General features: G+C 51.3%; 1 protein-coding gene across 1 annotated transcript; it reads left to right on the forward strand.

Moving 5' to 3' along the window:
• The first annotated feature begins 53,663 nt into the window (after positions 1–53,663).
• On the forward strand, positions 53,664–212,338 carry SH3RF3 (SH3 domain containing ring finger 3). The gene is made up of 16 exons (XM_068966806.1): positions 53,664–53,730; positions 54,321–54,440; positions 55,242–55,639; positions 55,760–56,076; positions 56,317–57,004; positions 135,324–135,578; positions 147,252–147,347; positions 157,271–157,624; positions 158,370–158,398; positions 162,406–162,416; positions 163,282–163,342; positions 177,163–177,333; positions 178,818–179,071; positions 187,642–187,952; positions 207,298–207,626; positions 212,170–212,338. The coding sequence occupies exons 1-16, from the start codon at positions 53,664–53,666 to the stop codon at positions 212,336–212,338; spliced, it is 3,630 nt and encodes a 1,209-aa protein (XP_068822907.1).
• The last annotated feature ends 17,446 nt before the right edge of the window (positions 212,339–229,784 follow it).

Genomic DNA, 229,784 nt, shown 5'->3' on the forward strand with positions numbered 1-229,784 from the left:
TTCAAACGGTCCAGTTCATTCCATATAGTCACTGTAACTAAGGCGGCTCATGGATTCTGCAGCTACATGGCAGCTCAAACCCTAATGCCAACCAGTTTACAGAATCACCAGGATGACTTTGCCCCCAACCCTACTGAGCAGGGAGACCCCGGAGTGAGCCAAACATCAAGCACCCGTGTTATTCCGAGACTAGGCACCAAGTGTGACTTGTACTCTTTTAGCACAAAAGCTTGTCATGTGGTGTTAACACACGAAGGTTCCTGGGAAGGCCGATGGCAGAAAGCATTAGCTGTGATGTCTGTACTTCTCAGCTCTTACACTTTATAAAGACTTGTGAAGTCCATGTGATTAAGACTTTTATGTCTTCTAAAAGGCAAAGATTGGACCGTTTTGTTTTTAAATCACACAATTTCCTGCTTTATTCTTAGAGAAATGTGGCAGGAGCATGGATAGAAATGCCGCCCCTTTGGCTCTGTGACTTTCCATCTGAGGTAGAGGTCACGGGCTGGAGTTCAGGCTGTAAGAAATGGAGGGTTTCATCAGAGCCAGTTTCTCACCTGCCCACCGGATTCAGACCCACCCTGGGCTCCTGGCACCACCACCTCACCTGTGTCCCAGCAGAGACCAACCTGCCCTTCAAGGCAGCCTGCAGAGCTGAGGCCAGCCTGTGCATTCCCTTCATCACAAGGGGCAACAGGAAGGGCTTCTGGGAGCACGAAGACCCCACACAGAAGTCCAGCCACATGTCAGCAGGGCCAGCAGCTTGAATCTAGTGTGTCTGTCCTGTGGGAGGTCTGACCTTTCTAGAATCATCAGAGTCAGGGCAGAGATGGCATGCCCGGTGGGGAGGCTACAAATGAGATGCTGACAGCATCCTGTGAGGAGGACAAAGGAGGAAAGAAGAAATCCTAGGAAAGTTCTGGCAGAACAGTTCCGCCACTACCTTGGAAACTGGGGCGGTCCTGGAGAAGGAGCACAGGACTCGGGCCCTGATGGGAGACGATGACACGGATGTTGGTGTTTCCCATGCCCCCAGCACCTGCACTTTGCATGGCTTGGAGCGAGCCTCCTCAGAGCAAGCTGTCCAACCATCATGCCCACCACCCCGTGTACAGGTGAGAAAACTGAGGATTCACCTGATGCAGCAACTTGCCCACTTGGCTCTTAGGGTACAGAGCCAGGTAACCTCCTGCTCCAGGTGATCTTCCTATTCCTGATGACCTCCTGCTCCACATGACCTTCCAGTTCCAGGTGACCTTCTGGACCAGGTGACTTCCTACTCCATGTGACCTTCCAGTTCCAGGTGACCTTCTGCACCAGGTGACTTCCTACTCCATGTGACCTTCCAGTTCCAGGTGACCTGCCTGTTCCAGGGGACCTCCTGTTCCAGGTGACTTCCTTATCGAGATGACTTCCTACTCCCGGTAACCTTCCTGTTCCAGGTGACCTTCCTATTCCTGGTGACCTTCCAGTTCCAGATGACCTTCCTACTCCAGGTCAGCTTCCTGTTCCAGGTGACCTCCTGCTCCAGGTGACTTCCTGTTTCAGGTGACATTACTGCTCCAGGTGACCTCTGCACTAGTCTGCTGTTTCTTTCTTTAAACACCAACTTCATAAAGAGATCATTTTTCTGAAATGGTGAATCACACAGGGAATGGGTAACGAGAGTATTTCACAGATTCCACACCCCCCCACCCCCGCCTCCTGCAGAAGCACTAGGAGTTGAGAATGAATACTCCCGCTCCCTGCATTCTCACAGAGACCCTGCCTCATGGCCCTGCCAATGTGGGATCCTGGGTCTCTGTGCTCCGTTGTTTGTGCATCTCCTGCTGCAGAGGAAGCTCGTCGGGGTAGCATGCACCCCCGAGCCCCACACGGAGCACCCATGTGTGTGAGCTCATGGCAGAAGCCCAGCTTGTGTGTTTGGAGTGAATGAATAAATGGACGAGTGAGTGAATGAGGTGGACATGAAGAAGATGAAGGAGACCACACTTTATTCACCTTGCTGACTGCACCTGCCAAACACTGATCTGAAGAAACAAATTCAGTTCTTAACAGAAGTATTTTGGCCCCTTGCTATAACCTGTGCTGAGCACTGGGGAGGGGTCCCTGGGTGCTCAGTTTCCCCAACCCACATCTGACTGTGGTGCCAACACATGGCTGAGCAGCTGCTGGAGATCAGAAAAGAGAAACACTCCCCATACCTGGTAGAGTGTTTCACAGAGTGGATGACCTCTCATTCATATCTGATACTACTTATACAGTTAGGTAAAAGGATAGGCTGATAAATTTCAGTGGGGGACGTTTGTTACATGAGCCCTTAAAAATAATTATGCTGATCTTTTCCTGTAAGAACAGTCTGCCAAAGATTTGAGCAACACAGAATAACCTAAAATGTTCATAATCTCGCCACCCAAGGTCACTGGTTAACATCTTGATGCTGATTATGTCAACCTTGTTCTCAGTGTTGTTTTGTTCCATAACTGTGATCACGCTATACCTACAGTTCTGTGTCCTGTCCTCTTTGTCTGTATTTTGCATGTCTCACTTTACATAATCCCCTAGAAATCCATAATAGCTCAATTGGTAAAGAATCCACCTGCAATGCAGGAGACCCTGGTTCGATTCCTGGGTCAGGAAGATCCACTGGGGAAGGGATAAGGCTACCCACTCGAGTCTTCTTGGGCTTCCTCTGTGGCTCAGCTGGTAAAGATTCCACCTGCAATGAGGGAGATATAGGTTCGATCCCTGGGTTGGGAAGACCCCCTGGAGAAGGGAAAGGCTACCCACTCCAGTATTCTGGCCTAGAGAATTCCATGGGCTGTATTGTCCATGGGGTCGTAAAGAGTTGGACATGACAGAGTGACTTTCATGTCACTAGAAACAGAGTTTTCAAGGCTAGTTAATGTCCCATCACCTGGATGTGGTATAATGTATTTAACAGTTCTTCTAACTTTGGACATCGTCAGTAGACACTTCCTCTCACAAATGTTAGTATATATGTTTAGACTCCTTGTTTTCTGGATCACAGGCTTTCCACTTTGTTGTTTTATCCTCTTGTTCTGTTGGGCACATTCTCAGGCTCCTGATGAAGTGAAGTGAAGTCGCTCAGTCGTGTCCGACTCTTTGCGACCCCATGGACTGCAGCCTATCAGGCTCCTCCCTCCATGGGATTCTCCAGGCAAGAGTACTGGAGTGGGTTGCCATTTCCTTCTCCAGGGGATCTTCCTGACCCAGGGATTGAACCCAGGTCTCCCGTATTCCAGGCAGACGCTTTAACCTCTGAGCCACCAGGGACAGCAGGCAATCTTAGGCAGTGACTGTTCTAGGTCTTAATTGTCTGAAAATGTCCCCATTCACCCTGTTAACTTGTGGCTTGAATGGGTGTAAAATTTTAGGTTAGAAATCGTGTCCTTTGAGCTGCTGGTGTTGAAGTTGAGGGGCTCACAGTCATCTGGCTCCTGGTCTCTGCAGTTCATCTTTCTTCTGCTTTTCTCTCTGGAAGTTTGTAGGGTCTGTGGATTCCCCAGACTCTGAAATGCCGTGATTTTTTTTTTTTTTTTACCACCATCTGGTTCTGCTTTCACCCATTGTGGGGGGTTCAGCAGGCCCCCACTTCTGCACCATGTCCCTGCCTTTTCTCCTGACGGAACCCCTGTCATCCAGTTATCGAGCTCTGGACCTGAGTTTTCTAATTTTCATTTTTTGGTTGATTGCTTGGATTTTGCCCCTTTCTCGTTTTGGGGGACTTTCCTCCAATTTACTTCCAAACCCATCCATCAGGTTTTTACCTTCTGCTGTCATTTCTTAATTTCCCAAAGATCTTTCTGTTCCCTAGAAGTGGTACGAGTGACTCTGCTGTTTAATCTCAGACGCTGCACCATCTCTCAGAAGGTGATGACGCTGGTGACCTCAAGTGACTGCCTTCTGCTTGAGGTTTGTCAGGTTTTATCTGTTTCACCACAGACGCTCTACCCAGATGTCGGGTTATCTCTGACGTCTGCTTGCATGTGGGGGGATTAAAAATCTCATCCAATGCTCTGAGATTCGTCAGCCTCAGGCTCTGTTTTATGTCCAGATGGCGCGGCCTCCTAGGGCCCTCAGTCATCAGTATCTTAAGGTTTCCCTTGTGGCTGTCCCCCTCACCCCCTACGTTCCGTTCCTGGGGTCCAGGTCAGGGGGAAGCCAAGGCTGCTGGGTACATCATATTCCTACAGCCTGGTCTCTTCACAGGGCCTGGCCCCCTAGCCCAGAAGCCTCCACAGATGGGCCTGGAGACTTCTGTCCCCCCTGTCTACCCCCGGTGGTGCAAAGCAGGAGTGAGGGAGTCTCAGAGACTCTGCAGCCCCACTCAGGATGAGAGAGTCAGGCATCTGCCACTTTCCCCGGGCTAAGCAGGAGGGTCCATGCCCACGGCGTCTCCTCCTCCAGGGCTGCCTCGCACTACCGTGGTTTCGGCTGTGCTATCTCAGCTCCCACTCTCTCTCTCTCCAGAGATCATGCTGCATTGAAAACCCTCTTCTGTCCATTTTCCTGAGGTTTGGGAGGGAGCAAAGGTGTGTATCAAGTCAGAATCTCTAACAGGTGTGACTTTTCCTGGAATTCAAGGACTCTCATCCCCGCCAAGTCACCAGCTGGACCCGTGAAACTGTCACCTCGGCTCTGAGCTGACCCCGGAGTAACCAGGAGTCCGGCCGCTTTTCTGCCCTAGTATCCACGGAGGCAACCCTGTCTTTCTCTTTAAAGAAATGTAAACTTCTTTTAAAAGAGAGGAACATTGTGTGTCTAGGGGTTGTTCTGAACTGCCGAGGCCCTGCACACAGCCAGGGTGAGAAGCGCTGCTCGCTGTGTCCGCCCGAGAGGCCCAGAGGCCCATTGCGCATGATTCCAGCCAGGGCCCCCTGTGAGGACACGTTCTCAGAATCCCCCTGCCTCTGTTTGTGTGCGCTCAGTCGTGCCTGACTCTTTGCGACCTCATGGACTGTAGCGCGCCAGGCTCCTCTGTCCATGGGATTCTTTAGGCAAGAATACCAGAGTGGGTTGCCATTTCCTCCTCCAGGGAATCTTCCTGACCCAGGAATTGATCCTCTGCCTCTAAGGCCGTTCATTTCTGTCCCTTCCTTGGGGGAGTAACTCACTCTAGACCCATGTCCTTGTGATACCAGCGGGAGATTGACCTCTGTACAGATTACTCTTCTGAGTCATACAGCTCGTGGTTGAACTGAGGCCAAATTCACAGCAGATTTGTATAAAAATACATTTTTTGCCATCAGCACAAAAAGGCAGTTTTTCCCCATGTGATTTACTTTTTATTTTAGGATAATTTTTTTTCATCCAACAGCTGTCACTATGGTAGCCTGATTAGTTTTTAACTTTACAAATGATTTCTCTCGAAAAGCAAGTGGTTTAGCGTTTTGTTTGCTTCCTTTTAGAAAACATTAGTGGATAAAGGGGTAATTGCAATAGCTTAAGGTAGTGTAATGTCATTCTCAGCGTAATGATTTGCCTCTCTCAAGGAAGCGCTGTTCGTACAAGTAAATGGCTGGTTCCCTTCAGAGGCGCACCTGCCCAGTTTGAGCAGTCTGAGAGAGGCATCAGTGCACTTGGGTTACAGACGATTTAACGATGTACAAACACATCACCAGAGAAGCGGGGGAGTGTGCGCCCTGGGGCAGCCCTGTGACACACACGGTTGTCTATTCAAGCCTGTTTGTATTGCAAAGTGCAGGGTAATCTCTCTCCACTCATTCTTAACGGCTCTGTCTACTCCCATCCCGGATTGTTACTGGATCAAGTCTGAAGTTCAGAAGTAAGTCAAGTTACTTTGTTCCCCAATTTTAAACAACCGGGAAATATTCCAGTTCTGAGTTTTCTTGACAATAGGACAAGCCAGCTAGAATTCCAGGGTCTTGGAGACTGAATTGGATGTACGTTGTTTACGGGTTGGTGAGCCCTTTAGTGCTACGTTTATTTTTTATGAAGTCATTGCAATCAACAGTCTCTCCGGCAGACAGGAAAGGTCTCCCATCAGTGAGAACGCAGCCTTCTTTTCCATGTACACCTCAAGTGGCCGTTGCTTTAGAATTTAGGTTAAGACATGAGGGTCTTGCTGGGAACAAGGTGAGACCCTGAGTGTGTGAGCTTGACCACCCTGAGCTTGGTCCCTGTTGTGCCTGGTGGTGAGCCTCACAGGATTCTTGGGGTGCATGTGGGTAATGTGCGCTGTGCAGTTGAGCGGGGGTGATCAGGAGGAGATCAGGGCTGGGAGCAAGGCCCAGAGTCCAGGGGGGGCCTGGACTCAGAGGGGCCAGTCAGGAGAGGCTGCCCTCTGGCCACACGGCCCTCCCCTGCCATGCATGTCTGTCCCCCAGACCCCCACACCCCTCCCTGCTTGCCTGTCCCCCCCAACAACCTGGGTCATTCTCTGTGGTCAGACCTATGTCCTAGTGGGTATGGAGATCAGAGCAGTCTGGGTTCAAGGCCTCCCTGTAAAGAATGGAATTTTCACTGACGAGTTATTGCCCAGGGTCTCTGGGACAAGGGAATGTATGATGTCACTCTGAGCTCTGCAAAGAGGGCATCCATGTGCCTCCCAGGTCCCTCCCTATATTGCTTTGTCCTCCCCAGAGACTCAGCATGGCCAGCATGGTCTGTTGAAGGCAGGGAGGGTCTGAGTCAACACTGGGGCCCTTCTGAGCCCTTTCCACTTCCTCTGCTGGGTCCAGGCAACCTGATCTGGGCGTCCTTACCTCTGGGGCCCTGAAGGGGTGACAAGCTTGGTCAGCTGAGTAGCCCAACTCCTGAACACAAGTTCAGAACCTTTGACCCCAACCTGGAGCTTTGAGACAGATGTTGAGGTTGCCGACTCAACCTTCACTCTTGTCTCCCAGAGGGTCCAGGGCCCTTGAGACATGTATGTGGCTCCTGGGGCAGGGGGTGGTGTGGGGGACTTGTGGGGCAAATAGAACGAATAAGTGGAATCATTTGGTTATCATGACTTCAGCTGTGATGGCTTATTCATTTAGGCCTCAGGTAGGTTCAGTCGCTCAGTCATGTCCGACTCTTTATGATCCCATGGACTGCAACACACTAGGATTTCCTGTCCATCACCAACTCCCGGAGCTTACTGAGACTCGTGTCCATCGAGCCAATGATGCCATTAAGCCATCTCATCCTCTGTCATCCCCTTCTCCTCCCGCCTTCAATCTTTCCCAGCATTAGGGTCTTTTCCAATAAGTCAACTCTTCGCATGAGGTGGCCAAAGTATTGGAGCTTCAGCTTCAGTATCAGTCCTTCCAATGAATATTCAGGACTGATTTTCTTTAGGATGGACTGGTTGGATCTCCTTGCAATCCAAGGGACTCTCAAGAGTCTTCTCCAACACCACGGTTCAAAAGCATCAATTCTTTGGTGCTCAGCTTTCCTTATGGTCCAACTCTCACATCCATACATGACTACTAGAAAAACTATAGCTTTGACTGGACAGACCTTTGTTGGCAAAGTAATGTCTCTGCTTTTTAATATGCTCTCTAGGTTGATCATAGCTTTCCTTCCAAGGAGCAAGCATCTTTTAATTTCATGGATGCAGTCATCATCTGCAGTGATTTTGGAGCCCCCCAAAATAAAGTCTCTCACTGTTTCCATTATTTCTTCTTTTATTTTCCATGAAGTGATGGGACCAGATGCCATGATCTTTGTTTTCTGAATGTTGAGTTTTAAGCCAACTTTTTCACTCTCCTCTTTCACGTTCATCAGGAGACTCTTTAGTTCTTCTTTGCTTTCTGCCATAAGGGTGGTGTCATCTACATCTGAGGTTATTGATATTTTTCCCTGCAATCTTGATTCCAGCTTGTGCTTTATCCAGCCTGGCATTTCACATGATGTAGTCTGCATTTAAGTTAAATAACAGGGTGACAATATACATCTTTGGCGTACTCCTTTCCCAATTTGGAACCACTCCGTCATTCCATGTCCAGTTCTGACTGTTGCTGCTTCTTGACCTGCATATAGATTTCTCAGGAGGCAGGTCAGGTGGTCTGGTATTCCCATCTCTTGAAGAATTATTCACAGTTTGCTGTGATCCACACAGTCAAATGCTTTCGCATCATCAATAAAGTAGAAGCAGATTTTGGGGGGGGAACTTTCTTGTTTATTTGATGATCCAACAGATATTGGCAATTTGATCTCTGGTTCCTCTGCCTTTTCTAAATCCAGCTGAACATCTGGAAGTTCACAGTTCATGAACTGTTTAAGCCTGGCTTGGAGAATTTTGAGCATGACTTTACTAGAGTTTAATATGAGTGCAATGTGCAGTAGTTTGAGCATTCTTTGGCATTGCTCTTCTTTGGGATTGGAATGAAAACTGACCCTTTCCAGTCCTGTGGCCATTGCTGAGTTTTCCAAATCTGTTGGCATGTTGAGTGCAGCACTTTAACAGCATCATCTTCCAGGATTTGAAATAGCTCAATTGGAATTCCATCACCTCCACTAGCTTTGTTCATAGTGATGCTTCCTAAGGCCCACTTGACTTTGCATTCCAGGATACCTGGCTCTAGGTGAGTGATCACACCATCGTGATTATCTGGGTCATGAAATTCTTTTCCATATAGTTCTTCTGTGTATTCTTGCCACTTCTTCCTAATCTCTTCTGCTTCTATTAGGTCCATACAATTTCTGTCCTTTATTGTGCCCATCTGTGCTTGAAATGTTCCCTTGGTATCTCTAATTTTCTTGAAGAGATCTGTAATCTTTCCCCCCCCAAAATAGAATTTTTCTCTATTTCTTTGCGTTGATCACTGAGGAAGTCTTTCTTATCTCTCCTTGCTATTCTTTGGAATTCTGCATTCAAATGGGTATATTTTTCCTTTTCTCCTTTGCCTTTCACTTCTCTTCTTTTCACAGCTATTAGTAAGGCCCCCTCAGTGGCACCCCACTCCAATACTCTTGCCTGGAAAATCCCATGGACGGAGGAGCCTGGTAGGCTGCAGTCCATAGGATCGCTAAGAGTCGGACACAACTGAGCGACTTCACTTTCACTTTCATGGATTGGAGAAGGAAATGGCAACCCACTCCAGTGTTCTTGCCTGGAGAATCCCAGGGAAGGGGGAGCCAGGTGGGCTGCCGTGTATGGGGTCGCAGAGTTGGACACGACTGAAGTGACTCAGCAGCAGTAGCAGCAGCAGTAAGGCCCCCTCAGGCAACCATTTTGCTTTTCCGCATTTCTTTTTCTTGGAATGGTCTTGATCACTGCCTCCCATACAATGTCTTAAACCTCCATCCATGGTTTTTCAGGCACTCTGCCTATTAGATCTAATCCCTTGAATCTATTTGTCGCTTCCACTGTATAATCATAATGGATTTGGTTTAGGTCATACCTGAATGGTCAAAGAAAGACAATGCCAAAGAATGCTCAAACTACTGAACAATTGCACTCATCTCACACGCTAGTAAAGTAATGCTCAAAATTCTCCAAGCCAGGCTTCACCAATACGTGAACCATGAACTTCCAGATGTTCAAGCTGGTTTTAGAAAAGGCAGAGGAACCAGAGATCAAATTGCCAACATCCACTGGATCACGGAAAAAGCAAGAGAGTTCCAGAAAAACATCTATTTTTGCTTTATTGACTATGCCAAAGCCTTTGACTGTGTGGATCACAAGAAACTGTGGAAAATTCTGAAAGAGGTGGGAATACCAGACCACCTGATCTGCCTCCTGAGAAACCTGTATGCAGGTCAGGAAGCAACAGTTAGAACTGGACATGGAACAACAGACTGGTTCCAAATAGGAAAAGGAGTATGTCAAGGCTGTATGTTGTCACCCTACTTATTTAACTTCTATGCAGAGTACATCATGAGAAACCCTGGGCTGGAAGAAGCACAAGCTGGAATCAAGATTGCCAGGAAAAATATCAATAACCTCAGATAGGCAGATGACACCACCCTTATGGCAGAAAGTGAAGAGGAACTAAAAAGCCTCTTGATGAAAGTGAAAGAGGAGAGGGAAAAAGTTGGTTTAAAGCTAAACATTCAGAAAACAAAGATCACGGCATCTCGTCCCATCACTTCATGGCAAATAGATGGGGAAACAGTGGAAACAGTGTCAGACTTTATTTTTTTGGGCTCCAAAATCACTGCAGATGGTAACTGCAGCCATGAAATTAAAAGACGCTTACTCCTTGGAAGAAAAGTTATGACCAACCTAGATAGCATATTCAAAAGCAGAGACATTACTTTGCCAACAAAGGTCCATCTAATCAAGGCTATGGTTTTTCCTGTGGACATGTATGGATGTGAAAGTTGGACTGTGAAGAAAGCTGAGCACCGAAGAACTGATGCTTTTGAACTGTGGTGTTGGAGAAGACTCATGAGAGTCCCTTGGACTGTAAGGAGATCCAGCCAGTCCATTCTGAAGGAGATCAGTCCTGGGTGTTCATTGGAAGGAATGATGCTAAAGCTGAAACTCCAGTACTTTGGCCACCTCATGTGAAGAGTTGACTCACTGGAAAAGACTGTGATGCTGGGAGGGATTGGGGGAAGGAGGAGAAGGAGATGACAGAGCATGAGATGGCTGGATGGCATCACTGACTCAATGGACGTGAGTTTGAATGAACTCTGGGAGTTGTTGATGGACAGGGAGGCCTGGCGTGCTGCGATTCATGGGGTCGCACAGAGTCGGACACGACTGAGCGACTGAACTGAACTGAATAGTCTAGTGGTTCCCCTACTTTCTTAAATTTAAGTCTGAATTTTCAATAAGAAGGAGTTCATAATCTGAGCCACAGTCAGCTCCTGGTCTTGTTTTTGCTGACTATATAGAACTTCTCCATCTTTGACTGCAAAGAATATTATCAGTCTGATTTCAGTATTGACCACCTGGTGATGTCCATGTGTAGAGTTTTCTCTTGTGTTGTTGCAAGAGGGTGTTTGCTATGACCAGTGTGTTCTCTTGGCAGAACTCATTAGCCTTTGCCCTGCTTCATTCTGTACTCCAAGGCCAAATTTGCCTGTTACAGCAGGTGTTTCTTGACTTCCTACTTTTGCATCCCAGTCCCCTATAATGAAAAGGACATCTTTTATTGGTGTTAGTTCTGAAAGATCTTGTGTGTCTTCATAGAAATGTTCAGCTTTAACTTCTTCAGCATTACTGGTTGGGGCATGGACTTGGATTACTGTGATATTGAATGGTTTGCCTTGGAAATGAACAGAGATCTTTCTGTTGTTTTTGAGATTGCATCCAACTACTGCATTTCAAACTCATTTAGGCCTCACCTCACTCCACAAGGAAGGTGGAAGTCTCTGTGGTTGTTATTACTGTTGAGAGGCGCCTGGACCCCTTTTTATTGAGACGTGGTTGTTGTATGATGTTGTGTTAGTGCTATGGGCCCAAGGGCCTGGAGTACTAGCACTGAGTCCCACGAGGTCCTGCTTCCCCCTGCCACAGCCTGGGACACCCACAGGGCTGCAGGCTCGACCTTGTAGTCCAGCTCTGTCCCCTCTTGTTCTGTGATGGTAGGTGAAAGGAGAGACTCTATCAGTTGGAGGGCAATGTGGGGCTAAGCACGGCCCAGGTCAGAGCGAGGCTGGAGCAACTTCACCAAGGAAGCTCCTATCCTGCTGTTGTAGCCACACATTCCGGGAAACAAGCTCACTCAGAAAGACAATGCAGATAGTGAAGTGCAGTTTATTATACTGGCAGGTCCAAGGCAGAGTCTCCTTTTAGCCAAGGACCCCGATCAGCATTTGTGAAAATCTTTTATACCCTGTGTGTATGTGTCCGAACCCACCACTCCAAATTCCTTGAGACTTATATAAACAAAGGAAGGGTAAATACAATCCCAATAACCCCATCATTCACGTGTTGTGTGTTCAAACTGGTAAACAATTGGCCAATAATCAATAAGCCCGAGGTTACACTCCAGTAGGTACAGAAAAATTTATGGCCTGTCCGGAGGCAGGGGTGATTAGTGTATGTTTTCTCTTAGGTGATGAGTAACCTGGATACGATCTTCGAGGTTTCCCTGTCCAGAGGAGACCTTATCCTGCTGTTGCGTTTCCATAGGCACTAAACACAGAGTTCAGCGTCCATTGGAGAGGTGGCCGAGCATGATCAGCATGAACAGGCCTAAGATGGAGTCCAGGCCCTATGAATTCCTTCTTCACTGCCAGCTGTTGAAGTGGGCTCTCCAGTGCTTGGGAAAAGGGCACACGGTCCTTCCAGTGGACAAGGATGGCACTGTTCTATGGGTTTAACTTATGGCTCCAGAAGCAGAGGAGGGGGACCTGCAGGGACAGGAAGCAGACCCCCACCCGAGACCCCCGCCTGCTTTAGACCCCGGAGTGGGCGTTCCTAACTATCCCTTTCTCCATGTGTCTCTCCTGTCCTCACCTGGGCTATGGCCCAGGAGCCCAGAGAGCGTGTCTGCCACCATCACTGATAGCCTGTGTCTGGGTGTCAGTGGGTTGAGCTGATGGTTACACTGAGGCTCTGACCACCTAGTGGGAGGTAGGACAAACTGGGGGTGACCCCAGAACTCTCAAGGGTGGCCTGGTGGCTTGCTCCCAGCTGGCTGTCCCTATGAAGGTGACACTAGCCATCTGGGGTCAAGGACCTGACTCTGTGCCCGGTCCATGGTTCATCCCTCACATCTTCAGGGAGTCTCCCTCCATCCAGCATCCACTCGAGCCCAGGCTGGGTCTCAGACTTACTGCCCAGCATCCTTCTCCAAGGAGAACAAGCCCCCCTAACTGCCCCTTGCCATCTCAGAGTGTCCTGTCTGTGTAAACCAGGTTTCCAATTGGCCCAGATTCAGGGGCTCCTGGAGAAGACCCCCGGCCTCACAGCCAGGAGACCAGGCTTCATTCTCCACTCACCCTGTGTTTTAGAGCTTGCCCTAGAAATCCCATCTCCCTCTCTAACCAGATGGTATGTAGGTAAAATCCCTTAAATTTCTCTTGTAAGTGGATTTCACATCAATGAAGCTGGTCTTGTAATGTCCTTAGGAGGGTTAAAGTTAGGAGGTGCAATAACCCATCACTGTGCTAATGGACATCACAGTTCCCAACAGAGCCTGGTGCAGGCTGGTGAGCAGAAAGTGTTAACTGACTGAGAAAATGGATGAGTGAATGAGTGAGTGAATGAATAAAGAAATAGTCCTGCCTGCCAGAAGGGAGGGCCCTGGAGAGAGGTCAGCCCGCACGCTGTGGGCAGGAGCAGGACTGTCCCGAGGTCCCAGGTGCTCAAGCTCTTGGACCGTTTTGGTCAACACATCAAGTTGTTATCCATGTTCTGCCTCAACAGTTTTTGAAACCTTCCCAGACCTGACTCTCCTTTGTGGAGTGGATGACACTGAGACATACTCCTAACTGGCACAGCTCCTAACAGCCCACTGACAGGGCGTGGACAGCTCTGTGATCAGCCACCTCTGTGCTTCTTGTTGCCCTGGTTGCCATGAGGGCCCGGAGCTCATGGGGAAAGGCCTTTCCAAGATGCTGACACCTAGACTCTCCTGTGGTCACTTGGCTGCAGAGATCGGTCACCTTTGGCCCCCTGGCTGGCTGGCATGTCGGTCACTCCAGTGAACATGGAGGCGGACCTACAGCCCCAGGATGCCCTGTGCTTCTGGCGTTTTCTGCCAGAGGCTCAGCCTCACCGGCTGGGCTGAATGGACCCAGAACGAACCAGTACCAAGTGGCTGTTTTAGTGCTGCTGGCCCTGCAATGGCCCCGGACGCCCAGTCTCATGAATGAATGAGAGAGAGCCCCATCTTAGCCACCAGCCAACAAAGCCCTCTTCCCTCTGAGCATTTTCTTCCATGAACAAGCTTTTACTTTAGAAAATTTCTTTCACTTGAAAGCAGTACCCGCCCCCATTTCCTTGCCCCCCACATTCGTTCACTCGCTTTGACCTTCTGCCAAAACTCTGTTTCTTGAGGCTCAGCTGCCCACCTGCCTGGATCACAGTGTGTCAGGTGTGGGGCGTCCTCAGTGTTCAAATCCCCCAAGGTTACAGGGAACAGAGGCTGGACTGTCTCCTTTCTCTCTTTAGGGCTTTGTTGCAGGTTCCTTAGGGCTTCCGCTGGCGGAATTACTGCCATTCCCTTCCCAGAGCTGCCCACCTCCCCCTGTTTTGCTAAAAACTCCATCGATCTTCCAAGATTTCTTTCCTGGTTAAAGTTCTGGCCTGTCTGCCTGCACCTCAGTCTGGTAGATTCTGCTTCAGGGTGTTTTCCCGAGCAAGCTTGCACAGTGATTGTTCTGCTCTCCACTGTTTTTTGGGGGGGAGGTGACAGGACAACTGAGCTAAGAGCCCCTCCCCAGGCCCGCAGGCTCGGCCATGCCTGCCACCCGCCTGCGGCTCCTCTTGTGAAACTTACCTGCGGTGATTTTGTACACACAGCTTACTTTCCTCCCCTCCCAAGCACCTTGCACCCCACTAACGAGGCCCCTTCCCAGGCCCTGAGAGACCCAGGCCTTGGGGCTGCCTCACCTGGGCCCCTTCCTCACCACTGGCCCAGGCAGGTGCTTTATACCAAGTTCAGCTTGTGATCATCAAGCCCTTGATTAAAGCCAATGTTGATTGGGACTCAGATCAGGATGGAAAATCAACCCCCCTTCCCAGGTTGTGGGGGTCATAGCTGAGCTGCAGGTTCTGTGGGCTTAAAGGGAAGCCCGTCCCCCAATGGCTATGACCACCAGGCTCTTGGTCCCCCACATGTGACCAGGAACTCATTTTCCCTGGATGAGGAGGTTTCATGTTTGACCCACATCCAGGGGGTAAGAGATGGACCCCGTCTGAGCACCCCTGATACTGCCTTTGGGAAATACATTTCCTGCTGACCAGCTGTCAGGCCTGCCCTTGATCTAACCTTGAGGACAGTGCTGACTCCCACAGATGGTCACTCATCAACCATGACCTTCCTTGAGAGGCAGCAGCTTCCCTGGATGGAGTGCTGTGGCCTCAGCCGGCTGTGGAGGACACGTCCATGTCAGTTTTAATCCATCCTCCCTCGCTTCTGTGAGCTGGACGCCTAGACTCTCCAGACAGAACAGAGCCTTGGAGATGACCTGGACACCGTGGCCCCCACCTCCAGTCTGTACCCGCCCTTGAAGGCTGAACCCGTGGCACTTTCTTCCTGTCCCCACCCAGCTTCTCCCCCTTCTCTGGAGGGTGCAATCGCTGGGAACAAGCAGACAGAAGCTGGAACCTGGGATGCTGGGGATGGGGGGGCGCCAAGCTGAGAGTCTGGAGGGGGAGAGGTGAGGCCAGAGAGCCAGCAGATGGGGGGTATGAGTGGAGCAAAGGTGAGTCCCCCTGCCCCCACATTCCTTCTCAGGCCACTCTCTCTATATTGCATGGATCTGGACTCAGGCCTGATGCTCCCAGACACGTCCCCAGAAGCTTGGTCCAAGCTTCAGGGTCTGGGATGAACCTGTTAGGTAGGTAGAACAGGGAAAAGGAGTCCCAAATGGTGGTGGCTAAGAGACAAGGAAGGGAAAAGCCCGTGAAAACAGAACAAAAGAAGGTCCGAGGACCAGAATGAAGACTTCAGGCAGAACAGACAGCACTCCTGGCTGAGCCCAATTTGCACAGGGCAGGCCCAGGTGGAGGAGAAACATACGAAAGGCGGAGCCAGAGCGCGCTCTCTCTCTCTCTCTCCCACGTTCAGGCGCTCTTTCTCTCTCTCTCTCCCTCTCTCTCTCCCTCCCCCTCTCTCTCCCTCCCCCATGCGCTCCTCCACTCTCTTCTCTTCAAGTCTTTGGGTTGGCATGCCCTCACGCTTTGAGGATGGATTCTCCTGCTATCTTCTAAATAAAATAGAGCTGTAACACTGATTTGCCTAAGAGCTATAACACGGTTTGACCAAGACACAGAGCTGTGATGCGCTGAGGGCTTTAATGTCTGTCGCTCCAAATCTTTGCTGTGATGAGACAAAGAACCGAGGAACACACACTCGCGTGACAAACCGATGGCGTGGTAAGCAACTCTGGAGGTGTCTGGGCTTCAGTGTGGCCTTTGCTCCACACAGAACTTCTTGTTAACAGTCAGTAAACAGTGATGGCTAATGACGACCATTATATCTACTACGGCGGGCAGGAATACCTCAGAAGAAATGGAGTAGCCATCACGGTCAACAAAAGAGTCTTAAATGCAGTACTTGGATGCAATCTCAAAAACGAGAGAATGATCTCTGTTTGTTTCCAAGGCAAACCATTCAATGTCAAGGTAATCCAAGTCTATGCCCCAACCAGTAACGCTGAAGAAGCTGAAGTTGAACGGTTCTATGAAGACCTACAAGACATTTTAGAACTAACACCCCAAAAAGATGTCTTTTTCATTATAGGGGACTGGAATGCAAAAGGAGGAAGTCAAGAAACACCTGGAGTAACACGCAAATTTGGCCTTGGAATGTGGAATGAAGCAGGGCAAAGACTAATAGAGTTTTGCCAAGAAAATGCGCTGGTCATAGCAAACACCCTCTTCCAACAACACAAGAGAAGACTCTACACATGGACATCACCAGATGCTCAACACCAAAATCAGATTGATTATATTCTTTGCAGCCAAAAATGGAGAAGCTCTATACAGTCAACAAAAACAAGACTAGAAGCTGACTGTGGCTCAGATCATGAACTCCTTATTACCAAATTCAGACTTAAATTGAAGAAAGTAGGGAAAACCACTAGACCATTCAGGTATGACCTAAATCAAATCCCTTATGATTATACAGTGGAAGTGAGAAATAGATTTAAGGGCCTAGATCTGATAGATAGAGTGCCTGATGAACTATGGAACGAGGTTCATGACATTGTACAGGAGACAGGGATCAAGACCATCCCCATGGAAAAGAAATGCAAAAAAGCAAAATGGCTGTCTGGGGAGGCCTTACAAATAGCTGTGAAAAGAAGAGAGGCAAAAAGCAAAGGAGAAAAGGAAAGATATAAGCATCTGAATGCAGAGTTCCAAAGAATAGCAAGAAGAGATAAGAAAGCCTTCTTCAGCGATCAATGCAAAGAAATAGAGGAAAAGAACAGAATGGGAAAGACTAGAGATCTCTTCAAGAAAATTAGAGATACCAAGGGAATATTTCATGCAAAGATGGGCTCGACAAAGGACAGAAATGGTATGGATCTAACAGAAGGAGAAGATATTAAGAAGCGGTGGCAAGAATACATAGAAGAACTGTACAAAACAGATCTTCACGACCCAGATAATCACGATGGTGTGATCACTCATCTAGAGCCAGACATCCTGGAATGTGAAGTCAAGTGGGCCTTAGAAAGCATCACTACGAACAAAGCTAGTGGAGGTGATGGAATTCCAGTTGAGCTATTTCAAATTCTGAAAGATGATGCTGTGAAAGTGCTGCACTCAATATGCCAGCAAATTTGGAAAACTCAGCAATGGCCACAGGATTGGAAAAGGTCAGTTTTCATTCCAATCCCAAAGAAAGGCAATGCCAAAGAATGCTCAAAATACCGCACAATTGCACTCATCTCACATGCTAGTAAAGTAATGCTCAAAATTCTCCAAGCCAGGCTTCACCAATACGTGAACCGTGAACTTCCTGATGTTCAAGCTGGTTTTAGAAAAGGCAGAGGAACCAGAGATCAAATTGCCAACATCCGCTGGATCACGGAAAAAGCAAGAGAGTTCCAGAAAAACATCTATTTCTGCTTTATTGACTATGCCAAAGCCTTTGACTGTGTGGATCACAAGGAACTGTGGAAAATTCTGAAAGAGATGGGAATACCAGACCACCTGACCTGCCTCTTGAGAAATCTGTATGCAGGTCAGGAAGCAACAGTTAGAACTGGACATGGAACAACAGACTGTTCCCAAATAGGAAAAGGAGTACATCAAGGCTGTTTATTGTCACCCTGCTTATTTAACTTCTATGCAGAGTACATCATGAGAAACGCTGGACCTGAAGAAACACAAGCTGGAATCAAGATTGCCGGGAGAAATATCAATGACCTCAGATAGGCAGATGACACCACCCTTATGGCAGAAAGTGAAGAGGAACCAAAAAGCCTCTTGATGAAAGTGAAAGAGGAGAGGGAAAAAGTTGGTTTAAAGCTAAACATTCAGAAAACAAAGATCACGGCATCTCGTCCCATCACTTCATGGCAAATAGATGGGGAAACAGTGGAAACAGTGTCAGACTTTATTTTTTGGGGCTCCAAAATCACTGCAGATGGTAACTGCAGCCATGAAATTAAAAGACGCTTACTCCTTGGAAGAAAAGTTATGACCAACCTAGATAGCATATTCAAAAGCAGAGACATTACTTTGCCAACTATGGTCCATCTAGTCAAGGCTATGGTTTTTCCTGTGGTCATGTATGGATGTGAGAGTTGGACTGTGATGAAGGCTGAGCGCCGAAGAATTGATGCGTTTGAACTGTGGTGTTGGAGAAGACTCTTGAGAGTCCCTTGGACTGCAAGGAGATCCAACCAGTCCATTCTGAAGGAGATCAGCCCTGGGATTTCTTTGGAAGGACTGATGCTAAAGCTGAAACTCCAGTACTTTGGGCACCTCTTGTGAAGAGTTGACTCATTGGAAAAGACTCTGATGCTGGGAGGGATTGGGGGCAGGAGGAGAAGGGGACGACAGAGGATGAGATGGCTGGATGGCATCACTGACTCGATGGACGTGAGTCTGAGTGAACTCCAGGTGTTGTTGATGGACAGGGAGGCCTGGCATGCTGCGATTCATTGGTCTCAAACAGTCAGACACGATTGAGCGTGTGAAGTGAACTGAACTTTAACTAGAGTTTGAAATGAGTGCAATTGTGTAGTAGTTTGAACATTCTTTGGCATTGCCCTTCTTTGGGATTGGAATGAAAACTGACCCTTTCCAGTCCTGTGGCCATTGCTGAGTTTTCCAAATCTATTGGCATATTGAGTGCAGCACTTTAACAGCATCATCTTCCAGGATTTGAAATAACTCAATTGGAATTCCATCACTTCCACTAACTTTGTTCATAGTGATGCTTCCTATGGCCCATTTGACTTCACATTCCAGGATGTCTGGCTCTAGGTGAGTGATCACACCATCGTGATTATCTGGGTCATGAAGATCTTTTCCATATAGTTCTTCTGTGTATTCTTGCCACTTCTTCCTAATCTCTTCTACTTCTGTTAGGTCCATACCATTTCTGTCCTTTATTGTGCCCATCTGTGCTTGAAATGTTCCCTTGGTATCTCTGATTTTCTTGATGAGATCTGTAATCTTTCCCCACAAAAACAGGATTTTCCTCTATTTCTTTGCATTGACCACTGAGGAAGGCTTTCTTATCTCTCCTTGCTATTCTTGGGAACTCTGTGCATTCAAATGGACGTATCTTTCCTTTTCTCTTTTGTCTTTCACTTCTCTTCTTTTCTCAACGATTTGTAAGGCCTTATCACACAACCATTTTGCTTTTTTGCGTTTCTTTTTCTTGAGATGGCCTTGATCACTGCCTCCTGTGCAATGTCACAAACCTCTGTCCATAGTTCTTCAGGCACTCTGTCTGTCAGATCTAATCCCTTGAATCTATTTGTCACTTCCACTGTATAATCATAAGGGATTTGATTTAGGTCATACCTGAATGGTCTAATGGTTTTCCCTACTTTCTTCAATTTAAGTCTGAATTTTCAATAAACAGTTCATAATCTGAGCCACAGTCAGCTCCCGGTCTTGTTTTTGCTGACTGTATAGAGCTTCTCCATCTGTGGCTGCAAAGAATATAATCAATCTGATTTCAGTATTGACTAATTGGTGATGTCCATGTGTAGAGTCTTCTCTTGTGTTGTTGGAAGAGGGTGTTTACTATGACCATTCTTTTGTTTCATGGCCTATGAAATTACCTAGTCCATAAAAGCCCACCATAACACATTCATTGGCTATATTCATCTTCTGCGATGGCCCACAGTCTGACTGTGGAGTGGGTTTCTCTAAATAAATCCATTTTTTACCTATCACTTGGTCTCTTGCTGAATTTTCTCTGTGATGAGGCATCTAGAACCTGAGCTACATTAGGTCCTGCAGCCAGGTCTGTAATCCCAGTCGGAAGACTGTAGGTTTTGGCTGGGTTCAAGACCCAGCACATGGATTCAAGTCCCAATCTGAGGTAAACTGTTTTAGGTCGAGGTTTATTTCTGCCCGGGCACCCTGGTGAGGGTCTATTTTTCTGGGGTTGGCCTCGGTCTCTGTGCTGATGTCAGGGTAGGCACACTGCTTGACACCCGCCCTGGCTGGGAACCATAGTAACCATTTTTGTGAGTTATTTTATGACAGGTAAGGAACATGGGACTAACAAGCCACCACCTGGAAGATTTCAGGAAAGGTCAAAAGGAGACACCACATGTCCGACCACTTCCCAGAATCCTCCTCGCTGGCATCCATCTTGGCTGAGCAACGTGTGCGCCAGCAGAAAAGGCTCTGAGTTCAGAGGGATTGGCCAAAGACAATCCAGAGACTAACCCCATCACATAAAACCTGAGACTGAGAGCCACGTGGCAGAGCAGTCCTCCTGGTTTCCTTCATCCTGCTGCTCTCCACCCAGGTGCCCTTTGCCAATAAAATCTCTTGCTTCGTCAGCTTGTGTATCTTGGAGTGCTAGACAAGAGCCCCCTCTCAGGCCTTGGAAGGGGTCCCTCTTCCTGCAACACTGAGACCACCCTCCCTTGGTCCCTGGAGCTAGACAGTAAGACACAGAGGCTTCTCCCACTTTATTCAGTGCTTCATGATTTTTTTTTTTTTAAGCTGTTCTAGGTCCTGTCTTTCTACATAAATTTTGGGATAAACATGTATCTAAAAGCAACTTGCTTGGATTTTAATAGGAATTGCATTAAACTTATTGGTCAGTTTGGATGCGTGTTGACCCAAGCTGACCCCGGAAAATGTGGTTTAAGGCAGTTTTTCAGCAAAGTGACTCCTCAAAAACCCAGGACAGCTCTCCACTGCTGGCCGTATGGCAGAGCCTCCACCAAAGGGCAGGACTAACCTGTGTTCCAACCCCATTTTCCCCTTGCTTAAATGTGCCCCTTCTCTTTTCTGTGATTATCCCTGTGCCCTTTTCAACCCCTCTCCTCCTGGATGGGCTTCCAGGTCATAATTCAGTTCAGTTCAGTTCAGTTCAGTTGCTCAGTCGTGTCCAACTCTTTGCGACCCCATGAATCGCAGCATGCCAGGCCTCCCTGTCCATCAACAACACCTGGAGTTCACTCAGACTCACGTCCATCGAGTCAGTGATGCCATCCAGCCATCTCATCCTCTGTTGTCCCCTTCTCCTCCTGCCCCCAATCCCTCCCAGCATCAGAGTCTTTTCCAATGAGTCAACTCTTCACATGAGGTGGCCAAAGTACTGGAGTTTCAGCTTTAGCATCAGTCCTTCCAAAGAAATCCCAGGGCTGATCTCCTTCAGAATGGACTGGTTGGATCTCCTTGCAGTCCAAGGGACTCTCAAGAGTCTTCTCCAACACCACAGTTCAAACGCATCAATTCTTCGGCGCTCAGCCTTCATCACAGTCCAACTCTCACATCCATACATGACCACAGGAAAAACCATAGCCTTGACTAGACGGACCATAGTTGGCAAAGTAATGTCTCTGCTTTTGAATATGCTATCTAGGTTGGTCATAACTTTTCTTCCAAGGAGTAAGCGTCTTTTAATTTCATGGCTGCAGTTACCATCTGCAGTGATTTTGGAGCCCCAAAAAATAAAGTCTGACACTGTTTCCACTGTTTCCCCATCTATTTGCCATGAAGTGATGGGACGAGATGCCGTGATCTTTGTTTTCTGAATGTTGAGCTTTAAACCAACTTTTTCGCTCTCCTCTTTCACTTTCATCAAGAGGCTTTTTAGTTCCTCTTCACTTTCTGCCATAAGGGTGGTGTCATCTGCCTATCTGAGGTCATTGATATTTCTCCCGGCAATCTTGATTCCAGCTTGTGTTTCTTCAGGTCCAGCGTTTCTCATGATGTACTCTGCATAGAAGTTAAATAAGCAGGGTGACAATAAACAGCCTTGATGTACTCCTTTTCCTATTTGGGAACAGTCTGTTGTTCCATGTCCAGTTCTAACTGTTGCTTCCTGACCTGCATACAGATTTCTCAAGAGGCAGGTCAGGTGGTCTGGTATTCCCATCTCTTTCAGAATTTTCCACAGTTCCTTGTGATCCACACAGTCAAAGGCTTTGGCATAGTCAATAAAGCAGAAATAGATGTTTTTCTGGAACTCTCTTGCTTTTTCCGTGATCCAGCGGATGTTGGCAATTTGATCTCTGGTTCCTCTGCCTTTTCTAAAACCAGCTTGAACATCAGGAAGTTCACGGTTCACGTATTGGTGAAGCCTGGCTTGGAGAATTTTGAGCATTACTTTACTAGCATGTGAGATGAGTGCAATTGTGCGGTATTTTGAGCATTCTTTGGCATTGCCTTTCTTTGGGATTGGAATGAAAACTGACCTTTTCCAATCCTGTGGCCATTGCTGAGTTTTCCAAATTTGCTGGCATATTGAGTGCAGCACTTTCACAGCATCATCTTTCAGAATTTGAAATAGCTCAACTGGAATTCCATCACCTCCACTAGCTTTGTTCGTAGTGATGCTTTCTAAGGCCCGCTTGACTTCACATTCCAGGATGTCTGGCTCTAGATGAGTGATCACACCATCGTGATTATCTGGGTCGTGAAGATCTGTTTTGTACAGTTCTTCTATGTATTCTTGCCACCGCTTCTTAATATCTTCTCCTTCTGTTAGATCCATACCATTTCTGTCCTTTGTCGAGCCCATCTTTGCATGAAATATTCCCTTGGTATCTCTAATTTTCTTGAAGAGATCTCTAGTCTTTCCCATTCTGTTCTTTTCCTCTATTTCTTTGCATTGATCGCTGAAGAAGGCTTTCTTATCTCTTCTTGCTATTCTTTGGAACTCTGCATTCAGATGCTTATATCTTTCCTTTTCTCCTTTGCTTTTTGCCTCTCTTCTTTTCACAGCTACTTGTAAGGCCTCCCCAGACAGCCATTTTGCGTTTTTGCATTTCTTTTCCATGGGGATGGTCTTGATCCCTGTCTCCTGTACAATGTCATGAACCTCGTTCCATAGTTCATCAGGCACTCTATCTATCAGATCTAGGCCCTTAAATCTATTTCTCACTTCCACTGTATAATCATAAGGGATTTGATTTAGGTCATACCTGAATGGTCTAGCGGTTTTCCCTACTTTCTTCAATTTAAGTCTGAATTTGGTAATAAGGAGTTCATGATCTGAGCCACAGTCAGCTTCTAGTCTTGTTTTTGTTGACTGTATAGAGCTTCTCCATTTTTGGCTGCAAAGAATATAATCAATCTGATTTTGGTATTGAGCATCTGGTGATGTCCATGTGTAGAGTCTTCTCTTGTGTTGTTGGAAGAGGGTGTTTGCTATGACCAGTGCATTTTCTTGGCAAAACTCTATTAGTCTTTGCCCTGCTTCATTCCACATTCCAAGGCCAAATTTGCATGTTACTCCAGGTGTTTCTTGACTTCCTCCTTTTGCATTCCAGTCCCCTATAATGAAAAAGACATCTTTTTGGGGTGTTAGTTCTAAAATGTCTTGTAGGTCTTCATAGAACCGTTCAACTTCAGCTTCTTCAGCGTTACTGGTTGGGGCATAGACTTGGATTACCTTGACATTGAATGGTTTGCCTTGGAAACAAACAGAGATCATTCTCTCGTTTTTGAGACTGCATCCAAGTACTGCATTTAAGACTCTTTTGTTGACCGTGATGGCTACTCCATTTCTTCTGAGGTATTCCTGCCCGCCGTAGTAGATATAATGGTCATCTGAGTTAGATTCACCCATTCCAGTCCATTTTAGTTCACTGATTCCTAGAATGTCGACGTTCACTCTTGCCATCTCTTGTTTGACCACTTCCAATTTGCCTTGATTCATGGGCCTGACATTCCAGGTTCCTATGCAATATTGCTCTTTACAGCATCAGACCTTGCGTCTATCACCAGTCACATCCACAGCTGGGTATTGTTTTTGATTTGGCTCCATCCATTCATTTTTTCTGGAGTTATTTCTCCACTGATCTCCAGTAGCATATTGGGCACCTACTGACCTGGGGAGTTCCTCTTTGAGTATCCTATCATTTTGCCTTTTCATACTGTTTCATGGGGTTCTCAAGGCAAGAATACTGAAGTGGTTTGCCATTCCCTTCTCCAGTGGACCACATTCTGTCAGACCTCTCCACCATGACCCGCCCACCTTGGGTTGCCCCGCAGGCATGGCTTAGTTTCATTGAGTTAGACAAGGCTGTGGTCCTAGTGTGATTACATTGGCTAGTTTTCTGTGAGTATGGTTTCAGTGTGTCTGCCCTCTGATGCCCTCTTGCAACACCTACCATCTTACTTGGGTTTCTCTTACCTTGGGCGTGGAACTCTAGTAAAGTCATGCTCAAAATCTCCAAGCCAGGCTACAACAGTATGTAAACTGTGAACTTGAACTTGAACATCCAGATATTCAAGCTGGATATTAAAAAGGCAGAGCAACCAAAGATCATATTGTCAACATCCATTGGATCATAGAAAAAGCAAGAGAATTCCACAAAAACTTCTGCTTTATTGATTATGCCAAAGCCTTTTGCTGTGTGGATTACAACAAACTGTGGAAAATTCAAGAGATGGGAATACCAGACCACCTGACCTGCCTCCTGAGAAATCTGTATGCAGGTCAAGAAGCAACAGTCAGAACTGGACATGGAACAACAGACAGTTTCCAAATTGGGAAAGGAATATGCAGAAGCTGTATATTGTCACCCTGCTTATTTAACTTATATGCAGACTATATCATGGGAAATGCCAGGGTGGATGAAGCACAAGCTGGAATCAAGATTGCTGGGAGAAATATCAATAACCTCAGATATGCAGATGACACCACCCTTATGGCAGAAAGTGAAGAACTAAAGAGCCCTTTGATGAACGTGAAAGAGGAGAGTGAAAAAGTTGGCTTAAAGCTCAACATTCAGAAAACTAACATCATGGCATCTGGTCCTGTCACTTCATGGCAAATAGATGGGGAAACAATGGCAACAGTGACCAACTTTATTTTTTTGGGCTCCAAAATCATTGCATATGGTGACTATAGCCATGAAATACTCCTTGGAAGAAAATCTATGACCAACCTAGACAACATATTAAAAAGCAGAGTTGGCAAACAATAGCTTTGCTGACAAAGACTCGTCTATTCAAAGCTGTGGTTTTTCCAGTATTCATGTATGGATGGTAGAGCTGTACCATAAAGAGAGCTGAGTGCCAAAGAATTGATGCTTTTGAACTGTGGCGTGGCACAAGACTCTTGAGAGTCCCCTAGACTGCAAGGAGAGCCAACCAGTCAATCCTAAAGGAAATTAGTCCTGAATATTCATTGGGGGGACTGATGCTGAAGTTAAAACTCCAATACTTTGGCCACCTGCTGCGAAGAAATGAGTAATTGGATAAGATCCCGATGCTAGGCGAGTTGAAGACGGGAGGAGGAGGGGACAACAGAGGATGAGATGGTTGGATGGCATCACTGACTTGATGGACATGCATATGGGCAAGGTCCGAGAGCTGGTTATGGACAGGGAACTGGCATGCTGCAGTCCACGGTGTCACAAAGAGATGGACACAACTGAGCGATTGAACTGGATTGAATTTCATAGGCTAATGAGGAGGAGGATTATTTCAACTGTTTTTGGGAAGGGGTAGAGATTTCCAGAATTGTGCCACCACCCACTTTTTGGTCTTTTGACGGTGCCTTGGAACTGCAGTGGTGCCTCTGGGTGTGTCATTTAGCTTGCCAGCTGAGGGTCAAGGTCTAGTAGAAGCTGATTTGTCTGCCATGGTGAGCCCATCTGATTCTAATCAGTTTGTGTGGTGTCCTCGGGGCTATGTCATTCTTTCAAAAGTTGTGCCCTGCCCCTTTCCCTCCTGTTTCATACCCAAGACTCAGACACAAAAATAGCTCAGAGTGCATCACAGGCTTCGATGTAAAGGACAGATTTATGAATTGGACCTCATCACAATAAAAACCTTGAGCTCCATGAAAGACTCTGTGAGGAGGATCAAGAGGCAGGCTCCAGACAGGGGGATGTTTATAAACCACACATCTGATAAAGGACTAGCATCTGGAATAAAGAACTCTTAAAACTTGAGTCAACAAACAATCCAGCTAGAGAATAAGCAGGAAACAGGAGGGGATATTGAAAGGAAGAGGATAAACAGACGGCAAATAAACACAGGAAAAGATGTTCAACATCACCAACTGTTAGGGAAATGCAAATCAAAACCTCCGTGAGCTAGCACTGCACACCTATCAGAACAGCTATAAGAGAAATAGCAACCCCACCAAATGCTGAAGCTGGATTGCTTACATCTTGCTGGTGGGGTGGAAAATGATAGACACTCTGGAAAACAGTTTAGCACTTTCTTATAAAAGTAGGTATGCATTTACCACAGGACCCAGCAACAGCACGCTTGGGCATTTATCCCAGAAAAGTGAAGATTTATATTCACATCAAAACCTATGTATGAACTTCATAGCAGCTTTACTTGTAACAGTCAGAAACTGGAAACCACAGATACCCTCCGAAGGGTGAGTGATTAAGGGAAACCTGGAGCATCTGTATCACAGAGTACTATTTTTCAGGACACAATAGAGTGAGCTATTGATACACAACTCCAGGGAACCATGCGAGAGTAACAGCCAAACCCAAATTTTGTGTACTGTAAACTCTATTTATATAACATTTTTCACAAGATGAAATCTCAGATCCTCTCTATTTATATTTTACCTGCTAACTTTTATAGTACTCACATTCTTACTTTTTTTCTTTACCATCTAACGAAACATTTCTAAACATTAGAGATTTTTAAAAAGTTTATTCTGTTGAAATCATACATAGTATATTACATCATGCTTGTCTATCACACTCAGCAACAATGTGTTTTGTAAGATGTATCTAAGATGTTCCTGAACCTATGGGTCTTTCATTTTCATTTACCATGTAATACTCCACTGAATAGTATACCACAGTTTATGTCTTTCTCTTTCTTCTCTTCGTGGACAACTGGGTTGTTTGGCCACTGTAAGAAATGTTTTTGTGGGTGTCTCTTTGGGGTGAATATCAAGAAGTAGAGTTACTGGCTCTCAGTAACTCTCTTTAACTGGGCTTCCCTTGTGGCTTAGTGATAAAGAATCCGCCCACGAATGCAGGAGTCGCGGATTCAGCCCCCGATCTGGGAAGACCCCTCAAGCCAGGGAGCAACGGAGGCCACGCACCACAGCTACTGAGCATGCGCTCTAGAGCCTGGGAGGCCATAGCCACTGAAGCCACGTGCTGCGAGCACTGAAACCTGAGCACCCTAGAGCCCGTGCTCTGAAACAAGAGAAGCCAGTGCAATGCAAAGCCCGAGCACCACAGCCGGGACTAGCCCCGCTCACCACAACTAGAGAAACGCCTGAGCAGCAGTGAAGACCCAGAGCAGCCAAACTTAAAAATAATTTATTTTTAGAAAGATCACCTTCAGCTTTCTAAAGCACTGTACTAACTCATATCCAGTAACAGCTTTAAAAGCTCCAATATGTCCACATTTCAACAGTTGATGTGGTTTGTCTCTTTCATTTTAGCCATTCTGGTACATGTACAGTGGTATCTCTTTGCAGTTTTAATTTGCATTTTTCTGCTATGAAGGAGGTGAATGTGATGGTTAATTTTGTGTGTCAAATCAGCTCAGTTGTTCGGTCAACTGAATCTAGATTTTGCTGTGAAGGTGTTTTTCAAATTTAATTAACATTTCAATCAGTGACTTTGAATAAAGCTGATTGCTCTTCATAATGTGGTGGGCCTCATCCAATCAGGACAAAAACCAAGGTTTCCAAAGAAAAGGGACTCTTGCCTCCAGACACCTTCAGACTCAAGACTGCAGGTTGAACTGCCCCCTGTGTTTGCCCCCTGCACCCCAACAGCTGCCAGCAACGCATCAGCTCTCACCTGCCTTCTTCATTCTAACCATGGCTCTGGTGCAAGGGCAGCTCAGCAGGCCATGCTCGCTGACCTGGAACTCAGTATCTGCTGGACGTTAGCCTCAAAAGTCTCACCGGGGCCCTAAGAAGATTTAAAAATAGCTTATTCAGCTTTCAGAGATGTCCCAGGAGGGAAGATTGATCCAAGCTGTCTAATCTACATAAACGGAAACCTTCATGACCATTTTCATAGTGCCTCAGGTGATAAAGAATCTGCCTCGAATGCAGGAGATGCAGGTTTGATCCCTGAATCGGGAAGATCCTCTAAAGGAGGAAATGGCAAACCATTCCAGTATTCTTGCCTGGGAAATCCCATGGGCAGAGGAGCCTGGTGGGCTACAGTCCATGTGGTTGCCAAGAGTTGGACACGACTGAGTAACTAACACTTTCACTTTCAATGACGGTTTTCATAGTCAGCAAATTTGTTTTATTTTAGAATTCATGACTATGCTACTATTGAATAGTCACATTCTGCGGTGAATTTAATGAACTTTAAAAACATATTTTATTTCATTGTGTGTAATAATTGCACATATATGTGAAAAATAGTTGTTCACGTGTACACAAGCTCTTGAGACACACACAGAATCAGAAACTACTCACAATAATGGCCCTAAATTCTTTAGTCCACATGTTAAATACATATTGCAGAGTAAAGGAATTCAAGGAAAATGACTCTATTATATAGGTCAACCAATGCTTAGTAAGTGCCTCTTCTCAGTCAGGCCCAGTGAGGGAGCCATGGCCCATGTCCAGCTGTGGCTCATGTCCAACCACATGGGCTCCTGGGCCACACTTACTGGTGGGGTTTTCTCCACCCAGAGGAGGTATCTTTGTGTAACCTGCATGAGGACTAAAAATGGCCCTAGCTAGGAGCTCCACAGATAAACAGGGTGGAGTTTGTCCTCAGAATCTGCAGGCCTGGAGACCCACTTCCCACCCAGGGGCGGGTTGGAGCAGGAGCTTTCCCAGTTAACAAATAACCAGGGATGGCTTACCATTAGTCATTTGTATGTAACTTCTGTTTTCTGAGTTACTCTATGAAATGTATTCACTTAAGAGGCTCTTTCTTTAAATTTTATTTGCCTTGTTCATTTGTTTAACCGTTATTTTTTTTTTTTAGAATAGTTAATACCAGAGTAAACTTCACTACAGTTTACCTTTGAATTGCAGTGAAGTCTCGTGTTTGCGTAAGAGCACACCAGTAGAGAGGATGATTTCGTGACATGAATGGATTTCAGAAGTGCCCAGGCACAGTTACCCAGATATCGCCTGGCCAGGTGCTGGAAGACAGGCATCAAAGGATAGAATGAGTGAGCCCTTGATCCGGTTGGAAGGCCCTCGGGAGACCTAACACCACGTTGCAGTAGCTGGATCTCTTCCCATTGTTACTGCTTCCCTGGGTTTACACTGCAACTATTCTGGGATAACTGGAAGGATGCAGGCAGTCCCAAGCTGCTCCGCCGTGGAGTGGAGGCAGGAGAGTGTTCAGGTCTCCATACAGATTGTTGCCTCACCAGCGGGAGGAATCAGAAGGGGTCCTTCCCCAAGTCCACCTCCAGTAAGGGCACTTCTGATGGAATTTTATATAATGGAAAAAATAGAATTATTTCACCCCTAAGTAAGTTAGTAAGGGGAGAGAAACCATGGGGTTATCTCTTATTATAGTTTAATTAGAATAGAATTGAAAAAAAAAATTAATGTTGCCAATTTTAAAGTAGAAAACAGTATTTATGAAGTTGTCTGTCTCTGACTCATTCTGTTAAAATAAAATTTTTACAACATCACAGAACTGTAAGGCGGTAGAACCTAAACAAATTAAGGTTTGTTGTTCAGGTCTTCCTCCTTTGAAGTCCTGCTTTGAAGTGTCTGTGGGGAGACGGGTGGGGGCAGGGGAAAGAAGGTATTTGACTCCTGTCTGTTCAGCTCAGATTTGGACATTTTTTGTGCAACTCAGGCACCTTGTGTGTCCGGCAAGCAAACCTGTAATGTTTTGATGAAAAGCACCCCAGAGTATTTCTGTCACATAAGAGGGTGGTTTCTTTTGTACAAGCAAGTGACTCTACCAGAGTCTTCATAGGGGAAGGACTCATGTGTTAGGAATGAGTGGACGTGGGGGCAGCTCCATGTTAGTTTTACCCCATATGTCCTGCTCCATGAGCTGTGAGGGCAGGAGATGGAGGACCCTGCAGGAATCTGTGACGTGCACTGGGTCTAAGGGCAGGGACGGCTGAGGGCCTGGGGGCAAAGGGGGCCTATTGACAAACACATAGAAAATCTGAGGGGTTTCCGGGGTCAAGAGAGCAGGGCAGGCCCCAGGCGCAGGTGACGTTTGAAGTCTGCCATTAAGACAGAAAGGGCGCCAGCTCTATGCTTTGTATCCAACAGGAACAACATTTTGAAAGCACTGAACCAGTTGATGCTCATTGTTCATCTTCACCATGAGGGCTAAGCCAGGAGCACGGCAACCCCAGGGAGGAAGGGCCTTCATATCGAAGCTTGGGGCCTGGACAGAGAGTTTCCCACAAGCAGAGGCAACCAGACTTGGGCTGGGATGGGAGGCATAGACGTGAGGGTCAAGGTCAAGGTCAGGGTGGGGATGAGGTCCCTCTCAGGGGATGGGGCCAAAGCAGAGAGATAGAAAGGCTGTCAAGAGCTGGGAGACTCCCGGAGGGGGAGATGACTCTCCTTGATGCGTGACCCCTCATGAGGTCAGCCTGGATGCCTGAAAGCAGCACCTGTGGGTGCCAATGTGTTTCTGTTCTGTTTCCTTGGCCTGAAGACCACACAGTTACTTCCAGCTCTGACCACACAGTTATTTCCAGCGGGTCCGTTATCTGGAACTGGGAATCTGAGCGTCCCCCTCCCACCAACCCGCCCCCGTCAGCAGGCCTGGGATCCAGGCAGGAAGAGCACAGTTACAGGAAGTGAAGGCCAGGCATCTTCTGGCCTCAGTCTGCCAGTCTGTGCAGTCATTCGTGCCAGAAACCCACGGAGGTTTTGGTTTTGGTGGTTAGATCATGGATGATTTTTGTTTGTTTGTTTTTACTTTTTTTAATTTGTTTTGAATTAGGTGAAAATTTTACAAGCATATACAGCTTTTTGTTTTCCAAGAGAAAAGAAAGCAAAGGGATAGGCTATTTCCACTTGAACTTACAGGAGAAGACAAACATCACCCCCTTCACCCATGGCTCCAGACCTGTCTTGACCGTCACAGCCTGCTCTGAGCTGGGGTCTGGGGGCAGCAGCCAGAGTCCAGAAGGTTGATGGGGGCTGGGGAACAGGAGGCACACAGCCCCTCCCACCTTCCTGCCTGCCTTGCACCTGCCAAGACCCCACCTGGACCGAGTCGGGCACTACAGCAGGCAGGGGTCAGCTGGGTGCCCCCTCCTTGGCTCTCCCTGGTCCCACCCACCCAGAGAAGCCCTGCCCCATGATCCCCACCGCTATGCTGGTGCCTGACAGCCTGAGGAGCCACTCAAGGTCAAGATCCAGGCCCTCCGTGACCTCTGACCCTTCCACCGCTCTCCTTGGGGCGAGAGGGGCCTTTTCCCACTGTTGTTGGGGTTCCTGACGACCCCAGAGGGGAAGGCAACACTTGGCCCACCAGGTGCTCTGCTCTGCCCCCAGTCACTGCCTGGGCCCTGCCTCAGTCACTCCCAGGACTGCTTGGTGTCCCGATTACAGCAGCCACCGAACCAACAGCTCCTTGGTCCAGATCAGAGCCCCTCCCCAACCCCACAGTCTCACTGGCCACACACTGTCCATTCTACCCAGCAGGACCCAGGTCCTGGGTGGTGGGAGGGTGTCATTGTCACGGTCTCAGTCAGCTGATCCTCCCCGCCGAAGTGAAATAGGATTTCCTAGGTCTCTGAGTGTATCCGCATAACTCAGACAAAAAGTAATTTGATAAAACACGTTCTGGATAACCGACTTTTTCCAAGTATTCAGGCTGTTTATTTTGTCTGTAAATATAATCATTGTGGTGGAATATTTTTTCTCTCTGTTGCTAGATATGATTAATTTATTTACTCTCCAGGGTTTAATTGTATCTTTGGCATTAGAATTAGGCTCAGACTTTCTCCCAGAAGAGGTGACTTGTGAAGCTGTGCAGACATTACATTTAACCATCTTGGGCAATCGTGTGATGCTGTCCTGGAGCCTGGGTTCAGAGCAGCTGTGACCGCACCGTCAGGTCTTTGTCTGCATAACTGGTGGTTAAGCGGCAGCTGAGGCCCTCCTGAGCTGCACACTGACCCACCGGCACCAGGACCACACGTGCTTGCCCTTACCGGCAGCCCCTGGGGTCTGCCCTTCTGAGATCGTCCATGTTCCTCTTGTACACTGCTTTTAATCACTGTGGAAAGTGAGCCACGCTTTTGAGGACGAGGATCTGCTGCAGCCCGCCGCTACCTTGTCTGCGTGCGTCTGTGAAACTCCCCGCAGCTGCCTCCCTTCCCTATCCACACCTTGTCTTCTCCCGTGGGTTCCCCTCTGGGTGGAGGGAGAGCAGATTAGGAGCAAGGTCTGCCTCACACACAGTGCCTTCCTATGTCCGGACCATGAAAACAGTGAAGCGGGCTAAGGGACCTGAACAACTCCCCCGTTTTCTTTAGAGGAGATTGAATTGCCGGCCGGTGTCGCGTTTCTCCTTTTTGGACCATCCACTGTTTCCTGTCTGTCTCCTTTTCAAAGAATCGTCTTGTGAAATGTGCCCTTTGTGAATAAGATGGAGAAGAAAGAAAACCGTTTTTCCTGAAGGACCCAGAAGGCAAGAATTTCAAACAAAGGTGTTTTTAAGTGAAAGTTTCCTAGGAGACTGTGAGCTCATTATGGGATGGGTGGAACCAGGGAGCTAGAGCAGCGCAGGGAGGCCAAAGGCAGAGTCCAGCCAACCTTGGCATCCTGTCCTTCCCTCGGCACCCCCACCACCATCCTCCAGGTTGGCTGAACTTGCCTCTGAGAGGGGCACTTGGGTGTATTTTTAGGGTGTTTTCTCCAGAGCAGGGAGCTTGTCTGACATTGTCTGACAGCGAGCTTTTCTCTGCTTGTGCTCTTTGGAGCCGCCCTCCTCACCCCTTGGAGAAGCCCCCACTTTGGGTTAATGTGCAGAGGGACACACAGGATCTGAGAACAGAGAGGCGACCGAGGCCCTCTTCCTTTGATTTAAGAAGCTCCATGTGATCCGATTAAACTGGTTTTCATATTTATTTCCGTCAGTGTCACGGGACTCTCATTATGCAGGCTCTCAAGGGGCCCCTCGATTCTGAGAAATTGCCTCTCTTCTCTGTCGAGTGTTTATGGGACACGGAAATTTATGGAGGTTTTAAATAAAATATATGGATCGCGCTGGCCAGGAAAACCTCCTCAGAACTTCAGCTTTTCCCTCGTTCTTTTCCCTCATTCTTCATTTGCTCAGGACTAACAGCAAAATAAAGAGTGTGTGTGTGTGTGCGTGCGTGTGTGTGTGTGTGCGCGTGCATGTGCGTGGGCATGTGTGCCTGGGTGTCTGTGCAGCCACACGCCCCTGTGGCTCCCTGGCCCTTGAAAATGGCTGGTTGAAGCTGAGATATGATGTAGCCATTAATCACCCACTGGATTTCAAAGACTAAGTGTGAAAAAAATTGTAAAATGTCTCAGTGGTTTACAATTGCTTACATGTTGCAATAATATTTTGGATACATTGGGTTAAGTAAAATGTAGTATTAAATCATATAATTAAGTCATTAAACATAGTATTAAAATCACTTTCCCCTTTTCTCTCTGCTGCATCTCTGGCTCATGTTCTGTTACCTTTGGATAGCGCTGCTGTGGGCAGTGCACCCAAGGCCTGAAACCAGGACTGTGAGTGAAGAATTGCATATTTAGAGCAGGTTCTGGGCACGGAGGAGGGATGACCAGGGACAACCCAGGGTGCAGCAGGGAAGGGTCCTCTGAGCCCTCCCCACCCTGGGTTTCTGCCGTGAGTCTGGTCCCCCATGCCTTCCCGGCTTCCCCTGAAGGAGGCTGGGCCCCTACTGCAAAGAGAGCTTCCGGCTGTGTGGCTCGGTAGGGTGCCTCACACAGAAGTCTCCAGCAGGTTGCCTGTGACCACCTCTGCTCCCCAGCTTGGTCTACCCCCACCCCGCTATCTGAGCCTGGGGGCTGTGTATGGGCGGGGCCCCCTCTGCTCCTGACCCAGAGGAGGTGGAGGAAGCCACTCCGCTCCTTGTCTGCACCTCTCATCCGCCCTGAGCTGCTGTCCCACCGGCAGCCTTGCGCCCATCCTGGCTGTTTCCCCAGAAACCCCAGGCTCTGCTTTCTGCTCTAGGTTTAAACCTCTCCCTCCCCCATTAAGGTCCTGAACAAACCCTACATCAGACTGCTTACCCCACCCCTGTTCTCTCCCCAAGGGGGATTTCTCCACTTCCTCACGCCGGCTCAGACCCACTCTGGTCTCCGCAGCCCACAGGAAAGTATGCGGAATGTTTGCTTTAGAATATTGTCTGAACATTTCTTGGCTCAAATCAATATTTGGTACATCAGCCTTAGAAATAATAACCCAAGAGGGAGAAGAATAAGTTATAGGAAAGAATGTGCTTTTCAAATACAAGGAACAGGCTGCTGGTTGGGTCACCAGGGTCCCTCTGCTTTCATTACAATTGCTCAAGAAACTTCATGTTTGTGATATTTTACATTCTTTTGGGAGGGGAGGTGGTGCAGGAGCAACTGAAGTTTCTGGATTGCTTCTGGAGGGCGCAAGAAGGTGGAGACAAACTCCAGGGAGAACTGGCCGAGGCTGGCTCCTGGTTATCGCCCATCATCACGGGGTCCACAGGACCCCGCTGCTGGTCACCGGGTCGGGTCAGCATCCAGTCTAAACCACTTTCAGAGCCATTAGGCGGCCTCTCCATCTTTTTAAAAGGTCTGCGGTGCTTGTCAAACAATAAGTGCTTAACAAATGGTAATTGACTGTGTAAATAATTGAAGGAAGGGATGTGTTTATTCACCTCTGTTGGTTCAGCTTTGAAGTTTAATCGCTAACAGTAATCACAATATTGAATCATAATCACTAACATGGGTTTTCTGATGCTCCAGGAATCCTTCCAGTTTCCTGAGAAATGTCAGACAGTCCTTCAACCTTAAGTTTTACCAGGCTCCTCTGTCCATGGGATTTTCCAGGCAAGAGGACTGGAGTGGGTTGACATTTCCTTCTCCATGGGATCTTCCCAACCCAGGGACTGAACCCAGGTTTCCCGCATTGCAGGTGGATGCTTTACCGTCTGAGCCACCAGGGAAGTCCTAATAAAAATAAACAGAGATAGCATAATTTATAGGAAGAGGGGGCTGTTTTGGTGCTTTGAGCACGGCTTTGACATATTAAAATATTTATACTTTGGCGAAGTCACCATTTTTATTTTTTGGAGTAAATTTTGAGCATAGTCTGATTTTCTAAAGCAGCAAATTCGTAGTTCTGAGTTTTCTCTGGGGCACAAACAGCAAAACACAAAATTCCCCAAATGTATTTGAAAGGCATGTCAACACGCTCACCCAGCTTCCTCGTGGTTTGTGCCCTGGAGCAGCCAGGCTGGGCTGAGCCCCTCCCAGGGTGGCCTCTGGCTGTACTGACGGGAGGTTGGTCTGGCTCTCTGTGGAGCCGCCCTGAGCTGTCAGCAGTGGCCCTCCAGCCTCTGGTCTGGCTGGACTGCTCTCCCAGTGAGCAGAGGGCCCCTTGGTGCATATGGCACCTCATTTCATGCTCATCTCAAGCCCCAGAAAACAGAGGGAAACAAGCTCAGCTGGGTTTTCTCAGCCAGAACATGCTGGTGTCTGGGACCCTGCTTCCTCCTCACTGAGGCCCTGACCCCACAGGCTCCCGCTCCTGGCCCCCATCCCCTAGGATGCTCTGGCCTGGGTCCCCGGATGTTCTGCCCGAGAAGAACCCCACACAGTGCAGTCCCTGCACAAGGACATGTCCACTCAGATGGTTGGGTAGAAGCAAACACAGCCCCTGGGAGCTGCTGTCTGTTTGGAGCCACGTGTAAGCTTCCAGAGTTCTGGTGGAAATGCCCGGCAGAGCCCATCAGCGGGAGGCCAGGTCTATGAGCCTGCCGTGTGAGGAAGCCGTGAGGACCCAGCCTGGGCTCTGCTGGGGGCCGGCCCTGCACTTCTTGTCCTGGGCACACGGCATGGTTGTGCTCTCTGACCAGCCAACGCACAAAGAGGAGACAGCAGTCTTCCTGGTCTCAGCTCCGGGGAGGGTTGGGCTGCCAGGCAGGCGGGCCTTACAGACCTTCGCGGCCCCAGGAAGCCCTTGGCTCAGAACCTCCATCCTCAGCCCTCCACCTCGCCTGCCACCCTCTGCAAACTCCATGGGCCAGAACTGTCCCCACCCTCGAGTAGAAGGCCCTCCCAGCCCCCGAAGTCCATCGTCTTCTCTTCTTGCTTTACGTTCTCCACCTGACATTTTAGACGCTTGCTCTCTCCTGTCAAGTGCACGAGGATTTATGTATTCCAGTTACTGCTGGACCCCAGTGTCCAGCTCGGTGCCTGACATATAACATATGCTAAATCCTTTCAGTCATGATTACGTAAGTGAGTATTGCTGGGAGAATCCAGTCGGAAAGCCGGGGCATGTGCTCAGGACTATTATTGACTCCTGGATTGCACAAACCCGCCATTCTGCTTTGGGGCATCTGGGAGTCCCTGCCCGTGGGGTCAGCCCAGCACCCCACATTTCCTCTGAGTTCCAGGACCCAACTGGCAGGGGTCTCAGTCTCCTTTATTCTCTGGCCTGTTGTCACGCATGTGGGCTGTCCCCAGTGGGTCCCTCAGCCACCGCGTCTAGGTTCCTGGCAGGACGACCAGGGCAGGCCCCCCTTCCTTTAGCTCCAGGACTCCCCAAGGTGCTTGCTGAGTCTGGAGTCCTGCTGAGACCACCGGGGCAGCCCCCCTTCTCTAACCCCCAACCTCCCTGAGGTCTTTGCTTACTTTCCTGCCTCTGCTCTTAATTGAGCTGATCTGTTATCAAACTTCAAAAGGCAGGAGGCGCCATCCCTCCCTCCTGGGGGGCCTGGGCCTGACTCAGATTTCCCAGTCCCTGCCTTGCGTCTCTGCTTAATTGAAGTATGATTTGCATAAAGTAAAAACATACAGATCTGAAACTTTCAGCTGGATGAGTTTGGACACATCCCTACACCTGTGTAGCCTCCACTCCGGTCAAACCCCCCACCCCCAGCCCCTCCTGTTCATATCAGCAGAGCCCAGTTAAGCTCATTCTAGAATGTCACACCCATGGGGTCTACTGGAGGTGTTTTGAGTTTCAATAGTCCCTTTTATTGCTGAGCAGTGCTCTGTTATATGTGTGTACCCCACTTTGTCCATTCACATTGGGGTGATTTCTAGTTTTTGCTGATTATGAATACAGCTGCTATAAACTTTATTATAATTTGAGAGGTCAGAGGTCTTCATTTCTGTTGGGTAAATGGGAGAAAAATGGCTGGTTCAGAAATCAGATGACGATGTTGAGGTGTGTTCCCAGGGACTGTGTCATTTCCTGCTTCCCCTGGGAACATGTGACTCCCGGTGTGTCCATCTTCCTGACAGCAGTCACGTCAGTGAGTGTGAAGCCGAATCTCCTGGTGGTTTTAATTTCCGATTCCATGATGACCCATGGGGCTTCCTAGGTGGCACTAGTGGTAAAGAACATGCCTGCCAGCGCAGGAAACCTAAAAGATGTGGGTTTGATCACCGGGTCAGGGAGATCCCTTGGAGGAGGGTATGGCAACCCACTCCAGTATTCTTACCTGGGAAACCCCATGGACAGAGGAGCCTGGGGGGCTAAGTCCATGGGATCGCAAAGAGTCAGACACAATTGAGTATTCACGCACCATGACAGATTGGACTGAGCATCTTCTCATGTGTGTGGTCTCTTTTGTGAAGTATCTGTTAACGTCTTTTGCCCATTTATAAGCAGTGGATTGTTTATTGTGTGTTATATATATTTTTTTTCAGAGGGGGAAATTTGTGTTTTGTTGGGGTACAAATGACATGTAACATTGTATCAGGTTTGGGCACCCACAGGATGAGTCAGTGTTTGTAAACACTGGCAGGCTCCCTGGTATCCAGTCACCGTCCAGATCCTCATCTTCTTGTCACTGAAGTGTGGCCGGTTCCCCGGCAGATCCCTGGGTTGCTGACACTTTATCTGGTTGTGTCTTTTCCTAAGTGTCCCCTGTCTTCCTCTGCAGCCTTGTCTGCCGTACTGCATGGCTCCAGGGTTACATGTGGTGTCCATTTGATCTTTGCTCATGGCCAGGCTGGGGGAGGAGGGTCTCTGACCATGCAGCATCCCCGCCCTGCAGCTCCAGGAAGCACAGTCATAGCTCTAAGCCCCCAACTTGGGGAAAAAACGGGGTACTGGGTAAAGGAGCCCTGAGGATCAGGAGATGTGGTGGCCTTCCATTGTCCCAGCAGCCCAGCAGCCCAGCCATCAGGACTGACCCGGTCCCTCACCTCATCTAATGAGAACCTGATTTTTGAGTACACGATGTCATAACTGATAAATGCAAAGTAATTTTTAAATCCCAGAATTCATAGTGACTCGGGTGATTATGAATGTTCTGCGAAAGAAGTAATTCCCATTATGTGTGGGGGATAGAGCTGGAGTTAGTGTTAGCGGTTAATTCACAGTCTCAACTTGTGGGTGTCATGCACCCCTCCCCATCCCACAGGTTAAAGTTCGGGGAGTGGTCACATCCCAGGGACCCTGTTTCCTGAGGGCACCCCTCCGTCATCAGGGCCTGGGACACCCAGCCCGCTGTCCCCTCACAGGAGGGAGGGCCGCTGGGCCCTGGGGCCTGGCGCTGGGCCTCGTCCCGCCACCTTGGAGGACGGGGCAGAGTTCCGCACACAGGCCCTCGGGGCCAAGTGATGAGGAGAAGACGGGCTTCAGCCCCTCCTCCCTGGCCCTGACCCCCTCCTCGAGGTGTGAAGCCGCCTCCAGGCCCTTTCAACCAGGTGCTGGAGGTGGCGCTCCCTCAGGGTCTCTGGCACCCTCTGCACATGGGTCAGGCACAGTCTTGGCACACTGGTGAACCTGCCCCAGTGTCTGCACCATGTAATCACCACCCAGGGCAACACAAAGGCCCCACAACCCCACTCAGCCAGAGGCTCTGAACCAATTGGGATGGGACCACCACGGCTGGAGAAGGCGGACCCCAGCCATGAGCAGCCCTCAGGCCGTTACCCACACCGCCCTCTCTGGGGTGACTAGCTCAGGCCATCCCTGCAGCGGAAGCCTCTGATGGGGCCGGGGGGCTGCGGGGGAGGATGCTGGCAGCCTCTCCAGTTTGTGGGCCTCAGGGCGACCACCTGTGCAGACAGAGCCCCCCCGCCCCTCCCCGCCCGGCTCACCACCCACGCTGTCCTGCCCCTCCTCCTCTGTAGCCGCTTCCACCTGCCGGCCCATGCTGCCCCCACCCCTGGGCCAACCGGAGAGCCGCCACCCACTCTGGGGCTGCCATCTCCCCCCTCCCGCCCCTGACACTGTGCATGTGAGACCTGGAGGTTTTCCAGGTGTACTTGTACATCCCCAGGGGCCAGGGGGGTGGGAAGTGAGCCACCCACTCCCTGGCTTTTGATCCTGCCTCCAATTACAGGTCGAGCCTTCCAGTGCTTCCTGGCCCCCTCAGCGCCTGCCCTGAACCTGGGTCTTCCTTTCCCTTCCCAGGTGCCCAGGTCTTGTGACACCAGAACGCGGGACCCCCACACACACCCCAGTCACAGTTGCCCCTCAGGAACACCTCCTTGTGTGCACGGAGCACTCCCGGGAGATCTTGCCCAATAAGGAGGCAGAAAGTTGGCTGGGGAACAAACGCGCAAATGTTCCTGCCAGCACCTGAGTACACACATGGGCACGTGTGCCCCACACATGCACTGTAAACCCCTGGCTTGCTGTCATAAAAGAAGATGATTTTCTTTCTTATGACAAATCACATCTAGGTAGTGACTTGACTTAGGCAGGCTGGCTGAAAGGGGTAACTGCTAGTAACTGAAAAGCTAGTTTAGTGTCTTTAACAAATAGAATTTTTTTTTTTCTCACCAAATACAAAGCTGAAGCTTTGTTTCAGGCATTCAGCAGTAGCTGTTAATAGCAATTTTGTTGTTCTCATACTCATGCCCATTGCTATATGGCTACAGGTTGGCTGCCCCTTGCTCCAGCCATTACATCCATTCAAGGTGGGTAGGTTTGGTTTCTGACTGTACCCACTGGGCTCCTAAGAAAAGAGAAACATATGTTCTAAGTGACAAGCATTGTCTCATTTAATCCTATGGCAATTCTATATGTGGGTGCTAATGTTATTACCATTTTAAGTCATTAAGAAACTGAAATTTAGAGAGACTACGGGCTGGTAAGTGGCAGAGTTGGAAATGAGTTTCAGCAAACGCAGGGAGATAGTGAAGGACATGGAAGCCTGGCATGCTGCAGTCCTTGGTGTCGCAAAGAGTCGAACATGACTTAGCAACTGAGCAGCAGCAACAAACAGCAGAGTGTGGACCAGAGCCCACTCATCTCGATACAGCCTTTTCCTTTCACACGCGGTCGAGTTAGGTTTGCTCCAGTGCAAATACATGGCAAGTACTTCAGAAGCTCTTTAAAAACTAAAATCTCCTTGTGGCTGGAGGAAGGAGCGGGAAGGAGGTGAGTGAGTGTGGGTCATGACCTGAACCTTGGGGTGGAGGGGTGGGACCTCTACCCATGTCTTGACTGGATAGCCGTGTGTCTCCAGCTGGAAGGCATCCTGCCTCCCCACCTTCCCCCAGTGATCTCTTGTTTCCGGGAAACAGTCTGTCTACTCAGCCACATCGTCCCAGTCTATCCAGCCACAGCTGGAGGTGGGAGCTCTTTACAGCAGCAGATGAAGGGACAGCTGGGGCTGGGGGGTCAGTGCTTGGTTAGTTCTCTAAACATTTGTTCAGTCTCTCAATCATGTCCGACTCTTTGCGATCCCCATGGACTGCAGCGCCAGGCTTCCCTGTCCTTCACCATCTCCCAGAGCTTGCTCAAACTCAAGTCCATTGATTCGGTGATGGACCATCCTCTGTTGCCCCCTTCTCCTGCTGCATTCAATCTTTCCCAGCATCAGGGTCTTTTCCAGTGAGTCAACTCTTCACATCAGGTGGCCAAAGTAATGGAGCTTTAGCTTCAGCATTGGTCCCTCCAGTGAATATTCAGGACTGATTTCCTTTAATATTGACTGATTTGATCTCCTTGCAGTCCAAGGGACTCTGAAGAGTCTTCTGCAACACCACAGTTAAAAGCATCAATTCTTTGGTGCTCAACTTTCTTTATGGTCCAACTCTCACATCCATACATGACTACTGGGAAAACTGTAGTTTTGACTACATGGACGTTTGTCACCAAAGTAACTTCTCTACTTTTTAATATTGTGTCTAGGTTTGTCATAGCTTTTCTCCCAAGGAGTAAGCGTCTTTTAATTTCATGGCTACAGTCACCATCTGCAGTGATTTTGGAGCCCAAGAAAATAAAGTCTATCACTGTTTCCCCATCTATTTGCCATTAAGTGATGGGACTGGATGTCGTGATCTTAGAGGCAGAAATTATGGAAATCTACGGCCTCTGGAGTGAGTCCATTTCCAGCAAAATTCTGGCATGGATTTTTAAACAGGTTTAACTTGAGCCAAAATCAACTGGCTTTCTCAACATAGCCATCTGGGGTGTAAGACTTCTGTAGGGGTGCATTTGATGGATGGATGTACCCAGAGAACCAGGGTTGCTCCCATGGAAGCTTTGTATTGATCCAGTTCTGCTGAACACTTTTTAATCAATAATTTCAGGGAAGACATAGACAGGATGTCTTAGAAATTACCAAGAACACAAACCTGGGAGGGCTAACTTATGAGCAGGATACAAAGTAAAATTTCAAAAGACTTGAAAGACAGGTGCCTTGGGGCTTAAATAAATTAAAAAGGAATCTGATAGGATTCATGTACTGTCTATAACTTAGGTTTAAAGACTGAGCAGATATGCGCAGGTCCAGGGCTCCTGGTCCCTCCTGAGGTGGAGGGCAGAGAGCGGGGTCAACCACAGACCACGGAGCAAAGGCAGTTCCCGAAGTCTGACACAGCCACAGAGATAGGAGGCATCCCCAGCGGAGTCTGTCTTCTGCCTGCGAGCTGTGGCTAGTCTCCAGTGTTCCAGCTCCTGGTCTGATGGGGTTCTGCATTCACTCTTGCTAGTCACCCTTTCTGGATTGCGTGTCCACTGGCTTTCTGTAGACCTTCGACTATTTCCAGAGCCCCAACTAAGTCAACCCTGAGTTTTTGCTCCTGTTTTCATGCTTCTGGAATGGATGTCGTGAGCCTTCATCCCCAACCCCTGGTCTACCCATACCAGCCATGTCACTGCAGCCCCAGGTGTCAGGACCAGCTGGAAGTGACCGATCTGCTGAAGGCCAGACACCTGTGGTCCTTGGCCTGGAAAGGAGTAGGGGCTGCTGGGGGTCCAGAGGCTATTTTAAAATCATGAGGTTCTGACACTGCATGGTTACAAAGAGAAGCATAAGGAGTTGGTGGGAAGTGGTGGAGACCAAGGGCCTTGAGCAGAAGGGAAGTGCTACATGCTCTCAGTGTGGGGGTGGGGGGGGTGAGGGGGGCAAGGTTGGGTTCTGCTGTTGAGGGAGCTGCTGTCTGACATTGTGGTTTTTCCTGCCCCCAGCTGCTCTGGGGAAGGTCTGGGTCCTGGGTGTCCTACCCCTGCCCCACACACCCTCCTCTCTGCCCTGCCTTCCCCTTCGTGATGCTGTGATGGGAGCCTGGGCTGGGAACTGTGGCCAGGGCTCCAAGATGAACGAGGAGGTGACTCTGGGATAAGCCTTAAAGGAAGGAGGGTCAGTGGGTGATGAGGGGAGCCCTGCCCCTCTGTCTGGAGCCCAGTGTCACCCTCAGGACCTTGGCCACGTCTGGGGATGCTGGGTCATTGTAACTGGCTGCAGGTGCTGCTGGTATGTGATGGGTGGGGGGCAGGAATGTCCAGGAGGGGCCCCAGGAGTTAGCTGCAGAGGCAGGTGTACGCGTGGAGAATAAGTGTGGTCACTGCTGTGTCTCCAGCGCCCAGAACAGGAGTCGGTACAAGAGATGCTCTATGAATGTTGAACAAGCAGGTTCTGGTACATACACAGGACTTAGTAAATATTCGCATGTTATTTCTGATGGGTTCATGGAATTTCCAAGCCTAAGGCTTTCTGAATGGCCTCTGCCTGTCTCCTGGGTGATGTAGCCAAGTGGGCAGGTGCTGGACTGGTCTAGACTTGGCCTAGCTGCAGGAGCTGTGTGTCTCTGGGCCAGTCCCTTCACCTCCCTGGGATCTTATTCCCTCAGCCACTAGGTGGAATCACATTGGCTTTTCTCTGTAATCTGTCAGATTCTGGGATGAGCAGATACGATCCTGTGTCAAAATGCTGTCAGCGACAAATACCTTTAAATTACTGCCTTTATGAGGTGCCTTCTGCTAGGCGGAAATCTCACTAATGTCACAACGGTGGACACCCACAGTGGTCAGGGGCCTGTAGCCTATAGCTCAGAAGGCCCCCTTTAGACAGGCATTTTGAGAGGAGAAGCAGAAGGCCCTTAAGACACATTGCAGGTGTCTCACTCATCAGTTTGCATTTAAAATTCAGGCAATATGCTCAGGATAGTGCTAATGAATTTTCTATCTTCAGTAGTTTTTCTCAGACAGACACAAAACAAAGTAATCAAAGAAAAACCCAATGGAACAGATGAAAAACATGCAAGGTGGGGACTGTGAGTTCAGAACCTGGACCTCTAGCTGGCCCCACGGCTGCCTTGAGCTGAGGACCCTGGTGTTTCATTTGGACACATGTCACACGGAGGGATCATGTTTCTTCTGAACAAAACATCAAAGGACACGGCCAAGGTGCCAGCACACAGTGATCTGCAAACACGTGCCCAAGGGTAGGGGCCCCCTCCCTCGGGGACTGGGACCCACGGAGTGTGGTGATTGCTGGCCGTGAACCTGGCCAATGACAGCTGTGTGAGCCTGTGGTAAGACCTATGACATCAAAGTCGGGCCAGTGTGCTCATGCCAGAGCCAGGGTCTCAGCCCCACCCTCTGCTCAGTGGGGATTAAACCTGAAACAGCCTTGGAAACGTGGTGAATGTAAATATTACCTGCCTGGCAACACCATTCACATCTTCACTTCTGCTTCTGGGAGTCATGTTCTTTCCTTGAGGCACTAGTTCATTCATTCGTCCAACAGTTATTTATTAGATTCTTACTACTGCTGGGCAGAGTCTGACACAACTGAAGCAACTTAGCATGCATGCAAGCTGCTTGGTGGTACTCTGAGTCCCCATGATCTTGTGGAAAACCAGACAAGTAACAAGTAAGTGGTGTAACTTCAGAGGGTCATAGTGTTAATATTTTTAAATGTTCATACTGTCTAAAGCAACATACAGATTCAAGGCTGTCTCTATAAAAATTCCAATGATGTATTTCATTGAAATAGAAAAACAATCCTAAAAGATCAGGAAAGAACTCAAATAGCCAAATCAATCTTGAGAAAGAACAAATCTGGAGGCATCACACACCATGATTTCAAACTATACTACAGAGCTATCGTAATAAAAAACAATACAGTGCTGGCATAAAAACAGACACATAGATGAATGGAACAGAATAGTGAGCCTGGAAATAAACCCACACATATATGGTCACTTAATCTATGATAAAGAAGGCAAGAATATACAATGGAGAAAGAACAGTCTTGACAATAAGTGGTGTTCGAAATTCGCTACTTGCAAAGAGGTGAAACTGGACATTGTCTGACCTCACAACAAAATTAGCTCAAAATTGAGCAGTCTTGAACATAAGCCATGAAGCCATAAGACACTTAGAAGGAAACACAGGCAGTAAAGTCCTTGACATCAGTCTTGCTGATGACTTTTTAAACTTAACATCAAAAGAACAGGTGACAAACAAACATAAACAAGTGGGAATACACCCAACTGAAAATCTGCACAGCAGAGGAAACCACCACCAAAATGAAGAAGCAACCTACCTAATTGAAGAAAAAAATACACATAAACAGACAGAGTGTCGAGATACACATTTTTCCAAAGATGTATAGCCAACAGGCACACGGAAGGAGGTTCAACGTCACAGAGCCTGATCACCAGGGAAATGCAAGTCCAAACCACAGTGAGGTATCACCTCACAGCTGTCAGGACAGTCATCACCAACAAGACAAGAAATAACAAATGCTGTCGAGGATGCAGAGAAAAGAGAGCCCCCTACTCTTGGCGGGGATGGGAGTTAGTGCAGCCACTATGAAAAAAGGTATGGAGGTCCCTCCAAAAATTAAAAACAGAACTCCCATATGATCCAGCATTTCTACTTCTAGGCATTTATCTGAAGAAAACAAAAATACTGACTTGGAAAGATACATGCATCCCCCTCCCCTGCAATGTTCATTGCAGTACTATTTATAATAGTGAGGACATGGAAGCAACCTAAGTGCCCACCAAGGGATAATGAATAAAGAAAATATGGTAGCTGTACATAAAATGCAGGGTTATTCAGCCATGAAAAGGAGGAAGTTCTGCTGTTTGTGACAACTTGGATGGCTCTAGGGATGTTACGCTAAGAGAAAGGTCAGGGCCCTTGTGCAGTAGACAGTTGAGTCTCACAGCAAAGATACTGCACACTCATGATCTTGAGAAACATGGAGTTTCACCATTTTCTCACTGGTCTTATGCTCTGGGCAGCCTTAAACCATGGCATAATGGCCACAAAGCAGAGCTCTGTAGCCCTTCAGAGGTCAAGTTCCTGGTACAGCTGCCCAGAAAGTCACCTTGCTCCACAGGTGAGCTCTGATGGTGGCTTCTCCTGTCACCTCTCAAAGACCACACCCCGCCCCCCTTGTCCTTCTTCGAAGGGAAAATCTACAGTGAAAGGAACACAAAGAGAAAATGAACCAGCCAGGTGCCAGCATGTCCTTACTTCTCAGGAATTCTAGCTTCAAGTTCATGTCAACCAAATTCATATGTTAAAAAGATCCAGCAAGCCTCTATTTTGGTGAGAAGGGGAAATTTGGAGACTGCAGAACTAAGATTTTCACATGAAAAAGGCACCTGCCACTCATGCATTTTCTGAAAGCTGCCATGAATCTCTCAGGAAATCAAGAGGCTCATGTTCCCGCTGTGGGTGAGGATGTCATCGGTGTGAATGGCCAGATGGAGACAAACTCTTCATCCCTCACCTTCCTGAAGTTTCTACAAACTGGCCTGAGACATTGAGGTTGGCCATGGCCCCACTGTCCCTGTCGGCTTCTAACAGGCTGCAGCTTCTCATCTCTGTCTCCCGCAGGGGTGAGGGGTGGGGGCTGAGGAGGGTGACCTAGATGTTGTCAGAATCTTGCCAGGGATGTTTAAGATCAGAATGAGCTGAGGCCTGTGAAACCATGAAGACAAACACAAGAGGGCTTTCCTAAGATTTGAGGACAGGAGAAGGGCCCACAGCTTGTCCTCAGAAGAGGACCATTTGGCACAGAAGGACCCTTCTCATGGATTTTGTCGGCTTCTCTATGTAGGATCAAGGTCTCTAAGTAATGAAGAAAGAAGGGACCCTGGTATGAGGAAGCCGGGGCCCAGGGCAGCAGACATGGCAGCTGCGAGCTGGGTACCTAGGGCTATGGCAATTCCAGCCCAGTATCATGAGGCCTGGACCAGAGCCGGCCTTCCTTGTGCCCACCTGGGGGCTTGTTAAACAGCCAGTCAGGTGCAGCCCTCGAAATAAAAAGAGAATCTGCAAAGCAGAGGCAAAGAGAATGCCCTAAATTTTAACCAGAGGAAGAGGTTAGTTTAGGGAATTTCCCCACGTTTCCTGCCAGAGAGGAGCTCAGTCTTGCCCTCAGAACTGTGATAGTATCTTCCTCACTGAGAGCATCCCTCAGGGGCACCTGACCACAAGGAATTGACTGCGCATGTGTTGGAGGCGGGCGGGAGGGGGGGAGGGGGGGGATGGGGGTGGGGCGGGAGGGGGGGAGGGGGGTAGGGGGTGGGGCGGGAGGGGGGGATGGGGTAGGGGGGTGGGGCGGGAGGGGGGGATGGGGGTGGGGCGGGAGGGGGGGGATGGGGGTGGGGCGGGAGGGGGGGGATGGGGGTGGGGCGGGAGGGGGGGGATGGGGGTGGGGCGGGAGGGGGGGGATGGGGGTGGGGCGGGAGGGGGGGGATGGGGGTGGGGCGGGAGGGGGGGGATGGGGGTGGGGCGGGAGGGGGGCAGCAGGGAGGCGGCTGCTCCACCCTGAGCTCTGCCAGTTACCGTGGTCAACATCACTTCAATGAAGATGTGAAAGAGCGCACACTGGGCAGTTCATCCGTAGTATTTATGTGGTTGCTAAGCACGACACAACGTTCAAAAGATGACGATGAAGATATGGAAGCAGAAATGGCGTCCACCCAAAGCATGCACCGCAGCAACCACCGCTACCCCCCAACCCCACAGAGAGGGCGCAGAGAGGCCTGAGGAGAGGCTATGGTGTGGGGCTCTGACTCTGGGGATCCGATTTAATTCAGAACCTTGATGGCTTCTTGAAATGGCATTTGTGTCTAACTGCAGGTCACCCAGGTAAGTGCAGGCGGGCAATGGCTCCCAGGCAGGCAGACAGGAAATCCAGGAGTGAATGGGCTTCCTGCAACCTGTTATGGTTTGTGTTGCAGATTTAATTAAATTGCTTCTTTCAAATGCAGCCCACTGCTGATTAATAAAAGTATGTTTTCTATTTACACGAATGTGGATTCTTACCTTCCCATTGTACTTTACAGGCAAATGACTTCATAGATGTGGGTGCAAATTATATTTAACTCGTATCAATAGATTAGAGATTCGTTTCGGCTAATCCTGATGCAATTAGGTGAACTTAAAAGGATATTGAATCAATTTTCTTTTCCTGAAGACAGTAGTCTTGGAATGAATTAAAAATTTTTCTGTGGTCCTTCTGTTCTCATCATCATAAAAAGAACTTTTGATCTTTAATTCTGCCACCACATACTTGGAGAATTGAACAAAGAGTTCCATAGCCCCCCTTTCCTTGGCTCTGTGCTGAAAGTTCTTTACAAAAGGCCCTGAACATAGTACTTCTCTGCTCCTGAGGATCCCAGGATGGTCCTTGCACTGTCACCCTTTTCTGTCTTGTTTGCGGTGGGAAGGCAGGACTCTGATGCACAGGGCACTTCTGTACAACAGGCAGAAGGTGGATGATAAATGAAGGCTTATGGGGATGGTTGTCCTCCTAGAGTGCCTGGAAGCAGGGTTCACCACTTCCTTCAGGAAGTAGCACTGGCTCTGTGTGGGTGGGCAGTGGACCAGCACGCTGGGAGTTACAACAGGGCCTGACTGACCCTGAACACCTGACACGGGCAGCTGGCATTTGTCAGAGTTCTGGATGTCCATGTCCCAGTCCTGCGGCCCCTAGAGATGCTTGAGTGCTTGAGGGATTCTTCCCACGCCGTGTTTAGACCCTGACCCACAGAATAATTCCTGGGACTGAGACTAACTCTTCAACCCGGCGTCAGCAGCGTGTAGAACGTGTGTTGCTAGAATCACAGGCTTGGTGCTGTGGGCACCTACAGGATAACTGGCTAATAGTGGCCAGTACAGGGTTCCCTCCATCTGTGATCTGCTGGTCAGCGTGGGCTGGCGGTCACTGGAAGGCTGGCATGGGATGGTCTTGGGAGGCAGCTATCCACGCCTTCCTGCATCAGGTGAGATCAGGAACAGTTCATGCAGGAGGATGGGAGCAGAGGTGTGTGTGTGCTAAGTTGTTGAGTCACGTGTGACTCTGTGTGATCCCATGGGCTGTAGCCTACCAGGCTCCTCTGTCCATGGGATTGTCCCAGCAAGAATGCTGGATTGGGTTGCCATGCCCTCCTCTGGGGGATCTTCCCGATCCAGGGATCAAACCCGTGCCTCTTATGTCTCCTGCATTGGCAGGCTCTTTACCACCAGCGTCACCTGCAAAGCCTGGAGCAGAGGTGATGGGAGTCATTAAGGCCCAGTCCTCCAGCTGCAGGGCGCTCTGAACCCCGAGCAGGCCAGGCAGCACCATGCAAGGTGTGGATTCCACACCATCACCCTACCACCTGGGATGCTGCCCTCCACATGAGTCAGAAGCGGACCTGCACTGTGTCCACGCACAGAAAACGCGGTGTTTGTTTACTGCAGAAACCATCAGTACCCTAATAAAAGTGTACACGGTGACTCTGTTCCTGCTGGAATATTTTCATGCTGAGCTGAGAGACTTCCTGCTTTGCAGGCAGTCCACTGTGTTTCTGAGTTAATAGACCCCCATTCCTCATCATGATCGAAATCCTGCCTCCCTCTACCTGCCACGTGGTGGCTCATTTTCTACACCTGGATCTGTACTTTCAGAGGTTTATGGGTTTTTTTTAAATTTTAAAAAATTACTTTGATTTATTTTTGGCTGTGCCGGGTCTTTGTTGCTGCGCAGGCTTTACTCTGGTTGCAGAGAGTAGGGGCTGCTCTCTAGCTGTGGTGAACGGGCTTCTCACTGCAGTGGCTGCTCTTGTGCTGGAGCACGAGCTAGAGCACAGGCTCAGTAGATGTGGCCCACGGGCTCAGCTGCTCCTCGGCATGTAGGCTCTTCCTGGATCAGGGATCGAACCTGAATCTCCTGCACTGGCAGGCGGATTCTTTACCACTGAGCTACCAGGGAAGTCCTCAAAGGTTTATGTTTTATTGATAACTGAAATACAACTTTATTGTGGGAATTTAACAGCTGAAAATGCTATGACACACCCATTCCACCACTGAATATTTGAATATCAGGATGCAACCAGAGCAGGCTCTGACTGACCCAGAGAGAAAGCTCACTGGTTCTGTTCACACTTTCTCCAGCAGCTCAGGGCCCGCCTCTGGAAGGAGGCTGCAAACCCACTGAGCTGGGAGATGCTGTTCTCCCAGGAAAATCGACATTTCCCTCATGAGTTCTGACACCTCAGTCCTGCCCCTCATCTGGAGAGGGCCTGCATGTCTGCAGATCTTCACACCGAAGAGCTCCTGGCCCACCGCTGGGTGAGCAGGGGCAGAGAGGGGCCTGTGCGACTTCTGAGGGGCTACACTGCCCGTGCCCTGCTCACTCCCAGGGACTGGTCACCAAGGACCACACTGTAGGCCCGGCACATGGGCCTCACGCCTGAGCCAGGGAGAGAAGTTGGCCCATTTGGCCCAAGGGACAGATACGTGAGCAAGATAAACGGTGTCCGGGTTTCAAGCCTCCAAGTTTGGGCTGTTTTCCATATGGCACAGACACTAGACCACACGCTGTGATGCCCCAGGACAGCCTACATAGATGCTGAAAGTCCATCCCAGGCCTTCTAGGAGGCCTCTTAGCAGAAAACAAAGTCTGGGTTTCGAGTGTTCCTCATCCGCGGTCACCGTCCACACTCATCCCTTGCTGCCTGGGGAAGAGGATGCAGGCACCCTGCAAGGGAAGCTGGAGGGACTTCACAGTATCACTGGAGAGGATAGTGTGGACAGAGGCCCAGGCCTGGCCCCTGGGCTGCAGGAGCAGGTGTGGGGCTGGAGGGGGGACACCCTGACATGGCATCAGTGAGTCTGTCTGAGTTCCCGCTGCTTTGGGGGAACTTCTTGGGGAAGCCTTGTCCCAAGCACACATGAGGCTGTGACCCCATTTTCACAGAAGGGTCCCCAATCCCTCCTCCCTCCATGAGTGAGCGGTGTGTCCTGTCCACAGAGGCACATACAGGCCTTCAACATGCTTTTTACCCAGAAGGTCCACGTGTTTCACCGCAGCTCAGATTAGAAAGTGTGCTTGGCAGAGCCACACAATCCTAATCTTTCCTCGGAAGGAGGCAAGCATTATCTTACCTGAGAAAAGGCTCCATTTTTCTTCTTTGTGAGATTGATTCTTCTACATTAACACTATGTCTTTCATAAGCATTTCACATTTTTCTAGAAAACACATCAGTATCATTTATAATTGACAGCCTCCCCTTGGGTGATCTAAGACATACTTCTGCCAAGACATGGATTCAGATATTAAATATTAGTCAATGTCAATTATGCTGTGATTATTCAGGAAGATTTTCTTTATATTCAATTTTCATTCATTTCACCTATGACTGTAATTTAAACATGGGAGTTTCTTTATCAGGTTAAACGTGTCCCTGTGCTTTAGCTGATGGCGCACAGCTTCAAGTATCTTCTGAGATCTGGGGCCAGACTGAAATAAAGTGTGATGTCTCCAGATTGCAGGAGAATCTATTATAATTCTTTTGAAGGCTGTGAACAAAACACAGGCAATGGCAGGATTATTTTTAATCCCCGAAAGCACTTGCAATATTTCTGTCCCAGTGCTATGGAAACTGCTGGCAGGGAGAAGCCCCGCCCGCGAGCCGTGGTCCTTCCTGCTGAGCGGAGGCAATTCTGACTTGTTTATTTAACTGAATGGCCTGCTCCGTCAGTTTGAGCAAATTCACATTCAGATAATCACTCAAGGCCCTACTGGATTGAATTGAGGGAAGCCCAGAGTCTGGTTTGGACCCCTCTCTGTGTCACCCATGAATCCCCACCCCGAGGGGCAGGCTCCCTTTCCACGGCAGTCACCTGGCAGGACTCAGCCTGCCTGGGTTCTGGCATCACCCTCTCTTACACCTGACACAGCAGGGAAGACCCTGAGATATTCTGAGGCCAGTCCCTGCCCACAGCCACCTTCAGGCAGCGAGGTTCCTGGGGGCACCTCCTGGAATCATCCAGACACTCGGGCCGTGGTCCCCAGATGTTAGGCCAGGCGGGGAGGGGCAGTCTTCTAGCCTCGGCCACATGCTTAATGAGCACCGAGACCTGAGCCTCAGACCAACTTTGCCGCTTCTTGCAGGGTGACCTCTCTGTCCACCAGCTCAGTCTGAAAGTATCCTGGCAAGAGGTTGAGAGGACTGGAAACCAACTCAGCCTTTCACTTGATGTCCCCAGAGATTTGAGGAAAGTGGCTCCTGTCCAGTCAGAGTCGCCCCAGCAGCGACGGCTCCCTCTTACCTGCCTGTAGCTCAGGTGTCTCTTCCCCGCACAGACGCCCCAGCCTCCCTCCACGGCCCTCGCGGTGGCTCCTCTGCTTTAAGCAGCTCACGTTCTGCCCAGCCAGGTGTCCAGGTGTCCCAAGGTAAGGAAGCAAACGTGGGCTTCTGCAGAGCAAGGACACATCCTGACCTTGGACTAATGATATTTACATTGAAACTACGTGGAGCCACTGCTTCAGACATAAACACCAGCACATGTCCTGTGAGCCCAAGACGGATGCTCTGTCATCCCCTCTGCGTCATTTGCGAAGCACTCCTCACACCTGTAAGCATTTTGCCATCTGCAGATGCACTGTGTTGCAGTGACTGAGAGTACCCCCTGCCACAGGCTCCCTGGCCTCATCCTCGTCCTCTGAGCAGAAGGCAGGAAGATTCTTCCCTTCCAGATCCAAAGAAGGAACACAGCTTCCTCTTCTCACCCGCGGCCTCATCCATCACCTCCAGGAAAATCTCTCCCAGACCTGCATGCCAGGCTCCGATTTCCCTCCAGAGTTCTGTTCACATCACTGTGTCTCCGGGGCTGCCAGAACTTCAGACTCACGCCCAAAATAAGACCTGCTGTCTGGCCTCTTATCTCAGCCCCTGTGCTCTGCTGGGGGTCTTGATGGTGCCTCCCACCCCTTCCCTTGTTCCTCCCTGGCCAGTGGAGGTGTCTCTTTCCTCTGGTGTGCACAGCACCTGCTTGCTTGTGGGGAGGATGTGAGCTTCAATCCAAACGTGCAAGAGCATGGATTCAGGAAAGGGAGACATAGTCTCTGTGCTGCATGGGGGAGAGGATAAGGTCAAGGGAGGAGCAGGTATCGAGGGAAATGGGGGCTGAAGGTTACAGGCTGCCCACCCTTCACTTGCTTTGGTTTCAGTTTCCCCAGAAGCAGTTCCTCAAGGCAGATTTGGGGGCATGTGGCTTATTTGAGAGGGGAGCCCAGGAAGCTATAGAAGAAGGATACAGAATAGTCAGCCAATAAAGAGTTCCCTGGCCAGTAAAGCTCTATGCCTCCGGGCACTCAGGCATCACACAGTGTCATCTCTCCCAGGGCCAAGGGAAATGTCCTGCCATCCCGGATCATGCCTGGCATTTGCAGCCTCTGCCTCCGCCCAGCGCAGAGACCCCGGTGCTGGGCTTGGTTCGGGTGCTGTGGGGAGAGTGACCTTGAGACCCGACAGCCCCCACCACACCTGCACTGTGTCTCTGGGGGCCCGATCAAGGATTAAGGCAGGTGGTCTTGCCTCAGTAGCAGTGGACAGCCGTGAAGAACCCAGGCAACCTGCATGGACTGTGATCTGGCTGTGGAGGCGGGGGCACCAGGGACAGTGTGACTGTGTGGCTCCCCAGGCTTCCTGGGGTCAGCCCGGCTCACATCTGCATCCCCTACCATGCTCACCAGCAGGGGCCCACCCTCCTCAGGCCCCTCTGCTCTTTCCCTGCCCTTCCATGGCTCTGTCTCAGGGCTCTCAGGTGCTGCTTTTCCCCACTGCCCATGGCACCGGGTGCCCATGGCTCTGCTCTCCCTCATCATCCACTGCCTGGGGCTCCTGGCTGCCTACAACCTGATAAACCTCAGTGCTTGCCTTATTCATGAGCTTGAGAAGCTGGGCACATATGAAACTGACTCTAGATTTCCACCTTTTGGATGCAGGTTCTGATTCTTCCACTGAGCAGCTGTGTGACCTTCGGCAACTCACTTGTCCTCTCTGGGCCCAGGTTTCCTCCCCTGCAAAGTAGAGGCCTCCTGTTAACTCACCTTGTGGGTTGTGTGGAGGCTGATGCTGTATGTCCAATTGCTTCTGGCTCATCCTCCTTGTAGGCCACAGTCCTCAGCCCTGGAGCCCCTGTTGAGGCTTTTTTATTTTTACAGTGTGATGAAATATACCAGCTCACCCATTTTAGGTGTTCAGTGGCATTAAGTACATGTCTGCTGTCATCACACTATCTCTCCTGAGTCAGATTCCTCCTTGTCCCAAGAGACCACAATCAGGGCTGCCCACCCAAGCCTTCCCAAGACCCATGCATCCTCAGGCTGGCTGGTCACCAAGCCTGACTTCCTCCTGCTCCACCATCAGCCTGAGCTCTACTAGCACACCCATTGTTCTCTGTTCTCCTGCCAATCAGGCGTCTTCTCTGCTCCTCACATTGTACCTTTGACCTTGCAGATGCCCTGCTCGGGGGTCCTTTCACCTCCTTCATGAGGCTGAAGGCCTCCTCCTTGAAGCCCTCCAGGCTGCCCTTCATGGCGACATTTCAGTGCAGACAGCAAGTTCTGAGGATGTGCTGTGAACTTTCTCTCACTGACTCTCTGGGGCCAGGGCTGTACCCTACATGATGAATGCATGCTCAGGTACATGGATAATAGACTGAGCATATGACTCAGGATTGGCTGCCCAGTTGATGCTAGTGGTAAAGAACCTACTTCACACTGTAGGATACATAAGAGATGCTGATCCAATCCTTGCGTCAAGAGGATCTCCAGAAGGGAATGGCAACCAGTATTCTTGCCTGGAGAATCCCATGGACAGAGGAGCCTGGTGGGCTACATACAGTCCATGGGGTCACACAGCGTCAGAGGTGACTGAAGCGACTTAGCATGCACGAATACGCATACGAGTCTGGCTGGATACCCTGAACCAAGATGTGCATTCAAATCACCACTAGGCAATGACTTGGAGACCATTTTTCCATTAATTTCACAAATGTTTACTGAACACCTACTATGTGCCTGGTGTTTCCCTAGGCATTGGGGATATTCCAGTGTAAAACTATGTGGCTTGTCGGGAACTTGTATCACAGTGGACTGAGATCTTTTCTATGCATTCGGTTCTGGAGACACAAAGATTTTAAAAATCCAGCTGCAATGATTTCATAAGCATAAGCTTCATTTTCCTTGCATGCAAAAAAAAGGTTAAAGTTATCTCATAGGGCCGTTTAGAGGATTAAATAAAAAGATGAACGTTTTTGGCATTGACGTCTCAACAGATATTATTTTCTCCCTGAAAAGTCAAAAAAGACACACATAGCTTCACAAACCTCAAGACAGCCTGACCAGCAGTCAGGCTCTCGCTCTCTTTCTTCGGTAGCCCAGTCCTGGGCTGTGCAGGGTCCGCAGGCCAGCCCTGGACCAGGCAGTGTCGGCCTCGGCGGGGCCCAGAGCGGCCACGAGGGGGCAGCGCTCGGCAGGGAATCTGCGCCACCGGCCGCGGCCCCGCGGCCCCCGGGCCTCCGTGCGCTCTTGCGTCGCTCTGACGCGCCCGAAGGCGGGCGCCGGGAAGGAGACCGCTGTTCCCCTCGTCTGTGCCTCCGGAGGAGGGATCGAGCGCGTCCCCAGGGCGGCCCGCGCGAGACTGGGGTCCGGCAGGCAGCGGCGCAGGCTCGGACCCGCGTCGCCGGGCGGACCCCAGCGCCCTCCCCCCTCCGCCTCGCCCGGCGCCCCGCGCGCCCACCCGGCTCTGGGGCTGTCACTTCCGCGCGCCGCCAGGCAGGGGACAGGCCGTCGTCGAGGAGGATGCCCGGGTGCTGGCTGCGTCCCCAGGCTGCTGGCAGGCGCTGCCCAAGGAGGCGGTCGGGATAGCGCCGCCCAAACTTTCCTTCGCTGCAGCGTCAGGCGGAAACATCCCGCTCAGAGGCTCACGGAGAGCGCAGGAGGCTCTGTCGCCAGAGGGGACAGGCCCCGGCCTGCGCTGGGGAGCGCCCTGGAGTTCCTGGGGACGCTGAAGGCGCCTTAAGAACAGGACTGGTGTCCGGCCTGCGCCCAGGCGGGTCAGGTCCAGGGCGCGGCAGCCCCTTCCCGGCGCCCCGCAGTGACCGTGACCTCCGCGCGCTCCCCGCGCACGTGCTCGCGGCCGAGGACGAGGAGGGGTCTGGCTGCACCCGCTGGGCAGCGGCTCGCGGGGAGGCCCAGGGGGCACCGAGGCAGTGCGGGGGAGCGCGCACGCCGCGCCCCCGCCTCCCCCGGGATCGGACTGGCGGCTGAGAGCTCAGAGCCGCCGGGTGTCTTGCCCGCCCGGCGGCGCCGCTGGAACCCGTGCCGGCCGGACTCGCAAAGGAGGGACAGGTGTAGCCTGCATCTGCGGGCGCTGCGCTCCGAAGCACTGGGTGGGCTCGGCGGTCCGGAGGGGGCTTGCGGGACTCGGAGCTCCGGTCCCTGCCGCGCAGGCCGATTGGCACCCCTTGGCGCTGCCAGCCTCAGGGAAGGAAGTCGCGGTGTAGCCCGGCCCCCAAGCGGCCGTCCAGGCGCGACCCTGGCTCCCACTGCCCGCGGCAGCGCCCGCAACGGCCCCGGGACCTAGAGGTGCGCGCGGTCGCCGCCGGCGCCGCCCCCATGCTGCTCGGAGCGCCCAGGCTGTGCGCATCCCGGGCGGCCGCCGCGGCGCAGAGAGAAGACGACGGCGACAGGCTGGGCGGGGACATGGACGAGTCGTCGCTGCTGGACCTGCTGGAGTGCTCCGTGTGCCTGGAACGCCTGGACACGACGGCCAAGGTGCTGCCCTGCCAGCACACCTTCTGCCGCCGCTGCCTGGAGAGCATCGTGAGCTCGCGTCGCGAGCTGCGCTGCCCTGAGTGCCGCATCCTGGTGGGCTGCGGCGTGGACGAGCTGCCCGCCAACATCCTGCTGGTGCGCCTGCTGGACGGCATCCGCCAGCGGCCCCGCGCTGGCGCCAGCCCCGGCAGCAGTCCGCCCGCGCGTCCTGGCCCGGGCCCCAGCCCCGCTTCGGGGGCGGCCTCGGCCCTCGCGGGTGGCGGGGGCAGCTCCCCTGGATCCCCAGTCCTCCTCCCCGCGGCTACCGGCGCCACCTCCAGCCTGCGCGAGCTGGCGACCAGCAGGAGCGCGCCCCCAGCAAAGGTGGGTGTGCCCTTCTCCGAGTGGTGCGTGTGTTGGGGCAGGGGCAGTGCGGAGGGGCAGGGGACCAGAGGTGCTCCGCGATGGCCTTCACCTTGTGCTTCTTTCTCGACTGGCTTCCCTCCATCGACTCCGTAGGTGTGACACTCCGGGTCCCACTTGCCAACTCTGGGGCATCACCGCTTTCCCATCCCACCCCCTTCCAACTTCTCCTTGTGACTTGACGCCCATCCTCTCCCTCTGGAATCCCTGTGCCCACCTGCACTGGTTACGTGGCCTGTGCTTGTGTGTCAGTGCCCCCCACCACCACCACTTGGTGTGGCCAGGACTCCCTGCCCCTGTCCCCATCCCTGACCTGTTTCTCCCCCTGTAACTTTGCTGGGCCTTTGGTCTCTCTGAACATAGTCTTCTTCTCCTGGACTCCAGATTAACCCTCTGTACACCCTTGCCCACCTGGACTGAAGTTAGTGCCTGCTGATTTCCCAGGTCCTGGCTGCTGGGAGGGGGAGGGGGGCCTCCTGCCTGGTGTCTGGCAAGGGGGAGTCTGGCAGAGGCCAGTGTGCGCCTGGGTTAGGAGAACACACACTGCAAACCCGTTTAGCAGGAGGGAAGAAGTCCACCTGGAGCCCAGGAATGTCTGCCTCAGCCCTTGGTGGACGGGGCCTGTCTGGCAGCCCGCGTCCTGTCCTGGGATCCCAGGCCTGCCGTGTTCCCACTGGGTTGTTATTTGAGGGTTTTTCTCCTTTTGCCTTTGGTGCAGCTCCGCTGTACAGTGTGGACTGCTTCTGTTTCAAAGACGGTATCTGGAGGGTTCTGGCGGTTTTGTTTCAAGAGCTACTCAGAGTGTGTCATTTCACACCTCGGCCACCTTGGGCTCTGTGGCTGGGGGAAGCCAATCCATGGGATGCTGGTTTAAGTGAGAGATGAGAAAGCACTTGTGTTTCGTGTTTTGTTTAAATGTGGAAAAGCTTAAAAGGATTGTTGATCTGTTACAAATATTCACTTTAGAAAGCACAGCCATACCCCTCTGCTTTTGACCTTTTAAAGGTGTGGTGGTGCAGAAGCCATTTAATGAGTCCTTCTTATATCTGAAGTACTGCAGTGAGGGAAGGCCTCCACCGAATTGCTCAGCGCTGCAGTGTCTCTGAGGTTAGGAACTTAAGCCCTTGGGTAGTTAAGCTTTGGAGTTAAAAGTCAAACTTTGCCAAACTGGGTTTTTCCTATTGATCAGGGGGAATGACCATTCTCAAGTCAAGAAGAGTCAAGGAATATTTATAATGGGATCACTGCTGAAGGAGAATTGAGGATATTAATTGCATGCATGTGCAGTTGTTTCAGTCATGTCTGACTCTTTGTGACCCCAGGGACTGTAGCCCACCAGGCTCCTCTGTCCATGGGATTCTCCAGGCAAGAATACTGGAGTGGGTTGCCATGCCTTCCTCAAGGGGATCTTCCCGACCCAGGGATGGAACCGGCATCTTCTGTGTCTCCTGCATTGCAGGCAGAGTCTTTACTGCTGAGCCACCAGGGAAGCCCGATTGTGTTAATTAATTTGGTTTTTAATTGTGATTAAATCCAGTTATAAGTATTCTTGTTACAGATTTTCAAACTTTTCTTTCCTGCCTTGCTGTTATTGTCTAAGGTATTATAACTGAAGGCCCCTTTTTTACGAAACAAGTGGGTTAACTCCTCTGGCTCAGAGAATGAAATGATTTTTGAATAATGCTTCTAGTGAGGACGTTTTCTGAATGGAGTCTGATCAGGAGGATGGGAGGCCTTGAGGCAGCTCCTGGAATCCATGGCACTTGCAGCAGTTAAAGACATTTGTGAAGGGGCTGAACTTATAATTTTTAGTGATGACACTTAGTTCCAGAGAATTAATTTTTTGTCGCCTGGGGTTGGGGATGATGAACTGACTTTCTGTCTGGATACGTGCAGCAAACAGATTCTGTCCAGGTCTGTCTGAACCCAGCAGACTCTGGAACACATTTCCCTTTTTCATTTTCCTGTTTTACCTGTGTGAGCTCAGTCCTTTCTTTCAGGTTCCCCTCACCAAGACTAAGCTTGTGTCTTAGGAAGGGTCCGAATTAAATATGATATTACATTTGATCATTTTCAGAGAGGAAAGAAAGAGTAGCGTCCATGTGGACTGTAGTATCATCTATCCTTTTAGCCACTGGTTAATTGCTGGGTGTCTTCTTGGGCAACCAGATGTCCTGCATAGAGGACTGTTAACAGCCCTGTGAGTGTCGCAGGCAAAATCTTAAGCTGAGCATCACTTCCAAGTAGGCTCTGGTACTTGACTGTCCACTGGAATAAGTCTGGACCCGGGTGTTGCTGTGTGCTGTTTCATAGATGGGCACTTGTCATCAGTGGGTACTATGTATGCCTTAGTAGTAGGTGATTAAATATAAGACAGTCCCATTTCCTAGTGAGAAGCTCCTCCAACCTTCCTTTGAGTCTGCAGGGAAGTGTGGATGTTTTATTAGGTGGGTAGATTAGCAGGTATCTGCTTAGATGTCTGTTAATTTAGTGACAGGTAGATGCTGGAGTGGACTTAACTCCATTTGGTTCCGGGAGCACTTTCCAAACCCTCACTTGCATCTTTCACTGGAGGTACTCGGACCCTCCAGCCTGGTGGGTGGGGGTCTGCATTCACCTGTGCTGCCTGGGACAAGGTGTTAGAAATGAGTTAAATCTGCTGCCCTGGAGCTCTTGCACTCTGGTTTTGGTGCCCACCATCCATGGCTGTCAGATGCCACCATCCTGTGTGGCTATCAGAGTCGCCTTAGCCTGTGGGATGTGCTGCCACTGCAATTGCTGAGTTTCTCAGCCTAAGTTTTTTTTTTTTTTTTTCTGTTTTACAGTTTTGCAAGGTGACCCCTCAAACACCCTAACTGAATTGATGGAGGTTTTTAGGGCCACTGGTCTTCCTGAGAGGGTTTTGTGGTTCCCAGTTGAGTAATTCAGAAAATACTTTTTAATGTGAATGAGTAGGGCACAGATATCAGACAATTGCAGTCTTTTTCTGAGTAATTTTTTTGGAAAATCCCTTGCTTGTATTTGGCATACACCTGCACTGTGCAGGCACCATCCTGGGTGACCAGGTAGGCGTGTCCCCGATGGAGCTGACATTAGGGCCCAGAGCCATTCTACTCTCAGGAGGTTCCTGGGGGTGCCAGGCAGGTTTTGGCCAGAACTTTGTGGTGGTTAAAGGAAGGGCATTATCACAGTTAAAGGCCTATGGAGGGTTTGGCTAAGGCTCTTGCTGATGGAAAACATAGTGCTAGAGTCTGACTAGTTTGCCCGCAGGTACTTGGGGCTGTTCAAGCTGGAAACCTGTGTTATCTCTTGGCCAGCAGTATCTCTGGATGGAGTCCGGGTAATGGGAGCGACCCAGTAATGGGAGCAGCGAAATGAACCATACCAATGATGTCTATTTGCTATTTTATCTTATAAACACACACATACAGTAATTCACCATATTTTGGATGCAGACTCTAAGTGTTCTCTGGGTTCTGACTTGCCTTTCTAGTTTAAGCCACAGTCACAATTTATGGTTTCCTATTTGTTTCTTTCAAATGGACTGAGGACTGCTGCTGCTGCTGTGTTGCTTCAGTCGTGTCCGACTCTGCGACCCCATAGATGGCAGCCCACCAGGCTCCTCCCGTCCCTGGGATTCTCCAGGCAAGAACACTAGAGTGGGTTGCCATGAAAGTGAAAAGGGAAAGTGAAGTCGCTCAGTTGTGTCCGACTAGTAGCGACACCATGGACTGCAGCCTACCAGGCTCCTCCGTCCATGGAATTTTCCAGGCAAGAGTACTGGAGTGGGGTGCCATTGCCTTCTCCGACTGAGGACTAAGAGACTCAAAATAATCTGAGTGGAGCACCTTTCAGATTTTAAATAATTCCCCCTGAATGTGTTCTGTTTTTGTTCCTGCCAAGTGACAGTTTTAAAGCCATCTCTCTTTGATAAGTCTTTCCTAAGTTATCACCTTGGTTTTCCAAGAAGTGACTTTTTCTGCACTTAGATTTCTTTGGTTTACCTATTATTTAATTAGAGTTGTAAGTATACAAGCACGCTTGCATAAACATGCTTGAGAATCCAGACAGTGGACTCCTGGTGAGCACCGGCCTCCCCAGCAGGAGTGTTGACCTGGACAGTGGCCAGTCAGGTGCAGCCCTCTGTGGGGTGGACACCTTGGCTGTCCTGTGGAAGGTTAGGGCTAGGACACGACTGTGACCTAAGGGAGGGAGGCTGTGGCTTTCTCTAGGGTGTCGCAGGGGCTCCAGAGAAGGGACCTGGAGGTTATGCAAGCTGGGCTGCTCCCAGGACGGCAGGCAGTGGTGACCGTGGTCACGGTGTCTCCAGGGCAGATGCCAGCCTTTGTGATGGAAGAGTCGTGCCAAGTCCTTCGGGACATGTTTTTAGAAGGGCCCTGGGTGCAGAACCAGCTCCTCTGGGACACGTGGCCATTATTGAGTGCCTGCTGTGTGCAGGTGGGCCGGGCGGTGTAAGTGTGTCTCCTTCCTTTCCAACCTCAGCTCAGTGAGGCTGCTTCTTAGCAAATGGAAACTGACCTTGGAGATGAACTCTGGACACACCGGCCTACTGGCTTCCTGATTAGCCATCTCTAACTATCACAGACCTAGTCAATTAGAGACTCTGGTCCCAAACCAGGCGGTTGGGTCCTGAGGCCACTCTGCCCACACCTGCAGGTGTTTTGGGCCCTGTGGGCGGGCCTGTGCAGAGTTTGGTGCTGGTGGGGTTCCCAGTGGCAGAGTTTCATGTTGGCCATGGCTCTGGGGACAGGTTGCTGGCGGCTGTAAGTGTGGAGGCCAGGGCACCTGGGGTCTGTCCAGGGCTCCATTCTGTCCTCAGGGATGTATCTTTGTCCATCCTGTTCTGTCACCATCCTGGGATGATACCAGGGGTCTCAAAGCAGATGCAGGGGCACCGTGACACCGTGAGAGCCCAGGTGTTCACTGTTCAGGTCAGGGAGCAGACCCAACTTGGCCACCCCCCACCACAACCCCCCACACCACACACCTCCACACCCCATCCCTGAGGACTGGAGTCCTGCTCCTCAGGGTTTGGGACCCAGGCCCACGTCCCCCTGGGCTGCGCCCTACCACCCCACCTCAGGTATTGGCGGGTCTCTGGGCTCCTGAGGGCCATGTGAGGAGGGCGGGTGGGGACTTGGTGGACAACCAGGACTGGCCCTGAGGATGGGTGTGTTCATCCCTGGGCAGATGGCTTGGCTCTTCTGGGCCTTTGCATTCGTGCGGGGGAGAGCCTGTCTACATTAGTGGGTGAAGGAGGTGATGCAGGCGGGACCAACACAACCCAGGGGCTGTCGGCTGGGTACCATCATCCGCACACATCTTGAAACCTCAAATCACCACCGAGGTGCGCTGCCCGGGTCCACCTGACTGCTAGTGGAGTCAGAATATGGTGTCCTAAGTTATGTGTGTGTGTGTGTATCTCATACATGTTGCACCTCTAGGTTCAAAGTCGGTTCAAATCCAGTTCCCATGACTGAAATTCTGAGTGTTGAGGAGCGTCTAAGGGCTTGAATCTGTTTCACCTTTAAATTGCCTCCAACTTTTATCTGTAATTGAGGTAGCATTCTTGATCCTTACAAGCTTCATTGAACAGAAAAACAGCCCAGAAGGTCATCTGTTTTAGGGAAGGCAGCTTAATAACCCTGCTGGGTGCTGAGTTGCTGCTTGGGGCTCTGCTGAGAGGGAAGGGGCACAGCTTCCTCCTCTGCAGGATGCGGGTAGTGGGATGGGGGGAGAGGAGTTGGGGGTCTCGTCTATACCTCCCACCTGTGCAGGAAGTGGGGGGGGCTCATCTACACCTCCTGCCTCTACAGAACAGACTTACCCCCATTGTTCCCTCATCCAGCCCGTAAGAGCCCGCGGGCTCACTGGAGCAGGATGAGATTGAGTCTCAATTATAGAGCTGTTTCAAGTGTGCATTTCACTTCAATCTGTATTTAACCTTTATTTTCGCAGTTAATATGCTTTTATTCGAGGTACATTTTTGGAATAAAACATCAGCAGGATTCAGTTGGGGAAATGCTCTAACTTTATGGTGCTCGAAGAGACCAAGGTCACTTTGTATCTGATCTGCCTTCCTTGGAAGATCTTCCAGTCCGATGTACTTGATGCACGTGTGACGTCTGTCCTGTTGGAATTCTAATTCACCTTGAAATGCGAGAGTGTCAGAGAGGTGGTGGCTGCAGTGAATTGTTTAAGAAGTGTGGTGTGGCTCCCTTCTCCCTGCACTCGAAACTGGACTAAAAAGAGCAGGGGAAGCAGCAGCGTGACTCAGAGTCTCCTCATAGGCTGCTGCTCCTTCGAGCCGGATCCAGCTCCGATGGGAGGACTGGAGCCCAGTAAGCCCAGTGAGCTGCTACATGGACAGCATGCTGCAGGCAGAACCCAGTCCACTTGCGCCGGCCAGCCCGGGACAAGCTACCGTACTTGGACAGCAAAGAAATGCTCTTTGTGTATTTGTTATTTTTCATCTGCTGCTTGGTCAACACATCTGAGTCACGTTGAGTGAAAATCTTGCTGCACTAAATGGAATTCTAAACATAGCCCCATAAAGGGGCCAGAGAAAGATGCAGCGTCAATTATTCAAGAGGGTCGAATGTACGAGGTCTCACACTGTCACAGTTCCCAGTGCTTTCAAAAGTGATTTACTTCTTAATTGTCCACTGAGTGACCTTTCCAGTTATATCTTTCTGCTTCTAGGTATTAGGGCACTTGGTTTAGTAACTTGAGTTTCTCTTACAAGTATGACAAGTAAATCATCGGTTGTTTAGGTAAATCGTCTGGAATTAGAGCCTGACCTGTTCATTCTCACTCAGTGACAAATATATTTCAATATATGTAAATGGATTTATGTATATAGTGAAGTCACTCAGTCGAGTCCGACTCTTTGCGACCCCATGGACTGTAGCCTACCAGGCTCCTCCCTCCATGGGATTCTCCAGGCAAGAGTACTGGAGTGGGTTGCCATTTCCTTCTCCAGGGGATCTTTCCAACCCAGGGATCAAACCCGAGTCTCCAGCATTCCAGGCAGACGCTTTAACCTCTGAGCCACCAGGGAAGCCCAGATACATGCACATAAAAGGCGCTTACTCCTTGGAAGAGAAGCTATGACAAACCTAGACAATGTACTAAAAAGCAGAGACATCATTTTGCCAACAAAGTTCTGTATAGTCAAAGCTATGATTTTTCCACTTGTCAGATACGGATGTGACTATTGGACCGTGAAGAAGCTGGGCATCGAAGAATTAATGCTTTTGAAATGTGGTGCTGGAGAAGACTCTTGAGAGTCCCTTGGACAGCAAGGAGATCAAACCAGTCCATCCTAAAGGAAATCAACCTTGAATATTCATTGGAAGGAGTGATGCTGAAGCTGAAACTCCAATACTTTAGCCACCTGATGCGAAGAGTTGACTCATTAGAAAAGACCCTGATCCTGGGAAAGATTTAAGGCAGGGGGAAAAGAGGGTGACAGAGGATGAGATGGTTGGATGGTGTCACTGACTCAGTGGACATGAGTTTGAGCAAACTCAGGGAGACAGTGAAGGTCAGAGAAGCCTGGTGGGCTGCAGTCAATGGGGTTGCAAAGAGTTGGACATGACTTAGTGACTGAACAACAACAAATACACACATACTAATATATAGGAAGTATAAATATATATGTATCATTTTTATATGTTACACAGTTACCATTATTAATTTGGTTGGCATTTCATCCCTTTGAATGAAAGTTTGGGGACTAGCTGACTTCTGGTGACCTTTAGTTTCCTCACAGTGAGTCATGTGCTAAGAAAGCCCCTCCAGCTGGACTGAACTGTCCAGTGGTGACAGGAAAGACCTGTCTGAGCCCACGCTGTGTCCAGTCCCGGCAGGCCCCTCTGGCTCTGCTACCAGCTGCCACAGGGCTTGGGCAGCGCTGGCCTTCTGGGTGCTGCCCGGGCAGAGCGCATGGCATGAAGGACCTGGATGTGTGGCTGCCCGAGAGCCGCCAGTTGTCACTGGGCTTCATGGGACCAGTGGAAAGCTGGCGTCATGCGGTCGGGTCTTCTGGGCTGATTAGTGAGAGGCTGGGGCTTGAGGTGTGTGCAGGCGTCGGCAGGGGCGGGCGGGCACTTGTGAAACCTGGAGGGAGGCTTGAGTAATTGGCTCTGGGGACTGCGGTTGCTGATGGGGCCGTTTTGATGAATAATAGACCCCATTAGATCCAGCAAGGTGCTCGATGATGTATAATTAAAGACGGCATTAGTCAGGCAGAAACCACAGCGTTTAAAAGTGTGCAAGGAATGGTGTCTCAGGCTAAAGCTTGCATCTGGGATGGGGGAGGCAGGATGCGAACCAGTCTGAAGCTGCTGCCTGTGGACAGTTGGGTGGCTGTTCACAGAACAGCTGGTGTCCTCCTGAGTCTCAGATATTTGTAGTGACGGCGGCCATGGTGGTTTAGAAGCTTATTTTAGGTGAATTTACAGCTGTGGAACAGTTCTGATCGGTGACTCTGCCACAAAACAGAAGTCCTGTTTCTGTTCTCCGTGGAGCAGGGTATGCTCAGGTGAGCACTGGTCTGAGACCCATCCGCACATTCCAGCTTCAGCTCCCAGTCCCTTCTTTATTCATGCAGGGGTCGGGGGGTGGGGGTGTGTGGGGTGGGGGCTTGGGTCTCTGCAGGTGGGGGGAGTGGGCCCAGCGGCTGGGCTGAGCACTGCCCTGGCCGTCACCCACCTGACCGTTCAGACCTCTCCGTCCAACGCTGAGAGAACCGTGTGCCCCGCTGGGCCTTGGCTCCTGGACTCTTTTTAATCAGAGTCAAGCGTCTGGCAGACAACCTCAGTTGTTAATTATGCTGCTATTAATATTCATGTTGACAGTCATCTGCTCTTCAGCCCAGGGGTTCCCGCAGCTCCTCACAGGCCAGGAGGCAGGCTGCCTCCTGTAGCGACAGACACAAATGGGAGCCCAGGTCACTGCTCCAAATGTCTGCTCTGTGCCTCCCACCAGCATCCCTGGGGGAGGAGGGCTGCAAGGCTCCTCCAGGCATCCATGTGGCTCTGTGGCCTCGCAGAGGCCAGGGTCTGGTCTCTGACCCCCTGGAGCTCAGAGTGTGGGTGTTTCAAGAGACCAAGTGGGGTGCCAGCTGAAAAATGTCAGATGCAATGGAGATGTTTTGTGATGTGTGTGTTTTATACTCTAGATGGATTAATTTAGGTTTTAAAAAAAAGTCAGTGAGCTCTCTTTGCATTCTATAGATGATGTCTTTATTCTGTGGAAGAAACTGTCCTTGAAAGGATTGCAGCCATGGTCTTTTATGAACCTGGTGCTCCTGGACTTGGGCCACACATTGAAGTCCTATAAACACTGCAGCGTGGCCCCAGCCCAGAGGTCTTGATGTATTCGATCTGGGTGCAGCCCAGCGTTGGCTTGTCAAAGTCCCCAGGTGGTGCAGACACTGGCTGTGGGCAGTGTTGGCCTGAACCACAGAGGCTGGGGAGGTTGGAGGAGTTGGGAGGACGTTTCTGGAAGCCCTACCCCCCGGAGGGCTGGCCAAGTGGAAAGGGAGTGTGGGCTTGAAGGCCTGGGGCCCCAAGGTGCATGGAGCTGACTTGGTCCTGGAGGGAGGTGATCAGGGCCAGTGAGGGTCAGTGACCAGCTGGACAGGAGGCTCCAGGGGAGCTGGAGACAGAGGGTCATCCTCGGCCATTTTACTTAGGAGCCTGACACTGCTCGGCTCATTAATTCACTTAATAAATAATTCTTTGGGAAAAAGTTTCATACAAAAGCAACAAATTCGACTCAATCCACCAGTCCTTGTGACGACTCAGCGATCTGGGCGCTGTGGTTGCCTCCACTCTTTGCAGACCCAGAGGAGTGTAGGAACTTGGGCTCTTCTGGGGCCATGCTAGGTGGAGGGCTGGGGCTATGAGCCCCTCTCCACAGGGCGGGAAGGCGAGGTATGAGCTGGGTTCAGATTCTTTCCCATCGTTTCCACCTCACCAGGATGCAACTGGGGAGATGCCAGGATACTTCCTGCAGTCTTTACGTAGTGAAAGAGGCAGGTGGGTGGGAGAATTTCCTGGTGGAACAGAAGGGGCAGATGTGGAGGGAGGGCTGAGGGAAAAAAGTCTTCCTTTCCCACCTGAGGGGCAGGTGAGAGTGGCCTGCTGTCGCTCAGGGCCGGAGCCAGGGGCAGCCACTCACCTCAGAGGCCAGGGTGACACGATGACCTGCCCTGTGCTGGGGACGTGGGGCTGTGGGGTCTTCCTGCATTGGAAACGCTCTGCATTCAATGGTAAAACCAACATTATGGAAATGTGCTTAGTGAACCTGGGTCCCCAGAAGAGTCCTTCTGTCCAGTGTTCTCACATGGCAGCCTCTGCCGTCCATCTGAGGCTGCCCCCCACCCCGGCCCAAGTGTTAAAATTGGGCCAGATGTGCTTGCTCGGGGCTCCACACTGGTGGCCATGGAAACAGACTAGATACAGCATCTTCTCCTGGACATCTGTGCCTCCACGGCTCAAACACATGCACAAAAAGCTACTGGATTTACACATGTTCAGATAAAGCCTTCAGATGGCACAAATTCTAGACTGTATCCTCCAGGCAGTGCTGTCTGCCGGTCTAGGGTGGAGACCACCTGTGAAACCTACAATCTTCTATAGTCACATTACAGAAGTCGAAAAGCAACAGATGAAATTGGCTTAATAACGTATCTTATTTAACCACTCCACCCACATGTGTACCTGAGTGCTGCTCAGCACAATACGTTCTCAGGGTGCTTTGCCTCCCTGTCCATGCCTGGCGCCAAGCTCACTGTGTCTGTCACCGGCCAGCACACCTCAGCGATGGTTCAAGGCCCACACGTGGCTGCAGAGCCCCTGGGGGCACCGGGCTGCTGGCAGAGCTCCAGACACCATGATAGAGGGCATGTGTCTCCTGTTTTTACATTTCCAGCGACCTGTGCCCGTGTGATTTGGAGGGTCTGTGGGCCACACCAGGAGCCCCTCTGAAGTGTCAAGGTGACAGGATCTTCCAGTGACACAGGCTCTGGGGATTTGGTGTGGTGACAGCGAGGGCAGCAGGAAGGCACCTCGGGGAACCCTCTGAATCCCAAGTGTGGTGGTCTCCTGCCTGGCTGATAACTTGGGTCCCTTCCTCACCAGCTTCATCGTCAGCGGGCTCTTCTTTGGGTCCTGACAGGCATGGTGTTCTACCCCCTGGACAGAGTGAAGTCCAGCTCTTGTAGAAGGAGGGCCAGCGTCCCACACATAAATGGTTATGAAACTGTCACCTGCCCAGCTGTCGGTTTCCTGAGGTGACAGGTGCACCACGGGGGAGGGGTGTTTCCCTTCTCAGTCACCTGCAGTTTCTTCAGGGTGATGGTGGTGGGGGGTACTCCAGCTCCTTTCAGTGACACCAGGCAGGGCAGGGTTGTTTGGGTCTGACTTGCCCTTGGGGCGGCATCCAGGACAAAGCCGGGTTAATGGATTGTTTGAAAGTTCACGACCTGAAACTCAGACTTTTGCCTTTTCTGGTTTGCACTGTGTATTATCAGATTTATATTTCAGGCTGTGAGGACTTAGTTCAGTTCAGTTCAGTTGCTCAGTTATGTCCGACTCTTTGCGACCCCATGAATTACAGCACACCAGGCCTCCCTGTCCATCACCAGCTCCCAGAGTTTACCCAAATTCGTGTCCATTGAGTCGGTGATGCCATCCAACCATCTCATCCTCTGTCGTACCCTTCTCCTCCTGTGTTCAGTCTTTCCCAGCATCAGGGTCTTTTCAAATGAGTCAGCTCTTCGCATCAGGTGGCTAAAATATTGGAGTTTCAGCTTCAACATCAGTCCTTCCAATGAGCACCCAGGACTGATCTCCTTTAGGATGGACTGGTTGGATCTCCTTGCAGTCCAAGGGACTCTCAAGAGTCTTCTCCAGCACCACAGTTCAAAAGCATCAATTCTTTGGCGCTCAGCTTTCTTTATCGTCCAACTCTCACATCCATACATGACTACTGGAAAAACCATAGCCTTGACTAGACGGACCTTTGTTGGCAAAGTAATGTCTCTGCTTTTTAATATGCTGTCTAGGTTGGTCATAACTTTCCTTCCAAGGAGTAAGCATCTTTTAATTTCATGGCTGCAGTCACCATCTGCAGTGATTTTTGAGCTCCAAAAAATAAAGTCAGTCACTGTTTTCACTATTTCCCCATCTATTTGCCATGAAGTGATGTGACCAGATGCCATATATTAGTTTTCTGAATGTTGAGCTTTAAGCCAACTTTTTCACTCCCTCTTTCACTTTCATCAAGAGGCTCTTTAGTTCTTCTTCACTTTCTGCCATAAGGGTGGTGTCATCTGCATATCTGAAGTTATTGATATTTCTCCCGGCAATCTTGATTCCAGCTTGTGCTTCTTCCAGCCCAGTGTTTCTCATGATGTACTCTGCATAGAAGTTAAATAAGCAGGGTGACAGTATACAGCCTTGACATACTCCTTTTCCATGATTTAATGATGAGTTAGCATTTCATTGGATATTCAGTTCCTGGGTTCCGGCTGGAGTGGGCTTGGGCAGGGACTGGGTGTCCCGTGGTGTCCTTCCTAGTTGGTCAGCAGCCCCACACCCTGTTGACTAAGGTGAACGACTGTAGCATTTGAAGTTGTGTCTCTGCTTTGATGACACATCTTTTGCTACTTAGGATTTATTTCAAGCAGAATGTTGGGTCTGTGATTTAATTCTGAGTTATAACATTAAGCTTCAATGTGACTTCCATGTAACAGTGCACATGTAAGGGCGCACATGTAACAGTGCACATGTAACACACACGGTATAAGATTACACATGTAATGGCACCCGTGTAAGAGCACACATATAAGTGCATATGTAATGGTGTACATGTAAGAGTACAAATGTAACACACATGTAAGAGTGCACATGTAACACACGTGTAAGGGTGCACATGTAATGGCACGTGCGTGTGGGCGCACATGTAAGGGTGCACATGTATTGGTGCACATGTATTGGTGCATATGTAACGCACACGTGTAAGAGTGCACATGTAATGATGCACATGTAAAGACACACATGGAAGGGTGCATGTGTAAGAGTGCATGTGTAATGGCTCATATGTAAGAGCACACGTAATGGTGCACGTATAAGACTGTACATGTAACAGCACACATGTAAGAGTGCACATATAATGGTGCATGTTTAAGAGTGCACAGGCCCAGGTGTGTAACTGATGCAACATAGACAGGCCCTCACCCCAGACTGCGAGACTATCTTAACTCTCAGTGTTTCTGTTCACTGCGTTCACTGCACCAAGGATGTTGGGTTGGTTTAGCTTTTCTTGGTGACTAGGGGTCACTCATGGCAGTTACTGAGCTGTCCCCTGAGTCAGGGATGCCCTGGGGGGTCCCTGAGCTGCCCTGGGAGCTCCTGTGCTTCTGTATGAAATGCCCCACATTGGCAAAAGCAGGGCCTCCCCTCTTTGCTGTCACTTTAGTGATTGTTGGCTTCGAGCTGTCCTCCCTGCTCCTACAGCTAATTTGCAGTCACCTTTTGCAGATGGAACCCACTGAGGGTGTTGCTGGGCTTGGTGACACTCTGGAGCTGGGGTGGAAAGTCTGACAAGTCTCACCATGGCCAAGGGCGAGTATGTGTTTCCAACTTGTTGGTGGCTCCCAAGCCAGGTGCAGACACTGCCATGCTCCATCCAATGTGAGGATCTCACAGGGAAGCAGGCGACCCGAGGTGTTTGTTTGGGGACCTTCGGGTGATTCTGGGCAGTGTCCCTGAGTGCGAACACAAAGCTGTAATTTTTACGTTTTTAGAAAAGTGATGTAAGGGGTTGTGTGACTTTCCATGATAATGGGAAGTTACCAACCAGTTGCTCCTGATTTGATAGTATCCACAGTGTGTTCTTTTCAGTTTAAATACTCTCTTGTTTGAAGATTTCCGAGTAAAGATAACAAAGGCCAATTTCTCCCTGAAATAGCACAGGGATTATACATCCCATCAGCTTGCTCCCTGTGGAAAGGGTCTGCAGCTCTGACCTGGAGGGCTCTGGCGTGTCTTTGGTGAATGTGGGTTTCCTGTGATGTGCCCAGCATGTTCTCACCCACCAGGATGAAAGCCCAGGGGCTGTGATGGTGACCGAGGATCTTCACATACGTCACTCTGACCTACTTCATGCTCTGGGCCCCCAGTCCCGGGTCTGGGCTAACTCCCAAGCTGGGCTTGGGCAGCTGTGGCCGTGGGAGTCTGAGCCGTTCAGGCTCTGAACCCCACTCTTGCCCTGTCATTCAAGGCAGCTTCTCTTCCCGGCAGCTGCTGCCCCCACGGGTGTGCGGGTCCAGGGGCAGCGCCGTGCACCTGATGCGAAGGTGCAGGGAGGCTGCTGCTGCCGCCACTGGGGTGATGGGACTAAGTCTGTGGAATTGTACGGGTAAGTCCAGGCCACCTGGTGGGCTTTGCATGCGAGAGTTGAGGGTGGATCCTTTTGAACATGTAGATCCCCCAGCGAGGAGGGGCGTCCATCTCTCTGGCCGTGAACCTGCCCGTCCAGGAGCAAGGGCCTATCTTGACCCCCAGGGCCACCTGGTGAGAGGCCATCAGCGTAGTCAGCCTTCCTCTTGGGAGGGAGTCTCTGCCTTCCTAGGGGAGACTGTGTGGTGTCAGGACACGGGTGAAAGGTATTTGTGCCCTGATGGGCTCCCCTCCTCCAGCTTCCTCGCCTCCCAGAAGGGCCCACAGGGTCTGGGCGGCTCTTCTTCAGTCACTGAGGGCAGCTTCTCAATGCCTCTGGGCCAACCAGTCCTGGGAGGGGCTAGCTTTTTCCACGGAGCAGCCCTGCCAGATCTAATGACCTGAGCTTGACTTCACTGGGGTGAGAGTCCACCGTGGGATGACTCTATGTCCATCTGAGAGTTAAGTATGGCTGGGATGTATGTGTGTGACCAGGAGGAGGGGAGCAGCTTTTGCTAAGTTCAGAGCACCTCCCCATGAAATCCAGGATCTCAGGACGGCTCCCCTGCCCTGTGATGTGAAGGCGTAAGTGATAGTGGTGTGATGGCAGTGATGGAGGTGATGGGGGTGATGGAGGTGATGGGGCTGATGGGGGTGATGGAAGTAACAGTGGTGATGGAAGTGATGGAGGTGATAATGGTCATGAAGGTGATAGAGCTGATGATGGTGAGGGAGGTGATGGTGCTGGTGGCAGTGGGGTCCCTGCAGTGGAGGGAGCTTTGGAGGCCTGTCATCGCCTGGGTGCCAATTTATTCAGAGGTCCACTTGCTACTCTGCTTCTCTGGGCAGAGCAGATCCTGGCATAAATCACCTTGTGCTCGAACAAGGCGGGGGCATCACTGTTTCCTGGACTTTTAATTTTCCTGGGGTCCTAAACTTAGGGATGCTAATACATGAATTGAGGTGAAAGAAACATCAGCTCCTGTTTCCCTAATGACACAGAACTTAGCCTTCATTTTCTACTGCCTGAAGCCCTTACAGTTCTGATGGCATTTTGGCCAAAAGATGTTATTAAAAGTACAGTTCTCATGCCTTTAAAAGCTTCCTGAGGGTGGAGGAGGTGTGGTGTGTGGTCCCGTGGCCATGGGGAAGTAGGGTCCCTGAGGAGCCCTGGGACCCCAGGTGTCTCACACCTGCTGTCCCGCTCTTCCTGCCTTTCCTGTGGCCACTGGGCCGTATTTTCTGAAGGTTGGTTCATCCTGCAGTGGGACATTCATTCAGCAGTTATTTAGGGTGGAGATGGGGAGCCCCAGGGTCTCAGGGTCAGTCCCTGGGCAGATTTCCAAGCTGGCGGAGACATAGGATCTTTTCCTCAGTTCAGGGGAAGCAATGGGCTCAGGGTTCAGTGACTCCCAGGTGAATAGGATGGCTTGCCAGTCTAGGAGCCTGGGGAGGGGGGCGTGGCTGGACCTGGGTGCGGCTGCGGCAGAGTGGGTCCTAGCGAGGGAAGGTGGGGCTGGGGGAGGGGTAGTCCATGGATACCCTGCTTGCTTTCTGACTTTTCTTTTCCTGAATACTTTGCAGAACTTAAGCAGCTCACCAGGTTTTTGTTGGTTGCCAGCGTCTGTCTGGTTGACTGTCCTTTCATCTCCTCGCCATATCTGTGTCTTGTCTGCAGTCTGCTTAGAATTCAGGGTTTTTGTCGTCTTCAAGGAGAATGGTGAGCTCTGCTGTCAGTTCCTCTTGTGGGCCGAGGCAATGACCTCTCCCGTGCCCTGAGCCCTGCTCCTTTCTGTCCTCAGAAGGATGCTGGGGCCTGGGCACACAGCTGCGTCAGGACCCTCCTGCCTGAGGTGGGACAGTAAGTTCATCTGGACATAGAGCAGCTGTGCCCTTCCCTCCTCACCGTCTGTTGTCCAGGAGACGCTTGCTCCGGGAGTTTGGTCCCGTGATGCTGTCTGGAGGCCCCACCCCTCGGTGCCCCCCAAGCCCCTGCTCTGTGTCCCAGATGGTCCTTCGGGGCCTGTGGGGTCCTAACTCACTCCACACTGGGAGAAGGGCTGCATCTCTTTCACAGATGGAAGACCTGTTTGTGTTTCATGTGGATTTGTTTGTGAAAAATCTCACTTCGTGTTCCATTAAGTACATGAATGTGCAGAGAACTGAACCATAGCTACCTCCTTTGTGGTTAAACTCGGTCATTTTCTGAGTGGCTTTGAGCTGACTTGTCCATTTCCCAGTCAAAGGCACTTCCATTGAAATGACCCCAAGGCAGGGGGCTTGGACAGCATTTCTTCCTCTTGGAACCCTCTGCACAGGATGGTTGATGAGGAGCTGGCCATTTGTACAACCGGTAGGTCCTCGGGGGGCGGGTCTTCAGTCACAGACGACCGAGTCCTGTTTGAGCAAACACAGTGAACTCTTAGCCCCCTTAACAACAACTCAGAGAGCAGCAAATCCGAAATCTTAGGTCTTTGCTTTGGCGTAAAAATGAGCTGTGTGCTTCCCTCATGGTCTAGTGGTTAAAAATCCACCTGGCGATGGGGGAGACATGTGTTCAATCCCTGGTTTGGGAAAATCCCACAACTACTGAGCTTGCTTGCCTAGAGCCTATGCTCTGCAACAAGAGAAGCCACCTCAGGGAGAAGCCTGTGAACCACAATGAAGAGTAGCCCCTGCTCACCACCGCTGGAGAAAAGCCGTAACAAAAACCCAGCTCAGCCAAAATAAATAAAATATGTCTTCAAAAAAAAAAAAAAAAGTAAGCTCTGAGCAGAACCTTTATTTTTAAGGATAAAGAATCAGTAAAAGGAAAAGTTACTTTCCCTAGGGGATTTTTCTAGGTGGGTGAACTTAAAATTAAATGAGTAGTTTTTAACACTGTGACCTTAATAGAAAATAATTCATTTTTCACCAACTTTAAGCTGTCATTCCAACAGATTAGTTTTTAACATGCATTTTAGTTTTGCATTTTAATTATTTATGGGATAAGTGCTGATTTATTTTTCCTGAGAGTCCTTTGAACATTTTATGGTGATACTTCACTTATCAGGATCACTCATATTGAAGCACATCAAAGAGCCAAGCAAGCCCGTGTCCACCTGACCCTCTGTTTATATCCATGAGACTTTGTTGGTGTCCCTCTGGGGCTTGTCTCCTCTTGGTTAACATACTGGGAGAATTCACTGAGTCAACCTGCATTCCTGGATGCCTGCTCTTTTCTTGGCATAGTGCTGGGTGCTGAGAATTCAAAGGATAATAACCAATACACAGCTTAGTGGGGGAAAAACAGTCTGTACCATAATTATTTTGTGACGTGTTAGTAGCTCAGTCGTGTCCGACTCTGTGACCCCATGGACTTTAGCTCACCAGGCTCTTCTGTCCATGGGATTCTCCAGGCACGAATACTGGAGTAGTTAGCCATTCTTTTCTCAGGGAATCTTCTGGACTCAGAGATCAAACCCAGATCTCCTGTATTGCAGGCAGATTCTTTACCATCTGAGCTACCAGGGAAGCCTGTTATTTTGTAAAGCTTGAGTTAAATGGTAATTGTAGACATTCAAAACATGTAAAAGTGCAGAGAAGGAAGTCAGTCAGGTGAGAGGTCATTTCAGAGAGGGCTGGATGGAGGGCTTTGAAAGATGATGGATGAATAGCGATGAGAGAGATTGTCCAATTGGAAGGACACTGCCTGTCCTGGAGACCAACAGTTGTCATGATTTCTGGGTAAATGTGTAAGGGCCATGGAGGCAGGAAAGAGGGCAGTTATGTGGGCAGAAGCCAGGCTCAGCCCTGAAATTGAGTTCACAAGAGCCGGGGCATCGCTGGATGCTTTCAGCAGAGATGACACTGTTTAGGGGAGAGGGACTGCTGTGTGTAGAGGTGGGGTCATAGTCCTCAGGTGAGGCCGGCGAGGCCATGAGACCACACATGGAGGAGGCTCTGGATTCTAGGTGAGCTGTGACGGCCCCCTGAGGCCGTGGAGGGTGGATGAGAAGATGACCGAGCAGCAGACCAAGGAGCTGAGGAGGGAGCCCTGTCCCGGGGCTAGGCAGTCAGGCTTCTCCCAGCTTTGTCACCCACTAGCCCTGTGACCCGAAGGCGGTTACTTTTCACTGTTCCCAAATCTAAAGCAATGCACTGTGTTACCTGCGTGGGGCCCTGTTGGCCAGTGAGACACACCCAACCCCCTTTCTTCTCATCTGTTAGAACAGGAATGGTGGCCCCTTGGCAGGGCTGTTTGACAGGCAGGTTAAGTTGCCACCTGGGGCTGGTGCACAAAAAGGGACAAGTGGCTTTCTTTCACTTCTATAAAGGTGCTTGTGGTGGGACCCATGGGTGTCACCAACCAGGCAGGAACAATTGGACATGAAGTGGTTTGGGGCAGGGGTTTCTTACCTCGAGACTGTGGCTCCCAAGAAGATCTGAGGATGGACTTTGGAGCCCTGTGACCCTGGGGACCGTAAATGCTTTCTCGTGGAGATTCTAGTTTCCTGGGGACTGTGGCTGTCAGATTCTCATGGCTGTAGGGGTGGGGGCATGACCCTACCAGGCTAGAGCCGTGATCTGGAGCAAACAGGGGTCCTGAAGTGTGTAAGGTGGACCCGGTGCCAGGCGGCCTGAGTGTCCCAACCATGCTGAGATCCTGATCTTTAAAGGAACCTGAAAACTCTCAAAGTGACTCAGGCTAGGAATGCTCGGAGGAAAATCACAGAAGTTGTTCCACTTGATCCTCCGGTAGATTTTGATGTAAGGAGTATCAAAGCCTATTAGACAAGGCAGTTCTTCTGATTTATTTTGGCTGACTGCCTGATGGCATGTAGGTCACCATCTAGTAAGCTTGTTTGTTTAATCTGTCCTTCTCCTTCGAGATAGGATTTCTGTCCTAAATTGAAAGTTTCTAGGGAGCAGGAGCCTCATTTGATTGGTCTTTCTATCTCCCAAAGCATCTAACTTGCTCGGGAAGCCAGCAGACCTAACAACCCAAGTCTTTTCTCCTAGTTGTTCAAGCAGCTTTCAATGTTAAGATACAAGCAAAACAAACAAGCACATGTTCTAAAACCAAAACACTTTCCCTTCCTAAGTCTAAACCCCATCTGTCCTGTTACACTAACCACAGCTGAACATATTTGAAAAAGTTACAGAAAGTTTCAAACAGCAAAACTTGGATTTGCCGCCCCAGCAACTATTTGCATAGCGTTTATGCTGTCTGAGGTATTCTCAGTCACCTGGAGATGACCTCTAGTCTGCCGAGGATGAGAGTTGGCTGCGTGCACCATTTTGTACAGAGGAGTTGAGCTGCTGGAGTTAGATATCCTCAGGGTGCTGGAACCAGTCCCAAGGGTACCCAGGTGGTGCAGAGAAGAAGCCAATTCTGACTCGATGTTGAAAACTGTTTCTTTGACTCGCTTTTCATTTTTCTTGTTGTTATAATCATACCTAATGGCTTGCTTAAAAGGACTCTGCCCCTCTGACAGGTGAAGATAAGCATCCTGGGTCCCTGACCTCTCAGAGTCCTGGTCCCTGAGCTGGCATTAAACTAAAGCCCTTTTGTTCAGAACTCTGTCTAGCTGTAGATCGCAGGAAGGAAGAAATTAACACATCCCCTGCTGGAGGCTTGCCATTCGAGGAGATATTTGCAAGATTGATTGACTTTTTACTTTGCTTCCTTACCTTCCCCGCCTCTATCTCTGATTTACAAAAGAACCTGCCATCCAGACCCCATAAGATGGTTATTTACAAGAGGCGCTAGCCTGCCATCTTCTCAGTCAGTTGGCTTTCCAATAAAGTTGTTTTCCTTGCCTCAACGCCTCATCTCTCGGATTCATTGGCCTGTTGTGCGGTGAGCAGAGCAAGCTTAGACTTGGTAACACAGGGACAACCGTATCACGTTGACTTCTGGGCCCTAAGTCTTTGACTTCAAATGTGCTGTTTCAGAATCGATCTATGGTAGTTGAATGAGGCAGACAGTGGCTTGGCCCGCTCTCCCTCCTGGAATTCACTTGGTTAAAAATCTTGTGTCGCTCACTTAAATCTAATTAACATATTTAATTGGCATGTTGTGTAGTTCTGGAAGCTGCTTATTAGATTTCATAGGTGTCTCTGGCAGCACAAAATGGTAAATGAGCAAAATAATTGTGTTACAGTGAAATGAATATAAATTAATAAATGAGCTAAATGATTACTTCATGGAAAGTCCTGAGAGCTTTGGGTTTAGGGTTATCTTCTCAGCATAAGATATGAAAATTGACTTTTTATGTGTGTATGGAGGTTTTGGAGGAAAGAAATGTGCTTTTTCTTTTAGATGGTGAAAATCCTGGGTGTGTGCATGTGGTTTTAACCAGAATGAGCATCTGTAAGGAGAATGGGGTGGTGTCCTTTGAGACTGCACGAGCCTGGAGTTGGCTGGGGTGGTGGCGGGAGAGCCGGGCTGTGGGGTGTCTCTGAGCAGGGACGTGACATCCCACCGCAGCTCTGGGGAGACTGAGGGTCTAGTGCCCTCTCTGGTTCTGGACATGATACCAGGGAGCAAGAGGATGATATGAGAAGAGTGGTCCAGAGACTCGGAGCTCCCAGGGCAGCAGGTAAGCATCCTGGGTCCCTGACCTCCCTGAGTCCTGGTCCCCAAGCTGGCATCCCAGGGCTCTTAGCCTCCAGCCCAGAGCCCTTCTGGCTGAGCCACCCCGCCTCCCACCCTTGAAGTGTTCCTTGTGGAAAGAAAATCAAGGCGCCAAAAAACCCCAGGGCTGTTAAACAGAGGCTGGCTTGTCCAGGTTCTTTAAAGGCTCTTGTGATCGCGACAAACAAACCCACTCAGACCCGTCAGGCGGTGGGCATTTGTTGGAGGTTCCCCCGCCTGGGGACCCAGATGAACATGGGGTGCACGAGGCAGAAGCCCCGCGAGAGGCCGACCCAGGGGACGGCTGCCCTACGGGTGTGTGCCCACCTACCAGCCTCTCTCTCCAGACATTCTCCTGCTGACCTCAGCCCAGGTCTGTCTACACCCTCCTCCCCCAACTCAGTCTCTGCTCCTCCCGCTCAGGCTGCCTTTCCTGCCTGAGCAGCTGGTGTCCTGAGCCCAGATCCCAAAACAGACCATCATAATGGCCAGGAAAGCTCTGGTTCTGAAAATGCAACACCCCCCTCCCTCCCGCCCCCAACATGTCCCTACCTGGAGGATTTGGTCCTTACAGAAGCTCTGCCCGGTTAGGAATAGTTTTTCCATGTTTTAGACATGGAGGTAAGGCCCAGAAAGGGCAGGTTACTGGTTCAAGGTCACACAACTCATAGGACGCAGGCCATCAGTGTCTCGTCTCTGAGGCCTCATCCTGTGGGTTGAGCTCTCGAGTGACCCTGCCCCCCCTCACTGGCTGGGGATGGGCTCCTTAGCATATCAGTCCCCCATTTCTCATCTGTAACCAGATACACAGCAGTCGTGGACGGGGTTAATGCTTGGTTGTGTTAACCCGTGCATGCTGGCTGCCTGATCTCTGGTGGATGCCATGTGTCCCACCCAGGGCGCTACTGGCTGAGCATGGTATCTGGGCAGGTCCATGTCCCCCTCCAGGTGGTCACTTGCTTCGGAGTCCTGGGGAACTTGTGGTCAATCATCCTCAGCAGGTTCTCTCTCCCATCTCCTGATGAGCAGGTCCAGACCCTGTTCATCAGAGTGACCCCTGATTAGGGTGGACACGGGGGGTGTGGCCAGCTCAGGGGCGGGGGCGGGGGTGGGGTGCTGGTGTTCTGCCGTCTTGCTGTCCCTGCTGCTTCCCAGGCTCCACTCGGGATCACTCAGCCTTCCTATGAGAGCGTGTCCCCCCAGACCCCTGCTCGGGCGTTCCCTCTCCTCCCCCTGAGGAAGCCCTCTCTCCAGTTCTCCGTCCGAGGTGGGCGGGGCTGCCGGCCAGAGTTTGGGGGACAGGGGCCATGCCACCTTTAAGGACATGTTTGCCCATTGGGGCAGCTGAGCTCCAGTGGGACGTCCGGCAAAGGTCCTGGGACACGGGGCCTCATCAGCCATGGAAAGGGTCCACGTTTCCGTTTATTCCCAGGTGCCCTGACGGCATCACACCCAGGTCCTGGCTTCAGGGCCCATGTGCTGTCCTCTTAGTGTGGCTCTGAGTCACTTGCAGGGTGATCACAGGTCATCGGCTAGATCCTGTCCCCTAGTGGACCCTGCGTTGCATCTGGAATGTTCTCCCAAGACTGCTGTGGGTCTAAAGGGCTATTGCTGTTCTGTGTATCGACCAGAATCACATGGCAGGGATGTGTCGTCAGGTAAATGGTGCTTTCTGAATCAATGTGGATAAAATCCCCTGTAAGACAAGTTCAATGTATGTGCATTTATTTAAACAATAAAAAATTGGATTGTTAGAGCTTCAGCATAGAGTGAAGGCAGCCGCGTTTGTTCTTTGGGAACTTGTTTTAAATCCTTGTCTGAAGAGGCAGTTGATCTAACAGAGAGAGGAGGACGTCTGTCTTCCTGGAGAGACAGAGCAGTGCTGAGACCTGCCGATGCCCCAGGCCAGCGGGTCTCTGGGAGTTAGTGGGGGGTCCCCACCATAGACAGGACACCCCGGTTCACCTCAGCTCTAGCTCATGGCTTTAGGGGGAGAAGATGCGCTGGGGACAGGAGGTGGGAGCTTCCTGCATTTCAGACACAAGGCTTGTCCAGGGGTGACACATGAGTCTAGCTGTTACAGGCATTCATCTGTGGTTGAGCTTCTGATCTTCAGTGTCTCAGCAGGAGATAGGGCGGCGTCCCTGGCATTAAAGGGTCCCAGTGTGGACACAGATGCCCCCTGGTGTGGACATGGATGGCCGCCCTTGGGTTCCTGAGGACATCAAGTCTAGACGGGCAGGTGACACGTGGTGTCCAGGGACCCAGCTGCCCTTGGCTCCCTGAAGGGGGAAGTTCACTCTGGTTCTGGCTGCTGGGGGGCACTTCCTCACAGGGTGCTTCCTTCTGCTTCAGATTTTCTCTAGCACTCATGAGGCTGCTGTCGGCTGGCTTCTGAGACTTTCTGAGAGGCCCCGTTGCAAAAGCAAAACATTACAATCTGGTTATTTATTGACGTCCGTGAACACAATGAAAACGGTGCTGGCATTCCAGGCTGCTCCTCCAAGTGCCACTGAGAGGGAGAAAGTGTTTGCTTTTCTGGGGCGTTTATAGCAGCTGGCATTTATTCTAGCACTTTTTGTATTTAATAAAAGAATCCAAAAATACATTTGAAGTGCTCGTTTCAGTCTGAAGACTAGAGGCTTCTTCTGAGGGGAGGAGGCAGGCCCCCAGCAGTACATCCAGCTTCCCAGGACCTTGGGGGGACTGTCGGGGTCACCCCGAGCTCCAGCCCAAGCCTGAGGCTCCCAGGAGCCTGTGACTTCACTGGAGGTTGAGTTTCTTCTAGGTGAAAAACAGTCTGTGCCCCACAGTGACAGCGAGGCCTCGGGTGTCATGAGGGTACCTGGTGTGGGGCCCAGTTGGGGGGGACTCTGGCTGCACCCCTACATCAACCACCAGGGCCACATGCCCTGTGGCCTGATGGGTGGGGGTTACCTGCTGGACACCCCCTCCCTCTGACTTTCTGTGTCGCCCTCCTGGGGAGAAATGACCATCACAACCACACTTTCTCCACAGTTTTATTCAGTGAAATAAAAAAGCCTATTATTTATATCAGTGTTCTACATTTTTCATACTCTCCCACCAAATGATTTTCTAGTGAATCACAAATATAGATCCTGGAAATAGATCAATTTGATGTCTTATTATTAACCAAAGTTGACATTAAAAACCCAGAAAATAGCTTTTATGTTTGCATCTCTCCTGGCTACTTGTCCAGAGCATCCAGCCATTCTGACCGCCTCTTACAAGCCCCAGGGTGCCCCCCACCCCATAGCACATGACCAGGTCTGCTGGCTGCTGGTGGAACAGACTGCAGTATCAGGCGCACTCGTGGTTGGTGGAAGGCAGGGGTCACACCTTGCAGGTGGTCTCAAGGGGCCAGGAGCAGCCAGGGTTGTGGGTCTGTCCACAAGGAGGGGGAGCTCTCTGGACTTTCTGACACTGTCATTGCTTTAAACCCTCCTGTAATTGGGTGATTTTGCCTACATGAGCTTTAACAAAAGCTACAATGAAGCTCTCTCCCTTGATTGCAATCAAATTGGCATCTTATTTTTATAGGTTGTTGCTGACAGGTTGTAAACTTCCAAAATGTTGATTCTTCTCCTGTGGAATTTCAGGACACTGAGTGAGCAGATGGTTAATGAGAGGACAAGTTCCCCGCCTCTCATTGTACCTAATTATGTGGCCCTTGGGGCACACTTTTCTTATTGTTGCATTTCCACAGCCATGTGCATTTCAAGTCACCTGCAAACTGTTTAAAATCATTCGCTGTGCCTGGTGCCCCTTCCTTTTCCAGTCAAATGGCCTGACACCCCTGGGATGGGAACACCAGTAGGTGCAACACACACAAGGCTGGGGATCAAATTAATCATTTTTAGGGGAATAATTAATTCAGGAGATATTTTATGAGACACGTGTGGTATGCAAAGCACCATGCTATACACAATGAGAAAATGCAAGGCACTGTTTTGCCAGCTAGAAGCAAATATTTTTGCAGAGGAGATAACTCCAATTAATTTAAATAATTGCTTTAATACAGGAGTCCGCAAATCTTTTGAGAAATATTTCAAGCTTTGCAGACACCGATAGTCTACCTATGTTGTGGTAGCAGGCTGGTGGCCGAGGACAATGTGCAGATGCAATTGGAGAGAAACAGGGAAGGCTGAGAGTCAAGAGGGGCCATGTAAGGCTGGTGGGGTGGGGGAGGCAGGGACAATGCCCTTGAAGAGGAGGCAGGGAGGTATGGGCTTAGACACGCGAGCGGGAGGTTCCTGGCTGACACAGAAGGGGAGGTGGTTAGAGACAGACAGAGATTTGCTAACCCGTTGAGAGTCCATGAGGACTCAAAGGCCCTGGGGACTCTGCTCTGGGCTGGGTTTTCCTGACTGCTGAGTCCTGTTTCGAGGAAAGTGGGATCACCAGCGAATCTCTGAGTTTGGGAGGGGCCCGGCTTCACCAGTGAGCTGTTTCTGGTCACCCTCAGCAGCCTGGCTTGGGGAGACCCCTGTCTCCCAGTGCTCTCTGGGTCTCCTCTGGTGGGGGGCACTGTCCTTGTGTCATATGGCTGGACATGCAGGCCTTGCCCATGTTTGTACATGAAGAAATGGTAATTGAGGACAATGCAGTCCAGATGGTGGAGGTGGTGTGGCAGGTGTAATGAGCCCCCTCATGGCCAGCTGTGTGGATGTCAGAGGAAGCCCATGCTGGGGCCTCCGCTGCAGGGTCACCAGGCGAGGGGTGAACGCAGTAGCCAGGCTGGGGCTACCACAAATCATTTGGGTTATTCAGGCCAGACTTGTGGGCACCTTCATTTCTTTGTTTTTGGCAGAAGATCGCTCTGCTTAACGGGAACACTTCAATGTGGTGTTTTTCTGGTCCATGAGTAGGCCCAGCTCTTCTGACCTGGCCACCATTTTGGAGGAAGAGGCTTGAAACTGCTGGCCTGGTCTGCCTTGCTTTGTTCCCCAAATGGGGAAACAGTGACAGTGGTCAGAATGAGCTGGTTTACGGTCACGTGCCAGCTCCATGGGAGCAGTCTGCAGATGGCAGTGACCTACATGGGGCACCAGCCACTTAGCTTCTTCTTGGTTCTCTCTGTTCCCAAAGGGGACCTGTCACGTCACTCAGCCTCGTGGGGATGTTTGGGGAAACCACGGCTTACCAAAACCAAATTTATTTGAGGTGCTTGGATATGGAAAGCAGGAGAAAGAGTTTTTGAAAAATCCCCTTTCTTGAGCAGCCATCATTTTCAAAATGCAGAGTGTTTATGGCATTTATTACTATGGGAAAAGACTTTGATTATTAGGACTTAATTTTCATTAGCCTGCCGCACTTTGTACTGGAAGGTGCTTGTGTGCACATGTGGTCACTTCTGCAGCTGTCAGCATGGTCCTCAAGTCGGGTTTTATCCGGAAGTGGGAGGGGACAGTGGACAGGTCCGGGAGATGGCTCCGGCTTGCATTCCAGCTGCAGGGTGGGATTTCTATCCTGAGCAACAGTTTCAAGGCCTGACTTTAAGATCTGGAGATGGGTTTGCATTCCTGGGACTCCAGGGCAGCCACCACGGAGGTCTGAGCAGGGACCCACGAGCTTCAACCTTGACAGAGGTGAACAGACACGCTGGACTCACTCCAGGTCATGTGCGCATGTGTCCTGCTTCTGTGAATTGCTAATTTACGACCTTCCTCTGAGAGATGCCACCTCTACTGCGGCAGCCTTGTTATTTAAATTAAGGGCAATTCAGACAGAGGGTGCGAGGTGAGCTCTTATGACCCGGTACCCAGCCTCCCGGGCAGCAGCAATGCAGGTCTGCTAACAACCTAGAGGTCAGTCTGGAGAGAAGTCACTTAGCCTGGTTCAGAGGTGAGCGAGCAGAGAAATTGTGGAGAGAGATGTCTCAATAGTTCTAACAGCTGGGTTTGGGATCCCAGAGGACACGCCAGAGGCATCACTGTAAAAGAAGTGGAATCAGAGTAGACAATTCCAGCTCCCGGAAGAGAAGCTGAGGGGACGCAAAGTACGTCCCTCATCATCCCTCCTACATTTCCTTTTTTTAAACAGTTTTCTTGAGATAGAATAAGCATTCCCTACAATTCACACAGGGGCTTCTAGTTCATGCAGGCATGTGAGAACAGCACATAGTCACCACGGAGAAGTTTCCGTCACCCTGAAACAGTCTTCCACTTCCTTCCCCCCACCTCTGGAGCCCCCACTGTTCTGCTTCCTGTGTCTAGGTTTCCCGTTTCTGGGTTTTCCTGTGCAGGGACCATACAGTTAGTGACCTTCAGAGACAGACTTGTTTACTCAGATAAGGTTTTCCAGGCTCACCCATGGTGGCAGGAACCAGCATTCCAGTCCTTTTCGAGGCTGAGTATCATCCTGCTGCGTAGATAATACCCCTTTGTGTTTACCATCCCCGCTGATGGACCCTGGGGATGTTGCCACCTCTGCGTTTGCTTGTGATGATCACACAGAAAGACCAGTCTGCACTGTCCATTCTGGAATCCAAACCGTCCTTTTTCTCCCATGAGAACTTCCTGGTGATTAAAGGGACAGTATTAGGTCAGACTAAGGGTCCGGCCAGTCTCGGGACTCTCCTGAGGTCTCTGGCCAGTAAGCAGGGATGGCTGTGCAGAGTCCAGGTGCCCCTGGAGGAGAGGAGGCCCCTACGCAGCCTCCTCTGCCCGTGTGCACTCGGCATGCAGGGCCTCCGTGTCGGGACATTCTGGTAAATGTCCCTGGGCTCTGGGTTTGTGGGCGGGGGCTGTGGCTGGGCTGCGTTGAGCCCCCCACCCACACCAGCCCTCCCAGGAGCTCCAGTGTCAGGTCGGCTCTGACTTACCCAGAACTCTCGCTCTCTCACCCACAGGCGGGCTTCCTAGGCTCAGGCTAGGGCCACGTGTGCCGTCCACCTGCCCCCACATGCCATCCCCTCCTGCCCCTGTGTGCTATCCCCTCCTGCCCCCCATGCCCCACTGGCCCATCCTGGCTCATCCAGGCTTACCTCCCTGCCGCTGGCTGACGACTGGGTGGGTATTTGGTGTCCTCCAAGCCCCGGGTGAGTGGTTGGGGAGCAGCGGAGACAGAGGGCTTGCCCACTGCATCCAGGCAACCTGGCCTGCAGACAAGTGTCTGCTGCTTATTCCGAGGTCCAGCCAGGTCCCCGCCTGCCCCCTCCCAGCGGGGCATGGCAGGAGCTGTTGTACGTGGGAGCCCACGTTCCCTGGAGGCTGTTTAATTCAGTTCCCGTTTGCACCTCTCCTGGTGCACATGGCGGTTTCTCTCTCGTTGGAGCTATTTTTGGGTCCTTTTCTGGAAGATGAGTCTTTCCCCGCAGGCAGCCTCTGACCATGCCAGATGGCTCTGTGGTGTTTTATTTTTCTGAGCACTTTCTATTCCTGGTTTCGTAGGTACTCAGTTAACCCAGAATTCTGATAAGGTGTTTAAAATAGCCTTTGGACTCCTGTGGGCTGTTGGACTTCTAAAGTTACTCTTCTGCTTTTTGTCACCACTCGACTCTGGGGCCAAGGCAGGCAATTGGACGTTTCTCCGTTCCCTCCTCTGGGTGTCCTGTTGCCCGCGCCCGCCCTGCAGTGAGCAGGGCGGCAGCGTGGCCAGCTCTTATGGAAGATTCCAGGGACGTGTGTTTGCTGACCCCTAGGCATGTGTTTTTTAAAAGCAGGAATCCCCGTATGTTAGCAGTGGACAGTAGACCTCTTTGGTCGTCTTGTTCGAAACTACTCAGAGGCCAAGAGGGGTTGGGTTGCTCCAGGTCATGAGCTGGTTCTCTGAAATCCTGTCCACCCTCGGGGCATGTCAGGTGGCCTCTGGGGTGGTTATTCCCTGGGCCCATCACAGGCCGCCTCTGAGGGAGTGGAGGCTGACCTCGGTCTGTGGGTGCGTCCCCCTGCCCTGTCCTGGCTCACCCTGAGGAAAGGCCTCCTTCCTGCCTTTGCTCAAAGACCCTGACTTGTTTCCACAGAGTCCCACGGACAATGGACCGGCCCAGTCTGGCAGCCTGAGCAGGGACGTGTCTAGTGTGAGCTGCCCTGTCAGTGGACCATCAGGGCATGTGGGGTCAGCTCCCTGCAGGAGTGTGGCCCTGAGAAGGCCCCTGACAGGCTCCTTCCAGACGTCAGGATGGTTACTTTCAGGACCTTCGGGGACTGTGAGTGACACTGATGGCATGGATTGCAAATGAAAAATAAAGTAGGACACACCCGCAGTCTCGCCCTGAGAGATCACAGCTACAGTGTCATGTGTGTGGCAGAGAAATATATGACCCCAGAGAATAAATCCTTAATGGTACAAAACGGGGGTTACTTGAAGATCCAGCTGACAAGACTCAGAGCTGGGGGTGGGGAGGGGCTGCCTCACAGAGTCTGGCCATGTGTGCCCCCAGACTTTGTCAGCGTCTGGAGGCAGCCTGGTGGTCCCAGCCCAGGACTTGCGGCCAGCCTCTGTGTGGAGAGCCGGGGGTGGGGCCAAGTGCTCGGCCAGGGCACAGAGTCCCAGAGGGAGGCAGGGGCCAACATCTGTCTCTGCGGAGACTGTGGTGCTTCCCTGTGCAGGGGCCAGCGGGTATTACATGTGGCCTCCATGTTTTCTTAGGGCAGCCCTGGGGGGTACTGCCGTTTCCAGTTTCCAGAAGGACAGAATGAAACCCAAACTCCAGATGTGCGTCTGTAGAGGTGCTGCTGAGGGTCCCCTGGGGTCAGGGGGTTAGGGTTTTACAGGAGGATAGACCCTCACAGACCCCACAGCCTCCTCCATCCTGTGAACTGTGGCAACAAGGCCCCATCCGTGGACTGTCCTCATCCTTCTCACCCATCCTGGGTTTTCCTGGGTCTGCTCTGGCCCTGTGTCCTGACTGGTCAGGGGCCCCCGGAGCCCCTGCCTTGGCCTGGGTCTGCAGCCCGGATCCCAGACTTGCTGTCACGGTCACCAGGCACCCCTCTGCCCTGAGACGCTGACAGCTTCCTGGGTGACCCTGGTACAGGGGCTTCCCTGGCAAAGGGGGGCTCCCTCCAGCAAAGTGGGGGTCTGGGCTTCTCTGGTCAACACAGCGGGGCCAGCCTGCATCCCCGCCGTCGTCCGTCCGGGAGCCTGGGAAGGGAAAGTGAAGAAAGCAGGGGGTTTTCTGCATGGCAGATGCACTGCCATCAGGAGCTGGCTTCCTGCATGGACATGCAGACCGGGTGGTGGCCCTGGAGCCCAGAGTGACAGGCCCTTGGGAAGCGTCAGCCATAACCCCATGACCTCATCACTGAGGACGGAGTCTGGTTCCTTGGCGCTTCTGTTCAGAAGTGGGGCTCCCATTGTGTGGCCAGCATGTTCCTCTCCCACAGGGTGCAGACGCGCCCGGACCCCAGACTTGCCCTTTGTGCCCACGAGTGTGGGGCAGGTGATCTGTCTCGGTTCCCGCCTGGAACCCCAGTTTCTGTCTCACGAGGGTCCCTTTTGTCCCCCTCCCTCCTTGAGTCTGGTTCTTTGATGGACTGCGCGGTGGGACAGACCCTGCAGATCCTCCAGCAATGCCCACGAGACCCTCAAACATGCACACATCGATGCCTGGGAGACGTTCTGAACATGAGAATCAGAATCTATGTTCGAGAGAATGTCAGAGAATCTGAATATCCTACCTTGGAGAAAACATTAGAAGACCAATCACACGTGGCCAGGATCTCCTCCTTGCGCCAACCCAAGTGTACAGGAGAGAAGACAAAAGGAAAGTCTGGGGCAGCTGGGGTCTTCGTCACTTTTGTTCAAATTCAGTTAGTTTTGCACGATTGCTTTTCCTTCCAGTCTGTGTGTCCAAGATCTTGTATGAACAGTGAAACAAAACCTTGATTTTGTAGGCATGCCAGCTGAGCCAGCATCTCCACTCTTATTCAGTCGCTCGGTCGTGTCCGACTCTTTGCGACCCCATGAACTGCAACATGTTAGGCTTCCCTGTCCTTCACCATCTCCTGGAGCTTGCTCAAACTCCTGTCCGTTGAGTCGGTGATGCTGTCCAACCATCTCATCCTCTGCCACCCCTTTTTCTTCCCGCTGCCTTCACTCTGAGAGCCGGCAAGAACTTCCTAACATTGTCACTGTCAGGTCCACTGTGGTCCATGTTTGGGTTTTGCCACTTGTCCCTTAAAATTCATCGTGTGGGTTTTGTTAAAACACAGTTCATTGGTTACTTTTCCTTGTAATGGGTCTCTGGTTGCTCTGATTCAGACCAGGGCTCCTCAGCACCATGGCTGCATCTCAGATGAGCAGGTGAACACCTTGCCTCCCCTTCCCTTGCAATGTCAGGTGCCAACCTCACTGTCCCAGAGAGGCTGGGGTGGGGGGGGGGGAGGTGGGGGGAACGTCTCCCCAGCCCTGCTCTCCAAGGCTGCAAACTTCTGATGACCCCAAGCCCTTTGTTCTGTAGAAACCTCATTCTGTGTTTGCGGGTCATTCTGTGGGTGTCATTCTCTGAACCGGGCATGGGGGCCACACTGAAGGCTTTCTTACTTCCTAGGTAAATGATTTTGGAAGCGTGACTTTTAAATTACAGCAGCATATGTGACTGTCTAAGCTCACAGCGAGAATAGGTTTGAGGAACTTCCTTCACATGTGGGGGATGGGGGGCATGGATGACAAGTCAGGCCAGCTCAAACCAGGCTCCACAGGGCCACGTCTCCTGTCTGTGCCAGGCTGGGCAGGGGTCTCCCCTTGTCCTCCCAGCACCACCTCACCTACGGAGGTGACACCTGTGTGAGCAGTGCTCCTGGGCCTCGGCTGGCCTTCCCCTTGTCCTCGTTTTTAGCGTGGAAGCCAGCTGCAGGCTGTGGGCTGTGTGTTTACTTAGAAGTAAAAGGCCATGTTTCTTTCAGCTCCCAGCAGTGCTGAGATGACTCTACTCACTTTCTGGAAAGTGTTTAGAGACCTGGTGGCAGTGGGACCCTCTGGGCGTCTCCTGGACTCTGAGGTCACTGAGGTTGTGGAGCACTTTGTGACTGAAGGTGTGAGGATGGAGGGCTGGCCCCTGCCCCCTGGATCCTGCTTAGCATCAGATGTTATTCTCCAGGCTCTGTGGGGTGTTGTTAGCACAGACCTGACCCAGGGGCTCAGGTCACCACTCGACCCTGCTCTGGCCCCGAGCTTGCCTTGGGTTAGGAAGGTCACCGGTGATTGGCCGAGGTCTGCCTCTGGACATGGGAGTTGTGCGTGAGCCCTTGAAGCTGGGGCAGGACCCTTCTGGATCATTCGGAGGGAAGGGTGGGGGCTGAGGTCCAAGCGTATAATTACACCTTTGTCCAGCGGAGAGGACTGTTTATAGGGGCTTAGTTTTACGGGTTATTAGTTCTGCACCATGCTGGTGGATGGTAATCATTAGTGTAAGCCATGTATCTGATTAAATAAAGAATTTGTCTCGAATTTATGCCAATTTAAAGATGTCTCCTGTGTTCTCTTGTCTCCCGGGGGGTGGGGAGGCCTGTTGCTATGGAGACAGCAAAAGAAAGAGTGACAGCAAAAAGGCTCCGCTTCAATTTTGAAAATATTGGTGACACAGATGATTATGTATGTAATGATGTTGTGCGGGAGGCTTATCTTCCTTGGAAATGTGTGTCTTGGAATTTCACGGTGAAACGGTGTTTCTGGGAGGAGCACGATGCTGTTTGTGTGTTGTTAGGATGTTGTCAAGTGAACGATGAGGGTGTGATTGTTCCTGGGGGTGGGCAGGATGGAGGGACAGCTGCTGTAGGAGGTGGTGTGTCACCCATAGAAACGAGAAATAAGGCAGGTCTCGTAAGACTCACTGAGATTTGTCAGTGGCTAAAAGTGAAACTATATCACACATTTGCGAGACCGACTTGACAAACTGACACATGCCGTTTCCGTCTGTCCTCACGTCTCGCTCAGGTTTGGAATCCCGTCTTCTGCCCGTGTGAATGGAGAACCCTCCAAACCCAGCCCCGAGCTGGGATTCCAAAGCGTTTAAGACACGAGGGCACTTCAGTGTGGACCGGGTCAGCCGCACAGCTCAGTGAACGTTCACTGAACACCTGTGCTGCACACTCAGGCTGTTTCTGCTGGACCCATGCTCCAGGTTTAAGGTCCCAGAGACATGAAGTCACTGTCCCGGGGACTGCGCATCAACACAGTCACCAGTTCCAAACCTCGGTTTTGTTTAACATCTTGGTTATTGATGCTAGAAGCACCCGTTAACAGGGATTTAGTGAGATTCACAGACAATGTTACATTGACAGGAAATATGGCAGTAAGTGGTGAAGCCACATCTGGAAAAGTGGAGGGCCTGACAGCCTGCAGAGGGCCAGGGGACGGGCCTTAGGAGATTGGAGGGCTGTCATGGCCCCTTCCGTGCCTCTGCCTGGAACTCTGAACCCTCTGGGCAGCGGGCTGGCTCCAGGGTCCAGGGAGCAACTGATCCTGGGGGCACTTTGGAGGATTCCATGTTCAGTGAATGGGCTGGTCCAGTGGCCCGTAGCTGGCTGGTCATGGTCGCAGGCTTCCTGGAAATGGAACCAGAGGATAAGCCTGATTTCCTGTGTGTATCATCCTCTGAGGAGCCACCCACCTGCCTCTGCTGAGGACCTCGCAGGTGAACCTTCCCTGTGGCCAGGAGGTTGGGTCTTACCTCTGATGCTGGTCCTGTAGGCCCCATGCTGCCTCTTCTGGGTGACACTGCTCGGCTGCTTCCAGGATGCGAGGGGGAGTTAGAAGCTGCCCGTGGGCACCTTCCTCTGAGGGGGGATGTTAGGTTCCCAGGGCACATGTTGTGTGGGGTCCTCTCAGAGCTGCAAGTGTGTTCTCGGCTCCTTCCTGGCCAGGGCCTGGAGGTCACAGGGTGTCCGAGCCAGTTCCCGTACCTGGTCCCCAGGGCTTAACATCCCTGTTGCTGGCTGCATGCTCCAGCATGGCCACGGGGGAGTGACGCCAACCAATTAACCTCAGGCTGAGCATGTCAGCCTCCAGAGGGGGCTTGGTGGCTCTGGTCCCAGCCCAGCATTGGCTGGTGGGTCAGGGCTGCAGAGCCAGCAGTTAGGTCGCAGAGCTGGCCGCCGCGCAGAGGCGTGAGGAGGAGTCTGTCTCCCTGGGTTGTGTTGGCCCCAGCAGAGCAAGTGCTGCTGCCTCACCGCCTCCTCCATCCCCGAGCAGCTTCTCACAGAGCTGAGTTAGCCCCGAGTGTAGAGGAAGGGGGCTCTAGGGACCCAGCCGGGCACACTGTCTACTGACCATCAGCTCCGTGAACTGGGGTTGGAGCCATGCTCTGTGTGAAGGTGGACAGGCCCACGTAGCAGAGGAGAAAGCCAGGACCCCAAGAGAGAAGATGCCCTAAGCCTGGCCTCATGTCCAGTCCAGCTGGACCATCGAGATAACAAAGAGCAGAGGTGAACCCTGAAGCCTGGGGGAGGGAAGCCAGGCTCCAATGTGGGGACAGCCTGAGCCTTGTCCCCAGACTTGCTGGGTGGGCAAAGTCACTCACGTACTGATCGTCTGATAGAACTCGATGTAAATGGAAATTGTGGGGAAATACAACTAGGCTTTACCATTTTAAAAGTTGTTAAGTGTCTGCTTCAGTGGCATTGAGCACAGTCATGTCACTATGCAACCATCACACCCTCGTGTGCAGAACTTTCTCATCTTCCCAAAGTGAAGCTTGCTACTGCTACTGCTAAGTCACTTCAGTCGTGTCCGACTCTGTGTGACCCCATAGACAGCAGCCCACCAGGCTCCCCCATCCCTGGGATTCTCCAGGCGAGAACACTGGAGTGGGTTGCCATTTCCTTCTCCAGTGCATGAAAGTGAAAAGTGAAAGTGAAGTCGCTCAGTCGTGTCTGACTCTTAGTGACCCCATGGACTGGAGCCTACCAGGCCCCTCCATCCATGGGATTTTCCAGGCAAGAGTACTGGAGTGGGGTGCCATTGCTTGGTCCCCATTAAACCCTGGCTCCCCCAGCCCCTGCCACCTATCTATTTCCTGTCTCTCCCATCTACTTCCTGCCCCCATCTACTTCCTGCCCCCATCTACTTCGTGTCTCTATGGACTTGACACCTCTGGGGACGTCACAGGACTGGAATCACACAGCACTTGTCCTCCTGGGTCTGGCTTATATCCCTGAGCATCGCGTCCTCCAGGTTCACCTATGCTGTGGCAGGTGTCAGTTTCCTTCCTCTTCAAGATGAGCAACATTGCATGGCATGGATGGACCACATTCCATTTATCCATCATCTGCTGCTGGGTTGCTTTTGCAGACATTTTTGTAGACTATTCGGGGAACAGTCACTCGGTATAATTCTGGCTTTCCTTGGAGCTTTGATCATGTTTTATTCTTATTTTTAGTGTACAGCGTGTCCTTGGAGAACCGGGAGGCCTTTGCTATAGACACAGACCTGGGGCTACAGGCACCACACTGAGAGCCAGGTGGCCGCTGGGCTCCCATGAGACTGTTACCTGCTAGTCTGCGCTCACTGCCTGTCCTCCAGGTCTCCCTGGTCTTGACCTTAGTTGCTCTGCTGGTTTGTCCAGATGAAGGTTGATTGAGAGAGGGCTCATTCTCCTTTCACTGAGAGAGGACGTCACCTTGGCCTTCCCCAGACCACAGGCATCTTTAGAATGTCCACCTCAGGGCAGTTTACTTTGCCTCCTATCATGAGTGTTTGGTGAACAGAATCAGAGCTCAGAACAGGAACAGAAAGCCTAAGGGGGACTGAAATGTACCAGTAGCTGGAGGAATCCCATATTCCAGGCTTTGGGGGTGGGGCTGTGTTTTAACCCCGAGTAACCATGGCAGTCAACACAGATGATCACCCTACTCTGTGCAGTGAATGCTGGTCAGGCCTGCAGGGACGCAGGCAGGGCCCTTTTACTGGCTCATCCCAGGGCCAAGCCTCACTGCTTGTGAACCTGGGCCCTCAAAGGCTGTCTGCACCTCTGGGCCAGGGCGGGGTTGGACCCAGCACAGCTGGTGGATGATGGTCTGGGAAGCAAATGCAGCCATGACTTTGTTTTTAGAAGAGAGTCGGGACCTTCAGCAAACAGGCCCAGACCTCTCAACCTGAGATGCCTCTCTCTGGAGGTGGGACCCCTCCTATCCCCAGATTTCTGATGCCACCAGTCTCATCAGAACCTGCACTTCTCACAGTGGCCAGGGCCCCTTCTGGGTGTGCTGTCCCTTCTTCTGGATGGCGTCACTGGGCTGGACCCATCCCTCCTTCACAGACAGAGGAGCTGAGCCCAGGGTGGCAGGGACCTTCCCCATTAAACTGGGTGCAGGGCAAACCCCAGAGCTGGACCAGGGCCAGGCTCAGACTCCAGGCCAGGGCTCCTCTCCTGACCCGCAGTGAGCAGGTGACAGAGCACCTATCTCACTGAGTACTGAGCACCAAGGAGGTGACAGGCCATGGGAAGGGCTTGACTCACTGTGGATGTGAGTCCAGATCTGGTCCCCACTGTCCACCATGACGTTGTTGTCCCATCAGAGTTCTCAGAGCTGTCCCGTGTGCCCAATTCACCCTCAGGACACTCCCACAAGCGGCTAATTGGCTGGGAGGCAACCCCACCCTGGACATGACAAGGCAGGGGTCAAGGAGCTAGTGGCCAAAAGTCGGGTGTCCAGTGCTGACCCCTCACTGCCTGGCCTCCACTGGGCCCTTCACCACTGTCTTGCCCTCCCGGCCTTTCTCACTGCCCTGCTGCCCATCCCTGGCCATGTTTCTCAGCATGTGACACACAGGACAGGGTGGGGACAGCTGTCAGTGGTACAGTCTTCCTTCTGGGTGGGCGGGGCCCTGTGCTGGCCTCTTCAGGCCCCATGAGCGTCACCTCATTTCCTCCACCAGAGCCAGGTGCCTGCTGCCTTCTGTCCAGCATGTAAGCTCCTGGATGCTGTTTCTTCCTTTCTTTTCTGATTTTACACCCTTCATGGGGACTGGCCCTTCCTTCTTGGTCGGGGTGCTCTTTGGGACTCAAGTCCTCATGTAACTGACCTGGACTTGAATAATTTCCAACTTGCCATCAACTGGCATCCACCTGATTGCCTGCATGGAGCCCCAGCCCCTCATCCCAAGCCCCACCTGTGGCAGAGGAGGAGGCACCATCCCCTGGAGCATCCGGGGTCTTGGCTGTCTCTAGAGTATCTCACACAGTCACTGCCAGACATTTTGATCAGTATTTGGTTTTGGTTCAGTATAGTTTCCAAAACATTTTAACTACATAGTTTCCACTTCATTGTTCCAAGTACAAAGTTTAAAAATTTCACCATCATTTAATAACAAATATCTTGATATCACAAGTAGATAATATAGCCATTTCTATTTAACAAAGTAATGGAAGTCTAGCCAGAGAAATTAGGCATCCAAATTTAAAAGGAAGAAGTAATCTTTTTTGTTTGCAGATGACATGAGCTTATGATAGTAAACGAAAGGAGTACTTAGAAGTAATAAATGAATTCAAGAAAGTCGAAGAATATAAAATCAACACTCAGAATTCAGTTGTATTTCTATACATTTGCAATGAGCAACCCAATGTGCTGTGCTTAGTCACTCATTTGTGTCCAACTCTTTGCAACCCCATAGACTGTAGCCTGCCAGACTCCTCCATCCATGGCGTTCTATAGGCAAGAATACTGGAGTGTGTTGTCATGCTCTTCTCAACCCAAAAACAACCCAATAAGGAAATTTAAAGAACAATTCTACTCACCACAGCATCAAAAATAGTAAAATAGGAATAGATTTATCCCAGGCAGTAAAAGACTTGCACACTGAAAACCATAAAACATTTCTGAGACAAATAGATAGAAAGTCATTGCTTGTACATGGACTGGAAAACTTAATACTGCTAAGATGACAATGCTTCCCAAAGTGGTCCACAGATTCAACACCATTGCTATCAAAATCCCAATGGAATTTCTTTACAGAAGTAGAACAAGCTGTCCAAAAGTTAGTGTGAACTCTCAAGAGGTCCTGAATAGCAAAAATCAATCTTGAAAAAGAAGAACAAAATTGAAAGACTCACTCACAGATTTCAAAATATATCACAAGGCTACAGAAGTGGAATCAGTGTGCTGGCCTGGGTAGAAACCACAGACCAATGGACTAGCATGGCAGTAAACTTGCACAAATGTGGTTAATTGGTCTTCAGCAAGACCATCCAGTGAGGAAATGGCAGTCCTCAACAGATAGTGCTAGGAAAGCTAGATGTCCACACACAGAAGAGTGGAGTGAGACCCTTACCTGACCATATACCAAAGTTCTGTCTTGGGAGACTGGCCTCTGTTATCTGAGGATGCTCGGGGACCAGTTCTGTCTTGGGAGACAGGCGCCTGTTATCTGAGAATGCCCGGAGACTAGTTCTTTCCTGGGAGACTGGCTTCTGTTATCCGAGGATTCTCGGGGACTAGTTCTGTCCTGGGATACGGGCCTCTGTTATCCAAGGATGTTCAGGGGCCAGTTCTGTCTTGGGAGATGAGTGTCTGTTATCTGAGGATGCTTGGGGACAAGTTCTGTCCTGGGAGATGAGCCTCTGTTATCCGAGGATGCTAGTTCTGTGTCCACCCTGCCCTTTTAATTTTAGGATGTCTGTGCCTGCAGCAGAGGGTTCCCACACAGGGAAGCACTGGTGTGGATGGGGGCAGGTGTAGTGGGGACTATGAGCAAGAGCCTGGCTGTGGTTCCAGGGATGGAGTGGCTGCCCAGGTCATCTGATCCTAGTCATGAGGGCACAGTGAGGGCTTAGTGTGAGGCCCCATGTGTGGAGCAGGGGATGTTGCAGTGTAGACCTGCGATTGTGGGACTGCATTTGAAAGGCCCTCTCCCAGGCTGTCATGTACTCATTCCAGACTGGGCAGTGCTGGGTGAGGCCTCCTGCGGGGTCAACCAGGCCCCGGACGCAGAGCATTGGGTGCAGAATAAGACAGGACCATCAGCAGAGGCCCCCTTGTAAGTGAATGATGCAGGACTTATCTCTGCTGGCCTCCAGGTCCACCCTTGCTGCAACAGGTGTCAGAACCCCTACTTTTTAGAGCCAAGTCATGTTCCATTTTGTATACATACTACACAGTTTGTTCATCCATTACCTGTATCTACTTTTAGAGGAGACAGAATATCTCATTTTCATTCCTGAATCTCCTGGGAGTTCACTGGCCCATTGGCTTCCCTTTGGGGCCAGTCAGGTGCATCTCAGGCAAGAAGGTAGGGTCACTTGAGTAGGAGGGAGGCTGACTGTGTGAGGCTGTGCAGGGGATGAGGGTGAACTCTGGTTACTGTGGGAAAGCCTCCAGAGAGTGTGTGGAGGGCTTGGTGCAGTGGCTAGAGCCCTTACTCCTTGGTCACTTCCTTCTTTCTTCCTCCACAAGTGGGTTGGTGGGCAGCAGCTGGGCAGATCCGACGCCGTACTGACAGAACAAGAGCTCTGGGAAGAAGTCATCCTCATGCCCCACCATGGCTCATGGACCTTTCTCTTCTTATGCCCACCAGGTCTCACTTATTTCCAATGTGCAGCTCAAATTCTTTTTGCAGAAACACGTACAAGAGTGAGTGTCAGTGTTGGTCCATAGGTGCCTCCAGGCTCTCCAGTTCTGCACTCAGTGATGATCTGCTTTGCCACCTCCCAGGGGACCAGCCCCTTCCCTCTGCTCTGAGTCGACACGCTGCGGAGGACACATCCTGGTTTTAACATTAGCCTGAGCAGGGATGTCATTATCAGTCAGTTTCCAAGTTAGAGCTTCCTTGATAGCACAGTTGGTAAAGAATCTGCCTGCAATGTGGGAGACCCTGGTATAATTCCTGGGTTGGGAAGATCCCCTGGAGAAGGGATAGGCTACCCACTCCAGTATTCTTGGGCTTCTCTGTGGCTCAGCTGGTAAAGAATCTGCCTTCAGTGTGGGAGACCTGGGTCCAATCCCTGGGTTGGGAAGATCCCTGGAGAACGGAAAGGCTACCCACTCCAGTATTCTGGCCTGGAGAATTCCACAGACTGTATAGTCCTTGGGGTCACAAATAGTTGAACACAACTGAGCGATTTTCACTTTCACTTTTCCAAGTTAAACCTTACCATGCATCTACTGGGATGTATGTGCTGTGTTGACAACTTCTGACTCATCTGTAGTGACCAGGGTTGTGGTTCTCAGGCTGTTGGCAAGAATACCATGAAGTGCACGTTCTGTGGACAGTTAACATAGGAAAACTTTTAAAATGTCAAACTCTTCCTTTATTGTGAGACATTAAGCACTAAAACGTGTTGCCCTCCAGGCAGGAGGTGAGTAGATAGTTTTTCTGAATTTATTTGATGACAAATGTCTCATAGAGCCAGTATCCTTTGGAACTGAGTTTGGGAAACACTGGGGTGGAAAGTACAGATGCTTGTTGGTGCTCCATCCGGTTATCTGCCATGTCTGTGCGGGCCTGCAGGTGACATTTCACCCACCTTTATTGGCCAGAACAAGCCCCCGGACTGCACCTGCCTTCCTGGGGTCTGGTCCAGGATGTGTACCTGGGGGGCAGCCGCTGGTCACTCCCTGAGCCTGGAGGGGCTCTGCCCCTGTTCTATGTCCCAGCCGCATTGTTCCCACTCGTACATGGCTCGCCGGCATGGGATGTGGGTCTGGAACCCGCCCTGATCCCTTTGCCCCACCTCCTCCTCCTTGGAGGCATCACTTTAAAGCCAGAATCCAGATTGAAGAGGTTCAGAGAGGCGCCCTTGTAGCCCTGCCCCCTGGGTCTCCAAGCATTTTGTGAAGGAGGAGGTTTCTTCGAGGCACGGCAGCCTGTAGGGGAAACACAGGAGTTCTGGGGCGGGAGTGGCGGGGAACCAGGAACATGACTGTGCTTCCGCCTCCTTCCCCTTCCCTCCCCTCAACCACGCTCTGGGCCTCCAAGGCTCCAGTCTGAGACCCCCATCCTCTCTGACCCTCCTCGGCCACTGAGCCAGGTGAGTCTGTACTTTCACATCAGTCCCTGCAGGGTGACAGGTGTGAGGCACCTGGCCGCCTGGTCACCTGGAGACTCGGGAACAGGTGAGAGGGCCCCTATGCTGGGTGAGGCGGGCTCTTCAGCCACTGCGGCTAGACTCGGGTGGATGGGGGAAGTAGGGGTCAGCCAGCTCGGGGCTGAGATCCAGGGGCCAGGCCACAGAAAGACCCTAGAGTCGACTCCCGGAGCAAGTCCCCACTCAGAGAGGGAGGCAGTGCTTTCAAGGCCAACCACGCACAGCGTTACAGACAAGTCGCTGTTGCTGTCGTTTAGCCCCTCAGTCACATCTGACTCTTTGCGACCCCGTGGACTGTAGCCCACCAGGCTCCTCTGTCCATGGGATTCTACAGGCAAGAATGCTGGAGTGGGTTGCCATGCCCTCCTCCAGGGGATCTTCCCCACCCAGGGATCAAACCCATGCCTCTTATGTCTCCTGTATTGGCAGGCAGTTTCTTTACCACTGAGCCACCTGTGAAACTCTAAAGAGTCTTAACCACTGGACCACCAAGGAAATCCAGACAAGTTAGAAATCTCATGAAGGCAAGATACACACCAGGAGAGATATTTGCAGTGTATTTCAAAAATGTTCTTAATCTGTGGAGAATTTGTTGAGAGCAGTTGTTTAAATCTTCTGATTATGTAAAACAGCAAAGACTATGAAGTAAATAATTCATAACAGAGAAAATGACAAAAGTGTCGGGAAACATTCGATCTCGGTGGTCTGAAAACGTGCAGAAATGTGTGATCTGAGTGATTAGAGAGGCACACGTTTGCAAAAGCTGTAGCATGCGCTTCCTCAGCTATTGAGGTGGCGAGGAATGTGAGAGAGTGCAGTCTGGAGGGAGTGGTGGTGACGGTCATCCCCAGGGGCCCGCGCGGTGGGCTGAGAGCCTTGAAGAGCCGTGTTGTGGGCTCCGTGGTCACCGTGGGGATCCACCACCAGAGTACGAGCCTCAAAACACACGGAAGCCAAACACCATCTCCACAAAGGCTTCCTTTAGTGTTGTGAAAAGTAGCCGACAGGGGAGACCGGCTGCATGGTATTAATTAATAGCATGGGATCACTAAAGTCTCTTATACACAGTGAGTCCAGTGTTATACATCCAATTTAGGTTGATTTTTATTAAGACTAATTTGAAAGGCGAGTGTTGGTTCTTAAAAATAAGCAGGATACCAAATGGCATGTACATTGTTATCACTGTATTTTTTTAAATCTCATAAACTTCTGCATGGAGAACAGAAGACAGCTGACAGGTAGATTATTAAGACTTAAAGCAGATTTACCGTTTCTGTGTGTCGTGAGTTTGTTATGTATTCTCCTGATCACGATGAGATAAAACTGAGTCTTTAAGCCTGTGACTGACGACGCTGCAGCTGAGTATCCAGACTGTGTGGATTCCCCTGGAACTTCATGTGGTGATGGCTGAGACGCTCTCCATCCCACTGCCGCTTCTGCCTCTCAGGTCAACTTCCCAGACAGACAGCCTCCCCAGAGAGAGGGCCTCCCCAGACAGACAGCCTCCCAAACAGACGGCCTCCCAGGTAGACATCTATCTCCCCCAGACAGACGTCCTTCCCAAGTAGACAGCTTCCTCAGGTAGACAGCCTCACCATGTAGACAGCCTCCCCAGGTAGAAAGCCTCCCCACGTAGACAGCCTCCCCAGGTAGAAGGCCTCCCCAGGTAGACAGCCTCCCAGGTAGACAGCCTCCCAGACAGCCTCCCAGGTAGACAGCCTCCCCAGGTAGACAGCCTCCCAGGTAGACAGCCTCCCCAGGTAGACGGCCTCCCAGGTAGACGGCCTCCCAGGTAGATGGCCTCCCCAGGTAGACAGCCTCCGCAGGTAGACGGCCTCCCAGGTAGACGGCCTCCCAGGTAGACGGCCTCCCCAGGTAGATGGCCTCCCCAGGTAAATGGCCTCCCCAGACAGGTAGACGGCCTCCCCAGGTAGACGGCCTCCCAGGTAGACGGCCTCCCCAGGTAGATGGCCTCCCCAGGTAGACGGCCTCCCCAGGTAGATGGCCTCCCCAGGTAAATGGCCTCCCCAGACAGGTAGACGGCCTCCCAGTTAGACAGCCTCCCAGTTAGACAGCCTCCCAGGTAGACAGCCTCCCAGACAGCCTCCCAGGTAGACGGCCTCCCCAGGTAGACGGCCTCCCCAGGTAGACGGCCTCCCAGGTAGACGGCCTCCCCAGGTAGACAGCCTCCCAGGTAGACAGCCTCCCAGGCAGGTAGCCTGCACGTAGTGTTTCATGCGAGGGCAGTACTGTCAGGTGGAACTGCCTTTCCTGCCGCCACCCCTGAGCTGCTCACACTCCCCTGGGCCCTCCTCACTATAACCCCTGGGTTTTTTCTCCTCCCTGAGGCAAATCCCCCCTGGACTCTGGAGGCTCTGCATGCATGAGAACCCATCCTTCTCTGGCTCCTTTCCTCCAGGGAGTTCTTCCCCAGCCCCGCTTCTAGCCACAACTGGGTCCCCCACACCCACTCTTCACTTTCCTTTGACCCAGAGGACGCTATTGAGCAGCAGAAGAATTACTAAAATATATGTTTAAAATCAGGCTTCCCTGGTAGTGCAGCTGGTAAAGAATCCACCTGCAATGCAGGAGACCTGAGTTCGATCCCTGTGTTGGGAAGATCCCCTGGAGAAGGGAAAGGCTACCTACTCCAGTATTCTGACCTGGAGAATTCCATGGACTGTACAGTCCATGGGGTTGCAAAGAGTTGGACACGACTGAGTGATTTTCACTTTCATGTTTAAAATCAGTGACCTCAGTAATAAACTCTAAGAATGAGAGGCCTCATTGTCTAATAAATTAACCAAAATCAGATAATGGTCAATGAGGATGAAGAGAATGAGGCAAGTTTTTGTTTCCACAAGTCGAAAAGCAGCTTGTCTACATCTGCAGAAAATACACAGCAGCTTTGGTCTGGCAATTTCAGTCTGAGACTCTACCAGGAAAGGGAGAAAAGGACAGCGATTCACTCGTGAAGAAGTTCATCCCAGGGCTCCCCTGGTGGCTCAGTGGTGAGGCATCCACCTGTCCATGCAGGGGACACGGGATCGATTCCCGACCCAGGAAGATCCCACATGCAGAGGAGCATCTGAGCCCGTGGGCCCCAACTACTGAGCGTGTGCTGTAGAGCTCTTGCTCCACAACAAGAGAAGCCACTGCAGTGAGAAGCCCGTGCACGGAACACAGACCCCGTGAAGCCAAATATAAATAAACACGAAGATCGTCCCAACATTGAGGCCACTATAAAGAGCAGAAGGATACCAGAACAATTTAAGTGAAAAAAGGATACAAAATTCTTTGTGTGGTGGGACACTCCCCTGTTTTCAATGCCTTACATATATGTATTGGGGGAGAAGACAGGAAAGAATATTTGCGGAGTGTCTTTTTTTTTTTCAATTGAAAATATTTTAAGTATTCCCCCATCTGGTTAATTAATACATCCATCTTATCACACTTTTGACATTTTTTTTTTGTCTGCTGAGAGCATTGAAGTTCTATCCTCTTAGCAAATTTCAGTTATACAGCACAGAGCTGTCACCTCTAGTCACCAGGTTCTGCATCAGAGCTTCAGACCTTGTTGATCTTTTACCAGCCTCTCCCTGTTCCCCGCTCCGGAGAAGAGGAAGAGGGAGGGAAGTGGAAGTGCAGTTGTTGTTCAGTTGCTCAGCCATGTCTGACTTTCTGTGACTCTGTGAACTGTAGAACACCAGGCTTCCCTGTCCTTCACTATCTCCTGGAGTTTACTCAAACTCATATCCATTAAGTCAATGATGCCATCCAACCATCTGTTGCCCCCTCCTCCTTTTGCCTTCAGACTTTCCCAGCATCAGGGTTTTTTCCAGTGAGTCGGCTCTTCGTGTCAGGTGGTCAAAGTATTAGAGCTTCAGCTTCAGCACTAGTCTTTCCAATGAATATTCAAGATTGATTTCCTTTAGGGTTGACTAATTGGATCGCCTTGCTGTCCAAGGCACTGTCAAGGCTGGGAGCATGCAGTTCCCTCCTGCTCTTCACTTTTCGGCCCAATTCTTATTACCAAGGAGCTGACTTAAATGTCATCTCAGGTTCCAGCAATGAATTAATTGCCCTGGATTCCCGCAGCACTTTGCTTATGACTTTTCATGCAACAATTTTATTATTCTGTGTGTTTTATTTGTTTTGCTTCAGGCTTGTGAGATCTTAGTTCCCTGACCAGGAATTGAACCTGGGTCCTCGGCAGGGAGAGCTCCAAGTCCTAACCAGTGGGCCGCCAGGGAATCCTTTATTATTCCTCTTGTGGTAGACAGTGCATGGCTGTGTCCCCTCCCTGGACTGCAGACCACCTGAGGGCCGGATCTGTGTTTTCTCTTCTCATCATCCCTCTGAGCCCCAGCCAGTCACAGTTCAGTGAGGAAAGCTGGATGGATGAGTGGACAAACGTGAATAAATGAGTGGCGGATGGCTGAGCCGGGGCACGAGGGTATGGGTGGGAACCTCAGGATGGTCGGACAGTCTGGACCGAGCATGGATGCAGCGTATCTGCCACAAGATGCTCCTTGGTACGTGTGCCCAACTCCTGCTCCCAGCAGTGATGGTCAGACCTGTGGCGGGTAATTGTAGGGACGTTATTTTCTGTTCTGTTCGTCCTGGGTTCCCTGTAATTCTGATGGAAACTATAGTTTGCTTGAAATGAAAATTAAGCAAATCCTCCTTTGCTGTGTTTTTGTTTTCCTTGTACTGTTTTGAAGGATGTACTGTTTACAGACTGAAAAACAATGGATTCTAATCTGAGCTGGAGATGAGGAGTGTAAGGGCAGCGTGAGACATTTGAGAAGCATGACCACACATGACCACAGTGAGAAAGTCACATGAAAGCTTTCTCCAGAAAATGTGCACTTGGCATTTTAGGACCACCTTGGCAGGGTAGCCCTTCAGACCTCAGGCAGTATTAAGAAAATAAACACTGTGTTAAGTCTTTAGGCAAATCTATCAGTACTGGTTTTCACCCGTGAGTGCAATTATATCTTCCTGATATGCTGGAAATACCCCTAGACAAATGTCAAGTATGAGACTGGACACTGAATTTATAGAGCCCTGCACTGTGTGGAAGTGTTTTTCAAGAGGAGAGTGGTTTGACCTGATGCTTGTTTCAGGGATAAGCCAGCAGAGTCAGGGAACCCAGGAATGTTGTTGCCAGAATCCCCTCTGGACAGGGACCCAGAGGGCACCCAGGAATGTCCTTGTTGGCAGCCCCTGGGTCTCAACCTCTAGAAACCAGTCAGAGATGCATGGAGCCTCCGTTCTCAGGCCTCGAAGCCAGCTATGGCCCTGGACAGCCTTACTAGGGCTTCGAGCAGAAGTCACATGCTTTCCACACTGCAGCCCACTGCTGAAGCCCAGCTGATGTTGGGTGGATACCAAGTCAGAGTCGAGGAGAAGTGGTGGACTGGAGGCCTCCTCCCAACAGGCCCTGAGCCTCCAAGGAGGGGAACATCGTTCTCACTGAATGCTGGCCGATAGTGACCCTGTACATAATCTGCAGACATGACCCATGACCTGTCCTGCCTGCTCTCAGCAAGGAGGGGGACTGGCTCCACCCACCCAGAGCTCCATCGCCAGGCCTGGCTGCGAGCTCCAGGCTCCTTCCTGTAAAAGACCCTGCCATCCTGAGGTCCGAGCATCTGTGCTTGAAGGTTTTCAGACAAAGAGGTGAGCAGAGCTGCTGTTGTCAGAATGAGGCCCCTGCCTTTGGTCACCTCTTTGTCCCCAGCTCACACCAGTGTCGGCTGCCACTGTAGCTGGACCCTCTCTTGGTGCTCAGATGGAGCTTTTATTTCTTTGTGGCAATTTTAGTCTGGACACTCAGATCCTGAGTCTAGAGAACAGACTTGGACATCAGTTCCTCCTTTTCAAGGGTCCACTGGCGATGAAGCCTGGTTAATTTCTGTTTTTCTTGGACTAGCTGCCCCTTATAGAGAGACAAGTTTAAGACTGTCTATAAAATATCTTCATGGATTTTCATGATTGTTTCTCATCCCTTGAACCAAACCCAGGTTCACTAAGATTTTCCTTTGAAGTTGGCCAGCATGGTGTTCTAAGCAATTCAGGAAGTTCATCATAAATCTTCATTTTTGCTGTGATTCCTCAACCTTCAGATTTTCCAGTTAAAGTTGCCTCAGGGGATTCTCAGTTTTTTTTGTAAACTTCCGGAGGCCTAGGACGCTTGGACGTGGAATCTGGGGCTCTGACCCAGGCCTGGCATTATTCCCAGAATCAGGAAATCCTTTGTAGGAACAAAACCATGTGCCCCTGTAACAAAATGTGCTGATTCACAAAGCAGCTCATTTGCAAAAAAACAGTGTGTGAGCAAGTTCTGAAATTAGGACACCTGGGCTCAAGCCTTGGTCATGATGAGGACATCTGAGACTGTGATGATGTCACCTAGGATGTGATGATATCACTTGGATGTGGTGGTATCATCTGGGACTGTGATGACATCACTGGAGACTAATGATGTCATGGGGACTGTGATGACACCACCAGGAATGTGTTGACATCATCTGGGAGTATGATGATGTCACCTGGGATGTGATGACATCACTTGGATGTGGTGGTATCATCTGGGACTGTGATGACATCACTGGAGACTAATGATGTCATCAGGGACTGCAATGACATCACCAGGGTTGTGTGACATCACCTGAGACTGATGATACCACCTAGGATGTGATGACATCACCTGGGATGTGATGATGTCACCCAGCACTGGTTCCTGCTGGGTCCTGTGACAAGCACTCAGTCTCCTCTGTGTATGGATATGGTGGACCCCAGACTTACCTAGCCACTGCATCCATTTCTCAATTCCTGACCCCTGGTAGAAGAGTGGCACTGGGGTCTCCAGATTGTCTTGACCATGGCTGTGGATAAGTGGGTGCATCTCTGTGGGTCACTTTTGAGGTGGGGTGCATCTCTTTGGGTCAGTTTTGAGGTTCTTTTGAGGTGTCTTGAGCTGCCCAGGAGTCTCTGAGAACCCCCTTCCCAGGGGCTTCCCCCCAGCCTGCAGAGCTTCCCCCAACCTGTATGAGCCCAGAAGGCTGAGCTGTTGGGACCACAATGTCGGACTTGTCCAGTGTCTGCCTGCACTGCCTCCTCCCAGGGGGACTCTGCTGGGCCCTTGCCCAGCCAGGATGCCACGCCCACCCCCTGCTGCTGGTCATGGGGCCGCCCCATGCTGATGCGGTTCCTGACCTACCCACACACCCTGGAGCCCCATCGAGGGCATCCCCACACCCGTTGGCTGGTGGCCCCTTGTGACGTTGCTCCTTTTGATGCTAGCCCATCAGTCTGTGGCCCTGAGCTCTCTGCCCAAAAGATGAGGCTCTGAGAGGGACTCAGGGAACCAGACATCCCCACGTGCAACCTGGGGAAGGCAAGGAACCTGAATCTCAGCCTTGTGAGAAAAGGAAACTAATAGCTGGGGCAGCCGTCTTAACTGCAGTTGCTTTTGCAAACTCCATTCGGTGTCCCAGTGGGGCCTGGAGGCCAGAGGCCATCTGAGTTCTTAGCGTGTTGGGGCCACGAACACATGGGGGATGGTCCCTCAGCCCAGTTCAGGAAGGAGGGTTTTAACATGAATACACCAGCTCCTGAAAACAAGATGAAACCAGACATAAGGGTTCCCTACAAAGAAGCCCCATGTCATTGGCACCAGAAGCCTCCTGTCTGTGGAGGGTGGGCCTGCATTGCTGACTGCTTGCTGCGAGTTTTGCAAGGAAGGTGCCATTCCCAGAGGAGACATCCTTAAGCTCTTGGTGCTGACTTCCTCCTCACCGTCCCTGAGCCTCAAGGGTGATGGAGGACACAGCAAGGCGGCCGGTGATTGGAGAGCTATTCCGTGCTCGGCAGCTCCAAAGACGCTTTCTGGGCGCATGCGGGACAGCAGATGGCGGGGCCGTCTGCAGAGCCCACACCCATGTGGCCAGATTGACAAGCTTGTTGTGGGCTCGTTGAGGACATAAAGGAATCATCTGGCCACGCATGAAACTGGCGTTGTGTTGTCACTAACATTCGGTCGTCAACTGTTCTTGGAATAGGTGTTAAATTGTAACCGAGGAGCTGGCATTATCGAGACGAAATGGGAGTTTTCCAAGCTGTCAAATGAAAAGAAATCCTACCTACCCTTCTCTCATCCTCTCTCTGTCCCCAGGAACAAGGCCCTTCCCTGCTGCCCACGACTTGGCATGTGGCTCCATGCCGCCTGGTGATGACGCACTGTCACCGCCCAGGCTTATTATTTACTCTCAACTGGAGCAGATCTCAGATCTTTTGCTTCTACACAAAAGAATCTTAAAAACCACCATTTCAGGGAGTTACTGGACTGAGACCATTCCGTAGAGTGTGGTTGTTTGTATACAGATTCGCCATCTAGATAATGTGTCTCAGCTGAACCTTGGCTGTGGTGGAAATGGGTGCAGCGTTCAGTAACCACGATGACCATGGGGCAGCCCTGGGATGTGCCCAGCATGCAGGTGTCTGTGTTTGGTTTTGAAACATACTGGAAGCTATGCAGATTTCCATCCCGTGGCCTCATGTAACAACATGCATGATGAGAAGTGGCAGGTTCTTAACACTGAGAGTATGTGCTGGGGGTGGGGTGGGGGGGAACCTGCAGTCAGGAAATGATGGCTTGGGGTTTTTAGCCCCAAACTGGGTGACAGTGAAATCTTAAAAGGGGGAACACTGGGAAACCAGTTAGCACTCTCAGACCCCGGTTTGCTCGTCCAGCACATGGTGGGTTGAGCTGGGTGACCACTGAGCTGCCCTCCAGACCAGCCAAGGGCTGGATCCTAGGCTTTTCAACCTGGGTCTGGCTTCCCACTTTGAGATGCTTACTGTGTGCTGGGGGCTTGTTAAAGTACAGAATCTGACTCTGAGATCCATGGACGCAGATGCCATGGCCGCTGGGTCCTTCTTCATCTGTAAATTGTCGGAGCTCCTCTTGTTTTTCCCTCAGCAGCAAAGACATGTAAGGATGCAGAGCAAAACCGATGCATCGTACCAGCCACTTGATCAACATTTATTAGTTAACTGATGGGAAAAGAAGTTTGTATCCAGACTGTGTATGCAGGCTGGATATCCAGGCCTGCAACACTCAGAGTTCCCCCAGGCACACACATGAGCATGTGTCCACGTGAGCACACCCCTGCACACATGTGCACATATGCACACCCCAGGTCCCTGCTGGGAGCCCCAAGGCCCAGTTCTCGCCACCTTACCCTCCAACACAGCCTCTCTTTTCTCAGTGTCTCCTTTATGAACATCCCCATAACTCGTCACTTTCGGTATCAGTTCAGCCCAGATTCCTCCTTGTAGCTGCCCAGCCCCTAGCTCCTTGTCCCTGATAGCCTCCCTGACCCTAGGAGCCCAGCCATGCCCACTGCTCTGCTCACACACCCTCCCTGGCTTCAGGTCCTGCAAACCCAATGTTCAGTCTTGAGCTTCTAATAGCTCACCTGGTTCAGGGCTTAAATATTACCTTCATTCTTTCTGTGTATGTTTTCTGCCTCTTTGGCCAGATGGTGAACTTGCTGAGACAGGGGGCCGTGCATGTGGCTACTTATCTTGTTGCCATTTCCCATTTCCCCGGGGTGGCTGGCAGAGTGCTGGGTGCAGAGTACTAGGTACACAGTGCTAGGGGCAGAGTGCTGGATATAGTGTTGGGTGCAGAGTGCTGGGTGCATAGTGCTGGGTGCACAGTAGGTGATGACCTGACATTGTCTCCTGGCTCATCTAGTGCCCGTGGAGCCCATGGCTCCCTGACCTGGGAGGTGGCCAGGACCGTTCCTGATGGTCAGATGAAGCCTGGTTTGAGCCTCTTGTTCTCCTGAATCTGGGATGGGGGGGTGCTCCATTGAACATGAGCCTTTGAAGACGCTGTCAAGATGATGTGGAGAATTGCCAGGAAAGCAGCAACAGAAGGCTGTCAGGAGAGAAAAGAAGCTGAGAAATCTCTGGGTTTGCATTATGCTCGAGGGGCAGGGAGGCTGCTTGGAGTTTCAGTGTTCATGTGCAGCTGCCTCCACCGGCTTTGGTTGGATGAGGCCCATGTGCCTGAAGGCAGGTGGGGCGTGTTCACTCGGGACGGGAGGGCTTCTCCGCTGTGGGAGTTGGGGGTGGGGGCTCAGGTCCGGGAGGCCTGGGGGCCTCTCATCCCGTGATGCTCATGGAGGATGCGCTGCTAAGCCTAGGAGGCCCTGCATGGTGGGGAGGTGAGCCCCCCACTCCCAGTAGCTGCCTATTCAGGGCGTCCGCGGCTCCAGAGCCAGCACCCCGCTCAGCAGTGACACCATTTCCAGTGACTCTCCTGTCTCAGTCCTGCAGAGAAACCACCAAAAGCTGAGCCGTATTTGATGTCTCTTCAGTCTGAAAGTAATATGTATTTTTAAATGTTTGCATCTAATTAGAAGCATTATTTATGCTCACTACAGAAAATGTAGGATGTGTAAATGTGTAAAAGTACTGTTTAAAGAAGGAAATAGAACTTGTCCTTCCCCTAATGCAGAGTGAACCTCGTCGAGCCTTTGTTGTTCTGCACACGCGTTTATTTCCAAACATGATCAGTCACGTTTGTGTGCTGGGCTCTCCGCTTCATCCTTTGTTTAGAATATTTTCACTTTTATAGAATGTTTTAAAGGCAGAATATTTAATGACTGTGAAACGGATCATTGCCGATATTTCCCTACATTGTGGAACAAGTCTCCTGTTAGACACCTGGGCTTGGTCCCATTCTTCTCTATGTTAAATAATATTTTATCTCATTGCTTCTAGCTGTATTTTTCCTCACTTCTATTTTGGTCTTTTTTCTCTTCCCTTCTGCCACTTTTCTAGCTGCATGTGCTGTCTGGCAGGACCTGTTTTGGTGAGGGCACGACAGGGCGCCCACCTGCCTGGCTGGGCTGGGACCTCAGAGTGGTCAGGGTTTGGGTCCACTTCACAGTGACTGAGGAGGGCAGGTGGGGAGAAGGCTGGGGGCAGAACTCCCAGAAATGGCGCCAAACCTGCCATGCCCGTGGTTTGTGTGGCCTCTGGGTTGACCTGGTGGGATTGGTGAGGAAAACCCTCCTTTTAGAAACACCCAGCACTGCAGCAGAGACTTGCAGACCCTCACAGCTGACTGGAGTCTGGTCTTTCCTGCCAGCATGCATCACAGCCTGTAGGTCTGGACCGTGTCCCCCCATGTGGAGTCAGAGGCCACCACAGCTGAGCACCTGGGTCCTGGCCCTGCTTCTGCTGGTCTGAGCACTCATAGCATCACCAGCTCAGGCCAAGGACAGAAACCTGAGGGCTTGATCTCCTCACCCGCAACCCATCTGCTCACCTGGCCCCCTGACCAGTAGGGGATGGAAGGCAGGGAGCCCGTGCCAACCCGGGAGCCCTTTCCTCCCATCAGCCCGGTTTCCCAGGCTCTGCCTTCCTGGGCTGTGCCCTGTCAGAGTGGGGCTGGGTTTCACCAAAGAGGAAGCGTCCTGTCTCAGCACCCCTGCGCTGCCACTGCCATCTGAAATCCCTCTACAGCATCCCTGGGGACAGAGCCCTCCCTGGCCAGGTCTGGGTAGGATGTGGGGGTTTCTTTTCAGTCCAGAGTCCTGTTGCTTGACACAACACAGCTTTGCTGCTCTGTGTCGGTGGAACTGGGCGTCCCATGCCCGCAGTCCAGCCTAGCCCAGTGGCTGGGGGTGTCACAGCCTTCTTATCTTGCTGTTTGTTGGTGGGGGGGGGGGTTGGTGTTTGTGGTCTGCGATTGTTGTGTGCCCCTCCCCACCCAGGAGACAGGTCACTCCAGCCAGAATCCTTTCTCCTGTCGAGTCAAGGATGTAGGTGCAGCTCCTTGGAGCCTCAGCAGTACATCCCTGCAGGTAGATGGGTGCTCTGTAGGAGGAGTTTGTCTCCTTTGCGTTCCTTTGTCCAATCAGCAAACGTCTGAGTACCTCCCTGGTCCCACGGGGAGGCCCACCTGGAGGAGGTGCTGGCTGAACTAGGCCTCAGCCGAACCCCAACATGGAGCCCACAGGTGGGGTGCCCAGAAGAGGGGCCTCACAGGCGATGAGGAGGATTTAGTGGTGGGCGAGGGGAGGAGCTGTTGCCTCAAATGTTACAACAGTTCGGCTAAAGTGAGGACACATGGGGCCTGGAGCCACCCAGGGTCTGACCGCTCGCCACGTGCACGTCACCTGCTTCCTGGTGTCCACTGCATGCCGAGCGCTGGCCCTGAGTGAGCAGCTGAGAGGGACGAGTCAGTTTCTGCCCTCAAGGAGCTCTGGTCCAGGCAAGAGAGACAGCTGGGGCGTTAAGCTGCCCAGACACACGTCCACAGTGGGGGCATCGGGGGTGGAGTCTTGAGGGGTCAGGGTGTGGCTCTGACATGCCAAGTCCCCAGGAGGAGTCAGTCCCGATTTCATAATAGTATTATTATTTCAAGTGCTGTAAATCATAGGAAAGACTGCTTTCTGCCTGCCTTCTTGGAGACTCCTTGTAAAACAGTTGAAAGAAAGCCCACAACAGAGGGGAAGGGGGCGAAGAGGTGAGACTCTGCCGCCTGGTGACCAGAGCTGACCGGCCCCTGGGGAGGAACCCCAAGCCTGCCCCCACCAGCACCTGGCCTCCTGAGCTAGCCCTCGGGCATGCTCCAGGATGGAGAGGCACCGTCCCCTAAGGCACTGTTCCTTGGGGAGGACCAGGGTGGGGGACACCCGGTGCTGGGCTGGGAGCTTCCGTGTGTTCGGGGACACGGAAACCCTGACTTTAGGGCACCTGCACTTGGTAAATCTTAAACCAGTTCTGCCTGGAATACTCTCACAATCAGAGGGACATGAAGTACAAAAGAACCCCATGCAAGGCTCTTTGCTCTGTTGTCAGCACCGGATGGAGGATGTGGTCGTGGTACGGGCTCATTTATTTATTGATTAAAATGCTTGCAAAGCCCAGCGTGTACAGCCAGGCTGAACATTCAATTAAAAGCCTGCAAAGAAGATTCAGAACTGCTGGGTGACGAGCAGGCCGTGCAGAGCATCTCCAGGAGGGAAGGACTCAGAGTCAGCAGGGCCACCGCCCCTCCGCCAACAGTTTGGAGTCGGAGCACCATGGCCCACAGTGCAGCCGCTGAGCAGGCAGGGAGGCAGGGAAGCTCACCCGGGGTGGAGGACAGGGACGAGCTTGGCGGTGGGCATGAGGGCAAGTGTCTCCAGCCGGGGGCTGGCCACCCCGAGGCCTCCTTAGGGAAGGACTTGAATGAGGCCCTGGTGCCAGAGTCTGGTCTCCACGTGGACAGCTCAGGGTGGCAGGTCTGTGTGCCTCAGGAGCTCCTTCTCCTCCATCCGGCCCCTCCTTCCCTCCGCCTGCAGGGAGTGGACGCTAGCAGGACTGGCCCCCGGCTCAACCTGGTGCCCACTGCCCCCCACCTTCCTGGGAAATCAGAGCAAGAGCTCTGGCTCTGGCCTCATCCCCTCAGGGATGCTGGCGGCCTGCTAGCCCTGTGCATGGGGCGCCCGGCTCCCCGAGTTCTCAGTGACTGACAGCTACTGCCTTCATCCTTGTGAGCTGCTGGCCGGTCTGCTCAAGACCTGAACTTGTCTAAAGACTGCAGACAGCTAAGTGGTCACGTGTTTTCCTTGCTCTGCAGGCGTGAGGGCTTAGAGGGTGGCCTGGCCCCCAAGTGGAGGCCAAGGGGGTCCTGAAGGAGAAGGGATGGGCCTGGACTGAGCTGGAACAGATGGATGGGGAGTGGATGCTTTGCACTGAGATCCACAGGAAGTGAGGGGATGAGTGAAGAGAGGTCTGGTCCCCAGGCAGAAGACGCCAGTGGAGGAGGGTGGACAAGAGCTCTGGCGGCTGCAGTAGAGCCGCATGGTTCCGCGTGTGCTTCGGACCCTGGGGTCTGCGCTTGGCTCCAGACACTGTGATCTGGGCACACAGGTCTCTGTGGTGTGCTTATGACTTGTAAATGGGAGGCTATGTCTTTCTCGACTCTGTATAACCAGCATGAGGTCTTTATTTCTCTCTTACCGTGACTTGAGAGAGAAAAGTATTCATGCCTGGCGTCCTGCTCACCAGTGACACTGGTGTTTAGCTCCCATTGCTCAGATATGCCTGTTGGGAAAGCAAATGTACAAAAGAACCTTTTTACAGACTGAACTTTCCTTTGGCAAACTGCCTTCATCCCCAAATTCAGCATCACATGTGCCATCTGAGACCTGTTACTGTAGCATCTTCAGGGGTACCCAGTGGGGTCAGGTTTCAGGGGCTGGGTTTAGGGGTCAAGGCCAATGCCAGTTCTCTGCCCAGAGCCCCCTCTTCTGTGCGGCAGCACTTGAAACAGGAGTGTTTTCCCTTTGGTTTGGCTCTTCCTGGGGTCATGGATGGTTGAGGGGTGACTTGGGACCCAGTCAGAGGGGAATCTCTGGAAGCTCCCTCTGACTAGTGGAGCCGAAGGGAGCTTGTGTTTGTTTTTTCTGGGTTTGGGAGCAGCCCTGACTTCACATGATGAGCAGGTCACACTGAGACAGACCCTTCGTCTTTCTGTGCACCTGTCCCATTCTGTACCTGCGCCCCGATGCCACTTCCTCATTTTCTGCCCAGTTATTATATTCTAAGAGTCAGAGGGACAGGAAATACAGAAGAACCCCCTCACAAGGCTTTCTTTGCTCACTCTCTGCTCTGTTGTCAGCACCGGACAGAGGATGCAGCCATGGTGTGGGCCAACACGGAGCCCCTAGCGGTGGATAGAGTCGCACAGACCCCTGAGCTGGTGTTGCTGTAAACCTCAACCATGCTTGTTCATGGTGGTGCCTCCAGGCTGGAAGAGCTTGGCACTGCTGTGGAGCTGACCTGGGGACCATGTGGCCAGTCCCGCAGCTTGACCTCAGCCAGGGCAAGACTGCAGTGTGCTCCTTGGTTGAAAGACATGTCAGTTACTCAGAACTGGCACCTTGCTTATTTGAAAACTCAGAATCTTACACAGAATCACAGATTTTAGCAAACAAAATGTATGAGGCCTGAGGGACAGAGTGCACCGCTGCTCAGGTCTCAATCCTCCCTTCCCTGTGGCTAGAATTCTAGCAAGTTCAGTTCTTGGCCCTTTATCTTTCAGTGACTTTTATCACATGAATGCCCCGTCAGAACCGTTTTCAGGTGTACGTTTGTCACCCCTGCCTGGCTCCAGGGCCTTCCGTCACCCCAGGGGGAACCTGCACTCCGGAAGCTGTCACTCTCCTTGCCCCACCCCCGCCCCCAACACTTGCTCTCGGACTCTGAAGTCCCTTCTCTGGAGTTAGGGAATGATTCAGGCTGTGTCCTTTAGCGTCTGGCTTCTCTCTCTCAGCATGATGTTTATAACTTTCATCTGTGTTGTAGCCTGTGGCAAGATTCCTTTCTTCTTCTTTTAAAATAATATTTATTTATTTGCCCATGCCGGGTCTTGAATACTACATGCAAGGCTTCGATCTCCAGAGCAGCGGGTGGGATCTTTCCTGCTGCAGCAAGCCAGCTCTTAGTCATGGCATGTGAACTCTTAGCTGCAGTGCGTGGGGTCCAGTTCTCTGACCAGGGATCAAACCCGGGCCCTCTGCTTTGGGAGCGTGGCATCTTAGCCGCTGGACCACCAGAGAAGTCCCCGAATTTCCTTCTTTTTCAAGGCTGATACTCTGTGTGCTTACACGCATTTTGTGTGTCCATCACCTGTGGACGTTCGAGCTGCCTCCACCTCTGGGCTGCGGTGAGCAGAGCTGCATGGAACTTGCTGTGTGGGCATTTGCTTCAACACCTGTTTTCAGCTCTTTGGGGTGTATTCTGGGGCATGAATTGCTGCGTCCTGTGGTAATTCTGTTTTTATCTTGTTGAGGAACCTCCAACAGCTCTTGGGTTTTGTTTCCAAATGCACTAAGGTGGAAGCAGGAGAGACTGACAGGTGGCCTGTCTGGAGGGTTGAGAAGGGATGGAAGAGGGGGCCCTGGCTCAAGCCCACTGGGGAGGGGTCGTGTGTCCTGTGTTCATCACCTCCACTGAGAAGCCAGGCGGGACCTGGAAATGGGTGGGACCCTCGTCTGCACCAGCATCCTTGACTGTGGCCCGATATCAGGACCCATCCTCCTTGGGCAGGGCCAGACCACACCCTGACATCTCGAGGATGGGGTTCTGTGTTTGTGGTCACTGCGGGAGGTCATGGTGTCACCAGGTGTGCAGCCACAGCTGGGGCATCCCTGGTCCTCACATTTGGGTGCTTGCTGTGTGCCAGCTGCTCTGTGCCCTCTGTGTGTGATGCATTGAAGAGACTGAAGCCCAGAGGGCCTGCTTACTTAGTCCAAGGCCACACAACTCGGCTGACATGGACCTGCCTCTCAAGCTTTGTGAGTACAAGAGGGTGAGAAGGGAATACTCTGGAGCTCAGTGTTCAGGGGGATCTAGTCTCCTGGCTCACAGAAGGGACGTTCTCCATGGGTAGTGGTGTTTGCTTTAAGCCCATTTCTGGTGGTCAACCTCAGACACCGAGGGTGGGTAACCCTCCCCACCATGGCAGCAGAAGCCAAGAAGAGGGGTTGGCCTTCCAGGTGCTAGTGGGCAGGAGCCGCTGCTGGGCTTGGGAAGCAAAGAGGCCTCAGGAGGAGCAGTGAGAGGAGGTTTGGGGAGGGTTTTCGGGGGTACAGAGAGGATGGAGCCCCAAGACCTTCCTCCCTGAAACAGGGGAGAGGGAAGAGGCAGCAGAGAAGACCCTCTGAGCACCTGGGCCCATGGGGTGGGGCCCCAAGGCAGAAGGTGGCAGGCCTGAGCCGGTACCTGAAGTGGGTGGAGGCAACCTGGGCGAGCAGCCAGGGGACCCTGAGGAGGGGCCGCGTGTGTCATACAGCCTGTTTAAGAAAGCAGGGCTTAGAATACTGTTTAGAAGAATGTGCTTTTCCTGAAATGATTAAATTGATAAATCCTCAGTTATCTTCTAGAGGCTCAGGATTTCAATAACAATGCTTGGGTGTAGCCAGGAGGGCAGGGACATGGTGCCCAGAGTCAGTGGGCCACCCAGTGGCCTGAATCTCAGCCTTTCCTCACTGCTGGCATGCAGACTGCCACTACCGAAACAGAACAGTTAACTTCTTCACTCTCATCACCCCAGCCCCGGGGAAGAGTGTCTGTATCCTAATTTGCACGCGTCTGTCACTCTGCATCATCCTTATGGTTGTGTATACATTTGTCAGTTTCTTTAGATGCATAAGACAAACCTGCTCATTCATGAATCAGATACCCCACCCCCAAGGTAAGAGAAACCCAAGTAAGATGGTAGGTGTTGCAAGAGGGCATCAGAGGGTAGACACACTGAAACCATACTCACAGAAAACTAGTCAATCTAATCACACTAGGACCACAGCCTTATCTAACTCAATGAAACCAAGCCATGCCCCTGGGGCAACCCAAGACGGGCGGGTCATGGTGGAGAGGTCTGACAGAGCGTGGTCCACTGGAGAAGGGAATGACAAGCCACTTCAGTATTTTTGCCTTGAGAACCCCATGAACAGTATGAAAAGGCAAAATGATGGGATACCAAAAGAGGAACTCCCCAGGTCATTAGGTGCCCAATATGCTACTGGAGATCAGTGGAGAAATAACTCCAGAAAGAGTGAAGGGATGGAGCCAGAGCAAAAACAATACCCAGTTGTGGATGTGACTGGTAATAGAAGCAAGGTCCAATGCTGTAAGGAGCAATATTGCATAGGAACCTGGAATGTCAGGTCCATGAATCAAGGCAAATTGGAAGTGGTCAAACAAGAGATGGCAAGAGTGAACGTGGACATTCTAGGAATCAGCAAACTAAAATGGACTGGAATGGGTGAATTTAACTCAGATGACCATTATATCTACTGCTGTGGGCCAGACTCCCTCAGAAGAAATGGAGTAGCCATCACAGTCAACAAAAGAGTCCGAAATGCAGTACTTGGATGCAATCTCAAAAACAAGAGAATGATCTCTGTTCATCTCCAAGGCAAACCATTCAATATCGCAGTTATCCAAGTCTATGCCCCAACCAGTAACGCTAAAGAAGCTGAAGTTGAACGGTTCTATGAAGACCTACAAGACCTTTTAGAACTAACACCCAAAAAAGATGTCCTTTTCATTATAGGGGACTGGAATGCAAAAGTAGAAAGTCAAGAAACACCTGGAGTAACAGGCAAATTTGGCCTTGGAATAAATGCACTGATCATAGCAAACACCCTCTTCTAACAACACAAGAGAAGACTCTACACATGGACATCACCAGATGGTCAACACCGAAATCAGATTGATTATATTCTATGCAGCCAAAGATGGAGAAGCTCTATACAGTCAACAAAAACAAGACCAGGAGCTGACAGTGGCTCAGATCATGAACTCCTTATTACCAAATTCAGACTTAAATTGAAGAAAGTAGGGAAAACCGCTAGACCATTCAGGTATGACCTAAATCAAATCCCTTATGATTATACAGTGGAAGTGAGAAATAGATTTAAGGGCCTAGATCTGATAGATAGAGTGCCTGATGAACTGTGGAATGAGGTTCGTGACATTGTACAGGAGACAGGAATAAAGACCATCCCCATGGAAAAGAAATGCAGAAAAGAAAAATGCTGTCTGGGGAGTCCTTACAAATAGCTGTGAAAAGAAGAGAGGTGAAAAGCAAAGGAGAAAAGAAAAGATATAAGCATCTGAATGCAGAGTTCCAAAGAATAGCAAGGAGAGATAAGAAAGCCTTCCTCAGCGATCATTGCAAAGAAATAGAGGAAAACAACAGAATGGGAAAGACTAGAGATCTCTTCAAGAAAATTATAGATACCAAGGGAACATTTCATGCGAAGATGGGCTTGATAAAGGACAGAAATGGTATGGACCTAACAGAAGCAGAAGATATTAAGAAGAGGTGGCAAGAATACACGGAAGAACTGTACAAAAAAGATCTTCACGACCCAGATAATCATGATGATGTGATCACTCATCTAGAGCCAGACATCTTGGAAAGTGAAGTCAAGTGGGCCTTAGAAAGCATCACTATGAATAAAGCTAGTGGAGGTGATGGAATTCCAGTTGAGCTCTTTCAAATCCTGAAAGATGATGCTGTGAAAGTGCTGCACTCAATATGCCAGCAAATTTTGAAAACTCAGCAATGGCCACAGGACTGGAAAAGGTCAGTTTTCATTCCAATCCCAAAGAAAGGCAATGCCAAAGAATGCTCAAACTACCGCATAATTGCACTCATCTCACGTGCTAGTAAAGTAATGCTCAAAATTCTCCAAGCCAGGCTTCACCAATACATGAACCGTGAACTTCCTGATATTCAAGCTGGTTTTAGAAAAGGCAGAGGAACCAGAGATCAAATTGCCAACATCCGCTGGATCACGGAAAAAGCAAGAGAGTTCCAGAAAAACATCTATTTCTGCTTTATTGACTATGCCAAAGCCTTGACTGTGTGGATCACAAGAAACTGTGGAAAATTCTGAAAGAGATGGGAATACCAGACCACCTGACCTGCCTCTTGAGAAATCTGTATGCAGGCCAGGAAGCAACAGTTAGAACTGGACATGGAACAACAGACTGGTTCCAAATAGGAAAAGGAGTACGTCAAGGCAGTATATTGTCACCCTGCTTATTTAACTTCTATGCAGAGTACATCATGAGAAACGCTGGACTGGAAGAAACACAAGCTGGAATCAAGTTTGCCAGGAGAAATATCAATAACCTCAGATAGGCAGATGACACCACCCTTATGGCAGAAAGTGAAGAGGAACTAAAAAGCCTCTTGATGAAAGTGAAAGAGAAAAGCGAAAAAATTGGCTTAAAGCTCAACATTCAGAAAACGAAGATCATGGCATCTGGTCCCATCACTTCATGGCAAATAGATGGGGAAACAGCGGAAACAGTGTCAGACTTTATTTTTGGGGGCTCCAAAATCACTGCAGATGGTGATTGCAGCCATGAAATCAAAAGACGCTTACTCCTTGGAAGAAAAGTTATGACCAACCTAGATAGTATATTCAAAAGCAGAGACATCACTTTGCCGACTGAGGTCCGTCTAGTCAAGGCTATGGTTTTTCCAGTGGTCAGGTATGGATGTGAGAGTTGGACTGCGAAGAAGGCTGAGTGCCAAAGAATTGATGCATTTGAACTGTGGTGTTGGAGAAGACTCTTGAGAGTCCCTTGGACTGCAAGGAGATCCAACCAGTCCATTCTGAAGGAGATCAACCCTGGGATTTCTTTGGAAGGAATGATGCTAAAGCTGAAACTCCAGTACTTTGGCCACCTCATGCGAAGAGTTGACTCATTGGCAAAGACTCTGGTGCTGGGAGGGATCGGGGGCAGGAGGAGAAGGGGTCGACAGAGGATGAGATGGCTGGATGGCATCACTGACTCAATGGACTTGAGTCTGAGTGAACTCCGGGAGTTGGTGATGAACAGGGAGGCCTGGCGTGCTGCAATTCATGGGGTCGCAAAGAGTCGGACACGACTGAGCGACTGAACTGAACTGGACTGAATAAGGGCCTATTGGAGGAGTATTCTTGCCTGGGAAAACCCATGGACAGAGGAGCCTGGTGGACTACAGTTCATGGGGTTGCAAAGAGTTGGACATGACTTAGCAACCAAATGATGATGACAAGGACCTATGCCTGCTGTTAGCATGTCACACAGAGAAGTTTCACTGCCCCCAAGATCCCCTGCTTGTCTTTCCAAGTCTAGAAGCTCCTCACTCCACAAAGCCCTCTTAACCCTTTGTCTCGGTCCTGGCTTCATGAAGACACTGAGGGCAGCCTTGTGTTGCATCTGGTGAGGATGGGAAGGATGTGGCTGGGAGCCCTGGGTGCATCTGGGGTAAGGGTGACTGATGGCCTAATGGCGTTGGTCCTGCTGGGCCTGCCCACGTGGCTGTCTCTGGGAGGCATGGGAGGGTCAAGAGGCGAGGTGCTTCCCATCCCTGTGTGACCACCTATGGCCCCTCCGCTGGAGAGCAGGGCTCAGGCTCTGGGTCTTTCCTCAGCCCCCCGAGGCAGCTCAGGGCCAGGTGAGCACGAGGAGCCGGGGGCTCTTCCCTGCAAAGAACAGGAAGAATTCAGCTATCTCGGATTCCCCTGGGTTTCCTAATCCAAGGTCAGTTTCCACGGTCAAGAGGAGGCCCCTCTCCTGTGGGATCCATGCTTGTCCTTTGGGGCCACTGAGACTCCTGCCAGCCTGAGCTGAACCTCCCAGCCCACAGCTTTGAGGTCATCAGTACCCATGTCAAAATTTCACTCTTCATCACACAGGACTCAGAACCGTTATCTGTGTGAAATCCCCATGAAGTGTCCATGTGGAGGCAGGTGCTTCTGGTGGTTAGCCGCCTCCTATGTGCAGACAGACCACTTCTGGAGAAAAATCACAGTCCCCAGGCTTGTGTGCCCAATGGGCGTGGACTTTGGCCAGACCAGACTTGGACCCCTACACTGCTCCATCATCTGTGGGGCCCTGTACAACTTCCATAAGCTTTCTGAGCCACAAACCTGTGAACCAAGGATAATGTTGCATCTTGCAGGGTTTTAACCAGGACCAGACAGATGTATGTAACGCATCATCAGAGGTTGTTCACAGGTGCTCAGAACACGGCTGTGGGTACCAACCAGCTTCAGCGAGGAGAGCCGTGTCACTGCCGACAAGCATTAGTCAAAAGTCACAGAAACGTGGCCATGAAGGAAGGCCGGGAGCACGTCTATCAAGGACTGCTGCTCTGTGCCAGCCCTGAGATGATGCAGGCAGTAAAGGAGCAAGCCTCACACCCCCCGAGTCTCTTTTAATTAGGCTGTTCTCATCAAAACGCCGCTCCTTAACTCTCTTGCCACTTAATTTAGAAAATTGGTGGAGCAAGTGTGGCATGCAGATTGCCTCTTCCTCTGAACATCCTTCACTACCAAAGCCGCCGCGGACTGGAAGCATTTGAAGTGGAAATGAGTGGAGTCAGGGCACAGAGTTGTTGATTCCTGATTATCTGCTTGTAGTATTTTAAAAATAAGATTGTGCTTTGTTTCCATTTAACAAAGGAAGGAAAGTGTGTCAGTAGCGTTTTTATTAAAATAGAAATTTGACAAACACTCTTCAGTGGCTTGATGGATTACAAGAGATGAGACACACCCACAGAGGATGAAATTTTGCCAGATTAGGAGTCCTGTCTGAATACAGCTGTCTTGTGGTTGCAGCGACCTGGTAAACATGAGTGAACAACAGCAGTGTCAGATTGGTCCCTGCGGGCAGCTTTAGGAAAGGCAGATTTCCGGAGCAGAGGGGATGAGGGTCTCCCTCTAACTGCCAGGATGAACACGGGAGATGTGAAAGGAGGGGCTTGTCTACATCTGACGTCAGAGGCTGGCCATGAGAAAGCCAAAATCCTGCCCAGATTCCAGTGAGCACCCACCACTTCCACAGCCCAACATAGCTGGGACTTGAGGCCACTATGGAGTGGAAGCTGGGGTCACATCCTCCAAGTCTGAGCTCGGAAAGTCGTCATTCAAAGTCAAGCCAAAAACTGCGTTTCAAGAAGTGGATGGCTCTTAGAAAGGGACCTTGACAACTGGAAGGCACAGCAAGGCAAGAGGATGGGCGGGAAAGAAGGAAGGGACTGAATAGGGTGAGGGACAGACAGACAGGATACCTGGCACGGCTTCTAACAGCCTGGAACCCCCAAGCAAGTAAAGCCACTGTGCATGAGGGCAGCCAGGCCAAGAGGAGGCCAAGCCATGCCTGAGAACTGCCTCCCAGGACAGCCTGGCAGGAGGGCTGGCGGGAGCCCAGGGCACAGAGCAAAGAGTTGAGTTGAAGTCAGCCAGGAACACGGTGAGTCTTGAGGAAGCTTGCATTTCTAAATAAGGCTGTGAGTAATTTCATGGTGGGGCCTGCAGAGCAATGTGTGTGCTGGCTCTTGAGAGCTACAGCAAGGCTGGATCTGCCGAATGAGTGAATCTGCAGTGGCCTCCGGTCAGATGTGAAAGGACAGACCAGTGCAGAAATCACACTTAAAAGGTGCAGCAACCGAGCACAAAGAGTGCCCAGGGACGTGATCGCCAGTTCATTAAGCGATGGACTGTCAGCTCAATCCTTGGTTTTCAGCAGAGAAGAATGCAAATGAGGACCCTCTCCACCTGGGCAGTCAATCTTGCGCGGTCTATGTGCTCACCACATTGAGATCTGGGTTGGCAGCTTTATTGCCATCAGTTGAAAGTTCCACGCTCAGGCCTTGTAATGTTCAGATGAGGCCAAGAGGTGGCGCTTCCCTGGCTCAATGAGGATTTAATGAGTAGACAGACTCATAGGAAAGCCCAGTGTGGGATGTGCTGCCTGGCTGGCAGAGCTGCACAGGGGGCTCTTCTACTGTCTGTGTCTGTCTGACTCCAGGCAGTCTCATCGAAACGTCAGCAGAGATGGGGGCTCCCAGTCGCTCTGCTGCTTCTATTCTGCCCATGTCCTGGGCTCCCAGCTGAGCACCCCAGAGGGGGCTTGGCCTCTGTGGATGAGGCATGGGACGAAGGGAGCCTGTACTTCTGAGGGGCATCTGGACTCTCTGGTTCATCAGGTCCTGGTCTGGAGGTCGTCAGGTGTTCAATCCAGGCTGACACAGGGGCAGGTCCCCGTCAAGCCAGTCATGCCAGAGAGAATGCCCTGAAGAAGAGGCTGGGAGACTCCAACTCCAGGCTCTGTGCGTGCTCCATGAATGGGGATACATGGGCACACACCCACGTGGGCTCACGGAGCATACACCATCCCAAGGAGTGTTCCGTGAGATTTAAAGGAACAACCACAGTGGTTATCTGCTGGTCGTCTACGGCGCCCCCACCCCCAGGAGGAATATAAGTGGAACTGGGAGGGGCATGAAATAAGCCCCCAACACAGCAGTGTCCGGCGTGACCCAACCTGGATGGCAAGGCTGCCTGCACGCGCCCTCCTGCAGTGGCGGGACTGTCCGGACGCTGTTCTAGATTGCCGGCCAGCCTGGCTTGCAGATGTCCAAGCTTGTTGTCGGTGTAGGTCCCCAAAGGGCTCAGAGGGCTCACCTTTCAGTTTCTGAGTTTCCATTTTTATCTTTTTAAGTGGTTTTTAGTATAGTCACAAAGTTGTGCGACCAGCGCACTGATCCCAGAGCATTTTCGTCACCCCAGAAAGGAACCCCACACCCTGTAGCAGTCCCTCCCTCTCCTCTGGTCCCCTCCTGTCCCCCAGCCCTGGGGCCACTCAGCTGCTTCCCGTCTCTATGGATTAGCCTATTCTCACCACTCTATATAAATGGGATTAGTATATGGCCTTTTGTGTTTGACTTCTTTCCCTTAGCATCACATTTTCAGAGTTTTGTCATGCCTGTCACACGTGTCAGCACCCCATTCTTTGTACGGCCGAGTAGTAACACGTCACACAGAGAGGCTCACTGGTTCTCGCTGATGCCTGTAGGCCCGTGAACACTTGTGCTGCCATCACCTCGTGATAGCTGTGGTGAGTCCTGCCATGAATGCTCTTGTCCGGATTGTGTGTGGACGAGTGTCCTCGTTGATCTAGGAGCAGAATTGCTGGATAGCGTGGTAACTGTTGAATCTTTTGAGGAGCTGCCTGATGGTTGCTCAGAGTTACCAAAGCATTTTTCATTCCCGCCTACAAACTACAAGTGTTCTGTTTCTCAACCTTCGTGCCAACAGCCACTGAGGTCTCTTTATGGTTATAGCCCTCCTTGTGGGTACGCAGTGGTTTCCGTTTATCTTTTAGATTTTAAAATAATGATGAAGGTTGTGGCCACCACTTACCTTGGAAGGAAAACCATGCTGATGGTCTGTGAACTAATATTTATAAATTATGTTCTTTAACGGTCATGCTTTGAGAAGGCAAAGCTGACCTTTATTCTGAGCTCCCTGATGGAAGCTGGGGACACCTCCTGGTGGTAAAGGAGATGCTGAGGACAGGACAGATGTGCAGACACCAGAATCCGTTTCTAGTCCCATCACATCTTCTTTCCCACGGCCCAGTGAGCTTGAACTCCACACATTTTCGAGCACATGTGCTGATGTATCTTCTCCTGGAAGCAGCAGGATAGATGTCACCTCCCCAGGTCTCTGTGTCCGCAGTTCTAAGTGACATGATGGTTCATACAGGATCATACGATACTCAACTGTGCAAGGAAAGTCCACCTTGGAACAGGCCTTGGCTTGTGTTAAGAAACTTTTTAAAACTTGTGTGTGGTTTTGTTTTTGCTGGAGGTTGACAAAGGGTGTGATGCCTCTCAGTGGGCCCTAGGGGTCAGTGTGGGGGCCACCCAGCAGGCCACATGTCCTTATGTGGCCCAGAAGCAGCGCTTAGTCTGACCTTCTGTACAGAGCAGTGCTGGCACCGCCCAAGTGGGTGGGTCAGTCTCCACAGAGCACGACAAGAAGTCATAGCATCTCTGGACTGAGGTGGACATCAGGGACCCCTGCCCTGCTTGGTTCCTTGGTACCACCCCCCACCCCCAGTGGCTCAGCCTCTTTAACTGCAGCCCCCAGCGTGGCTGTTTCCCGTCTGCCTGGACCCCAGACAGCGAGGAGCTCACCACCTCCAGGCAGCCCGTTCTCTTCTCAGGTCTCCTTTCTTCTCAGCTGGAAGGTTTTTTATTCTGTGGCCTCCCAGTCTGCTGCCCAGGAATACCCCCCCAGCAGCCTGGGCTTCAGCCTGTGGCCACTTGTGGCTCAATCTTCCATGGCAGCACTTTAATGAAAACAGCTAACTTAAAAACAGCCATTACCGCCCCCTCCTTGACCCAGTGTCCAGGCAGCCCCCCATTCCTCCAGCGACCCCAGGCCTGCAGCCATGTGTGGGGCCTGCAATTATCATGGACACCTCTCCTGATCCCAACAGGAGCGTCTTAGGCCTTCATTCCAAACCACTCCTGCTGAAAAGCTCAAAGGGTTAAAAGTGTGTGGGGTGCTTAGGTTATGATGAAAGTCTGTAAGCTTTGTTTCTAGCAGCACTTTTGTTGGGAGATGCATTGTACACAAGAGGGGGTTCATGTGTGCAGTTGACAGAGTGAGAGCGGGACAGGTGGGGATGTTTCCGCACAACCAGACCCACGGGACCTGAGGCCCTGCCATCTCTCCTTCGTTCCCTTTGGGTGAAGCCACGCAAGGATGCGGACATGGATGCACATGTCCACAGGGTCTGGGTGGTTGATCGGACACGTTCTGTGCTCAGAACCGCTGTGGTTTCTCCATGACCTTCTGCTCATCAAGGACTCGCCATGTCCTCATGTGAGACATTCAGCATTCCCACTGCAGAGTGTTCATGATGGACGAGTCAGACTTTTCCCGCTAAAAGCCCAGGGGCATTCCCTGCCCATGAGGAAGCGTGTTCTTGCATGCATGTGATCCCTGAGCTGTGCTCTTGGGCCTACACGCAGGGCTCTCACCTGCCACGCAGACAGACACTAGTTTTTATACCCTTACAAACACTTGGTATCGTCAGACTTTTCAATATTTGCCAACCTGGTGGGTTGGAATGGCATCATGTGTGCCTTAATTTTCAGGTCTCTGATGACCAGTGACCAGTGCACTCATGGACCATTCATGTCTGTCTTTTATTCAATGCCTGTTGGAATTTCCTGCTTTTTCCTTGAAAACAAGCAGACAGTGTTCATCTCTGGTTACTGCCACTGTTCTCAGTGGTTTGGACACTCTGACGGTTCTAATCCTTCCCAGTGAAGTAGTTGCTAATAGGGTGATGCCTGCCTCCTAGGTGAGGCAACCGAGGGCCAGGTGGAGTGCCTTGCCCAATCCTGGAGGTGAGAGCAGGTCAGGGATGGCCCCTGACACTCTAACCACTGACTCATTTATATGTTCTGGTGACTACTACTCAGTATCTTCTCCCAGCTTGTGGATTATCTTTTTCTTTTTGGTGTCCTGTGATGAAGAGACATTTCCTTAGTGTTGTTGAACTGAACACATTTTACGGTCAGTGTGTCTTGTGTCTGATCTAAAAAATCTTTTCCTACCTTAGATACTTAGATTAGCTTCTAAAAGTTTCATAGTTTTGCTTTTCATGTTGAAGACTGTAATCTGGCTGGAAATAATTTCATATGTTATGATGCAAAGGGCTATCTTTTCCCATGTGGATGCTCCAATTTTGCCAACACCCTTTATTAGACACCTGGCCTTCCCCTGCTGTCTGAGCAACCATGCTCAGGATCATGTCTCCCTGTGGGGTGCTGTTTCTGGGCTGACTCAGTCCCCTCCGCCTGTCTATCCCTAATTCCATTATGTTTTAATAACTGCTATACCGTCTTTAAAGTCTTGATGTCTAGTAGGGAAAGGAACTTTGCTGATCCACATGAATTTTGAATCAATTTGTCAGAATCCTGCTGGGATTTCCATTGGAAATGCATTTGAACCATGCATCATTTAAGAGAAAATTATAGCTTTTCTAAATCCTCCTACTCAAAAACACAGTATTTCTTTCCATAAATTTCAATGATCGCTAAGGTCTTTCAATAAACTTTCATAATATTCTCCATAAAGGGAATGCATATTTTTTGTTAAATATATTCCTAGTACCATTTATAATCCTAGAGAAGGGAATGGCAACCCACTCCACTATTCTTGCTTGGATAATCCCATGGACAGACGAGCCTGGTGGACTACAGGCCATGGGGTTGCAAAGAGTCAGACATGACTGAACATCTAACATACTGTAGTAGCAACAAAGATAGAAAGTATTTTTAAAACTCATATACTCTGCTTGTTGAGTGTGTATAGAAAAACAACTGATGGTTGTGGTTATATTGGTGGCTGGATCCCATAACCCATCTTCAGGTGCTTGTGTGGTGTGTGGAGCTCAGCAAACAGAAAAAGAAAGTCATGTGAAAGCAAACAGTGTCCAGGAGTCTCTCTGGGGAACCTGCAGCTTTGGGTCTGATGGGTTCCTGGCCCACCAGTCATGGAACCAGGCACTGAGAAGGGGACGCCATAAGGTTCCTGGCCCTGAAGAAGTGTTTCTTTTCATACAGATGAAGCAAGAGTTCAAAGGTTTTCAAGGCATGTGTGTGATGAGCTGCATGTGCCTGTACCAACTGTCTGTCTCCTCTCCAGCTGCGGGAGGTTCCCTGAGGGAAAGCGCAGGAACGCGTCCTGTGCCCGGCTTCGTCACAGTGAATGTGTATGATCAACCTGCACTGCCAGGGGCGGGAAGAACGCTGCCTTTCCTCAATTTTGGTTTGATTTCAAATGTTATTGCAAAACTAAAGAGAAAAGGCAAGCTCCTCCTTGCCCCATCTCTTGCTCCATGTTGCCCCATCCTTACTTTTTTCTTTTTCTCATCTTGGCATATCTCAGAAGCATTAAGACTTTTATACTGTAGATTTTTCAAGTATGTAAGCTCCTCGTATTGTATAAATGAATGCTTCATCTCCCAGGAAGCAGGTGGGTGACAGGTGGAACAAGGTAGTACTTCTTGTCTGCACTGAGACACAAAACAGAGGCCGCCATCACTAGCCCCACGAGGAGGGGTATGTGTGTGTGTGTGTCTGTGTGTGTATCTGTGTGTGTGTGAGAGAGAGAGAGAGAGAGACCGACCCACCATGCACAGGCTCCATGTGACGGGCTGGGAACCCTCTGGAAGGGTCTCTGAGCTGCTCACCACCGGTCACTAGCACCCTGGGCATGTTTGTGATGGGAGCCCTGAAACATGTGCCGAGCACAGGGGCTGCCAAGGGTAAGCTCATGGTCCAAGCCCAGGAGAAAGGCCTGGGATTTGGAATCTTCAGTGTCTGTGGTTGACTTTGAACCAAAATCTAAAGAGGATGCCTCAGCTTTTCTCTTGAGCACAGGAAGGTGAGAGAAAAAAAACTGAAAGGCCAGGCTGTGGGCCTGAAGCTTTGCTGCCCTGAGCATTGGAATCAAGACACTGAAACACCAACCACCCCCAGTTCTGCCTCCTCCTCTTTCCTCTCTGCAGCCCACTTGCTTCATAAAGAAACCAATTTGAGTATGAAAAGAGGAATTCTCAAAGGCAGGACCTTCTCAGACCCCTGCCTGTCATTCCTGCCTGGAGTGTGTCCCCCTAAGCTGCAGGCTTCAGGTCCCCCCATGGCCTCTCCCACCAACTTGATTTAAACTGTAAAGCCTCCACCTACTGACTCTTGGACTCTCTTGCCTTGCTCTTTGTCCAGGGCTCTCTGTCTTCAGCATGCTGCGTGTATGGATGGCTCATTTTGTACATCTCTCCCTACTTCTGAGATATGCCAAGATGTGTGGCCCCTCAGGGCAGGAGCATTTTCTGTCCACTTTGTTTCTGATGTATTGTTGTTGTTCAGTTGCTAAGTTGTGTGCGACTCTTTGTGACCCCATGGACTGCAGCAAACCAGGCTTCCCTGTCCTTCAGTATCTCCTAGAGTTTGCCCAAATTCTTGTCCATTGAGTTGATGATACCGTCAACCATCTCATCCTCTGTCATCCCCTTCTCCTCCTGCCTTCAATCTTTCTCAGCATCAGGGTCTTTTCAAATGACTCAGTTCTTCTCATCAGGTGGCCAAAAGTATTGGAGTTTCAGCTTCAACATCAGTCCTTCCAATGAACATTCAGGATTGATTTCCTTTAGGATGGACTGGTTGGATCTCCTTGTAGTCCAAGGGACTCTCAAGAGTCTTCTCCAACACCACAGTTCAAAAGCATCAATTCTTCAGCGCTCAGCTTTCTTTATAGTCCAACTCTCACATCCATACATGACCACCGGAAAAACCGTAGCTTTGACTAGATGGACCTTTGTCAGCAAAGTGATGCCTCTGCTTTTTAATATGCTGTCTAGCTTTGTCATAGCTTTTCTTCCAAGGAACAAGCATCATTTAATTTTATTACTTCAGTCACTGTCTGCAGTGATTTTGGAGCCCAAGAAAATAAAATCTGTCATAATAGCAGTTCCTAGAATGTGTCTGGCCCATGTTAAGTGGCCAGTGTACATGCAGCAGAGGACCAAATACTACTAACAGTTCTGAAGAGTCTTTTGTTAAGACTCTGGAAGGGGCTGCAGCTCCCCGGCTCTCCGTATGGCCTTGTGGTGACCTGGGCCTACGCAGGACTGGGGCTGAGCCCGTCCGCACTGAGCCTCGGGGGCCTGCGAGCCGGTGGTGGGTCAAAGATGGTGACCTTCCCTCCAGCTGCAGTGAGAAGACAGTGCAGTCTGCTGTCCTCCGGGCACTTTGGTGTGGCCCTGTAGTGGCTGAGGCTGACTGTAAGGGCAGCAGCGGAGGCTCTGTACCCAGAGGCCTATGGCCTGTAGCCCCCTCAGCCTGCCCACGTCCTGCCCGCCCTGGCCTCTGTGCCTCTGTGGGCTGAGCCTGCCGTGTCCTCGGGCCCTGTCTTACAGGAGCTCATGCCCTTGGCCACCAAGGCCGGCCTTGTGGCAGATGCTGTGAAGGCCTAGCGTCTGGCCAGGGCTGCCTCCCTCTTGCCAACAGCTCAGCTCTGACCAAGGGCCTCCCCTCCAAGTTGCTTCATGCTACCTCTGACCCTGCCTGCTCTCAGGGCTGTGTGGGAATGAGACAGAGCCTTCCCACCCCCGCGTGCAGGGCCCCAGGCTCCCCTCTGCTCAGAAGGCTTCGTGCCTTCAGTCATGCCAGGACACCTTCTTAACTTCCCTGCTGCTCTGAGCAGGCTGGGCTGCCCATGGTGGGCAGGACTGGTGGGCAGGACCAGCTTTATCTGTCGGGCAGGAGGTGGGGGCATCAGCATCTCTGCTGGGCAGGTCTCACAGACTGGGGTCCACAGGCAGCCGCTCGTTGCCTGTGTGGGTGGAGAGGCATACCATGCTCTTAAATTTACACAGTATGTTAATCATGTTCTCACAAATGCATTGAGACATTTCTTGCCGTGAGTGATAAATGATCTGCAACCACTGGGTTCCTCTGAGCTGTTCTGATGAGGGAATGAACAGTCAAGCCAGGCCTTGGTGTGGCCTCTGACAGAAGGCAAGGGCGGCCTTTGCGCACCCGCCTCTGCTATCGGCGTGGGGCTGGGTTGTGTGGCGGCCTGTGCCATGGGAGGGGAGTGCGGCCAAGCCTGGCTGGGTGGACCAGCCACCACCCGCCCCCCCCTCCACCGCCAGGTATGGCCCTGGCCCTGGGCAGACACCTTAGGGTCTGCCTACGTCCACTCTGAAATCACATGAGAGCGTGAAGGCGAGAAGGGACTTCCCGTGGGCACAATGGCACACAGCCGGCTGGTTCCCCGGCACGTGGAGCATGTTTGGAGCAAAGCCAAGTCCCCTCGGAAGCCCCCCATTTCCATCTTGTAGTGATGGTGCCAAATAACATCAAAAGATGAAATGTCTTGATCAGATTACCGCCTAAGGTCTTTGTGTCCACAGAGCTCGCCATTGTGTATGTCGCCTGTCATGTGATGTGGACAAGCTACGAGGACACATCATGTCCTGCACAGCCAGGCCCTTAAACGTGCTGATGCCTCGTCACTCCTGACCCCTCCAGGGCCTGGGACCTGCTTTAACAGTGGTCTCCCTTCTGGTCTTCGGAGCTGGATTCCTGAGGCAACTGATTATTTTTTAACCTGGATATTTATAAATACCTTATTTTTCCCTTGCTGTTGTTGTTTAGTCACTAAGTTGTGTTCAACTGTTTGCAACCTCATGGCCTCCCTGTCCCTCACCATCTCCTGGAGTTTGCTCAAACTCATGTCCATTGAGTCGGTGATGCCGTCCAACCATCTCATCCTCTGTTGTCCCCTTCTCCTCCTGCCTTCAATCTTTCCCAGCATTAGGGTCTTTTCCAATGAGTCAGTTCTTCCCATCAGGTGGCCAAAGTATTGGAGCTTCAGCTTCAACATCAGTCCTTCTAAAGAATATTCAGGACTGATCTCCTTTAGGATTGACTGGTTTGATCTTGCAGTCCAAGGGACTCTTGGGAGTCTTCTCCAGCACCATCAATTCTTTGGCGTTCAGCCTTGTTTATGATCCAGCTCTTTTTTGGTAGCATTGAAACAATGATGTTTTCTAAAGTATTTAAAATAAGATGGTGTTAGTGAAGGCTAAAATAAGGGCCTGAAAGAAGCCATCTGCCTCTCATTCCTGAGAAGGGACAGAGCCAATGAAAGCCTCTGCTTTCCTTCCTGTTGCCCAGATACCCAGACACCCTTTCATACAAGGCTGGAGATTTCATATGTGGCTGGAGATCCCAGCACAAAGCCCCTCCCTCTAAAGCAGGCTCTGGTGAGTCACCTTCCCGCAGGATCCCGGGTGGAACGTGGGGACATATGACTGGCTGAGCATCCCTGGATTGAGGCCACAACAGACCTGGGGTTGTTGGGGAGTTTCAGGCAGCTAGCCCCTCATCTCCTAGGGGAGCACTGGGGCACACACCACCAAACAGACCCTCTAGGGGCTTGGTCATATGCTTATGTGGTAACCACTGTCCAGAATATGACTAGGAGCTTCTCAGAGTCAGTCTGCTGTTTGCTTGTTTTCCCCGAGAGTGGACAAATGAACAATTCTCCAAACTGGATAAATGCAACACAAGTCTGGACCCTCCCAGCCTAATGGTCAACAATCCACCTTCCCTTTTCCTTCTGCACTAAACAGAGAATTGTCAGGGCCCCTCACCTCTCCAGTTTGGGTGGTGGTTAAGAGAAGAGGGCTGGCCCCCTCTTACCAGCCTCACGACATCTAGGAGCTGATTTGCCTCTTAGTTTTTCTCACTAGTCAAGTGGCAGTAATGACTGTTTCTTACTTCTCACGGTTCCTGTGAGCAGTAATCAAGTTGCCTGGCAGGCATGGCTCAGGGTCTGCAGCTAGATAAGTGGTCATGTTATCAGGAGCAGCGTGAGCGGCGGGTATATGCTGGGCTCCAGAGGACAGTCTACCCCTCTGCCACCTCTGGGACCCAGACGTGTTACTGAACTTCACTGGGCTTTAGCTCCCTGTCTGCAAAGTGGCAATGACATAAGGCCAGCCTCATAGGGTTGATGTGAGTGTCTGGTGGGTGGAAAGGGGTGCAGCCCAGTGCTCAGGAGGAAGGAGCCGGTCCTCACTGTGAAGGGGTGACAGTGATTGTGAGTCAGGATAGAGTGTCCCCTAGAATCAAAGGGGCCCTGAGCCAGTGCCCACAGAGATGCGGAGGGAGAGGGGGTGTCACACAGGGTTCTACTTCTCTGGTATCACTTCTGTCAGATGCAATTTAGAGCCAATGTGTGCAGGTGTCAGGCCGGCCGGTGTCCTCACTGTACTCTCTGACCTGTGTTCCTGCTGGAGAGCTGGGCTCCTTATTGGCCGTTTTCTGTGCTTAAAAGCATTTGCCTTTTCTAGGACAGCATCCAGGCTCCTGAAACACTTGTTTCCCTCAGTCAGCAGTCCGTGAGAATTTTTTCATAGAGGGTTCTCCATTAAGAGATAAGAAGCTCCTTATGTACCACCAGTTCTATCCTCTTCAGGTTCCTGGGGAATGTGGGAGGGTGGATTTGATGACCTGGTGTGTGAGCCAGGCCTGAGTGCAGAGCCTGCTCCCCACGTGCCTGGTGGGGCTGCTCCCCAGTGTAACAGGTGCCCTGCTCCCCCGGGGTGAGTAGAGTCTCATCTCTGACCTTGGCCGCACTCACCTTGACCTTCTACCTCACCTTTTCATACTTGTCAGAAGAGCTTGGGCTTTCCTTGGGAACTGCACATTACAGAGCACCCCTGCCCCGACAGAAGTGCGCGGGGAAGAAAAGTCCATGCCTGGAGCCCAGTGTTTGCGCTGCAAACCTGGGGTTGTCCTCACTCCACCTGCCTGCGGACATGTTGTGCACTTGTCTTTAGTTGCAAGCTTTCATGACCTTCAGGGTAAGGGATGTTTTACTCCCCAGAGGCACAGAGCCTGCTTCAGGACCTGGTGTATCATGGTATCCCGTAAGTTCTTGGAGAAACAAGTGTCCAAATATGAAGAAGGAAACAACCATCAAAATAAAAGAGAGGAAGAAACAGCCAGGATCCAAAGGAAGCTTTTAATAAGAAAAAGAGAAGAAGGAGCTTAAATTTTAACCTACAATAAAAGTGAAACCCGAGAACCTCCCAGCTCTAGTGTGATATAGTGACAACTTCGTTACAGATGAAATTTGTAGACTAGGAGACAGGGATTTTCTGGTTAAATACATTAGTAACATGTGCCTTTTCAGGTAATTCTAAATCTGAGTGTCCATGTTGGAAGGAAAGTGTGTGTGTGATGACCTCCATGGCGATGTTAAGTGCTTTGGCTTGAAACTGCTTATGAGCAAAGAAATTGTAAGTCCCACCTCAGACCCAGGCAGGATACAGGCTAACCTGCTGCCGAGAAGATCTCAAATCAGGATAAAGTTTCCTTTTTTTCACGTGACATCCGGGCCCTGCTCCCCAACGTGAGGACCTGGTCCTTTCCTCCTTTGCTTGGAGTGTCATCTTTGTGGAAAACGCTGCAACCCCCCTCTACGCCCCCAGGGAGGGAGGTGCTGGTTAAGTGTTGGGAGGCGAGGGACTAGAAATGGAATTTCCTCATAAATGTCATTGCAAAACGCAGCTCGGCCCAGAACTGGCTCAAGTCCCTCTCACTTGCCTTCATTGACTGGAATCTTGGCGTGTGGCCAGGGCTCCCCTCGAGCAGGGCTGGGAGGTGAAGTTCTTAAGTGGTGAGCTTGGCGCCAGTTGAAACTTGAAATATTCTTCCCGACAGGAGGAGCAGGTGGACTTGGGGGACAATTGGCCGTCACTGCTGACTTCTGAGACCCTGAGACACTTGACTGGTTTGAGGCTGGATGCTCTCCCCCTGGGGCCCACCCGCTGTCCAGGGAACTCACCAGGGTGTGTCTCTCCCAGGAGGCAGGCCCTGTGTTTCCAGCTCCTAGCCCTTGCTTGGCCTGGCTCCTCTTTGAGTGACCACGGGGATTTCCAGTCATCTGGGCCCGGCCAGTGGTAACAAGGTTTAGAGCTGTGTCAACTCTTGACCTCCCATCCTGGGAGAAGTCCTTCCAGCCCAAGGCCTTTAAGCCAACTGTAGTCCGAAGATTGTGTTGGTGGCCCACAGCGCCAGCCATTTGGTAGGTGTTTTGAGCATGTGATCTGAACCAGGCCAGGGTCGGGGATGTAGCCTCGAATGTAGAAGCAGGTGGTGCCTGTCCTGGGGGCCCCCACACTGGTAACACGTGCCCCCTGGGGAGCAGCGTGGAGGGAGAACCTGCGAGTCCTTGGAGTCTGAAGACTGAATGAGTTCTTTGTCCACACTCTTCACTCTGTCTTTCCGGGGGTTAGACAGTGAGACCTGGGTGTGTGAAGGTCTCTCGGGGGCCTTATGGGCAGCCGAGTGCAAGCAGTGCGTCTGCAGAGCTCACCTATACGTCGATCCCAGTGAAGACAGAGCTGGGGCTGCCGTGCCTGGGTGACATCCTGCAGCTCCTCCACATCCGAGTCCTGAGCCGTGAGCCCGACGTCATCTGTCTTCGTTATCACGGATGCCCCACAGGGTGGCTGTGTTAATCGGTGTAGGCAACCCAGTTGTGTGTCCCTCTCACTCCCCTTTCATCTTGTTTCCCGGGTGTCTTGAGCCTGTGGAGTGGAACTTGGCAGCAGTGTTCAACTCAGCCGTTCCTCCAAGGGGTGCTTAGAGGGACAGGCTACAGAGACCCCGCGGGCTTCCTCAGGTTGGGCCCGGGACTGGTCTCTGGGGTCCTCTGTTTACCGCTGTGACGTCTGCAGAGTCTTTTCTTGGCCCTGCGTCCACCTGCCAGGACCTCATTATGGACTCATTCGTTCATCTCATCAAGCATGAGAGGGTGAGAGGCTGGAGGTGCGAGCCCCACCAGCTCCAAGCATTGCCGGGGGGAGAGGCTCAGGTTCCCACAGCAGCTGCCCCCTAGCACCATCTGACTTCTTTTCTTCACCCCCAGGAGTGCACCTCCCCCTCCCCACCACAAAGCTCAAGGTGGCCCCTCCTCTCAGTTCTGCAGGAGATGCTGGTCTTGGTAGTCTGAGGGGTGGGAGGGGATTAGTGAGGTGGGTGTCTCCCCGTCTCCCAATCCTGCTCCCCTCATCTGCCTCCTCTTGCCACCTCCCGATCCACTGATAGGACCAAACAGCAGAGTGGCCACCTCAGCAGGTGTGGCTGGAGCTGGTAAGGTTGTGTGCTTGCTCCCTGCCCAGCACTCGGACCTCCAGATGGGCGTGACTGCCTGAGGCTGTGGCAAGAGCCTGAGCCATCTGGTAGGCCTGCTCCTGCCTCTGCTCCAGAGGCATCTGGCCTCTGTCTTTCCCTCGCTCAGAGGCTGGGACGCATGGGAACTGGCCACTGCAGAGAAGCAGGAGAGAAATTCAGGTGCCCTGGCCTTCACAAACCAGACCGGGGGTTAGTTGGCAGTTGCCCCAGGGGTGAGGTGTGGGGCTCAGTGGACCCATGTTACCCAAGGGCAGGGGGCCCAAGAGTGGCTCAAGGCCAGATGGCAGATCAGAAGGGCAGTGGGCTGGATGACCGTTGACAGGAGGATAGGGGCATCCCATGACCTAAAAAGGACCTGCCTCAGGCTCTTTTGGATGAGGCCACCATGACCTGCAGAAGCCAGGGACCGTGGCAGGCAAGATGGGGAGTGGCGGGGTGGCCAGGACCCCTCATTAGCACTCTCAGCCCTAGGGGTGCCTTTCCCCCCGGTTGGCCTGGAGCCCGTGCCCCCAGGCCCTGCAGTGGTGATGTAGGAGGGTGTGAAACAGTCCAGCAAGTCTGTCCTTTCAGCTTGAAACCCCCCAGACACACGTTCCGAGTCACCGTCCTGTGGAATGTTGGTGGCTGGGAATGCAGCGGGAGAGTGGCACCCAGGGGATGATCAGTCAGCAAGACGGTAGCGGGCAAAGCATTCTGGAGCCAGAGCTCGGGTAGGGGCCCTATCCCTCTCAGAGTCTGCATGAAGGTCTCCCAGCTCCTCCTCAGCATCCTTCCAGCTCAGTACGTGGCAGCCCTCAGGGAGGCCTGGGGCATATCTGGGGACCCTCTGCAGACCCCGTCCAGCAGGGCGTGGCCCATATTTCTGGGATGAGTCTAGTTAGGCTGTTGTGCCAAGTGCTGTGCGTACCTGGTGGGCTGTGAGTACCCTGTATTTCTCAGAGGTATCCCCGCTCCTGGGCTCTGAGACTTGGGGGCCCTGCAGGTCAGGCACTGGCCAGGCAGCTGCTGAGTAATGCGTGTTCTGTTTCCAGGGCCTTCCCCCACCACCTGCCAGCAAAGCCCTGCTCAACCTCGAGGGGACAGAGCCTGGGGAACTCAGGTATGGCGAAGGGGATGCTGTCGTCTTGCAGCGCCGGAGTGACGAGCTCTGGTACCATGGCCTCCTGCCTGCCAGCTTCGTCCAGAGCCTGCGGCCGCTGCCCCCGGCCCCGCCCCAGGGCAAAGCACTCTATGATTTCGAGATGAAGGACAGAGACCAGGACAAAGACTGTCTGAGCTTCAGCAAGGTAAGGTGGGTTCGAATGCAGCCATCCCCTGACCACAGCCCCAGCCGGGAGCCTGGGTGAGCATGTGAATCCTGGCCCTGCCACGATGGAGACAGCAGTGGTTTCTTCTTACTGAGGGTCTGCCAGGTGGAAGAGGGGGCACCCAGCCCAACTGATAGGTGCTCTCTGGTAGTGGGGGCAGGACCCTTGTTACCCAGGTCATGAGTGTGCAGGGCTCATGGGCCCTTGGAGGGAGCTTGCGGGGGAGACCTTGGCAGAGACCCCTATCAGATCCTGGAGTGGGAGCTGGGCCCAGAAACCAGCACGGCCCAGCCCTTCTTGGAGGGTCTGGGGGAGGATGCATGTGTTTGGGCCATATGAGGCTCCACTGAGACCTCGGGACCCAGTCAGTGGCAAACCAGCCATATTTCCTGCGTGCTTGTCCTGGGGACAACCTGGAATGCGAAGTCAAGTGGGCCTTAGGAAGCATCACTACGAACAAAGTTAGTGGAGGTGATGGAATTCCAGTTGAGCTATTTCAAATCCTAAAAGATAATGCTGTGAAAGTGCTGTGCTCAACATGCCAGCAAATTTGGAAAACTCAGCAGTGGCCATAGGACTGGAAAAGGTCAGTTTTCATTCCAATCCCAAAGAAAGGCAATGCCAAAGAATGTTCAAACTACTGCACAATTGCACTCATCTCACATGCTATTAAAGTAATGCTCAAAATTCTCCAAGCCAAGCTTCAACAGTACATGAACCATGAACTTCCAGATGTTCAAGCTGGATTTAGAAAAGGCAGAGAAACCAGAGATCAAATTGCCAACATCTGTTGGATCATCAAAAAACAAGAGTTCCAGAAAAACATTTATTTCTGCTTTATTGACTATGCCAAAGCCTTTGACTGTGGGGATCACCACAAACTGTGGAAAATTCTGAAAGAGATGGGAATACCAGACCACCTGACCTGCCTCCTGAGAAATCCGTATGCAGGTCAAGAAGCAACAATTAGAAGCGGACATGGAACAACAGACTGGTTCCAAATTGGGAAAGGAGTACGTCAAGGCTGTATATCGTCACCCTGCTTATTTAACTTACATGCAGAGTGCATCATGTGAAATGGCCAGCTGGATGAAGCACAAGCTGGAATCAAGATTGCCAGGAGAAATATCAATAACCTCAGATATGCAGATGACACCACCCTTATGGCAGAAAGCAAAGAGAAACTGAAGAGCCTCTTGATGAAAGTGAAAGAGGAGAGTGGAAAAGTTGGCTTAAAACTCAACACTCAGAAATCTAAGATCATGGCATCTGGTCCCATCACTTCAAGGCAAATAGATGTGGAGACAATGGAAACAGTGAGAGACTTTATTTTGGGGGGTCCAGAATCACTACAGATGGTAACTGCAGCCGTGATATTAAAAGACACTCCTTGGAAGGAAAGTTATGACCATCCTAGACAGCGAAGTAAAAAGCAGAGACATTAATTTGTCAACAAACGTCCATCTAGTTAAAGTTATGGTGTTTCCAGTAATCACGTGTGGATGTGAGAGCCAGACTATAAAGAAAGCTGAGCACCAAAGAATTGATGCTTTTGAACTGTGGTGTTGGAGAAGACTCTGGAGAGTCCCTTGGACTGCAAGGAGATCCAACCACTCCATCCTAAAGGAGATCAGTTCTGGGTGTTCTTTGGAAGGACTGATGATGAAGCTGAAGCTCCAATACTTTGGCCACCTGATGGGAAGAACTGACTCATTAGAAAAGACCCCAATGCTGGGAAAGATTGAAGGTAGGAGGAGAAGGGGACAACAGAGGATGAGATGGTTGGATGGCATCACTGACTCAGTGGACATGAGCTTGAGCAAGCTTTGGGAGTTCGTGATGGACAGGGAAGCCTGGTGTGCTGCAATCCATAGGGTCGCAAAGAGTCGGACATGACTGAGTGACTGAACTGAACTGAACTGTCCTGGGGACCACCTGAGATATGGAGGGGCCTGGCTTCCAGCCTCCCAGCCTGGGGGGTGCAGTGTCAATGTGCAGAGGTAGCAGAGTCAGGGCTTGTGAACATCCCTGCTTCCTGGCTTCTTCGCTTCATCCCAGTCCAGGGCTGGGGGGGCCAGAGCACCTGGACCTTGGAAACATCATCAATTTGTTGTTGATCTTCACAACTGCCTGCCAGGGTCCCTGGAAGCCTGTCTTCCTGATGTTGAAGCTGTTGCAGGAAGGAGGCCTCTTCCAGGGCCTGAGAGTGGGCTCTTGTCTAACGCTCAGAAATGAATTGTCCAAGGTGATACATGTGCTGAAAAAGCACAAGACTTAACTGGGAAGGGCACTCAGGCAGAGAACAGCAGGACCCCAGGAGAGCCACTCTCCATGTGGCTCGCAGTCTCTGGTTTTAAGGTAATGGGGTTAGTTACTGGCTTGTTTCTGGCCAGTCATCTTGCTTGGCCTATGTTTGGTCTGACTCAGGGTCCTTGCTGGTGGCGTGTGCCTGTCTCAGCCAAGATGGATTCCAGCACCAGGGTTCCTGGGAGGTTGCAGAGCTTATTTTGGGCTGGTATCTTCTCCCAAATTCTTCCAGCTGGTGGTAACTTCTTGGTTCCAAGCTCCCTGTTGGTATCACCTATTGTAAGGTAACTAACGCAAGTGGTTACTATCATGCCCGGCCAGAGTGGACAGGTTCCGCCTGTGGAGGGGGTTTCCGGTCAGTGGGTGTCTAGCAAAGCCACAGCTCTAAGAGGCTGCACAGACCTGCCCCTCTCCTGTGTCCTGTCCTGTGTCTCCTCCCCCAGTCTCTCCCTGCTTGCAGTTGTAAACACAGAGCTAGGTTCCAGCTCACTGTGAGCCTCTGCTCTGCTCAGACCTGAGCTTACCTGTGGTGCTGAGCACTGTGCAAGGATATGAGTACCCTGTGCTCTACTTTGAGCAAAATTGGCCTGTTCTGTGCAGGTCATTCCATTGTTCAGCCCAAAGGTGAATGATCTCTTTTCATTCACGTTTAACTCTCTCCACTTCCCTTCCATCAGAGTGTTCATTATGATTGTCACCCGGCCCTGCAGCTTCCCTGAACACAGCATTAGGCATCCCCCTCTGAGGTTGGAGCATGGGCTGACAAGTGAGGTCAGGCAGCAGACCCCCTGGTGCCCACTCCCCTCATGCCCAGCTCCCCTGTCCAGCCTGCCCTGAGACCCCTGGGCCCTGGTGCTCTGTGCTGTAAGGATCAAGAGAGCTGCCCCTCAGGGGTTGGATTGAGCCCTTGTTAGGACGTAGACCCATCACGGCTGACAGGGTTGGGGTGGGCCCTCCTCACAACCTTCGTGGAGGAGGCTCCCTGAGTGGACAGCTGCAGTGTGGGAGCCACCAGCGTCTCCTCCCCATGAGAGAAGGGAGAGGCCTCCCTGTCCTCCTCCTCCATCACATGCTCCGTGTGCCAGCCTCTGCCTGGTACCCTCACCTCCGGGGGGATGTCCAGAGCCTACTGGACAAAGGACAGAGGGGCACCTGGCTGCTAACCAACAAAACGTGCCGAGTCAAGCCCCGCTGGGAGCTGGGCTGTACCAACAAGCCTGACGTCGGCTGGGGAGACAGGGCAGGAATCCAGGGAACAGTTCCTGAGAGTGACGGGCAGTGTGGGTCACCCAGGAGGTGTGCGGAGTATCTGGTCGAGGCAGTGGGTAACGTGTGTGGCATTTCAAAACAGGCATTAAAGCGTCTCGTGGAGAAGGTGCGAACTCAGGTCCCTGAGCCTTGCCTTGTGGTGTTGCTGCTGCCACTTTGCATCACGAGGGCCCTGGCACCTGGACTGTGCCATTGAGACAGGTGGTCCCTGGTCTTCCCGGGACTTTGAGCCCGGATTAGGTAGCAGAGGTGTGGGAGCTGGTGGGCCATGCATCCCTCGGGCTGCTCTTCCAGGACTTTCTTTCTCTTCAGTCCATGGACTGACGAGAGTTGGAGATGGCAGGGCATGCTTCCTGGTGAAGACCTTACTGTGGCCCCGCTGTGTTCCCCACCATGTTCACATAGGCGTGTCACCAGCACCCACTCCACACCCCTTAAGTTAGGGCACAGCCTGCTTGCCTGAGCACCTGCCCGTTCTCCTGTCTCCCCTCCAGCCGCCACTCCCTCTGCCCCCATCCCTGCCACCCTGCATGACAGCCTGAGCTTCCCTCCACTGGCCTGGAATACTGGTTCTAACAGCCTCCCTCTCACCACCTTGAGTGACCACATGGCTCTGACCAGCTTGGTTTTGCCTCCAGGGAGTGTTTTGCTGTTTGGATATGTTCCTTTCTGGACTCAGCAAGGAAAGAAGGAGCGTGTAAAATCCACAGATGGTGCTAACTTCCCTCTAAAAAACATCACTGTGGTGGGATGGATGAGGTTTTAAAAGGCATGAGGCATGTGCATCAAAGCAAGATTCTTACCTTCGATGTCAGCTCTTGAACAGTCTTGTTAAAATTGCATTAATTAAAGTCATTCTGAAGCCAAAGTCTTTGTTTCATTGAAGAAGAGAATGTATAATTACTTCTTTTAGGTAGAGCAGCTATAAAAACACAGTTACTCCAATGAGCAGGGCATGTGTGGATAAGACTCAAGGTGGCAGCAGAGCATCATCCCGCTCTGCCAGCCCATTCCTCCGGACTGGCACCCGTGTGACAGTGCCCTCCATGTGACAGGTGGGGCTGGGTTGGTTGCTCTGAGCCGGCCAAGCCCATTTAAAGCCCCACTGTTGTCCTGACTCCGGCAGATGCCTCTCCTGCTGGCAGCTCCACCAAACCTTCCCTGCAGTCTTCCTTCCTTCCTGCTTACTGGTCCTTCCTCAATGAGGGGATTTTCTGCTTTGTGAATTGGCCCAGCATTAATCCCAAAGCAAGTTCTGATTGGGGATAGAAATAAAATGTATTCAGAGTTTCAGCTCCTGAGCGAGATGGGATTCAAATTGTGACATCTTCACTTTTATCTCTTACTTTGGGTCATTTAGGGCTTCCCTGGTAGCCTAGATGGGCTTGCAGTGCAGGATACCCAGGTTCAATCCCTGGGTCCAGAAGATCCCCTCGAGGAGGGAATGGCAATCCACTCCAGTATTCTTGCCTGGAGAATTCCAGGGACAGACCATGGAGTCACAAAGAGTTGGACACGACTGAGCAACTAACACTTTTACTTTCGCTTGAATCATTTACTTCACCTCTGACTATAAAATGGAGTTAATAGGATTCAATGAACAAAAGCATTGTGGGAGCCAGCCTCAAAAGAGGCACCAATCGGGGGCTTACCTCCACGCCTGCGGCTTCCTGTCCTTTCTGCCTTTGCCCAGGACACTCCATGAGGCTGGGCCTCCTCCACAGACACATGCACCGGAGCTGAGTCCCCAGATGGGTCCCCTGTGCCCATCTCGTCCTGGTGACTGCATCTGGGCAGGGTTGCGGGGGTGTGGAAGCCCTCAGCCCCCAGGTCAAGGCCACTGTGTCCATTGTGAGCAGCCTGGGCCCCCGTGTATCCTCTGTCCTGAGGGCAGTCATGACGCTCTCAAGATGTTTCTGAAGGGCCTTCCCTGGTCTCTGCCTCTCGTTGCCTCTTGGAGACCACGTGGCTGCAGGGAGAGGGGGCCGAGGAGCTGGGAGGCCCCTGGAAGGGCAGGTTCCCCATGTATGATCCACCCCACAACACATTTAGGAAATGGTCCAACCCCCAGGGCTGGTCTTCTTGGAGCTGCTGTGGGAACTCTCTGAGTGTGGGCCAGGCCCTCAGTGTGTGAGATGTCCCTTTGACAGGGTGTTAGGGACAGTGTACTCAGCCAGCCACCCTGTGGTGTCCAGGACTTCAGTGCAGGCAGAGACTTCAGTGCAGGCAGAGACTCCAGTCTCCTGGCAGGTTGGGGGGAAAAGCCTCAGGCCTGGGCTTCCTAACAGATTCATCTATCTGCATCTTGGCTTTTCCCTGGCAGGAGTCATGTACAGACAGGAGTGTGTGCATACATGCTTCATTGCTCAGTCGTATCTGACTCTTTGCCACCGTATGGACTGTAGCCCGACAGGCTCCTCTGTCCATAGGATTCTCCAGGCAAGAATGCTGGAGTGGATTGCCATTTCCTCCTCCAGAGGATCTTCCAGACCCAGGAATTGAACCTGTGTCTCCTGCATTGCAGGAGGATTCTTTACCACTGAGCCACAGGGAAGCCCTACAAACACGGGAGAATTGGATGAATTAATTAGAAATGCAGTTAAAGCCCCTTGAGGTGGGGCCTGACTCCTTTGCCAGTGTGCTGCCCGCTGAGCCTGAGCAGGAAGGAGGGCCACTCGTCATATGACCAGTGTGTGTTCAAGGCCGCTCAGGACCACCCTGAGCTCTGCCTCTAGGCCCTGGCCCTCGATGTTGGTTGAGCTTGGAACAGGGAGGTAGCCTAGGGGATCCACTGACCCACGAGAGGAGTGCTTGCCGAGGAGCCTGGAAGGGAAGCAGAGTTGTGTGTCCGAAGGTGGAAAGATGTCACAGAGCAACTTTCGTCCAGAAAATCCTTGACGCGGCCAGATTGGCCCAGACCTTGTCCTACTCTCCAGCCCTTCACTGGTGTCCTGGCATCAGGAAGAGGACACTTGTTGCTCCACCCTGGGCAGCACTGGGGCACCAGGCTCCAGCCAACCTGCCCACTGGCAGCGGTTTCCATCTAGTCTTGCTGGCCCTCACCCAGACCCCTTCACCCACTCTCCTCCTGCGTCTCTGGCAGCTCCCATCCTAAAAGAGCAGAGTTGAGCATGAGACAGAATAGGTACGGCCAGCAGATCCTGAGATGCCAACTCCCTGGCCCAGGCTGGAGAGTCTGCAGCTTCAGTGGTGCTGCCCAGAGGTCCCTGCGTAGCCGCTCAGCTGACTTCGCGGAGGCCTCAGCGGCCCTGTGAGCAGTGCACTGTGCCCTGGACTCGGGCCTGCCCTGTCCAGCGCAGCTAGGGTTCCAGGGGGTGCATTTCTTCACATTCTCAAGAGGCTGCAGAGCAGATGCCTACCCCGGCCCTAGGCTGTGAAACATGACAGCAAATCTGAGGCCTGATGAGGACCCAGGCATCGTTTTCTGGGTCCTGTGTCGGTGGTGGGAGAAGGTGTGACTGCTGGCAGGACCCATAGAACTTGGTGCTGGCGGCTCTGTGGTGCCACTCGGCTCTCAGTGCTCCTCGTGGAGGTTGTGTCCCTGGTATGGGTTGGGTTGGAGCAGAGCAGAGTGGTGGGGAACTAGCCTCAGTGATATCAGGAAGTTGGTCACTTGCTCGTGTGCAGCCCAGCCAATAGCCTCACCATAGAGACTGCAGACTCCAGGACTAGGCCGCCTCAGGCCAAACAGCTAGTAGAGAGGGCTCACAGTCCCGCCCATCAGCAGAAAACTGGGTTAGAGATTTACTTAGTGTGGCCTTGCTCTCCCTGCAGCCAATCCCTCCCATCAGGAAGCTTGCACAAGCCACTACTCTCTCTCCCCCACAACTCCTGGTAACCACTGATCCTTTGACAATCCTTTTGATGTTGCCATTGTTCTGGATTTTGGCCATTCTATTAATAATCATGTGCAGTGGCATGTCACTGGTGTTTTAATTTGCGTATCCCTGATGACACATGATGTGGAGTATCATTTCATGTGCCAGCCGTGTATCTTCTTTAGTGAGGTGTATGTTATAATGCTGACATCATAGAATGAGTTAGGAAGTAGTCCCTCTGCTTCTGTCTTCTGAAGGAAATTGCTAGAGAATTTGGCATAATTTCTTCCTTAAATGTTGGTAGAATCCACGAGTGAACCCATCTGCGTCTGGTGCTTTCTGTTTGGGAAGTTTATTAATTATTGATTCAATTTCTTTAACAGATATAGACTTATTCAGATTGTCTATTAGCATTTTTCTTGTGTGAATTTCGGCAGATTGTGTCTTTAAAGAAATTGGCCCATTTTGTTTATTAAATCTGTGGGCATAGATTTGTTCATAATATTTCTTTATTATCTTTTTAATGCCCAAGGTATCTGTGGTCATGTCCCCTCTTTCATTACTAATATTAGTGATTTGTGTTGTTTCTCATTTATAGCTATTGCAGCTTTCTTTTGAATAGTTTTAGTGTGGTATATCTTCCCTTATCTCATTATTTTTCATTTATGTGTGTCTTTATATTTAAAGCGGGTTTCTTGTAGACAACATATGGTTGGGTCTTGTTAATTTTCAATTTGTACATTTAGACTATTGCTATTAAAAGTGATTGTTGATATTGTTGGATTAATATTTACCACCTTTGTTAGTTTTCTACTTGCTGTCTTTGATTTTTGTTCCTATTTTGTTTTCTACTCTCTTTTGCCTTTTATGGTCTTAATTGAGCAATTTATATGATTGCATTTTCTTTCCTGTCTTAGCATATCAGTTGTACCTTTAAAACAATTTTTTTAATGGTTGCCCTAGAGATTGCAATACACATTTACAACTAATCCAAGTCCACTTTAAAATAACACTATACAGTGTGGGTACCATATAATAATAAAGCATTCCTAAATCCTTCCTCTTGTCCTTTGTGTCATTGCTGATATTCATTTAACATGTATATCAATATACATAATATATATCCTTAAACTGTGTGTGTGTTAGTCACTCAGCCCACCAGGCTCTTCTGTCCACAGGATTCTCCAGGCAAGAATACTGGAGTGGGTTGCCATGCCCTTCTCCAATATACTTACATACTATGCAATATATACTTATGGATACATAGATATACATATATGTGGTAGGTACATAGGTATGCTTAATCAGATTCATTGTTGCTGTTATTATTGTGAGCTATTTTTTCTTTTACCTTCACTTATTCCTTCTCCAATGTTCTTACTTTATGTAGATTCAAAGGTTTTGACCTATGCAGCTTTTCTTCTAAGGAACTTTAAACATTTTTTGCAAGGCAGGTCTCCTGGCAACAAATTCCCTCAATTTTTGTTTGTCTCAGAAAGTCTTTATTTCTCCCTCACTATGATGAAGGAGTTATTTTGCAGGGTATAGAACCCTCAGTTATTGTTGTGTCAAATATTTCTTTTGTTTACTTTTTTCTTTCTTCTCCTTTCTATATTCCCATTATGTGTATATTACACCTCTTGTAGTTATCCCACAATTTTTGGATATTCCATTCTGTTATCGGTTTTTGTTTATTTTTTGGTCTTTGTTCTCTTTGCTTTTCAGTTTGAGAGGTTTCTATTGAGACAGCCTTAAGCTCAGAGACTGTTTCCTCAGCTGTGTTAAATCTACTAATAAGCCTCTAAAAGTCATTATTTCTGTTGCAGTGTTTTTGATCTCCAGGATTTCTTTTTAGTTCTTTCTTGGACGTACCACCTGCCAGTTTGCAGTGCCTACCTGTTCTTGCATGGTGCCTACCTAATGCATTAGAGCCCTTAGCATATTAATCATGGTTGTTTTAAATTCCCTGTTTGATAATTCCAACATTCCTTCCATAGCTAAGTCTGGTTCTGATGCTTGCTCTTTGTCTTCAAACTGTTTTTGCCTTTTAGGACATTTAGTGATTCTTTTCCTTTTTGATATTCAGACACAATGTACCGCATGAAAGGTGCTGCTGTAAATTGGCTTTTTAGTGGGGGAGGAGAGGTTCTGTTTTTAGGGTCCCATCTTCTGAATTGCTGCACGTCCAGACTGTGAGCTTCTCCACCTTCCCATCCTCCTTAGGCAGCACTGGGTGACTGGCGTTATATTGGTGGACATACCATGATTTATCGAACTAACCCTCTTTGTACATTTGTCTCTAGTTTTTCTCTAGTTGAGCAAACACTGTAATGAACATGCTCAGAGCTGAATCTTCTTGCGTGTCTTTGATCTTCTTAAGAAAGAGGCTCTAGAAATGTTCTTTCAGGTCAGTGTGTATGTAGGGTCTCACATTTGATAGGACTTGCCAAACTGCTGCCAAAAGTTTATATCCCTGACAGCAGTGGTCAAGTGCCTGTAGACTTCACACTGACCACACTGGCTGGCTTGTGTTCATCCCTGCTCATCTGATAGATACCCAAAGAACAAAGGGGAGAGAAGGAATTTTCCTCTCTAAAGTTGTACTTTTTGAATGTTAGGTATTACATTTTAAAATGTATTTAACAGCAGTTTGCTCTTCTTCCTTTTTGCGAATTATGTGATTTGCCCTTGCCCCGTTTTCCTTTTAAGGTATTTATCTCTTTTTCCTGCTGTGTCTCTAAGTCCTCATGTAGCAAGAATATTCAGTCTTTCTTTCCAATTCTCTGCAAGTATTTTTCTAGAGTATTTGCCTTTTTGTCTTGTTCTTGCTGTTTTTAACGTAGAGAATTTCAATTTTCTCTAGCCAAGTCTTTGTTATTTACTTCTTAAGACCATCCCCAGTTCAAGATTAAACATCTAGTCATATTTTCTTCTTGGACTTTCAAGGTTTTTTTTTTTTTTCTTTTCCCTAACATTTAAATCATTAATACTTATGGAATTAATTTTGGCATATACAGTGAATTAGAGAATCAACTTTATTTTTTTAATGATCAGCCAATTTTAGTCACATTTTCTAACTGATTATTGGTGGTAGATAGGGAAACCAATGGTTTTTATGTATTTATTTTAAAATTAGCAGCCTTTCTCAAGTTCTTACTTATTCTAATTTTTAATTGATACACTGTTTTTCTAGGTAGAAAATCGTATGGTCTTTTTTCCAGTATTTGTACTTCCTATTTTTTTCTTTTATTTCTTTGGGTCTAATTTCTTGACCAGTCTCAAATAACAGCATGGATATTGTTTTTTTTTTAACCAAAATTAATCTGGCATTTTTTCTTTTTAATTTCACAAAATTAAATGTCTTTTTTTGTTGTTTGATTTATTTTGCTTTCGCAAAAGCGCTGACTTAGAAGCCTGCGATTGTCTTTTCCTTTGCACCATCGGCAGGATCTCGGCGCCACCCTTTGGCTGAATCTGAGTGGAGTTCATTGTGGGCACAGGACTCTCCTGGTCGCCCCTGAATGGTTCCTCTGTTCCCCTGGCCTCACCAGCCTGGGCCCTGACGCTCACTGCTGCCGGTCATCCCCTCACTCCTCATCCCGCCCCCCACCTTGTCGGCTGTCCCTGCACCTGTGGGTGCACTAGGCAGGTCGTCCCCTTTCTCTTCGTCCTCTGCCACCCTCGACTATCCTATCAGCTTTGGGCACCTGTGTGGGCATTAGGTGGGGCTGCCCTCTCTGGCCACCTGTCTCCCTGCTTCAGGACCCTCCTGTCTCTGCCTCTGTCCACCTTCTGCCTGTATTCTTGATACTGTCTGGCATGACAAGAATTTAACAGGCTTGTTCAGACTTCCACGACTCTAAGTAAATGAGTTGGATTGGGTCATATTTTGTGTTTTGATAGAGGTAGAAACACAGAAAGGATTAGTTGAATTTATATTTATTGAAAACAATCTTATCCATAAGTAATTATTAGGAACACGAATTTTAAAGTGCTCACTAGATTGTAAATTGCCATACACTTCCATCCGAGGGTCTTGGCCTCTAAAATCAATACCAGAGAGGAAAAGCGATCACGGGTGAAGATGTGGGGATGAACGGTTTTCATGTCAGATCTCCTAACGAGTCACCACTCAGAGTCTTTCTTTAGCATCAGTGACACTGACTGATCTCTTGGTTCTGTTTCTGTGTCTGTTTTTGTGCATGTCCCTGGGCTTGTCTCCGTGGGGCACTTCCAGGATGAAGTCTTGACCGTAATCAGAAGAGTGGATGACAACTGGGCGGAGGGGAAGCTGAGAGACAAGATCGGGATATTCCCACTGCTATACGTGGAGGTGAGACCCCCACACCGCCCCGCCCCCCGATGTACCTGGAGGTGAGGTCCCTCCCCAGCTCTGCCCCATGCTGTACCTGGAAGTGAGGCCCTGCCCCAGCGCCTCCCGCTGCTGTACCTGGAGGTGAAACAGTGCACTAACCCCACCCCCTGCAGGTGGAGGTGAAGCCACGCCCCAGCCCCGCCCCCTGCAGGTGGAGGTGAGGCCAGACTCCCAACCCTTTTCTTACCCTTTGTGGTTTGCTTCACCAGACCCCAGTGTGCCCTGGTCTTGGAGCCCCTCTTCTGAAGAGAAGGAAGCTGCCCCACAGTCTTCTAAATTCAGGGGGGGTTGACCTGTGGGTCACTCCCTCATCTCACCATGTGGCAGGAGGCAGGGCTCCCCTGTGGACTTCTGCTTCTCTCTTTACAACTGAGCCTGAGCCCTATTTCTTTCTTCGAGACTCTCTGGGTTTCCCCCAGAGTCACCTGCCCCCTTCCCCCGCTACACCCTGCCCCTGACTCTGCCAGCAACCGAATAGATGTTAAGGCTCCTGGACTCTGGGTTTGGGGCAGCTGGTCAGTGGCCAGTTCCTGGAGTGGAGCACACTTGGGGCTTCCTGCCTGTTCTCTGGGGCTGATGGCTGATGTGCCGTAGGTATCCAGTGAGTGTGTCACGGACAGTGGCCAAGTGGGGAGTGTCCACAGCCTTTGACCTTTCAAGTCCTGGTTGCCGTGGGCTGTGTGTGTGTCTGCCGTTTGTCAGGCATGTCCGTGTGCATCCCCAGCCTGACTCCACACTGCACCCGTGCACCCCCGAGTCATCCTGGGAGATCATTTCAGCCAGTGCTCATGGTGCCTGCACCCTGGACCCTTCTGAGGAGCCCTTGTCCTGCCTCTCACACATCCCGAGCATGAACACCAGGACTGCACCCCCTGCCCCCAAGCGACCGATGAGCCAGCAGAGGCTCAGAGCTGACTGTGATCGCAGGTGGACGTGTCTCGACTCGGCTCCCAGCACCCCCACTCAGAGCCCACAGTCCCCAGTTCAGGGTGCACTGCACATGAGTTCCGGGATGTGGCTAGCTTTGCCTTTTTGAGCCCTGTGGGCCAGTGGGCTCCGGGTCCTGCAGGATGAAGGCTGCTCTCTGGGGCAGGCAGCCAGGGCTCTCTGCACCTTGGCCTCCTCTGCTTTTCCAGCCACATCTCTGGCCCTTTCCCCCTATTTCCTAAATGTCCTGCCCCCTGCAGTTCTCACACTCACTCTGGATCAGCTGCCCAGGAAATTCTGAGACCCTCCCCAGCAGTAAAGCCACACGCATGTACATGCTCCTCTCTGGTACCTCGTGAGGGGCACTCGCGGGCACACACTCTGCCCTCTGGCTCCTGGTATGACCCCTGTCCTCACCTGTGCATTTGCTCCATTGCCTGGGGTGGTCTCCATCCTACTGCTTCAGACCCAGAAACCACACAGTGCCATCCAGATGTGCAGAGCCAGACGCCCCTGATGTCTTTGGTCAGTGGAACCTCTTCCCAGGCAGACCCTCCAGGGGCCACTCAGAGACAGCCATGGAACATTCCTAGGAGCCTATCGTGACGCCCCAAACTGGAGCCCAGTGTTTCCTCGTTTTGTGCTCTGGGCCCCTGGAGGCCAATTGACTTGGCTCCTCATGTCCTTGTGGGCAGTCACTGGAATCCGCACCTGGAGGGATGAGGCCGCTGTGCCTCTGCCCAAGGGGCCAGCACTTCTCAGGAGCTTCCCTGGGGACCCCTGCCCTGTAGTGAGAAGAGCTGATCCCAAGAAGACCACTCTGTGGAGGGGGAGAAGTCTGGAAGCAGAGGTGAGCAGGGAGTGGGAGACCCTGAGGAGGCGCGAGGAGCCTAGGAGTGACCCTGGAGTCGTAGAGCCAAAACATATTAGGGCCGCTCTGGTGGACCAGGCTGAGGTGGGAGGTCTTTGAGTCCCCAGGGCCCCGAGGACTGGATGGGGCTCACTGTCCCCACAGATGGGGTGGAGGTCAGCCCCACCTGTGGTTGCAGCAGGAGCTCCATCACAGATAGGGTCGCCCACACTCCAGGGGTAGAGGGGCTGACCTGACTGCCCTCAGGGAGGAGGTGGCTGGAGAGGAGGGTCTCAGAAGGAACAAGAGATGAGGAGGGGGCACTGAAGGTCTGTGCCCAGCTGTCCTCATCTCAGCCTCTTCGCAGAAGGTTGTTTGTCAAGAAAGAGTGTTCAGGACGCAGTAGGAGGTGATATGGGGACTTCACCTGAGGTGTTGAGACCTGTGAGGGGCAAGGAACCAAGGGAAGACGTGGAGGCTGGGCAGCTCCTGGTCAGCCGAGCAGTGGTGGACATGCCAGAGGACAGGTGTGCAGCTGCGGGCACCACAGCCACAGAGCAGGTGCAGTGACTGGTGAGAGCGGCTTTCAAGGAGGAGAGGACATAGCCCAGAGGAGAGGGCTGTGGGCTGCAGGCTGCAGCCCAGGGCTGCACGTGGGTGTGAGAGGCTCCACGCGGGCGTGAGGGGCTGGAGGGTGGAGGTGGGGGTGTCCAGAGTGGTGCTGCAGGAGTCCTGTCTCCCTCCCACTGACCCTCCATGTCCATCAGAGCTGCCCGCGTCCATCCGTCCACACAGCTGGATGGACGCGTCCGTAGTGGCGTCTGTCGAGAGCCTGTGTCCTAAACCTGGAGCCATGTGTGCATCTGGTGGGCCTGTCCTCTGGCTCCTGCTCGCCCTTCTGCTGCCCCACACGCTGGGATCAGGATCCTCCCTGATCTCCCACGGCCGTGGGGTACCTGCAGATGCCTGTATCCTGGATGAGGAGGTGGGGAAGCTGAGTGAGCCCCAGAGAGTGGGGGCAGCCTCATCCCGGGCAGGGGGTGTCCAGAGAGTTCTGACCTTGGGACCAGATCCAAGCCTCTGTCTGCTGGTGGTGCTGCAGGCCTCGGCTGATCCCTGAGGCTGATTGGTGCTATTTACGGATCCGGGAGAAGATGGAGGCAAAAACTGAAGTCTTGATTTAGCCAAATAGATGTAATGCCCAAAATGGTATGGTTGCTAATGGCAACTGCTTCCCATGTGAGAGGCTTGGTCTTCGGCGCGATGATTGCTGTGGAAGTTGCTTGAGCCTCCACTAATTGCGATGTTGAACTTGGCCTTTCTTGCTCCTGGAGCACTATCGTCTCCTTGTCACTTTGCCTTATGAAGAGAGCATGTTATTCTGAGCGTCCATCAGCATCTGTGGTCTCAGAGCTGCCAACATCCCTGGAGACAAACAGCGTTGAAGCTGTCTATTCTGTTTCAAAGGTGCGGGCTGCCCCGCACACATGGGGTTTGCTGACCCAGTAACTGCTGGCTGTTTCTTCACCTTTGTCTCAGGCCCCAGGGCAGGCAGAGTGTTTTCAGGGAGGAGTCTGGGGAGGGTCCTTGGCTTCTAGTAGAAGGTCCACGCCCAGGCTCGGGAGAAACAGAAAGACACAGGAGCCCTGAGCCCCATCCAAACCTCAGTGTCTCCACAGACCCTAGGTGTATTTGGGATCCAGGTGGATAGACCTGCAGGAGTGTCCCTGGTTGGGGGGCACAGCTCCTGGAAAAGAAACCCTGCATATTGGGGATGCATGGCACTGGGAGGTGGGGTTCTGACTTCCTGCTCTCATTGGGGGGTTGGGGGTGGGGGTTTCTGACTTCCTGCTCCCATTGAGGAGTAGGGAGGTGAGGGGGCGGAGTTCTGACTTCTTGCTCCCATTGGGGGATGTTGGGGGGTACTGGAAGGCTGCTGTCCTGGTCCAACTCTGGACCCACAGGCTACCTGGGCTTCACCCAGCTGTGTGATACATTGGTACCCAGCTTCTCCCTCTGCCAGTGTGGATGGTGCCATGTCCAGAGGGCACCAGGAGGACCCAAGGAGGTACCAGGCACAGCCCCATGTGGTGGTCAGCACCACCCAGAGGCAATGGTTAGCGGCCGCTGGCATCTGTGAGCAGCATGTCTAGGGAACAAGGCCTCTGGAAGGGGTGGGAGGCCCTCACAGCATCTGAGGGACCTGACCAGCCGTTCCCACTCTCTCAGCCACCCAGGGAGTCAGGGCAGCGACTCCGAGCAGGGGGGCTCTCTCGGATAAAGGGCCTCTTCTAGCTACTTCTTTCTTTTCTACCTACAAGCGACCGGCACTGCCAGCTTCTATGAAGTGGCCCAGGGTAACCCCTGCTTCCTCACTCAGCTCCTAACTCTCACGACACCCTGATTCTGCCACACCAGAGGTGACCTGACAAAGTCCCAGGGAAGAAACAAGAGCGGAGCTGCTCACGGGTCCCTGCCGTAGGACACTGGGGAGACGTGATGGTGCTTGAAGCTCCATTTTGTTTTTCCGTTTTCTTCTTCAGGTCCTGTTTCTCATGAGCATCATCGTGAGCACCATCAGTGGGCAGCTGGGGCAGGGGATCCCCCTCTGGACCTGGACATGAGTTCTGCCCACATTTCTGTGTCCAGGTTCAGACTGTGCCTCCATGAAGACCTAATGGGCTTCCCTTACAGGTGACGCCCAGTCACCACAGGGCAGGCTGGGTGAGGTAGCGAAGGGGGTGGAGCCGATGGGGCTCCACCAGAGACAGGAGGACTTCAGCGTCCCTCGGGTCTGCACCCCAAGACACAATCCGGGCAATGGGATGTGGCCCTGGGTCCTCCACAGAGGCCGGTAGGTGCATAGCTACCAGCTCTTCCTGACCGCTCTCCCTGTAGCACTTTCTGAACTGTTTGTGAAGTTACATCTTACAATGTGATGCGTACGAGGTAACATGTAAACAGGTAATGACTCGGATCCCCTGTCATCCTGTCTCTACAGTTGCACAGGTAGGCAGTTTGAGGCCAGACCAATGACAATTCCTTTCCCTTCTCGTCCTGGCGTAGTACTCAGCACACAAGAGGCAGTTAGTTCATTTGCGCAGTGTTGTTTGGCTGTGGGCCAGTGTTCCATAGAAGTCAAACTATTCTATAAGGACTAAGCCACCAGCCATCACCAAGGTCTTAGCTGGGACCCTTTCAGCGCACCTGCTTATTAGCACACAGGGACCTAGCAAGTCCTGTGAGACCTGTCCCTCTGGGCCTTGAACTGCCAGCCTCCCTGGAGCCGTCCAGCTGCAAGAGGGCCCAGAAGAAAGCAGAGGCGCTGCCATGAGTGAATGTCCATCTTCCATAGACCAGCGGGATGACAGTGTGGCAACCTGGGGCTGAAATGCAGGGAGGAGCCCGGCCTGGCTGCCGGTGGGGCCCACGCCTCTCCTGGGGCTTTAGCCCGCCTAGCATGGGGACGGCTGCCAGCTGTGCTGCGTTGACTGTTTCTGCTCAGGTGCCAGTGTCTCTCCTCGCTTCCCATCATATGTTCCCTGTGTGGGCAGCAGTGTCCCTGCAAACCAGGCACATGAGGATGGAAACATTTTTCAGCCAACTGAGCCCCCCCCCCCCCCACTGGATGCCCCCTGGCTTGGAATCTCTGTGTCCTCAGCTGCCGTCTACTCTTCTCCATTCTGCTCAGGGACACAGGCTCCTCAGCAACCCCCCACCTCAGGCCGCCCTAGGCACCCTCCTATCTGCCCTCCCCTTGGCCATGGTTTCCACAGGTGCCTTTGCTCGACTTCCCCCCTCCCACTCCGACTCATCCCATCCAGTCAGTGACTCAGAAACTTCAGTGAGCATTAAAGTTGCCCAGAAAGCCCAGGCTCAGCCCCAAGCCTCACAGTGGGTCTGGGTGGACCCGTGTCTGAGAAATAAGTTGGGGAAAAGGCTCTTCTGCAGATTCCATGTGGCCCCAAGGGTGGACCTTGGCCATGGATAGGGGTTACCTGCCCCTTGGGTGGGCCTCCTTCAGTTCAGTTCAGTCGCTCAGTTGTGTCCGACTCTTTGAGACCCCATGAACCACAGCACGCCAGGCCTCCCTGTCCATCACCAACTCCCAGAGTTCACCAAAACCCATGTCCATCGAGTCGGTGATGGCATCCAACCATCTCATCCTCTGTCGTCCCCTTCTCCTCCTGCCTTCAATCTTTCCCAGCATCACGGTCTTTTCAAATGAGTCAGCTCTTCACATCAGGTGGCCAAAGTATTGGAGTTTCAGCTTCATCATCAGTTCTTCCAATGAACACACAGGACTGATCTCCTTTAGAATGGATTGGTTGGATCTGCTTGCAGTCCAAGGGACTCTCAAGAGTCTTCTGCAACACCACAGTTCAAAAGCATCAATTCTTCGGCGCTCACCTTTCTTTATAGTCCAACTCTCACATCCATACATGACCACTGGAAAACCATAGCCTTGATTAGACGGACCTTTGTTGGCAAAGTAATGTCTCTGCTTTTAAATATGCTATCTAGGTTGGTCATAACTTTCCTTCCAAGGAGTAAGCGTCTTTTAATTTCATGGCTACAATCACCATCTGCAGTGATTTTGGAGCCCCCCAAAGTAAAGTCAGCCACTGTTTCCACTGTTTCATCTATTTGCCATGAAGTGATGGGACCAGATGCCATAATCTTAGTTTTCTGAATGTTGAACTTTACGCCAACTTTTTCACTCTCCTCTTTCACTTTCATCAAGAGGTTCTTTAGCTCCTCTTCACTTTCTGCCATAAGGGTGGTGTCATCTGCATATCTGAGGTTATTGATATTTCTCCCAGCAATCTTGGTTCCAGTTTGTGCTTCCTCCAGCCCAGCGTTTCTCATGATGTACTCTGCATATAAGTTAAATAAGCAAGGTGACAATATACAGCCTTGACATACTCCTTTTCCTATTTAGAACCAGTCTGTTGGTCTATGTCCAGTTCTAACTGTTGCTTCCTGATGTGCATACAGGTTTCTCAAGAGGCAGGTCAGGTGGTCTGGTATTCCCATCTCTTTCAGAATTTTCCACAGTGTATTGTGATCCACACAGTCAAAGGCTTTGGCATAGTCAATAAGGTGGAAGCAGATTTGGCATGGAGAGATTTGATTCTAGGTGTTTATAAGGTGACAACAGAGCCGGGCTTGGCTGAGGTTCAGGCTGTGTTCAGTGCAGAAGGAACGGCTTGGCTGACTGTGCAGCTGGAAAGGGCCGCAGGCCGCCAGGCTTCTTGCCTCCAGAGCTGAGAGCATTTGTGGGGAGATGGCCCTGCTGTTTCTGCTGCCTCCACATTCATTCTAAGACTTGACCAGGAATTACTTCTGAGATTAACTCCCTGGGCCACTTGGAGAAACCCCTCCCGTCATCATGTTCCTCCTGCTCCCTTTGGCAGCATTTCTGTGTGGAGGAGAGGCTGTGTGTCCCTGATGACCTGACCCGTGCGTGTACTCTGTCCACTGTCTGCAACCGCTGCAACTCCATCAGTTACTGCAGAGAGAAAACACAGCTAATTTGAGCTGCGCCCACTCAGAGAGGCTCAGAGCTCTCCTCTGTGGCTTTTGTTTATTCCAAAGCCTCAAAGTGAGAGCAGTTAGGAGCTGAGTGTGAAGCTGTTGAGGACTCCATGCCTCTCAGTCTGCTGGCACATCTGAGCCCTGGACCGAAAGAGTGGTTTTCAGCACGTGGCCATCCAAGCTGCCTCTCGTTTACTGAGCGACTGCTGTGAGCCAGGCCCTGGGAGAGTCATCTTGAAACCTAGGTTTTCATGGGAAGAGACACAGATGGAGAGAAGGTGAAGTCTAGAGGGAGTGTGTCCTCCGTGGAGGACACGGAGCTGGAAGTGGGAGGAAGCTAGGGGAGGAGCTGTAACTCTCCTGCTCAGAGGGACCCGCAGAGAAGCCACCTTGGGGACAGGAGGAAGGGTGAGGGGCCAGCCCCCAGTGCCTGTGGCTGAGGGACTGTGGGGCCAGGGTGACCCAGTAGGCCCAGTGGGGAGGCGTGGGGAGAGGGCAGGGGCCATGGGAGGCCAGCCTGCTCACTTTAGGGACTCCAGAGTTTGCTCCACACATCAGAAGTAGGTGACTCCAGGCCCCCTGCCTGCTCCAGGAACAGCCCTTGTCCCTCTGTCCACTGACCCCTATGCCCAACCATGTCATTCATTTCTAACTTTGCCTTTACCTGGAGTTGATAGCATAAAGCTAAGGTAAAGAGAAACTTTCAGAGGAAAAGTTTTCAGCTGTGCTGGGTGTCAGCCCTCCCGGAGCAGCCCTGCCATCTGTCACCATCTCCCAGCCGACCCTCCACCCGCTGTCACCTCCCCATGGTCCACTGTCACATACGGACCGGACCATCTCTACAAAGGTGACTCAGGCCTCACTCCTGCCTGTGTCCCTGGGGCAGGGGGCATTACTCTCAGAATGAATCCAGGCTCCTCTCTGCAGCCCACAGGCCCACAGGCCTGAGGGATCTGTCAGCCTCACCCCTTCCTCACCGCACCCCTGCCCCCGCCCCCACCACATGACCTTCAGGCCAGACCCCTCTGCCATTGTCATAGAACAGAGATTCAGTGAACAGGATGAGGCCGAACCGTTTTTCTGCCTCTGGAGGGTGCTCCTCTGGGGTCCCCTCGCCCGCGGCAGGGGTGGGAGGAAATGCAGAGGCTTCACCGCCGGGAAGCAGTGTTTGTCACTCTCCCTGCGGTTTGTGGAGACTGTCTTCTTCAGTGGACATCGGCTCATCCCCCTTTCAGCACCCGTGGAGGCACTCAGGCCACCCTGAAGCCCAGCTCTCCTTGTGGGGGCAGGGTGGTGGACATGTCAGCTTGGGGCAGACATGTGGTGGGCTGCTGATCGTGTGGCTGAGTGGCCGGTGTGACTGTGGGGCCAGGGCGTACCTGGTCCTGCTGTGTGCACACGTGCTCTGGGCATGCACATACCTGCCTTGTCCTTCCCTGGATTTCCTGGTCCTGAAACTGTGGTTTCTGACACGGACTCCACAGGGTCCCTGGGACTGAGTGAGGGGCTCCAGGGCTGCTGCTCTGGGGCTAAGGGGGAGTTGAGCCCAGCGGTGGCGGCAGTGCCATTATTTCCATACAGAAACCTGCCATGTGGAGGCACAGGGCGGGTAGTTTATACCAGGTTCTGGTGCCCATGCTTCCTACTTCTGCTCTTTGGGTGGCCCCGCAGTTAGGTGCAGAACAGGGGGTACAGAGGCCGGCCTCCAGGGTCAGAGGGCCCCCGCAAAGAAGGGGGAGGGGATTCAGCACTGTAGAGGGAGCAAATGAGTAAAACCTTAAAATAGAGCGAAACAGCTGAGCCTCAGTGAAGGCAGCATTTCAGAGGAAATGATCCTGGATTTAGATCCCAGGTTTTGGGGCCTGGAGTGAATTGTATGACCCCACCCCAACCCCGTGAAGGACGGGTGTTTGCAGTGGAAATGCAGACAGCCCTGCGCCTGAGCCATTCGGTGCGGCTGTACTCCAGCACCTGAGATCTGTCAGCTTGGCCTGTGGACGCACCATCCCTTCCTTTCGCTGTGCAAATCCAGCAGCAAAGGCTTGCAACCCTTCTCTGCACCAGCCCCTGGTACGGTGCCCCACTGTGGCCCTGAGCTCAGGCCTGGGCTCTGCTGTGTTCCTGTTGGGCCCTGCTCCCCACCTGGTATACAGGTGTGTCCTGTTTCAGGGGGGCCTTGGTTCTGCCCACGTCCCCGGACTGTGGGGACAGGGCTCTGCCGCAGCAGAGGCCGCATGCACAGGGGATGGACGGGGGTGGTGCGTCCTGCTGGCCCACGAGGTGGGGAGCACATGGGGGCACTTCTCCCCACCCCCTGGGTGTTTCCCAGGCAGCACAGTTCGGCCACAGTGGGGCAAAGGGAGCAGACCCCTGAAAACACAGGTTTTCAATCAAGTGCCCAGATGCCACCCTGGCCTTTACTGTGTTTCCTCAACACTGTTCCTATTGCACGTGCTGTTGGAAGGTTCCAGTACCCCAAACACACTGGCAGCTTTGAGGCGTGAGCAGAAGGCTGGACATGGGTTGTGGCTGCTGCTCACTGACCCTCCTCTTCCTCTCTCCTTAGCTCAATGATGCCGCCAAGCAGCTGATGGAGATGGACAAGCTGGGCCTGGCCTCGGCGTCCGGCTGCCTTGCCTCCCTGCCCTCTGAGGCCGGCGCAGTGGCCAGCGTGGCCCCGGGTCCCACTTCAGGCAGCACGGGGGCAGTCAGCGCCTTCCAGCGGCGTGTGGACAGCAAGAAGAATGCCAAGAAGCGGCACTCCTTCACGGCGCTCAGCGTGACGCACAAGTCCACCCAGGCCAGTGGCCACAGGCGCTCCATGGAGATCAGTGCCCCCGTGCTCATCAGCTCCAGCGATCCCCGGGCCGCGGCCAGGATTGGGGACCTGGCGCACCTGTCCCGCAGTGCTCCTGCCCAGGTAATGCCACAGCCTGCAACCTGGGGGCCCTCCTCAGCGCCACTCACTTCCCTCCCCCAGTCCCTGGACGGGCATGAGAAGGCCAGGCACCTGTGCCTTTTGGGGCCCAAGCCTCAGGGCTCCCAGGTCCCAGTGGAGGTGGGTCTCCATCTCAACCACAGCACTTACACAGCCCTGGTAGACATGAGGGACTTCTCAGGGGCCCGAGACAGCCTCTGAAGGTGCGGTCCCAGCCCCCCGAGCCCTCTGACGCAGGAGAAAGCCTGGATTAGCGCTCCTGTGTCTTCAGCATCTGGTTGTGAGCCTGGCTGATGTGCTCCCTGTGACCATGGGTCTATGGAGCCCTTCTGTGTGGGACGAGGCACCAGCTCCATCTAGCAGGGAAGTCAAGGGGATTTGCTTCGCTCACAGCCAAGTAGCCGAGCCAGACTGGTTCTGCTCGCTGCACGAAAGGCCAGTCCATTAAGAATTGAGGGGTTGGGGTCAGCAGCAGAGATGACCGGGTCCTGGGACCTGTGTTCCTACAGTTACACTGGAAGCAAACACTGTGACCGGGCTCAGGCCCTCAGTGAAGCCATCAGGAGGGGTGAGAGGTCAAGGGAAGCAGCTGCGCCCATCTCTGGACCCTTGTCACTCGGCTGTTGGGAGGAAGAAGGGGTGCGATCGTTGTGAGTTAAGAGCAGGCCGGCAGGGCCTGTGGGGCTTCCCTGGTGGCTCAGCAGTGAAGAATCACCTGCCAATGCAGGAGACACAGGAGGCAGGGTCCATCCCTGGGTCAGAAGGTCCTCTGGAGAAGGAAATGGCAACCTACTCAAGTATGCTTGCCTGGGAGATCCTATGGGCAGAGGAGCCTGGTGGGCTACAGTCCATTGGTTGCAAAGAGTTGGACACGACGCACACTCACTCACAGGGCTATGAATGGCAGGTGCCAGTGTAGGCAGTGCTCGTGGGCAGTGGTCATGGGTGGTAGACGCTTCTTGGTGGAAAAAGGCCCCACCCGTTGACTCAAAGTCAAGCCTTACGACATCCAACAGGTCAGAAGTAGTCCTGTAACCGCCTCCCTCATCCCAACTCGTTAGCGTTTTGTGATTTTCAGCGCCTGACTGAATGGTTCCCAAGCTTCCCACTTAAGGGGTCCCTCCCCTTCAGAGTGACCCGGGGATGCCTATCAAGCTCTTGGCCCAGCTGTGGCCCAGCGGGACGAAGGCAGGGGCTGGAGGTGTGTCCTCTGCAGACGGCACTCAAGTGGGTCGGCCAGCTTTTTGGCCTTTTAGAGCTTGCAACCTCGTGGTCTCTATTGCAGCTTCCTTCCACCCTGGGAGCCAGGAGAATCTTATTGATCAGGCAGGGGCGGCAGCGGCCAGACGTGACCTCGGGTGGGTCTGTGGACCCAAGTGGACCTGGAGCCAGAGGCTCAGGGCTGCGTTGAGAATCTGTGGACCTGTCAGGGCCCCTTCAGGTGAAGTGTGAGTGGAGCCACTTGCGGTGAGCTTGGCCTCCCATCGGCCTCTGTCTTGCGTGGCCAGCCAGCTTTCCTGGGGCTGATGGAGAGAACTGTGGATGTTCCATTGGCACAGCACGATGGCTCCTTCTCCCAGGACAAACTGTTTCCTTCAGATCCTCGGCCTCTGACCTCTAGCTGCCGGTGTGAGCTTGGCCAGCCCAGGCCAGGCTCTGCCCGGCTGGGCTCACCACCCAGACCCTGCCTCCGGGCACCCTGGCCCTGCAGGCTGTTGGCTGTTCTTGGAACTAAGCAAAGAGTTTGGCTGTAAACGTTTTATTCTGAAGTTTTATTTGGGAAGCATGTTCCTGAGAATCTTTTACATCCTGTGTTCCAGCGTGGTAGCAAGTGATGAGTGAACGTGCCCATTTCCCAGCTCCTCAGGGTGATGACAGTGCTTTCTGGACACATACTAAAATGAAAGTGAGATGTTTCTTCTTAGGGTCTTGGTCTGCGTCAAGAAAAGTGACTTGGAGCCCCTTTTAGCAGGGGTGCAGTCCACCAACCCACAGACCGTTTTCCCTTTTATTAATCCCAGTGGGAAATTAAAGGCCTGGTTCCCGGCTACTGCTCAGGGTCCCCGGGAAACGCCGCGGTACGGCCTCGGGCGCCTGGTAACAACCTGAAGGTTTAGAATCACTCCTTGGGCTCGTCCTCCTGTCAAATGCTCCGTGGGCCACTACTGAACGAGGCCAGACGGGTCACTGGGATCGGCCCCCCCGTGGTTAGTGGCCCCGAGGACTGTGCCACCCACGTCCTCACCCTGCTGGCGATTCCTCTGGTCGGGCTGTGCTAGCCTCCGGGGCTGAGTCCCAGCACGCGGTCATTAGGAGTCTACTGAATAGATTCCGCCTCATCTCAGCCGACACCTTACCATGATGGGTCAGGCAGGCGCAGGGCGGGGCCGGGAAGGAGGGGCCAGAGCCGGGGCGGGGCCGGGGCGGGCGGGGGAGAAGGCGGGGCCGGGGGGCGGGAGAGAGGGCGGGGCCGGGGCGGGCGAGGGAGCGGGCGGGGGCGGGGCCGAGGCGAGGGCGGGCTAGGCGTCACCAGGAGACAGGAAGAGCCTGTCCCAGGGCTGCGTTCCCAATAATTTTTATCTGAAAGCTGTGGAGCCGTTTACTTCCTTCCTTCATCCCTGCCCAGTTCCCTCACTCCTACCAAGCCCTCGCTAATTCCTTCAGGCCCAGAATCATTTAAAAGTTCAGTTCACTTCAGTCGCTCAGTCGTGTCTGACTCTTTGCAACCCCATGAACCGCAGCACGCCAGGCCTCCCTGTCCATCACCAACTCCCGGAGTCCACCAAAACCCATGTCCATCGAGTCGGTGATGCCATCCAACCATCTCATCCTCTGTCGTCCCCTCTCCGCCTGCCCTCAATCCTTCCCAGCATCAATCAGGGTCGTTTCAAATGAGTCAGCTCTTCGCATCAGGTGAGGTATTGGAGTTTCAGCTTCAACATTAGTCCTTCCAATGAACACCCAGGACTGATCTCCTTTAGGATGGACTGGTTGGATCTCCTTGCAGTCCAAGGGACTCTCAAGAGTCTTCTCCACACCACAGTTCAAAAGATCAATTCTTTGGCGCTCAGCTTTCTTTATAGTCCAACTATAAAAATCAAAGCGGAATCAGCCTCCAGCCCTCAGCTAGGAGACAGGCCCCAGACCCGGCAGGAAGCCTGTTCCACGTGGTCACAACGGAGGGCATGGGGCTGCGCTGAACGGTCTCAGATGTTCTTCATCCCTTGGGAAAAGAGGTTATCACAGGTGTGGCCTCTCATGCCTGCATCCCTGCTCTAATGGAGGGTCTGCCCTGAAACCCCACTTATTTGCTCTGTGGCCTCTGTCGTGTCCATCTCGGCTGAGGGCCAGGTGTCCAGGGAGGGCCCAGCACTGCTCCCCTGTGGCTCCTGTAGGGCATCCTCATGGCTCCAATGCTGGGTGAGCACCCTGTCCTCCTGCCCCCAGCATCTGTCATCCAGAGTGACGGGCTGGGTCCGTAGGTTCAGCTCTGCGGCTCAGAGCTCAGCCACACCAGCCTATCTCTCCTCTGGCTGGGAGGCAGAGGCAGCCTCATCTGAGCTTGTCTCCTCCGGGTGAATCATGGCTGGAGTAGCTGGAGAGCAGTGAGGTGCAGAGAGACACCGGGGAAGGCTACCTCCAGGCACAGTGGGATTCAGCAGCCACGCCAGGTCATGCGGCTTCACATGTGGTGCCTGTTGGCTGGTAGCTGTTTCAGGAGGCTTTATTTGCACAGGAGCCTTCTGATAAGAGTTGGGTTGTAAGTCTATCTCCATCCAAGCCAGTCATCTTGTGGGTCTTGCCATCCAGCTGAGGCCCTCCAATGGCACTGTGGCCACAGTGCCCAGATTTGGTCAGCAGCGTGGCTGATCAGCAGGGTCACCCCACAGTCCTCTCCTGGCCCGTCCTGACCCCCCACAAAGGTGGCATGTATGGAATCCAGGAAACATGTGGTCACATCAACCAAAGCTTGATCTTGAAACAGACCTCAGATAATTGAACTCTGTCATTCTGTGTATCTCACTTTGAAAATGTATTGGAACCACTCACTGTTGGTAATAAAATCATGGAAAACCTGAACAATTTTTTAAAAACTCAAATCCCAACTCCATAAGTACTGGCTTTATCATCTATATGTAAATTTCCCAATGGAAGCACAGTGTCTTTTATAGAAACAAGCTAAACCTGGGTGTCCAGCTCCCTCACCCAGTCCCATTCGATGTGCTCCACGCAGCTGTCCACACCCACCTGTGCAGGTCCTTCTCCCTGTCGTGTGGGGCATGCTGGTCAGCAGAGTCTCAGCTCAGCCTCTGTCCTTCCTCCACCCTTTCTCGAGGCTGAATCTTCACCTCTAACCTCCAATGGCTGCAGAAAGAATGAGGCCAGCATTTCCTTGCTCGCAGCTGTGAATTACTGTGTCTAATATTCCATCTCACCTGGAAGGTGAGGCCCCTCAATGGCCATTTCCTCACCCCTCCAGGCCCTGTCTTCACTGGTTGGGGACCAGGCTTCACAGTTTTGTCTGGTGCCCAGCTGTTCTGAGTGGGGTGCACCCTGTCCCTGTCGCTGAGCTGTGGTCGGGGCAGAAGTCAGGGCCCAAGGGTGAAACATGCCTAGGGTCGCAGGCTGAGAGCTCAGGGCTCAGGGACCCTGTGCTGATCCTGAACGCACATGTCCAGGCCGTGCCCCCACTTCTCAGCCCCTGGTCAGCGTCCTGCTGCGTTATCCTCAGGATCCAAGCACATCAGACTCTCTGTGTCCAGTGCCCAGCCCCGTGACCTCCCCCAGGTCTCACACTCCCCACTCCCTTCACTCAGCATCTCTGTCCTGCCAGTCACTAAGGAAGGAAACTCAATGCTCCTTGTCTTGCACGCCATTCCTCTCCTGAATCCACTTGTCCTGTTGGTAGAGGGGGAATGATAGCCCCAAATATGTCCAGCCCTGATCCCCAGAACTCATGAGTGTTTTGCCTTCCTTGGCAGGAGACCAGGAAATGGAGCTAAGAGACAGCTCTGGACCCTCTGGGCCGTTGTAACCTTCTGAGAGGAGTCCAGAGGGCCAGAGTCAGTGAGAAGCAAGACCGACCGCCGGGGTCCTCCCCTGTTGAGTTTCCTGGAGCTGCTGTAGCAAACCGGGTGGACTGGCTCCTTCTGCCTCAGCCAGCCCCTCAGCAGCTCACCGTGTGCCTGGCACTCGGCAGGGATCACCTGCGAGGGGCCGTCCCTCCGTCATCTTGCAGAGTGGACCCTTGAGGCTTTGCACACCTGGTCAGGCGAGATGCCGTGTTTCACATCCTGTCCGCTCTAGCTGCTCTGTTCACTGTGGAAAGACTGGTTTTCCTTAGCACTCAGGGATGTGGTTTTAAATAAGCTTACATCTTGAAGCATGAAAAGTTTTGTCTGGCTTTTCTTGGACAAACACAGGAGTAACTAATGCAAGTCCTGAGAATAAAGGCAGCCCTCTCCCCCACCCCCCATCTCCTTGCACATTGAATGCTGCATCCGCTGTCCAACGAGACGTGGGCAGGAGCAGTTTCCTGAGCTGCTGTGGGAGGGACAGGGTTCACTGGCTGCCAGGCTCCCCCTGGAGCCTGCAGTCCACTCACTGTGTTCTTGTCTGTTTCCAGGACTCCTCGGCAGGATCCACCCCAGCGACCGAACAGCAGAGCACGGCTCCCAGAGTCCAGCTGCCTCTCAATGTGTGAGCTGCCATTTATGTGTTGGGCCCCAGCTTTCAGTACCTACCCCCACCCTACTAGCGTGTCCGTGTGGGGTTTTCTAGTGTATCACCCACTAGGTTCTGTGCTCTCAGGACTGCTGATGCGGCCGCCTGGAGAGCGGGTTGGCAGGTTTATCAGTGTCTCTGCTTCTCCAACATTCAGTGAGAGCAGGAGGGTGGTCCAGACACTTGACACCGACTGATCACTCAGGGAAGGGCCCCAGAGGCCCCTGAGGAGGTGTGCGTGGGCCCCATGGGGCAGAGGATGACCGGAGAAGCGGGTGCCACCAACGGCCCAGACGCAGCCTCCGGCCGCCCCACTCCCCAAAACGAGCTGCTCGTCATCACCAAATCGAGCCAGCTGAACGCTGCTGGGAAGTGAAATGTTTGTCTATTAAGAGAACCTGCTCTTGTTAAATGACAGCTTCTAAAAGATACGTCATTTAACGTCGCCGTTCAGGAGCGTTCTGAAGAGCACCTTGCCGGCTGCTGTCAAGTAACTGCTGTTTAGATACTTGAACGAACATTTAAGGTGGAGAATGTGAATGTGGCAAACAACGTGGCAGGGTGGAAAGCTCCCAGGGTTCAGAGCGGCCAGAGTGTCAGCCTGTGTCGCTGCGGAACACTGAGGGTCTGGAGCACGCGAGGCTTTCACAGTGCAGCCTGCCTGTCTTAGGTAGGATTCCCAGCAGGCGACTGCGTCCGTCCGCTATGCAGGCTCGGCTTCTCTTCAGAGTCCAGTCCCGACGCGCGCCCTCTTCTGGCGGCAGATGGGAATCCCCGAGCGCCTCGCTTACCTGCTCGCTCTGTGGGAACTGGATTCTTGCCACAACCGACCCAACCAAGGGCCTGGGGACCCTCCCCCTTTACACAGCTTCCTGAGGGGACGCAGGTTAGTAGGTGCTGTCTAGAGTCTTCAGGAAGAAATTCAGGACAACACTGGACAAGAGGCGCTCCCTTCCAGCCAGGTCTCCGCTTCAGCCTGGGAACGGGGCACAAGGGCAGGCGGGGCAGTCATCTCATTCTTGAAAACTGGGTGCCAGACCCTTTTCTGAAGAAGCAGCCTGTTCTGTGGGAGACAGTGGGGCTCCTGTCGCTTCCTGAGCGTGAGACGGGACAGGAGAGCTCTTCAAGGACAAGCCCAGAGGTTTCGTCTTGGCATCCCCAACAAGGTGCCTGGCATGCAGGCTCTCAGGAGCTATTTCCTTGTTCAGAGATAGCCAGTCCTCCCCTGCTGGATGCTGAGGGTCCTGGTGGCAGCCCACCCCCTGCTCTTGTGCCCCAGTCAGCTACACAAGAAGGCGGCTCTGCCTCGGACCCCAGAAGGTTACGAGTTCCAGGAGTATCACCCCAGAGAGCCATCAGAACATTCTGGAGGCCTCAGCCACCTAAGGACCCTCCATATCACAGGGAGCTTAAGTTTGGGGCAGAGCATGTAGGGACTTATTTCTCTCCCAGACCCCCCACCACCACCCTGGGGCTTGCGGGGTCAGTGTGGTCCCCAGCCCTCTGCCCACTCCCTCTGCCTCACCCCAGAGCATGGCTGTTTGGGTGGAGATCTTCGTTTAGCTGACAGAAGGGAGTCCGATCCATCTTTCAAAGGATAATGAGCATTTTGGCAGTAATGTGTCTGCTGGTCATGGTGGTCGTCACCTGGATGGTGGCCAGCATGAGTTTAACTGGCTACTGCACCATAATGTGTGTGTTCTATAGCTCTATCTTTTGAAATATAGCTTTGTTCTTTTCTCAGGGTTTCTTTGGATCTTTGATGTCTTTTGTGATTTCAAACAAATTTTAGAATTATTTGTTTTAGTTCTATGAAAAATGCTACTGAAATTTTCATAGGGATTGCATTGAACCTAAAGACTGTCTTGGGTGGTATGAACATTTTAACAATGTTCTAATCCTTGAGCACAAAATATCTTTCCATTTATTGTGTCCTCTTCAGTTTCTTTCATCAGTGTCTTATAGTTTTCATTGTTTTCACCTCCTTGGTTAAATTTATTCCTAGGTATTGTATTCTTTTTGATGCAGTTGTGAATGGGATTGTATTCTTCATTTTTCTTTTAGATAGTTTGTTGCTAGATTTCTATATATTAATATCATATGCTGCAACTTTATAAAATTCATTGAAGATTTCTAGTAGTTTCTTTGTGGCATCTTCTGGATTTTCTATGTATAGTATCATGTCATCTGCAAACAGTGACAATTTTACTTCTTCTTTTCCTGCATGGATTTCTCTTTTTCTTGTTGGATTGCTAGGATTAGGACTTCCAGTATTATGTTGAAAAAAAGTGGCAAGAGTGGGCATCCTTGTGTTGTTCCTGATATTAGAGGAAATGCTTTTAGCTTCTCACTGTTGAGTATTATGTTTTGTTTCTGGTGTTTTTCAGTCCTAAGTCATTTTTGACTCTTTGCAACTCCATGGACTGCCACACACCAGGCTCCCCTATTCTCCACTATCTCCTGAAGTTTGCTCAAACTCATGTCCTTTGAATTGGTGATGGTATCTAACCATCTCATCCTCTGCTGGCCCCTTCTCCTTTTGCCTTCAGTCTTTCACAGCATCAGGGTCTTTTCTATTGAGTTGACTCTTCTCATCAGGTGGCCAAAATATTGGAGCTTCAGCATTGGTCCTTCCAATGACTATACAGGGTTGATTTCCTTTAGAATCGACTGGTTTGATTTCCTTGCAGTTCAAGGGACTGTCAAGAGTCTTCTCCAGTACTATAATTCAAAAGCATCAATCCTTCGGCACTCACCTTCTTTATGGTCCAACTCTCACATCTGTACATGACTATGTTTTGACTGTATGGACCTTTGTCAGCAAAGTGATGTTTCTGCTTTTTAATATGCTGTCTGGGTTTGTCATAGCTTTCCTTCCAAGGAGCAAGCATCTTTCAGTTTCGTGGCTACAGTCATAATCTGCAGTGATTTTGGAGCCCAAGAAAAGAAAATCTGTCACTGCTTCCACTCTTTCCCCTTCTATTTGCCATGAAGTGATGTGACCTGATGCCATGATCTTAGATTTTTTTTAATGTTGAGTTTTAAGTCAGCTTTTTCACTTTCATCAAGAGGCTCTTTAGTTCCTCTTTGCTTTCTACCTTTAGAGTGGTATCATCTGCCTATCTGAGGTGGTTGATATTTTTCCTGGCAGTCTTGATTCCAGCTTGTGCTTCATCCAGCCCTGCATTTCACATGATGTACTCTGCATATAAGTTAAATAAGCAGGGTGACAATATACAGCCTTGAGCTACTCCTTTCCCAATTTTGAACCAGTTTTTCCATGTCTGGTTCTAGCTGTTGCTTCTTGACCTGCATACAGATTTCTCAGGAGGCAGGTACTCCCAGGTACTCCCATCTCTGTAGGAATTTCCCACAGTTTGTTATGATCCACACAGTCAAAGGCTTTAGTGTAGTCAATGAAGCAGGTGCTTTTCTGGAATTCCCTTGCTTTCTCTACGATTCAAGGAAAGTTGGCGATTTGATCTCTGGTTCCTCTGCCTTTTCTAAAACCAGCTTGTACATCTGGAAGTTCTTGGTTCACATACTGCTAATGCCTAGCTTGAAGGATTTTGAGCATAAACTTACTAGCATGTGAAATGAGCACACTTGTACTGTAGCTTGAACATTCTTTGGCATTGCCCTTCTTTGGGATTGGAATGAAACTTACCTTTTCCAGTCCTGTGGCTACTGCTGAGTTTTCCAAATTTGCTGATGTATTGAGTGCAACACTTTGACAGCATCATCTTTTAGGATTTGAAATAGCTCAGCTGAAATTCCATCACCTCCACTAGCTTTGTTTATAGTATGCTTTCTAAGGCCCACTTGACTTAAAACTCCAGGATGTCTGGCTCTAAGTGAGTGACCACACCAACATGGGTCATTAAGATCTTTTTTGTACAGTTCTTCTGTGTATTCTTGCCACCTCTTTTTAATCTCTTCTGCTTCCGTTAGGTCCTTGCCATTTCTGTCCTTTGTTGTGCCCATCCTTGCATGAAATGTTCCCTTTATACTTCCAGTTTTCTTGAACAGATCTCTAATCTTTCCCATTTGATTGTTTTTCTTCTCTTTCTTTGCACTGTTCATATAAGAAGACCTTCTTATCTCTCCCTGCTATTCTCTGGAACTCTGTATTCAGTTGGGTCAGTCAGTCAGTTCAGTCGCTCAGTTGTGTCCGACTGTTTGCGACCCCATGGACTGCAACACACCAGGCCTCCCTGTCCATTACCAACTCCTGGAATTTACTCAAACTCATGTCCATTGAGTCAGTGATGCCATCCAACCATCTCATCCTCTGTCATCCCTTTGTTCTCTCACCTTCAATCTTTCCCAGCATTAGGGTCTTTTCTAATGAGTCAGCTCTTCGCATCAGGTGGCCAAAGTATTGGAGTTTCAGCTTCAACATCAGTCCTTCCAATGAACATTCAGGACTGATTTCCTTTAGGATGGACTGGTTTGATCTCCTTGCAGTCCAAGTGGCTCTCAAGAGTCTTCTCCAACACCACAGTTCAGAATCATCAATTCTTCGGCACTCAGCTTTCTTTATAGTCCAACTCTCACATCCATACTATAAAAACCTTAGATAGCCTTGACTAGACGGACCTTTGTTGGCAAAGTAATATCTCTGCTTTTTAATATGCTCTCTAGATTGGTCATAATTTTTCTTCCAAGGAGTAAGTGTCTTTTTATTTCATGGCTGCAAACACCATCTGCAGTGATTTGGGAGCCCCCCAAAATAAAGTCTGCCACTGTTTCCACTCCCATCTATTTCCCATGAAGCAATGGGACCAGAAGCCATGATTTTTGCTTTCTGAATGTTGAGCTTTAAACCAACTTTTTCACTCTCCTCTTTCACTTTCATCAAGAGGCTCTTTAGTTCTTCTTCACTTTCTGACATAACGGTGGTGTCATCTGCATATCTGAGATTATTGATATTTCTCCCAGCCATCTTGATTCTAGCTTGTGCTATATCCAGCCGAAAGTTTCTCATGATGTACTCTGCATGTAGGTTAAATAAGCAGGGTGACAATACACAGCTTTGACATACTCTTTTTCCTATTTGGAACCAGTCTGTTGTTCCATGTCCAGTTCTAACTGTTGCTTCCTGACCTGCAACAGATTTCTCAAGAGGCAGGTCAGGTGGTATGGTATTCCCATCTCTTTCAGAATTTTCCACAGTTTATTGTGATCCACACAGTTAAAGGCTTTGGCATAGTCAATAAAGCATAAATAGATGTTTTTCTGGAACTCTTTTGCTTATTAGATGATCCAGCAGATGTTGGCAATTTGATCTCTGGTTCCTCTGCCTTTTCTAAAACCAGCTTGAACATCTGGAAGTTCATGGTTCACATACTGTTGAAGCCTGGCTTGGAGAATTTTGAGCATTACTTTATTAGCATTTGAGATGAGTGCAATTGTGCAGTATTTTGAACATTCTTTGGCATTGCCTTTCATTGGGATTGGAATGAAAACTGACCTTTTCCAGTCCTGTGGCCACTGCTGAGTTTTCCAAATTTCCTGGCATACTGAGTGCAACACTTTCAGACATCATCTTTTAAGATTTGAAATAGTTCAACTGGAATTCCATCACCTCCACTTTGTTCGTAGTGATGCTTCCTAAGGCCCACTTGACTTCACATTCCAGGATGTCTGGCTCTAGGTGAGTAATCACACCATCGTGATTATCTGGGTCGTGAAGATCGTTTCTGTACTGTTCTCCTGTGTATTCTTGCCACCTCTTCTTGATATCTTCTGCTTCTGTTAGGTCCATACCATTTCTGTATTTTATTGAGCCCATCTTTGCATGAAATGTTCCCTTGGTCTCTCTAATTTTCTTGAAGAGATCTCTGGTCTTTCCCATTCTATTGTTTCCCTCTATTTCTTTCTACTGATCACTGAGAAAGGCTTTCTTAATCTCTCCTTGCTATTCTTTGGAACTCTGCATTCGAATGGGTATATTTTTCCTTTTCTCCTTTGCTATTTGCTTCTCTTTTTTCCACAGCTATTTGTAAGGCCTCCCCAGACACCCTTTTCTTTTTTTTGCATTTCTTTTTCTTGGGGATGATCTTGCTCCCTGTCTCCTGTACAATGTCACGAACCTCCATCCGTAGTTCATCAGGCACTCTGTCTATCAGATATTAGTCAGGTATACTTTCCCTTTATCCTTTCTTTGCCTTTTACTTCTCTTCTTTCCTCAGCTATTTGTAAAGCCTCTGTAGATGATCACTTCACCTTCTTGCATTTCTTTTTCTTTGGAATGGTTTAGATCACTGCCTCCTGTACAATGTACAATGTTATTGTACAGGACAAGCATGAACCTCCATCCATAGTTCTTCAGGCACACTGTCTACCAGATCTAATCCCTTGATTAGATCATAGTTCATCAGCCCCACTGTATAGTCATAAGGGATTTGATTTAGGTCATGCCTGAATGACCTTCAATTTAAGCCTGACTTTTGCAGTGAGGAGCTAATAATCTGAGCCAACTCTAGGTCTTGATTTTGCTGACTGTATAGAGTTTCTCCATCTTCAGCCCTAAAGAATATAATCAGTCTGATTGCAGTATTGACCACGTGGTGATGTCTGTGTGTAGAGTCGTCTCTTGTGTTACTGGAAGAGGGTGTTTGCTATGACCAGTGTGTTCTCTTGATGTTAGCTGTGGGCTTATCATATATAGCTCTTACTATGTTAGTTCAGTATCCACTTTGTTGAGAGCTTTTATCATAAGTAGATATTGAATTTTTTTAAACATTTTTTCCAGTATTTACTGAGATGATATATGGTTTTTATTCTTCAGTTTGTTAATATAGAGTATCTATCACACTGATTTGCAGATGTTAAGCCATTCTTGCATCCCTGGAATAAGTCCACTTGGTCACAACGTATGAACCTTTTAGTATGTTTTTGAATTTGATTTGCTAACATTTTTAAAGATCTTTGCACCTATGTTTGTCACAAACAACCTGCAATTTGATATTAAATCTTTGAATATTTTGTGGAATTCGTCAGTGAAGCCCTACCTCAGGAAACACGAAAAATTTCAAATAATTGAATCTTACACCTAAAGAACTAGAAAAAAGAAGGAAAAACAAAACTGAGTGTTAATAGAAGGAAGGAAATAATAAATATCAGAGCAGAAATAAATGAAATAGAGAGTATAAAAACAACAGAAATGATCAGTGAAACTAAGATTATTTCTTTGAGATTTTTTTTTCCTTGGGAGAATTTTGATCACTAACTTTGCTAACTTGTAATCAGTCAGTTCAGATTTTCTCTTTCTTCAGTCTTGGAACATATGTTTCTAGAAATCTTTTCATTTCTTCCAGGTTGTTGGCATATGATTGTTCTCAGTGGTCTTTATGATCCTTTATATTTCTGTGGTGTCAGTTATAACTTCTTTTTTCCTTTCTGATGTTATTGTTTGGACCAGTTCTCTTTTTTTCTTGATAAGCCTAGCTAGAAGTTGGAGAATTTACCTTTTCAAAGAACCGACTCTTTTTTTTTTTTTTTTAATTTTTACTTTATTTTACTTTACAATACTGTATTGGTTTTGCCATACATTGACGTGAATCCACCACGGGTGTACATGCGTTCCCAAACTTGAACCCCCCTCCCACCTCCCTCCCCATAACATCCCTCTGGGTCATCACCGTGCACCAGCCCCAAGCATGCTGTATCCTGCGTCGGACATGGACTGGCGATTCAATTCAAAGAACCGACTCTTAATTTCACTGACCATTTCTGTTGTTTTCTGTTGATCTGTTGATCATTTCTGTTTAGGTGTATGGTTTGATTATTTGAGATTTTTCATTTCCTGAAGTAGGCTCCTATCACTATAAACTTCCCTCTTAGAACTGCTTTTTCAGTGATCCATAGATTTTGGATCATTGTGGTTCCATTTCCATTTGTTTCTAGGTATTTCTAAAATTTCTTCTTTGATATTTCTTTTCAGTGGCCCATTCATGTTCTTTAATTTTGATTTTTTTTAATTTTCTCCGATTTTTCTTTTGATTGATTTCTGGTTTCCCACAATTGTGATCAAGAAGATGCTCAATATGATTTCCATCTTTGTAAATTCACAGAGGACTGTTTGTAAACTGATGTGATTTATCCTGGAGAACCTTCTGTGTGTGCTTGAGAAGAATATGCATCCTGCTGCTTTTGGATGGACTGTTCTATATGTGTCCATCAGGTCCACTGGGTCCATTCTTGTGGGTTTGGTGTGAGCATCGTGATGACCATTACTGTTAACTCTTTAATGGATAGATTGCTTATCTCTATTTTGTTTAGTTCTTTTCTGAGGCTTTATCTTTTCTTTCAGTTGCAACATACACTTTTGTCTCCTCATTTTGCCTGATTCTCTATGTTTGTGTCTGTGTATTAGTAAATCAGCTGTGTCCCCATGTCTTAAAGGAGTGGCCTTGTTTAGGAGACATCCTGTGGGGCCTAGAGGCACCAGCCTGCCTGGCCACCAGAGCCAGGCACTCAAGGGTCCCCTCTGTGGGCGGTGTGTTCCCCCTTGTTGTAGGGGGCTGTAGTTACTGCTTAGGCACACTGGTGTGTGGGCCCAGCCACAGCAGCTGCTGGACAGTGGTGGGCAGAGTTCTCACTCAGCCAGGGTGAGACTTCACCTAAGTGCAGAGGTGGGTGGACTTCATCAGGGTACGCCCACTGACGCTGACGGGTTAGATTTTGTTGTTCAGTCACTCAGTTGCATCCAACTCTTCACAGCCTAACAGAACTGCAACACACCATGTTTCCCTGTCCTTCACTGTCTCCCAGAGTTTGCTCAAACTCATGTCCATTGAGTTGGTGATTCTATCCAACTATCTCATCCTCTGTCATCCCCTTCTCCTCCTGCCTTCAGTCTTTCCCAACATGAGGGTCTTTTCTAATGAGTCAGCCCTTTGCATTAGGTAGTCAAAGTATTGGAGCTTCAGCATCAGTCCTTGGAATGAATATTCAGGGTTGATTTCCTTTAGGATTGACTGGTTTAATCTCCTTGCAGTCCAAGGAGATTCAAGTCTTACAGTCCAAGATTCTCAAGAGTCTTCTTCAACACCACAGTTCAAAAGCATCAATTCTTTGGCATCCAGCTTTCTCTATAGTCCAACTCTCACATCCATACATGGCTACTGGAAAAACCATAGCTTTGACTAGATGGATGTTTGTTGGCAAAGTAATATCTCTGCTTTTTAATATACAGTCTAGGTTTGTCATAGCTTTTCTTCCAAGAAGCAAGCGTCTTTTAATTTCATGGCTGAAGTCACCATCCACAATGATTTTGGAGCCCAAGAAAATAGTCTGTCACTGTTTCTATTGTTTCCCCATCTATTTGCCATAAAGTGACAGGACCGGATGCCATGATCTTTGTTTTTTGAATGTTGAATTTTAAGCCAGCTTTTTCCACTCTCCTCTTTCACCTTCAAGAGACTTTTTAGTTCCTGTTCACTTCCTGCCATAAGGGTGGTGCCATCTGCATATCTGAGGCTATTGATATTTTTGCCAGTATGAAAAGGCAAAAAGATATGACAAGTTAGATGGAACATTCCAAAATTGTACCCACTGGGTGACATAAGCAAGGTAGCCTGCAATTTCTGAAATGGCTCTGGCTAGTGAGTCAGTGCCCAGGGATCATCATCATCCCCCCAGCTCCTGACCCTTGGCAGATGCTGCCACACTACTCAGTGGCCTGTGCGCTATTCAGTTTGGTATTTTTATGCTGGTTTCTGGGTTGAATGAGTTTGCATACAGGCCCATCGAGAGCACGTTTTCCATTCCAGGTGCTTCTATAGTTTTCCTGGTATTTTCTGTTGGTTTTCAAAGCCAGGTATTTGGGGGGCTGGTCTCTCCTGAGCAGGATCAAGGGGTTGGGTCCCTTCTGACTGGACTGTGGTGGCTGGGGAGGGGTTTCCTGGAGAGTCCGTCTCTCTGTTTCCTGTGCTTTCTATTGTCCTCCTGGCCTTAGTGGTGGAGGCTCTGTCCATCCAGTGTTCAGGTCCCTCTCTGAGGAGGTGGTCCCATAATGTGGTTGTGGGTTTGCTGTGTTCCTGGGAAAAGACAAGTTCAGGAATGTCCTGTGCCACTATCTGAAACCCTTTCCTCAGCCGATCCTGCTGATCTAAGGTCAGCAAGCAGGCACATGTTTTGCTGGCCTGAGTCCATGAGGCACTGGCACCTAGAGGAGCAGGAGCAGGCTCTTTGCAGGAGGATGGGAGAGAATCTCACTTATTTCAGAAGAAATGAGCAAGCTGTCATATGGAAGCAGAAGGGTGTGAAGTTAATGAAGGCGCTAAAATTCTTTAATCACTGCTTGATTAGAGTCTATAGACAATTAGCAGCAAGTGAAGATCTTCCATAGAAAAGAGCAGTTATGCGGTGAGTGGCGGCTGTTCCCAGCAGGCTGCTCGTGGGAACACAGCTGCAAGTAGAGGCTGGGCGGCCACAGCTGCCGCATGTCCAGACTGCATGCTCTCCGGCCAAGAGCGCCAGGAAAGGGGCTGACGTGCCCCCAGACTCACTCCCCCAGGGCTGCATCAGCCTGGAGGAGGGGACGTCTCTTCCAATGGGCAGGAGAGCCCCCTGCCGGCCACCCGGCTGTGGGGAGAGCGTTGTGAACCAGACCTCCCACTCTTGCCTGAACCAAGTACCTTCAGTACCAGCCTTGTGAGTGAATCCAACAAGACAAATGAATCCCAGGCCAGTTCTGGAGCAGCTGGCGCTGTGTCCTCTATGGAGGCATGTGCAGAGCTGAAGTCCTTTGGAAGGAGTAGAGAGGGAGCGGAGGAGGAGTGGAGGGGAGGCGGAGGGGAGCGGCAGGTGGAGTGCCGGCAATCCTGCGGGCGCTATCTGGTTCTCCCCGCCCTGGGCTCTGTGGGCATCGGCCTGCAGCTCCAAGGCCCAGCCGAGGGCACCCTCCAGGCTGGCGGGCACGGCCAAGCGGGTGGGGACAGAAGAGGTACAGACGATGCACCCTTCCCTGTGGCCACACTCGGACCAGGCCTGAGTGACCAGTGCACTACAGGGATCACAGAACTGCAGACATCAGGCTGGGAGCCGCCAGCCCCTCCAGAGCATCCCCGGCCTGCGCACGAGCCACAGGCAGACAAGCAGCCCCACATGCAGGAAAAATGCTGGCAAGGCAATCTGGGTTCCCCTGAGGCATCGAAGGGAACAGGCTGGGGGCAGGGGTGTGCCAGGTGAAGTCAGATTGGTTGACACTCCACCCCCAGCAGTGCACACAGAAAGACTAAACTTGAACTGTTGAGACCAGAGAACAGATTGCTCCTCAGAGAATGGATTCACAATAAAGATGAAGATGGCAGGCCTCAGGGCCCCCTGCTCTGGGCCTCACTCCAGCTTCCCACGGGGTCTACGAGGCCCTGGGGCCAAGAACAACTGCTTGCCTCCAACTCGCTCCATAAACAGAGACACTCCATCTTTTTGAACCTCAGTTTGCTCAGCTGTGAAATGAGTAAGTAGCCCAGCCTCAGAGCTCCTGTGGGGCTCCAGCGAGACCATAACAGACTCCAGTTTCCCACCCTGCCTGGACTCCAGACACCTGAGGGGGGTGGGCTCTGCACGCTGTCCCACAGGTGACGGCAGTGCCTCCTAAACAGAGTTCTGACTGATGATGGAGGAGGGTGCCCCGTCCCTTGGAGTGAAGGGGTCCTTGGAAGCAAGCCTATCTCCCTGCATGGTTAGCACCTGAGGGCGCCAAGATCACTGGATGTCTAGTAAATGAATGAACAGCTGAAACCGGAAGGAAACATCACCTCCCACTGCTATGACTCTAGAGGAGGCAGGACACAGGATAAATCCAGATATGCCTGCAAACCCTATCACGACTTGGCTCAGCAGAGCCCATGGTCCCAGAGGCGAGAGTGAGGCGGGGAGGTGCCCCCACCCAATGGGGGCCCGTAGTTGGTCCATGTTTGGGGAGTCGGGTGGTGGTTTCAGCCAAGTTCACTTCTGTTGCCTGTTTTCTGATTTTATTACCTCATTAGGAACCACGGTGTGTTTCTCTAAAGTACAAGTGGGATTTTGAAAGAAGACTGTTTTGATGTAAAGGCTTAATTAGGGTGCCTTAAGGCCCACAGTCTGAAAATAACTCATTCTCACTGTGTTGGGAAGATCCTGAGAGATGAAAACAAACCTTGTTCCCTGAATGGCTCAGGGATTCCAGGATTTTGAGTGGGATCATCAGCTCATCCCCAGAGATCACTCTGTCATCTGAAGGCCCCTCCCAACCATGCAAACTGGAGATTTGGAGGCCCTTTCAAAGAAAAACCAGCCCAATTAGGGACTCCTTAGATAGGTGACTAACTGAAATTCTACTTTTAAGATCAGTGACTAACTGAAATTCTACTTTCAAGATTTTCTAACAGTTTGGTAGTGTGAGCCCTAGCTGAAGGCTTAGACACTGTGCTCCTCACTTGCCAGGACTCTTTGAAATGTCCTGAGACCCTGGTGCCACCCTCAGAACCTCTGATAAGTGCTTTGCTACTTTGGGGGTAGCCCCTGGATCACAGACAGACACACACACATACACACAGCTCGTTGGGTCTTTGCTGCAGTTGCTAACACATGTCTTACTTTTAGAATCTGGGTTGACGCCACTGTGGAAGTAGGTGCCAGTGGGTGCTGTGCTGGGTGTGGGGGAGGCTTGCTGGGTGTGTGGGGGGACTATGCCATGTGGCGGGGGGGCTGCCCTGGCTACTGGGACCTCTGAGCCTCTCGCTCGCTGCCCGAGGTCCTACTCTCTCCAGCAGGGACAGTACTTCTCCCTCGGATGGCCCTCTGTCCACAGCTTCATGCTCCACTGGGCAGGTGGACGGTGCAGGTAGCCCCTGAAGTCACCCAATCCCAGAGGCTAGGAGGCAAAGAAGGAGGCTCCTGGGGCCCAGCAGGGGCAGTGTGCCCACCAGGCCCGTCCTGAAGGGAGGCCCAGGAGATGATACTTCTTTAGAAATGCATCTTGGGACTTCCCTGGCGGTCTAGCAGTTAAGACTCCATGCTGCTGTTGCAGGGAGCACATGTTCGATCCCTGGTCAGGGAACTAAGGTCCTACATGCCACATGGTTACAGCCAAAAAAAGTTGTTTTAATGCATCTTGTTTCTTTGTTGGAGTGAAGCCCCCACCACTTTTACTGCCCAAATCTTGCAAACAGGGTATTTGCCTGAAACCATTCTCTCTGTTAGGTCAAATCACCCCTTCCACAAACCCCCAAAGTAGCAAAGCACTTATCAGAGGTTCTGAGGGTGGCACCAGGGTCTCAGGACATTTCAAAGAGTCCTGGCAAGTGAGGAGCACAGTGTCTAAGCCTTCAGCTAGGGCTCACACTACCAAACTGTTAGAAAATCTTGAAAGTAGAATTTCAGTTAGTCACTGATCTTAAAAGTAGAATTTCAGTTAGTCACCTATCTAAGGAGTCCCTAATTGGGCTGGTTTTTCTTTAAAAGGGCCTCCAAATCTCCAGTTTGCATGGTTGGGTGAGTGGGCAGGTGGAACTAAACAAGGAAACCCACCCAAAGCTGCGTAGTTCTCCCTAAAGCCTTCTCTTGCCCAGAGCATCAGGTTTTAATCAGAGAAAAAGAGAACAAAATGGGCCCAGAGCCAGCCCCGCATCTGGTCCTGGCAGGGCCTCTCTGAGTTCAGCCTGCAGGTTGGCGAAGGGTGTGGAGCCCATGGCTTCAGGGGTCTTTCCCCAGGGGCTCCTCCTGGCCCCTGACTGCCCACCAAGTGTGCGAGGGCACCCTTCTGTCCGCGCCACCACTCACCACCTGCATCTTGCCCACAGGTACCTGGCGCTCTACGCCTACAAGCCCCAGAAGAGTGACGAGCTGGAGCTGCGCAAGGGCGACACGTACCGCGTCCTGGAGAAGTGCCGGGATGGCTGGTTCAAGGGCACGGCCCTGCGCACCGGACTCTCGGGCGTGTTCCCTGGCAACTACGTGACACCCGTCTCCAGGTGAGGCCCTCGCTACCCGCCTCCTGTGGCCGCAGTCGTGTGGAGACCAGGGACCGTGCCCTGCCTGCCTTCCTGCTGCCCGCTATCCTGGGGAGAAGGTGGCCGGGAGGAGCTGGAGCACCATGCAGGGGCGCGTCACAGGGCCAGATCTCATGGGCACAGGTGCATGCATGTACGTGTGCACATGTATGGTACAGTGGGTGTGTGTGCAAAAAGCACACGCCATTCACACATGTGAAGGAAAGATTCCATGTTCCCAAAAGTTAACCATTATTATTGAGTGGAGCATTATAAGTAATTAAGTTTTTTCTTTCCTTGTCATTTCCTGTGTTTTACGAATTTACTGTTACATTATTTTTATAAACTGGCAAAAGCAAGTTTAATAGTTAGCTCGAGGTGACCCAGGGTTGTCAGATGTTTTCATGGAGAGGGGCGTCCCCTGCAGGTTTGATTTAGGGTTGGCCTTGCTCCGGGGAGCCCGGGATGCCTCAGCCCTGTGTTCACAGCACAGAACCTGCAGAGACCTGCTGCAGACCACCCCCCCCACCCCACCCCCTCTTCTCTCCACCCCACCAGCTTCTGCTCTCTTGGCAATAAGACTCCAAGCAAAGTAAACACCCAGAACTGCACTGACACGGCCTGACTTGTACCTTCACAGCAGCAGGCCCGGGAGCCACATCCCCCATGCCCTCCTGGAAAGGCCCACCTTGTGAGCCCTGTGGCCCTGTGGCCCTGTGCAGGAAGGCCCTTCTCCCCACAGCTGCTCAGCAGAGGCTCTGCCTGCTCCCACCGTGGGTGGCTCCCCGAGCCTCACAGCTGAGATCCAGTGGAGACAGATGGGGAGTTTTCCTGGCTCTTGGACAAATGGAAGGCATGTGATCCTGACAGTGGATCCCAGGAGCTCCCCACCTCAGCCCCACACAGTTGGTGCTGGTGCATGGTTCAGGCTGGCCCGTGCAGGGGAGGAGTCACCGGGGCCTGTCTCAGAGTCCTGTACTCCACGGTGTGTCCTGGACTCTCCACATCACTTTCTCTAGAAAGTCTAGGGTAAAACCGCAAACATGAGGCTTGTCTGTGCCCTTTCCTGGACTCCCAGGAGTCCGTCATCCAGAAGGAGCCGGGCCCCTGCCTCCTGTTGCCTGCCAGATGTGCCAAGCCCGTTCCTTCTGCCTCTGTTTGGGGACACACAGCTGTTTGTTAGACTAAATCAAGGCAGTGACTCTGGAACAAAATATTTGATTAGCATCACTTCCCTGTTTCCTATGGCTCTTTCACTGGTTGTCACATATGCACGTGGGAGACCATGTGGTTGTCAGGGCCTCTGCTGTTCAGCCGGGCCTCTGGGCAGCACATGCCCAGGTCATCTTGGGGCTGCTATAGGACTTGTCCTGGATGGCGTGGCCTCCAGCTCTCAGAGCCAAGGGGTTGAGTGGTTCTTTATCAGTCTGTGCCCTCCCCTGACTTCATTCTGTTCATTTCCTCAGGATTCCTGTAGGAGGGGCTGGGCCACCCCGGAATAATGCAGTCGGAGGGTCTCCCCTGGCCAAAGGGATGGCCACAACCATGCACCCAGGCGGTGGGAGTCTGAGCAGCCCGGCCACGGCCTTGAGGCCAGCCCTTCCCCTCACCACAGCCCAGGTCCCGGCTCAGCACCAGGCCGCCTCTCCCCCACTGGGAAGTTGTCTGAGGCACACCGTCCAGCCAGCAGCCAGCCAGGCCCGGAGCGCCGGCCCCACTGGTATGTAGCAGCCTCCTGGGGACCTCACTCTGGTGGAAAATTTGAGGAAGATGATCTCAGGGACACATGAGCGTCCTTTGGCCCAGGTCTTGAGCAGTCCGTGGAGGGGTGCCCTGTAATCATGAACTTATGCTAGTCCTGGGGAACATGTTGACATATCTTCATAGCCTGTCCTGTAGCTGGAATAGATTAGAAAATTCACAGGTGTTTATACACTTCATGCAGCAAGAGGACTGGCTGGACCAGTGAGGTTACCTTGGCACCTTTGTGTGGCTCTGTGAGCCACTGTGGGTCACCTGCATCTACATGCCAGGCACCAAGTGGTCTCCTGATGAGGCAGCACCCCCCCCCACCCGCCCACTGCCCAGGACAGAGCTGGTAATGAGACCAATCCACAGAGGTGCTTCCTGATATCCTCTGAGGCTGAAGAGTCATGGCCATTGCTCCTCATGCAGCTTCATCAGTAGAAGACCAACCGGAAGTCAGGACAGTCTAGGTGGCTCCCTGTGTAGCATGAGACGAGAGGAAGTGTGGCGAGATTCCTGAAGGTGTGAACAGGGTAAACGCATCTTGCTTGGAAGCTTGGCAGTCAGCTAAGAAGAACTGCTAAGCTTGACTCACGTGGTCCTCCTGGGAGCCAGGCCAGTAACTTTCCGACGCATAAGCCAGTAACATTGTCACTGCGTGGTGAAAGGGACCCAGGATGGGAGGATGTGCCTCTGAGTTTCATTTAAATGATTCAGAATTCCTTTCCACTCCCACCCCATTCTCAAAAATAATCTCTTTCTCAGAATGTCTTTTTTTTTCCCCAAATTATTTATTTATTTCATTTTGGGCTTCCCTGGGGGCTTAGTGGTAAAGAATCCACCTGCCAGTGCACGAGAGAGGGTTTATTCCCTCAGTCAGGAAGACTCCCTGGAGAAGGAAATGGCAACCCACTCCAGTATTCTTGTCTGGGAAATCCCGCGGACAGAGGAGCCTGGCAGGCTACAGTCCATGGGGTTGCAAAAGAGTCGGACATGACTTAGCAACTAAACAGCAACAACAATTTATTTATTTTTGACTGTGCTGGGTGTTCATTACTGTGCACAGGCTTTCTCTAGTTGCAGAGAGTGGAGGCAATTCTTTATTGTGGTGCTCGGGCTTTTCACTGTGGTGGCTTCTCTTATTGTGGAGCTCTAGAGTGCCCCAGCTTCAGTAGTTGTGGCACATAGGCTCAGTAGTTGCAGCTCACGGGCTCTAGAGCACAAGCTCAGTCGGTGTGGTACACGGGCTTAGTTACATGTAGAATCTTCCTGGAGCAGAGATCAAACCTGTGTCCCCTGCATTGGAAGGTGGATTCTCATCCACTGAGCCACCAGGAAAGTCCCCGACAGCAGCCCCACCCTGGTGTCCAGCCTCGTGCTGGGTGTTCTTATTCAGTCACAGTGGGCTCTGTACCAAGGAAGCCCTGTGGGTGGGCTTGGCCCTGCCTTGGTGTAGGTTTGCTAAGACTCACTTTGTAAATGTGTGAGATGATGAAGGACAGGGAAGCCTGGTGTGCCGCAGTCCCTGGGGTCATGAAGAGTTGGACATGACTTAGCAACTGAACAACAAGAGTCCTTCATATATGTTTCTTTTTTCCCTTAAATTAGTGAAAAGTGAGGTCTGTTTTTCACCTGGCCAGTAGGGCCCTGGAGAAGAGCTAGTTGTCTCTGCCCTGGAAGAATCTGCAGCGATATTACTTGTGGCCGACCTCTTGGCCCAGCCATTACCTTCCAGCCGGCCATGGCTCAGGGCAGCTGATGGTGCTCGTTGTAGCCTTCAGCTGTCGATGCAGCCCCTGAGGGAGATCGCATGCCCAGGGAGTGCCCGTCCGCTGCTGCACAGCTGGGGAGACGTGCACTGAGGTGCTGGTCTCCTGGGCCTGGAGCTCCCAGGCAGGGCCTCCTGCTTGTGACCCCCTCATCCATTCCCCAGCCTGCTCTGTGCTCCCTGATGCTGAGAGCCATGGCAGGCCTGCCTCTCATGCAGTGTACATCCATCCCAGCCACCCAGCTTTGCACCAAGTGCCCTACGAGGGCCTGTCCACACTCCACCATATCAGGAACCCACCAGTTCAAGGAGGAATATGATCTGCCCATCTCATTTATGGAATGGAATAACAGCAGAATCAAAGAAATCGGCAAGCCAGAGCAGAACAACACTCTCTGTCCTCAATCACCATGGTAACCAGCATGGGTAACAGGCATGCTCTTCCATCTGTTTAATTCACGTGTGGGAGAGTGAGGCACAGGATGGTTTAATGGCATGCTGAGTGCGTTCCAGCCCAGGGCTCGTCCCCAACTCATGTGCCGCAGCCAGGATACAGGATGCCCCCATCATTGCAGTAATTAGGTATCTGGAGTCCCCACAGCATTTTCCACTTCCTTCTGTGTCTGGAGAGCAAGAACACACTGCTGACAGTGTGCACAGGCAGAGGATCACTCACTGCAGTGACTGCCCCATCTCAGCAAACCCCAGCTCCGGCACCTGGGAGATCCTTGTTAGTGTCCTCAGACCAAACCACAGTCATGGACAAATGCCTAGTTGCCTTGGCCATGGTGCCCAGAGGGCAAGGGCCCCACATAGCCATTCATTTATCAGCAAAATGCACTAGGAGAGAGCTGGGTGCACGAGGGCTCTGCTGGGGTCTGGACCCATTTCTATCCCCCACCTTAGAGAGGAAGATGAGGAGACCCAGGTTACAGTGGAGTTTGAAAAGCACTGGGTGGAGGCTTGGGGGGTGTGAAGGTATAGGGAGCAGAAGGGGTGCCTCCCTCAGACCAAGGAGGAAGGAGGAGGCGACTGTGGAGGGGCCTGTGGACCATCTCCAGGAGGATGTGATGCTGTCTTGGTTCCTAAAGGACAGACAGGAAGTACCTGAGTGGACCAAACAGATGGGGAATTCTGGCCATGAAGGCATGGAGATGAGCAGGACCACAGTTTGTGCTTGGAGTGATTATGACTGTTTTAGTGTGACTGAGACAGAGGTGGGAAGGAGGAGCAGTGTTGGTGACAGTTTCTCTGCAGAGGTAAGGTGGACGTTAGGTCTAAAGCTCAGAGCAGAGCGTGCAATGTGGAGCACGAGGGAGGCTCTGAGCCCCAGAGGGCAGGCGTGTTGGCGGCTGTGAGCCCTGTGACAAAGCTGAGGGAAGCAGATCAGGCTGTTTCTCTTCCACTGGGTCAAGGAACCTCAATTTTTATCCTGTGGGCAGCAGGGCTCCTAAGAGGATTTAAAATAATAGATATAACCAGATTTTTATATGTAAAGGATAAAGCTAGATTTCTGCTCATGGCCAAGATAAAGCAATGAGGTCAGGATTTACCCTCCCACCAGAAACAACTGAAAGAAACAAGGAATATATAAAACAGCGGTTGTGAGACACTGGATACTAGAAGACCAAGGATGGTGATCCATGAGAGATGAGAACACAGAGGAAGGTCCCAGCTCACCTCCTGGGGAGAAGGCCAGGTGTCAGCACAGGGACAGCACGGGGCCAGTCCAGAAGGCTCCCTGGGTGGGGGTATGGTGATGAGGGTCCGGATAACCGAGCCCCAGAGCGTGCAATGTCCCTGGCTCAGAACACTGAGAACTGATGAGCAGGCATGTGAGGGACCACGTGAGCCAAGAGCACAAGCACTCTGCTGGGAAGTGCCTGTTCCCACCAGCCGGCTCCCAGGACACCAGGCACCGTGCAGAGGAGCTCACCTGGCTGGGGCAGCCGCACCTCACCCACCTGTGTCTGATGGCAATAATGAAGCACCAGGCATGCAGAAGAGCAAGAAAACATGCCCCACGGAGATGAGATCAACCAACCAGTCATCAAAGCTGACCCAGAACAAAGATGCTAAAAAAGATGTTATAATTGCATTTCATATGCTCTAAAAGGTAAGTAGAAACATGGAAGATATTTTAAAGACTGAAATCAAGCTTCTAAAAATAACTACACAGTGTGAGATCAAGAATACACACTGGATGGCATTAATGGCAGATTAGACATTGCTTAGAAAATAGTAGTGAACTTGAAGATCTAGCCGTAGGAACTATGAAACAAAGAGATAGAAGAGGATTTTTTAAAATGAACAGAGCATCGGTGAGCAGTAGGACAATTTCAAGTGGCCAAATATATTTTTAATTGAAATCCCCAAAGTAAAGGAGACAAGGGTGGGACAGAAGAATGAGTTGAATAAACAATGACCAAAATTGTTCTCAATTTGATAAAAACTGTAAACTCATGGATCAGTGGCACTCGGTGACTCCCAAGCACAAGGAACATGAAGAAAACTACAACAAGGCAAAGTATGATCAAATTGTTCAAAATCTGTGGTGAAGACAACCCTGAGAGTCGCAATAAAGAAAAGATACATAGCATGGGAAAAAACAAGGGTGACAGTAGAGTTCTTGTCAGGAACACTACAAGTGAGAAGGCAGTGGAAAACCTAACAAGTCCTGAAAGAAATGCATCTGTCAAGTTAGGATTCTACACCCAACAAATGTCTCTCATAAATGAAAGCAAAATAAAGAATTATTCAGACACAGTGAAGTTAAAAAGATGTCATCACACACCATGAAAAATGTCGAACAGTTGTCTTTAGAAAGAAGGAAAAACATACCAGGTGGGAACAGGCATCTACACAAAGGTTACAGAATACAGGATCAACATACAAAAGTCGATTTTGTTTTTCTCTGTACCAGGAATGATTTTTGGAAATTGGCACTTAAAAAATGATGCCAATTTTGATAGCATTAAAAACATAAATTACTTAGGATTAAATCTGATGAAAGATAAATAAGACTTGAACACTCCAAAATATTGCAAATTAAAGAGAGAAATTAAGGAAGTCTTAAATATTTACAGAGATATACTTTATTTAGGAGTAAGAAAACTTAATGTTGTTAAGGTGTTTATTCTCCAAAAACTGACCTGTGGAGTCAGTGGAGTACCAATCAAGATCTAACCCATTTTTTTGGTAGAACCTGACAATCTGCTACCTAGATTCATATAGGCATGCAGAGGACCTTGGCCAAAAAAACCTGGGAAAGAAAAACAAAGTTGAAAGCTAACACTGATTTTAAGACACATTGTAAAGCCGCATTTCTCCACGCCAGGCTTCAACAGTACGTGACCTATGAATTTCCAGATGTTCAAGCTGGATATAGAAAAGCCAGAGGAACCAGAGATCAACTTGCCAACATCTGTTGGATCATTGGAAAAGCGAAAGAGTTCCAGAAAAACATCTATTTCTGCTTTATTGACTACACCAAAGCCTTTGACTGTGCGGATCACAACAAATTGTGGAAAATTCTTCAAGAGATGGGAATACCAGACCACCTGACTTGCCTCCTGAGAAATCTGTATGCAGGTCAATAAGCAAGTTAGAACTGGACATGGAACAACAGACTGGTTCCAAATAGAAAAAGGAGTACATCAAGACTGTAAACTGTCACCCTGCTTATTTAACTTATATGCAGAGTACATCATGAGAAATGCTGGACTGGATGAAGCATAAGCTGGAATCAAGATTGCCAGGAGAAATATCAATAACCTCAGATATGCAGATGAGACCACCCTTATGGCAGAAAGCAAAGAAGAACTAAAGAGCCTCTTGATGAAAGTGAAAGAGGAGAGTGAAAAAGTTTGCTTAAAACTCAACATTCAGAAAAGATCATGGCATCCAGTCCCATCACTTCATGGCAAATAGATGGGACAACAATGGAAACAGCAACAGACTTTATTTTTGAGGGCTCCAAAATCACTGCAGATGGTGACTGTAGCCATGAAATTAAAAGACGCTTGCTCCTTGGAAGAAAAGCTATGACCGACATAGATAGCATATTAAAAAGTAAAGCCATTGCTTTGCCAACAAAGGTCCATCTAGTCAAAGCTATGGTTTTTCCAGTGGTCATGTATGGATGTGAGAGTTGGACTATAAAGAAAAGTGAGGGCTGAAGAACTTATGCTTTTAACTGTGGTGTTGGAAAAGACTCTTGAGAGTCACTTGGACTGCAAGGAGATCCAACCAGTCCATCCTAAAGAAAATTAGTCCTAAATATTCATTGGAAGGACTGATGCTGAAGCTGAAACTCCAATACTTTGGCCATCTGATATGAAGAGCCGACTCATGGGAGAAGACCCTGATGCTGGGAAAGATTAAAGGCAGGAGGAGAAACAGATGACAGAGAATGAGACGGTTGGATGGCGACACTGACTCGATGGACATGAGTTTGAGTAAGCTCTGGGAGTTGGTGATTAACAGGGAAACCTTGTGTTTTGCAGTCCGTGGGGTCGCAAAGAGTCAGACACGACTGAGAGACTGAACTGAACTGGACTGATAAAGCCGCAGTCATCAGTGTGGTATTGGTGTGAAGACAAATGACTGGATCAATAAGTACTTTTTCTGAAAACATTAAAGTGTCCATTAAGTTGATGAGACAGGAGTCACAGTTGCTCTTGTCCAGATAACATGATGGAAGAATGGGGTGAGAAGTGGTGTTTCTGGTATGGAAGTGAGTTGAGACTCCTGGAAGAGGGAATCAAGTGGGACTCCTGCCCCTTGTTCTAGGCACAGAGAGGGTAGTTAATTTTGATACTTCAAGAAGCAATTGTGTGGATGTAAACAAATGGTACACAAGAGAGTTGACGTGCTGGCCTCCTGGGCTCCGGGATGAAGCTGATGGTGCTGGCTGACTCTCACCTCCTGCAGAAGACCAACAGGCAGCCCCTTGAGGACATCTAAGGGCAGAGGCCATGCTGGGGGTGGTCAGTACTGAACCCCTTGCTGGGGGGTGCTCAGTACTGAGCCCCCTTCTAGGGGTGGTCAGTATTGAGCCCTTCTTGGGCATGCTCTGTACTGAGACCCCTCCTGGAGTACGGGAGGGAATGGAGCCCCACCTGGACTTGGAGGTGAGTCTAGCTCTGGCCTGAGGGCGGGGTTAGCTACAGGAGGGGGCGAAGTGACGGACAGGAGAAACTGAGTGCATGCCCCGGGCCTGGAGGCTGAGGGGTTGTGTCCAGACAGAGATGGCCCTGAAGTTGTGGACTTTCCAGCATCCGCTCCTCCATGCGACAGGACGTGATAGCCTGATAGTGAGGGAAGGACAGAGGTGACAATAAGCAGATCATTTTTCACTCACTTGCTTTTTGTAAAGCACCCACTGAACCCAGTCCTGGGAGGCGGAGTGGACCTGCGAGAGCTGGCATGATTCAGGGGCCCAGAGTTACTGAGATGACAGGTTAGAGAAGTGGGGGGCAGACTGAGAGCAATGGCATGTCCACAGTCTTTCCTCCAGCAGCCCACGTCTACTCTGGTGTCACAGACCAGCAGGCTTAGCTGGTAACAGGCACACATTTGGGTCTTGCCAGGCGGGCGACTGAGGGCCCATGGATTCTAACCCTCATACCAGCTGTGAAGTGAGCCCCACCTCTCCTGGGAAGTGTTCTTTTCTTCTCCAGTGGTTTAGTTCTGTGAAATCTGTACAGGTGTTTTAGCTGAGTTCTCTTTTCTCAGACACAAATATTCTGAAACAATTTTATTCCACGCTTACTATGTGCCAGGCACCATTCCAGCTGTTTGGAACATGTTAGTGAATGAAACGTGAAGATCCCACCACGCAAAACTTACACTGGGGTAGGCAGGTGGACGGTGAGCCTTCATCGGTGATCATGGCTAATGCTTGGCCAGCTTGACCACTGGGTATGGGAGCCAGGGGCTGGGCCATAACTTCCAGTTCCAGGTGGAGACCACCCAGCCACACTGTCCAGAGATTCCCTCACATTCAGTGGTGCCTGGTAACCCAGGACCTCCCCAGGCTTCTTCCAGGCTCCTCCACAGTGTCCACTAAAAAAAATACGCACAACCTAAAAGCTGAGAGTTAGGTTTTATTCAGTAGGAACGTTAGGACTCGAGCCCAGGAGACAGCATCTCAGGTGACCCCAAGAGTGCTTTGAGGAGAAGGAGCCAGGCTACATACAAGTTTGTAGGGAGAGGCAGGTAATGTAAATATTAAAAGATTACTGTTAATTAAGAGAAAACTATATCTCTCACATGAAGAGATTTAGTGATCTTCTATGTATGGGAAGATACAAGCGTCCAGTATTGCTGAAAGCATTTCTTTCATATGCACATAGCTATCTGGGGCCAATCCTGCTTCTTTATTGTTCACAGACTAATTCCTTGTTCACCGTCAAAGAAGGTGAATGTAACGGGTGTGGCCGCCTCTCACATCCCCCCAGCTCCTCAGTGCTTACAGGAGAGGAAGCAGCTGATGGCTTCCAAATAGCTGTCTTTGTTTCACCTGGGCTCAGAAATGTGCATTTGGAAAAGGCTTGTGTACCGGTCATTTCACTAGGGGCTTCAGGTCTAGAAGGGTTGAACAGGATGTTTGTAAAACTGGAGTGTACTGGCAGACAACTGCAGTTCATGCTGTAGGAACCTGGGAAGGGCCAAGGCAAGGGCCTCGGCAGAGGTGTGGGCGGGATGGCGAGGCCGCAGCCCCAGGATTGCCTGCAGACTGACCTTCCCCCGCCCTCGCCACCCCTCTCTCCCAGCTGCCCACCCGGCCCAGGTCCAGGGCCGGCCGACCGCCACGGTGTCGCCCCTGCGCACTCAGAACTCCCCGTCTCGCCTGCCCGCCAGCCTCAGGCCTCCCGCCTTGGGGTCCCCGCAGCACAGCCCCCAGCCAGTGACGCAGTGCCCCCGGCCGGCCATCCCGCTCGCCTCGGCAGCCTCGGCCGTCACCCCTCCCAACGTCAGCGCCGCCAACCTCAACGGGGAGGCCGGAGGGGGCCCCGCCGGTGGCCTGACCGCATCCAGCCCCACCGGCGCGGGAGGCAGACCAGACGAGAGGAAAAACGAGAAGGTAAGTGCCAAGTGGGTGGTCCTACTTCTTTGGCATCAGACGCCTTTTAGGGAGGGCGATCCAAGCCCAGCGTGCTCACGCACATCAAAAAAACACCCACCCCCTCCTCAAGACACTTCAGTTCCTTCTGGAGAAAAGTCGTGGTGAACTACTCGCTTTGCTGGGATTAGACACTGCCAGGTGTCAGGACGTCTAATAACACGTCCACAGACCTCACGCGCATGTGAGCAGTTGCCATCCTCCCCTCCGTGCTCTGTCCACGGCGCACACAAGGGCAGCGGGGACACAGGCCAGGGGAGAGCGCCGGCCTCCTCGTAGGTGTGTCTGGCCCTCAACTCTTCCCCAGCAGTGAGGGAAGTGGGCTTATTTCAAGAAGAAACTGAGCCTGGGGAGCTGGCCTCAGTCACCATCAGCTAGCGGTCAGCTGAGCCAAGACGGGAGTTCAGATTTCTATGTCAGTGCCGCAGATGGAATCATAATTCAGACCACACATGTAACTTGCCGTCTTCCTGTAGCCACATTGTGGAAAGTTAAAAGTAAGATAAAAAGTGAAATTCATTTTAATGGTGTAATCTACTAGACCCAATATCCAAAAATGTTGTCATTTCAGCATGGGATCTGTATAAAAAAATCGTTGATGAGCTGTTTGACCTTTCTTCACTTTTGGTCTTTCAGGGCAAGTGAGACGTGTCCAGTGGTCAGGCCACTGTGCTTCCCAGGCTGTGCTGGACGGCGGGCCCAATCCCCAGCAGGGGTCACTCCTTTTATTGGCCTCACTGTCCAGGTGGCTTTTTCTCATGCTCTTGGCTTTGCTACAGCCTGGGGTATTTTTTCTCTCTCTCTCTCTCTAGTGTACGCTTTTAAAAAATACTCATTCACATATTTACGTTGCCCTTTTGGCTCAGACAGTAAAGAATTCTCCTGCAGTGGAGGAGTCCCTGGCTTGGAAAGATCCCCTGGAGAAGGGAACGGCTACCCACTCCAGTATTCTGGCCTGGAGAATTCCTTGGATAGAGGAGCCTGGCAGGCTGCAGTCCTTGGGGTCACAAAGAGTGGGATACAGCTGAATGAGCTTTCACTTTAGGGGCTTCCCTGGTGGCTCAGCTGGTAAAGAATCCGCCTGCAATGTGGGAGACCTGGGTTTGATCCCTGGGTTGGGAAGATCCCCTGGAGAAGGGAAAGTATTCTGGCCTGGAGAATCCCATGGACTATACAGTCCATGGGGTTGCAAAGAGTTGGCATGACCGAGTGATTTTCACTCTCATTTCATTCACATATTTATGGCTCTGATGGATCTCAGTTGCGGCACTCAGGATCTTCGATCTCCACTGTGGCATGTGGGAGGGATCCAGTTCCCTGACCAGGGGTCCGGGCCCCCTAGATTGGGAGTGTGGAGTCTTAGCCGCTGGACCACCAGGGAGGTCCCTGTGGATGTTTTCAGACCTTTCAGTATGAAACCAGCTTTGATTGGAGCATGCCTCTCAAGTAGACAGCATCCTCTCTGGTCCCTTGGGGGCAACACCTGATCCAGATGGTGAGGCTGTCTGCCTGGACCCCAGAGGGTGGTGAGAATGGGGAGCAGGGCGCCTGTCAATAAGAGGAGGCCTCTGGCAGCCTCAGCTGAGCAAAGGCCAAAGAAGGTAGCCAGTAGAGGCAGCCCAAGAGCCGCTGCGAGGCCCCAGGTGGGAGGAGGATGGGGGTCAGACCTGACCAGGGACGCTCAGGTGCCTCCCTCCCCTGCATCCACTCCAAGGCTGACTGCTGGCTCCAGCCAGCACTGTCTGTGGCCCCAGCATGCTGAGGGTCCTTCTTGTGACCCATGTTTGAAACGACCTTCAGGAGTCATGAGACCAGCTTAGTGGATTTGGACCAGTGTGTGTTTAGATGGAAAAGGACATGCAGCGGGTCGGCAGACCCAGCACATAGGAGGGTCAGCATGTGTGGGGGTTGGTTGCTATTTTGTGCTAAGTCCTGATTTAAAACTTACTTCAGAAATCTCAGAGCCCTGACTGACCCTGGAGGTGCCTCATGCATAGCAGGCATCTGGTGATGTTTGTTGATTGAAGAGAGTTGGAAAAACTGCCGGTAACGTTCCCCACGCATGACTTGTAGAAAATTCGTTACTTTATGGGCTGGAAGAAAGTTAAGTTTCCCCTGGTCGATGAAGGGTATTTCCTTAGTATTTCCCCTGGTATTTCCTTTTCACAGAGTAATAGAGTCTGGGAACTGGAAAGAACTTCTCAAGATCTTCGCATTAAACTGTTCATTCTTGATGGCCCTCCTAGGTTCAGAGATGCTGAGGCACTTGCCTGGGATCACAGAGCATTGGCTGTGGGGCCAGGCTGAGGACTCTGGTCTCCAGGCTGTCCAGCCCCAGTGCACTGACTTGTGGTAGCCTCCCCTCTCCATGAGACCGTGACTGCTGATGTTTTTGGCTTGTGCAGGACTTGGAGGGCAAGAAGTCCAGGGTAACTGCTGGCAGGAGGCCCTGAGGTCGGCCCAGAAGAGGGGACTCTGAGCCTGGGGCATCTGCCTTCTGGTTGTACATGACTCAAGTGCAGCCAGAAGGGGTCCCATGAGAGTGAACCATTTGACCAAACTCATGCAGAAGGTGTGGCCTCTGTGGGCTAAGCCTTTGGGGGTGGGTTTGGGCCGATGGAGGCCGGGGGCTTCCCTGGTGGCTCAGACGGTAAAGCGTCTGCCTGCAATGTGGGAGACCAGGGTTCCATCCCTGGGTCGGAAGATCCTCTGGAGAAGGAAATGGCAACCCATTCCAATATTCTTGCCTATATAATCCCATGGACAGAGGAGCCTGGTAGGTTGTAGTCCATGGGGTCGCAAAGAGTTGGACACGACTGAATCACTTCACATGGTTCTGTGGTTGGGCCAATGACCAGGGCAGAGCAGGCAGACCTGCTTACTGTAGGGACCTCATGGTGACCAGTTTGCAGGTGAACTGTCCTTTATTAACCACAGCCCCAGATTAAAATTGTGTGTATATATGATGTGAGGGGGCTTCCCTGGTAACTTACCTGGTAAAGAATCCTTCTGCAATGTAGGAGACCCAGGTTCAATTCCTGGGTCAGGAAGATCTGCTGGAGAAGGGATAGGCTATTCACTCCAATATTCTTCGGCTTCCCTGGTGGCTCAGATGGTAAAGAATCCGCCTGCAAAGCGGGAGACCTGGGTTCGATCCCTGGGTTGGGAAGATCCCCTGGAGGGCATGGCAACCCACTCTAGTATTCTTGCCTGGAGAATCCCCATGGACAGAGGAGCCTGGTGGGCTACAGTCTATGAGGTCTCAAAGAGTTGAACAAAACTGAGCAACCAAGTACACCACACATGATGGGAGGGATACAGTGACATGTTTAATGAAAACTCAGGAATGTGCAATCTGAAGAAATCTTGAAGATGAGGCTTTTTTTTTTTTTTTTGGAATTGTCCCTGGACTTTTTTAAAAAAGGTTCTTCATTTTGGGCTGTGCTGGGTCTTGGTTGCTGCATGGGCTTTTCTCTAGTTGCAGTGAATGGGGGCTACTTTCTGGATGTGGTGTGCAGGCTTCTCAGTACACGGCTTCTCCTGCGGCAGAGCACAGGCTCTAGGGTATTCAGGCTTCAGCACTTGTGGCACGTGTGCTCAGTAGCTACAGTTCCCTGGCTCTAGAGCACAGGCTCCATAGTTGTGCACACAGGCTTAGTTGCTCTTGACGTGTGGAATCTTCCCAGATCAGAGATGGAACATGAGTATCCTGCATTGGCAGGCAGATTCTTTACCACTGAGCCACCAGGGAAGCCCCAAAGTTGAAGCTCTTAAACAACCAGCCACCTTTTCCTAAAGTGAAGAACCACTGGTTTGTGAATTTATTTCCCCCATTGGGCATCCATGCGCCAAGCAAGCCGCTGCCCGTGCTGTTTCTAAGATGTGGACTAGGAGGAGGGCTTTGCCGGCTCTGTAACCAGTGTATCGGTTGTTGCCAAAGTGTTTCCAGTTTCAAGACAGGCCCTGGCTTTCTGTGCCAGTGCCCCCGGCTCTGCCAGCCCCACCAGCAGGACAGGGGGAGGCATCCTGCAAACATCCTACCCAGTGCGGGAGTGGACTAGGTCTGACCTCACCAGGACCGGCATCCCCTGCAGGCCCCAACATCACACTGACCTCTGCGGGGAGGACAGGCCCCCACACAGGGCACCCTGCCCGCAATCAGCGCTGCATCACCAGTGGGGCTCAATTACACAGGAAACTCACTGAGCACACAGCCCAGGAGGCACATTCTCAAGGGCTTCAGGAACCCTGTTCACCCCACAAATGAGTCGCTGAGGAGTCCGGCGGTCGTCTGGCCCCCCATGGGCCATGGAGATCTGTGTCCTCCCGGGGACATGTGTGCTGGGCAGACCTGCCTGCTACGGCACTGGAGTTGGTGCCCTGGTGGGTGGAGGGCCCTTTGCTGACTGCCCCAGGCCTCTGGAGGCCTCATGACCTCAGCCCTTCACCTTGGCTCCCTACAACTGGACTGCTGGTGGGAGAAGGCGGGCGGGCGTGAGGCAGATGAGTGCTCCTCGGGCAGACAGTGAGCCCATCCTGAAAGCACATGTCCCCACTGTCAGAACAGTGAGGCTTTACAGGCAACTTACTTTTGGAGAGAATGTGCCATCAGAGCGTCCCTCTCCCGGTGACACGGGTAGGTCGCAGACTCTGAGTAGGACAGGACAGGGCCCTCTGGTCTGCGGAGAGCTCAGAGCCAGTCTGGGACCTTCTCCTCTGCACTCTCCCAGAAGGGCCTGGCCAACCTCCAGGCCTCCCTCTGAGGCCCCTGGCCCTTGTCCTGGGCTGAGCCTCAATCTACCAACTTCTGGGCCTTAGCTCAGTGTGGTGCTGGTGAGCTTTCAGGGTGTGATGCACACCTAGGGGCCAAGGCCAGGCATCTGGTAACCCCCAGGAGTGAGGCCAGGCCTTGGTGCTCAGCCAGTGCCCATGCCCTCTCCTCGGGCCTGTTGGTCAGCTTCTCCTGCTGGGTGCCCAGGGCATCAGGCTATGGGGTGAGGGGCGGGGGAGGGCAGGAGCCAAAACTACTACACAGTGAGTGGAGCTTGAATTTGGAGAAGGAGGGCCCAAATGAATGGATGTGTGTGAAAGGGGTGGAGGCTCATGTCGCTGCCCCCGTAGGGGCTCCAGGGGCTTCCCCTGCTTGATTCCTGCATCGGTGAGGTAGCAGCATGGCACCTGCCACCATGCCATTGGAAGGAGGAAGTGCTCATTCGTGCTTTATTGTTCCATCACTCAGTCGTGTCTGGCTCTTTGTGACCCCATGGACTGCAGCACACCAGGCCTCCCTGTCCTTTGCTATCTCCCAGAGTTTGCTCAGATTCATGTCCATTGAGCCAGTGATGCTATCCAACCATCTCATCCTCTGTCGTCCCCTTCTCTTGCCTTCAGTCTTTCCCAGCATCAGGGTCTTTTCCCATGAGTCGGCTCTTCACATCAGGTGGCCTAAGTACTGGAGCTTCAGCTTCAGCATCGATCCTTCCAATGAATATTCAGGGTTGATTTCCTTTAGAACTGACTGGCTTGATCTCCTTACATACATGCCTAACATAGGTATTTGGACGAAAGTATTAGGAGCCACTCTTGCCTGGAAAATCCCATGGATGGAGGAGCCTGGTAGGCTGCAGTCCATAAGGTCACAAAGAGTCAGACACGACTGAGCGACTTCACTTTCCCTTTTCATTTTCATGCATTGGAGAAGGAAATAGCAACCCACTCCAGTGTTCTTGCCTGGAGAATCCCAGGGACAGGGGAGCCTGGTGGGCTGCTGTCTATGGGGTTGCACAGGGTCGGACACGACTGAAGTGACTTAGCAGCAGCACCAGAAGCATTAGGTATCTGACAGTTCACTGAAGGCCAGACCCCATAAGAACTGCAGGTTAGATATAGATGCACAGCTTCTATTCCTGAAGCTCCTGAGGAAGGATTAAAAGGAGATTTGATTTTGCAGTTTCAGAAAAAGGACACTTACTGTTGCCAAACCAAGAGATGCTGCCTACTTGAAATGAACCTGGGCCAGTTGGCATTCTGTTTGTGAAACGGTACTTGTTCATCTCCACACTGGAGGCTCCATTTCCTGTGTCCACCAAGAAACACGGGTGTAAAGGGGTTTCTAAGGTCTTAGTTTCACACCTGACATTTAGCCTGAAGGATGGATGACACCCAAGAAAACTATTCCGGTCAGAAGTTGGGTTTTTGCTGCAAAACATTAAACCAAAATTCATTTTTTTAGAGTGTTGAAGTTTTTTTTTTTTTGGCTGTGCTGGGCATTTGTTGCTTCAGGCTTTCTCTAGTTGCAGTGAGTGGGGCTACTCTTTGTTGTGGTGCTCAGGCTTCTCGTTGTGGTGACCTCTCACTGCAGAGCAGGGGCTTCTAGGTGTTCGGGCTTCAGTAGTTGTGGCAAATGGGGTTAATTGCCCCAGGGCATGTGGGATCCTCCAAGACCAGGAATCGAACCTGGGTCCCTTGCGTTGGCAGGCAGATTCTCAACCACTGGACCACGAGAGAAGTCCCCCAAATTCATTTTTAAAATAGCAATAAACTCTACAAATGGAAAAGATTTGTGACTCACCTGTAATAGCCACCTCCTGTAAGTCTCCCAGGAGGGCAAATGTTACTGTAACTAATCAGGATGGGGGAGATTTGACACCTGAACACCCAGAGCAGCCAGGAGAGCTGGCGGTACAAAAGGTGGATGTCCAGGTACATCCGAGCGGCCGTGGGCCATGGGCCCAAGAGATCCAACCTCAGCTAGAATGATCTGGTACAGAATTCCAGCCCAGCACTAGTGCTGTCTTCTGAGACCGCTGTGTCCTCATCAGAGGTGGGAGACTTTTTTTCCAGTCCTTCATGCCCAGGGAATCTCAGCTGATGTAACCAGTTCAAGAGAAAAACCTGGGCACAGCCCATAAACCGAAGGTAGTGCCCACAGGAGGCCAGGCCAGCAGGTGGCCCTCAGGAACTGCAGTGCCTTCCCATCTTGTCACACACGCCATCGTGCGGGCAGCTGTGTGGAGGCAGGGGCAGCATCCCCACTTTGGGGCAGGACAGGAGCTGCAGACCTGCGCTTCCCTCCAGGGCGAGGTCACTCTGGGGGCAGGCTTGACTGTTATGAGCTCCATATTTCCTTCCGGGCCACATCTTAATAAATTACAAGACATGTTCGCCCGTGGCCTGGGAATGAAGCACATTCATCTTTTTAGAGGATTCACTCTCTTTCCAACCATATCTCAAGTAGAACTGATGGGTCAATTTAAAGAAAATGTTATCACTTCATGGTCTCTTTGTAAGACTAGCAGTTGTGGCTGCATTTCTGGCTGCATCCACTGTCTTCTAATGTCTTTGCTTTTTATCACCTTAGACAAGTCCGGGAAATTTCTGTTTAATGCTAAGATGGGAAAAAAGTGAAAAAGCTGGCTTAAAACTCAACATTCAGAAAACTAAGATCATGCCATCCAGTCCCATCACTTCATGGCAAATAGATGGGGAAACAATAGAAACACTGTCAGACTTACTTTCTTGGGCTCCAAAATCACTGCAGTTGGTGATTGCAGCCATGAAATTAAAAGACGCTTGCTCCTTGGAAGAAAAGCTATGACAAACCTAGACAGCATATTAAAAAGCAGAGACAATTATTTGCTGACAAAGGTCTGTCTAGTTAAAGCTATGGTTTTTCCAGTAGTCATGTATGAGAGTGAGAGTTGGACCATAAAGAAGGGTGAGTGCCGAAGAATTGATGTTTTCGAACTATAGTGCTGGAAAAGACTCTTGAGAGTGTCTTGGACAGCAAGGAGATTAAACCAGTCAATCCTAAAGGAAATCAACCCTGAATATTCACTGGAAGGACTGATGCTGAAGCTCAAGCTCCAATATTTTGGCCACATGAGGCGAAGAGCTGACTAATTGGAAAAGATCCTAATTCTGGGAAAGATAGAAGCCAGGAGCAGAAAGGGGTGACAAAGGATGAGATAGTTGGATAGCATCACTGACTCAATGGACGTGAGTTTGAGCAAGCTCCAGAAGATGGTGAAGAAAGCCTGGTATGCTGCAGTCCATGGGGTCACAAAGAGTCGGACACGACTGAGCAACTGAACAAAGATGGGACTAATGTCTTCTGCTGGTTACAAAAATCTTTCTTCATTATTGGTTTGTTCAATCAGAGTTCCACAGAGAAGCAGAGCAAATAGAGAGAGGTACATTTACACACCTCAGGGCCTGAGTTAACACTCATCCGAGGGCCTGGGTCCTGTGATGATCACGGAGGCTGGAAGCCAAAGACCTTGGCACTGACAGGCTGACAGAGGTCGGGAATCAAGGTGCTATCTGGAGGCAGAAGGTCTTTCCCAGGAAACCTTGCTTGTTCCCTAGGCACTTGACCGCTGGCGCCAGCCACCCGGCCACCAAGGCCCATGCTGCAAGGAGCCTGCTTTCCTGAAGCCCCAGCTTGTGGAGTTGACCACATGTGGACACACCTTCCCCACAGTGTCCAGACTAGGGGCTGACCACTGGCCCCACAGCCTGGCCAACCTGCCGCACAAAGCAGCCATCACAGTGTACCCTGTTAGCCGGACCCCGAGCCCAACTCTGACCCAGCCTCATCTCTGAGTAAAGACAGTGAGGGGGCTTGCTTCTGCTGATGTGAGATCACTGTGCTGCGAGCCACTGGGACGAGCTGACCCCCACAGGGGCATGCCGAGTCCTCTATGATGTTTGTGCTTCTCCGTGGTGTCTTGTAACTGCAAGGCCGAGGTATAAAGTCAGCACTGCTGATGTTCCATGATGAGGAATGGGAGAGTGAAGAAACAAAGGTGTTTTATAGGTACACACACATGGCTGCATTCCTAACAGAACAAGGAAATCTCTGTGCTGACCACAGTTGTCATGTCTGTAACTGCCTCTCCTACCACCCGCTCCGTTGCCTCTTTGCCTCCAGTGAGCAGCTCAGCTGCTGTGCTTCTGATCTGGGGACCCAGGGCTCCATGCTGAAGGGTCTGGGCCATCAGCTGTCCTGCTTGGGATGAGCTGTTGTCATTTCCCAGTGACCCTGAGCATAGGGCATGGTGACACTGAGATGCCCCAAGGGGTCTCCTGGATCCAGACTCACTGGATTTTCAAGAGGTCACTGTACCACTCTGTCAGGCTGCCTGCTTGTGGACAGTGAGGGGCAGGGTGAGACCAGTGAATTCCACGAGCAGGGGCCCATCGTCAAGTTTGGTTTTTTCCAGAAGCATTGCTATGTAAAGTATCGTGATGCTGGGTAAGGTATTCCCTGAGTCCACAGACAGGAGTTTTGGCAGAAGCATTGCATGTGGGGGAGGAGCCATGAGTCCAGAATACGTGACTGTTTCAGTGGGAACTAAAAGCTGCCCCATCCGTGGTGGAAGTGGTCCCGTGTAATCAGTCTGCCGCCAGGGCGCACTGACCGTCCAGAGGTGGGGGGCGTGTTGGGGGCTCATTGCTGGTCTCTGGCAGACTGGGCAGTCGGCAGTGGCCGCAGCCAGGAGGTGCTGGTGGGAGGACACCTGTGATATTAAGCCCACACATTGCCTCTGTCCCTACCACTGTGGTCACTTTGATAGGACTTGCTGGGGAGAGAGCTGACTGGTGGCCACAGGATGGGTCATGAGCCCCTCTTTGCTGAGGTCACCCCTGGGAGCATACACGGGACACGAGTTATGTCTGTGTTTTCTGCCCATTCAGAGAAGGCTGTCACGTGACATGAGAAAGCCACTTGTGTGCAAAACAAAGCTAGGGCTTGTCTACAAGACCTGTCCCTGTTTTTATGTAGAAACCGTATTCCTTATTGCATGTGTGGGGGGAAGGGGGATGGGGGTGCCCATATTCCGTGAAGATGGGAGGCAGAGCTAGTATTTAAAGGGTTAGGCTGAGCAGAGCGCTCCCGGTCTCTACTGGTGGGAATATTAGTAGAAGACGGTACACACGGTCTGGAAGAGAGCCCAGCGGTCCCTAGAGACATGAACCCAGCCACTCATTCCTGGAGGTCTTCCTAGGAGAGAGGGAATCTCCTGCCCCATGGGCTCCAGAATGAGTGGGCAGAGCAGCTTCGTTTGTGACGACTCTGAGTGTGACACAGCACAGAGGTCAGGCGGCTGTTGGGGGGACGGGCGTGTCTGGTGGATGGCACCAGGGACAGCAGAGCAGTAAAGGGAGGAGGTGCCAGGCCACACTGCAGCAGAGCATCATTAGAGCCATGGTGGGAAAAGGACACAGCCTGGGTGACACCGCTTCTGTTGGTGGCTGTCACACCAGCCCGTCTGGGCAGTGGGCAAGCCCAGAACTGCTTCTGGTCAGTGGAGCAGAGCCCCCCTGGGGTGGAAGGACCCATCTCAGCAGGCTGACAGCACCCCCACCAGAGGGTCCAAGGACCTCATCACAGAATGAAAATGAGCTCCCCTGCTCATCAGTGAAGGAGGAGTCTGACAGGGGTGGTCTGCAGGACCCAGAACCCTTGGCACTGTGCTTCACACACTCACACCCCTACAGGGCCTCCTCCCCAGAGACCGACTCCCCTGTGACCAGAAATCCTGGCAGCACGTCATCAATCCTTGCTTTCTAGAACTCACCCTTTTCCTCACCGCACACCTGGGCTGCCCTCATCCACCCGTGTGCTCTTTGACCCACTGACAGCAGAATCTTCGTTGGCGCTTGCTTGGTGGTGAGCCCTGGCTCCTGCCCCGGCTCAGAGCTGAACAAGTGGGTGCTCCGTAGGTCGCCCTGGAACCCGGAGGCAGGGCCCATCGAAGGGCAGCAGGGAGACACACAGGGGAGCTGCAGGCAGCTCCTCAGCCTCCTGTGCAGAGAAGCCTGCCTTCCAGCCAGAGAGACACTCATAGTTTGTGAAGGACACTGGCACCTCCCTCCTCTGTGCTGATGGCAAGAAAACACTGCCACTGAGGCAAGACTGGAGAACAACAAAGTCCATCCCAGGGAGAGATGTGGGCTTTGTGGCCCCTCTCTGTGCTGGCCTGAGTCCCTGCCCCAGGGCACACGCTGGGAGAGGGTCCAGGGCCTCCGCTTTTGGCACCCCTAGTAGAAATGGCCCCAGGAGTCAAGTCGTGGAAGATAAACTCACCCACAACCCATAGGCAGCCCTCCCCGCCCTTTGGCGTGAGCAGCTCTAGTTAAACCTTTCCCACATCCTCCTGCCAGGATTGCTTGCGAGGTGGACTCTGAGGCCCTCCCTCCGTCTGCGAGGTGGCCACTTCCTCCCTGTCAGATCAGCAGCTCAGAGAGGAGCCATGAGGGGCTCCTGGTGACCTGAGTTCCCTGGGGTCCTGACACCTTGAGTTCTTCCAAATTTCTGTCCTTTCCTAATCATTCTAATGTGATGATGACAAGCAGCCATGTGCATGTGGTGGCAGCTCTTTAGAGTTTAGGAGCAGAAGAGCCCAGTCAGGCCCTTCTCAGGGAGGAGCAGCCAGGCCAGGGTCTGGGATTTGCAGGGCTGAGGCCAGCCACTCCAAGCTGGTGCCAGGTGGTGTCACCTGACATTGCCTGGAAACAGCTGTGCTAAGAAGGACATGAGTCCAGGAAGACAACTCCAATGTCCCTGAGAGCTGGCAGGGCTGGGTGTCAGTGCTAGTGGAAATAACAGCTTAGATCCCTACCTGAGCCTCCGAGATCCTGCATCCCGCTGGCAGAGCCCTTCCGGTGTGGACGGCCCCTCCCCTGTGGCGACCGTCCTGCCGCCGTTTTTCTGGTTGGATGAGGTAGTTTCTACCCATCTGTTTGTTTAAAAAAATTTTCAGAAGTACCTGCACTTGGCACACCTGAGTAGATAAGGATGTGTTTGATCTTCCTTGTTCCATTCCAGAACCCTTTCTGGAGGATACCAGGTTTTGCAGAGATTTCATCTGAATGCATTTCATTTAATTTAATATTTTGTGGTGGCCCCACATTTGTTATACAGAAAACAAGCAGAAGCCCATTGGAAACGTACATTCAAGGCAAGGTTGTCCTGGTGGAGGAAGCCGAGAGCAGCCCAGACACAGCCTAGAGCCAGAGGGCTGTTCTGACTTCACGCCTCTGCCATCTGCCCTCTGGCCTGACCTCCTCAGAAGCAATCTTAAAGACATTAGTGTTGAGCTATAAATTCTGCCAAGTTAACAGGCCTTCCTGCATCAGGGTGAGAAGAGAAAGGAGAAGGTCAGAACGCTGAGTCCAGGGAAAGCTGTGATGCAGTGAAAGCTCAGCGTTTTAACCCTCCCTCATCTCACTGTGTCCTGCCCAGTGGCTTCTTGCCTGGGGACAAGGGTACCGCCCAGAGGTCTGGTCTGGCCCCGCTCCAGGGCTGGGCTCCTGTGGGAACTTCCCCGGTGCAGGCACCACTGCCCATGGGGCTAGGTTACAGCACAAATTCAAGTAGTGGTCCATGTAGGGGAGGAGGTAGAAAATAACATACAGAGGCTGAAGACCTGAAGGCGTGCAAGTGGACAGAGCAGATGAGAGAGAAACAAGCTCTCCCAGAAAGGAATGCTCACCAAGGGCCAGGGATGGGCTGCCCAGCCCACCACCCCCACCCCAACAGCCCCGCTGCCCAGAGAGAACCTGAGGGAGCCACTCTGGGAGGCCTTGGGACCCCACTTCCCACTGGGGCTCACCCGCGACCGCTCTCTCCTGGGGTGTCTCCTGTTGGGGGAAGACATTTCTCTCCCCTTCTGGGTCCTTCTGGCAGATTTAAGAACTAAATGAGGTGTATCAATAGGAGGATATCGAAGTTTAATAACATGTGCACGTGGGAGAGACCCAGGAAAAGTGAATCACCAGAATGGGGGAGGCCTCACCTTGAACACCATTTCTGCTCAGGCCACAGGAGGAGGGTGGTGGTGGTGGAGGGGGTGGGGTTGGGATTCATAGAAGAGGAAGGAGTTTCACATGGAGATGGGAAAGCAGGTGCTTGCTAAATGCGGGGCCAGGCAGGACCCTGGACACAGAGCGGCATCTGAACAGACCGACCACAGGCTCTGCCCTGTACACACACCTGGCCTCACTGCCATTGCCTAGGGAAGCCCCTTCTGGGAGCTGCCCTCTACCCACCTGCTTCTCGGCATTAGTGGAGGCTCCTCCTGAGTCTTCTGATTCTTAAAAAGAATCATAAACAGATTATGGTATTTTATATATATATAAATCATAAAAGGGCTTCCCTGGTAGCTCAGATGGTAAAAGAATCTGCCTGCATTGTGGGAGATCTGAGTTCAGTCCCTGGGTTGGGAAGATCCCCTGGGGAAGGGAACGGCTACCCACTCCAGTATTTGGCCTGAAGAATTCCACAGACTGTATAGTTCACAGGGTCGCAAAGAGTCGAACATGACTGAACGACTTTCACTTTCACTTCACATGCCAGTGAGATGGGACTTGGGGCAGCACACACAGTCCCCTCACTCCTAACCACTGTCTGTGCGGCCCAATCCCACCAGCACAGCCGCCCTTCTCCTGGGGGCACTTCGTCCCCACCCCCCGGAGCAGCCCGCTTGCTCGGGTCAGCCCGCAGAGATGCGGTCCTAGGTGGAGCTCCCCTGATTTCTAGAGGAACCTTCCTTGCCTCTGTTTGGACTCATCACCCTAGATTTGGGGTGTGGTTCCCACTTGGGATGAATAAAGTGAGGCTGGCAGGATGGCAGTTTTCAGAGCCTGCGGGTGTTCAGAGACACAGATCCAGGGGGGCTTGGCCTAGAATATGTACTAGTTGACCCATGGCTGCCAGACTCCCAGCTGCTCCTTGGGGTAGTGGGTGTGGGGCCCCTGGCCATTCAGAGTGGGGACCCAGCCTGGAATTTGCAGGACTTCCCAGAGCCCAGGAAGTACCTTAGTTCTGACCCATGAGGCCCTGCCCTCACTCATGACTGAAGAACCCTGTGGCCTTCCCAGGGCCCACCCAGCTGGCCCATTTTGGCACCAGGGAGGGCAGCACCCCTCCCCGAGTCCCTCTCCATAGCTCTCCAAGGGCTTCTGGGTCATTCTGTCTCCATCTCCTCGTCCCCTGGGGAGACACATACTATGGAGTCATCATGCCCCAGCTTCCCAGAGCTGCTCCAAGCTGGTCATGTCGGCCCCCAGGTTGCAGAGCCAAGGGTGGGGGTAGTTGGGATGCAAGGGTAGCCCTGGGTGCAGAAGGCCATCGCCAGCATCTGCCTCGGGCTGCTGGAGGGGAGGGACAGGCAGACCCTGGGAGCCTGACACCCGAGCAGTCCTGCGCTGTCAGTCGGGAGCCTCACCGCACAGGACGTGGGGCAGCCGGTCAGAGCTTCATAGCCACCGCCCTTCACCTCGTCGTTTCTCAGCTGAATTAAACCATAGCCTCTTATCCCTGGTGAAGGGCTTGACTTGCTTTGAGAAGCTACCTGCACCCAGCCTGGCAAGTCCAGGGGCTTCAGAGAACCCAGGAAGCACCTCTGTTCAGAGCCGTGAGGCCCTTCATGGCCCAGCAGGTTATACTCCTGTTGGGGAAAGACATTCAGGCCTTCTCCTTCCTGTTCTGGCTCTGCTCACAGCCCCTGCAGCTCAGCACAGGGAAGAGGCCCCCTCCGCCACACATGTCACCACAGCCTGTGGGAAGCACAGCGTCACCACTCGCATCCTGTGAGGACTGCTGTCAAAGAGACGAGGTCCTGGCACTGTTCCTCTGGCTGAGCGTGGCACTTCCGTGCCCAGACAGTGAGATGCAGCCGTGGAGAGGCAGCCGTGGAGAGACACCCGTGTGTCACTGGGTAGACTGGTGGCCTCAGAAAGAAGTCTCCAGCCGGCTCTGGTAACCATGGTGACGAGAGGGTGCTAGGGACAGCAGGCAAATGTCTGGCATGTCTTATTTCATCCGGTTCCCAGCCAGCTCTCCCGAGCAGGGACTGTCGTCACCCCCACTCCACAGGTGAGGAAACGAGGCCCAGGGGCACCTGCTGGGAGGAGTGCCAGGTGGCGTGGCCCTTGCCCCCACCCTCTCATGTTGGGCCCCAGCCTGGCTTTGCACCCTGGGGCCCTTGGGGCAGGCGCATGTGCACAGGTCTCCTGCCTTCATAGAACCCTGGCCGCAGTGCCTCCTTCTCTGTGCTGGCGTTTGTGACACCACTTGGTGCAATGACAGCGTCCTGGGCTACACAGCAGAGGTGGGACCACTAGGGTCCAATCCTGAGTTCAGGGCCCTCACAGGGTGCTGACACCCCAGGGGTTCGGGCCACCCAGTCCTGGCCCTGGGAGGCTGTGACGGTGAGGAGTGGCGGATGTCAGCACTTGCTCGTCTGATAGACCAGGGGCCACAGGGAGGTAACCCAGCCCCCCTGCCCAGACCTGCTGAGCTGGAGCTCAACATAGCACCCAGGTTTCCTGCTATGGAGGCTGCTTGCCAGTCCATATCACACCATGGCCCTCACTGAACATGGGGTATCTCTGGGACAGCGGGGTATGCAGGACACTGTTGCAGTGTGTGGTTACCCGCAGTGCGGGGGGCCATGTGTCGGGGAAGCCTGAGGCTGGCAGGAGAAGGTGGGGCTCGGTCCCAGGAGCTCCAGAACCTGAGGCAGGTTTGGGCCGGTCAGCCCTGACCATGTGACTGTTCTCGGGACACTGGCTGGAGGCCCGGTGGGTCAGCAAACACTGAGTAAGGCCCTGAGGAGCAAGGCAATAACGCCTGGAGGGTGAAGGGAGAGCAAACTCCCCCACCCTCGCTCATGCTGCTCCAGCAGTTATGGAACAGGCAGTGTTGGGGTCAGAGAGTGGCTGGGATCCTGCATGCAGACTGCCGGCTCCCCTCCGATCCCGCTGCCCCTGCCTCCAGCACCACCCCGTGTCCACCAAGCGACTCCAGCCTCTCAACCAGGCCCCCGAGGAGCCGTACACTGTGTTGCTCTTCTCACAGGCCCCACACACCCGCCTCCCCACCTCCTGGCTTCTCACCTGGACCTGCCCAGCTGGCTGGCAACCAGCCCAGCTTTCGGGCCACCCCAACCCCACTCCTCCAAAACCACCTCCCTTCCCATCCGTGGAACAACAAAAGTTCTTTCTGGTACATCATGTCTAGTACCCTGTGAGCAGAGCAACTTTTACAAGTTTTGCTTTCATCATGTTTCCTCTCAAATTAAGAAGAAACAACATTTGACATAATAAGTCAGAAAATACCAAAATATGTAATAAGATGAAGTACCGCTGAGCCCCTCCTGGACCTGCTCTCCTGAGCCAACATTGGCCGTCTGGGGGACTAGATCTGTGCTTCCCCGATGGCAGCGATGCCCCCAGGCCACTGAGGGTGGACGCAGTCAGAACATGGTCCATGACCCTTGACCCATGACCCTGGACTCCTGTCTCAGCTTGTGGAAATGTTCTTTTGGGCATCTGGCAGAGTGCACGTGTGTGGCTCTGTCTGTGCCCTGTGCTCGGAGGTGGTGGGAAGAGCCTACCCTACCCACAAGTGCGTTTGGTCCTGCAGGTTGAGGTTTTCCGAGGGGATCGGGGGCTAAGCCTTGCAGACCAAACCATGTCCACGTCAGTGCTGCCCACCACACCTGCCCAGCATCCAGCGTGTGCCCACCAGCAGCTTTAAATGTCCTGTGAACAGAAGCCAGGACACAGGGTACATCTGTGTGAGAGAGGTGGGGCCATCTAACCCCGTGGATTAATGAGGAAGATGTGGCACTCAGGTTTACTTCGTTTAATTAAATGAATTGACTCCCTAAAAAAATTAATGTCACATTTTATAAATCAAATTCTGTTCTCTTTGACTTCTTTTAATTTCAGAGATAATTTTCCATAATTTTAACTGACTTAATTGGCAGCAGTTCTTCATTTAAGCTTTAAATTTCTTTTTCCTTTGGCCATTTCCTTTTGCATTAACGTTCTAAGGAACAAACCCTCTAGGGACAGAAGCTATCATTTTATTATTTTTAATATGTTTTACGGTTCTCCTGTAATGAATGTATATCTCTTTTATAATACTGGTTTCCAGGTGATTCTTTGCTAGTAGGCTATGACTTTATCTCAGGTTGTGTGTGTGTGTGTGAGTGCATAAGTGTTTGTCTTTCTAATGTCCCCCTGGGCTCTTCTCGGATGTGCTGACCTAGGTGTGGACCTTGACAGCCTGGCTTCGCCTGTTCCTTTGTCTGCTGTGCCTGGCATGGCTGCTGTGCCCGTTGAGCCCCTACTCCTACGGTGGTCCTTGTCACCCAGTTGGCAGGTGCAGGTGGTGGGAGCCCAACACAGGGCTGGCAGCCCTGGTGGTAGGCCTGGCGACCTACTCTCCTGGGAAGGCTGTGGCTTTGCCAAGAAACCTCCCAAGAGGCCTTGCCTACTTGCTCTGGGCCTGTCCTAACTGTGTCTCCTTCGCCTTGATTTTATATGAAGCAGCAGCCAGAGCTCTGAGCTGGGTGAGACCTAGCAATGGGCACAGCCAGACCTCAACGGGGCTTGAGAGCCCCTCCCCCTGGTCGCTGGCAGGTCTCATGCAGGCCCCTCCCCACTGGGCATGCACGTCCTGGCTAACTCACCCAGCAGGACTCTCTGGCTATGATGCCACCAATAACCCAGCTCATGCCTAGAACCCCTGTCCCTGCCCTGGTGCCCACGTGGTCCAGCGTCCCCAGCAGGGTTTGTTGGTGAGTGTCCAGAATTCAGTCCCTGTGCTCTGAGAACCTGGCTGGCCCAGCAGAGCAGCAGGAAGGGCAGTCAGTCCTCAGCCCCTTGGGATACAGGCTGAGCCAGTGATGCCCCTCCTCCTATTGTGGATGGCACCACGGGGCCACTGGCAGGCCTGGGGACCCATCACGTGGATCTTAATTTTATTCACCTGTGTGTGCTTGCACACACACGCACACAGACACACATGCATACACATGCACACATACACACATGTATGCCCATATACCTGCATACACATACATACATACACATAGTGATACAGTCACACATAAGCACACACATTCACACATAGGCACAGACATTCACACAGAGGCTCGCACATTCACACAGGCACACACATATACTGTTAGATTACTTTTAGAGTTTTCATCTCCAGATCCCGCTTGACCACTTGATAGCCGGTGGGTTTTTGCCAGAGACCCCACAGTGTTTGGGGATCTGTTGCCAGCCTGGCTCCCTTTCCAGAGCCCCCAAGTGAGCGCCAAGGACCCTCTGTGCACCTGAGCCGGTGCCCTCCCCCTGCTGGTCTCAGTTAGGAGGCTGTCATCCTGGCAGCCCCTTCCTCTGCTGGTGGCCTCAGGAACCTGGCTACTTGGAGGGTGGCAACGCCTCCGAGCCAGCTGCATGGCTCCCCCTGGTGGCTAACTGACCAAAGCTCTCCTGAATGTGTCCCACGCTCATCTCTTGGTGGATGCTAATCAAGGCTGCCCTGTGCCACGTTGCCCCCATGCCTGCTCCCCTCCAGGCTGGGGCTTGCCCATGCCAGCCGTGGTGTGCATTCAGGACATCAGCTCCAATCCTTTCTATCAGTACCAGTGCTGGGAGTAGAGAAAAACTTCAGATTTGTTCTTACTAAAGTGTTATTGACTTACCTTGAGGCACACATCCCTGCTAAGTGTGCTTTGTGGCGATTTCAGCACTGCTGACTCCCCAACAGCTGGGGTGGAAAAAAGAGTCCCCATCGGGCCACTGTGGGGTCCAACCAGCCCCATGACCCAATCAGACGCTGTGGTGGCCATCGCCGACCCGGGGCTCTGTGTCAGACTCAGAATGCCACCTGTTTCACACCACACCCCTTGCCAGCTAGCTAGTCCTCATCCAACATCAGAACAGCCAGTTCCAGGAGAGCTGCCAAACTGGACACCAAGGCCAGCACATTTCCATGGAAGCACCTCTGCGTGTACACATCTTCCTCCTCCACATACCCTCACTCATACATGCACACACGTGACACACGTGGAACTCAGCTCCCCGTGTGGTACAACCACAAACAGTGCTGTCAGGGCCTCCAACTGAAGGTGTGCGGGATACTCGGTACTAATGTGGAATAACCACCCCCTCCCACTGTAGGAGACCCATGGTGCCCTCCACTGGTGATGTTTCCAGGCTGGGATGTGGTCCTGAGATGGGGGGTCCTGAGGTCAGGGTTCCTGAGAGCAGGAGTCTGGAGGGGGTGGCCCTGAGGAGGGGGTTGTCGGTTTGGCACTTCCAGGTCTAGGTATGTGCTGGCGTGTCTTCCACATCTCAGGAAAGAAAGGGAGATGGGAAAGCTTTCCATCTTCACTGCCCTCGTCTAGGCAGCTTTACTTGACCAGACCAGAGTCTCCTTACAGGGCCGCACCGCTCGCTAGAAGCACTTACCCAACTTCGTTTTGTGTGTCTCTAGAAAGACAGGAAGAGTGGGCTGCTGAAGCTGCTGGCCGGTGCGTCCACCAGGAGGAAGTCGCGCTCCCCACCATCCACCTCTCCCACCCATGAGCCCCAGGCAGTGGATGCCTCGCTCCAGGGTGCGGTGGGGCCCGAAGTGTCCTTGCTGTCCATCCACAGCAGGGCTGGGTCCTGTCCCATCGAAGGCGAGATGCAGGGCGCCTTGGGGATGGAGCCACTGCACAGGAAGGCGGGCTCCTTGGATCTGAGCTTCCCATCACCCACCCGACCGGCCGCGTTCTCCACAATCGCTGTCCGCCCTGAGCCCAAGCCACTTCCCAGAGAGAGGTAACGGGGGGAGCTGTGTGCTTCCGGGCCTGGGTGCAGTGGTCTCTGAGGTCTGGAGCCACTCTGGGGAAAGGGACGATGGGATTCCTGGGGAGTGAACCTGCCTGGTGTCCCTCACTGTCCCAGAGACTCGGATAAAACAGGAGTAGGTCTCACATTCTGAGTCCATGTGGAACCCGAGTTTGGATTTACAAGGAGAATCTGGTGGAACTGAGGTGTTCAGAACCCAAAGAGATGAGCTGCGCCCCCAGCCCCGCAGGAACCTGGAGTGATCCCACCCCAGGCAACTCTCCTGGAAGCCTGGCGCCCTCACCCGAGATTGGCTCAGGGTTAAACCATATGACATGGCCAGTATTCGTCTGCTTTTCACCAAAGCCAGCGATTTCACAGAGTTCAGCACAGAGTTTCTAGATTAGGAAACTGAGTTCACCAAGGCATCAGGTGGAAGGGCCACAGGTCAGCGTCCTCTTGGTGAGCAGGCTCATTTGACTCATCAGTCCTTAGAGAGCTTCAGACAGGCCGGGAGCCTGCTGGAAGTACTTTCCTTTCTGAGCACCTCCTCTTCCGAGAGCTGTGTGAATGGTAAAAGGAGGGGCATCTCCTGAGAACATAGTCCTGGTCAGAATCCTTCCCCCACTCGGCCACACTGACCAATGCCAGCTCTTCCGTGTGGCCTGAGACACACCTCACATACCATGTACGCCATAGACACCATGTACATCAGACAAATACAGACACCACACACACACCATGGAAATCAGACACAATACAGACACCACACACATACCATGTGCACCAGACACAACACAGACACCACAGACACACCATGTACATCAGACACAATACAGACACCACACACACACCGTGTACATCAGACACAATACAAACACCACACACACACCGTGTACATCAGACACAATACAGACACCACACACACACCATGTACACCAGACATAATACAGAAACCACACACACACCATGGAAATCTACAGATACCACACACACCATGTACACCAGACACAATACAGATACCACACACACCATGTACATCAGACACAATACAGACACCACACACACACCATGTACACCAGACACAATACAGATACCACACACACACCGTGTACATCAGACACAATACAGACACCACACACACACCATGTACACCAGACACAATACAGAAACCACACACACACCATGTACACCAGACACAGCACAGACACCACAGACACACCATGTACACCAGACACAACACAGACACCACACACACACATACATGCCACCCGCAACCTCACACACCACACACCTGCCTTTCTTCCTCCACTTCCCTCCGCCTTGGGGCCGCTCTCCCACATCAGAGCCTTCCTTCTTACCCGAGACCAGCCCAGCTGCTATGGTCTCTGCAGGGGTTTGGCCTTCTCCAAGGCCCACAGCTGGGCTCCTGGAGCATCTCCAGTCAGGGTGACAGGCCCTGGAGGTCCTGAAGCTGCCCTCACATCTCCTCCGAGTTCTTTTCTTCTCAGCTCTCTCAACCTCCAGACTCCATGCGGGGCTTAAAAGACCCTGCTGTGAAAAATCTCAGGAGTCTCTGAGTAACTAGAAAATTCAGGGAATTCCTCCCATTCGCTGACAGTTCCGGCTAATCTGGGTGTCATCCCTGGGGACCTGGATGCCCTCCTGCCCAGCATCCTGTACAGCTCGTTAGTGACCAGCACTGCCTAACATGGCCCTTGCCCTGCATAGCCCTGTGCAGCCCTGTGCAGCCCTCAGGACACCAGGTCCTGGCCCCCAACAGGCTGGAGCCAAGGACGTGATGACAGCAATGTAACCTTCAGGCTGGGGCAGCTCACCCGGCCTCAGGCCACACTCCCAATGTGTGGATGAGGGGTGCTGCCACTGGCCTGTCTGGTGCCGCCTGTGTGCAAGCCATTTCTCCTGAGAGTGATCTCAGAGGAAGGACCTTTAGGTTGAGGGTGCTGTTGAGGGAGACTGCCCAGGTGTGTGTGGAGGAACCATGGGGAGCACCCCCCAGGCTCTCAGGAGGAGGCCTTGGGAGCCAGGGTACTGCCCTTCCAGGAACCTAGCCTTGGGTGGTCTGCAGCACCCCAGCCTCTGGGCAGTGCACAGGGTGTTGCGTTTCTAGACATTGCTTAGGGATCAGGAAAGCTCTTGTCCGGCTGTCCTGCTGGGGTCGGCTGAGCTCCGGCTTGCGCTCCCTCTCCGTCCTCCCCCTGTGCACCACCGTCCGCCGCTTAACAGCCACGTCACCCAAATGAGTGCCTTTGCTGTTTGAGTCCCAGTCCCCACACACAACATGAGGATGATGGTGCCTGGGGGTTATTATATTTGCAAAGCAGCAGAATTAGTACCCAGGAAAGGACCAACAAATTTGTTGTTCAGTTGCTAAGTCATGTCTGACTCTTTGCAACCCCATGGACTGCAGCACGCCAGGCTCCTCTGTCCTCCTCTGTCTCCAGTGTTTGCTCAAACTCGTGTCCATTGAGTCAGTGATGTCATCCGACTGTCTCATCCTCTGTTGCCCTCTTCTCCTCCCAGTGAACACCAAGGGCAAGGACAACCATAACAACACAAAAGATGACGTGTGTGACAGTGTCGTGTGACATCACGTACATGACAGTGAGTGAGATCATGGTGGGGGTGGTGGTCTCCCCCCTTTGATTGACAGTCCTTCATGTTCACATACATAGCTGGTATGTCCTCACCTCCCGCTGGCCTGTCAGCTGTCGAGCTCTGTTGGGATTTAGAAATTTCTTGCTTTGATTTCTTGTGGGTCATGATAGTGGAATAATGGCTCCCAAAGACATCTCTGCCTTAATCCCCACACCAAGGATAGGATAGCAGATGGACCAAGCAGCTGACCCTAAAGTGGAGAGGTCATCCAGACCCAGGCTTGCCTGTGTGACCACAGGAGTCCTCACAGGCAGACAAGGAGTTCAGCTTGCCGTGCTGGCTTTGAGTCGGAGGAAGGATGAATGCTCCTCGGGAATGCTGGCAGCTTCTAGGGACAGGAAAAGGGGAGGGACCCCACGGGGGAGGGGTCTCCCCGAGACCCTCAACTGTGTCCCCATGAGGTTGTGACAATCGTCAGGCTTTTAGAACTGCCAGATGTGTACATTGTTACGTGCTGTCTGTGGGAATCTGTCAGATGCCGCAGGGACCCCAGGCCCATGTAGACCTTTAGGTGTGGTGTCCAGTGTATATTTTTATCATTTCCAAGGTCTGGTAGGCACTGCTGTGATGACCTCAGTCCCTACCTGGGACCCCTAGTCCTCACCAGGGCCCCTCATGTGACACAGAGGATGCCCCCCACCCCGCATGCCAGGCAATGGCGCCTGCAGCAGTTGAGTGGTTGCTGAGCCCCTTCTGCAGACTTGCTGTGTGTGTCTGACGCACGACACCAGGACTGTGCCGCGAGCTGCTGCCCTCTCTCTTGGTGGGCAGCCCTCCTCAGGGAGAGGGGAGGGAGGACCCAGAGCTCCGAGAACATGGGGGCAGGGGGTGACTGGAGAGAAAGCGTGTCACAGTCTGCACCTCTGGCCCAGGGAGGACACCTGGGGGTTTGTGGGACTCGCAGGAGAACAGAGGGTGGCCTGGCTGAGAATGGCTCTCCCCAGCCCAGCCTCGACCACTCTTTCTCTGCCACTGCCCACAGCAGGGGTGTGAGCCAGACTGAGCCCACGAGCAGGAGGTCCCTGTCCGGGTCACCTGTGGGCCAGACCAGTGGGCGGAGCTGAGCTGGGAGGTGGAGCCGTGGGGCTGAGGTAGGTCTGGAGGGAGTGGGGACAGATGGAAGCACAGGTCCTCTTCCCAGAGTGCTTCTCGTCTGAGCCATGTGGTGCTAGCCCAGGAGGGTGGTGTGGATGGTGAGCTAGTGGGTGGGGGTGGGGTGGGGAGAGATGAGGAGCATGGCGAGGCCCAGCGCTTGGCGGGTCCATTGCGGAGACTTTGCTGACCCTTCATTCCCAGCCCGTGGTGTCTGCGGTTTGCAGCCGGTGAGAACAGGTGCTCTTCTGGCCACCAGATCACTCAGAGTGGGGCGTGCATGGAGTCCTCAGCCCCCTGCCCGGTCATTACCCCCAGAAGGGCAGTGGGCACAGGGCCAGTGGGAAACCAGTGGGATGCCTGTGTGGCCCCCAGCTGGAGGGGTGCGGACCAGCAGCTCTGCTGGCCTGGATGGCAGGGAGGCCGGGTCACAGCCATCCGCCCTCATCCTGGGGGTGCTTTAGAAGGCTGGTCCTCAGAGCTGCCTCCTTGAGGCTTTCCGATCAGGTGTGGAGTGCAGACCCACCCTGTGCCCTTGGCCAGGCAGGGCTATCTCAGATCTGGGGAGCCCTCGGGGGGAGGGGGCCACCTGCTGAGGCCTGTGTGTCTGTTCCTGATCAGAGCCCAGGCATTTAGCAGGCAGAAGCTCCCACAGTGGAGACCCAGGTGGATTTTATGGCACGTTGGTCCAAAAACGGGTGGGAGGCCCTGGAACCCTGGAGACGGGTGGGCTGCTCACTCACCCCGGTATCTGTTTCCCCAGGTACCGCGTGGTGGTCTCATACCCACCCCAGAGCGAGGCAGAGATTGAGCTGAAGGAGGGGGATGTGGTCTTCGTGCACAAGAAGCGTGAGGATGGCTGGTACAAGGGGACCCTGCAGAGGAACGGCCGCACGGGCCTCTTCCCCGGCAGCTTCGTGGAGAGCTTCTGAGGCCATGCCTGCCCCCCAGGGACAGAGGTGCAGGGACCCCAGGGGAGCAGCCACCAGAGGCCCCAGTCCTTCCAGGCAGGCGGCAGGACCCACACACTGTGGGGTGGTTTGCTCCCAGGACCCTTCTTGCCCTCTACTCATGGGGCTGACAGGGAGCACAGGCCCAGCGCATTTGGAGAGCGTTCTCAAGGCAGCTCCGGGCTTCACTTGGGTCTGGATTGCTCCTCACCCCATCTATACCTCAGGCACCACCACCAGGACCCTTAGCATGGTGCCCTGGCCCAGGTCATTGTCGGCCAGGTCCCTGAGGAAGCGCTCGGCTCCCGCGGGCGAGGTGTGCACAGTGCTTCTTGCCTTGCTACCACGGTCCTGCTCCCGTGCTTCTTTCTTACACCTTTTTACTGCAAAGCTGTTAGACTTTATAAATCTCTAACAGGTCGTACACTGCCTATTTTTCATACATCTGGTGCTGCCTTTTTGTAAAACTAGTAGGACTTGGTTGAAAAGATCTCTGGGGAGACAGCAAATGGGCAGAACTTCTGCAGGCACCCTGTGAGCCTGAGGAGCCTGGTGTTCACAGCCTTGGTCCTCCTGGGGCTAGAGGAGCCTCAGTGTTGGTGGGAGTTAGGAAAAGCCTGTCTCTTTAGCCCTTCCAGTGGCCCCGCTGCATCTGGAGATGTTCTGACAGGGATGGCAGTGAAGGAACAAGAGGGGGGACCCCAGGCCACGAGGCCCTCCTGTCACTGTAGAGAGGAGACCACACCCAAGGCTTCCACTGTCAAAACGTGCAGTGGTCACCACAGTTCAGATCTGCCACCTTGTGGAGGTTTCACCAAGTTTCCTTTAAATAGATAACTACTCTGTTCTCAGTGCAAACCTTGGTCTCGAGACCAGAGACACGGGGCTAACCAGGGCCACCAAAGGCCCACAGGAGCAGAGTCAGGGGTGGCAGCCATGCGTTGAATGCGGGCTCTGGCTGGGAAATGCTTGGCACTTTGCACAGTCACACACATGCACCCGTTGTTTCTGTTAGACACAGATGTGTGTGATTTTGGAGGAACGAACTGATGACAAACCATGATGCCTGTGATTCCGAGTCTTTAAATAAAACTGAACGTGGAGAAGTCTGGTTTCTGGTTGGGGGAGCAGTCAGGTGGGGCCGGGCTGGGTGGGAGCTAAGCTGGTAGAAGACCCCCACATCCCCTCCACTGCCTGTGGGTGCACAGCCCTGCCACCGCCAAGAGCCTTGGAGTGGGAAACCTGTCTGTGTGGTAGGGTGGTAGGGCACTGAGGGTATGGGTGTACCAGACAGCCACACCCGGCACAGGGAGGAGTCCACTGCTGGGCCAGCAGAGCTGAGCCTGGGTGGGCGTGGGCGTCTCTAGGTGCCCTGCAGGGTCTTGCCTGCCTGGAAGGGCAGAATGGCTTTCTATAGGTGATGCCCCCCCGCCTTGCTTGTGGGAAGCCATCATGCCAGGAGTCATGCAGGTCCTGTGGGCTCAGGGCGCCCGGAATCAGCCTCTAGACGAGCACACTCATGGCTCTGCCTGAGGCGTCTGGGCCAAGGAAACCTGTCCTGGAACACTGGGTGTGGGGTGCCTGACAGCCACTAGCAGGAGAGGTGTCAGGAGGCTGCCGATTTCCAAAGGGGAGCTTGTCACCAGCAGCAGGTGGAGGACTGCCCACGGCCCCAGAGCTGCTCTCCTGGCCTGGACTACTGCCCAGAACCTCGGACTTTCACATCACTTGAGCTGGAGGGGAGCTTAGCCCCAAGAGCTATTTCTCTCTTCTACAGGAATGGAGTGAACTTGGGGGTGGGGAAGGGAGGGGAGGGGAGGGCTGCGCTGCCATGATGAAGCCTCCGCTCACCTCTCCAGGAAACCAGACCAAAGACAGTTGGCCAGATGGGCAATGGAGTTCAGTTCAGTTCAGTCGCTCAGTTGTGTCCAACTCTTTGCGACCCCACAGACTGCAGCACACCAGGCTTCCCTGTCCTTCCAACTCCTGGAGCTTGCTCAAACTCATGTCCATCAAGTTGGTGATGCCATCCAACCATCTCATCCTCTTTCATCCCCTTCTCCTCCTCTGTTCAATCTTTCCCAGCATCAGGGTCTTTTCCAGTGTGTCAGTTCTTCCAATAAGGTGGTCAAAGTATTGGAGTTTCAGCTTCAGCATCAGTCCTTCCAGTGAATATTCAGGACTGATTTCCTTTAGGATGGACTGGTTGGATCTCCTTGCAGTCCAAGGGACTCTCAAGACTCAAGCGTCTTCTCCAACACCACAGTTCAAAAGTTATCAATGCTTCGGCCCTTAGCTTTCTTTATAGACTAACTCTCACATCCATACATGACTACTGGAAAAACCATAGCTTTGACTAGACGGACCTTTGTTGACAAAGTAATGTCTCTGCTTTTTAATATGCTGTCTAGTTTGGTCATAGCTTTTCTTCCAAGGAGCAAGCATCTTTTAATTTCATGGGTGCAGTCACCATCTACAGTGATTTTGGAGCCCGCAAAAATAAAGTCAGCCTCTGTTTCCATTGTTTCCCCATCTATTTGCCATGAAGTGATGGAACCAGATGCCATGATCTTAGTTTTCTGAATGTTGAGTTTTAAGCAAACTTTTTCACTGTCCTCTTTCACTTTCATCAAGAGGTTCTTTACTTTCTGCCACAAAAGTGGTATCATCTGTACCTGAGGTTCAGTTCATTGATATTTCTCCTGGAAACCTTGATTCCAGTTTGTGCTTCATGGAGCCCTGCATTTTGCATGATGTACTCTGCATATAAGTTAAATAAGCAGAGTGACAACATACAGCCTTGACGTACTCCTTTACCAGTTCGGAACCAGTTTGTTGTTTCATGTGCAGTTCTAACCTTTGCTTCTTGACCTGCATACAGATTTCTCAGGAGGCAGGTAAGGTGATCTGGTATTCCCATCTCTTGAAGAATTTCCACAGTTTGTTGTGATCTACACCATCAAAGGTTTTGGCGTAGTCAATAAAGCAGAAGTAGGTGTTTTTCTGGAAGTCTCTTATTTTTTCGATGATCCAGCGGATGTTGGCAATTTGATCTCTGGTTATTCTGCCTTTTCTAAATTCAGCTTGAACATCTGTAATTTCACGGTTCCTGTACTATTGAAACCTGGCTTGTGACATTGTACAGGAGGCAGCAATCAAGACCATCCCCAAGAAAAAGAAATGCAAAAAGGCAAAATGGTTGTCTGAGGAGGACTTACAAATAGCTGAGAAAATGAGAAGCTAAAGGCAAAGGAGAAAAAGAAGGATATACCCATCTGAATGCAGAGTTCCAAAGAATAGCAAGGAGATAAGAAAGCCTTCCTCAGTGATCAATGCAAAGAAATAGAGGAAAACAATAGAATGGGAAAGACTAGGGCTCTCTTCAACAAAACTAGAGATGCCAAGGGAATATTTCATGCAAAGATGGGCACAATAAAGGACAGAAATGGCATGGACCTAACAGAAGCAGAAGATATTAAGAGGTGGCAAGAATACACAGAAGAACTATACAAAAAAGATCTTCATGACCCATGATGGTGTGATCACTCACCCAGAGCCAGACATCCTGGAATGCGAAGTCAAGTGGGCCTTAGAAAGCATCACTACGAACAAAGCTAGTGGAGGTGATGAAATTCTAGTTGAGCTATTTCAAATCCTAAAAGGTGATGCTGTTAAAGTGCTACACTTAATATACCAGCAAATTTGGAAAAGTCAGCAGGACTGGAAAAGGTCAGTTTTCATTCCAATCCCAAAGAAAGGGCAATAGAGCTCAGAAGATAAATGAAGCGCCCAGATCTCATGGCTCAGTGGACCTCCAAGACCAACTCGCAAGGCTGGGCAATGAGCCGGGACCTCCATGGAGAGTGTGTTGGGCATGAGGGCAAAGGGAGGGCAGTGCCTTCAGGACCTGCAGGCCACCTAGTGGGGTCCTGACAGCAGAGAGGAACACATCAACCACCGACCACCGCCCCCCGCCCCCCAACTCCAGGAGCCACATCTAAGTCCTGGCAGGTTTCCCTTTGCTGGTTTCACCCCTGTGGGGAAGGGCGAGGTAACAGAAGAAAAGGAAAGCAGAAAGAAAACGCAGAGGTAATGGGCTCTGCCTCCTGCCCCGGTGCTTGCCTGGGGCTCAACCTGGGGGTGGGGACGAGGTTCCTTCCCAGGGACCCCAACCCCTGAGTGAAACAGAAGGGACCGTCCCCCTCTAAAGCAGGAAGGGGACTGGGAGGGCAGCAGCGAGGGGCTGTGAGTCAAGCGTGCTGCGGATGGAGAGCCACGGCCCCCAGTGTCCCAATCCCTCTCAGGTTATAAATGACAGAGATGGGCTGAGGTTGCTAGCCAGCGGACAGGAGTTGGGAGCCACTCTTGGCCACCTGGTGGGCCCAGAGTGATCACACGGTCCTTGTCAGGACTTCAGGTAGGCTGGAGAGGCGCTGCGTGGGAAGGACTCGGTGCCCAGGGCTGGCTCTGAAGCTAGACAAGCCACAGTCTCTTCTGGGCCAGGTCGGGTCCTGAGTGACCCGGGGAAGCCGCCAGGCCCCGGCCTCAGTTTCAGGAGGGCTGGAGTGGGCCAGTCGGGCAAAAGGAGAGGGGTCTCCTATAAGGAAGTGTCCGTAAGGGTCCCGGTAAGAGCTGAAGGAACTGCTGAGGAAGAGGCTCCAGGTAACGGGAGGCCCCCAAGGAGGTGAGCACCGGGGCCGCGCCGCGGAGGGACCACCAAGGGGGCGGTTCAGCTGGGACTGGGCTGGACGCCAGCCCCGCGAGGAGAGGGGTGCACCCGGCAGTGGTGGGGACTGAACACGGATCAAGGAAAGAGCGCAGATCCCTAGGAAGGCGACGAGCGGGGACTTGGGGGGTGGGGAGGGGCGGAACGACGGGCTCTGCCTCTTGCCCCGGGGCTCAACCTGGGGGTGGGGACGAGGATCCTTCCTAGCGACCCCACGCCCTGGGTGAAGCCGCAGCCCAGCTGGGAGACAGCCCTGCCCGCTCTGTAGTTCGCAGAATGACTCTCTCCCGTGCCAGGCACCTCAGGTTCTCGGCTTTTTGGCACCTAACTGCCCTTTTCTCTAAATAAGAAAATTAAGCAGCTCTTGCCGTGACGGTTCCCAAAAAGAAACACCAACGGCCCCTTTAAGAGAAGACGTGCAGCCGCCCTCGGAATCAGAAAAACGGGGTCCACGCGATACGGGGATCCCAGGCGGATGCTGCTTGGCCGCAGGGACGCAGGTGTGGCTCGGGAAGGGCACTCGGCGCGCCCGTGTCCCAGGAGCACTGGACACACGTCCCCAGTACGTTCCCGCACGAGACCCACGCACGGGGCCCACGCACGGTACGTCGACGCTCGGGACACACGTCCACAGCACGTTCACGCACGGGACCCACGCACGGGGCCCACGCACGGGGCCCACGCACGGTACGTCGACGCTCGGGACACACGTCCACAGCACGTTCACGCACGGGACCCACGCACGGCATGTCGACGCTCGGGCTTACGCACGGGTTTCGCACTCGAGGCTCGGGCAGCTGTGCCCGCCCGGGAGGTAAGTTTACAGCGGTTCTCGTTAGCTGGTTGAAGAGGCAGACGAGGAGTGGACGGCGCGCGTTCTTGTAAGAAACGGGAGGCGTGGGGAGTGAGTGTGTGTGTGTGTGTGTGTGTGTGTGTGACAGTGACGGGCACACGGCTGTGCTTCGTTCGTGCCGTGTTTCACACGAGAAGGTTAAGGACGCGGGGAGCGCGACCGGGCGGTGGGCGGGCCGTGTCTGGAGGTCTCTCAGGGCGTGCTGTTTTCTGTAACCACTTAAGTAACTGGCTTTTTTAAAACTTAATTTTCAGTGTAAAAGTCCAATGACCCGTTTTGTTTTGTTTTTTGTTTTTTGCATTTTAAAAAATTTTACTTTACAATACTGTATTGGTTTTGCCATACATTGACATGAATCCACCACGGGTGTACATGCGTTCCCAAACATGAACCCCCCTCCCACCTCCCTCCCCATATCATCTCTCTGGGTCATCACCGTGCACCAGCCCCAAGCATGCTGTATCCTGCGTCGGACACAGACTGGCGATTCGATTCTTACACGATAGTATACATGTTACAATGCCAGTCTCCCAAATCATCCCACCCTCTCCCTCTCCCTCTCCCTCTGAGTCCAAAAGTCCGTTATACACATCTGTGTCTTTTTTGCTGCCAATGACCCGTTTTGAATGAAAGTCAGAAGCTGAGCCGCTGCTGCCTCTCGGGGCTACTGAGAGGGATCCTGAGTCCGCGCTCACGGGCGGAGACGCCTGGGCTGAGGCGCGGCGCGGGAGGCAGCCTCTGAGCAGGCGAAGGAGGGGGAGGGGGGGAAACGGGGCGGCGCGGGGCAGGGCCTGGAGGAGGGAGGGGGAACCTGCGCCTCCGGCTGCCCGCGGCCCCTCCGCCACACCTCCCCCTATTCCTCACCCCAACTCGGCCGGACCTTCTCTCCTGGCCGGGCGTGTGGACCCTGGACAGCGGAGCTGGGCCGCCCTGCGGGCTCGGCCTGGGTGTGGGTGCGCTCTGTGTACGGTCGTAGACGCCGTCCTGACGCTGGTTTCAGACGCTGAGGCCTTCAACCTTCCATGCTGGATCGTGTTTGGCGGCCGCCCTCGGGGCGTCGTAGGGCAGCTCTGTGGCCTGAACGCTGACTGATCACGGGAAGAAGGGGCAGGCCCTGCAACACCACCAAGTTACCCACACTGTGGCACGTCCAGTACGTCCCTCTGAATTCAGCCCTTTAATACGCATCTTAAATGTGCGTCAGAGCCCTCAGTTCAGTTCAGTCGCTCAGTCGTGTCCGACTCTTTGCGACCCCATGAATCGCAGCACGCCAGGTCACCATGTCCATCACCAACCCCCGGAGTTCACTCAGATTCACGTCTATCGAGTCAGTGATGCCATCCAGCCATCTCATCCGCTGTCGTCCCCTTCTCCTCCTGCCCCCAATCCCTCCCAGCATCAGAGTCTTTTCCAAAGAGTCAACTCTTCGCATGAGGTGGCCAAAGCACTGGAGTTTCAGCTTTAGCATCATTCCTTCCAATAAACGTAAATCATACTGGGAATGACCTCGCAGCTGCTCGCCTGCCCCATCACAGATTTATGTTTTTTTCAGGAACTCATCAAAGGACCTACTCTTTATTTATTTATTTATTAAGTAATTTATGTATTTTTGGTTGTGATAGGACTTCGTTGCTTGCATGGATTTTCTCTAGTCGCCGGGAGCGGGGACTGACTGCTCTCTAGTTGCGGTGTGGTGGTTTCTCTTGTTCCTGAGCATAGTCTCTGTGCACGCGGGCTTGGTTGTTCTCGGCTTGTGGGATTTTCACGGAGCAGGGATGGAGCCCGCGTCTCCTGCGTTGGCAAGCGGATTCTTTACCACTGAGCCCCCAGAGAAGCCCAGGACCTACAGTTCTGATCAAATGCTTCACAATCTTCTGTGGGGCCCACTGTCAATCCGCAGGGAGGTCTAGTGACATACCACAGGGCTCTGCCCAGTTGAGTATTCTATAATTCAGATGAAGGTATCAAGGCATTAAATACCACATCTATCAATTGCTTAAAGCTTGGCCACACATGTAGATATAACAAGATGGCAGAATCACCGACACGCATTCCTCAAAGGAAGAGATTCATGCACAATTCAAGTGATTGTAGAACCGTATTTCCAGAAATGTGTGGTTTATTGTGTTTGACCAACCAGCATGACTGGGTTCTCCATAAGCAGGACATGACATAAGTAAGTCCCAAACTGCCAAGGTGAGTTCAGGGAGAGGGCCTCCCACCCCCAAAAGTCTAGCTGAAGGCAGGTACAGTGGTGGGGCCTGGAGAAGGGTTCGTGGCCACACAGCTGCCTTCAGGAATCAGGAGTGGGAGAGGACTCCCAGCTTGGCTGGGCAGGACTGGAAAGGCAGGCAGGCTTCCCTCAGTTTCAGACCAGGTGATTTTCAGGTGTTGGAATTAATTGTTTATTAATAGAAAAGGTCAGGTTGCATCAACCAAGTAAAATTGTAAAAATTGTTTTAAACTTTATATCCTCAAATCCCCAGAACTCTTTGTTCAAATGAAATCTTATCTGGAAACCTAGCATACAAACCAGATGAAAGAAGGGCTTTTCTTGAAACAGTAGTAGAGGCCCCCACAATCCACTGCCCTCTGGGTCTCCCAGACAAACAGGAGCTTCTATACTTTGTTTCTATAACAGCTAACAAGCCATCGGTGGGCTAGGGTCTGCTATTCTTAAATTCCTTGAGGGTCTTTTCAGAATGTTTAGACCCAGAAATGTATCCAGAATTGAAATCACAAAGTTTGGTCAAACCCTTCAGTGACCACACTCAGTCCTGTCCATCATACTCAGCTGAGGCTATGCTCCCAGAAAGCCTCAACATTTTGTTTTGGGCCCAGTGTCTCCGATCTGCTCATTTCTCCTTTTACTTAGTCTAAGGACCACTGTCACGGGATGTCCCTAAGTGGCCACTTCACGGTCTTGGGGCTCCTGCCTCCTAAGCCACACAGCTGTCGTGAAAGTGAAAGTTGTTCAGTTGTGTCCAACTCTGTGACTCCATAGACTATGCAGTCCCTGGAATTCTCTAGGCTGGAATACTGGATTGGGTAGCCTTTCCCTTCTCCAGGGGATCTTCCCAATCCAGGGATCAAACCCAGGTCTCCCACGTTGTGGGCGGATTCTTGACCAGCTGAGCTATAATGGAAGCCCAGCTACAGCTGCCGTGATCTGCAGGAAAACCGGGTTCCATGGAGGTTAATTCACTCCTCCGTCTCAGTGAAAGGGCTTCTTCTCCTCTCTCTCTTGATAGAAAAGCCTCACCTGATAGACAGTGGCTTTACCTTCCTCCTCTGAGGGCAGGATGGCCCCTAAATGCATTTTCCAGACTGCCCTGCAGCCAGGCCTGATCCTGAATGGGGATGCCCTCCTCCTTCCCATCTTTCTGAGAGCTGGGGTGTGGATGTGTTGACTTCAGTCTCTGGCCATGAAGACAGGAGCAAACTCTACAGGATGGAGGAAGAGGAGGAGGAGGTGGGGGCTCTGACCAGTCAAAGCCTCGGTGGACAACCTGCCCACGGGAGAGAGAAGGAAACACTGTCTATTTAAGCCATTGTCACAGGGAGGCTCTTATTATAGTAGTCAACCTTTTCCTTGTAAACCTGTGGACTTATTTTTGGGAGGACACCAGTCTTCACCAGATTGCTTTCTAATCTGACATTCTATGAATGGATCATAGATTGAGCAGATGTTTCTGAGTGACCAAAAGCCAGTTCTGACTTTTGCTTATGGACATAATGGAAAAACAGAATTGGATTTACCCTGCCACCTAACATAGCTAGAAAACCAGACAAAACACAGGATATTGGAACATGGGCATCACAGAATGATTCTTGGGAGAAGGGGCCCTTTAGTGAGTGAGGGCTGCCATCACAGAGGACCACAAATGGGGCCTAAACACCAGAAGTTTAATTTCCTGCAACTCTGGAGGCTGAAGGTCTGATATCAAGGTGTCAACAGGGCTGGTTCCTCTTGAGGCCTCTCTCCTTGGTGTATACCACCATCCCCTCCTTGGGTCCTCACATGGCTCCCTCAGGGCGCTTGTGTCTCGATCTCTTCCTGTTGGATTAGAGGCTACCCATATGACCTCATTTACCTGACTTACCACTTTATAGAGACATTACCAACAAAGGTCCGTCTAGTCAAAGCTATAGTTTTTCCAGTAGTCATGTATGGATGTGAGAGTTGGACCATAAAGAAAGCTGAGTGCTGAAGAATTGATGCTTTTGAATTGTGGTGTTGGAGAAGACTCTTGAGTCTTGAGAATCCCTTGGACTGCAAGGAGGTCAAACCAGTCAATCCTCAAGGAAATCAGTCCTGAATATTCATTGGAAGGACTGATGGCTGAAGCTGAAACTCCAATACTTTGGCCACCTGATGCGAAGAACTGACTCATTGATAAAGACCCTGAGGCTGGGAAAGATGGAAGGCAGGAGGAGAAGGGGATGACAGAGGATGAGATGGTTGAATAGCATCACTGACTTGATGGACATGAGTCTGAGCAAGCTCCGGAAGTTGGTGATGGACAGGGAAGCCTGGTGTGCTGCAGTCCATGGAGTTGCAGAGTTGGACACATCTCAGTGACTGACTGACTGACCTTTTTACAGACCCTGCATCAAACACAGTCACATGCTTCAGCTGCATTGCACGATTTTCTTGTGTGTGTTTTGTGTTTATTAAGTTAAAAATATTTTGTAAATTTGCCTCTTTTTGAGCTGTAGGTTTTTTTGAAGTGTATTATTTAATTTCTGAATATTTAGTATTTTCCTGGGTATTCTTTCCATTACTTATAGCTAGTTTAATTCCATTGTGGTCAGAGAACATACTTTACACAATTTCAGCCCTCTTAGGTTTATTCACTGAGGCTGATCTTATGGTAAAAAATGTTCTGTGTGAATGTGCTGTGTGCTCTTGAAGAGAATGTGTGTCCTCTCCTGGGGTTTGGAGTGACCTCTAAATGTCCATTAGATCAAACTGATTGATAGTGTTGTTTAAGTCTTCTTGAGCTTTGTAGATTTTTGTTGTATCAATTACTGAGAGAACCTTGTTGGCATTTCCTGTCACAGGGTGGGTTTATTCTTTTAACGTCTGTGGTATCTGCAGGTCTCAAGTTCTATCAGTTTTTTCATCATGTACTTTTACTTAGTTATTAGGTGCAAACACACATGGTTGATAGATTCTCCTGGTAAATCGGCCCCATTATCATTCAGAATGACCCCTTTATCCCTATGCAGGTCCTTGTTCTGAACTGACTTTGTCTTGGTTATGCTCCCCCCTGGTAGCTCAGAGGATAAAGAATCTGGCTGCAATGCAGGAGACCTGGGTTCAATCTCTGGGATGGGAAGCTCCCTGGAGGAGAAAACGGTAACCTACAGCAGTATTCTTGCCTGGAGAATTCCTTGGACAGAGGAGCCTGGCGAGCTACAGTCCAAGGGTTACAAAGAGCTGGACACTACTGAGCGACTAACCCCTTTGGTTATGCTGCCATTTTAGTTTTTGTCTCATTCATGTTTTCGGGAGATATATTTTTCCATCCTTTTACTCTGTCTTCATATTTAAAGTAGTGTTTTAGTAGACAGTGTATAACTGTATTTTACTTCTAAAATCCAACCTGACAGTCTCTGCCTGTTAACATTGGAGTGTTCTGACTGGTCACAACAATGTAATCAGATTTAAATCTACAGTCTTGCTATTTTTCATCTGTTCGTTATTTCTTTTTTCTCCCTCTTTTCCTGACTGCTTTGGATTTGTTATTTTTCTGTTTTCCTAAAATAAAAAGGAATTTTATTTCCTTTTTGACTCCAGGCATACTTCTGTTTTAAAATTTTGTGATTGCTTTGGGTTTACAATATGTATATTTAGTTATCATTGATAATTAAGTCATTCTGGTGTTAAAGATACATATTATGCCTCTTCACTTGTTTTGTGCATTTTTATTATTCAAATATGCCAATTCTGCCCTCAGTCTCCAGGCTGCTGTTTTCATGTGTTTTTCTTCTGTGTGTGTCACAAAAGCCCATAGTCTGTTTTGGTTTTGCTTTAAACAATTGATTGTCTTAAAGCAGTTTAAAAGATTTTTATATTGAAGTATATAGTTGGTTTACAGTATTGTGTGTGTTTTAGGTGTACAGCAAAGTGATTCAGAGATAAAATTATATCTGTTTTTTTAGATTCTTTTTCTTTGTATTACAGAATATTGAGTATAGTTCCTTGTGCTCTGTGGTAGGTCCCTGTTGGTTATCTATTTTATACATAGTAGTATGATATCAAAGCACTTTTTAAACTAGAAAAAAAGATTTTAAGTTACATATTTACCATTTCCAGTTACTTTGTGTAAATCTGAATTTCCTTTAGGTGTCATTTTCCCTCTGCCTGAATCACCCCCTTTAACATTTCATGTCATCCAGGTGTGTTAGTGGTGAAATTTTTCAGCTGTTGCTTGTCTTAATGTCTCTCTTTTGCCTATATTTTTGAAAGATATTTCTACTGGCATGGGATTCTAGGTTCTTTTTTCATTTAGCATTTGAAAAGGTATTGTCTATTGGTTGGCATTGTTCTCGATGAGATCTTTGTTTATTCTTAACCTAGTTTCTCTGGTAATAGGGAAAAACCTCTTAATAGAATTAACTTGTATTCTATGTTAGTCACTAAAGGGATGTTCACTATAAGCCTGAATTCTACATAATGGCCCATCTCTGGGAACCCCACCTCCCAGGTAATGAGCAGTAAGCTAAAATACCTTCCAGGAACCCTCCTGACCAGGCCTACCTGTGAGTGACTGTAGGAGGATGAAATTCACATGTTCCCTCTGGAGGCTGATGGGAATCTGGAAGTGTCTGACTGCTCCCTCCCCTTTGGTATAAAAGGGGCCTGCATTCTAACTCAGGCAAGATGGTTCTTTGGGGCACAAGTCTTCTCAGTGTGCTGCCTTTCCAGATAAAGTCACTACTCCTTGTCCCAACAACTCGTCTCTTGATTTATTGACCCGTTGTATTGAGAGCAGGATGAGCATGAACTCGGTAACACCATCATTCAGACTCCTTGGAGTGTTGAAGATGTTTCCTTCTTCAAGCATCTTTTTTTTTAAATTAGTTAATTTATTTTAATTGGAGGCTTTTTATTTTACAATATTGTGGTGGGTTTTGCCATACATTGACACGTGTCCCCCCATCCTGAACCCCCCTCCCACCCCATTCCATCCCTCTGGGTTTTCCCAGAGCACCAGCTTTGGGTGCCCTGCTTCATGCATTGAACTTGCACTGGCCACCTATTTTACATACAGTAGTATACATGTTTCAGTGCCATTCTCTCAAATCATCCTACCCTTGCCTTCTCTGACATAGTCTAAAAGTCTGTTCTTTACATTTGTTTCTGTTTTGCTGCCTTGCATATAGTGTCGTCATTACCATCTTTCTAAATTCCATATATATGTGTTAATATATTGTATTAATGTTTCTATTTCTGACTTACTTTCGCTGTATGTAATAGGCTCCAGTTTCATCCACCTTATTAGAACTGACTCAAATGCATTCTTTTATTATAGCTGAGTAATATTTCGTTGTGTATATATGCCACAGCTTCCTTATCCATTTGTCTGCTGATGGACGTCTAGGTTGCTTTCATGTCCTGCTGCTAAGTCACTTCAGTCGTGTCCGACCCCATAGACTGCAGCCCACCAGGCTCCCCCGTCCCTGGGATTCTCCAGGCAAGAACACCAGAGTGGGTTGCCATTTCTTTCTCCAGTGCATGAAAGTGAAAAGTGAAAGTGAAGTCGCTCAGTCGTGTCCGACTCTTTGCGACCTCATGGACTGCAGCCCACCAGGCTCCTCCGTCCATGGGATTTTCCAGGCAAGAGTACTGGAGTGGGGTGCCATTGCCTTCTCTGTTTCATGTCCTAGATGTTGTAAATAGTGCTGCGATGAACGTTGGGGTACACGTGTCTCTTTCAATTCTGGTTTCCTTGATGTGTATGCCCAGCAGTTCGATTGCTGGCTCATATGGCAGTTCCATTTCCAGTTTTTTAAGGAATCTCCACACTGTTATTCATAGTGGCTGTACCAGTTTGCATTCTCACCAACAGTGTAAGAAGGTGCCCTTTTCTCCACACCCTCTCCCACATTTATTGTTTATAGACTTTTTGATGGTGGCCATTCTGACCAGCATGAGATGATACCTCGTGGTCATTTTGATTTGCATTTCTGTAATAATGAGTGATGTTGAGCATCTTTTCATGTTTATTAGCCATCTGTATTTCTTCTTTGCAAGCATCTTTTATTTTTTTAAAATTTAAATTTATTTTAATTGGAGGGTAATTACTTTACAATATTGTATTGGTTTGCCATACATCAACATGAATCTGGCACAGGTGTACATGTCTCTTTTTAAAGCTAGTATTTTTCCCGTGTGGAGTAATATCTTAAACACTGTAGTCAACAATTCCACAGGGAAATAGGGAAAGGGGAGTAAAAATGAAATCTGGGGCAGGCCCTGGCTTTGATTCAGAGGCTGTTTGCCTTCCGCTCCTGTTCTCTGACATAAGGGGCTTGATAAGCTATTTCCTGATGCCCAGGAACGTGACCCTCAGTTCACTGCTTCCTGGAGGCATTCTTTCTGTACAGCAGCCTGTGTTGATGCATAAGACGTTCAGAGACAGGTATTGTGGACAGAAAGCTTCACTGTTCGCTTGGAAAGACTCAGAAGTGCCAGGTTTCCTTTGCCCGGCATGGCCACCATCACAGGGGGAGACAGGTCAGACCAGACTCTGACTCCTGTTCCACCTCCATGAGCGCAGGTCTCTCTTCCCTGGACCTCACTTCACCCTCTTTGCTGATCTGTCTGGTGGGGTAGCAGCGCAGCCTGCCTGCTTCCCAAAGTTCAAAGAGAAGCCCAAGAGTCTTGAGAGCTACTGGGAGTGGGAGGCCTCAGAAGGAGCAGCTGTAGTAAGCCATGAGGGGCCGTGTAGTGGGCTGTGCCCTGGGGTGGTTTACTTGTTTGGTCGGCTCTTCCCTGGGAGCCCGGGCAGGAGAACTGAAGGTCTGGGACCACACAGCTCTGTGGTGGGCGACCCCAGCCTGTGATGACTCTGCCCACACAAGTGACAGTTTCCACAGAGGCAGGAATTGAAGCAAAGACTGCTTGGGACTCCCTCACAGAGGCACAGGCCATGTACAGGCACCTGAGAGCAAGTTGGTTGGCCTTGTGGAGGACCTTGACTTCGAACCACAGTTGGACAGGCCTGGGGAAGCAGAACCTGAGCACAAGCCAGTTAATGAAGGGCAGTTGTCGAGGCCATACAAAGTAGGCGGAACAGAGCTGAGGACCCAGCTTCAAGAGCTGAGACTCTCTGCTTAGTAATAGCGTCAGGCACCAAGCCTGCCCAGTGGCCAGCCGCAGTCAGGCATCAGGTGGGCATCTGTGTCCGCGACCCTGTGGACTCCTGACCCCAGTGCTCTGACCACTGCTTCTGGTGGACTCGCTGCAGACAGAGCCGTGTCACCTGTGAGAACTGAAGTCATCTTAATTTTTTGCCTCCAGAGGTGACTGCTGGCTCCGGTGATGTGTCTAACAGAAGGGATGGTCTTGCCACTCTTCCTTGCCTCCAGCCTTAAAGTGTGATGCCTGCTCTGGGTTGCTGTTTGTGGGCCCCCTTTATCAAATTGAGGGCGTTTCCTTCTATTCAGTGTTCTAAGAATCTTTTTAAAAAATATTGAAGATGCTACATTTTAACAATATTTTCTGATTCTAGAGGGATGACATGATTTTTAATGTTCATGCTTTGAGTTACACTGGTTAATTTCCTACTGTTAAAACATCATTGCATTCCTGGATATGAGGAACTGTCTTTTTAAATACATTTTTCTGGATTTAGTTTGTTAGTAACCTGTTTAGGATTTTTGTATCTTTGCTTATATACGAGATTAGATTATTTTGTCCTTTCTCAGAATGTTTTTATTAGGCTTCATTATTTAGGTTGTTAAGGTGTTCAGTTGCATGAGTTTTACAGACTTCTGTAGCCACATCATCCCCACACACTGCAGACCTGAGGCGCCTGCACCAGCTGTTGGTTTCTTCCTGCCCCTGAGGCCAGGTTGCCCCCCAGCAAGGCTGTCTTCATCCTACAGAAGTGATGCCTTCTATAGAGAACATAGCTGAACAGCAAGGAGGGCCTGGCAACCCACTCCAGTATTCTTGCCTGGAGGATCCCCGTGGCCAGAGGAGCCCAGCGGGCTACAGTCCATGGGGTCACAGTCAGACACAACTGAGTAATTAAGAACGGCACAGCACAGCTGCACAGCAGCTTTTGGTTGAATGCACATGATGTACCTTTACCTGTCAGGACAGAAAACTTTTAATGCTTTCTTGTAAAGTGACATAGCGGATTTTAAAAAACTTTTGCCTAAAAAAAAATTTATTGTGATTACTGGTTTGGGCCTAAATCTACCATATTACTAAATGCTTTTTGACTGTCATATCTGTTTTATTTCGTTTCCTTCTGGGTTATCATTTATCAGGCTAGTTTTCCTTTTGCTGGCTGGAAAGGCACTTTGTCGCCACACTTACGTGCTCTTCCTGCCTCTCAGTTATGGTTACGGTGTACGGGGATCTCTGCCTGCTCCCAGTTAACACAAGGCCCTCCTACTCCATTCATTCCACTCCCAACTGGCATGCCACTGAAGTCTTGAACTTTAGTTCCCTCTGTATTTCTAGCTCCAGAGGACATTTTCAGGGTTTTACCCAGCCATTATTCATTTAGGTTGATCCATGCCACTTTTTTTTTTTTTAACTATATATTCCTTTCTGCCTCAGTGTTATTTAAACACTACCTGGTTATTCTCCTGTGCATGCTGTGGTAGGAACTACTGGCATGGGCTTCAGTCTGAGTTTTCCCGCCCATGGTCTGGCTCATCCCTTATCACACCCTTCTCTCTACTCTGGAATGAGTATCTGACTGCATGAGTCAGACCTCTCCGTGACTCCTCCTGCTCAATGGGTTAGGTTTATGAACTCCTTGTTTTCTCCCTGCCTCCTTCTAAACCCCCACCCTCCCTCACATCCTGCCCCCCAGGTTTCCCTGATCCTCTGTTCACACCAAGCTGCTTCCCCAGGTGCCCAGGCTTCCCTGTACCCAGGTCACCTTCTTCCCCTCCTACATCTGAAGCTGCTTCAGTCCTTCAAGGCCAGTCACCTCGGTGCTTTCTTGTGCTTCCTGGGCAGGAGCCTTTCTGAGAGAGGCTGCTCCACAGGGGCCTCATCGGTTTGTGCCCCCATTTCCTGTCCAAATAGGAAAACAGGACTTAAAACAGTTCATCTTCCAGATGGGGGTAGTAATCTTCCACATAATGCTTGGAACCTGGAATCAGAATGTGTGTGAAAGAACTTAAAAATTCAGTCCTTGGTATGAAGGTTAGTGGTTGGCAGTCAAAGACAATTATGTTTCAAATGCTTTATAATAAAAATAATAAAACAGGTCTAGCTTTATTTTATTCCCTGAAATTTATTGCTTCAAGCATCAGTGGATAATACCTCACTCTGTAACCTTGGAGAACTAATACGCTTTTTGAGAAGCTGAGCTTCATCCAGGCAGACCTCACTGTATTGTGCAGGTGTGTGTTCTTTACACACTGAAGGCATGTGGCAGCCCTTAGTCAAGCAGGTGTATCGGTGCCATTTTCCCACAGCATTTGCTCACTTTGTGTGTCTGTCACATTTTGGTAATTCTCATAGTGTTTCAAACTTTTTCATTATTACATTTGTTATGGTGATCTATGATCAGAGATCTTAATGTTACTACCACAGCTTGCTGAGGGCTCGGGATGGTTAGCATTTTTTAGCAACTGAGTATTAACTAAGG

This window comes from Capricornis sumatraensis, chromosome 1 (assembly GCF_032405125.1).
Source record: "Capricornis sumatraensis isolate serow.1 chromosome 1, serow.2, whole genome shotgun sequence".
Lineage (NCBI taxonomy): Eukaryota > Metazoa > Chordata > Mammalia > Artiodactyla > Bovidae > Capricornis > Capricornis sumatraensis.

What these genes read in the sequence shown, in the direction of transcription:
- SH3RF3 (XM_068966806.1), top strand. Translation starts at nt 53,664, where the DNA reads ATGGCTCTGCTCTCCCTCATCATCCACTGCCTGGGGCTCCTGGCTGCC. An exon ending in GCAAGTTCTGAGGATGTGCT is followed by an intron (nt 54,441 to 55,241) that starts GTGAACTTTCTC and finishes TTTCTTCGGTAG; the next exon opens with CCCAGTCCTGGGCTGTGCAG. An exon ending in GGAGCGCGCCCCCAGCAAAG is followed by an intron (nt 57,005 to 135,323) that starts GTGGGTGTGCCC and finishes TTCTGTTTCCAG; the next exon opens with GGCCTTCCCCCACCACCTGC.